Here is a 207,500-nt window from a genome sequence, read left to right on the forward strand (position 1 = left end):
TGTTGTGTTTTAGTTTGCGTTTGTGTATCAGAAAATTTTATTGTGTTTCAAAAAAGATTGTTGTGTATCAGGAAATTTCGTTGTGTTCTGAAAAAGATTGTGGTGTTCTTGAAAAGATTGTTGTGTTCTCTAAAAGATTGTTGTGTTCTCCAAAAGATTGTTGTGTTCTCCAAAAGATTGTTGCGTTTCAGAAGAGAAATTGAGTTGTGTTTTGCCCCTATGGGCCACCGTACCGGACACACCCAAAAATTCGAATTTTTTTATTGGCTGACAAAAAAATGAATGCGCAGCAGAAATGAAAATTACAAAGCTCTACGCATTCCATTTTACTTCCGGCACGGATGGCGGCACCTTCGCTCTGAGTTGACACGGGCGAGCTTTACAAACAAGAAGATCTGTTAGATCTTATAACCGCGCTTTGAAAAATTAACTGTTTGCTTACCACTACAGTCGCAACGCAGTGCACATTTCAAAGCAGTCCTTGATGATTCTTTTGTTACTGTAGGCATCACATCACTTGATGAACACAAACTGTATTATTGCACCATCAGTCGTAGCCGTTGTGAAATCTCCGATGACGTAATGGTCTTAATCTGGAACTTTCTTCGCGATATGTATGGGCATGCACGATATGAACGATATGAACGATTCGATAACAACACTATTAACAACAGCTTTCTTTCTTAAAAGTCATGATTAAATTTCTTTGGTGTTTTCCACGAGTAAAGTGCTACAAAAGTAGTCACACGCGTCACATAATTTAAGACTTCCGTTATCCACGGCTACCTTTAGTACGGTGGTTATTTCCCTACCAATGACGTAATCCTTGCATGTTCTGACAAGTTCTTTGCTTGGCTTGCAAATATTTAATTTTCCTTCTGATCACCGAACTCGCTGCGATGACACAGCCAAAGAATTTACTTCATTGGCCTAAAACCACAAGAAATACTCGAAAAATTGCAAATAAATTAATGACCGTCGCTTCTGCCGAAATAAACTTGCAAAGTAAACACGATTTTATTTGTCACGTAGCGAAAGTGAAAACTGCAACGTCAGCGCATTCCATGGCTGACGTAATACCTTTTTTTTAGCGTATTTATCATTTCCCTTCGAATCCAACGCTTCGATAAAACCAAAAGAAAATATATTTTAACCAAAGTAAAGAAAACAATATCCGTAACATTGTCCTTGTATTAATGTTTCAACAGCTTTTGGCGAGTAAACATCACAGGTTGCGTCATTCAAAATTTGGCCGAGTGGAAGCTTGGGTCTGGTCACCGACAAAACTAAAAAGAACAAGAAGATCTTTTAGATCTTATAACCGCGCTTTTAAAATTTAACTGTTTGCTTAGCACTACCGTCGGAATGTAGTGCACATTTCAAAGCAGTCATTGATGATTCTTTTCTTACTAAAGACATCACATCACTTGATCAACACAAACTGTATTATTGCACCATCAGTGGTAGCCGTTGACAAATCTCCGATGACGTAATGGTCCTAATCTAGAACTTTCTTCGGGATATGTATGGTCATGAACGATATGAACCACACGATAATAACACTATTAACAACAGCTTTCTTTCTTTTAAGACATGATTAAATTTGATTGGTGTTTTCCACGAGTAAAGGGCTAGCAAAGTAGTCACACAAGTCATGTAATTTAATAATGAAACTCTATCCCGACCGATGTATCGATTTTGGTCACTCCAGTGGCTACAGATTGAAAATGTGACAGAAAATTGGCGTTACTTTCGATTCTCACCAAATTTGGACAGTGGGAAGATCTCATCATTAGCCAATTACAGGCCATTTTTCAGCTCTTTTCCTCACATCCTCCCCCCTCGGGAGAATTTTGTCAAGTTAGCTAATTTAGTATGCAAGCCACCGTAATGGTGGTCGCTGTCGGCGAAATGTTTATTTGCTCAAAATTGGGGCAAAATCTTTCGGAGATGGAAGCGAGGACATTCGTAAGGATACAGAAAGTAATATGGGACCAGTTGGTGGCTTCTAAGGCTGAATTTATCCAGAAGTAAGCTGTATTTTCGTTTTCGTGCCGAAAGCCACGCGGTGAAATATTATCGGTTTGTTCTGCTGTCTTGTTCTGTTTTTTCTCTTGGTCATTTTTGTAGCCCGCCCAGGCCATTCTTTCGTCTAAATGAGTTGAAAAAAGTTCGAAAAAGATGTTCCCATTCAAGTTTAAGCTCTCAGGCGATAATTCTGGAGTTTTTTGGCCGAAACGTCGGCTTTGTTGTGTTCGTGTTTTTCGGTTGCTATGGGCGACCGTTGCTCCCTTTGTTAGGTCAAGTCTGGGGAGTGAGGTCACAAAAAAAATTCTAATTGATTCTGGTGTTGTTCGATTTCGCTGAAATTTTAGCACGATAAAGCTGGATTGTTAAGGAATAGATTTACCTTCTGCCGATGTGTGACCAGTAGCTATTAACGCTAAAGTGATATCGCTTCGATGTCAGGGTTTTGAAGAGATTTTTTTGCAACGTGTAGGTTCGGCGTGATTTTGTAATCTGAGATTTCTGTTGACCCTGAAGAAACAAGATTTGGCGAGTAAAAATTACAGATTGTGTAATTCAAAGTTGGCCGAGTGGAGATCTGCGTCTGGTCTCCGACAAAAAAAATATAAAAAAAAATAAACCAAGGGTAGAACATGAACCGCGCTCGGCCCATGGCCGCGCGGTTAACAGGAAGATCTGTTAGATCTTATAACCGCGCTTTTAAAATTTAACTGTTTTCTTAGTACTACAGTCGCAACGCAGTGCATATTCCAAAGCAATCTTTGATGATTCATTGATTACTGTAGACATCACAGCACTTGATCAACACAAACTCTTTTATCGCACCATCAGTCGTAGCCGTTGTGACATCTCCGATGACGTAATAGTCTTAATCTGGAACTTTCTTCGGGATATGTATGGGCACGAAGATACGAACACTATTACAAACCGCTTTCTTTCTTTAAAGTCACGATTAAATTTAATTGGTTTTTTCCCTTGAGTTAAGGTTTAGCAAAGAAGTCACACGAGTCACATAATTCAAGAATTGCGTTATCTACGGCTATCTTTAGTACGGTGGTTATTTCCCTACCAATGACGAAATCTTTGCACGTTCTGACACGTTCTTTGCTTGGCTTGCAAATATTTAATTTTCCTTCCGATCTATGAACTGGCTGCGATGAAACAGTCAAAGGATTTACTTCATTTGCGTAAAACCACAAGAAATACTCACAAAATTACAAATAAATTAATGACCGTCGCTTCTGCCGAAATAAACTTGCAAAGTAAACACGATCGCATTTGTCACGTAGCGAAAGTGAAAGCTGCAACGTCAGCGCATTCCATAGCTGAAGTAATACCTTTTTTCAGCGTATTTATTTTTCCCTTGAAATCCAACGCTTTGATAAAACGAAAAGAAAAGATATTTTACCCACAAAAAAGAAAACAATATCCGTAAAATTGTCCGTGTATTTATGTTTTAACAGCTTCTGGCGGAAAAACATCACACGTTGCATGACTCAAAGTTTGGCCGAGCGGAGGTCTGCGTCTGGTCACCGACAAAAAAAACAAGAAGATCTGTTAGATCTTATAACCGCGCTTTTAAAATTTAACTGTTTTCTTAGCACTACAGTCGCAACGCAGTGTACATTCCAAAGCAATCCTTGATGATTCATTGATTACTGTAGACACCACATTACTTGATCAACACAAACTGTATTACTGCACCATCAGTCGTAACCGGTGTGAAATCTCCGATGAAGTAATAGTCTTAATCTGGAACTTCCTTCGGGATACGTATGGGCATGAAGATACGAACACTATTAACAACAGCTTTCTTTCTTAAAAGTCACGATTAAATTAAATAGTTTTTCCCTTGAGTAAAGGGCTAGCAGAGAAGTCACACAAGTCACATAATTCAAGAATTGCGTTATCCACGTCTATCTTTAGTACGGTGGTTATTTCCCTACCAATGACGTAATCCTTGCATGTTCTGACAAGTTCTTTGCTTGGCTTGCAAATATTTAATTTTCCTTCCGCTCTATGAACTCGCTGCGATGAAACAGTCAAAGAATTTACTTCATTTGCCTAAACCCACAAGAAATACTCGCAAAACTACAAATAAATTAATGAACGTCGCTTCTGCCGAAATAAACTTGCAAAGTAAACACGATCTTATCTGTCACGTAGCGAAAGTGAAAGCTGCAACGTCAACGCATTCCATGGGTGACGTAATACCTTTTTTTTAGCGTATTTTTTATACCCTTTAAATCCAACGCTTTGATAAAACAAAAAGAAAATATATTTTATCCACAAAAAAGAAAACAATATCCGTAAAATTGTCCGTGTATTTATGTTTTAACAGCTTCTGGCGCAAAAACATCACACGTTGCGTGACTCAAACTTTGGCCGAGCGGAGGTCTGCGTCTGGTTACCGACAAAAAAAAACAAGAAGATCTTTAAGATCTTACAACCGCGCTTTTAAAAGTTAACTGTTTTGGTAGCATGAGTGACCCGAAGAAAAAAAAACGAAAAAAAAATATCGGTTTTGAACCTATTTCCAGCAAATTTGGCACACTGGAAGCTGAGAAAATTACTCTATTTCCGGTCATCATTTTTCAGCTCTTTTCGTCATATCCCCCCCTCGGGAGGGTTTTTTAAAGTTAGCGAATTAGTTGCAAGCCACCGTAATGGTGATTGCTGTCGGCGAAATGTTTATTTGCTAAAAAATTGCGGCCAAATCTTTCGGAGATGGAAGTCAGGACATTTGTAAGGATACAGAAAGTAATTTGGGACCAGTTGCTGACTTGTAAGGCTGAAATTATCCAGAAGTAAGGTTTTTTTAACGTGAACGTAACGAAGGCCACGCGGTGAATAAATTATCGGCTCTTCTCACTGTCTCGTTCTGTTTTTTGTTTCGTTCTCTTTTGGAGTCCGCCGAGGTCATTTTTTCGTCTAAATAACTTGAGAAAAGTTCGAAAAAGATGTTCCTCTTGAATTTTCAGCTTTCAGGCAATAATCCTGGATTTTTTTGACCGAAACGTAGGTTCACTGGTTATGTTAATGTGTTTCGGTGGCTATGGGCGACCGTCGCTTCCTTTGTCGACTCACGCAATGAAGCTAGGTTACAAAAAAAATCTAATAATATTTAGTTCTGGTTTTGTTCGATTTCGTTGAAATTTTAATATGATGAAGCTGGATTGTTAACGAATAGATTTTAATACTGCCGATATGAGGTGGCTATTAACGCTAAAGTGATATATCGCTTCGATGTCAGGGTTTTGAAGAGATTTTTTTGCAACGTGTAGGTTCGGCGTGATTTTGTAATCTGAGATTTCTGTTGACCCTGAAGAAACAAGGTTTGCCGAGTAAACATTACCGATTGCGTAATTCAAAGTTGGCCGAGTGGAGATCTGCGTCTGGTCTCCGACAAAAAAAAAATTAAAAAAAATAAACCAAGGGTAGAACATGAACCGCGCTCGGCCCATGGCCGCGCGGTTAATAAACCCCGGGTAAACCTAGAACCGCGCTCGGCCCATGGCCGCGCGGTTAAAAAAATAAACCAAGGGTAAACCTAGAACCGCGCTCGGCCCATGGCCGCGCGGTTAACAGGAAGATCTGTTAGATCTTATAACCGCGCTTTTAAAATTTAACTGTTTTCTTAGTACTACAGTCGCAACGCAGTGCATATTCCAAAGCAATCTTTGATGATTCATTGATTACTGTAGACATCACAGCACTTGATCAACACAAACTCTTTTATCGCACCATCAGTCGTAGCCGTTGTGACATCTCCGATGACGTAATAGTCTTAATCTGGAACTTTCTTCGGGATATGTATGGGCACGAAGATACGAACACTATTACAAACCGCTTTCTTTCTTTAAAGTCACGATTAAATTTAATTGTTTTTTTCCCTTGAGTTAAAGTTTAGCAAAGAAGTCACACGAGTCACATAATTCAAGAATTGCGTTATCTACGGCTATCTTTAGTACGGTGGTTATTTCTCTACCAATGACGTAATCTTTGCACGTTCTGACACGTTCTTTGCTTGGCTTGCAAATATTTAATTTTCCTTCCGATCTATGAACTGGCTGCGATGAAACAGTCAAAGGATTTACTTCATTTGCGTAAAACCACAAGAAATACTCACAAAATTACAAATAAATTAATGACCGTCGCTTCTGCCGAAATAAACTTGCAAAGTAAACACGATCGCATTTGTCACGTAGCGAAAGTGAAAGCTGCAACGTCAGCGCATTCCATGGCTGACGTAATACCTTTTTTCAGCGTATTTATTTTTCCCTTGAAATCCAACGCTTTGATAAAACGAAAAGAAAAGATATTTTACCCACAAAAAAGAAAACAATATCCGTAAAATTGTCCGTGTATTTATGTTTTAACAGCTTCTGGCGGAAAAACATCACACGTTGCGTGACTCAAAGTTTGGCCGAGCGGAGGTCTGCGTCTGGTCACCGACAAAAAAAAAAAATAACAAGAAGATCTGTTAGATCTTATAACCGCGCTTTTAAAATTTAACTGTTTTCTTAGCACTACAGTCGCAACGCAGTGTACATTCCAAAGCAATCCTTGATGATTCATTGATTACTGTAGACACCACATTACTTGATCAACACAAACTGTATTATTGCACCATAAGTCGTAACCGGTGTGAAATCTCCGATGAAGTAATAGTCTTAATCTGGAACTTTCTTCGGGATACGTATGGGCATGAAGATACGAACACTATTAACAACAGTTTTCTTTCTTAAAAGTCACGATTAAATTAAATTGTTTTTTCCCTTGAGTAAAGGGCTAGCAGAGAAGTCACACAAGTCACATAATTCAAGAATTGCGTTATCCACGGCTATCCTTAGTACGGTGGTTATTTCCCTACCAATGACGTAATCCTTGCACGTTCTGACAAGTTCGTTGCTTGGCTTGCAAATGTTTAATTTTCCTTCCGATCTATGAACTCGCTGCGATGAAACCGCCAAAGAATTTACTTCATTTGCCTAAAACCACAAGAAATACTCGCAAAATTACAATTAAATTAATGAACGTCGCTTCTGCCGAAATAAACTTGCAAAATAAAAACGATCTTATTTGTCACGTAGCGAAAGTGAAAGCTGCAACGTCAACGCATTCCATGGCTGACGTAATACCTTTTTTTAGCGTGTTTATTATTCCCTTTAAATCCAACGCTTTGATAAAACGAAAAGAAAATATATTTTTTCCACAAAAAAGAAAACAATATCCGTAAAATTGTCCGTCTATTTATGTTTTAACAGCTTCTGCCGCGAAAACATCACACGTTGCGTGACTCAAACTTTGGCCGAGCGGAGGTCTGCGTCTGGTCACCGACAAAAAAAATAAATAAATAAACCCCGGGTAAACCTAGAACCGCGCTCGGCCCATGGCCGCGCGGTTAATAATAAACCACGGGTAAACCTAGAACCGCGCTCGGCCCATGGCCGCGCGGTTAACAAGAAGATCTATTAGATCTTATAACCGCGCTTTTAAAATTTAACTGTTTGCTTACCACTACAGTCGCAACGCATGGCACATTCCAAAGAAGTCCTTGATGATTCTTTTGATACTGTAGACATCACATCACTTGATCAACACAAACTCTATTATTGCACCATCAGTCGTAGCCGTCGTAGAAGTCTCCGATGACGTATCGGTCTTAATCTGGAACTTTCTTCGGGATAGGTATGGGCATGCACGATATGAACAATACGATAATAACTATTAACAACAGCTTTCTTTCTTAAAAGTTATGATTAAATTTAATTGGTGTTTTCCACAAGTAAAGGGCTAGCAAAGTAGTCACACGAGTCACATAATTTAAGACTTCTGTTATCCACGGCTACCTTTAGTACGGTGGTTATTTCCCTACCAATGACGTAATCCTTGCATGTTGTGACATGTTCTTTGCTTGGCTTGCAAATATTTAGTTTTCCTTCTGATCATCGAACTCGCTGCGATTAAACAGCCAAAGAATTTACTTCATTGGCCTAAAACCACAAGAAATACTCGCAAAATTGCAAATAAATTGATGACCGTCGCTTCTGCCGAAATAAACTTGCAAAGTAAACACGATGTAAGATCAAAACGCCCCAAAATGGTGTTAATATGCGTTCGGTTAATTAGAGTGTATATTTTGTATTGTATCGTGCAACGTGTTGGAATGTGGCGCTTGTATCGTTGCGTAATTTATTCAAATAGCCTGTTAGCAGCGCCTTTTTTTTAGTTCTAGCAATGCGGATCGGAGGGCAGTAGTGAAATCGAAGCATCTAGTGCAGTTGTTGTCTTATCACAGCGGCATCTCAGCCAGTTATAGCCCAGCATCGCATTACAAATGTAAGTCTGTTACTTTCTTGGGTTTTAGTTTGCGCCATTTTCGCTTTGTTTGTTTGTTCTGTTCATGTCTATTTCAGTTTTAACCACAATGAGCCACAGTTGTTGATCGCCAGTAAATAAAGTGTGCGTTCTAAATTATATTGCTTGCTGGAGATAATGTCACGTCCTGTTGGTAGCTTCACACGACCTTATTCGTCACGTAGCGAAAGTGAAAGCTGCAAGGTCAGCGCATTCTATGGCTGACGTAACGCCTTTTTTTAGCGTATTTATTATTTCCCTTCGAATCCAACGCTTCGATAAAACCAAAAGAAAATATATTTTAACCAAAGTAAAGAAAACAATATCCGTAACATTGTCCTTGTATTAATGTTTCAACAGCCTTTGGCGAGTAAACATCACAGGTTGCATCATTCAAAATTTGGCCGTGTGGAAGTTTGGGTCTGGTCACCGACAAAACTAAAAAAACAAGAAGATCTGTTAGATCTTATAACCGCGCTTTTAAAATTTAACTGTTTTCTTAGCACTACAGTCGCAACGGAGTGTACGTTCTAAAGCAATCCTTGGTGATTCATTGGTTTCTCTAGACACCACATCACTTGATCAACACAACCTGTATTATTGCACCATCAGTCGTAGCCGTTGTGAAATCTCCGATGACGTAATAGTCTTAATCTGGAACTTTCTTCGGCATATGTATGGGAATGAAGATACGAACACTATTACAAACCGCTTTCTTTCTTTAAAGTCACGATTAAATTTAATTGTTTTTCCCCTAAGGAAAGGGTTAGCAAAGAAGTCTAACGAGTCACATAATTCAGGAATTGCGTTATCCACGGCTATCTTTAGTACGGTGGTTATTTCCCTACCAATGACGCAATCCTTGCATGTTGTGACATGTTCTTTGCTTGGCTTGCAAATATTTAATTTTCCTTCTGATTACCGAACTGGCTGCGATGAAACAGCCAAAGAATTTACTTCATTTGCCTAAAACCGCAAGAAATGCTTGCAAACTTGCAAATAAATTAATGACCGTCGCTTCTGCCGAAATAAACTTGCGAAGTAAACACAATCTTATTTGTCACGTAGCGAAAGTGAAAGCTGCAACGTCAACGCATTCCATGGCTAACGTAATAGCTTTTTTTAGCGTATTTATTATTCCCTTTGAATCCAACGCTTCGATAAAACGAAAAGAAAATATACAAAAAAGAAAACAATATCCCTAAAATTGTCCGTGTATTTATGTTTTTACAGCTTCTGGCGGAAAAACTTCACACGTTGCGTGACTCAAAATTTGGCCGAGAGGGAGCTTGGGTCTGGTCACCGACAAAAAAAAATAAATAAACCCCGGGTAAACCTAGAACCGCGCTCGGCCCATGGCCGCGCGGTTAACAAGAAGCTCTTAGAGCTTGGAACTGCGCTGGTCATATGAACACCGTAATTCTGGATGTTAAAAGGAAGGGTAGCAACGTGTTTTGATTGATGCTCTGGTAAAAGTTTTAGTGCGTGTTTAAATGTTCGGTCAGGCTAAAAAATGTCTGGCTTCAAGTGACGCATGGGAGGCATATATTTAAGAATTTAAATGTCCCTCATGAAAACTTAGTCAACGACTGTTTCCTCGTTTGCCTTGTGCCAGTAGCATTTTTGAGCGTATTCAATACACCATAATGTTTTTCCTCTTTCTTGGTATTATAGGAGGTTTGCAAAAAGGGATTGGCAATGAAAATGATAAGAAAATACCGAATGTTACATTTCGTGGTTGAGAAATTGCCACCAGAAAGCGAACAACGGTCTCGTAACGAAATCTCGTTTCAAAGTAATGTCCTATCGTGAATGTCCCGTCCGCGGAACTGCTCAGCATACTTTCCCGTTCACATCTCTTTAGCGTTCCACACCGGAGGCAGAATTTCTCATTGCTTCCAAATTACTTCGTTTCGACCTGTTGTTCTATTGGTTTGTGTATTGAAATTGAAAAAGAGAATGGTCTTGTAAAATTCCACGTACTTCCTACCCCCAAAACCAAAAAATACAATACTGTAAGTAAGAAGATTCAAAGACCCTTTTCATGATGATCAACAATTTCTGCTGCTATTCCACAACGATTTATTTTTTTTTGGAAGAAATTTAAAATTAACTAGAAAGAGCAGCTTTGGACAGGCGGGATGGACCCTAAGTAACTCTTCTGTGGAAAGTGCTGTGTTCATTAATTCATTCCAGTTGTAGGGCTATCTGCTTGGGATTAAACAGGTTGTCATCTGTTGGCTGTGAAAAGCTCCCCTCTAAAAGACAGCATCCTTTGAGCGTCTTGGCAATCATGAAAGGAAAATAGCTGTAGCTCTTTTCTTCTTTGACAATCTCAGTATGGAACTATTGGGTGCGTTTAGAGTATTTCCTGTAACCACATGCATAAGCATCTGCATTCACATGCTTCGCTCTTGAGAGATATACATGTATGTTATGATCGATGGCAGCTAATATTATCCCCATGATAAAGTAGGGATATCTGAAAAAAACATGTTAAAAAAGTTGAAAGTAATCATTACAAATGCAAGAACAGGCTACAGCAGAAATTGAATATAGATTATCAATGATGGGAAACTTCTTTAACACTAATCTTTATATCGTTACTGCGTGTGGTCTCTGACAGCAGGAGTCTGTCAAAAGACCTGCAAAGACAGAAAGGCATACAGTCATAAACAATACACAAGATTGATTTCCTTACTTGAATGCCATACGCTTTGGGGCATATTTGGTGAGCATGCTATTGTAACTCTCCAGGAGACTTGTATGCCTATAAAAATGATAAAACTAAAAGTTATCATGAATGGTAAAGTAGTACTTTAGTAACAATGATGATATATGCGAATGTAGCCATAACACTACATCTACTGTCATGATAGTACTTTAGTGTTGTAATTTCCTATCATGATCTGCCACCTTGAATATTAAAAGAAACCCTTGATATTCAAACAACCTTTTCTAATAATAAAGTGCTTGCTCTATGTATGGAATGTGCGAGATTCATTGGCAGCGGTGGGTTGCTTGAGGAAGGGGGAGGTGGAAACATTTTGCCCAAAGCAAGAAAATTAACAGTTTTCAAGTTTATTACACCACTGCCGACTACGGAAATTACTGACCTGAACTGAAGATAAAACTCCAAGTTGTTGAACTACTTCTCATCTAAAACAACATCCCTGAGAGTTGTTACAGCTTTCGAAGACTTTGCCAAATATGTCTTTCCTGAAGTTCCTGTTTCATCAGGGGAATGGTGGGAGGCTCCTTTAGTCTATTCGTGTTCTGCACAAACATGGTGAAGAACACCAAGTCAAGTTTTCTAAAAATTAAAAATGATTAACATGCACAGTACTAGAACTAAACAAAATATTACAGAAACACGAAGTGCAAGGGAACTTCATGAACATTAATAAGCCCATACACTTTGAGTGCAGCTGAAGATTCTGATTAATGTGAGATAAAGTGTCATGCACTCAAACCAAACTATAAGACAGCAGCAAGAAAATTGCACCTCATAGGAAAAAATTTGTACAGCAAAACTGCTTTGTGTAGATCATGCAACAAAGGCACTCCTGTTGAGCACAATATTCAATAAAAGGGAATATTGTTTCCAATCTTCAGTTCATCTACACTTCTGTCACAACTTTGACAGCAGAACCAGAAGTGGTTGACATTGTCATCAATCTAGTCTTTCAAAGGCTTTCATCTTCTGATGGGAGCAGCCTGTTACGAAAAAAAAGAAAACAAAAACAGAGGCAATTTAGCTCAAAGAAACAAAGTAGGGTGGCCAACTTACTCAGCACAAAGACAACTAGAAACATTGTTTTGTTTGGGAAACTAGATCATATGTGCAAGATGTAAATGGCATTGACAAAACCTGCACTTGCTCAGCTTCTTTGCCTTGTGCCAAATATCAACTGAAGAGAGTGAAAGAGTTCCAACAGATGTGGAAATTTTTCTAGCAAAACAAAAGCAGCTATTATTAGCTAATAAGCCCTTTGCACTATTCGGTCACATGGTACGGAATTCATTATGGTGGGATGCAAGTTACACACTCAGTGGGACTTTCAAAAGAAAGGAAACTCGGGCTGGACTGGTATGAGTTCCTTTGTTTTGGAAGTCCCACTGTGTAAGTTGTGTCTCAGCATAATTAATTCCGTAACATGTGACTGCATCGTGCAAAGGGCGTGTTGACTATGAAGTTCTCTCTGATTGCTGTTTTATCAGTAGTTATAATTCTCAAGGCACAACCTCAACAACTGTTGGTGAACAAATCCAGGTTTCTTTACTTCCTTGATGAACATAACTGTTTACTATATAATATACAAACTATTGATCAGCTGCCAGGTTCTCAAAGAACTTTTAATACATGTATTTAGACTCAACACCACTAAGGGAAGCCATTCCCAAACACTGAGAATAAAGGGATTTAAGACTTGGGTGATGAGATGCTCTAGATGAAAATATGCAAACAACATAAGCATACCTTTCGTATCATGGACAAGCTTCATAATTGATGAAGAAGTATCTGTTGCAAGTTCACTGAAGGGAAGAACACTAGCTATCTTCTGAAGAAGTCATCTCAAACCTTCTTTCTCTATGATAACAGAGTTACCCCGTCTCCCTTTTGTCAACAACTGCCATGTCCACAAGTACTTTGCTGGCATGCTCCATTAGCGTGTAGACACAATATCTTGTGCTATGTCCTGGAGAGTCATTCCTACCATCACCACACAAACACAAGTCACCATACTGTTAAAGAATAGCAGTTATCAAAGAATTCATTTCATCCCAATTCTCCTTATCCACAGGGGCTGCACAGTGCTTCTGGGATCTTGTAAATGTGCTGCTGCTGATAATACTAGAATGATGTATTGGTATTTTTGCAAACTGGTGTTTGCATACCAACTTTAATCATTGAAGGTTGACTGGATACTCACTTTTCACCAAGTTGAGCTGTGTAACTTCAGGATACTCGGGACTGCCATAGCTATCAAGACTCCATTCACTGTAATTACTGAATTCATCAGTAGATGTGTCACTCCTGTAAAGATGTTCCACAATGATATTCACACTGCACACAAAACTACATTGAAATCTTGTGAAATTTTTGACATTGTGAACCATAACTTAAATATTGGTTGAATGTATGGGATATACAGTTCATTTACGACAAGTCATAACATGGCTGGTTGGAATTTACTATCTCCCATAACTGCACTCTGTCTTGAATTGTAGGTACTGGTATTTTCATCAGGTGCTCTTTTTTGTATAAAGATGAAACATTCTAGGCCTCTGATCAAAGGCAATGTCTCTACCTAGCATTATACATGTCATACTTATAGATGAGCATCATTTGCGTTAGTGACACCCACAACAGGTTGTAGTTTCAACTGAGATCAACATTCATTATTTTTTCTGAGGCTTTCTTGGTGTAAAAATTAAGTTTTGTTTGCTTACAAAAAGGTAATTGATTCTCTCTCAAACAAGAGTATTTGTATACTGAAAATATCTCTTGTATGCACATAAGTAAGAAAAATACAAAGAAGACCTTGATCTTGTAGTTGTAGCCCTTAACATTATAACTATGCAAAACTGAAATGACTTAAATTCAGCATTTGTATTGCTTTATTACTGGTATACAGAGAAAAATAATCAATAATGGTTCGAAAATATACCAAAATGTGTACTTCCAGAAATTATTCATACCTCCCCCATGGAAGGGATTTTTTGTAAGAACTCTGAAGCCCTCTGGAAATTCCAATTAAACTTCATACTTTTCTTTAATTTTTGGGTCTTACTGGAAACCCCCAACCCCCCATCCCCAGGAAATTCTAATGCCTTCTGTGGGGGTAATATGGATATTTTCTGGAACTGCACAGTACATGGTGTAAAATACACCAATAATTGGTGTATTTTTATTGTAGAATTGATACAATACTACATCTGGGATCCAAGTGGTGTATTTTCCATATCCTCACTGGGTTGAGGATATGAACAATGAATCTTATCATTCGATGCATTTTTTTTCCATCCTTTGGATTGGCTGAGAGCCCACCAAGTGACTTGCAAATAACTGCCTACAGATAATGGCATGCTCATGCGTAAGTAATGTGTAAAAATAATATTCTGCTCATGGGTAATTGAAACCACACTCACAAGCGAAAAATGGCAGATGGCTTTCCTGATCAGTCAAGAAGGGATTAAAATATGAAACAAAATTAGTGATCGAATGATAAAACAATTATTGAACTTAGTTATCGAAAAATATCGTGATTTGTCAGTGTTGTGCAGATCAATCATTTGCTTCAGCCTTCGGTTTTGGTGAATAATAATTGAGCTGCTCACTACTGACAAATCACAATATTTTGCTCAACCTTACCCAATTATTTTTAAGTATTTTACTTGTAGCGTAGGGCCTGAGCCCTAATGACTCACCGCGCTTGCGCCGTGTGTGCGCGTGTGTGAACGGAGCGTGTGTGCTTCGGTGTTGTGTTGTGAAGGCAAACAGTTTTCCTTTTCGTTCACGTTACATTTGGTGGTAGCGGTGGGATCTTTTTTTGTGAAAGGAAAGACCATGGAAGAAACTGTCAAAGCGTTGGAGGCGAAACTAGCCCAAATGGAAGCGAAACTTGCCACGAAAAGCGAGAGTTCAGCATCTGCTTTGGCCAGCTCGTCCAGCTCAGCCAGCTCGCCCGATGTACACAGTGCACTTCGAATCAAGTCTGAAAGTTTCTTGGCTGGTCCGGGGGAAAATTGGCTGGCTTGGCTGAGGAAATTTGAAAGTATTGCGGCACTTAACAAATGGAATCAGGAACTGCAATGTCAGATATTGCCGGCGTATTTGAAGGGTCTTGCCGAACAAACATATTACAGTTTACCGACGGGTCAAACAAGCACGTGGGTGACAGTCGAGCGGGCCCTGACAGATCGTTTTCATCTCAAAGAATCTTGTCAAGTACATATTTCTACCTTACGGGCCAAGTCGAGACAAGCCAACAAGGATTTGCACAAGTTGAGATGTGATATTTCTCGTCTCGTGGAGCTAGCTTACCCGGATGACCCCCCGGAAATTTTAAATCGTACCGCCAGAGATTTTTTGTGGGTGCACTTACGCCAATAAGCTTGCGTGAAAAAGTTTTGGACCTGGGCCCCAATTCCTTGGATGAGGCCTTGGCTGCTGCACAACGCTATGAATCTAATCAGAAAGTCCTGGAAAAAGGCAGTGCCCGAGTGCTTACCACAAGCTCAGGAGAAGAAGAGGGTGCCTCTTCAGCCAGTTACAGCACCTTTCAGACAAGTTTTGGTCCTGGTTCTCAACAGGGGACTCAAGAGCCCCCACCATGGGCAAGAGAGCTCTTTCAACAGCAAGCTGAAATTCTACAGAAACTGAAAAATATTCCTCATGCAGGACAAGAATCAAGTGCAGGGACGCATGAAGGTGTGGAATCTAGACAAGGCCCCAGAGCATGTTTTAAGTGTGGCAGCTTGACTCGCTTCATCCGTGATTGCCCATTGCAGAGCATTCCATTTCAGGGAAACTTGAGAAGGGTGGGGCACAACCAGAAGTGACCCAGCCCGGACCCTCTCAAGGTGCATTTCTGGACTGCGAAGTAAATGGTGTCAGATGTTGAGCTTTATTGGACACTGGTGCTCAGGCAACAATTATCAGTGACATACTGTATTATCGTGTTAGGAGCTGTACGGAGAAACTCTTGTCTCAGCAAAAGCCCGTCCTTGGAGCTAACAATATGCCACTTGATATCCTGGGGTCAGTAAAGGTAACACTTAAGCTCGGTGGTATTGTAGCACAACACATGGTGTTTGTGTGTGGGGGCCTGGCACCAGAAGTATTAGTTGGCATAGATTTTCTTAAGACCCACAAACGTGTGCTTGACTTTGACACTGAGACTGTCAATACTAAGGAAGGACCCAGCAAGATCGTCTTTGGGCACCTTGACAAGGTTTGCAGAATCACAGTGGCCAAAACCATAACGTTGTTACCAAACATGGTTGCAGACATACCTTGTCAGGTGCAGGAAGCAAATGGCTTAGATGAGTTAGTGGGTATGCTGGAACCCTCAGACAAGTTCACAGAACGATATGCAGCAGGAGCATTTCGAACCGCAGTAACCATCAAGGGTGGCCGAGTCCCGGTTCAAGTTTTCAATCCATCCAACCAGCCAATAAGGGTCTACAGGTGCAGTAACATAGGAGGTCTCGACCCATTGGAGAGCAAGTGGGAGTCGTCCAAAGAGGGCCATACAAGTATGGGCTACAAAATTGTCTCTTCAGTTTCCTCTGAGAAAGATGTGAGTGTTCTACCTGGAGTTAAATGATGCAGTACAGTACACATCGAAGACTTTGAAAGCTGCTGCAAGTCAATGGAAGAACTATTCCCAATCAACTGTGAGTCAGTACCTGAGGAGGAAAAACACCAGCATTATGAAGTACTGGCCACCCATGCTAACTGTGTTTCGAGAGGACAGATGGATTTAGGTACTGCAAAGGGAGTGCAGCACACCATTGACACAGGTTCCGCACAACCAATCCAGGTGCCACCCCGTAGAGTCCCTTTCCACAAGAGAGAAGAAATGCGTCGACAAGTCAACGAGATGCTGGAGGCTGGGATAACAGAGCCTTCCGAATCTCCATGGTCCTCTCCAGTTGTGTTGGTAGCCAAGCCTGACGGCAGCCAGCGTTTTTGTGTGGATTACCGTGCTCTGAATTCTGTAACCAAACACCACCTGTATCCGCTTCCTCGGTGTGATGATATATTGGAGAGCTTGGCGGGAGCGCAGTGGTTCTCCCACCTTGATCTGCTAAGAGGGTACTGGCAAATAGGCGTTGACGTGGAAGACCGTGAGAAAACAGCCTTTGCAACTCCGGATGGCCTTTACCAGTTCTGTCGATTGAGTTTTGGTCTTACAAATGCACCGGCTTGTTTCATGCGGGCTATGCACATTGTCCTCAAGGGTTTGTGCTGGTCAGACTGTCTAGTTTATCTAGATGACATCATAGTCTTTGGTCGAACACTGGAGGAACACAGGGAGAGGTTTGCACTTGTTCTGTTCCACTTGGCAGAAGCTGGCTTGAAGATTAATCCTAAGAAATGCAAGCTGTTGTCTGATCAGGTGGTTGTGCTAGGTCACATCGTGACTCGGGATGGTATATCTACTGACCCAGAGAAAATACGTGTAGTAAAGGAGTGGCCTGTACCTTCAGATCCCCACCAGTTGAAAGCATTCTTGGGCACAGCTGGATACTACCGACAGTTTGTGCCTAACTATGCCCAGGTTATGTGCCCGCTGTACAGAGCAGAACAGAAGGGAGATAATTTCATGTGGTCAGCCGAATGCCAGGAAGCCTTTTTGTCCATTAAACGCCACTTGACAAATGCCCCAATACTTGCTTTCCCACAATTGGATGTACCATTTATCCTGGACACCGATGCCTGTGACAGTGGGTTGGGGGTGGTGTTATCACAGGTTCAAGGTGGAAAAGAGCGTGTGATAGCCTTTGCTACGCGTGCGCTAACAAAGGCAGGAAAGAATTACAGTACTACCCGGAAGGAACTTTTGGCCCTTGTGTGGGGCTCTGAACACTTTGAAACATATCTCTATGGGAGACGCTTTCTTGCCAGAACTGATCATAATGCCTTACAGTGGCTAAGGAACTTTAAGAATCCTAAGGGCCAGGTGGCTAGGTGGCTTGAATGGTTGAGTGACTTTGACTTTGAAGTGAAGCATCGCCCTGGTAGTTCGCATAACAATGCTGATGGTCTGTCCCGTCTCCCCTGGGCCGAGCAAGAAATGGTGCACCCTGAAGTGGGGAGCGATGTTGCGTGGGTCCAGTCTGTGAGCGTGGATCCCCTTTCTAATGAGAGCATTCAAGTGGCTCAGAGTCAAGATGAGGTCCTTTCTCAAGTCGTGAAGTGGCTTGAGGTCGGTGTCAGGCCTCCCTGGCATGATGTTGAGGGAGGTGGACGCAGGCTGCTGTCATACTGGTCACAGTGGAACTGGCTACTTGTCAGGGGTGGTCTGGTGTTCAGGTGCTGGGAGGATGAAGAAACGGGCCAAGAAACTCACCAGCAGCTTTGCTTGCCAGAAAGTCTTGTCCCGAAAGTGTTCTACGCCCTTCATGATGCTCCCTCTGCAGGACACCTTGGTGTGACGAAAACCATAGAGAGAGTACGGAAAAGATTCTTTTGGCATGGCTTGAGGGAGGATGTTGAAAATCATGTCAAGAGGTGTGGACCATGTGCTGAAGTCAACGACCCCCCTAAAGTGCCCAAAGCTCCCTTGATCAGTGTCAAGTCAGGCCATCCTCTGCAGAGAATAGCTATTGACATTGTTGGTCCTACACCAAGGTCTAGCTCGGGTCATGAGTGGTTGCTTGTGGTCTCAGACCACTTTACAAAATTCGCCCAAGAGTTCCCGGTGAGAAATACATCAGCAGTCACGCTTGCAAAGAAGGTGATGGATGAATACATTTGCCTGTTTGGATGTTTTGAGAACTTACACTCTGATCAGGGTGCTAATGTCGACGGAGCAGTCTTCCGAGAACTGTGTGACTTGATTGAGGCAGCTAAGACATGGACAACACCGTACCACCCCCAAGGAGATGGCCAGGTGGAGAGGCTGAACAAGTCCCTCGTAAAGATCTTGTCTAAGCTAATATCCGAAGATCGCCACGATTGGGCAGACTGTGTTCCAAAGGCCTTGTTGGCCTATAATACCAGCGTCCATGAGTCGACGGGATTCACCCCTTATCGCCTAATGTTTGGGAGAGAAGCCATCTTGCCTTTGGATGCTGCCCTTAAGTTAGAGACCTCGGCGTTCCCCAGGTCAGCGAAAACATATCCGGAGTATGTTGTTCAGCAGAAGCTTCAGGTGGAGGTAACAGAGGAGCTAGTGAGAGAAAACCTTAAGGAGCACAGAAATCTCAGAAAGCCTATTATGACACCAAGTGCTATGGTCAGCGGTTCGATGCTGGAGACCGGGTGTGGTACAGAAACCGAACCAGGGTCAGGAGGAACAAGTTCCTTAAGCCTTGGTGTGGCCCCTGGAAGGTCATAAAGGCCTTGTCTGATGTTACCTATCGTATTGAAGAGGAGAAAAGAAAGCCTGGAAGGCGTTGGCAAAGGAGAGTGGTCCACTTCAACTACTTGAAACCGAGTCATTCTCCCCCTCGGGAGGCTCTTTCTCCTTCATCGCAAGAGCTCAGTGGCCAGGTGCAGAGAATGCCAGTAAACTCTGGTGAGGTTGAGTTGGAATGGTTGGAAATTCCTGCTTCTCCAGTCACCGAATGCCAGCCGGATGCTCACGAGGATACTAGTGTGTTGAGTCCTGTTTCTACAGTCACCGAACGCCAGCTGGATGCTCGCAAGGATACTAGTGTGTTGATTCCTGCTTCTCAAAATGCTGATGTCCCAGATTCTCCAGTCGCCGAAATTCCACATCAGCTCGAGACTCCTGTGGAGAGTAGCTCACCAGTTGCTAATCCGAGTCAGAGACCGAGGCGTGAAAGGAGAGAGCCACCTTGGCTTAGAGACTATGTTAGAACAGTTGTGTGCTAGCCAGTCTAGCCCATGGACTTTGTTAGAACTTTTACACGTTAAGGCTACTGAGTTCAAAGGAACTAATCCTGCTCTTAAGTGGCGGGGGATAGTGTAGCATGGGTCCTGAGCCCTAATGACCCACCCCGCTTGCGCTGTGTGTGCAAACGAAGCGTGTGTGCTCCAGTGTTGTGTTGTGAAGGCAAACAGTTTTCCTTTTCGTTGACGTTACATACTTGCTGTGCTTGTATTGTTTTTACCACTTGAAAAAAAGACATATCTTTGCACCAGTGTTATATCCTCTATTTACATACCTTTGCTCCAAGTCAGGAAAATGATGATCATCAAAAATGGGCTCAACTGATAAATCAGAGTCTTCTTCAGACAGGCTGTCATCACTTTCAACCCCACCAGCAGAGAATGCGTTGCCAGTCAAACTGTTATCGGTCTGGTCAAACAGTGTACTTCTTGCATGCCTTGGATCTGGTTCTCTTTGTTCTCCCAAGTCAGATGTCCTTGTGACATCAACACAACTTGAGTGTGACACTCCAACATGATTTGCACAAATAAAGGTAGAAAACAAGGGAACTGCATCTAGAATAAACTAGCAAATATGTTTGTAAAGAACCTATTCATGAGAAAAAATAATAATTTCTTCAAAACTATATAAAATTAAAATACATGGGAAAACTATTACAGATTCATCAAATAAATATACACACATACAAAAAAATATAAGCTTATGTATATTTCTAAGCTTGAAAAAGCTTATAAGCTTATGTGTGAATTACAGTAATAAATAGAATTTGCTTACTTGTATCATTATCTTCTTGACAAGACAGAGATAAATTTACCGCTGCAGATTCACAACTGGTGTTTGATCAACTAAGGAAAGGAAGTCAACTACGAATGCTGCCCGGAGACGTGTATCGGCAACAGAGGAAAATAATGTTATGTAAGAAGCAGAACAAAGTGGTGCAGACCATGTAGCTGTGGAGCAACAAACCTCACCTTCGATGATGTAACAGGAATTCTGCAAACTCACTGTCTGTGCATTCTGAAAATCCCAGAGCTTGATTTCTATCCCTCCAGAGATCAAAAACAGATTCCCTCAACTGAATTGACTTCAAAGAGCCAGGTAACTTTGGTCTTCCAACACGATTGCGTGTAATGGCAGCTATTTCGTCAGACACACATAGTCTTCACATAACAAAATATAGGAATTTATTAAATTCTCAACCTCGGATAATGCAATTATAGCTTTCTGATTGGTTCACTAGATCTTGGTTACCAGCCATTATACCTGCATTTGACCTTATATGGAAATGAATGCGGCAAATGTCGTTCAGCATAAAATTTTTCCTGGGAAGCCAAGTTTCGTCGACAGAAAAAAAAAATGGATGAAAAAAGCAGATTTGGTGAGCTATCCACGGAAGAAATACAAGAAATCATGGACAAGGCTGTCCCAGAAACAACAAAAAAAGCCACAAAGTTTGGGATGAGATTATTTAACGGTACATACCCATTAATTTTCAATTAAAAGTTGCAAAATTTCAAATACGACCATTGAGATTTTACGTATTCATGAAGGTTACGTAACAACAACAACAATATTTACCTTAATGTTACAGAGTGGCTTGCTAGTCCTGGTGGCACCACATTTTCAAAACCAATACAAGAAATGTCAAAAGAAGAGCTGAACGTTTGTTTGAAGTGCTTTTACACGTCAGCGAGGAAGAAAGATGGCACATATTATAAGAGTTCATCCACGAAATCCATAAGAGCCGCCATTGATCGTTTTCTTTGCTCACCGCCACACAACAAACTGTTTTCCATAATCTCTGACCCCGCTTTCACTGAGGCAAATAAAGTTTTGGACGCTTTCATGAAAGACCTAAGGAAAACGGGTAAAATAGCTGGCATCGTTCACAAAAACGCAATCTCAAAAGAGCAGGTGAAGAAACTATTTGAGAGTGGCGAACTCGGCCCAGCCGACAGTTTGAATCCTGCCCAGTTACAGAGGACGGCTTGGTTCTACCTTGGCCTCTTTTTTGGAAGACGGGGACGTGAAAACCAGTGACAGTTCACACCCGCAATGCTTTCTCTATGAAAAACTCCACAAGGGGTTGAATACTACGAACTGAACAGAAGTCAGCCTGGTTCCTTGCCGGCTACAAAAAATCACCAGGGAGGCCTCGCAGATGCTGAGGATGAATCGGATGCGAAGATATTTTCTGTCCCGGCATCTGAAAGATGTCCAGTGGAAACGCTCAAGAACTACTTGGGTCATCTCAATCCAACGTCAGATGCTCTGTTTCAGAGACCAAGAGATGGTCAAAGCAAGAAGTTCAATCCCGCAGCCGACAAAATCTGGTTTTGCAGCGCACCTCTGGGTACAACTACGCTCGACAACATGATGAAAGAGATGTCAAAGCGAGCAGGTATAGAACCACATCTCACAAACCACTGCCTGAGAGCTACATCTGTCACAGTGCTTTCCGACCATAATTGTGAGATGAGGCACATCAAGTCCATAACGGGACACAAGTCTGACCAGGCAGTTGAGTCCTACAACGAGCGGCCTTCGATGGAACAACAACAGAAGATGTCACTCGCTCTCAGTGATTTCATTGGAAATGTGTCTTCTGGTAGTGCCACTTCAGTGCAGGGGAAGGAAAACAAAATACAGCAGCAGAGCAGACCAATCCCAGACGAATTTCCCCATCAAGAGTCTGGGAGAGCAGTTCTTGTCGAAAATAATTTTTCCACCAGTTCAACCTCCGTTTCACGGCATGGCGATCAGAGAAGCTTTCCCCAGTATTTTTACAACTGTAGTGTAAATGTCCACAGTTATTACTCTTCCCGATGAGTTTGAACTTTGAGCACTTGAGGACACTGCAGTAAGGTTTTTACCAGTACAAAACAGACCGTGAAGTTTGGATTACTGTAAATTCAGTTCAACGGTAATTTGCTTCGCTTTTGATTTTTCATTCAACTGTTCGCACGGCGGTGCACTCATCATGTGATCATGAGATCATGTAGTTTTGGCACCCGGAAGTCACCTCACTTTCCGGTCGTTTCTTAAACTTAAATGAAAATTTAGCAAAACTGAAGGTTGAGAATTTAATAAAACAATTATTCCATTTGTGCTTGTTGGATATGAGATTGGTTATAGCCAACTTGGCCCTACGGGCCTCGTTGGCTATTTACCATCTCATATCCAACGCACGCTCATGGAATAATTGTTAAATATACCGAACATTTACAAAATACTTTTAGAAATATGAAAAATGACAATAAGAGAAAGTATTTACAGCAAGAGAATAAAAAATATTGCAAGGATTGCTTTGGGAACAAGCGACGTAAGTTTGCTTTGGAAAATTCGGTAATTTCATGTAATATGAAATCCAGGATTAAAGTACCACAGCATGCAATGCATCAAGGGTGAAAATGGGTCTTTAAAGCTAAGCCAACATTCCACAATATGATATTTTTGCACAGATCTTAATTTTGTTTAGTTGCTCTAGAAACTATCAAATCTAGCAACTATAAATCTAGAAACTATAAAATTTGTTTTATCAAAATTCTGTAGTCGGCAAAATGAAACATTGCACGTGGAACATATTGTAGCTGTGACACGATTCATAAACCTTGAAGCTTTCCAGTTTAGCATTATAGTTCGGAGAACCCATTCCTCTATGAATTTTTAATGACCTTCCCTGGGGTCAAGGTGATAATGGATACTATCTGGAATTATGCAGTGTGTGGTTCCAGGAAATGTCCATATTCTGCCAGAGGAGGGATTGGGAATTCCTGGGGCAGGGAGGGGTCTCAAAGGGCAAAGATGTTAAGGAAATGTATGAAGCATAATTGGAATTATCAGAGGGGTGGGGTGGGGATGTTAGGAAGCATCCCTTTAGTGGGGGAGGTATTGATAATTTACAGAACTATTTACAATAGTACTTAGAAGCAATTTACAAAATGTAACACTGAAAAAAGTCTGTATGATTTGATTTTGGTAGATTTTATTAGAAACAATTGATGTACTTACGCTTAGTGCTGGCATCTGGCCGTCAGGATCTAACAAGTTCAGCACACTGTGCTGCTGTTACTTGTACTTTGTAGGTTGTGCAATGTTAAAATTTAAATTAAAGTTTAACAAAAAGGTCAAAGTTTTTCATTCAAATTAATAGATATATTAGTTGAAGTTTTTGTTGTTTTGTGATATTAGAAATGATACATACTGGTATTCGTAGGCCTTAATACGTTGGGGGTTGATGTTCTGTTGTGGTACTGAGTTGTAGAGAAGTGTGATGGTACATTTATGAGGGTGGTAAAGGGTATTTTTGTGACCAGTGATCAGCTCTTTTTATTTCCCATGAAATGTGAAATGGCTATTTTTTTCCTTGTGAATCATGATTTCCATATAGCTGTGAACTGTGATTTTCCAAAACGCTTTGTTATTTTCCATTAAGGGTGAAGTGTCAATATATTTTTTGGTGAATTGAGAAAGGGCCCATTTTTTTGTAAAATGTGATCCTTACCTTCCCTTTACCATCTTCATTTATTTCAATAAAGGATTAATGCCAATTAACTTATCTTTTATGTCAATAAGCATTTTAATGTCAAATAAATACTTACATTCCTTGTTGAAAGTTTCAGGATTGAGTGAGTCTGTAATAAACAAAATTGTTCGTTTTTTAATGAGTGATTGCTTTTTTTTTTATTTTTTGCAAGTCAGATTAAATGATGCTGGTTGTAAACCATGAATGGTCCCTAAAAATTATGCAGTTCTTGCAAAATTTGGCTTCTGTTGGTAATGCTTGGAAAATTTTTACAAGTTAATTTGGTTTTATCACCTGGGTTGATGTGAATTGGCCACCATAAAGAGATTCAAAAGCTAGTGTTTCGAGCATTAGTCCTTTATCCGAGTGATGAAGGGCTAATGTTCAAAACATCAGCTTTCAAATCTCTTTACGGTGGCCAATTCACATTATCAACCCAGTTGATAAAACCAAATTATCTTGTTATACTCCCCACCCACGCAGCACCACAGTTTCTTTAGAAACTTACCCCCTCTATTTTTACAAGTGCTTGACAGCTTCATTAAAGAAAGTGTTTGTTGGTTGTGAGGTCAACTTTCATCAGTGTTTGTGCTTACAAACATGTGTTGGCATGGTTGCAAAGACCATTTGATTCCTTGACATACCCCTATGAAGCTGGTGGATTCACAATTATAGAAATTGTGTGAATTGCCAATGGCACTACTATAGGTGTAAGATGGCCATAAAATTTTCTTAATGTAGATTTAACAGTGTCATAAAATATGTTCAAAAGGAATACTATACAAGTTCATAATGGTTGGCTGCAGTTGTTCTCCCTCAGCTGTAACATTGAAGGAATCATTTTGCCCTTTTTGTACTTCCATCAATGATTAATCAATGCAAATTTATCTCTATTTTCCTTTAAATGACAATGAAGGTCACTGTAAGCAAATTCAATTGAGTTTTTTTGAAGTTGGAGGGTTTGTTTGACTGTTTGTATCTTGGCATTTTAATGGCTCGTAATCCTGTGTGTCTCTGTCTGTACAATTTTAAGAAAAAAATGAGTCAATTTCGGCCAAGTTTACCTCTTTGATTGTGGCTGTATTTGAGAGAGTTTCTGTGCAATACACTCAATGAATTTTGTCACTTTCTGCTACTGAATAATTTTATGTTAATAGCTGACTTAGGGTTGATCTGTATAATTGACTTCAGCCATGGTTTTAAACTTGGAAAATATTTATTATTTTCCAAGTTGTAGTGGTGGAATGATTTCACTCCATCGTTCCTTCAGTTCCTGTTAGACATTTGGAAACCTGGGGGATGACTCCCATTTGAAAAGGCAATGGATGCTTGTCGGAAAATTTGAATTTAACTCCTAAAGGAGATTAATGTGGACATTGCTTGAGCTTCATTAGACCCCTAAAAGATACCACTTAAAACAGAATAGGTTCGATTACTAGCCACTGTTCAAGAAAGGATCCTGCGTGCACTTGCAGACCCAATTTGCGTACTTGAGAGATTAGGCCTGAAAACAGAAATTAAATGAGAGCATTTTTTTATTATTTCTTTGAGTGTGCCCAAAAGGACACCCTGACAGCTATTAAAATGGTGATGTTTCATTGACAACACCCTAAGTGAGACCAGAAATTCTTGATTTGTACCTGAAACGATGAACATCCCTGACCTTTTCATATAGGAGTCCCCCTGGGTTTCGAACATCAGCCATCTAAGGCTGTTTTACAGTCACTTGCAGCATGTCAAGTTAGTTATTTTCGAGAGGTAGGAGGTATAATGGTGTTTTCATTGTAAGGACAAAACTTATATGATTCTGCCTTAGTGATTCTATTCAGGTAAAGTCTTTGTGGTTTTTCTTTCACAAACCTACCTGATATTGTGAGTCTGAGAGCAATTGATATAAACAAATAATTAATTAATTATAAAGGCTGCAGACGATTATTTTAACGCAAGAAAGGGAAAGACAAACGCTACCAGTGGTAAATGGTTTCTTGACAGAAAAAGAAACTAGTGAGACAATCTCAGATAGTGCAGAGTGTAATTTTCAGCTCTGATGCAGTAGTCACAGAGTTCCTCACCCCTGCTGTTGTCACCCATGGTAGTCAACTAGGCCTTCACTCCTTTGCAGAATATGAGCGGACAAAAACTTGATAAGACATAATCTTAGCAGCGTGTGTGTTTTTCATGTTTGTGTTTTGCTCAAAAATAACTTACAGTTACCGTTTGTCAAGATGGTTTTAAGTTTATTGTATTTTATCTTGAGTTTCATTCATTTTGTAGCATTACTTTTCATGCCAATGTTTGTAATTTGATACTTTTGTTTTCCTTGCTAATGTATACAACAAGATACCTTTGTTTCCACGAAAATATAAGAAAGATGTGTATTTTTTAACTCACTGCTGGAGATAAATGGAATAGAAAAGTTCAATATCTGCTGAAAAGTTGAAGAGGAATGATTTTGTTTTATTCAAAATGTAAATTTTCATTTCACCGATAACAAGAACTAATCTAGTTATCAAATAGTCATGTCGAATCACAGAATAGTGTGTTCTAATTCTGTTGCCAGCTCAGTTAATGTAAATAATAAAACCACATCAAACTAATACACAATGTTATCAACTAATAGCATTGAGGAGTGTTTCAACTAGAAGTATTGAAGGTAGAGATCTTTCCTTGCCTGAAGTTATCCCACATTGGTGAGCAAGTCACCTCATTGACTGATGAAATTAATTGGAGGTTTCAGTAAGTGCCATGGAGTCTGCGGCAATAATAATGAAGTTTTTTTGTCACAAAATTTACTAGTTTTACATGTAACTATCGTGGGAAAGTTTTGGCTGAATATGAACTTTGGGCTCTCTTTCATAGAAGAGGAAACAAATAAGCTGCTAAGGAGAAGCAACATGTTCCCACTCCCTATTTTAACCCTGACAAATACACAATAGTTATAAAGAGCAGACGACATTTCTTGAATCGAGCTAGGGAAGATTCCAGAATATACGCAGCCACAGTAACGTTCTTTGTACTAAAAAAGGAGAACTGACGTTACTTGAAATATAACTGCTATCCCCAGCCAAAACAAGCATGTGAATCACTCATTACAAAAAATAAAAAGGCGTGCATCTGAACTCGAGAATGGAGTTTATCACACTAACAATGCTAGAACGCATGTGTCTTACATGTTATGTTCTACCACAAAGACTTGTGTAAAGTTTGTCATCAGTCATTGGTGAACCCACCAATGACTGATGACAAACTGTTCACCAATGACTGATGACAAACTTTACCCGAGTCTTTCAGCCAATACCATCATGGTTATACTGACCAATCACATTCAACGGACCAGACTTATAACATCATCGACTGACAAACACTATTCACTCGACTCTGAAGATGACTTCCGCTCAGGTTGTCAAAACGTCAGTCAATAACAACAGTTCTTTTCAGAACTACACTCACCCAGATGATCACACTATACGAACAAAAGGTAACACTATTAGAAGTCACCAGTAGGGTTTGCACTCGCAATGCCTTGCACGGTGAGCCAGTGCCTATCGCACCGTATTACTTGTGCATCAGTTACCGAAGGGTGAAAGTATTAATCATTTACTTACATACACCAGGCTCAAGTGTTTGTTTTTACCAAACAAAATGATCTTACCATTTTTGACTACAGCACAAGGAAGACATGTACAGATACAGGTAATGTAAAATGAGTAGGCAGGCCTGAGTAAGAAACTGTTTCTTAACATTGAATTGTTTCATTTTTCAAACATCAACGACACACTCCTGAAAGGAAAAAGGCTTTATGGGCTTGTTTGAATGCTAGACTGCCCTCACATCACAAGTAGTTCCTCAATGAGCCATGCCTCATAACACCCTTCCATAATTGTTTTTCCAAGTTCAGTGACTCATAGCCACTTTGATTTACTATAGGGATTTCCCAGCCGGCCAATAAGATATGTGTACCATTGTCTCTCATATTAAAAGAAGATTGTTTAAGAATACAGCTATAGAAAATAAAACAACATTACAAAAAAATACTGCCATACATGTACATGATCAAAGATTATCGATAAGATTTATGTTTCCTATGTTTACTTGCCTTGATCTTTTTTCCAATCAAAGGAAATGTGCCACAAATAGATATATTGTATTGCAGAGTTCCCTATCCAGATTGTGCGATGGCCTGGAGCTTTTGTTCAGATTTGGACGTCTTCTAGATCTGGCGACGTGTAGATTCTCTTTCGTCCAGTTCCAAAGACTGAAAAAACTTTTTAAAGTGCCAAAAACAGCTCAAAATTAATATAAAAATTACAAGGCAGTGAAGTTCAGATTCTCATCAAACGAGGTGCATATTTGAAAACCTGAGTACACTAGTGTGCATGTTCTGGTGAATTGATGACATATCTCTGCAAATATTAATGTCGATGCACATTGGCTAATTTTTAGTAAAAAGGTGGGGTATATAACAGAGCACCAGATTCCAGGTAACCTTAATATTTCTTTCCAATGGGAAACACTGAAAGATAAGACAATAGTTACATGACGAATGAAACAACCAATAAAATAACACGTCTTTTCCAAGTGTCATTCAAAACGTTTAAAAACCAATAAGAATGAGAAAAAGGGAACACGTGACACGCCATAAATTCATATAAAACCCATACATGCAAGTGACCCAGCCCTTGTCTTTTCTGGGGGCCGTGGTGTCAGCGAAGATGGGTGAGTTTTGTTTATACGTTTTGTCCTATTTTTTGCACTGTTATCATGGAAGCTGCATTTATTAGCTCAGAAATTGTGTAGTACAGAATCAAAAAGAGAGAAAACCAAAAAATCAGCATATTTTTGCATTTTTTTAGGTATAAATTCATTCAAAATTTATCGGAAACTTACAGGTAATCAGTAGTATGTGTTTAGCTGTTCGGCAACTACTACGCTCAGTGAAACTGTGAAAAGAAATTAATTTAGCTCTTGCAGAGATAAATTTACCAGCCTATAAACTTACAGGGAGAGCTTTTGAGGAATTTTTTTATATTAGACGGAAGAAAATGTTGTTATTTTGCTTTGTTGAATCGTTTTACCGTTAGTAATGAAGACTGCTAACATGATGTATTCCGAACAAAAACTTTGTTCTTCTGTCAACGGCATTGCCTCTCTGGCATTTTTCAGACACAACAATGAATTGATTGAACTACTTAGAAGTAAATGTTAGCATACTTTATTGAGCACTTTGTTGGTTTTTTGACGCTTAAATGTTGTGTAATTCTACCAGATCTGGTCAGCTACGGCATGTTGTAATGGTGAGACTACAAACAATAGTCACTTGAACGTTGCTCCGCACTTTTCTAGAATTGGAACCGATTATCAGCTGATGATTTGTTTGTTTTTTGAAAGTAACAATATTTAATGTTTTCATTTCTTTCGCTACTTTCTCTGTTCTTTTCGATTCAATGCAATTTCCTTCATTGTTCATTGTTTAAAGAGATGCACTTATCCCGTCAATCTATTAGTTTCGCTTCCGTTTTACTTATGAACATTTTGTACCCGCACACAAACTATTATGCGCTTTTTGTCCTATATTCAGTGTTAGTGTACATGAGGCATTATACTGTGATCAGCGGTCTTTGTTCGGATACTCCTCTACATTGGGTAAAATTCTGGATGTGTGTTTGGTTCTGTTTGGTGGGCTTTGGTTTCTGACAAAAAAAACTATGTACGTCAGGAATATGGGATACGACTTGTATGTAGTTTAACTTCTTAAAATCATCTTTGACGCAAGGAAAGAGAATTTCCTAGAGTTAATACAATGGAAGCAGATAAGGATGATTTATTTATATTTTCATTTACTCTTCGTAATCTCAAATCAATACATGGCTTTAATTGAACGTAGGTTGTATAATCTAAAAAAGAAGATGTAAGCTTATCAGTTAGAAATATGCTTGTTGGTAATTTAAAGTTTTGCAATTTGCGGTTGTTTAAATTCTCATTTTACGAATTAGATAGCCACTTGCCGGTTGTGTCCTGGTGTACCGGTACACAAAGGGAATAACCATTGCACTCCTTTCTTTACAAACCTTTGTTTAGCTTTTGAACATTGTTGGGTCTTTTGTATTGGTTCTTGTGAACGGGTACACGAGGACAGAACCCACATGCCAAAACTAATTTAAACTTTAGCAAAAAGTGTGAATAAGGTTATATCATTATCGATGTTTTCAGATTGTTTTTAGAAGTAAGATTAGCCACTCTTAATTTCTACATATGATAATCCACAGTTTTTACAACTTCTCTCAATCTTCTACACGGAGATGTTTTGTTATTCTTTCAGGAATTTTAGAAAACAACTCATATATTCTGATCATCAAAATGTAAATTCTGTTTGCCCAGATCATTATTTCTCAACAGTTCACGCTAGTTCTATGTTTCTATTGACTTACTGAATCACGCATTACTATTTTCTTTGGGCCATTTTCTAAATAAAGTTAAAGAGGTATCTTAGCACAAATCAGTTTCTGTTATTTGATCATCTTGAATGTCAAAAGTGAATTGATCAACATGATATGAGCTTGGGACAAAGAAAAATTGCGAATCTCTAACAGGAATCGAATCTATGATCTCATGAATGTTACTCGGTGGGTGCTCTATTCAATGAGCTTCAACAACTCATGGAGAACAAAATCATTTAAGGTTACTCCAAACCTTTGCAGGTGCCCTCCAGAAAAAAGTCATACATGCACCTTTGTCAAGGATATTCCCACAAACTGTATATCATAGTAAATGGCTTGAGCCCAGGAGTATCAGTAGTTTGTATAGTGTGATCATCCGGGTGAGGGTAGTTCTGAAAAGAACTGTTGTTGGTGAGTGACATTTCGACAACTAGAGTGGAAGTCATCTTCAGAGTCAAATGAATAGTGTTTGTCAGTCTATGATGTTATAAGTCCGGTCTGTTCAACGTGATAGGTCAATTTAGCCATGATGGTACTGGCTGAAAGACTCATGAAAAGTTGTCATCAGTTACTGGTTGGTTTCAATCCATCTATTGTCAGTCAAATTAGTTGGTTTTTGGTCCATATATTGTTAATCAAATTTAGTCGGTCTGTTAGAAGTCCGTTGGCCGGCTTCGTTTCCGTCCTGGATAAGTCATTAGTAAGGTGCCGGTAGTTGTTGACACCAGTTAAGAGGCGTTTGTTCTAGGTTACTGTACCAGCTTTCCAGAGTCAGTTGTTGAAAATAGTTTGTATTGTAGGTTAAGCACTGAGCAGAGTCCCAGTCAATGTTGTGGTTTGTCAGTTGATGATGTACAGTAGCATGATTGTTCGCATCACCATTTCCCATGGCTCATTTGTGTTCAGTTAGTCTCGTGTTAAGGTTTCTGCCAGTCTCACCAATGTAGGAAGCTTGGCAGTTGGAGCATTTGATCTATTAACCTGCTCCCTGTCTGTTATTGGGTTCATCCCTGCCTTTAATATTGGTCACTAAATGTCATAACGTAGTTGTAGGTTTGTGGGCTACACAGATGATGTAGGGCTGTAGGATCCATGAGATGGTCTCAGAAGTGTCCTTAATGTAAGGTATCATTGATTAACTGACTAGACGGATCAAAACTGACCAACGACTGATGACAAACTTTACATTAGTCTTTCAGCCAATACAATCATGGCTAAATTGACTTATCACATTGAATGGAGCAGACTTTTTTCAGATTTCCCTCACCCAGACGATCACACTACGGAAACTATATATCAAAAGTAAGATTATGACATGTAGAAGTTGATAAAATTATATTGTTTGTTAATTGCTGTCAAATTAATCAAGTATCAAATGTAATCGTTGATGCAAAATAGCTGTGCAGTGGTTTGGAGTAACCTTAACTGAATTCATATGTGACAAGTGTCAAGCAGTACTGTGGAAGTCATTGAGTAGTGATAAGTAAATAAAGACGGTGAATTTGAAAGTTGATAATGAAATGTTAAAAGGTGAATTAATCAACATGATACCAGGGGCATAGCTAAGGGGGTGCTGGGGTACCCGTGACCCCTCCTTAAGTGATCCTTTTTTAAGCAAAGCACCTACACCAGATGGCGAAAATGACATGACAATCTGGTGAGTACACTCATTTTAACACATTGTGACCCCCCTTTGAAAAATCCTAATCTATAGATTTAGCCAGGCCTAAAAGCGGAGCTCCTCAGAATTTTAATTGGATGTTGTTAATAGTTAAAATCATCATACATTGTAGTCACCATCTGTCTTCTCATTGGCTAAAAAAAAACTACAGTTAATTCTAGGAAACAGCACAACCTACAGATTATTCACTAATCTGCTAGCAGATCAGTGAATAATCTGTAGGTTGCGCGCCCCGTGCATGATTTTCAAGAGTAACGTCAAGTTCACGGACAGCGAAGTAAGAACATGGCTTGTCGAAAATCAACTGTGTTCGGTGCGGTAATGCGTTTGTCGTTATTTTCTTTAAATCAATGTATAAGAAAACAATTATTAGATTCGGTTTTTGTGATATCCGAAATAATCAAGGGCTTGGTTAGTGTTATCAGCTTCACTTACCTCCACCTTGATTATTCCGGATATCACAAAAACCTCAGCCAATAAATTGTTTATAATCCAACTTGCATGGCATCCATGTTGGATTACATTGTAATGCAAATAAAAAAAGCTAAGCATTAAACTTAAAGGGCTATTGGGCTGAATTGTATGCACCAAATAAATCAATGTGTGAGAAGAACAGAGAAAGGGTTCTTCTGTATTGAACACATTCCTCGTGTGTGCGGCCCCACGCATGCTATACCGAAAACCGTGGGAAAGAAAGCAAAACAAGTAAGCGTGCGAGCGTGGCTGTGAGCGTGACGTGTGAGCGATGAATGGCAATGCCGCGAGCCGCTAGCAGCCGTCTTCCGATGTCCGCGCTACTAGCGGCTCGCAGCATTGTTGCTCGCACGTCATGCTCACAGTCATGAGTCATGCTCGCGCGCTTACTTGTTTTGCGTTCTTTCCCATGGATTTTCGAGGAAGAGAGAGACTGCTCGCAGTCTAGGCGATGTGATAATGAAAACGAAAATTGAACCTTAATTCATGGGCAGATTTCAGGGGAACTTAAGAGGCCACCCCTTCCCCCTCCCCAACGACTTTTTTCTATCTAGATCTCTTGAAACGTTCGTTGCACAAATTGTCCCATGTTGGGTCGCCGTTCACGTAGCCCTGCGCCTGCACTCAGCGGATTTTCCCCTTTCGAGAGGGGCCGAGGAACACTGGGAACAAGACATTAATTCGCCACTCGTGGCAAGTATATAACCCTGCAAAACACGTCGGATTTAACCATTTTGATCAGAGTTTTTAGGTTTCAAGTGATTTTTCCTCTTTATTAGGTATCGGAAAAATTAACGCTCAGTTATAAACATGTCAGATCATAAGCAACGTGTTCACGAAAGGTCTAACAAGATCCGCAACAGAAAAATTCGAAGTTGAACGCCGTGAAATGTTGACACAAGAATAGGTACTTTCTTGAAAAGATTAAGAGGTAAGCCATCTGATATTTTTCATTGTTGATAGTGGTAGGCTTTAGGGTTGATTACAATGTTACAGTGTAAGTAGGCTTATTTTGCACTAGATTTTTGATTCGGTCAGTGTAAAACGCAGACTGCGGACTGCAAACTACAGACTAAAATGTAGACTGACCATTGAGTCCTAAGCAAAAACAGGCTAACTGGAGGCTAACCTAAGTGATGTCCAGGCCAACTGGAGTGATATTCAGTCTAACCGGAGCGCGAGTCAGCTGACCGGAGCACAGTCTTTCACTGCAATTAGCCTGAATAATCATGTTTAAGACCAGCGCCTGATACTATTATTATAAAATGATATGTACTTATGAAGTCTGTAGTCTGCAGTCTGCATTTTACTCTCAGTCTGCATTTTACCCCGGTTTGCAGTCCACAGTCTGTGTTTTACACTGACGATTTTCAATTTGATTGCCAGGAAAGTGGAAGTGAAATCGGAACATCTTTGTACATTACTAAATTACATAGGCCATCAAGGAATATTCAACCGTACAGGCCCTTTCATAAAATAACCACAGAATCATTTAAATGTATAGAACAGCTAAACTGTTGGAATTTTGTAAGCAGTATCATCAGTACAGAGTGAACAATGCAGTGCATAAATTAGTATCTTTAGAACATAAAGGAAAAAGAGTTTACTCCCATATACAATGTACTTAAATGTTGGGTGTTAAAGTTCAAAATATCATAGGTAATCAAATTTCTGTAGGTCCCAGGTTAGAATCTAGTTGTAGTTTATAACAAATTAGGTGGCTATTATGTTAGTTACAGTAATTTAATGGAATAATTTTGAATAATTAATTTGTTTATTTATTTATGTCCATTTATATTCTGTTTGCAGAATGCTAAAATGGATACAATTTATTGGTTCTATTTGACAAACAAATCATACAAGAGGCATGCAGGTTGTGGTTTCACTAGATAGTACAATGGTAACCAGAGTTGTGGGAATATCATTCCAGATTTGTACTATCCTTGTCTGCAAAAGCTTATACTAAGTATGTGTTGCTTGACTAAAACAATAATAAGGCTTAATCATTCTGTAATCATTGCAGGCTCTGTTAAATTTACTTTCTAGACTGTTCTTCGTTTTTGGACTATTTGTATTTTGGCCAATGTACTATAATGTGTTGTCCCTAAAAAGGCCAACCACTGTTATAAAATTGTACAATTGAAGTGCATGGTACCTTTGCAGTTATTGGAGAGCAAACTGAGTTGCTAGTTTAACCAAAGATGATACCAAAGTTAGTGAAACCACCAAAATTTTAAATTTTTATTCATCCCTATTTATAGCTGTGTCAAATTAACCATCGCTTTACTTGAGTAACTGTAAGCGTCGGGGGATTCTTGTTTTTCAAAATCCCACAAACTATTAAAATACTGGATGTGGTTCTTGATACAAAAGGATAGCAATTATGTGGACTTTCAGTAATATATAAAGACAGAGTGTTTATCCTGGGACAAAGTGAAAACCAAAACTATACATGAATTTATAGTTCCATGACCTATGCAATACATCCTTGTTCTGTGGTTTATGTGGTTTGAGATCTCACTTGTGATTGGTTATTACACGATAAACATTCCAGGCATATTTTAGGTGTTCATGGTTTTGTGAGTTTGACTGTAATAAGTATTTCTTTAAAAAATAGTGTTTCCTGCATTTTAAGAATACATTATTGGGAAACTTTGCTTGAACCCCTAACAAGTAAGCTGTTAGTGGTATTTCTGTCTTATGTAGTTTTGACTTGCAGGAGTCACAACCAGAAAGTACAACATAAAAGATTTTCAATTGTTTACTCACATCACTCCTCTCCTATTGGCAAGCAAGCTTAAAATGCATAGGGCTGTTTGTACTTCAAGCATCAATTTTCAGGATAGTTAATTTTTCAGACATTCTGAGGTGTCACCCATTATATTTAGGACATTCATATTAAGTGGGAGAAGTTGTGTATATCCACCTGTAGATTTGATCATTGACAAAAGAGCATGCATTTTCAATGTAATGGAAATTTTGATCATGTAACAAAACTGTCTCCTGTGCTTGGTGACATTCTTATTGCCTCCTTAAGCAGAAAGACAGCATTATAATTAATCATTATATCCTTTGTTTACTCAGTTCCTAAATCTCTACCATATCTCCCCCAAAAATATCAAAAGTTAATAGATAAGTGTACCCTTGTGTAAAGTTGGAGATTTTTGTATCTAACTTGAAGATACAATTAGTGCTCTTCACTTCTGCTGGAACGGTTTGCACCATCTCGCAAAGTATAACTAAGTATAAGCAGGGTGTGGAGAAATGAAAACCCATTTTTTGGCCTATCCTCTCAGTAAGCTGTAATTATGATGTACTTGTCTAAAAGTCATTCTCGCTAGCCCCAAAAAATTTAATCTCTCACAGTACTTCTGTAGTTTGAATTTCTTCAAAGAATTTCCCAGGGAACTGCTAGGCTTTGTGCTATCAGACGTGACTTTCTTTGCAAGCTAATAAGTTCAGAAGCTAAAAGCTATTTTCTTGAGTCAAACAACTCCCTCATGTACATGTAGAAGGAGTTGAACTTGCTGTTTTCCCTTAACTTATAAGCCTTACAGGTAATACAGGTACTTAAATAATTAAGCTATTTAGTGAACTTCTAGGTTCTAATTTGTTTGAAATAAAATCAATATTGAGATGTTCATGCTAAAAAAAACATTCAATCTAGGACTCAAATCTTACCCAATCTGACCTCAAGGATAATCTTCATTTGCATGTGACATGATCATTTTCTAAAATCCAAAACTAAAGAGTCACCAGTTAAAGTTTTTATCCTCATCAGGCATAAGAGGGGTGTAAATTTATATCTTTTAACAACTTTTCACCTTAATAACTTACTTTGTCTGGAAACAAGCACATTTTGAATTTCAGAGTTATGGTGGTGCGTAACATGAAGCTACAAAAGCATTTGTCAAAAAATATTTACTTATCTCGTGGCTTTTAGCCTTTTTAAGAGTTAAAGTATTAGGAAAAGTGCTTAATATTTAGATGTTTGCTTGTTCAGTTCAGTTAATCAGCCACCTAGATATCCAAAGTAACTTCCAGATGTTTACAACATTTGCCTGCTGCAATGTTGGTGTACAATGGAGGTACACCAACATGGCAGTTTCATACTGGGCTCTGTAAATTTGCGCAAAATATTTCAACAAATATCTGAAGCTTGGGAAGATGCACAGCCTGTAGAGCTAAAACTTGGAAAGGTGTCTTCTTTATTTATCTCCTATAATATCACAATGTCTTGAATTTATCCACTGAATGGTCAATTCAAATTAATTTTTGTGTGACAGTGCAAACCAAGAATACCAGCTCTAGAACTCTGTCTACTTTTTTCCTAATTTAATTAATTAAAAGTCATTTGCTTTTATGCTTATTTAAAGTTTTCATCAGCAATGTATATGCTTTCATGGAAGGTTAGCACGGGCATCATGTTTGTCAGTACCATAGTTGTATCTTGTGTCATTGATTGTTGAGTACTGTTTGAGAAGGATCAAGAACCATTCATTTGATGTATTTCATGTGATCTGAAGAGTTCATGCAAGTCTTCTGAGTTGTCTTGCAGGTAGGATTGTCAAAGTTTAATTAGCATGTCTCTCTTACTTGGTATCTCTCTTACTTACTTTGTATAATTGCAATCAACAAATGACACTGGAAGATCTTCCTGTCTTTGCTGGGGTGATGTCATCCACTATTGCAATAGACCTATTAGGAAATTATTTCAAATATGATCCTTGCAACCTTTTCATGAAATATATGATCTTGAACATGATGACACTTCAGTCTGGACTGAAAAGAAAAGAGTAACACTTTTGCAGTGTCTATGAATTGTTTGCATTCCATCTAGTGGCTTCAACGTTCTTCTCGGTTTATGTTTATTGTCCTGGTCCAAATAATTATAGACATCTTGATCTTCCATTTAGGTCTTAAAACTGTTTGCATTCCAGTTAGTGGCTTTTCTTTTGTTGTCCTCAGTCTGCATTGAATGTGCTGGTTAAAAAAAACAAAAACAAAATATAAACAAATTGGGATATCAAGTCATCTTGGCAAACATGCATATCTGGGGTTATGCAATCCCAAGCTTCCTCTTTTTGAAAAAGTCAGTAGATCTGATCTTGTCCTTGCCTTTAGATCATGAAGGTTATGCAGTCTTCAGTGACCATGATATAATTGTGTAGTCTAGATCTAGAATAAGGATATAGTTTAGAATCACTCTGTCGTAAATGCTGTGTCCTTAGGGTTACCATGTGCCTGCATCTAAGCGATGTAGCTAATTTGACATGTAAACAACAAAAACGTGTCAGGGGATATTTTATTTTGAATTTTTTTTTTCCAAGAGTGATTTTTGTACAATCACTTCATATATTTTTTTAATCCTATTTCAAAATTGTTCTGTAGCTTTTATGTTCACTGAAATTGAATATGGCAAAATGCAGACATATTGTAATGTTTCAGCACTTTGGGTCTAGAATCTGAGTAACATATTAAATTAGCAAAAAAATTGCATTGACCTGTAGCTTTCTAAAGGTGATTTGGACACTCCCCTTAGGGGGCCTGGATAACTGGATAATTCATTTTCTTTCAAAATTCTTGGTCTCATTTGATAACCAGCTCTATAAGCTTTAATTTGATATAGGGGTTTAGGTAGCTACAGTACAGTGTGAAAGGGGAGCATTACTTCTCTTGGATGCGAAACACCTCTCAAGGTATACAGTAACCTTAAACCATGAACTTATTGCTTCTTTCCATTTTATGTGAAACAGTATATGACACAGCCACCTTTATAGCAGAGCTCCCAGGGGCCGCCACCAAGCGGAGTCCCATAACTATAGAAACAGAACCACATGCACGCATACAAGTAGAAAACCATAGAACTATTTTTTCATGGTCAACATGTCTAGCAGTGTGGATCATGGCAGGTGCGCCCAACAAAGCTGACGCCACGGAACATGGCGGCCATAGTTTAATCATACATGTATGATATTGGACATCCATGTCATGGTCAATTGACAGCTGTCAAAACAAGGTATCTGCTGACCAGTATTATGTGACCATATCACGGGCTCAGGTTAAGAGCTCATCAAGGTCACCTGTTTTTTAAAAAGTTGACTGCTGACAAAGTACTGGTTTTCTATTGGATCGTGGGCTCAAGCTAGGTTAACTTCTTGATCAGGGCAGGTTGTCCAGAAGGTATACTAATGTTTTTCACTGCTTATGTTTTATGGAGTTTGAGATTACTGAAACTCAAAACAGAAGGCCAGACATTATAAACAGAAAAAACCCCTCAAAGTTGCAAAACTCACATCAAAATCCTGGGTTAGCTTACTCGGGCTTTGAGCAACCTGGCCCAGGAGCTCCACTTTTAGGCTTGGCTAAATCTAAATATTACAATGTTTACAATTGACTCAGTGGTGGCATGAATTTGTACATGTATTTTGTAACATACTCGTGCATTGCTATTTGCCTTCATGCTGTACATCCATCAATAGTTCATTTTTTTTTCATAAAATATGCTATTAATACTGTCTACCTTTTAAAAAATACTGGAATTCTACATAGCCTTAAGACACTTCCCAAGTCACTGTAAAAAGATACGGTTAAAGGTATGACAGCTGTACAGTATTAAGAACAGCATACAGGAATATAATGAGATCCACTGCAACATTGCAACATTCACAATGAAAAACTTCCCCTGGCATTAATGGTAAAAATAACACTTTGTGGATGAATACTTACATGTGGGCTACCATTAATAATTTTATAATTCAACTTCAATAATTGATGTGTTTTTTTTTCTCCACGAAGATTGTGGACTACAGGGACTGTTAACTACTGGGTGACCCCATCAAATATACAATTTTGTAATTAAATTATGTCAAAAATTAATCAGTAAGCTATAAGTAAGTTATACCATCTACACATATTTTGCCTTCACTACATGTAGACAATTGAACACACTCAGAGGTTTTGATGCATATGTGCATTTGGTCAACCAAATCCAAGATATGTTTAATTAAGACATCAGTAAAATTACAGCTAAATGGATAAAAAATATATCCTACATGCACCAAAGTTGAACACGAAAAGCCCCCAAAAAATTGAGAAATAGGGACTGTGTATCCCCAAATGCAGTGGCACCAATGGAATCGTCTCTGTGTAGAGCTTTCTCTGCATGCAGGGTCACTGATTGATGTAGAAAAAATAGTTCATGTTCATGTGCAAAAGGGGGATATGGAGGTGCTGTTAGCAATTTACCACGTTTCAGAAGAGTGTATAGATTTACTATTTCGGAAAATTATATTCCATACTTGCTGCACCAGCAAGCCTAGTGTAATACTAATCATCCACTCGACATTTCAACAACAACAACAAAACCGAGGAAAACTACATAAACACAATATGGGTATCACTACACCGGAATCAAATGAAGGATACCAGAAATGTTACAGAAAATTCGTTTAAGATTTATTATCATTCCAGTTAAAGCCAACAAATGCATTTAGAAGCCAGAAAACGTCCAAAATCTCAAAGACTTGCGGTGTTCAAGTTGAATAATTATTTGCGCCAAAGCGTAATTTGAATATTATTTTCGCCGACGGCTTTGCAGTCCTTTTTTCGGCCGTGGCTTAACCAGGCTTTTACCAATAACCTTACAAGAAATTCAGCCAAACATTTCACTAAACCCAATAAATTAACCAAACAAAACGAGGAAGTCTCCATAATTTGTAAACGCAGTATGGACGACAACATACGAGCGTCAAAAGCTGTCAAGGGTAGCAAATCGATGGTTTTCCTTCTTCCCAAGGTAAACAGAAGAAGAAATTATAGCAGTCTACAAAGCGGCTGTCCTTACTAAAACAAAGAAAACTTCAAAACTCGGCTGGCAGTATTTACAAATACAGTTCTATTACTTTTAGACGTGAGGTTATCGGTATACGACGAAAAACAACAGAAAACTAAGCTTGTTTGTTTACAGTATGCAACTTTATATTCAACGACTCTAGTCTTATTGTTTGAAATTTATCAAATTTCTCCCAGTATGGTTCCAAATCAGATAATCAGGGAGACTTTAAAACTCCTATTGAAATATAAGCTTAACTTCTAAGCTTATCTCGCCAAAGCAACTACATAATTTTTATGGAAAACGTGAAAGTTTCTATGTAAAACAGTCGCTTACCACAATTTGGCAGTTCACTTCAGTTTGAATCCTATAGGCAGAAACTTCCAGCAAAAGTTGCGAAGACTGAACTGAACTAATCTTTTCGATAGATCAACGAATCAACTACTCTTTTCCCGCTGTGTTTTTTCCTCTAAACACAAGAAACATTTCATTTCTCTTGTTGATCACCTGATGAAATCATGTGACTTCTTGCACGGCTGCACATCTCGACGTGCGAAGTTGTGTAGTCTTCTGAGTGAGTTTTTCAGGTATTCCAGCTCTTTTCTATAGCCGTCGTTCGCTCTGCCTCACGGCATTGTTCGGTATTATTTCATATCCTTTCTCTAGCCCTAACTCGATCTAATTCACAGCACTGTTCAGTACTACCTTGCCTCCTTTCTAGCCCTGGCCCGCTCTTTCGCGATCTTCTTCGCCACTTCTTTGGCTGTCAATCATTGCTCTCTGCCGTTCTCTTTCACGTTCTGCTTCAGTTAAACCCTATCTTGAAAACGTTAGATCAACCCCTCCGATCGTTTGTCAACATAACAAATAGATATAAGTTGTTTTTTTTCCCTGACTTTTCTGAAAAATCCCGCCCAGAACAGATGGCATTCCCTAGCTTCCCCGTGAGGGCTACCGCGAGACGCCCCTCCCCTTCCCCCAGAGTCTGTACGGATGGTGTTCGCTCGCTCGTACGCTGACGTCATAACCAAATTTTCTCGGCTTGATGGGTTACCAATTTTACTTACCCATGGTGCTTCGCTGGCGCGCTTTGCACGCTGAAGCCCCGCTACAAAGAAAAAAATCTGAATCTGCAACAGGAATTGAAGCCATGAACAAACAACAACAATCTTTATTTTCCTTCATTTTAGCTTTACATGTTATTTGGTCTGTGGATAGCAAGTGCTAATATAGGTGGGCTATTTATCACCTATCCATTTAACTAGACAAATTAAATAATAATAATAATTAATTTAAGATAAAAGATATAGTTAATATGACCTCTTGAACACAAGGTGGTTGCTCTATCCACTGAACTATGAGAAGTCAGAGTGTACAGTCATTTACCTGACTTCATATGTGACAGGCGTCCTGCATACTGCTAAGATCAGCGCTGTCAAAGTCATCGTGAATAGTGATGAATAATAAAATGTGAAAGATAAATTGATCGACATGACACAAGCGTGGGACAAATAAAAAATCTGAGAGATGTGTTGAACATGAGGTGGATCGTCTATCCACTGAGGTACAAGAACTCATGGAGAGCATGTTCATTTAACTGAGTTCATATATGAGATGTTGTGCGAGGCACAGTGGCCTCAGTGTTAGTATGCTCAAATCCAAAGTGAGCAGTCTGGGTTCAAGTACTGGCCAGGGACATTGTGTTACGTTCTTGGGCAAGACACTTTACTCTAACAATGCCCTTCTTCACCCAGGTATATAAATGGGTAATAGCAGTTTAATTTGGGGGGTAGCCCTGGAGTGGAGTAGCATCCCATCCAGGGGGGAGTAGAAATACTCTTGAACAGTCAGTTTTTGCCGAGTGGCATTGTGGAAATTTGTAGCGATTAGAACCTATAAGTGTTCTGCTACAGTTATTTCAGAACTATTTGTCATCGTAACATTGCGTTATTGTGAAAACGGATGTCAGTCGTTTTGCCTACGAGTTGATTTGCCTGCATCAAAGTTGTTTCGCCTGCACGACTGAAGACGTTTCACCAACACGATCTGAGTCGATTATTAAAGTCATTTCATCTACACTTTAGTCGAAAATATTGTGTGAAGATAGATGAACATCACTGCCCAGGGAGCAGAGGAGTTGTACCTGTATTTGACTGTATTTCTAGTTAAATTCACCGTAAAATTGTAGCGCGAATCAATTTGTTGTTGAGTTAGAAAGATTTCAACAGACGCGTAAGCGGATGCATGTAAAGTAGAATCCCGATTTTTAGTGCAGAGTGCACTATTGGGATGGTTATGGGAGCTGCCTGCTGCTAAGGAACTAAGGCGCTATGGCGCTATGGCGCTATGGCGCTATGGCCCTATGGCGCTATGGCCCTATGGCGATAAGGTGTAAACTTTAATGTTTGTTTAATTAATTAATTTCGATTAATTAATTAGTCTAGAGGCAAGGAAGTAGTGGAGGTAGGGTGGGAAAGGTACATGTGTACTCTACGTAAAACACATTCCATCGCCGTCACTTAGCTTTGAACATCACAAAGTTATATATTTGTTTCAGGTAACCCCTTGCTCTCCTTGTGGTACCATTCTCCTTAGAACAAAACTAATTTGCCCTAAATGCATGCATAGATTAGTTAGCGTTCGTGGCTTCTATATTAGGTGAAGGATACATTGCATATGGAATCACACAAATGTTGAATGGTTTTCCTTATGGTAGAGCTCAACATGTAAGACGCATGCGTTCTAGCATCGTTGGTGTTATACACTATCTTTCCATGCAGTATATTATATATCATGTCATATGACCAAGGACAGCAGTTATTTTTCAGGTAATGCCAATTGTCCCTTTTTATTGCAAAAGTGTAACATTACTGTGGCTGTGTAGCTTTTTGAATTACACACAGGTTGGTGCAACAAATATCATCTGCTGTTTTCAATCTACAATAGTGTGCTTGTCAGGGTTCAAATGAATTGCTTCTCCTTAGCGGCTTGTTTATTTCTTGCCTTAATTGTGTCTGTAAGAGAGACCAAAAAGTTCCCAAGTTAGTGGCTTTAATACTCCGCAAATTGTAAATTTGTAACAAAAGAAACCAGGAAAATGCTCAGATATTGCTGCAGATGCCGTGGCACCTAATGAAAGCACAAATTAATTTAATCAGTCTTTGAGGAGACTCATTCATATCTGCCAAGTAGCGCTGTTTATCTTCAATACTTTTCGTTGAAATGCTTCTCAGCCATCAATATCGTTGTGTTAATTTTGAATTGTTTTATTGTTAACAACAAAGGTGGCAACAGAAAAAAAAGTGGTATTTTAAGTAAAACAACATCGTTTCTGTTCCGTTTCTTCATCACTACATCAGATATTTAACATTCTTTCATTTATCTCCAAAAACAAGGATATCTTCTGTATGTTTTGGAGAAAACAAGGGTTTCATATTACATGGCTTTGCGAGGAAAACAAAAGTATCAAGTTACAAAGTTGGCGTGAAGAGCTAAATTGTCACGTTTGCTGCTTCAGCGTATTATTGAATTTAAAATGAATGAAAATCAACGTAAAAACCAGTAGTAATTAATTTGTGCATAATTTTTGGACCTTGAATGAAAATACAACTTTGAAACATACACACTGCAAAAGGGGGGAAAGCTGCAGCAGACTACCAAGATAGACACAAACCGGGAGTGAACCGAGCAGGGGTGAGTACTTATGGGACTACTGTACCAGAGCTATCAATTGTGCTCTGCACTATCTGAGATTGTCTTACTAGTTCGAATCAATTTTTGGAGATTTTGAGAAATCGGGGTTAAAATTACAGTGTTCGACTGAGGAGGGGAAACGAGTTTACATTCAAGTTATCGGGAGGTATGAGAAATGGGGATTTTACACAGTTCCATATATCAATCCTCTGTTCTGTGTCCAGTTTTGCCATTTACAGAAAGGAAGAATTCTATACAATTAGTTAAGTAGGCACACACATATATAATTTCAAGTTAAAAGTGAAGTTCTCAAACTTCGACATAAAACTTTAGTACATGACGAGTTAGTAGTAAGTTTATTAGCCTGTGTGTTGAGACACAGCATTCAGCATAGGCGTGCTGTCGCTGTGGAATACTCCTCTGAAAAACATTGCAGTGCTTTCATTACCGGTATTGTAAGCCTAATTGTCAATTTTTAGATAAGTATTTAGTATTTAAGCCAGGGTGGCTTTCACTAGTGACGGAGTCATAGTTGGAGTCGTAATCAGAAGCAGAGAGCGTCACAATCTAGTGAAAATCAAACCGACAGAGTACGAAGCAGAGCACCCATTCCGCTTATGACTGCGTGGCTTGCGACACAGTGAAAACTAGATCGTTGGAGTAGGAAGCAGAAGTGGAAGAATAAACCTATCACAATGTTCAGTTCTGGGCCTTGTGATTGGTTGGTTTTTCTGCTTCTGCTTCCAACTCTAACAATCTAGTTTTCACTGGATTATAAGCAATGCAGTCGTAAACAGATCAGAATAAACGGAAACATTCTGATTCTTCCCACTCTGATTCCATTGAGCTTGACTCCAATAATTTCTAATTTCACTTTTCACAAGATCGTAAGTTCTCTTACAACTCCAACCCTGACTCCATCACTAGTGAAACCAGCCTTTAGTAATAAGTATTCAGTGTAGGTGAATCAACTTCACTGTAGGCGAATTGACTCAGATCCTGTAGGTTAAATGAGCAGCTACCGTGAAAACTCTTGTTGTGCACACTTCTCGCTTCGCAAGTTGGTTATTGTGTGGTGATGAAAACAACAACCATCATTGTTATTGGTTAAAAAAATTTATTGTTCCTAGATGCTGAAAGTGAACAAATGTGGATTGTTTAAAGTGGTACTATGATCAAATTTTTCCCCTTGACCTTTTAGGTGTATCACATAGAATTCCATGAAAGAATAAAAATGCCGTTTACTGTTTGCAAATATCTGCATTAGTTGTGGAGATATTTAAGTTTGAAAATTGTGTAAAATATGCAAATGAGATGACTGATGATGTCATATACTCAACCCAATTTAGTATAAAAAGTATAAAAATAGAGCTATCTTGGTCAAATTGCAGCGCAGACCATTGAGACTTGGTAGGCTAATAGTTCTACAGGGAACACACCTATGGCTATAAAAATTCTGTTCCCATGGCAACTCACTCTTTTCCAGTCTCCACCCACCTGATTTCAATATGTTAGTGATTTTCAGCCTGTAAAACAATAAACGAGGCCACAAACTTGAGCAAACATATCTATATGCTTGCTGGATCAAGCATACGAGGCACCATTTGCAAATATCAAAATGGAACGTCAAAGGTGGCCAGAAATGCCTTTAATGTTGGGGAGGTCTGGAACCCAGTATGTTGCCATGGTAACCAAACTGTTAAGCTCATATTGTGGAGCACATTTAGTAGAATCGTACTGCAAAGAATCAAACATTTCTGATACAAATTGGCTGAGATATCTTTTTTCATCACATTTGATCAAAATTTGGTTGAGTATACGGCGTCATCACTGGGTAATTTGCATATTTTAAAAACTTGAATATCTCTGGAATGAAAAGAGATATTTGAATGTAGTAAACAGCATTTTTCTGCTGACACAGGCTACTTGTTTATGTCCTTAAATGGCTGTGATAGGAAAGATGCAATTTTCGACATAGTACCACTTTAAAGTGAAACTTTTAATTTAGGGGTAAAAATAGGCTTCTTATTGCTCTTGATTTGTTAAAAATAATTTTTTAGCTGGGCGTTGTGATGTGTCATGATGTCAGCAATGGTGGACAAATTCAAAATTGACCTGTGCTATAAAAGTTGAAGATTCCTTTCTTTGAAGAGTAATCTGTGATCTATGTCTTGGTGTTGTATTTTAAGGAAAGCTTTTTGCATGGTTTTGATGGAGGAAGAGTACAAAAAAGAGTTACAATACTGATAAATACTGTCAAAGGTGAAGGGAACATTGATAATACCTCACTGCACATTATGAAGTTGAGTCGGTTCTCCAGCTTTAGGATTTTTTTAAACAGAGCCTGATGCTCAGGTTGAAAACAAAATTTGTTAGGGGGAAAGTCTATTATTTAACATGCAACTTTGTGAAATTTCCCTTCAGTAGGGTAAATGAAAGACATTAAAATCTTAAGTTATTTATGCAGTGGTGTTAGTGTTCACTGTGGCAGCCATTTTCTCTGAAATTTCAGGGGGTGCTCTGAGCTCTAGGGTGTGGAGCTCAGTGGATTAAATAAGTTAAAATATATTTATCACATGCAATTGAAGGCAAAAATAAATGGAAGCAAAGAAATTTATTTGCCAGGTAAAAAGGGAAAAGTATCTAGTACAGCAATGTTGAATAATTTGCTCACTAATTCTGAAAATGCTTGAATGACAAATCAAAGACATTTTACCGAAACCAATAGTTGATTTCTCTCAAATAACCAAGCTGAATAGAGATTGAACAGCAATAGGAAAATACTGATTTGTTGTTATAACTGAGCTCTATTACTTACTTATAATAAGCAACTATTAACATTTAGAAGTTGGCACTAAGCAAACACTGGGGCTTCTGAACTCCCTTAATCATGCTAATAGTACAGGTATCAAATAGTATTTGCAAGCATACAAGTAGTGCATTTATCTTAGAAAGCACAAGCAGTGGTCAAATTTATCTTGCAAATGGTAAGCACTATGTAAACCTTTCACAAACCAGAATCTCTCTTTTATCAAGACAAAATGTTGTTTTGTGCCAAGTAATCTGGCTGACACCTTCAAATTAGAAAGGGTGCATTCCATTCTACAAGAAGTTCTGGAAATTTTGGTCAGAAGTCGAATGGAAATGTGTTTTGGTTTGGTCCAATCATAAGATTCAGGACCACCTCTGGAAGTGGTGCACTAATTGATTGGTTACATCAGTTGGACTGAAATTTACCACTCCATTTTGACAAACTAATTGATTTTCCTACTACTCTTCAATAGATTTCACTTTATGTTGGGGATTGGAGAAAGGGATAGAGAAGGATAAGAGTCAAGTGTCTTTCAGTTGGCCCACTTAGATTGGAAAATATCATTCTATTCTTTCTCAGCTTGTCCAACTGATCTGCGATTGGTCAGTCTGGAATAATAGAAAGCATCCAACATTAAGCACAAAGCTACTTTTATGTAACATGTTACAATCTTATTGCAGCTCAAACAGTCTCTGCAGAAACATTCATTACAAAGCATATGTTTCCCTGATGTTTGTCAGTAACATTTGTCAGTAATGGGATACGAGAAACATTGTTATCACCATCATTTTTTGTTTCCAAAAGGCAAATTACTCCACTCAGTTCAATTACTATAAGTTATCTTTCAAATACTTTTTGCAACACATGGGATCTTTTGAATATTGGAGAATATCAGTTGGATATGCTTCAGTTTTAACTGAGACACATTTAGTCATGTGACATGTTTACACCAACCATATGCAAGCAAAAATATTTGATGGATTACAAAATGTAATATCTTAGAAATATGCTGTTAATTATACTAATATATATTTCCTTTTTTAACTCCAAAATTCAAGATCCAAAATTTGTGAAAATTGAACAAGAGGTGAGTTTTGAATCATTTATACCATATTTCCTTGGACAAGTACAATAATTATGTAAGAAATGCAAATTATAGATCTAGATTTACTTGTAGACCTTTAAACTTTTATGTAAGTCCTGTTTATCTGAATAGTACTTTTGTTATTAATAACAATGTATTTCTCTTAATATCTTCAAGAAAAAAATGCAATTTAATCTTACAAAGATATCAAGGCCTATAACAATCAGAAAAAAGACTTTCAAGATGTTCAATGTCATTTTGAAAAAAGACGAGTATAATACTATGTTACATACCTTTATAAGAATATAATTAAGTTGTAAGTATTTGCATGACAAGTAAAATTGTCATGCTGCTTAATTTTTTTTATAACATCCTAAAAAGATAAAAAAGCTGTATTGAATTACTATCATAAATTATTTTCATGTCTTAAATGAATACAGAGATATGCAAATACATATTGCTACACTTATATCTTTATTCATATTCTGCAAAGGGAAAACCCCAAACTTATGGAGTTCTGTTAGTGCGATACATGCATGCATAGAGCATCATATTGGGGATATTTCCGGTGGAACTTTCATTAAAGAAGAGTCGTTGGAAAAGCTTGGCGTTAAGGGAACTGAGACTAAATTAACACTTTCTTACATATGGCACTACTTTTTTTCTCTGGTGTGACTTTCTTTCCTAGCGCAACTTTTTTTTGGCCACAACTTTTTTCTTTAGCGCTCATTTGTAGACTGCTGCTAGGTTTATTGCAGACTTAGAAAACGAACACGTGGTTGACCAAGATGGTTGACTCAGCTGCGTGGTGGGGTACTAAATAGGGATGTGCCGCTCCAAATGGTATGATTTTTCAGCCATTTTAGTCAAACAAAGCATATTGATTTTGGCCATCTTGTTCATAAATAGGGTATAGTTTTTGCACTCTAGTCTTAAATTAGGTATGTTTTTCTAGAAGCTACCCTTTCATCATTGTCAAGGAGACCATCAATCAAAGCTCTTCATAAACTGTGTTTAGGACAACTATGTATATACTGCAATGTTCATAAAATAATAGGGAATAAAATATTTGCTCAAGTCATATATAGGGTAGGAAAAATCACAGATCTTGGTCATACATAGGATAAGAGTTTTGGGTAGTGGGCCCCACACCCTCTCCCAATTTTTTTGGGAGTGTCCCCAGCTCAGCTGACAATGATCTAGAGAAGGTAAGTATGTTATCTTAAAAACGATTTTTTGTGGAATTTGACGATAATACAAGACTAGATATTTATAGAGTATTGCTATTCTTGAAATTTGTTTGTGTAAAATAGAGTAAGAATCAACCCTCTGCCTGTTGTGGTCTTTGATGGGTTGTGTTTCATTGCAAGGCTTTGTGTTTTCTAAGGATAATTTACACTGTCAATGCAGAAAAAAGGAAACAAATGGAACTAGCTACCTTCATTCTATTCATTCTCTCAATTCGCTTACGAATATGGCAGTATTCAGAACTAAATTAAATAGTAGTTACCTTGTCAGCTAAGTCAGTGACCTTGCTCAACCACATGAGTTTATACTACGAGCATGCAATAAATGTAACAGTGGTCTACAAATGAGTGCCAGAGAAAAAAGTCACACCAGCTAAAAAGTTGCAGCAGCAAAAAAAGTTGCACCAGAAAAAAAGTCGTGCCAGCAAGAAAGAGGTGTGCCAAAGGTAAAAAAGTGTTTGCAAATGGATACAACCCCAATGTGATGCTGTACGTGTGCGTCTATGGCACTAACAGGGCTCTGTACAAACTGACTATTAAGTCAATACAAACTGGTGGTAACCAGGAATGAAGACCTGTCTGACTGCAGGTAAAATACTTTGGACTCTATGTTACCTGAACATCAGGAAAATGTAATATTTAATGCAATCTTTTTACAGAAAGTTTTTTTAGCTATTTGAAACACAATTATAATTATCCCAGATACTATAAAATCCAACAACATTATTAATATCTGTTCTTCTTGCATTCAACAGAACAACTTCCACTCTGAAACAATCCCATGGCAAGGTAGATTTACTGAGAGTGATCCATTAGTCATCAATGTACACCACTTATGCCTATCTAGGAAACCTGCCAGGACTAATGAATAACTTTTGTCCTACTTTTGGTCAAGTTGTCTGATCAAATTTAAACAGTTCACTTAAATGATTGTTTCTTGCAAAATAAAAGCTCAGCAAGTTATATGTTGCGATTCTTGTAAATAACTTGGACGAAAAAATATCAATTTGTTTACTCTGAAAATCTTCTAGACTGCTTAGCACGCATTCCCATACAAAGAGCTCTTCCACATTGTGGCTACACGTAAATTGAGATGAGAACCAAAAATCAGCGAAGCAGGCAGTGATGCGATGAAGGAGGGAATGCTTGCCTAAGTGTCTCTAATCAGCAATTTATACAAGTCTACTGCATAGACCTATAAACTGTTGATTAAATATAGTTGCATACAAATCTTGTGTGGTATCCATGTCTAATCAAAAGCCAAATGGTGCTTACTGACAACGCCTTTCGTGTCATCTTTATTCCAGACAATTACTACCTCAATGAGAACAAAATGAACGTCCAAATTTGGCTCCATGGTGACCGCAGAAAAAGTATGTATTTTGACTTTTTAGTATCAGTATTTTGCTGTCATCTTGTTTCCATTTACTAGTTATTTCTACAACAGAGTGTCACCTAGATAAACTATTGATCAATGTTAAATGCCAATTAGATATCTACAAGGCTTTCTTGTATTTCCAAAACAACCATTTGCAAAACTACACTAGATTTGTACAGAAATAAATCAATGATAGAGTGTCAACATCCAGACACTATTTCCTTACACAACATTTTAAATCATTTTAACAGTTTTCATTTCAATTTAAATCTTATCTTGTCCCCACATGTAATGGGAATCACAGCCATCAACTGCAACTATAAGCATACACCTCAACTTATTGATGTATGGCAAATGATGCTTACTAAGAATATCTTTCATCTGATCATTATTCCAGATGAAGACCTGGATGAAAACACTGTGTCAAATTTATACATGCAATTGAATGGTGATGGAGGACAAAGTAAGTATTTGGCTTCTTGGCATCAGTATTGTGCTCTCATCTCGTATATAAGACCAACTTTCAACTAATCTTCCTTCTACATCACACTACAGTTGGCAACCACAGTCCAGTGCAGAGTCTTCAAGTACAAACTAAGTATTTAGCTTTCACAACATCCTTCTTGTATACAATTCTTACCTTTAATCTTTAGAACACATATGTCACTCACTGAGCTCATTGTAACCTCAATTGACATTCATAACATGTTCTGTCATACCCACTTAATAATTTTGCTCTTATCTTGTCTGCAGACTCTTCCTCTCACTCAATTAGAAAAGTGTACTGTAAGTTACTACTTTTTCTAAAACTCCTGTATGTGTGTCAAAAATCTATATGTACAGGATGTTCTATTTCCATCTTTGCAATTACAATTATTTGCTAGTTATTTCTACAGTAGAGTGTTACCTAGGTAAACTATTGATCAATGTTAAATGCCAATTAGATATCTACAAGGCTTCACTGTATTTCTAAAACAACTTAGTTAACAAAACCACACAAGATTTGTACAGAAATGAATCAAAGATGGAGTGTTGTTGACAGTTTTCATTTCAATTTAAATCTTATGTTGTCCGCACATGTAATGGGAATCACAGCCATCAACTGCAACTATAAGACTAGCATGCACCTCAACTTATTGATGTATGGCAAATGATGCATACTTAGGGAACACCTTTCATCTGATCATTATTCCAGATGAAGACCTGGATGACAATATTCCATTAAAACTGTACACGAAGCTCAATGGTGATGGAGGACAAGGTAAGTATTTTGGCTTTTTAGCATCAGTATTTCACTCTCATCTTCCTTCCAGGTTTGTCACCACACTTAAAAACAAACACAGCCATCACCTTCGACTGTAAGCATACACTGCAACTTAATTGTTGTATGGCTATCTGTCAATTTGCATCCATATCTAACCAAAAGACAAATGATGCTTACTAAGAACACCTTTCATCTGATCATTATTCCAGATGAAGACCTGGATGACAACATTGCATCAAAATGATACATGCCCTTCATTGATGATGGAGAACAGAGTAAGTATTTTGGCTTTTTAACATCAGTATTTCACTCCCATGTTGTTTATCTAGTAAATGAAGTTTACTCTAAGTTATAACTTATTCTTCAACCTCTATATGCATATCAAAGATTATATTTCTGTTCATATTCAAAAACACAAAAGGTAATTACTGAGACCATCTTTTATCTCATCCTAATTCCAGATGATGACCCAGGTGACGACGAAATTTCGTCTGAAATCTTAGATGCTCATCAAAGACAAAGTAAGTAGTTTGGCTTCTTAGCATCAGTATTTTGCTCTCATCTTGTTTGCAGGTACTTAACCACTTATCTAGCAAACAAAGTTCACTGTAAGTAATTACTTTTTCTTCAACCTCTATAGAAAGATTATAGTTGTGTTCATATTCCAAAAGACAAATAGTGATTTTTGAGAGTACCTTTTATCTCATCTTAATTCCACATCACACTACAATTGGTAGTGAGTGTCCAGTGCAGAGTTGTTAAGTACAAAGTAAGTATTTAGCCTGACAACATCCTTCTTGTACACAATTCTTGTCTACAATCAACAAAAAAACATGTCACTTAGCTCACTGTAACCTTCATTGACAACCATAACGTGCCCAAAAACCCGACAAAACTTACAGTACTGCTCAAAAGTAAGTTACTGACAAGAGTCTTATCTTGTGAGACAAGACTCTTGTCTCAAGAGACGAGACTTTCGTCTTGCAAGATGAGGGTCTCGTCGCACAAGAGCATTAAAAAACTGTAAGTTTGACTGGTTGAACTTCTCATGAGATTAGCCTATTGCAAATCAAACAATAGAACAACAACATAGCCAAACTCTGCAAAATCTGATGAAGCTACTCTTGTAAGTGTTGGCATGCAAATTTTGTTGGTAACTACAGTCATAAAAGTGGGAGGCGTGGTGGCCTCATGGTTAGTGCGCTCGTCTCCAGATCGAGTGGTCCAGGTTCGAGCCCTGGCCGGGGACATTGTGTTGTGTTCTTGGGCAAGACACTTTACTCTCACAGTGCCTCTCTCCACCCAGGTGTATAAATGGGTACTGGCGAACTTAATGCTGGGGGTAACCCTGCGATGGACTAGCATCCCAGCCAGGGGGGAGTAGAAATACTCCTAGTCACTTCATGCTACAGAAACTGGGATAAGCTCTGGCCTGATGGGCCACTTGGCTTGCATGCAGACTTTACCCTTACAGTCATAAAAAATGTAACTCTTGAAATTTCCAAATCTATGTAGCTGGAAAATGGCATCTGTGAATATGTTGCAAATTTTTCAGCTGTAAATCAAAAACATATCATTCATCACTTCCACAGTGTCTAGACCTATAAGCTGAAGTTGCTTCTTTAATCTACTGATTGGTCATAGCAGCTTCTTTCACCAAGCACACATTGTGATAAATCAATTCATTAACTTCAGTTAAGTGGGTCCTTTTAATTTAGACGGGAATATCACCTATTTGGATACCACAAATTGGCTGGCTACTCACCTCTGCTCAGTTGATCAGCATTGTTAATCCAAGCATTTTTCATACTAGGTGTAATTCTATTAAGTTATAAGTAAACATGGACTATGCAAAACTCCATGGGCCAGTTTGAAAAAGCGAAAACAGCAAAGAACGAATGAAAATATATCTTGGAGTGAAGAAGCGAAAATTGGCCTCGTGGATGAAGCTATGGCTTGATTGAATCAAGAGAAAAGAAAGGTTCTGTAAAAATTCAGGAATTTGAAAGCGATAACAGTGATTTTTACAGTAACTCTTCTTTTGAGTCCGATACTGATGAATCGTCGGACTCATTGAGATCCATTGGAATATTATCCGTGCACATTTCCTCCGCCGCGCTTTCTTTTGTTTGTTTTCTTCACCCAGCCACTCTAGCGTTTGTATCCTTTTTCGTCTTCCCTATTTTGCCAGACCAGCTTCAAGAAAAACCGAGCTACAGAAAAATTATCTCTCCACCTTATGCACATTGCGAAACACAAGGGTGTTTGGGAGATTCGCGTGTAAATTTCACCGCGAGAAAAAACTTTCCAAACACTGATTGGCTCAGTGATCTGAGAACCCAGTTGAAGGGGTTTGTGGGTGGAATTTGTTTGCGAAGCAAGAGATTTTTCTCAGGACTGTTTTCTTGAATAAATTTTTGCGCTTGAAGCAGACACTTTAAAGAGTTACAACTCAAAGGGAATTTCTTCGATTGCCCTCAAATGTGGACAGTAGCTAGATTAACATATAATAAACAAACACATCTCTGCGAATTGTTTATTTCGAAATATTTTTTCTCCGAGAGCGATTTTTGTACGATCACTTCACATTTTTTAAATCCTACTTCGAAAATGTTCTGTAACTTTTTACTGCAATTGAATACGGCAAAATGAAGACACGCTTTTTTAACCTAGTTTAGTATAGTTTGACAGCCAACTCTATAAGCTTTAATTTAATATAGGGGTTTAGGTGTCTACCGCTCAAACTGGATGTGCTACATTGCTTGGACGCGAGACACCCCTAAAGGTATATGGCAACCTTAAGCATGTTCTGTGACACAGCTCATCATGTAACATTTCCTATTAAACTTCTATAAGACCATGTTGTTTTCTCAAAGTCTTCTCTTGTTTTACAGATTCCTCCAAAAGCCTTCTATGTAGGCAGGTACAAATGTTGGACTGGATCAACTCAGACTGCCAGTCTGGGTTAGATCGACTCGGATTGACTTGGATCAACTCAGATGAAGTTGGAAAAAAAATAAAATTAGAGAAAACTAACACTTTTATCCACTTTTTTTCATCTAATTGTTTTTAGGATCTCAGTTGATCCAACCCAGACTGGTGGTCTGAGTGATCTGGTCCGACTTTTGTACTTACTTCTTCTGTTTCTTCTATCGATAGATCAACAGACTTTGTTTAATTTGGTTGCTAGGCAAGTTCAGCATCAACACAACTGAGTGCAATCTCTCCATTGATCACTTAACAGAGTTAACTTTCTTGGTAAACTCATTTAACAAGTGAATTATGATCAGCACAACTTTCAGTATTGAAACTGATGGGTTAGTGATGGACACATCTTCCACGTATATTGATTTATCAAAGAATGCATGTATCAAGTGATGTTTTCAATTTATTATGTAATCAACATTCACTTCCTTATTTGTTTTTAGATGAACTACGTGTAGATTTACTGAACTTTTCTTTCAAATGATTAATATTTCACTTTATGTGATTGTTTACTTTCAATTTTTTATGAAAATGAGTTTTAATTCAAAAGCAAGTTCATAAGACATGCCCACATAAGTAAATTCACTACGCTGTGGAAAAAAATAATCTGGAAACAATTGACACTTTAATTATAGATTACTGTGGGAGGAGGTCTGGTTTACTCATAGATTACTGTGGGAGCGGTCCGGGTTTGAGCCCTGGCCAGGGGCACTGTGTTGTGTTCTTGGGCAAGACACTACTCTCACAGTGCCTCTCTTGACCCAGGTGTATAAATGGGTACGGGCAAACTTAATGCTGGGGGTAACCCTGCAATGGACTGGCATCCCATCCAGGGGGGAGTAGAAATACTCCTAGTCACTTCATGCTACAGAAACCGGGGTAAGCTCCGGCCTGGTGGGCCACTTGGCTTGTATGGAGACTTTACCTTTACCTACCCTCATGGATTACTATACTCAAGCACTTTCACCTACATTTTGAATTGAGATCATCATACAACTTGTTTCCATTCAGTTTTGTCATTTACGATGATAGTATTGAGCCTTTTGAAGCAAGTTTCCATTCAAAAGCTACCGTTCATATTTATGCAAAGCCTGACGTGCCCAATCAATGTAATTCCATAATTGATAATTAAAAATCAATTTTTATTGATAGTAATTTTAATTAAAATCAATCAATATCGGAAATCGATGAAAATTGAAGATCCAAATAATTGTGAGTATTGATTTTCCTTGACTTTTTATTTTCGATTATATTGATTGCTAAATTATTGTAATCATTTAATAATGATTTCAGATAGGTTTGAACAACTGATAAGTAATTGAAAGTCTTGCGCACTATAATTTTTTCTTTTCCAAAACAGAGATCTGTTGTTCAATTGCTGCTTTTTCTCTAAATGAAAATATGAAAAACATGAATGAAAGTGTGTTTAAAACTCTTTTTGAAAAGTCTGATTTGTTGAAACCAATGATACATAGACAACAGTCTCTAAATAGCCCTCTACAATCTATGTGAACAGACCCAGATTCATTGAATGTTTCTTGAAAGTACCAATTCCTACCAATGACTAGAGATCCAGCCAATTTCCCCACTTTTTTACATACAGATTAAATTATAACAGAGTAAATTTCACCCATCCTTACTGTCATGGGGCACTCGTGGTAGCCCTTCACTACACCCTTTATCAATAAAAGGTTGATTTCACTCGTCATTTGATGACTCACAAAACTTCAGTCAGACTGACTTGTGTCCATGTGAATGGATGAGTATCCACTTACAGCTAAAAAATTATTATAAATGTTTCATTTGTTAAAGTCAATATGAATCAATACAATTAAGGGGACTTGCATTGTGCGCATTGATTTTTCATCAATTGGTCAAACCAATCAATATTAATCAATTAATTTTTATTGATTAGATTGATTATATTGATTGGTTTCCAATGATTGATTTTCATCAACTGGGCACGCCAGGATGCCTACTCAACATGCCACAATGAAAAAACTAAAACTACTGTCAAATGCAATTTTTCACAAACATCTTTGATGTTCATTTTTCATCACTGCAATTAAAGTTTGTCACTTGTAACTTTAAGTTTGTTTCTTTTGAATTGATGTGTAAAAAAACCTGAAAACCTGGATGCTTTCATGGGGCCAGTGAACTACACTGCGTCACAAGGAATTAATTGTTTTCTCACAAGCTACCTGCTTGTTATTTATCGCAAAATATATGCTTTACTGATTCTCATGAGAATCAAGAGATAAGTCTATCATCTCATCAGGCCAGACTCTTGTCTTAATGGAGGCGAGGCTCTCATCTTGCAAAACAAGACACTTGTCGAGATGAGATGTACTAACTTACTTTTGAGCAGTACTGTATAATTTGCAAGTTTAACAGCTAGTACTACTTGTCCAATAACCAAACTTTATCGCAAGTCATTACTTTCTGTTAGCCTCTAAATGCATGTTAAAGATTATATTTACATTCATATTCCAAAAGATAAAATAGTAATTATTAACACCACCCCTCATCTCACCTTCCTTCCAGTTAGCACAGACAGCCCAGTCTGCAATCATCAACTACAGAGTATTTGGCTTTCAGAACATTCTTCCTCTAAACAATTCTTATCTATAATCAACAAAAAGCATATGTCACTCTGCAGCTCACTATAATCTGCATTGACAAACATGTGTCTCATAATGCAACAAAACTTACTTACAAATCTTCTTCAATGTTGCTCTTAACTCGTGTGCAGTTAGTACCACTTATCCAATAAACAAACTTTATTCCAAGTGATTACTTTCTCTTAAACTTATGTATGCCTGTCAAAGATTATATCTGCGTTTGTATTCCAAAAGATAAATAGTGAGTATTGAGAGCACCTTTCATCTCATCTTCCTTCCACCATACACCACAGTTGACACTGATAGCCCAGTCTAGAATAATCAAGTACAAAGTATTAGCTTTCACAACATCTGTCATGTACACAATCCTCATCTGTAATCAACAAAAAACATGTCACTCTCTATGCCTGTAAGCTCACTGTTTCCTCCACTGACAACCATAACACGATTTGTCATGCCCACTCAACAATTATTTTGCTCTTATCTCATCAGAAGACTCTTCCCCTCACTCAACAATGAGGACAGTATACTATAAGTTATTACTTTTTCTTAAATTCTTGCACATGTCAAAAATCTAAATTAAAAGACATTCTGTTTGTATCTTTATCATTATATTTCTTACATGTAGTTATTTGTATTGCAGAGTGTCACCAAGGTAAACTATTGATCAATGTTAAATGCCAATTAAGATGTCTACAGGGCTTCATCATCTTTCTAAAACAACCCTTTACAAAATCACACAAGATTTGTACAAAAACAAATGTCACAACAACCAGAAACTGTGTCCTAAGCTAACATTTTAAATCATTTTAATAGTTTTCATATTAATTTAAATCTCACCTTGTCCCCACACTTGTCCCCATCACCTTTGACTATAAGCATACACTGCAACTTAACTGTTGTATGGCTATCTGTCAATTTGTATCCATATCTAACCAAAAGACAAAAGATGCTTACTAAGAACACCTTTCATTGGATCCTCATTCCAGATGAAGACAAGGATGACAATATCCCCACAGAAGAACACATGTACTTCAATGATGATGGAGCGCAAAGTAAGTATTTTGGCATTTTAGCATCAGTATTTCACTCTCAGCTTCCTTCCAGGTACTATCACTTATCTAGCAAATAAAGTTTATTGTAAGTCATTATTTTTTCTCAAACCTCTACATGCATACTTAACATTTACATTTCCATCCATATTCCAATAAGATAAATCAGGGCTCAAAATAATGGCCAGTCAACAGACAATGATCAGCCAGAATGGTGACTTCACTAGCCAAAAACTTCACTCATTGGTCATGTTGTCCAATCACATCATGTTGAGGTGGTCACGTTTTTTATTCTTGAATAAACAATCAAGTCCTTAACAGTAAATCTTAGATGTTTCATCTCTTTTATTATGAGTTCTCGGTAAAGGTAAAGAATCCGATCCCACCGATGCGTCGGCCGACACATCACCGACGCGTTGGTCGACACATCACCGACACACTACAGACGCTTTGGTTGGCACATTGTCGATGCGTCGGCCGACACACTACCGACGCGTCGGCCGACAATCTACCGATGCGTTGGTTGAAATATTTTCCCTTTTTAACTATTATTTTGTTATTTCTTTCAGTTGGAAGCAAGAACAACTTCATAAGAAAGGACGAAAATGTGATAGCTAAATAGCCACCATTTTTAATGAAACACTAGTACCGAGGTCTTCTCGATGTTTTGTCAAGGGTCGGTTAACAAAGGGAGTTTATTAGCAGGAAAAATTAATGCCCGAGAGGAGTGTGGGGTATTCAGCGGACACACTTTTATATAAAAATACGTTGTGTAAGTGATCCCGTAAAATTAAATGACATTTCACTTGCACATACGTAACAAGACATACTTTTCCCGTATAAAATGTAAATATGGTGGACAAAGTGGACGAGGAATATCTCCGTCTGCATTTGCATGATTATAGAAAGGAAAGTGGCTGTCTTTGGTTTTTTTGAGGGTGATCTTAAAGAATTTCTCGAAGAATATGTCTCCGAATTGAAGCTGCTTTGTTCTGTCAGATCGCCATAGTAAGGAATCTTACTTGCAGGAGGAATGCCAATTTATGCAAGATTTGCCGAGATGATGACGGAGAAGACTGGGTGGGCTGTGACGGGTGCACCCAATATTTCCATGCGAACTGCCTCGGTGTCAGTTATTCCAAAGTCCTCTCACAGCCATTCTTCTTTTGCCCTCATTGACAACCATTTTTATAGTTGATTGCATTATAAACTAGCCCCAGATTATTTGTCTTAGACAAGATTTTTGTTTTTGAACCAGTCTTAATTCCATTTGTAAATTCTTGAGCCTCTTACCATGCAGTTGTTTTGAACACGGCATAACATTATATCGATTCCGTGTCAGTAAACCTAAAAGTGAAACTAAGAAAAATTAATACTCTTCTGTTTTTTCTTTGCCGTTAAATTAATTAAACCTTAGTCAGCTGCCACAGTGAGGGAACAACGTACTTCAGTATGTCTCGGAAAAAGACCACGTTTGTCTGCTTTATATCAATGCAGAACCCAGAATGCTACCATTCAATTGTAATGAATTTTTGCCGGACAATATGCACACAATGGCGTAATTTTAACTTATGTACAGAAGAGGGGAAAAAGAATTGAGTATTATAAATTCGCAAACAGAGGTAAAAATGATACCAGGTGTGCAACATTGAGCGAATGCACACTTTTGAAAGTTTTAAGCATTATTTGATGACAATTGATGACACCTAAATAAAGTAATTTAAGATCATTCCCCAGTATTGCATTGCGCATCCCTACTGCGCATAATTTCAGGCGTGATTGGCACATGCATTAAAAAATGGCGGTTTTTTGTTTACAGCTGGGCCTCACCATAGAGGTAAATTGTCATTTTCTCGCAAAGGAGTATGGTGACCTATCATTTTTTCTGTTGTTTTGAATTAAGTAATAAATTTCTCGTGTAAAATAAATATGGACCAATTCTAAGTGTACAACAAAAAGCAATTGTTGGAAACGTGAGTTTAGGAAGCAATCTTCACTACAATCATGATGCTATTATAAGGATTTATACGGGTATAAACAAGGTGCTGTTGCTCCTAAACGAACATGGGGACCCCTCATTTTTATTTCAAAATTTAAGTTCCCATAATATAAACAATCAATAGGCAAAGTTTCACAAAAATCTCAGTGCAGGTTTTATTTCAGTGGAATGACCTTAAAACTTTAAAGATATGTGTGAACAGTACTTAAATATTCCATGACGCTTACACAACATATTTTTTATCTAAAAGCATGCCCGCTGAATACCCCCCACTCCGCCCGGACATTAATTTTTCCCTTTATTAGCAAGTCAGCCGACATATTGATCTCACTGACATGTTTATTTTTCGTTCATTCGGAAGTTTATACTCTTTTTTGATCATTGACTTTTTAATATGTGGTGGCTCCTAGAGGAGCTGTTTTTAATTGCAATTTTACTGCAGTGGAAACTGTTCAGCGATGTCTTCCAGCAACTGCTCAAATGCTCGGTCTTTCCCAAAGTTCCGGAACCAGGTGAACTCATCCAAGTAGCTGGGTATGTATTCATACAGGATACCACACATCCCCTTTAACTTCTTCTTGACCAAAGCCCACATGCCTTCGATGGTATTGGTGTGTGCACCACTGTCGGGGTCAACAAAGTTTTTGGAGTGATTCACTGATAGATGGATGTATCCTAGCTGGTTGAGTGGTATGTACGGAGTGAATTGATCTGAGTAGATGACAGTTCCCGGTCAGATATGTGTAGTGATGAGACGATGAACAAGTGTCTCTCTAGTTTGGTCAGGAACACGGAAGAGCAGCACTTTCTGTGATCCTCGCTCCACTACTCCAAACACCCATGGACCTTCCGAGACTCTCCCTCTCTTATACTTTCTCTTGGCACCAAACTTCGACTCGTCTATTTCCACGGTCTTCCCTAAGCCTCCAAGCTTAATTCCAGCATTCAGGACTTTGTTGCAACAGATTGTTCTCAGCTCACTCAGCGCACGGATCACAGTAGGCTTTGAAAGTGAAAGTTTTCCATCGAAGGCATTTCAGTTCAGTTTGGAAAAGGTACGTTTAGCCTTGCAATAATTCAATAAGGCCCAAATGAGTCACTGACATGCCACTGATGCACCACCGACGCACCACCGATGCAGCTTGTAGGTTACAAGGTTAAAGAGTGGCCAACGCGTCGGTCGAACGTCGGCCAACACGTAGGCCGACGCATCGGTAGGATCGGATTCTTTACATTTACCGAGTTCTTACATGAAAACATACCCCAACGGGTATCTGTTTGAATGGCTAAAAATCGTTTGCTTGCTGTTTGCCATGCATTCAACATCAATAGGAATGCCATTCAAACAGTAGGGTTTATCTGTTTAGAAAAATATTCAGCCATTCAAACAACTGCTGCTATCTATTTGGAAAATCATTCATCTGTTGGGATGGTAGAGGTTTCATATTCACAATTCATATCTATTCAGTCTTTCCAACAGGAGGGATTTTCCATACGGCAAAGGGAATCTGTATCTGTATCTGTAAAGTTATTTTGTTTGCCTATGAAATTTGCGACACTCTCAACTCGTTGCTTAGCACGTGATCAAAACAGAGGAAAAATCTGCCAAAGGATGATGATTAGTTCTTTGTGAACGAGAACTCTTTCTAATATGACTACAACAGAGTTTAGATTTTTATGGCTAACACTTTGGAACTTAATGTTAGTCACATTAGTAAGAAACTTCCCAACAGTTGTTGTGTAACTGTAGCCGTATTCGTAGTAATGCGATGATCTGCTGTGCGTTTACATGAGTGAGAATCAAGGAAACAGAAACTTCTTCTTTGGCTATATTTGTTTACCCAGTTATTTCTGATACCCAAACTTAGGATCTGCTGATGCATGTCTCATTTCATTTACGTTTTGATGGACAAAATTAATAACAGAACATCAAAAAACAGCTCACAGAATTAAATATACAATCGTGAAATTCAAAGTTTTGTCCAATATGCCTCCTTCAGCAGGTGGCAAGAATTCCACTGACAGTGTGCCACTTCATTGAGCTGCTGAGCCCTGCCAAGGCAATCTTTGGTTAAGTTTTAAGCTTTTCCTTGTATTAAGCCAATTTTTTAAATGGTCTAGCAATGACTGGAACAAACAAACTATATTTATGGGTTTAATTAGGCCAACATTACTTCATTTTTTAAAAAATATCTTAACCGGTCAGAAACAACACATGACCGGCCACAGTCCGACAATTATTTTGAGCCCTGTAAATAGTGATTATGAAAACCACCCTTAATCTCACCTTCCTTCAAAATCACACCACAGTTGGCATGGACAACCTAGTCCACAGTCATCAACTACAGAGCAAGTATTTAGCTCTCAGAACATCCTTCTTCTACATAGCTGTTACCTATAGTCACCAAAAAAACGTAACGTCATTAAGCTCATTGTAAGTCCCTAATGTTGCCTTTGAAATGGAAGGAAAAAAAGAAAAAAGAAAAAAAGTTCATTAGCCCCTAGCTTCTACACTGTACCTGGCTGGCTGTTGACTGACATTGGACTGGAATATAACAAGTTTACTATATTCCTTTTATCCTTTCAATTATTTCTTTACCTACAAAGTCGTATAACTAAGTTATACCTTTTAATTCAATTTTTTATCACATATATTAATGAACTCATCTCCGTTACATTTAATACTACTATGTATTTTTTTCCAGCAACTACCACCAACAGTGAAACCCAAAAAGGTAAACATAAAATTCTTTTACAGCCATGAAAAAAAGTTGACATCATGGAGGTATCCAGCCTTTAGAAACTGAGTGACAACAAAGATATTTCACAACATGAAAAATACATTCTCTTCTTAGCAATAAATTATATAGTCAAACTTCTAGTTGTCACCACCTCCTGTAGGCAAACACTTCTCCTCAATGACCAGTTTTCTAAAGTACCAAAATTTTCCAAGTCAAATCACTATATTTTGAACCTCTTGTAAGCAACCACCTCTCTTAAGCACCATGATCACTTTTAGAGCCAACAATTTGAAATTTTCTTTTGCTTTTAACCTCTCATAAGCCACCAATGGACAGATAATTGAAAATAGGGTGTTGTAATATTGCATTCCTGGATAGTAGAGGATACAGAAATTTCTCAATGGGAAGTAGTGGATTTTTCTCAAAATAGACTTTTCATATTAATGACACATTTAAAAGATAAATAAGTGTCTGCATTTACTTTAGGCTAATGAGACAAACTCTTGACCCAATATGGTCTAAGCTCTCGAAAGTGACCACCTGCCATAAGCAACCTGCAACTAGGCTTGAGATTTTGCGTAGTTGCTTATAGGAGACTTAACAGTATGTCTTTTAGTTCTAATCAGTGTTTTAAATATAACTAACTCACCTGCATTATTTAATGCTAAAAGATATAATATTTTTTAACCTTTTAGCCACTACTATGAGCACTGCAACCCAAACAGGTTTACTGGCATAAGAAATAGTTTACATCATATTTCAAAGACTATTTCAAACATTTTTTTCACTCAATTGACGATAGCTGTTAATCATTTTTTGCAATTTCTAGACAAGTGATATTTTTACTCAAAATAATAATTTTTAGGCCATTTGAATAAAAATAATCAACAAAAATTCATAGTTGTTTTTACAGGTAATATGAAGAATAAAGTTTCAGTGAAAATACACACATTTACATTATCTAACAGATTAAATTAATTGCACTTGTCATAAAGTTTGAACTCATAGCATTCATCAACATTTTCACATGTTTTGTTAGAACTAAAGAAATGACTTCAGCTACCAATTTGCTTCTCCAAGATACGTTTCTCCTGTTGTCACAATAAACTCACCCTCATAGTACCCTTTCACTACTCGGCCCTCTTTCAATATCGCATCCCTTACTATATAGCCAGCCTGACATGCACTGTGTCAAAATTGAAAGTATCCTATTTCAAGGTTTGCTGATTAAGATTCATGACAATGAATGCCAATCTATATATTTGATAGCAGTTACAAGAATTCAAATTCTGAGTATTGACTTTCGTTGATTAATACATCATGATCGATTGATTACTCTCAATTGTAATGATTATATTGATTGCCTTTGAGTGATTGATTCAACTGGACATGCCTGAATTGAACGAAATTGAATGAATTGAATGAAAAGCACCAACAAAAACATACTCAAGTCCTCTGTTAAACAGACAAAACCGGTTATTACCATTTTTATTTGTTTAGATGCTTCGTGAAAACTGTTCCAAGTGTAAGCCAAAACATTAGGATTAAACCATTCAAATGGTTTTCACAACCATTCATATGCATTAACTTAACTTTTTTGCATTTGTTAAAATGACAAGAAATATCCGTTAAGGAAATCTAAACATCCATTAAAACAGCAAAAACAGTCCATTGAAGAAATCCAAGCATCCCTTAAATCGACAAAAACAATCTGTTAAACAAATCTTACAGTGTGCAGAGTGTGCATTCCAACATGTGAATCATTCGAAAAGCTTTTTACAAATGTGCAAAAGGGGCCTATTGTTTGTGTGGCGTAGGTAAAAATAAACTAGCAATATTGACCTTGTTTGATGCAAAAAATTAACTGCTGAATGATTACATTTGAATGAAATTAGGAAGCATGCATTCTCCAGTATTTTTTATGTCGGTTAGATTGTCAAGAGTTATGAAAAGAATCTAGAAAAGAGTCTGGAAAAGAATCATGAAATTTGCTTGCTTCTAACAACCTAACATAATGCCAAGTCAAGCCAAGAATTTTCTCTTAACCTGTGATCAGGTGTTCTTTTTCTCACAGCATGGGGAAGGAGAAAAGATCACAGTCAAATCGTAGATCTTGGCAAAGATCAGATCATCCAAATCAAAGAGAAATTGTCTGACAAACCCCACTTCTAAGTGTTTAATATCCCAAGATTGCATCCAAGATCAATAAAAGTTGATAAAAGTATAGTTTAATTCATATGGAGGAACAACTGGCAATTGAGCATTCTCAGAAAGGCAAAAGTAACACAGCCTTATCAAATTATGATGTTCAACAAGATCAAAAGTCAACTCAAATTTACATAAGTTAACATGACATAAAAGCATCGCAAAAATCCCTGGGGTAAACCTGAAATAAACATATCATTAACAAAAAATTTTCATCAATAAAGGATTCAATTGGTACAATTTATGAAAGGATATTACGTAATAGTACAATAGGTTTGCCCTTTATTTCTCCTGCTCAGCTGAAATGGCACTATTTTTGGCTCTAAATCGCATCTTTTTCTCAGCCAGTGAGAATGGAATAGTAAAACAAAACAACCAATCAGATTCCAATCTTAGTTTAAAGTAACCAATAAAATTTCAGCAAAATGAAAGGCAAAAAGCCATTATGTGGCGAATTTTGCAACTACTATTGCCAAAAAATTGAAGAGGTGAGTGCAAAACCATCCTAAGTGACGATTTGGGGTAAAAAAAAATTTTTGCGAAAGGGCTTGAATTTTTGCATGTGGTCTTCAATGTAATAGAAAAACACGGCCCTGTATTTTTGTCGCTGGTTTTTTTCTTTGTTTTCGAGTTATAACGTATACAAAAATACTTGGCTTTTCCTAGCCATGTCTTTAGGAGTTTATTTGTTGAACAGCAAACAGGCAGACTGTTTACAGTGTATGAAGTCAAAATCAAATCTCACAGCATATATAGAGTAGAGATCTGGAAACAGATTGTTTACATCCGTTGTGATGTGAACACAACACGTAAATCAATCGAGCATCAAACGAAATACATCGCACAAAAACGAGATGTGCCGCATTGTTTTAAAGTACCTTGTATGCCTCCCTGGTGGTTGAGAGGCATCACAAAGTCTCGATAAACCCGTAAGTTGTCAGCACGTTTTAGAGAATCAAAATGTGTTCTGAAACTTCGAAGGCAGCTGATATACCATAATTGTGTTATCGGCATTCGAAGTCAGATCGAGCCAGGCAGCAAAGTCCGAGAGCAGTTCTTGCCCAAGAAAAATACCCTCTGGTGAGTTGTGGCCCAATTGCCAAGCGTTGCTAGCATCAAAGTTTGGAAAGCAAGAACTGGTTGTAGAGTGATAAAATTTGTCTTGTATCGACCGCCATGTTTTCCCGCACACGAGGTGTAAAGACCCTTCCCGGCATGCATTGCGATCACGTTCTGCTCGTGTTTCTCAAAATGGTAGCTAGATTGTTTCGGCTTTTTTCATTTAAAGATAATGGCCAACAAGTAGCAATCGATTGTAACATAGATCTGTGATCCAGGTTGCGTTGATTTTATTTCATATCGGCATGATTTGTAGTGTTTTGAACTTCTGGGATCAGCGGACATGCAGATGTATGGAGACCCGTACGTTGCGCAGAAGGGTTAATTTGTTAATCTGTTAGGCGGTGCGTGACATAAAGCTACGATCGTGTTTGTCGAAAAATATGTATTTATCTCCTGATTTTTAGCCATTTAAGATGTTGCTGTATTTGAAAAGTGCTTATTTGATGTTTATTTGTTCAGTACAGATAATCATTGTCCCAGATAACCAAAGTAAGTTTCAGATGCTAACACTATTTTCCGGCCGCCATATTTTACCTATTTAGACCTGCAATCAACATTTTTGAGCTTATGCATTGCGTGAAATCAACATTTTGCTGTTTTCTAAATGAAATCAACATCCTTGCCGTCACGCGTTAACGTGAAATCGGCATTTTTTTACCTATGTAGACCTGAAATCAACATCATTGAGCATGAAATTGACATTTTGCTGCTTTCTAAGTGAAATCAACATCCTTGCTGTCGTGTTAATGTGAAATCAACGTTTTAACCTATTTAGACCTGAAATCAACATCACTGAGCTTATGCGCTGCGTGAAATTGACATTTTGCTGGTTTCTAAGTGAAACCAACATCCTTGCCATCACACGTTAACGTGAAATCAACATTTAAATCTTTTTTGACCTAAAATCAACATTTTTGAGCTTATATGTTGTGTGAAATTGACATTTTGCTGATTTCTAAGTGAAATCAAACTCCTTGCGGTCGCGGCAGGCTGATCCTTTGTTATGATAAACCGAGGAGAGACTTCAACTTATAACAAAGGCTTAGCTTCGTTATTATAACAGAGAATCGACTCTGTTTATCATAACAAAGGCCCGGCTTCGTTTATTTGAAGGCCTTGTGGGAAAAGGGCGTTAGGTATTTCAATCAACAATGAACTTTGTCGAAAACGCTCCAAATTTCGCATGCAGTTTTGTTTAGGTACGTTTAGCAATGTCCCGTAGTTTTTACGCTAAGCTTCGCTTTGTTTTCGAGATATTGCGTATGCAAAAACACCACTCGGCTTTCCTAGCGGCATCTTTATAAACGAAGCAAAAACCAGCAGGAAAAATACAGGACCACGTTTTTCTATTACATTGAAGACCACATACAAAAATTCAAGCCCTACTTTAATGGAAGTTTCCAACTTTCAGTGTCCATTTTGACGAGGATTTTTGTGATTTTTCTTCAACATCTACTCTAGATCTGTATGATACTGAGTCCAGCAAAACATAAACAAACGAAAACCACACAACAACAAATTCAGAGCCATCTCAAGAATGCAGATGTTTCCAGGTTTGTTAGAATACGTGCTCTGTTATCACGATTATCTTTTGTTAATCTCTTTGTATAACCACAGTGTAATCCGCTTTAGTTATCGCTTTACTGTTATACCCCAAGAATGTCATTTTGGTTTGCTACGTAGATCCGCTAAAGATATGCCTTGTTAATTATGCGTATAAATATGATTGACCAAGAGAAATAAAATCAGTGTTGTTACTTCTACTTGAGTGATACGTTGTCTTGTGTGAATACTATGGCAGCATTGCTCAGCCTAACAGGTTATGGGCCCAGGAGAGCACTCATGTTTGACAGAGATGAAAACAAGTACAAACTCTGGGAGGTGAAGTTCTTGGGCTACATGCGCCTTCAGAAGTTGCATGAAGTAGTGATGCCAGCAGAGGACGAGACAGATGTTCCCGATGCGGGAAAGAACGCGAATGCCTTTGGCAAGCTTGTCCAATGTTTGGACGATAGAAGTTTGGCCCTTGTGATCAGAGAGGCAAAAGATGATGGAAGAAAAGCCCTACAAGTCTTGCGAGAGCATTACCAAGGAAAGGGCAAGCCGCGCATCATTGCGCTTTACACTGAACTCACCTCACTAGAGATGAAAGGAGTTTACGACAGACTACATCCTGCGAGCTGAAAAAGCTGCAACAGCACTGAAAGCAGCGGACGAAGTGATCAGCGATGGGTTGCTCGTAGCCACGGCCCTAAAAGGACCAACTAGTGCCTACAAAATGTTTGCCACCGTGGTAAACCAGAGAGAAACACAAATGACATTCTGCGAATTCAAGACAGCTCTCAGAAACCACAAGGAGATGGAGAAGAGCTGCAATAGAACCCCAGACAACGGCGAGAGTGACAATGTGATGACCACAAAGCAAGAATTCGAGGGAAACTGCTTTAAATGCAGCAAGAAAGGCCATAAAAGCAAGGACTGCTACTCCAAAGAGTCAGAGTAGTGTCACAAATTCAAAAACTCCACCCACAGCACAAGGGACTGTAGAAAACTGAAGCCTGCCAAAGATGCAGCAAAGGAGTCAGCAGGAAACTAGGAGAACATTAATAGCTCACAGTTTTGCATTTACTTTTAATGAACAGGAATTAAGTACTAGAGGTAAGATAACTCCAAATCTACCATTAGATACTGGGGCACCTAGCCACATAATTATTCTAGATCGCGAGAAATTCGTAGATTTTGATGGCAAATTTAATGCCAGTAGTTACTTTATTGAATTAGCTGATGGGAGTAAGGCAAACGTGTGTATGGGCAGGGGAATGCCAAAGTTAAGCTGTATGACGTTAATGGAAAATTAAGGGATGTGGTTCTAGACAATGCTTTGTACATACCATCGTACAAACAAAATATCTTTTCAGTTTCTGCTGCAATTGTGAAAGGCGCAAGTGTTAGTCTTGATAGAGAAGGGAAATATTTTAAGACACCCGACGGTTCAATGTTTGGGATAGAACAAAAAAGGCGTTTGTACTATCTAAATAGCATTTCATCTTCGAAGAATAACGCAAGTTCTTTAATGGAATGACACAAAATTATGGGGCACTGTAATTTCCAGGATTTAAGAAAATTACAAAATGTGGTTGACGGTGTGAAAATTGCTGATGAGCAACAATGTGAGTGCGCTATTTGCACGCAAGGCAAAATGTGCCAAACCTGAAGCCGGAAACCAGATGAAAGAGCGAAAAGTCCTTTGGAATTTGTTCATTGTGACTTAGCCGGTCTGATCAATCCAGTAGTGAGAGATGGTTTCAAATATGCATTGTGTTTTGTGGACGATTATACTGGTATTAACATGGTTTATTTTCTGAAACAGAAAAGAGATACTCTCGAAGTCACACAGAAGTTCCTTGCGGACATTGCCCCGTTCGGTAAAATAAAGCGCATCAGGTCAGACAACGGAACGGAATTTAAGAGCAACCAGTTTGAGTCTTTACTTCGAAAGAACCTTATAAAACATGAATCAAGCGTACCGTATTCCCCTCACCAGAACGGAATGGTTGAGAGAATGTGGCCAAGTCTGATTGAAATGGCCCGATGTCTTTTGTTGGAGTCGGAATTGCCTAAACGACTGTGGGCGTATGCCATCATGACTGCTGCCTACATCAAAAACCGGTGTTTTAATACGAGACTAGGCAAAACTCCATACAAGACTCTAATTGGAAAGAGGCCAGACTTGAGTAATAAGCACATTTTGGGCTCAACTTGCTACGCATATGTTCAGAACGCAAACAAGTTAGAAGTGCGAAGTAAGGAGGGGCTTTTTGTAGGCTACGACAAAGAAAGTCTGGCATATCTTGTTTATTACCCCGAAGCAAACAAAGTAGAGAGGGTGAAATGTGTAAAATTTCTAGAACAAAATGTTTGCGTGCCCAAAATAGAAGATGACGAGATTGTGTTACCAAACCCATTGACAACTGTCGACAGTGATGTAAGTCATGAACAAACAACTGAACACAGAGACTTGAATGAGAATGAAGACAGTGGGGAAGACAGTCATTACCCCAAACAAATTCGCAACAAACCTAAGCACCTTGACGAATATGCTTTGGACAGTGACTTGGAGGATGATGTAAACTACACTGTGGATTACTGTTACCGAGTTGCGAATATACCAACGACTTAAAATGACCCCGTACAATCAAACAAGGCCACAAAATGGCAGAAAGCCATGCACGATGAGATGACAGCTCTACACGACAATGACACGTTTGAACTGGTCACACCACCGGATGGCAGACAAATAGTGGGGGGAATGAGTTTTCACAGTTAAAACCGGTCCTGAGGGACAAGAAACCCACAAAGCGCAATACGTAGCTAAAGGTTATTTGCAAATTGCCGAAATAGATTACCAGGAAACCTTTGCACCTGCAGCCCGCATGAGTTCTGTTCGAATGTTAATGCAGCAAGCAGTTCAGAATGACATGATCACGCACCAAATGGATGTCAAAACCACTTATCTAAATGCACCAATAGATTGTGACATTTACATTGAACAACCGGAAGGCTTTGAAAAAGTCGGCAAAAATGGTGAAACGTTGGTATGTAAGTTGAAGAAATCATTATACAGACTCAAACAAAGTGGGCGAAATTGGAATAACATGCTGCACAGCTATTTGTGCGAGGAGAATTTTACCCAGTCACTGGCAGATCTGTGTGTGTACACTAGAAATTCCGAGACCGATGGGTTAATCATTTTGATCATTTGGGCGGATGATATCATAATTTCTGCGACTAGTTTAGATTTGTTGAGGAGTGTAAAAGAAACCCTATGCAGAAAATTCAAAATGAAAGACCTAGGGAAACTTTCATGGTTCTTGGGAACAAATTTCAACTGCAATGAAGATTCTATTGAAATGAGACAAACACAATACATAGATAAGATTCTTTCTAAATTCAAAATGACAGATTGTAAACCAAAGTCAACTCCAAGCACCCTTGGAGTAGAAAAAGGGAGTGACGAAGAGTCACACGAATTGAATGACCCTAAGTTATATAGGGCAATTGTTGGAAGCTTAATCTATGTAATGGCAGGCACTAGGCCTGACCTATGCTATATTGTGACCAGGCTTTCACAGAACATGGCTAAATCAACTGAGTCAGACCTTAGCATGGCAAAGCTTGTGCTGAGATATCTAAAAGACACTCGGGAACAATGCCTTAAGTTTGGAAAATCGGAGTCGCCTCTAAAACTGACGGGATTTTGTGACTCAGATTAAGGAGCATCTGTGAAAGATAGATGCAGTATAAATGGGTACAACTTTCAGTTGACCAAAAACAGTCCATTGATTTTATGGAAAAGTCGCAAGCAACAAACTGTTGCCTTATCTACTTGTGAGGCAGAGTACATCTCGCTAGCTAATGCTGCACCAGAATCAAAATTTTTGAAGTAATTGTGTAATGACATGAAGATAATGATTGAAGATGTACTTATTAATGTAGACAATCAAGGGGCTATCAACTTAGCTAAGAATCCGGTGAATCATCAAAGGTCGAAGCATATTGACATTAAGTACCATTTCATAAGATCAGAAGTACAAAGTGGAAATGTAAAGTTACAATATATCCCGACCGATAACAATGTGGCAGATATCTTTACAAAGCCCGCCACAAAAGTTAAGCTAGAAAGGTTCAAAAACTTTCTCATGGGAAGTTGAATGGCTTGTAGCATCACAGCAAGTGAGGGTGTTAGAATACATGCTCTGTTATTACGATTATCTTTTGTTAATCTCTTTGTCTAACCACAGTGTAATCTGCTTTAGTTATCGCTTTACTGTTATACCCCAAGAATGTCATTTTGGTTTGCTACATAGATCCGCTAAAGATATGCCTTGTTAATTATGCATATAAATATGATTGACCAAGAGAAATAAAATCAGTGTTGTTACTTCTACTTGAGTGATACGTTATCTTGTGTGAATACTATGGCAGCATCGCTCAGCCTTACAAGGTTTCCGGCAGTTTCAAACAAAGCAACCCAAGAACTCAACTCTGTCGTTGTGAGAAGGTTAAATTAAGGACAGTCGCACCCAAAATCTTTGGATGAACCAATTTTGATTGCAATTAGACAATAACTGATGGGCTTTGCTGTAAGATAGATAGATAGATAGATAGATAGATAGAAACTTTATTAAGAATGTCATCAACCACCTAGCTGGGGAAAAACTCCCCTACTAATACAGGGACATAACAAAAACGAGTTAAATTAGAAAAAAAAAACCCATAGCTATTTACAATAGTAAAATTTAAATCCAAGTTAAAAGATGTCATGGTACTATGTACAGTGGATTTTATAATACAATAATACATACTTAAAAAAAAGTTCTTTAGGAGGAGCAGAGGGGACAGCCTCTGCAGCCATCATCTAGTAATGCATCAAGATTGTTGAGATTTCTGATGTTCGTCTTAAAAGTGCTGAGAGATGTGGCCTCTCTCATGCTCTTTGGTAATTTTGACCACAATTTGGGTCCTAGATATCTGATCGAGTGCTTACCATATTTCACCGAGTTAAACCTTGGCATTGTAAAGTCAGATTGTCTTAAGTTATACGTACTAGGGTTATTGCTGAAAAAATCACAGAGATAATAGGGGCATAACTTATGTTTAACTTTATACATCAAAGTAGAGAGGTCTTGAAGTCGTCTATTAAGTAATGTGGGCAGACCGGCCCTCGCAAGCAGTTGATTATAGCTTGAGCTGTTGTCCTTAAAAACTGCTCTGAGGCCTCTTTCTAGTATTCTCTCCAGTTTTCTAGTATCGCTAGCTTTACAAAAGTGCCATACTAGGTGACAGTAGGTAACGTAGGGTAAAATGGCGCATTTGAACAATGTTAGTTTTGACTGCATAGGAATTAGGTTTCTTAATCTCATTAAAACGCCTATTCTTTGACTAGCTTTTTTACAGCTAAGATTTATGTGGTCGGAGAAACTAAGATCGGAGTCTAGTGTCACGCCTAAAAGCTGAAGATTATCCGTGGTCTTGATTTCCTCTCCGTTTAAAGATTCCTCATCTAAACTATCGTACTTCGGTAGGGGAGTAAATCAGAGCCAGTGTACGTGGACAGCGGCTCAGATAATGATAATCTTGATAACTCTGAAGATCTCAGTAGTCTCAGTGAATTCGATGACTCAGACACAGCGACTGGTATTAGAATACATCGAAGAGTAAACAAAGTTAAAGTTGATAGAGTGAAAGTAGAAGTCTGTGAAGAAGAAAACATTAACACCGATACAGTGGGGAGATCGTCTTGTCACAAGGAAGACAAAGAGAATGATGATCCTGATGGTTCTCAACCGATTTTGGAAGTGGCCATCAAGGGCTTTACTGCGGAGCACCTGTTTAACATCATTAAGGGAGAAGATGTGCCTAAGAAAAATATTTGTAAGCAGGTGCCACGGGGCATTCGGAATCATGCCACATTTGTTGTGGACACTACATCTCTAGAAGCAGATATTGTGGACTATGGAGATGATAATGGTAGCTGGACTGGACGCACCAAACCAAGATGAAAGTACTGTGTTGAAATTGATGACGACACTGGTATGTCAATAGAAGAGTTTCAGAAGAATGAAACCCGGGAGTTAGAAGACAACACCTTCACCTTATGTCATAATTATTTGCGACACGCACACACACCCCAGGTCAGAAAAGTTATTGCCACAGTGCAGGATTGCTGAGGAAATGTATTGCCATTAGCAGTTGTTCAGTATTATTTTGAGGAAGGCATAGATGTGCATGTGAAAGTGGGAAAGCATGGGAATGCAAAAGAGAAAAATTCCTCCCCTTACATGCGCACATCACGTCCTGTTCTTCACAAGCTGAAGAAAAAATGCTCCACAACAACTTACCGAAAGGCTGTAGAGGAATGCTTTCAAGAGGGTGGAGGGACCTGTGGTATTAAAGCAGTGGCAGATGTGCCCAGAAATCGTAAGCAAGCATACAACCTCCATTATCAGATGGGAAAAGAAAGTCAAATTCATGGTGGCAAGCAATCCTAGCGTCATGACTTTTATGACGTGTTAGAACTTTTGAATCAGGGAACATTTGTGCGAGACTTCCCATTTCAACGATCGGCATCAAAGAGTCACACCCATCCTTGATCGTTTCAGGCAACAGATTTCCAGATCACCCAACTCTCCCACATGTGTTCATCCCTAAAGTACTGTTCAGTACTTGGAGTTGATGCCACCTTTAACTGTGGCAACTTGTAAACAAACAATCCATAAACAAATTTGTAAACAAACAATCCGGGAAACATCCAGTCTTTATTGGTCCATCCATAATCCACATGACCAAGGAGTTTGAGGACTATCATTATTTGGCAGGTCTTCTCAAGACCCATTGCAAAAACTTTGAAACCTAACGCAGGAAGAAGAGTTGGGAAGAAGAGGAATGAGCCTGATCCTTATCAACTCGTGGGAAATGAGTTACCAAGATCTGCAGGAAATAAACCATCTACAAAAAGGAAAGGCAAAGCCAACGAGAAAAGAGGGCCACTTATGGAGATTCGGCTCTCCCCTACAGCTACCGCAACAAACAGCCTTCCGGTTGACAATTCCAGCTCCATAGCAGCCTCTGCACTACTAGCCTTGTCGGGATCCAGGTCCTCTTCAAAGTCTCTGGAGGGTACCCAAGTCAGAATGTGTTACAGCTGTGGCCAGGCTATATGAGTACTGCCAGAAGTACTCCCATCTCCAAACGACCTGTGTGTCGTTAACAAGGAGCTCAGATCTTACAGGAAGGCAGATGGATCACTTAAGGTGTCCATTGAACGTCAAAATTGCTACTACCGCCCAAAGCAAAAGTGCATTCAACGAAGACACCCAGACTTCATTCCATTGGTTATAAGAATTCCACCCCATATTAAGTCAAATCTGACAGCAGTGCACTGGAAATGGCTGGAAACCGAATTTCAAATGATGGTGTAAGCTAAGGTTCATTTGCCTCTGCAAATGTATTGGAATGCTGACATTTAGCTGAGTTGTTTGAACTAAACCTTGTTTATTGAATATAGTTGAACCCTTATCCTTGGCAACATTTGGCCATGCACATACCTTCATTTACATTGCACTCGTTTGTTTTATAAAGCCTTAAAAGGATTGAAAGGTCTGTGCATGTAATTCAAAACTTTAACTTGCTTTTGGATGAACATGTAATGTTAATTTAAGGACGCCTGTTCAATTTTCAAAACGTCTGTATGTGGCTGTATGTAATTGGGGGAACTTGTGGTTTTTTTCACCCTCTTAGGCCCGTTCCAAACGCCGCTCTATTCATGCGCCAAACCTAACTGATGAGTTAAGTATGGCAGAAGAGTGGCATTTGAATCAGTTTGGTTTGGCAGGTTAGGTTTGGTGTGGCAAACAATATTAAATTTGGCAGGGTCTGTCGCACTATGTGAACGAGCAGCAGCTGATTCATACGGCGTTCTCCTAATGGGTCGAACTTAATGCATAAATTACTATAATGTATTTTTCATATAACAGGACTCGTGATTGGCTCAAAATTGAGTGGCGTGACCAGTCATGCGTGAAGCTGGAAGTTGTTGCTAAAAATACAGACAAAATACCAGTGTGCCTTCGATTTATGAGAAACAGGACTGTACAAGCGAGTTTCTTTCGTGCAAATTCATTTTTTGCTTTTTCTTCGTGATAATAGCCCAGGTTATGCGATTTCCCTTTCACAAGTTGAATTAACAGGGAGAAAACCTGTCTAAATACAAACACTGAACCTTGAGTTTGAATTTGCTTCCCTAAATATTGCCATAACAGCAAAATGTTAGTAACAGCTTTCCTACGTGGACAGAGCTCTTGAATTCAGAACACATATTTTCTCGTTGAAAATTGTTACCAACGGCTTCCCGAATTAAGTTCGATGCAAGTACACAGGGAGCCCTCACATCCGTTTAGAACATGAATAAAAGATGAACCTACCTTTATCGCGCGTGTTTTGTGTTTTGTGGCGGCCATTTTGAATTTTTAATACGCGCGCGGTGTGCTAGTGCGAGGTCTGGAGCCGAAATTACGGAAGTCTGGGACAGGCGGGAAAATTTGCAAATTCTTGGAGGTAGCCGATCGCTCACCGAGGATAATAAAGTGACAAGGGATGAAACTTCTGACTAGCTTTCGTCGTATGTCTCTGCCAGTTGGGGGGAACAGAAATAGGATGTGAAAGAGAGACCGGAAGTCAAAATGCGGGTTTCGTGACGTGCGTGCAAAGTGTTGCAACATGGCGGACCAATGGCCTCCTCTTAATGTTGCAAATGTTTTGAAAAATAATTCAGCCAGTGCTGTGGAATGTGAAGGAATCGACATTGAGTCGAGAAACAAACTTAAAATAACGGAATGGTGAGTACAAAAGTTCAAGAGGCTTAGTTGCTACTCAAATTTTAATGAAGATCGATGGTGTACGCGTCAGTCAGGTAGTGAAAAAATTTTTTCTCAACTTAAACTAGGCTGGTTGAAAACTACAGTGAGGCAAATGAAAGAAATTATGTGCCCTGTGCGGAGTTGTACGAAAGATATTTGGCGAATGGTTGGCAGGCGAAAGAAAACTGCCCGGATTTGAAGCCAGTAGATGCGAGTGCATTTGGTCGTGTAATTAGAAAGGTCTTCCCAAATGTCACGAAAACCAAACGAAGAACTGAACGAGGGAAGCCAGCTACTCGTGTCTATCTTGGGCTAAAGAAGAATAATTATCCTCTTGTCTGCGACTCTTGTCCACCTGACATTCCATCGTGGTCTTCATTTGCCCTCAACTACAGTCACCCTGAGTGGTTAAAATCAAATGTCAGTGCGAATGCAGTAGAGTTCATTAGAGTTGTTCCTTTACTATGTAATGACCGAAAAGTTCTGCAAGAAGTTGCTATTTTTAAAGATTGGTCCTTCGAACTGAAAGTTGTGGGAAAGATAGTTTCCAAAGAGAATATCGACAACATTGTATCAGAGCTTTCAAAGAAGAGTTCTCTCGATATTCTTTTTTCTGTGCTTTCTAAAGTAGATATTTGTAAAGGATTTCCTTGTTCGAATGGGGAAATTCTTAAGAGAAGTTCTGTAGAACTAGTAACTGAGAAGTGGATCTTGGACAACAGGGAGATTGTGGAGTTTAGGGTGAGGTCTCCAGAATGCAACCTTGTCTATGCTCCAACAGCCAAATGTGCAATGTGTGAAAAATGCTATGGTTTAAAAAGATCAACTAGGGCAGCTGCTAAGGAGCAAAGTTATGGTCAAGTAGAGAAGGAAAAGAGCAGGAAACCTGAGACCCTTATGTCAAGGGAAGAACTAATTGAAAAACTCCACGATGAGAAGAAAAAATGTGTCAACTTGGAAAGGAGAGAGAAGTATCGTAGAATTGAATTAGAAATGAAAGAATTTGAAGAGTCTGACCACGAGGACTTTGTTTCCTTGTTTAACAATGTAGTAAAAGAAGAGTTACCTGAGGGAATGCGCATATTTTGGGAAGCCAAGCTGATGCTCTGCACAACAAAGGCCCAACAGGTCACCGATGGCATCCAAAGTAAGTCTGAAATCTTTAAGTCTGAGATATCGTCAATAAATAAATAAATAAATAAGTAAATAAATAGAGCAGTTTTCAATTGAGTGTCGTAAAATGAAAACCAAAATAATTACTTACTGATTAGAATAAACAATGAATATCAAACTGTAGTAAAACCAAAACCACAAACAGAATAATTACTTGATTACTTTTGACACTCAATTGAAAACTGCCTGAAATAATCAATTAAATAATTTACTACATAAACAGATTTATTATACGAGTGAGAAAATTACTTCATATATTTGTGATTGGCTGAGAACAGACCAATTTATTGTTAATTTTCAATTTGTACTGCAGTGCAAATTAATGCTCTGATACAATCAAAATTTTGTTAGTTATGAAAGCTAAAGCAATTAATAAGTAATTTTATTACACTACTTGTGATATTTGGAATTTTTCCAAATTGCAGCCGTAGTGTGATTACCAAAATTAATTAAAACATCTTAATTGAACACTTATCCCCAATGGGGCTTTTCAGGAGATGTTTCAATTTTGCAAATTTAAATTAAACTGGCAGCTAAGAATTCTGAAACCCTGAACATGCACATTATAAAAGTACCAAATAATGTGTTAGAAATATTGCATTCTGCATTGAGTATGTACATAGAGGATTAAGTCACAACTCATGTGACAGAGCTAAAGAAAGCTGCTTCTGGTTGCCTGATCCATTCCCTTGACTTCTAGAAAGCAGTGAAACATCCATTTTCTCATAATTATTTCCTTGGAAATTTTATAAGAATAATTTTTCTATTCCTCTAAGTTTATTTAATCAATCTATTATTTTGACCCATCCATCTTAACAAAACTGTAACAAGCAAGGTTTGACTGTAAACTCACCCTAGATGTAGCTCAATGTAATTTGGCAAATAGCAAGCCGTTAATCTTTCTTGCAGAGTCATCAGTTTGTGTCTCTCAATATGGCGCAGAAGTCCCAAAGCCTATCAAGAACTCCAAAGAAGTGGAATGTTGAAGCTTCCTTCTGGAAGGCTGTTGCAGTACCACAAAAATATAACCAGTCAAGAACCTGGTTGTAATGAAGATGTTCTCCAGTGGATGGTTCATGAGGCAGAGAAGAAAAGTATTGGCGCAGCAGGGAAAACTGGAGGTGTTATACTAGATGAAATGGCAATACAGGTGCTATTTCCTGGCAATTTTTGCAATTATCGTGATCACAGTTATATTGTTTCTGATGTTACTGAAATGTTCTTTACTAACCATGATTTATTGGCAATAAATAAGTAATAAAAGTGGTTTTCAGTTGAGTGTCGTAAAACCAAAACCAAACCACCAAGTATGTATTAATTTGCCTGATTATACTTTCAAAACTCAATTAAGAATATTGTTCTTAAGTGCTAATTGAAGTTATGAATAAGTAAACAAAGGTATTGTTATTAAGTTTTAAGCATTTCATATTCTGTTGTCATTAGGAGGACCTTCAGATGAAGTCTTTTAATGGCAAGTGGCAGTTGGTTGGGCTTGTTGAGCTTGGATCTGAATATGATGACATGAACTTGATTCAAACAGGTAAGAAATTTAATAGCCCTTTTCACAGAACTTTATTGTTGCTCATTTGCAGTAAGTCAATAAAATTTAGCATGTATGTGAAGCAATTTCGCTCTATTCACTGAACATAATTTCAGAGCTATGCATGTTCCTACATGTATCCCAATATAATTTAATTCAAGTACAGCAGACAGCTATTAAAGTGAAAATTGATTCAGAATTATACATCACAAAATTTCTACATTTCTTATACTTCTAATTTATCAACGAATGGGAAACATTGTAATGATGCATTAATTATTGTGTGTTAATTGGTAGTCCTATGCCTATTGCAGGTGAGACTAAAGTGCAAACAGCAACACATGTTCTCCAATTTGTTTACCTGGGAAACACTGGTTTTTGTTTCCCTATTGTTCATTATCCAACTCGTGAAGTTGACCCATCAACTCTTTACATCAAATTCTGGGAGACTGTTGGGTGGTTGGAAATGGCAGGATTTAGTGTCATCTATGGCTGCTGTAATGGAGGTCAGGCAAACCGTTCATTCATACAAATGCACTTCAAAGGAAAGGATGCTGTAAAGGAGAAATACACCACAACAAATATCCACACTGGACAACCTCTTGTATTAAAACTATTTCTTACTGTTGGGTTGTTGAGGGGATGACTAACAATACATGACTGAGCAAAAGGTTGCATTAATATTTGAGAATTTGCAGTGATTTAACTGTGGGCCACATTAACAATACTCTTGGTGAAATTCTCCAAAGGTAATGATATCAAAGCTTTGCAATCTCCCACAAGCATCCAATTACTACACACTAGTACGTCAGGCTTTAATAGATAACCACAGAAGATAATTCTAATTAAAGTTAATTTTTTTTGGATCGAAATACTCCTATTGAACTAGATAACTGTTTCTGATTTTGCAAATTTGTGATCATGAAAACTAATAGAGTAGAAGAATGCACTCCCATATTAATTTTCATGGATGAAATGTAGTTCCATAGAATGGTGAGAGTACTTAAGCTTGATGTCCTCTCTAATAGGCACATCAGAATGATCTCAAGAGGCACAAAAAAGAGTCAACACACCTGGACTCGACTGTGGAACTCCTGCAAATGACCAGCATTTTAGTAAAAAATTTCACAAGTCCACTGCCATATGCAAGCACCGAAGATGAAAGATTCATCGAAAACAGGAGAGTTTTGAAGTGGATTGAAGATTGGGAGGTAGAAGTCAGTGGAAGGGTTGACCTAAATGCATCAGAAAGGAACAAATTAATTTTTTCTGATAAGCTTTTATTTGATTTGAAGTCCATGATTATTGGCTTTGAACAAATTTGCCTCATTTCATTTCAGCTGAACCCTGGTTGCACTATTAAGTCCATGTTTGTAAACAGTGACCTGGTAGAAAACATTTTTTGCCAGATTAGGGGAGGCAGTGGGCAAAATAGCAACCCTACCTACTGTCAGTATGGACCAACCATGAACAGCATTCTTCTGGGACAAACTGCTCCACTTCCAAGTCCAACACTGGTAAAACTTCCAGCTTTTCATTTTCTAAGCCAAAAAGGATCAAGTACTGAAACTGAATTATACTTGCTAGACACTAATTTTGGAACCATTTATTTGCGAAAATTCTTAGGCTACAATAATTTTATCCGGTTCCAGGTTCACGTCAGTGGGAACTATCGAAAAAGCGAGCATGCGACGAGCTGGGTCTGGGAGTGAATCAAAGTGGCTATGAGTCAGTCAACTTGGAAAATGGAGCGTCTGTTAACAGTGACAATTTTGATGCCACTGACCTGAGGTTTCAATCCGTAGGTTAAGTAAAATTTAAGGCCCACTGGCAAAAAGCAATTTCACGCTAACTGCAGAAATTCTCGTGCGCTCATTGGCTAAATTTTATTGTCAGTAATGGACAGACATGAATTTATAGTTTATGTGATGCATCAACGAGCGAGAGCGGAGAACTGGACAATTTGTTAAATTGCGTCTGTCCTGTTATTGACAATGATTTCGTCATAACATCGTCAAAGTAGTTTGCGGATATTGCCTCGTGGATCCACAGCTACTTTGACAATCTTATGATGAAATTCATGATCAATAACAGGACAGACGCATGAAAAACTGACGTCCATTTGTTAAAGGTAAGAGAACACACCAGGAGATGTAACACCGTTGAAAACATTCATGAAGTTATTGGCGACTACAGTAAACACCCGCATATAAGAACACATGGATTAAGAACATCAGGCTGAAATTTGGCAAATAAAGCACCACTTTTATAAGAACAATATCAGCCTGGAAAAAAAAATAATGTTCTTATAAAATGGGAAGGGTGTCAAAATTACACAAATTACCATAAACACACCTGCTGACCAATGGTATTAGCTAAGTTTTGGGCACCTTTGTTCTCTTCAGAATATCTAATATCATGAATTACATTTTTTGCCTTTACAATACTATAAACTACTGTATTGATAGAGAAAAACATAAGATTTTATAGCTGTATCAAGGTCAATCACAGTTGTAGTTGATCAAAGCTTGCAAATACTTGTCCAGTCTTTTGTTGCCCATTATGTCATTCAAATTTATTGAAAATAACTGAAGTTCAAACTCAACACTTCTGTATCTTGCTCAGCTTCCATTGGTAATTGAACTCAATGTTCTTTTTCTGTAATTTCTTGAGAAGTTTCTTGAGATATCGAGCATTCCCAACTAGTCTAAAGTCTACTGGTAGCTCTAGTCCTTTTCCTCGCCCTTTGTTTATTCTACTTCCAATGCATTCTGCTTCAATTTTGCCATACTCTGATAGAAATTTGAAGAAGAGTTTAGAAAGCTCAATAGGGACATGACCAACAATCCTGTCGTCCTCATTTTTTACCACAACTGCATACTTGCTGTGGCGATTATTGGGCTCCATTTCGCATATAAGAATCTCTCCAATGTAGACTGTGGCGTCCTTGAAATAAGCATGATAACCCCTTGTGCTTGCCTCTAAATATAGTTCATATTCATTCGTCATTATTCTAATGTGTGGGTTTATCCTTAAAAATCTGTCAAGGTTTTTCACAAATTCCAAGATGGTTCCTCACTCGCACAACCTGGCAGTGCTCAAAGTGGTTCCTGGGTAATATAACAAAGGAAACCGCTGGCCAATGCAGAGGCGCACAAAGTGTTCTTCCTCGTGTGTTGAACTTCACTGTTTGGAATTTTTATGAGCTGAATATATTAAGCTAAAACAAAGATGAATCGGACTTTATTCGATTGTGGCGTTCGAAAAAAAGTAGAATTGAAGAATGGTTGTATGCTTGACATCACGCCAACGATGGAAAAGACAGCTGACATATCTAAAAGCGCTGAAGTAAAATGCAACATCTGTGGTAAATCATTCAGAGGTCAACAATACCTTGACAGCCACATGAAATTCAAACACCTGATGACCGAGAACTCACAGGAGGGTTCAAAGCAAGGGAATATGTTTGCCAATCGAAAGGAAGCAGATGCCCATTGCTCATTGCCTGAGGCTAGCCAGTCAGGAAGTAATGATCCCATTGTTCTAGACAGTAACAAAGTCGAAAGTCTTGGAAACAAGAGAAGGGGAAGTAAGAAGCGAAAATCGTACACAGTTGAATTCAAAAAGAAAACCCTGGATCTTTTTGATTCTTTGAAATCATCAAAACATAGATACAACATCGTCTCAAAAGAGAAAGGAGTTCATCGATCTTTGATTCAAAAGTGGAACAAAAACAGAAACCAAATTCGGAAGGAACTAGAACTAAATAAAAAGGGAAAAAATTCTGGGAATATAAGAGATGCAAGGCAGAGAAGAAAAATTGTGGCTGGGCGATCGAAGCAGAGTGAGAGGTATCCACTTGCAGCTAATCTATTGATTGCTGAATTCAAAGTTCGTAGAGCAGCTGGATGCAAGATTACAAAACTGTGGTTCAGGAAAAAGATGAAGGCAAAAATTGAGATGACTTATGGGAAAAAGGAGGGTGAAAGTTTCAAAGGAAGCTCTAACTGGTTCCAAAGGTTTAAAAAAAGGCACGACATAGTACCGAGAAGAAGAACAAACAAGAAGAAAAACTCTGCTGATCATGGTAGGTTAACCATCCAGAAGTTCCATCAAAATTTGAGGAAATCCCTGAAAACACAGAGGAGGTGGAACAGATCAACTATGACTGACCCCAAATATGGCAGGTGGACTCCTGAAAACAGGTACAATGTGGACCAGGTTCCTCTTCCATTCGTGGTGGACCAAGGGACTACCTATGACTCACGTGGCAATAAACAAGTCTGGGTTGCACAACCATCATCAGGTCTGGATAAAAGGCAAGCCACTTTGCAACTTTGCATAAGAGGTAAAGGAGAACAGAATGTAAAGCCTTCCCTTGTGTTTAGAGGGAAAGGGAATGTTAGTTCTCAAGAGAAAGAACAATATGATAAAAGAGTTGATGTGTATTTCCAGCAAAATGCCTGGATGGATGAGGTGACAAATATGCAATGGTGCAAGAAAACACTCATTCCTGGGGTTGGAAAAACTGACCAGGAAAAGGTGTTATTTGCAGACAACGTGTCCTTCCAACAAACCAAAGAGTTCCACGAGACATGTAGGAATGAAATCAGTACTTCTGTGTACATACTACCAGAAAACCATACTGATAAAATTCAGCCAATTGATGCAGGATGTGGAAGGATGATGAAAGTGAAAATTGCTGCTGCAATGGACAGGTGGTTGGAGATAGATGACAATCTTGAAAAATGGCATGATAGACTTTCTGCAAAGGACAGGCGAATACTTATGACTCAATGGACTGGGGAAGCCTGGAGTGAACTAAAAGAAAGCAAAGACTTTCTAAGACGGCTTTTTGAAAAGACCGGCTGCCTAATGACAACTGATGGCTCAGGAGACGAGAAAATCTCTCCCCAGGGCTTGGACGAATACAGTTTTTAAGATGCACAGCTGGCTTTTGGGTTACAGATCTACAAACAATAACAAGAGTACAAACCCTTAATGTTATTGTTTTGCTGATGTACATGTCAACACAGTAGTAAATCAGACTTTCAGATTTGCAGATGTACAGTGGACCTCTACTTTAGGCATTTCAAGGGTGGGGCAGCATATGGATCTGCCACAGAACTATACATACACCCTTCCTGTTACTGTTTTGTTACATTACTGATTACAGTAGACCTATTTGAACATTAGGTTTTTAATTATTGTTCCATCAATTTATGTAATTGTCCAAAAACATGATTAAAATTTCTAGCAACATTTTTTATGCTGTACAGCACTGAATTTAAAAAAATTTAAGAACATTTAAGAACATCCTGAGGCTGATTTTTCACTAAGCATCCGATAAATAAGAACACAATCAGTCTGACCTCTGAAATTGTGTGTTCTTATATGCGGGTGTTTACTGTATATTAGTGTCTATATTAGTACGGCTTCTTGTCCAATCGGAAAAGCAAATACAATTGGATTCCCATTTTTCATTCCTATTTTTTTTCGTTCTTTATTTTCTCAGGCGATATCAGATTTCTTTGTCTTTCTTTGTTACCTTTTAAGAGACCTTAGAAATTAAAATATATATATGTCCGACGTAGAGTCATAATACCACAAGGAGAGCATCGCATCTCGACCGCTCAACAAAGGTAACTCCCTGTTCGGCGGGTCCTGCTTGGATGGGTTAGGAAATACGAATACCCCGTGTTGTAACAACTTCTCTTTTTTTCCTTTTTCCTTTTTTTCTTCCCTTTCCAAGGCAATTTTAGTGGCTGCTGAACTCCCAGTCTTGTGTAATGTCTTTTTTTTTCTATTTATCACATATTTTGTTTAGATCATTTGGCCATGTCCGTGTTCATCTTTGAAGTGTTATAACTAATAGTTCTAATTCTCCTCAGTTGTCCTGTCTGTTGATCATCCAAAACTTTTAATCCAGGCTTGAATCATAATTTGAAAATTCATTCAGCTCGTCAATTTCGTGCCGTGAGCCTGGAACAGCCTACAATAATTGCATTCACTAAGTGTAACGCAGTCCTAACCCAGTCTGTATCGAGAATCTATCGGACAAATTTGTTCGCCGATTCCCCCCCCCCCACCCCCCGCCCCCTCCTCCACACAAGGGACAAGTTACGGTGGCCGATCTCTTGTGTGAGATGTTAATAATTTGTACATAGTTTTTCCCCAGCTGACTGGCGCGTTTTCAGACGGATCACCTCTTCGGAGGTGGGAGGGGGTCAGCTGGGGTATACTCCCCTCACCAAGCACACGTCAACGCACACGCAATGTTGTACAAAGCCTACTTGTCTCCCTCGTATCCCCTCCACGTAAAACGCACACACTAACAACGTTAAAAGTTTGGGCGTCCTCCACTAGGGAGTGACACAAGTCCCGCCTGTAAATTTTAAGAAGAAATAATTTTTATTAGTTCCTATCCTAGTCTTACCTAGTTATTCCGTGTTCTCATGTTCCAGTACACGAGAAAGTCAGCCCAGTGCTGGTATGTTCAGAATAAAATCATGTTTCATTATTTCAGCAATGAGAATCTCGTTGAGTCTTGCTTTCGTAAAACTGCTGCGGAAAATACCATACGCCGCGAAGAAGGGTGCAAGTTCATTTTTACTGTACAGTCGACTCTCAAATACTTTAGGGTGTTTTGTGCAAAGTGCCTGCAGCTGCTTGTGCGTTACAACCTTGCCTTCCGACTTGTCTTCTTTAACTTCTTGGATTGTGATTTTGGACTTCTTAGCATCATCTTTCTTTGCTTTTTCTGCCACTCGTTTTCTATGTGCCTCCGTACGTTGTATTTGATTGTCGCGTCTAAAATCGCGCAGAAATTGGCCTGCACCCATCTTAAAATATCTTTCCACTACGTCATCAAAGATATCCTTTCTGAGGTCTGCAGTCAACGCCTGTGTTGTGTCTTCGTCGCACGATACACTAAGGCAACCGTTCCATGTTTCGAGCAGTCTGCTGTCGGCTTGTGCGATATTCATCGCAGATGATACCAAGTTTGACTTACAAAGTTTGAGTTGCTCGCTGTTCATGAGTTGAATTCTTTTTTCTTCCAAAGCCAAGAAAAACTTGTGGGCAGAATCAGTGATATGTGTAAGTCCTCCTTTACTGTATTGCCTCCGGTCGGTAATTGTTAAAGTTTCTGGAAACGCAGAAGAACTGTGTATCGATGATGATGGTGATGACAGACTATCAACTGCTTTCTTTTTCACATAGCACTCCTTCACTCTTCCTTGCAAGGATTCTTTACTGGAAAACAAATTTTCTTTGATGTACCTTCGGAAATTATCACGCGTTTTCGCCAGCGCCCAACCTCCACAGTATCTAATTTTCCCTTGCATTTTGACGGGCAAACTATTTACATCAACAAAAACTGGCACCTGGGTAGGAATGTGATCTGATGTTGCCTTGGAGGCTTTGTGAATGATCGCAGCATTGATGGCGAAGGCGATGTCCGTCAAACATGACCAATGTTCCTTCTTTTTTTGGCTTTGAGGAATTCCAAAAATAGTAAGAAATTCTTTCTCCAGTTCAGAACTCAAAATTAAAAGATGCACGTCGGAAAAGTGCGCTCTGAAGTACTTTCTTTTTAGTCTTGTTTCTGTGTGGCTCTAAAGCTTTCCTAATGCAGTTATGCAGTCGATTCCAGAGAATTTTGACAAAGCACTCTCCAGCATCAATGCAGTCGGGCGTTAGCATTGCATCAAATAGAGTGTTTTTGCGATATGCAAGCGAATGCGGTTGGTTTGCAAGGAAGCTAGTGTTTTTAAGAGCAGATATAAACGAAAGGAAGTAGAAAGTTTCTGGTGGCTTACTTAGCTCCACTTCGAAACTTAAATTTTCAAGTACCTCACGAAGGTCTACTTCTTCCTCAGTGCCACGTTGCTCTATCTCTTGATCAAAAAATCCATTCACAATTTGATCCAACTCCCGGATATCCTCCTCTGAAAATACATCATCACAAAGGTCATCAACGTCATCCAACAGGGTTTCCTCATTGTTGGAATACATCAAATTTATTGTTTCCTCCTGGCAACAGGCGAGATTGTTTACCTCAAGGTGTGTGCCATTGTCTAAAGCTAAAAAGCGGGTCGAAAAGTCTTTAACGCACTGCAGAAGTGCAATTATCTTGCTCTTACGGAAGCCCACAACTTGAATCGCTTCTCGGCACCTTACCCTGGATAGGGCCACATAAAGATGTCCCGGTGCAAAAATACCCGAGACATTTACTTTGACAGCATCAAGGGTCATGCCCTGAGCTTTGTGCACTGTGAAGGCCCACGCCAACTTCAGCGGCACTTGGTACCTTTCGGCCTTCACCTTCGTAAAGTCATCCTTGTCATATAGCTTCCACACAACTTTCTTGACCTTTTGCGTTAGACCTACTTCCGGAAAATTGACAATAGGAAGGCCGCCCTCAGCCGCAAACTTAATTATCTCTCCAATTTCGCCATTTGTTAACGATTCGTTTATGTTACAAATTAACATTACACGGGCACCCACTTTAAGTGGCAGGGTGTGTGTAGCCTGAACTTGCTTATCTAGCAGACATTTACTTCCAGTATCTTGCGAAACGAACACACGAACTTGATTCTCAATCTTGTTGAGGTACTGGGTGTTGACGAAGTCAACGTCCTCATTATGAGAATAAACTTCAGGAATATGCCCAGCTACACCTAACTTCTCTTTGTCAATGGGTCGGCTTAATTCTTTGATAAACGCTTCAGTTGCAGCGCAACATTCTCCTTCTGCTATTTCATTCAGCATATCGAGATACTTAATGTCTGTTTGCCTCATGACTCTGTCAAGATAGAGAAGATGGGGAAAGCATTTCTCCCAGATGAGACTTTCGAAACAGTATCGACCAGGATCGATACTACTGGAGACAGGTGGTAACTGCTTGAAGTCCCCACTCGCAACTATTTGTACACCCCCGAAAGCCTGCTTTGATTTTCTAACTCCTTGAGCAATGAAATGAATTATTTCAAAGGTTCGCAAGCTTAGCATTGAAACTTCATCTATTATGAGAATTTCCGTATCGCGCCACCTCTCGACTATTCTCTCACTTCTTAGGACTTTTTCCAAGATCACCTGAGTAATGATAAAAGTTAAAATAACCATTAAAACGTTTACGAACCCTCTGTGCAAACGAATCACCATCCAAATGGGTTATTTGAGACGTTGACAACACTCCGACAATTAAATAAAGTGTGGATAAAGTGATATGGCCTGGCACATGCTACTGGTGATCACAAACATAGTGCATTGAGCTAAATTTGGCTGCAAACTGCTCTAGAAATCGGATAAAATCTGGTCATAAGTTTAGAATATCCTGTGGAAGGATTTTTATTACTTTGTAGCCGGTGTAATTGAGAGCAAGTGCTGAGACCTGTCGAAACAAGGGCTGAAGTGTATTCTGACTTTTTCTCAGGCTAGGACTGCATGACTGGAAGGCAATCGTAGATGTTTCGAAGTTGAGCGATGTACTCTATTTTCAAGCAGAGCGCGGAACTTATAATTACACGTTTTTGCCTTTTGTGGACCGAAATAACCACAGCGTTCGCGATAAAAATATTTTTTTCGTATAATCAGTTCAACTACTTGTGTTTTAGTTCTTTTTGAATGATCTTTTTACGACTCTAAACACTTTCGGAATTCTTTGTTTTTTCATTAACTGATCAATCTCGATTCACATTCGCATTTGCGATGTCACGTCTTCTACTATTCATGGTGTCACTCTAGGAAAACAAAAGAGACTGCTTACAGTCTATTTTCGGAAGCGAGAGCCGATGACAATACTGTAACGCAGGAGTTGTCACGTAAACGAATTTCCGTGGAACCGGCATCTAGGAGCTCTCTCTACTTCTGAACATGGTGAACTAAAAGTATTTTGAAAAAAGCAGTGCCTTTTCCGGTGAAGATCTACTAAGACACTGTGGTTTGCCTCGAACATTAAATGTGACCAAGGTATGATGTCACGAACTCGTGGCTTTTCCTCCAGTGCGCTTTGTATTCCATGCCCAGTGTTAACAAAGAGAGATGTGAGATCCACAGGTAGCTTAGCACTTCTCAATCGGCATATCGTGGTTTTTAATTGCAAAGTTGTTTTGATTTACAAAAATCAAAATTAAAACAATTTGGACTCCCGGTCATAAATATTAGTTGACCTTGTATGTTCTACGGCCGTGGTGACCTTGACCTCAGGTCACGGGTTAGTATTCAGCGTAAAAAGAGGGTTGTGTTTCAGATCTACATGTACATGTTTATAGCACTCGTGAATCACCTAACAGATTGAAATCGACATATCGTAATTTGGACTGGCTATGTTTTATGGCTTCACAAGCATTTAAATAGAAATCGGACTAAGAGAAGAGTGGAATAAAGAGCCATTCACCCGCATGTCAGATGATTTGGCGCGCGGTACAGTGAAAAAAAAATGATTCGGATTTACTCCAGTATAAGAAAATTGCACAGAAAAGTCGGCCCAATCTAGTTAATCCAGGGAAAAATGGAATAAAACGGGTTTTGTGTGAAAGAGCGAACGATTTATTGCTTGTAATGAATGTATTTGTCAATGTTTAATCTTTTTTCAAGGCCCCGTGGAACCACTGGCCACTTTTAAACGATCAACATTTTCATCCGTCATCCTTGGCAGTTGAAGTCACTAAAGCAAGAAGCTGAATGAAAATGTTTGAGTTAAAAATTCTACACTAAATGTGTATTGCAAAAAAGAAGCTTTGATGGTTTAGCGGGTTTCATCCATCATGACGTGCACATTGTATGAAAATGTTTGATCATTGGGAAAGCCGACAGACCGGCTTAAGATTCCTCCTTAACTTCAACTGTTTCAATGATCTGTTTTCAGAGTCCATATTCAGCCGGATAATTTGTGACCAATGTAACTTTAGATATTGTGCTTCAATGACATAACGAAATTAAGGAATAATTTTGCAGCAAATGCAAAAGTGACCCCAACTATAACAGCCGCACACAAACAATTAAAAGCAACGCGCTGTTTTTCAGCATAAACACACAGTAGGATTTCAGCCTAGCCTTTTGATCAGGACAGTTTACCAGGCTCTTTTCACTGATTATACTTCATAAAAAAATTGTTGAAATTCTACAATAATACGAATTTCGTGCATTGCATTGTTACGTTCGTGTACCAGCAGCGTGCACCCATATATTCAAACATATCAGTTATTTCTCTGAAACCAAAAACAAACAAACAAACAAAAAAGCAGCCAGATAAACATGAAACACACAACATACCTCTTTAGGTTTGTGGCAGTTACCAATTCCCGCAAATGAATGGATTGTTTTGGCTTTGTTTTTTAAAACCTTCGCTGCACGTCCAGTCGTGCTTGTTACGCAAACCGTTTTCTCTGTACGCTCACAAATTTGCTTCATGAGGAAGGACTTCCTACTACTGGCGGCACCAGCAATAAAAGTATTGTGGCCAGCCAAAACGACATCCAGCACTTTCTTTTGACAGTCAGTCAAACCGCTAGAGGCAAACGAACAGCAACATAATTTTTAAGCTGATCTGAATCGCAGTACCGAAAAGGTCGCCAATTAACGTGAATCTCGCCGTCTCAAATCACAAAATTACCTTAGAGTTGATTGACATTGGCAAAATCTTCTTCTACTATTAATACTTACCTCATGTTGTCAGTTGAAAGAAATTTCCTAACATAACAGTCATGAAATTCCTGAATTCTTCCAAATAAATGAGAACTCTTTCGAACTCTTCCCGCCAGTGTGGCGTCATAAATCGGGAATATCTGGCCTTGGCCTTGTGGCAGCATTCTATTTCCAGAATAAAATCATCCAACTTCCGGAATTAGAACTGACCAATCAGAACAAGCGACACTATCAGTTCCGCTTCGATTCTGTCAATCAACGTTTCGCATTTCTCACTTCCGTGGCCCCCAACTGGCAGAAACATAGTGCGAAAGCGAGTTGTTTAAAACAACGCCAAAATATCGCAGACCTTTTAGATGTTTGGGCTAAATGAGCGTAGATATATTTAGTTTAATGCTTCTTCTTCCCAGAGTAATTTTCGTTAAATTACGAAGTAAATTTCTCCTCGAACTAATGCAAATTTAGAACGCTATCATTTCAGTTTCATCCCTTGTCATTTTCTTAGAGTTCCGAGCAGGCTCTGAGCGATTTTCCGTAATTTCGGTTCCAGACCTCGCACTAGCACACCACGCGCGTATTAAAAATTCAAAATGGCCACCACAAAACACAAAACACGCACGATAAAGGTAGGTTTATCTTTTATTCATGTTCTAAATGGATGTGAGGGCTCCGTGTGCAAGTACGCCGTCTGAACCAGCCATCGGTCCAAAATCGCTCCAAAGTCGCACTTGATCAAGTTTGGTTTGGCACATGAGTGGAGCGGCATTTGGACCGGGCCTAAGAAAAACTGATTTACATCCCCAGCCTTCAGTTGTACAACACATGTTGCATTGTTTTTATCTAGTTGATTTTGTTTTAAAAAAAACAAAGAAACAAAATATGTAACACTGATCGCCTGATGGTGAAACACAAATAGCAAACCTCACCATTACGCCTCACTGATCTTTGAGAGGGGCAATTCGATCTAACCTGCACACTTAACCGATCTTCAATATTGCATCAAAAACACAAAACATTGGCAGGGTGTGCACAGGTTGAGTAAATAGGGTAAGCAATAGACCCCTTCACGCTATAAGGGGCATTATGGGTAATCAGGGCAAGACTGCAAAGAAACAAAGCGGCAAAAAAGCTGTTTTTCTTCATATTCTGTTCTGAGTTTAATTTTTGAGAAGAAACTAACTGTAAATAGAGAAACCCCTTTTCTAAGTTAACTTGCATTTTGAGTCGATTGAGCTAGGCATTAGCCTACTTGTCAGAGCATCGGAGATTTCATTTTTGTGAGTTGAGCAGCTAAGAGTTGATCATATTCAGTTTTAACTGTAAAAAAAATTCCTACACCCATAACAATCACTCAATCGGCTCAAAAACACTAGCAAACCTAGAAAAGGGGTTTCTCCATCTACTGTGTATGCTTCATCTCCATATGTGAAATTAGAATGGAAATATAAAGAAAAACGTACATTTTACAACTTTGCTTCTTTGTAAATTTGCCCTGATTACCCATAATGTCCATTAGAGCGTGAAGGGGTATATTCTTAATGTTCAAATATTGAAATGTTTTAGTTTGCTGTTGTTTTCTCTTCAGCATTTGTCACTGATATACCGATAACAAGATAACTGTTAATTATGAGTTGTTCCCAAGAAAATTCATTAAAAGATCATTGAGTTTGATTGTCAATTGAAGCTTTTTTCATTCCTCACTCCCATGAACTAACCTCTGCTGAGTGAACCCTAAAAGGCTGATCCCCACTCCTCCCTTACCATACAGTTTAAATGTAGTCTAAGGGAGAAAAGCAGCGATACTGACTGAAATGTTATCAAGGAATCCTTCTTTTCCTAACTTTCCTATCATTTTCCTTTTTTCTTTTCCCCTCTGCTTTAGCTGACATTCCACCCTTAAAATACATACAAAAATACAACATTTTCTTTGAGTCTTTACAAGACAGCCTTACTGCTCAAAGTCCTAAATGTAAGATAATTGTCTTTCACCAACCTGTGGTTTTGTTTTGGTCGTTTTGCTTGTTTCAGTGGTTTCATTTTGGTAGTTTCGGTGGTTTTGTTTCGGTTGTTTCAGTGGTTTTGTTTCAGTGGTTTCATTTCAGTCGTTTCGTTTTGTTGTTTCAAGTTTTAGTACATGCCCTGACCAAGTGGCACCGAAAGAACTTGAATGTCTTGATTAAGTTCTACGGCGAGGTCACAAAAAGAAACAGATGATAACGAGCTGGAATCCCTTACAACCATACTGAGGCCCCGTCCACACTACGCTGGAAAAATTTGAAAACTCAAAATTTGAAAATAATTTGAAATTTGAAAACACAGCTCTTCTAACGAAAATGCTCTTCAAACCAGAAAATTTGAAAACGCCGCTCGAGTACTTTAAGGCCTTGGTCAAAGACTTTAATGGTAAAAATAATTTATCAGTTATATTTGTCAAGACATAAATGACAATGGAACCAAACTTAGCACACAGCTAGGTCTTAACGTCCTTAACATTTTAAAGCAGAATTGGTGCTTCTCACAGGTCTCTTGACATGTCACGTGGCGTTTAGCAGAAAATAGCCATTATTTGAGGAATGGTGGCAGTTTTTTGTTATATCATTCAACAACAATGCGTTTTAGATGTGTGTCAATTATGGTTGGACAGCTATATCTCTTGTTATATTTGTTTCACCAAGTTGAAATTTTCCCTGATTATAAAACTCAGCACCCTGCCTTGCCTTAACATTTATTTTGATCCCGTGACCTGTCACGTGATTGTTGTCTTAAAATTTGGTAAATCGGCTAATTGCTGGCCAAAATAATTGTATCGATTGACAAATGAGTGTTTTCAATGCAAATTAAATTATCGACTTTGCTACATTTGGAATGATCTTCCTTGATTTTCATGATCAAAAGTCAAATTTTGTTGAGAAAAACGATCTTTGACCGTATAAAAATTTTTCTGCGAAAGGAAGGACGGTCATTCCAAATGTGAGAAGATGGAAATAATTCTACTTTACATTCCTGACCAAGGCCGTAAAACTGCTTGAGCGGCTTTGGGTTTTAATGTGGACGAAAAACGTTTTAAAAACGGAGCGTTACGAAAATGATGACATTGCGATAATCATGAGATTTCCCTGCCAGGATTTTCCTGAAACAAAAATCCAAAATGACGGGTGATTGTTGCATTTTCAAATTTCTCCAGCATAGTGTGGACGGTGCCAGAGTGTTTGTAGTTGCATCATGTGAGTATAAACAGATTGTGTCTGTGGGTAGCCATTCAAAGTTAATGCTCACATTGACCAAAACATCCCGTATGAATGCCTCCAGATAGACTTGCCACAAGTCAACTTGTTCCGCTTGCTTGCATTCGAATTAAATTTCCATAATTTTTGGCGTGAAAATATGGGTGTGACATTATGACATAATGATTCACAGCCCACCCTTAATTCCCTGGGTTTTTTTTGAAATATTTCAGAATGAGCGAAAGAAGAAAAATAAACCATATGTGCAGTAACCACAGACACAAGATCGGGTGTCAAGACATCGTTTATTTAAAGTTGAATACATGAAGGTCCAAAATACTAAAAAAAAGAACTCAACTTGATGTGTATTAAGACTGGTAAGAAGACGAGAAAGTATATTTTTTTTTGCCACGCGACAAAAGCCGAGAAAATTGAAAATGCAAAAATGAGTTAATTATTGACTTCAGAGGACAAAACGAAACTGAATACAACAGTTTTTCTGTTCTTTTACACTAACAAATAACATCTGAGAAAACACTGAAAAATAAAGCAAAAAGACACAATTTAAAAAAACAAGAAATGATATAATTTCTTTGCAAGCGACAAATAATACAGCACAGCGAAAGATGAAAGTTGTAAATAAAAAAGATGACAAAAACAAGCCCATAATTTTGAGATAAATCGTATATAAAACAATTTACTAACGGAGAATCAACAATAACGTGATATTAAGTATAAATTCTGGTAGAAACGTATACTCAGAAAAAATCCGAGCCCCAGATGGGATTTGAACCCATGACCCTCCATGATCTAGTCGGATGCTCTAACCACTGAGCTACTAGAGACTCTATGGTGAGCAAGGGTCACATAGCTCTTATCAAAGTTGAGCAGGCAAAATCAGTGGACTCTCAATGTGCTTACACCAAAACGAGGCTATCGGGTCTAGGAAATTAGAAGGTAGTTTGACATTTAGGTAATATTTTATCAACTTTTGAGTGTCGTTATCCATGGTGAAACATTGCATAACTTTTGGGTGTCAAAATCAAAGTTCCAAAGTGGAATGCAAAGACTTATCATGGCATTTGCTCCCACTGTCAAACAAGAATTTGCTGGCACAATGGTTCGTGAAACTGCGTCGAGAGAACACTCCGGTAAACAAAAACTCTTATGTTTGTAGTCAGCATTTTGAAGCCAATTGCTTCATAAAACCACTGGGAGGACAAAGAATTTGTTTGAAGCCAGATTACATATTGAAAAAGTTTATTTTTACTGTCGAAAAACCAAACAGGAAAAAGCCTGTCGATCGAGCGTTGTTGAACACAAAGAAAACAAAAAAAAGAAATTACGGCAGCATTCTGTCTCCGAACCTATTAACACTGAGAACACTGGGTTGAAATCTGGTTCAGATGGTATAGAAACTGAACATCTAGAAAGTAAAGGGGATTAAAACTGGGAACATCAACTTAAGTTGAAAGATGATGAAATGTCGTTTACTTGAGAAATGGCAAGCTAAGGAGTGCTTACTGAACAAAAAAATACAAGAGCTGGAAAATCAACTTGAAGAAGAATGAAGTGCCAGGAAGGAGCTGGAATTATTAATCGAGAAGAAAGCCTTCAGCATCCAAACTGTAAAGGATAATGATAAATTATTAAGATTTTACACTGGATTTGAGAACCATGAGGTGTTTCCAATGGTTCTTGACTTTCTGGGGAGGGAGACCGTGGCTCACGTGGCACGCCGGGAATTTTTTGGCCCGAATCCGGCCAAAGCGACAGGCTCAAGTAATGCGTCAGTGGTCGACTCCAACTAGGCTCTTTTACTAAACAAAGATGGCGGCCATAAGTGGAGTATTTTGGAATACTGTTCGAGGAGCACTTGCGATCGCAGAAGCAGAACTTGCATGTAAAGTTGTTCAAATGGAGAAAATTAAAGATGCACTTGAGAATATGAGAAGTTTGTTGGGGCCTATATGCATTCGTCATTTCAATACACGCGTTGGATTTAAGCACATTGTCAGAAATTTGTTCCCAATGCTAGAGAGGCAAACAATGGATTGGCTCAAACAATTTCGGCGACGAATGTCTCCCCGATGCTCTGTGAAACACCTTTGGCAGGTAAGTGTGGAAGAAAAGCTACCCAGTGAGCTTTTTGATGTTTTTGAAATGATCGTTTTCCGAACAAATTTCGGGGTAATAACAATTAAAACACCCAAGAACTGCGTTTTTGCCTTCACTGCGCACAACCGAGTGAGAAAGGTTTATTCTGATTGTACTGATCAGAATCTTACTCAAGCCACCTTCTTGAAGAGAAAAATTAAAGGAAACAAGCGTGTAGAAGCGATTATCAATGAAGAAAAACAATTTGGGATGAAATATTCCTACAAGCAGGAACTCATGATCATAGATTTCAATTATGGTTATTGGAATGAACATAACTGGCCTCAACATGTATAAATATAATAACGACAATCAGAAAAATAGTTTCAACGCTTTTGATTTGCTGCCTTATAATATTTTGCTATAACTTTCAGGCCTGATCTCATTACAGTCATGAAATCCCTGGCAAGAAAGGTTATTCTGTAGTAATAAAATCCTTGATGTTCATGCCAAATAATTATTGTTACATATCACTTGCTTTTTCTTGAATCAATACAATATATAAATCATATATAATATAGAAATAGAGAAATATATTAATAATATGTAATATATATAATATTGAAATATATTTTCATATTAACGAAAACTAATACAGATAATTTACTTTCCCTTGAATCACTCGCTAAGAAATATATATGTAAATATAGAATATATATTTTTATGTAATGATAAAGTAATCATAAAGATTATATGCTTTCCATTGAATCAGTCCAAAATATATAAGGAAATATTTTATGGTAATATTGATCATTCATATAAATAATTAGATTTCTTTTGCTACACTCAAACTGTGTAATAGATAAATTATCTTGTATCTCAGAAGCATTATTACAAAACTTCTGTTCAGCCTACGCTGTATTTTATAGCTGCTTTTGCTTCATTTGTGATTTTCTCATGAATCACTCATAAAGGTATATACTATAGAATATATTTTTTACATACTAAGGATAATTTAATAATTTAAGATGGTTGCCACAGCCACAGGATCTTGAAATTCCCTGACTTTTCCCTGACAAATGTAAAATTTCCCTGACCAACTAAATTAAAAAAATCACAAGTTAGTCCTGGTAATGGCTTCCAACCTCACCTCACAGCCAACCTCTCCACCCATTTAACATCATTGAATAGGCAAGAAATAAATTAGTACTCTTCAAATTTCACTTTTGCCTGACTGCTCTCAAAGACTTTAACTTTTCCTGACTCAAAATCAAATTCCCTGACCTTGAAGAATTATTTTTTCCCTGACCATTTCCTGACCTGTGGCAACCATGTTTAATCATACAAACAATATGTTGTGCTCTGAATCACTAAAAAATATATATATTGATAATTCATACAAAATATATATTTGTAATAGATATTGTCTCTTATGTTAATTTGTATCTAAGATAAATGTTTACAAATGTTCTGTTCAGCCTATTTTATAGCTGCTTTTGCTTCGTTTGTTATTTTTCCTTGAATCACAGAGTCAGACACTAACTTGTGCAAATGGTCAGAACAAAAATTGCATTTCTCAACATCAGTATTTTTGGGTAAACCACAATTTGGAAGCAGCTCAAACTGAAAGGAACACAATCTTCTCCTTACCATCAACTTGTATAGAATACAAATTTCCTTCTATTCTTGTCATTTGATCTCTTAGCATTGTCACATATCTGCGAACAGGTTCACAGTCTTCAGAGCAGTTTGCCCCGAACAACAGGAAATTTTCTGCAGAGCTACACACACATTGCCCACAATTTAAAAAACTGACCAGCCAAGCCAAGGCCTGGTCATCCTTTCCAAAGGGTGCCCCATCCCCACCTATTGCCACTTTAAAAGACCCCTCTTGCTTTCCAAACCAGTTAAGCTTATCCCTTCTTTTATTGTTGGCACTGAGGTAAAACTACCATTTTAAACAATACCTGGAGAAGGTCCCGATACTTTCCATTGAATTTACATTCCTCATCAATCCCATTATAAAGTGTTTCCCTCACATCACTTAATTCACCAATGTCAATTTGATTAATTCTATGCCATAACTCCTTATATGTAAGAAGTCTGGGTACTGGAATGTTTTTCATGAACTGAATGTGAACTTTACTAACCCAGTTTCATCTAACCACATTGTCAATGATGACCTTATAGAGTTATACTTCTGCTTACTTGCAATTCCACCCCGGTACAAAATATTTACACTCCTAACAAAATTGGTATGACTTTTCTCAAACTCCAGTATCTTCTGCTTTACAATTTTTGGAATCACCTTTTCTGTAAACTTAGCACATTTCATTAATGCATCAGTTAACATTCCTATGGGAGCAGTCTCATTTAAAACTGCAATGAGTCCTGCATAAGCAGGTGCCATGTTTTCTTCAGTTGCACCATGCAGCATTTTAGCAGCACTGACTGTCTGGGTTTTTCTTCGCCTGGCACTTCGGCTAGGACCAGATATCTTTCCATCAGCCCCCAAACTAGTTGGAGAGCTTTTCCTTCTATTTATCAGGTGGTCACCAACAGAAAGCTTAGAAAAAAAAATAAAATGCCCATCTTCAGCCCGAGTTCAATAGCTACTTTTAATGTATTATATATTAATTATTTTATTAGATACATATTTTTACATTACCGAATTTCAAAGTTCTAAAGCGATGACATGTAAATTCAATCACCAAAACATGCCAGGAATATATATTTAAAAAAAAGCACAACAATTCGAAAAACTGACCTTTTCCTGAACATCTTGATTTTCTTTATTAATGAACAATTTTGCCTAAAAAATACAATGTAACCTGAGTTTCACACCAAATCATCACAACAACAGTGTATTTCGTGATAATCTGCGAAAACTTTAGCCCAAATAGACGTATTTAGAGCTAAAACACATTTTCATGGGTTTGATTAAGAACTAGATTCTCCCAGTAACATTGAAAGACACGTAAGTGAGCAGTTAGGCGAATTTGATATTTGATCTCACATGTTATTTACCTTCGACTCCAGTCGCTTTAACTTCCTTGCTTTTTTCGCAAACTCTTGATCATGGGCAATGGCACCGACAAGAAGGACATCTTGCTGTTGTTTGATTTGTAAATAATCATTCAGAGGGAAGCGTTTTTTAAATCCTTTTCTTGGAGCCATCTGGCCGACGTCCGAGGCCAAGCGTCTTCATTCACATTCTGCGAGGAAAGTAAGAGTCACTTCGCTTTGTAAAGTCGAAATTCCGAGAATTCCAGCGAAATTTGGCTCAGAAAATGTACAATTACAGGGAAACGAGAAGAAAATCGAAAATTCTGAATCGGACAAGTTCTTACCACTTGATGCATGGATCCGTAGTTTGGTTTCTTGCCTCTCCTTGTCTTGTCGTTCTAGAGTTAAAATCTTTCAAAGATCGCCTACAAAATACACTTTGCTTCTCAAGACAATGACATACGTTGATTCTCGACTGACGGAAACACACAATATTATCTTCACAATGCAAAGTTTGGTACCAAAATGAAGCGCTTGAGTGGCTCTATTTGCTTCGTCCAAATTTACCCCGCTGGTGATTAACCATAAGTCATAGGGGGCCTGCATACTTTGCTCCTTCCAGACTCTGTCTCAGACCCCCACTCGGCCAATATGGCGATCGAAAAAAATGCAGACAAATATTTGGCCGAAATATGACCTAGAAATTCCCGGCGTGTGGACTACCAAAACACAGAAAATTTAGGAGAGATCAAGCACAAATGTAAACCTGGGCCTAGTAGGGTTTTGACTGTCAAGAATGAATTTTCCTGGTGCTTTGTCATTTAAAAGTTGGCTTACTAGAAGAAGACTTTATCAGCTAGATTTGGAGTGTTCCAAAGTGTAGTATCCCAAATTGTTAATACCTGGATCAAGTTTATTTTCTTTAGATTCAAAGAACTTGATGTATTTCCTTCCAGAGATTGTTCAATTACACCTGCCTGAATGTTTTCGCAAAAAGTATTCAACAACTACTCTAATAATTGATGCTACAGAGATATACATCGAAAAGCCAAACAACCCAGAGGCTCAACAAGTAACATTTTCTTCATACAAACATAGCAACACTCTGAAAGCCTTGGTTGGTATTGTACCTAAAGGGGGATTTCATTTGTTTCAGCTCTGTATGGTGGCAGCATTTCTGACATGGAAATAACCCAAAAGTCAGGCCTTACAGAGAAATTACAGTATGGTGATGCTATAACGGCTGATAGAGGTTTTACTATTCAAGAGATGCTTGCATGTAAAGGAGTGAAAGTAAATGTTCCTCCATTCATGAATGAATCTGGCCAATTTAATGAAAGTGAATTACTGGAAACAAGGAGGATTGCATCTCTAAGAATCCATGTTGAAAGAGCCATGGAAAGAATAAAAACTACCACATTTTAGACTTTGTCCTGAAAACTTTGTGCAGGAATGGTATAATTGATATGATATTTTTTGTCTGTGCAATGCTATCAAACTTTCTTCCACCACTAGTAGATGGTTAGCAATAACAATGATCTCTCTTACAAATATTGCCTTCATGTTATCTATTGGACGGTGAAAACAGACTGTATAATCATGTAATGTTCAAGTGAATATTCCATCAATTTGTCACCAAAATATTACAAAACTCAATGTACATGTGTTGTAGCTCAAAATGTTCCTGTTTCTAAGCAGTGAGTTAATAGCACATGTTCCTGTCTCTAATCAGTGAGTAATTAGGACATGCTCACAACTGAAACGTTGCATTTGTGTATATTTCCTCTCGCATCACAAGTCACTTTTTGTCCATTAAGAGACTAGTTGGTTGCAGCTAGGGTGGTCAGCTGATCATGTGACAGGAACCTGATGGAGGTTTCTTGTTGTGAAAATAAACCTGCCTCGTTTTTTTGTCCCTGAGATGATAATGTAACACAAGCAAATCAAAGATAAAGACCTCTGGAAGCTCGTTTAAAGTTATGTAAACATTTTGAACGAATAACTTTCTTTCATTTTTTAAGTGTTCATTGCAAGATGCTTTTTGCTTAATACTTAGATTCACCAAAAATTATCGTGTCTCTTCACGATCAGTGTGATTTTTTACTCAAAGAATTTGCCATCCAGTATACAACACTGTGGCTCCCTTTCAATTGTAATGATCATTATCAGTCATAAAGTCATGACATGTTGCAACAGGCTGAATTACCCACAGACAAGAAAATTTTAGATTGTAACTTAAAGATCTTCCTCCATTTTATTATTCAATCAACAAATCGAAAAGTGCTGGGAAACTTTTAACTTTCTATGCCAGAAACAAAGAATTTCAAATAAATAAGAGGTTGTTGCTGGGTTGACAATAAATGGTGTTGTCTATCATTTTTTTTCACTTTCATCATTACAGTTGCCAATGTGTTTTTTGCACGATTTCTCAACTTCCTAAATCTAGATTGTGTAAGCGCAACGGTGACGTTAATGTCCCATTGTTTCTCAAAAGTATAAGTATTGCTTACTCTTTCCGTTTTTCTCGGTGTGTGCTTAAACTCGATAAACAAGAGTTTAGGAACCATTTTTGAAGTTATTGCACTTAGGATCTTTTTTTACCAATACATCTAGAATGTCTGAAACTGTACTCTACTCAGATATCGTTAAAGGCTTTGTGCCTAAACTGAGACCTGCTGGTATGGAACTAGACAAAAAAGTGTTGAAATACAACTGGTAAGTTCAGACTATTCACACCCTCATTTTGATTTAATGTTTCTTTGATTATATCTTGTTTGGGACCTTTGCATCATGTAAGATTATCATAGTCGATTTGACATTTTACTTTTTCTTTATGTTACTTTTCATCAGGAATTCCTTGAGAGATTACCTAAATCCTGTCAAAAAGGAATGGAAAGCGAGAGAGTTGTGGTAGGTCTCAACTGTTTTACCTTTTGTGGTTTCCTAATATTCGTTAAGGTATTTTTTGAAGCTACAACTAAGTAATCTTTCTTTTTTGTATAGAAATCGTGGATGTATATTTTCCAATTTGAAGAGGAAGATGCCATGCAGAAAGCCATTGCTTTGTTGTTAGCCATCGACAAGACGAAAGTAGACTTTGTCCCTGCTGTAGAGGTAACACTGAAAAATGTATTGTTATAATAAGCGCATGTACCAACAGTTTCAACTTTTTTAACACTGGTGTTTTGAACGAAATAAGCGTAACCTGATTATTGTATTTGCCACAATGCTGTTGTTCCGTAATGCTCTTGATCTGGGCCGCGTCGCACTATCTTTAGTGACTTCAAACATTGTTTATTTTTTGTGGAGTAAAAACAGGCAAAAAATATCTCAAGTTCCAGATTTTAGTGGTGGTCGCATCAAATCAACATGGTTCAACCAAACTTTACTGATTGACATAGATGTTAATCACACACCCATTTAAAAAGACAAAAAAAAACATCTACAATTATGGTACGATGGTACGACTTTAACGCATGCGACAAGATTACGACAGGCCTACGACGTGACTTAGGACCATTTACACGCGCACGACATTTTCATATACAAAATTAAATGTGCAAAATTTTGCACCGGGATTTATGGAGTGAAAGTTCAAATGGTAAACAAATGTCTGCTGCAGATAAAGCAGATGTTTCTAAACGTTTTAGGTACCCTGATATTGATCACTCTACAACGTTGTTATTTAGTTTCTGTTAAAAGTGGCAAATCATTAACTCTACCAGTCAATTGAATACTGACCCATTTGACAACTTTCAACCTAACAAGCTCAGAGCCAGCACATTGTTATTGTAGGTACTGATTACCTCTTTTAATTGTTGGAAAACTCTTTTCCAATCTAGAGGGATTTTTTTTTCATTTTTTTCAGGTTCAAAGATAGTTGGTGAAGGTTATTCTACAGGAGGGACGGTGGGACGGTGGTGCTGCAGTGTATTTAAGGTAGGGAGGAAGGTAGCAAAATCGAATCAACATTTTGTTTGATTGCAACACTCGAAAATCATGACTTTCTTTTTCAGAGAAAAAGAATTCAGGTTCTTGATAGCAATGGAGGCTTACGAAGTAGGAGTACACAATGATCATGTCAAGAATGTGTGCAGTATTGGCACCTCCAGAAATTTGAGTTCTTTTACAGGAGTTTGGCAGAGCAGGATGCTTAGAAGATGTGGCAAATGGTATGCAAGATTTGTATGCAATGTCCTTTTAATTTGGTTTGTTTGTTCAACGGTGTGGTTATGTAATTTTTACATAGATTTTGGTTGACATAATGGAATATCACTTTTTTCCTGATATAAATTCCTTTGTTACATGACTGTGTAACTAAGCACAATGGATTCATTGTTCCATTCATAAGCTCATGTTTAGGGGTGGACTATCTGAATTTTCATGGTGGGATTTGGTATAGGCATGTGATGATTATTTTCTAACCCTTTCATGCATTAGTTAAGGCTGTTTATGTCGATGTTAGAATGTTTTTTGGCATGTTCATGTGTATGCACAATATTTTTTCTTCTTGTAACATGCCCCTTTTTCGGCTCTTACTGAACAAGTTTTAACCATGTTTAGATTTCAGTAAAAATTAAATAATACACCTTCAAGAAATAACTCAACGTTGTAATGTTCTCTTTATCATTAGATTGTTTCATGGCTGTGGGGAACCAGGAAAAGTTGGGTAAAAGAACCATTCTACAAGTTTATTATGGAGGAAAATGCACAGACCACATACAAAAAGGGCATTTCTCATGAAAGGAATTACTGGCAGCAGGTGTTGAAACAGACTGTCGCTCTGAAGCTTGTTGACATGGATTTCAATCTTTCCACATTTAACAAAGCTCCGAGAGCGTGTCATCGATATCAACTAAGCCATGAGGGAAGTTGTTTCTCAGAAAATCGCAGTGATGTGAATGTTGCGGTGCAAACTGAAGATGTTAACTGTGGTAGTAACGCTGATCGAAACAACGATCAAACAACCAAATCAAGAAAGAGAAATGGTCGTGGAAAACATTATCTCCCCTTCATAAAGACACTCCTACTCACTCGTGAAGCAAGGGAAAAGATTGAAAATGAGGTGTATGTGTTACCTGGGTTTACTAATTTACCTAAAGTTTTGTATTGCAGTGATTGGGAGCATCTACCATTGGCATCTACCAATGATTCCTTTATAGTAAAGGACTGTCAGCTATCTTTAGGACCCACTCACACAACTGTACGGGAGCTTGACATTGACGGAAAATTGACAAAGGTCTCAATCAGATGTGGCCAGTGTGAAGGCTTAAAAGTATGTTCTGGAGAAGGTTGCAATAGACAGTATATTGTTTCAAAATCCCAGAAGTTGAACAGGTGCCCAGAACACAGTAAAAAGAAAATTGGACTTCAAGAAAGTGGCTCGTGCCCAGTCAACATTGTGTATGTTACTCCTAAAAATATTGCCAATAAGCAAGGCTGGATTGTTACTTTGTCCTTGGATGGCAGTGGGCACAACCATGGCAAGCCAAGTCCTCACACAATTCCAATATCAGTACAAGAGGACATTAAGGCAGCTGTTATAGTTGACGCAAGCAAAACAGCTGCAGATCTCTAAAAAGGTAATTTCATAACATTGAGAATGAATGAGCATGTGCAGGGCTAGCGTGAGGATGCACACTTTGTGAGGGAGCAATATCGTCCCCAAAAATCGAGTAATTCTCTGGTTACTTCTATAAAAACTACTATATGCCAGATAAAGGCAAGACCAAAGGAAAGCACAAGAGAGGAGAACGTGGCTCTGTCAAAGAAGACCAACAAGGATCCAAACGTGCGAACATGGCGGACGTCAAGCTTCAAATAACATCTAAGGTTAATAATGACGAAGTGTTGTCTGGCACCAACGAGGAAGAAACCGCATCAAAGGCTAGTGCCAAGGAGACTAATCTTTTAGATCTAAAGGAAATGCTGGTTGACATTCAGATTACGGTCTCCAATATTCTTTGTGAAAACACAAAACTCGCCAACGAGGTCGCTGAGCTACGGAACGCCTTCTTACAACAGAAAGGTGAGCTTACCAACGTTAAAACCACCTTGGCCAAGTCTCAGAAACAAGACGATTTGGAAATTCAGCTAGCCGCAGCGAGAAAAAAATCAATGACCAAGAAGCGGAAATCGCAGAATTATACGATCTCCAAGATGCACTGGAACAATATACTAGAAAAAACTCACTCAAAATCCATGGAGTCCCGGAATCCGCATACACCTCAACCAAGGAGATTATCCTTAAGCTCGCCGAGGCTTTAGACGCGGATATAAATCCAAACGACATCAAAATATCACACAAGCTCCATAAGAAAGGTGTAAAACCAATTATTGTAAAGTTCCAAAGCCATAAAGCGAAAACAAGAATGTACAAGGGGAGAGCCAAGTTGAAACATGTCCGCGTCTCTGACCTATATCCCGACTCAACAGCGGCAACTAGAGCAGAATGAGGACGAATCTACCTAAACGAGAACCTAACATCCTACAGGCGGGATATCCTTAAACGAGCAAACCAAAAGCGAAAGGATGGTTTGTTGACATCCGTATGGTCAATGGACGGGAAAATGTTCGTCAAAACTTCCCCGGAGGGAAGTCCGATCAGAATCTATGAAAAGACTGACCAGGAGAATCTCTAAGGTAACCACAGTAGTATGATGTACTCTTGGACTTGTAGGTGGGGACAGGAACCAGGGGCCCGAGAGGCCAGAAGGAAAACTCTTAAATAAGTTTTTGTTTACTTTTTTTTCTTTTCGTGTTCAGTTTATTTCTTTATTAATTTACCATAATTTTCAGTTTTCTGCATGTCTATCAAACTAACTTATGACATTACATTGTTAAATGTAAGAGGATTAAGAGAGCAAAGTAAAAGGAGGAGTATTTTTTCATACCTTAAAGATCAAAAATCGAAACTCTATTTTCTACAAGAAACATACTCTGAGGTGAACGATGAAACTATTTGGAGAAATGAATGGGGAGGTAAAATATTCTTTTCCCATGGCACCAAACACAGCAAAGGTGTTTGCATTCTGATCCATCCCTCGGTGCAAGACAAAATCGAGTATTCTTTTAGCGACAAGTTCGGAAGAATTGTGTTAATTACTATTGTTATCAACTCTTTAATGCTATCACTCTGCAATATTTACACCCCAAACAATCAAATTGAACAACTAGAATTTTTGCAAGAACTAAATAATTGTCTTATAGACAAATCAGAACTGACTACACTGATCATAGGTGGCGACTGGAATTGCACTTTATCAAAGAATGATAAAATTGGTGGCAAGCCCTGGAAAGCAACCAATTATAGAAATTTAGTCCTGACTACTATGGATATACTGGATCTCGTGGACATTCAAAGAGAACGACATCCAAAATTGCGCAAGTATTCTTATGAATCTAAGGTTTTAAAAGTAAAATCCAGGATAGACTTTTTTCTGGTGGCCAAAACCTTGACACCATTCGTCAAAAAGAGTGAAATCTATCCAGCTGTAGCGCCTGATCATAAAGCAATTTACATATCATTGTCTTTGTCTAATGAAACACCTAGAGGACGTGGACTCTGGAAATTTAATAATTCTCTGTTGAATAATGAAGATTATGTCAACAAAATACGTAAAACATATTTTCAAACTCGCTCTTATTACTCCAAGTTAACCGACAAGTGGCTTTTTTGGGAGATGCTCAAAATGGAAATTAGAGCAGCAACCATCTCTTTTAGCAAAAATTTAGCAAAATCAACAAATTGTAGGGAAATGGAAATAACACGTTGACTTCAGGTGTTAGATGAGTTCATTTGTAATAATTTTCATTCCCCTGACACTGATCAGGTCTTAAACAAATTTGAGGATCTCAAAACAGAACTTCAAACGATATACACCAAGAAAGGAAATGCAGCAATCTTTAGATCAAAGTGTAGATGGGTGGAAAAAGGTGAGTGCCCCACCAAATACTTTTTTAACTTAGAGAGAAGAAACTACAATAAAAAGACTATATCTCAACTATGGATGGAAGATGAAACGATTATTAAAAGCGAGACCCAGGTTTTAGACGCTATTGAAAACTACTTTAATGATTTATACACATCAGCATCTAGCACAACACAGGAGGAATACGATAGCTTTACTCAGGAATTGCGCCTGCCTAAGCTTTCTGATGAAGAGCGAGATGAACTCGAAGGCCTTTTAATGTACAACAAATGTAAACAGGTGTTAGAAACTTTCCAAAATGACAAGTCTCCAGGTGAGGATGGTTTCACGGTTGAATTTTATAAGTTTTTTTTCCAACTGCTAGGACATAACCTTGTCGAAAGCTTCAATGAAGTTTATGAAACAAATGAGCTTTCCATCTCCCAAAGAAGAGGCATCATTACTCTTATACCAAAGGAGGACGTCTCCCTGTTAGATTTATCGAACTGGCGACCAATAACTTTACTTAATGTTGATTGCAAGATAGCAACTAAGGCCATAGCTAGGAGAATAAAAGCTTCGCTGCCAAAGCTAGTAAACTTGGACCAAACCGGGTTTATTAAAGGGCACTATATTGGGGAAAATATCCGCCTCATAATCGACATTATGGAATATACTAAGAGGCATAACATCCCAGGCATTCTAGTGTCTCTAGACTTCAGTAAAGCCTTTGACTCACTTGAATGGCCCTTTATAATGAGAACACTGGATGTCTTCAATTTCGGTATGAGTATTCAAAAATGGGTTAGCACCTTTTACACCAACATAGAGAGTGCAGCATTAAACAATGGTTTTTTGACAAACTGGTTTCGGCCATCTAGAGGAGTCCGTCAGGGGTGCCCACTATCCCTGTATTTGTTTATTCTTTCAGCAGAAATAATGGCCAATAAAATCCGACAAGACCTAAACGTCAAAGGAATTGAAATATTAGCAAAAGAACTGAAATTGAGCCTGTATGCAGATGATACAAATCTTTTGTGTGCTGACCTGGCCTCTGTCGAAAAGGCCTTAGAAATAATCGATAACTTTGGTACGCTAGCGGGCCTTAAATTAAACTGGAAGAAAACAAAAGCGCTCTGGTTGGGAAAATTGAAAAATAATAAGGGCAATCCATTACAACTGAAATGGCTACATAACCCAGTTAAAGTCTTAGGAATCCATGTTTTGTACGACGAAAAGGGAAATAACCAACATAATTTCAACCACAAGTAACAAAAAAGGGCTCTATCAAGATCGAGATAAAGGGGGTATACGTATGATCGATGTGGAAATTATGATAAAGGCACTGAGGTTAGCTTGGATTCCGAGACTTTTCGCACCGGGAAGAAAAAACTGGAAAACTGTTCCAGACCATTATCTAGGAAAATACGGCGGTCTGAGCTTTCTTTTAAGATGTAACTACGACACAAAATATATCGACGGGTTTGCCATCATTTTATAAAGACATTTCAAAGTTTTTTAATGAATTGAAAACCTTGTATAACCATGACAGAGGACAGGATATGTTCGTATTCAATAACAAAGAAATCCTCATTGGAGGGAAGCCCATTTTCATCAGTGAATGGCTTAACAACAACATTCTTTTTACACAAGACCTGTTGAACAGCAATGGCCAGTTTATGTCTTATCAAGAATTTAAAAACAAATTCACTTGCAAAACAAACTTTCTTTGCAAAACAAACTTTCTCCAATTTTATCAAGTTGTAACTGCGATACCAAAGCATCTAGCCACAAAAGCGAAAAACACATTACCACCAGAAAGTGAACCATACATCGAGAACAACCCCCTTTACCAACTAGACGACTTGACAGAAATTAACTTAGTCAAAGCCAAACCTAGGGACTTCTATTGTTTAATTAACAAAAAAATTCACAAGAGGTGTCAAACTGGCCCAATGAAATGGAATCAAACCATGCAGTTGGATGGGGAGACAAGGGAAAAAATATTTTCCTTGCTGAAAAACATTTGTAAGGAAACAAAATTAGAAGAATTTCAATTCAAACTTATTCATAGAATCGTTGTAACAAAAAAGGAACTTTTTAGATACCGAATCAAAACGGATGATGAATGCCACTATTGTGCTGAACATGATTCAATTGATCACACATTTAATGATTGTGAATTTGTTAAGAGCTTTGTTAAAAACGTCATCGACTGGTTTAATACTGTCAATAATTCGAATTTTAGTCCAACAATAGAAGAAAAACTATTTGGCATCATGCCCAGCCCATACGATAAGACATTATTAAAGAAATGTAATTATACGATCTTGTTTATGAGATTCTACATCTACACTTGTAAGATGCAAAACAAAGCTATTCACCTCTACACTTTCGTTGATAAAGTGTTAACCAAATACAGAATAGAACGTCTTTCTTAATAATTAAATAGGAAAAAGCACCCCTCCTCCAAAGCATTATAAGTGACATGCACTTGTATACACACCTATTTCACTTAAATACTTTAATTGGCACTAGTAACAATGTAAATACTGTACTTGTAAACACACTTATATTATATTATATTACTTATATATTATAATTAGCACTTGTAACAATGTAAATACTGTACTTGTAAACACACCTACATCACTTATATATTATAATTAGCACTTGTAACAATGTCAATACTGTACTTGTAATCACACTTATATTACCTATACACAATAATTAGCACTTGTAACAATGTAAATACTGTACCTGTAAGCACATGCAGATAACAAATAAAATTAAAAAAAAAATAACATTGAGAATATTGATTAAAATTATAATGATGATTTTGATGATGATACGATGACAATGACAATGATGATGGTACAAAAACGAATTTTTGTCAGTGGTGGCGATGAACATTTCAAAAGTGAGAGAGGTCAGAGGTAGCGCGATGGAAGCATCTGGTGGATTACTTGGCCTACCCAAAAGCCTTTCGCCAATCCTCAATTTTGAAAAGGAAATAAGGCAGTGAGTTTACAATGACACAAAAGGAGGTATGTGGCCCCTCTAACCAGACCAATTTTTGACAAAAATGACACAAATCGTGTACAATAAATGAGATCTTGGTGAAGTGTTGTAGTGATTACTAACATTGCAAAAAGGTTGCTGGAATCGATTGTCCTTAGTTTTGTGGTGCACATTAAACAATTCTTCTTTAGCCAAAGTAAAATGGTGTAAACATTTTGTGCTAAAACCTCTTTTACATATTTTTTTACAGGAAACTCGCAGGAACTCGCAAGTTTGTCAAATCCCTAACCGATGTCTGACTTACCTTATCTATTGATGGGTGACAAAAAATATGCCTTCTTTCAGAATCCTTACCCAGGTAGAAATTATGGGTCAATCAGAGTTCTTGAACATCAACATAACATTTACTCAAAATGATCTCTTCCCGTACCTGCTGAACATAGTTGCGTTGGACTATCTCATATTAGAATGTGAGTATAGGCTGTGAAGCATACCAGTTTGTCCGTGACTTACATTAGTTGTTCCATTTTTTGCTTTATAAAAAATGTTTAGTGTATCATATCAAAGCTACTGTTCTTTCATGTGTTTATTTTATGAATGGTGAGGGTAATTCTATGTTTGGTTTGGTTTAAGCATAAAATTGAAAGTTTAATTGTCTTGTTGAGATTATTGGGGAGTTAATATTTTAATATGTAAAAACGTTTGTTATGTTTAATTAATAGGGGTCGCTGTAGCACATGTTCTTTCGATCAGGCAGACCTCTCAAGCACATGCGGCAACATTCACACACATCTTTCAAGGAACGACAAGGCAATGCCCAGCATTTGACAATGGCAAAGAGCTCTTAGGCATCACTGCTGATTTTCCAGATGCCAAAGCAGAAGGCCTTCAGGATGTTCTTGGTCGAGATTTTGCAGACAAGATACTTAGAGGTTGCAAGGTACATATTTCAAATTAGTCTTAGAATTATTTAACTCCATGTTTAGTCCTAGGGGAAAGTAATGGTGCAAATGAAGATGAAAACTACCATACTATGGTGGAGTGTCTGTTCAAGAACATCCTCAGAAACAATTGCTAACCAAAAATGACATAAAATACTAAATTATCGGAGGCCCTTCCACTGTTATAGTTGAAGTACTTCAGCTATTTAGCCTCTTCTCCAACGCATTAAACACCAAAACGGACGAAAAATGCAATTTTGAAGTGATACATTGAAAATTGTTTTGGCAGCCACATGGGAAGAGGTCAGTAATGAAAGTTAGTACCGGAGTGTGCGACACAGCTTCATCTATAAGAGGTTTCTGTCTGCTGGCATATAAAGTTGCCATGTCCAATGCAAAGAATGACGTTTACAAAATCTTGAATGTACTTGCCGAAGATCTGAACATCACAACTGTAAAACACCTTCTTCCAGATGACATGAGAGACCTAGAGAATGATAACTGGAAAAAGCTGCACAATTGGAAAAGGTGATGGACAAGGGAGGAGCACTTGAGTAAGTTCATTTTATTTTCTTCAAATTCCCCGTGATGCCACAAACGCCTTTGAGTTAATGCTATAAGTTATAATTGAAAGTTATTTGCTGTTGATAGTAATAACAGTTATGCGTGCATCTTCATCTTCGTATTTATTTTTCTTCCACGATCCTTCCCCAGGTTAGGTAGGGTTATAGTCCAGTATTAACTGTTACTCTATGCTTCTCTATAGAAATGTTCACAACTGCATTTACAAACATGGAGGCCTGTAACTGGTCAGTGTGTCCTGACACAACAAATCCTGTTGAACATATCAACAAAGATTCAATTCCAGCAAAAGAATATAAGAAAAGTATTTGGAGTGTTCTGGACAACATCTCTCGATGTGACAAGCTTGCTGCAGCCAAAAGGTTGGCTGTTTTAAGCAATGTCACGATCAGCTACGCAAGCAATCAAGAGACTTCTGTTTTGTGGATAATATTATGCCTGCAAAAACTTCAATATGCTGCTGAGAGCACATTAATTAAGTATAAACAGTAGTTAAAGTTGAAATTGAGTGCAGAAGTTTAAATTTAATTGCATGAATTTTATTAACGAGAGATCAAACGATTTTTCTGCTGCATTTTGGAATAAATAAAATTTCCAGACTACAAATTGCACTCGCCCTACATTTGTAGTCCTTGAAAAATTTCCTTGTGCTTATTTATTTATTCATTCTAAATTGCCCTGAAAATGATTTGATAACCTCTACAAACAGCAAAGCACACGGTACGAAAAATTGGATTTACTCTAAATTTGATCCTGATCAAAGTCAAGGTCAAATATGATCATAGCTTTGATCCAAACTTTGACGTGCATCAACTGTGTGTCAAAACTGTCATGGCTTTGCCGATACATTTGTGATGTGATGTTAACTTTGACCCCACCTTTGACCCATGTCAAAGGAGGAATCAAATATCTTACGGATTTGCTATACATTTGATCCCTGTTAAAGGTGAGGTCAAACACGTCAAGAACTTTGACTTAAGTTTTGACGCGCATTAAAGGCGTTCAAAGACACCAAGGCTTTGCATACCTTTGATCTCTTATGTCAAAGGCATTCAAAGACACCATGGCTCTGCATACCTTTGATCCCTTATGTCAAAGGCGTTCAAAGGCGCCATGGCTTTGTACAACTTTGATCCTACATCATGTCATGTCAAAGGCGAGGTCAAATATGGCCATATCCTGCAACTCCTCTTTTAATGCCCTAATAGCCTGCGTTTTCGTATTTTTTTCTGTTTTAACGATTAAATGAAAGCTTGCTTTCTTGCCAATGTGTATTTTTTCAATAAAAAAGTTTTCACTTAACCTGGAGGTGGCACAAGAAAACAGCTTGAAAACAGCGGGAAAAACGTGGCTGCCAGCGGCTTCCCGCATTTTTCTGGCCAATCAGAGAGAGAATAAAGGTCAACAAAGTCGGCTGTGAGGAAAGCAGACATTTTTCATTTGGCTTCATTATGGTGGCTCTGGTGAAATTTTCATTGTGTTTTGGACCAGGAAAGGTAAGTCATTGAATTTCGTTCATTTGTTTTCAATGTTCAGAGAATAATGGAGTTGAAAAAGTAAATTAAATGCAGCAATGGCTACATAAAGGAATAAAGAGCTATGAATTGTGTATATTCATAGCAGGACAGATCCTCAGCGAAAACATTTTGGTCGAAGATTAATTGCACTTGACTGAATCTCAGTTCATCAGCAAAGCTCTTCGTTAAGAAAAGACAAGACTTTATTTTAAATTCACATATACTTATTTACAAAAATTGACAAAGATAATATTTTTCCTTGCTCAGTCAAGTCTTGTGCATTAAATTGATGTGTCTGTCATAGCCCCGGGGGGGGGGCACTGCCATATATGGGCTATATAGGTATGTGCCGCCGTGAAGGGTATGGTTTTCAAGCACTTTACTCTAGGATAGGGTATATAAATCAGAGCGTTTGGGTCTAGAATAGGGTATCATTTTTCACAAAACTGACTGGTTGGTTGAAGATTTTATCTAGAGTAAGGAAACCAGGAATTGCCACTCAAAAATATAAAAAAATCAAATCAGCAAGTTTATATTTATGCAAATCAGCCTCAATAGTGTTGATAGATGGGGGGATTTAGAGAGTTTACTCTAGTACAGGTTAGCAAAATTCAGCTGAACTAGCTCTGGTATAGGCTAAGGGTTCCAGGGTCCCAGCGGCACATCCCCACCCAAAAATTCCCAAAGTACCTCCCCTGGGGTCATAGCATAGATTTTAGCATGATCAGTGCTTGAAATAAACATAACTTAATAATTAAGCTTAAACTTAACCCTATCTTTGTATAAATTGTTGTGCACAATGCCTCTGGTAATTTCTGAGCTTAAACAATTCCCTTGAAAGAAAGCTCGTGTAAATGTAAGAGAAATTTGCCTTGAAGGAAAAACTCAGTCAGCCATGCATGACAAACCATCTCGACCTGACTTAATTATTATATTAATTATATCATTGAAAGAGTTGTTGTCTCTGAAAATTTAATCTATGGATAAGTTTTTGCTTTTGTCTCTAGTTACCATTCTATATAAAAAAGGCTGTTTGTTGCCACAGTTGAAATTATGATGTTTGTTCATTGATGTTGATAAATGACTTCACTGGTGTGAATTTAACAAATTAAATGCGGTTTAGCATGGTCTGCACTCTTATTGACAATGATACGCATCATCACAGTGGTCAAAATGTTGTGGACTTGTGAAACACAGCCAAGTGAGTCCACAACAAATTTTGACCACTGTGATGACAATCAGATTGCAAGATCAGTAGCAATTGTAGTAAAAATATGTTTTGATATTTGTTGTATCAGGCTTATGGATCAATCATTTGGAACTCCACTATCTCCTGGCCACCCCCCACCCCCCGAACCTGCCAGGCATTTGACATTTTCAACTGTCTCCTGGGCTAAGAATGGTGTCATACCAGGTGATCAAATGCACTTACCCTGTGACATTTGCAAAACTGAGTAATAGAAATGTAGATTGAGTGTCGATGGAGTGTCGATTGAGTATCGATCAGGTGTTGATCGAGTGTCAATTGAGAGTATCGATCAAGGGTATTGATCGACACTTGACCATGGATGTCTTTAGTACACATAATCCAGCTTATCTTTAGTGGGTGAAATTGTTACAATGTTTGATAAAAATCAAACTTGCCATTAGTTGCAAATTAAAAAGCTGACCTCATAATTATATTATTATGTGACCTCTTTGGATAGTACCAACAGTTTTAGGGTTTCATGTCTTGGTCTTTTGAGCAGTAGACAATTAAATGCCAATTAAAAACTGACTAGTGGAAATTTGCTTATGAACGTTTTTATCCTTCAGCTAGCAGCACGGCAGAAAAACCGCTGATTGGCTGAAAAATCTGTTGTCTTGGAGCATGCTCAAGCACTCACCGCTGACAATTTGCGGCTGCAAACGAGTTTTGAAAATGTCTGAATATTTTGCAAGCGGGAGCATCGAACAACAAGAAATATTGTGGATTTTTACCCAGTTAGAACTTCTACTTGTCGCAGAGAATGCAGATTAAGCAAAAGTAAGTATGTTGCAAATGTTAGCCTGGTTTTGTTTCTTTCTTTGAGTGTTATTCTTTGTGTTGTGATTTATTTTGTCCGTTGGTGTCGTGTTCATTTTGTGCCAAGCGGAAGCACCTGCTTAGCTTATTTACAATACTCTTCTGCTGCAGATACTGGAGTACAGATGACTTAACACAATGAACACAGCATAATGGAAAGCTATGTTAAAAGGTAAGCCAAGTTTTCCTTCCTTTCCTTCCGTAAATGGTTGATTTTTGCAATTGGCAACATATTCTAGTTCGTGTGACTTCGGAAACTTTTTGGCTCGATGAGTCTACATTTGAAAAGTTGAAGATTTTGTTCGCTATCATTTGAATTACCCGTCATATCTTGACTTGCCTCTGGGAAGAGACCCATTAGGTTTTTTTGTCTGCCATGTTCATATAAATAAGTGACGAAAACCGTTGACACTGTACTACAAATGAGCTTAATTTTGTAGATTTCAGGATATAAATCTTACATACAATGAATGTTTTAAAAGCGTAGCCAACTTATGTCCAGTCCGGATATCAGCATACTATTCAAGGTGACACATTTCTTTCTACGTTTGGATATATCCTCTGGCTTGTGTTGTCTACAATTGAAAAGTTCTTGCAGCGGTGCAAGAATCTGATATGACAGATGTACACTAAGGTTTGTTGTTATTGAATGGACTAATTGCGTTGTTTTGAAAGAGTTTTTAAAAGTTATCTTGTAAAATTATTTTTTGACCTGAAGGCAGACTTTTTTGGGTTTAATTAGTCTGATGATGAGGTTAATGAAATGTTTTTATTTACTTATTTTTTACTGAGTGAAACCTCAAGAAGGAACAATCCTTTTGTTGTACTTCATGATTATGTTGTACTACATGATTTAAATTTCCCAGTTACAAAGCTAGCAAAATGACTGAGGTATTCACAATATAGGTTGAAAGAAGTTGCGTAGTCTTCAATGCTCTACGCAGTATTGTATAATGTATGAAGAGTGCAGATACTAAGTTAATGACATTTCTTCTTGCAATGTAATAAGTATTCAAAGGATGAAGCCAAAGTATAGCTTAATTTAATTTTACATTTTTTTCCTCTTTTTTTACACAGTTAGACCTCAGATTTTCACAGCTCTCCTCCTCTCTTTCAATGACTTGATTCTCTGGCTGGGGACAGTGTGACATGGCCATGTACATCAACATCAAGGAGTTTTTTTCCTGGATGAAATGAATGCCATCTTCCTTGCAGAGGATACTAAATGATATGTCCCTTTCATAAAAAGATTAAGGAATAATAAAAGGGATAATTACGGAACCAAATGCATGGAACAAGTATTTCAGGATTCCCTAGTAATTAATAAAGAAAAATGTTTGAAGACAGAAAAATTATAGCTTGGTAAACAACTTGGTTGGGATTTGACTTCTTAAAAATTTGTAGATCATAATATTTTGGTGTGGAAGTTTATGCGATATTTAACAGTAATTTATTCTTTGCAATCAAGGTGAATAGTGGCTGTCATTTAAAGGTTTATTCATTTATTTATTTTAGCATATCTTAAAACACAATTTATTCTCGTTTACATATAGATATAAATTCTTAGATATCTTTTAACCTTTTTACAATTGTAAATTTAGTTAGCATCGGGCAGGCGAAGAGCCACCCTGTGGATATACTGCCCGAAATGCCATTATTATTATTACTATTATTATTATTATGAAAGGTTAAATAACACCCAATACCACTTCCATTTACATCAGAAAGGTGGCGCTTCAGTCTGCAAATAATTGAGTACAACTAACGGCAAGGATAACGTTCCCCAGAAGAATTGTTTACTTCTTGAACGAACTTCGACAGCCAGTAGTTGAGTCTGCATGCAGGCATATCTGTAATGGCCGTTTCCAAAGTTCACACTCTTTCTTCAAAGTCTTTCATGGTAAAAAGACCGCCAGGTTCCAAAGTACAGGACTTCACTAATCGATGTGGTTTCCATTCCTCGAAAACCTTACACGACCATTTGGCTTTATAAGCTGTTGACTTCAGTGCTGCGTTATCAACACTTTTCTTCTCATCCTCCACACTTTTCGGCTACCGAAATCTCTCAAACAACTTTCTTGCGATATACATCCTGACTGAACAACAACTTGTAAATGCTGGCAACCCCAGCAACTTTCACATCTCAGAATAAATTAAATCGCACCATAAATGCAAATTAATTACGCCGGTAAAAAATATCATTGATATTGAAATTATCGAGGAAGGAATGTTAGACAGCAAACAATTCTAATTGGAAGTCTTTGTTTATTATTTCTTTAAGAGTGATCATGAGAAGTTGTTTGCAAAACTCGTGCTTCGTGTTTCATCGGGGTATCCAAACACCTCGAAACAATAAAAGCATTCGGCCTACGGCCTCGTGCTTTCATTTGTTTCTCAGTGTTTGGATACCCCGATGAAACACTCGCTCTCGTTTCGGAAATAGTACTTCTCATATCCAACAGGCATGAGTGGAATAATTGTTTTATTAAAAAGGCCCCCAAAATATAGAAAACTAGACTTAAATAACAATAAAAATGCTCAAAAAATCATGCATACCCTTTCCATATTTGCAGAGCATGGTATAATGACTCATAACCCCTGATAGCTAAAACAATGAAAACTCTCAAATTGCATTATCCAATGATCCAGTTTTTTAATGATGCTCATTGCTTGTGTGTTTGTGTTGGATTTTATTTTTATTTCAGTTTAGTTTTCTATATTTGGGGGGCATTTTTAATGAAACAATTCTAGTCACGCTTGGTTGGTCTTTTTGTTTGGGAATGGGAGAGGTTAACTTAACAGTAGTTTTACATGTAGTTATTTTGGAATTGCAAATCTCTAAGTTGCATTTTAATCAGATAAACATTTTGCTGACATCATTGCCTGATCTGAATAAATTACCAAAAAGTGTGGTGCCAGAAGATAACCATATCCACCTCAAGGGAGGTCAATGGAAATTCTGAGGGGTGGGGGGGGGGAGGAAATTCAAAACCTAAAATTTTGAAAAGGAAAGTATGAAGGTGAACTGGCATTTTCAGTGGGGTGTTCAGAGGATGGTTTGCTCCAAATGCATTTGTTATGATATGAGCCTTCGTTGCTTCACTGATGTTAATAGGGATTTGAATATCTTCTGTTATCTACTAGTCTTACTTTCTACAGTAGTGGGTTATCAGTCCTCAGCCCAACACCCAACGTGGAAAGCCAGGTGATCACAATTTGTCTGGTCCCTATCCTTCAACCTACCAGAAGTACAAGACTCCAGCTGACATAGCTCATAGGGTCATGGATACAAAAACCATCCCTCCACAATAAGGTGGTGACCCCTTAGGATGGTTGGAAGTTGGGGGAGGGAGGAAACAAAATTTGGTGGCAGGGTCTGCAAGGGTATGGAATTTATCTGGAACACAATATGAAACAGTAGAATTTTGTTGCAGTGTAGGCTACTGAACCTTCTCCTTAAAAGTATCTAGGAGAGATGGCATACGGTATTTGCTTGGAACAAGACTTAAACTTACTATTGGGGGAGGAGGGATGGTGCAGTTTTCATGTGTTTTCTCACAATGGTGCTTTTTGCAAAAAGGCATGCTTTCCAATGTGATCAGTGTAAGATGCAGACTTTTGACTGCAGGCCAGGTGTTAAAATGCAGACTGTAGACTTTTTAAGTGTTACTGTGTGTTAACAGTAAACAGACCAACCTTATTCAGGCTAAAAGAAGTGACAGTTTAGCCTGAATAGTTCTAGGGTTAGACTGAATGTCACTCGGGTTAGCTGGGAAGAATCTAGGCGGCTTTGGCAGGTTCGGTTGAACCCCCTAGATTAAAAAAAAGAAGTAAAACAACATGCTAACTTGGCTTCACAATAACAGAAATCCCATTTCCAATTCAAGGACCACCGGTCCCCCTAGAGGGGACCGCATTTTGGCAGTTTGTATCTCGAAACCCCTTCTCTGTATCCGCCCTAGGGTAAGCCGGAATATTTTCTCCAGTTAGCCTGTTTAAGGTTAGCATTCGATAAAACACGATTCAGTTATAATAATGTCTGCAGTATGTATTTCCCCCTTACTCTGCAGTCTGCAGTGCACAGTCTGCGTTTTACACTGACTGAATTTCGATGTAACTACAAGCCTTCACCTAAATGAACGTTCCCCCAGTATAAAGTGGAACAAGAACCCCTTTTGGCGGATTGTTTTTTTCGTTAACACAATGGAGAAATGTTTGCAATAACGAAGCCCGCAACTGCGGGGAAAGCTGCGTAGCCAAGGAACAAGAATTGTAGTAAGTGCGAAGTAGCATAAGCCATAATATCAAACACGGGCTAACATAAACAAAGAGCAATTTATTTTATCCTTCAAGCTGTATTACATATACAATAAAACTTTCTACAATGCCATATTAAACCTCTATAAGCTCACTACAAGTTTTCAGCTCATGACAAACATGGCATCCACTGAAGCGGCAAAACAAAGCATGAATGAATGGCACACAAGCGAAAAACATAACAAAACTAGGCATTAGTGTGCACCACTTACGAATTCGTCCTCCACTTTTCTGTCTTCAGGCAACAATACAAAAGTCCATGAACAAATAGCATTTAAAAATTTTCATCAGCACGAAAAAAAAGTCATATTTTATATGTTCCATAAAATTAAACAAGCTACAAGAAATTGCGGTTCAAAACCTTAATGAACTTGACACGACCTTAAGAAAAGGAAAAACGGTACCTCGGGTGAATTTGAAAAAGCTGAAAGTTTCCTTTCGGAAGAGCTGTCTTTATCACCTGAGAAAACTGCCAACACCGTTTCGATCCTCTCGATCACAGTCAAAACATCAGCACGGATCATTGCCCAAAGTAGCCGAGTTGTTTGTAACTGCCTTGAGCGAGCAAGATGTTGCCAAAAGTCAGGACAATGAGGTGTTCGTTTTTGATTCGTCGTCCGCCATTTTGAAAATGGAAAGGCGGGAAGACAAACCGAAATCTACTGCGCATGAGCAACAGTTTTTCCGCCATGCCTCAGCTAGCCATTCTAGGAGAACTGAAGATATTAACAGAATAAATTGGGAGAGGATACAATATGCAACTCTGTAGTTCATAGTCAACTCAGATGCAGTTTAATCATGCAGTGCTCCAAAGTGTGCAAACATCACAACATTTTGGTAAGTAAAAGGCTGGAATATTCATTTGTTATTTCTATATTTTGTAGCATAGACCATCTCATAACTTCTTCAGCCACAACTTTCTATATCTTTTTCCAGCAAAGAAAGCATACAAATAGATTTAAAAAACCTGGCTATAATTTATTAATACTATTTTAATTGATCATTTTTATTATAGGCTAATCACTCTGTGAAAAAAGTTGTTTCTGTTTGGTTCATTTAAGGACATTGAGTGAGGAAAAGCTGTCTTTCTTACGGGACAAAGACATCAACTGACTCACCTGGACGAAAATTAAGAAATTAAAATGTTATTGAAAACATGCAAGGGATGGAAATTTTTTGGTAAATGAATCAAAGTTTGCAACCCAGTCTCAGGAAATGTTGGTTTTTTGATTGGTAAAAGCTGAGTTTTGAATCTAAATTTTGAGTGGTTGTCTGCAATATCAACTGTTTTGGTTTGGCCATCAGGTTTCCAAACCAAATTTTTTCAAGCAAAATTAATAATGTGATTAATTCACAACTATTGATGGGATCAGTAGAGAATTTAAGGCATAGAGGATTTGATAATAACTTAGTAAAAGTAAATTGACAAAGACCTTTATTTGCTTTACTAAATTTACAATTTTGTTGGCAAATTTGTCTGGATAATGGCCATTTCCCTCTATGAGATGCGGCTGCTGGGAATCATAGTGGTTGTATTCATCATCTTGCACTGGATTTTTGTTTCAATGAATGCAACAGCTATGCGATTCCATGCAGGCATGTCAGTAGTAAAGGACGTCTATAGGGGCGGTAACCAATCAGAAGGCAGTGCATATCATTAAAATTGGCTCTCGACCAATCAGATGGCAGTATTTTCGATTTGCATAAACAAGATGGCCGCCATTTTTCGCACATACCCAAATAAGGGCAACATGTCCAAATAAGGAGAATATGAGATCGAGGTTGTGACGTACATGTCCAAATAAGGCGATAGACAGGAAGTGAGTTTTAACAATTGATTTTTTATTGATTTTACAGGAAGTTACATTGGTGAGTAACCGTATGGAAACGATTTGAAAGTGTTCGTGTCTACGACGCGTTTGTCGAAGACGAGTCCGTAGCGTTTGATTCGTGTGATGACCTTGAGATGTTTGGTGGCTGGGTTTCTCCAGAAGAAGTTGGGGTTGACGACGGGGATATTGCGTCGTTCACCGTCCTCGAGAGGTTGTTCGAGTTTGTCGAGGAGATTTTGTTCCATGACGTCGTAATTGAGTTGTTGAGATCCTCGTACATTGAGTGAGAAGCCTCGGACTTTGCAGCAGACTGCCTTGGTGGGTTTTGTATCCGTAATTTTTGGGTCCAGCGGAGGTGAAAGTGGTAATGAAGTCGTCGTCGTCGAGCTCGTTGGTCATCTCTCCGAGGTAATCGCCTAGCGGGACATCGGCTTGACCTGGTTTGTGCGAGTAGATGACGGAATCGGTGTCAAAGTAGAGAACTTGGTACTTTAACAGTTCCAGGTAGCTGTATAATTTGAGTCGAGCCCAGCAGGTGGTGAAAGCGGCGACGAAGATGCTGATTCGTCCGTTATCGGGTTGGTTGTCTTCGAGTTCGGTGTAGACGACCTCTAGGGCTTCGTCGTTGGCGATTCTGACTTGTTTTATGTCGTTGAAGTGATTGGAAACGAGATCAAAGAGTTGTGCTGCGGTGTAGACGACTTGGGTGGTGGGTTTGTGTAGGTTTTCGCCGAACTTGCCCCAGAAGGAGTTGAGCATGAGTTTGGCGGTGGCTTTGCGTCCGGGATTTTTCAGGATCATGGCCGGATCGAGAGCGATGCCTTCCTTCTGTTGGTATTGTTGCACGTACCGTGTCTTGTCTTGGGGGGTGTGACACCAGCTCGGGTAGCCAGCGGATTCCTGTTTGATTTTTAGCCAGGTGTTCACGTAATCGGCAAAGAGTCCTGTACGGCGTTGTCTGGGTGGGAAATGGTAGACTTCGTGGATCTTGATGAGCGTGTATCCCATGGCAACGGCTTTCTGGATTTCGGGTGTGCACCAGGTCCCTCGTAGCGTGCGTTGCTCGGCCGTGTGAGGGCAGCAATGCGATTTCTCTAAGAGGGGTTTGCTCATTTCGTCTTCCACGCACGATCGGCAGAGTGGGAAGGTGAGTTTTTTCTCGTGCTTAAAAGGTAGAACGGGATGGTATAGTTCGTGAGGCGGCAGTATGTCCACTTTGGCCATGCCGAAGTAGTGATGGATGTCTTGGTCGTCGGGGTTGACGATGACTTGAGGGTGTCCTACGGGGTATTCGCATTCCTTGTTGACCCAGGGGTAGAGCGACGTCACGTCGATGTACTTGATTTTCTCTCCTCGAGCCACGTCGGCCACGTGATGTAGTTTGATGGCGTTCGTGCGCCCTCCGAAGAAAGCTTCTCTGGGCTCGAGCGGTTCGACGATTTTGAACGTGTCTAGAAACTGGTTGAGATCAGGGTTAGTTTTGACTTCTAGGTTCCAGGCGCATTCCCACTTGACGCAGAGCTGGTAACCTTGACGACTGAGAAGGTCGTGTTTGAGGAGTGTGGACTCGTAGACTTTGTCTAGAGTGCGATCGGCGTGACAGATGGGATGTCTGTTTCGATTGGTTGGGAAACAGCGAGGACATCCGTGCCATAGACATCCGTGGAATTCGTAGACGGTTCGAGTGGTCGGATCGTATCCGTCCACGAGATGACTGTCCAGTCGGACTTCACCTCCGTTTCGCACGGTGCGTGTGCGATCGCCATGATCCGTGCGTTGCAATGAGTGTTCTTGCCAGGCTAGCCATTTCAGGGCTTTGACGGACTGATTGGATCGGGCACCGTGCCATCCTCGTGGGGGTCTGGAGGCGATGGTGTTGAGCGGGACGAGTTTCTTGCGCCAGAACCGGTTGCATGCTGAGGCGATGGTGACGCATTTCTCCATGGGGTCAAAGTCGGCTTTTTGTTTGAATTCTTGCCGGAACTTTCGGCAGCCTGCTTTGAGGAGTTTGACGTCCGACTCGCAGTAGGCTTCCATTTCTTCCCGTAAGACGAAATGGTAGTCGTTGTCGACTTTCTCTTGGTACCACTGTTCGAACTCGGCTTTCTTTTTGGCGGACATGCCGTCGGGATCGTACATGTCTCGCGGTGGCATGGGACCTTCGTACGCTTGGTTTTCTAGGGTGTTGAATTTGTGCGGGAAGAATCCTTTGCGCAGTTCTTGGATTCCGAAGGTGACTGGAAAGTTGGCCAGCGGGAACGGGAGGAAGCACAGGGAATCTTTGAAAGTCAGTCTGTCGGATCTTAGGGACAGTATCTTGGTGCCGACGGTGATTTGGTCGGTGACTTCTCGATGGGTGGCGTAACAGTGTTGCAGGATGAACATCCCGTCGTAGCCTTTGAGATTGTGAAAGATTACGATGACGTCCCGTTTGTCATTGTCCTGGTCGACGGCGAGGTCTTCGAGTTGGTCGAACATGTCGGCGGTGCAGTCGGGGCCGTAGAAGGAGTAGCATGTCTCATTTTCGTCGTCTTCCAGGCAGAGTAGAATGGGTGTCTGATTCCCTTCGGCGTCGATGGCTTCGTAGTCGCAGTACACTTGAAGGGGCGGGTCTCTGTCCACCCAGAGGCACGTGTCTGGATCGTCTGGATCGGGTTCTTCGAAGGGTCGATCGTTGACTTTGTCGCGGGGGACGCGTTTCTTTTTGGGCTCGTCTTCGTCTTCGGGGATGCGTTGGATGTAACATCGGTGCGTCGGCAGATGGACTTGTTTTTCGCAGATGCGACATTCGCCCCATCTGCACTTGTGATCGATGGAAGGACGGCCACCTCCTCGTCCTGTCCTGCGTTTACATTCGTAGACGTGGCAACACTTCTCACACTTTTTGTAAGTGTTGCAGATGGAGGGGATGCTGAGACTCTGCCATTGCAAGTGGTCGTTGTAGCATCGGTCTCCGAAGAATTGTCTGTGACACAAATGGCATGGTGAGGTGGGTTCGGGAAACTTGCCTGGAGCTAGGGGTCGTTTTTTCTCGATGAAATCGGGGCAGTCTTTTCGTTTGCAGGCGGGACACCATTTACCGAGGCAGGAATGATGTTTGAAGTCCTCGTGATCGTAGCCTCGATTGCATTCGTCGCAGAAGTAGGAATTGTTGAGGAATCCCTTGAACGAATTGCATCCGTCGTAGTGATCGCCTTCTTTGATGAGACGAATGATCTTGGTCGAGGGTTCGGGTCCCGCGTAGATGACCATGTGGGGTGGGTCGATGGACATGACTTTGAGCTGGTAGCCAGGTAACGCGGCCTGAAACTTTTGCAGTTCGGGAATGCCGCAAGGTCCTTCGGGAACGTTGGCTCGACGGTGGAGGTCTTTGGCCAGTCGCTCTTGGACAGGATAACCCTGTTTGAGATTGTGGTAATCTTGGTCACGCGAATTCTCGTTCGCGTCAACCCGGGCTTTCATGGTGACGATGGCGCGAGCGCAGCAGAGATTATCTTTGTTTTTGATGGTCATGCGCGACCGTTTGACGATGTTCCGCACGGCGGCGCAACTCGGTTTGTATCGTTTTTTTCCACTGCCACGACCTGGGGTACGTATGAAAGTGGTTTCCATGGTAAACGTGTTGTCGGGGGTGAATTCTTCGTTGGAGTTGAGTTTGGCCGCGAGAGACTGGAGATAAGTGTCTAGTCTTTCACTCCCTGCTTCGAATTCTCGCACGGTGAAGGTGGTGGATTGAAAGGCGTGCGTGAAGGCACGGGACTGCATGGTGAAATGAACCGTGGAGTCGGGTGTCAGGGTAGGATCCTGAGCGATTTGTTGCTCGATGGATCATTGAAGGGCCCGAGTCAATTCTTGACCTAGATTCTCCTCGCGAGTCACGTCTCTGTGTTGTCTGAGCGTGGCTTCGAATCGTTGTTTGTTGAGGATGTTTCTCCAGTTACGTCGAGCACCTATGGGTCTTAATTCGAATTCTAGAGGTGGTCTTGCACCACCTCCGGTTTGGAGCATCGCTCGGTCGTCGTCATCGTCGTCGGAGGGGAAGGCTTCGTCGTAGGTCCGTCTGTTCTGTAAAAGACAACAAACACGTTTTTTAATTAGTCAGTTTTTATTGTCAGGTCTCCAAAAAGTAGCCGACAACATCGCTTTTTATTTTCTAAGTCATATAACGCGTTCCTGAAACTATTTCCTATATAGAAACTCCTTTTCTCGCCACGCTTGTTGATACAATGTCCATATATTTCATAATCCGCGTTACAATTACAGAAGTTTGGGCGGCATTTAGGCGGTCGTATTTCTATGTGTCCGTAAAACCATTGTCTTTTCAGTTGGTCATATTTCGAGATTTCTCTGTGAAGGTTTCTCATTTGATCATTGTTCCTTCTATCGCGTATGCTTTGCCAAGTTGCTAAGTCAAGTACGTAACGCTTTAGTTCTTCCGGTAGCCAATCCCAGTAACTCTATGAAAAAGATTAGGGTTAGAGTTCTAAAGATTACTTTCTTACATAGGGTACACGTCATACTCACTGCTTCATATTGATCCATAAGTTGGTTCATCTCTTCATCGGTCACTGATTCATATTGATCCATCTGTTGGTTCATCTCCTCGTCGGTCAGCTCTTGTACCATGATTTTTTTCCAGCGCTCGATACAAGTCAAAAACTCAGAGTGACTTGAACGGTTCGAACCGATCTTTTTTATACCTACGGTATAGGGGGGTATAGGGAGGTGTAGGGGGTAACCCCCACTCGACCGGCCCCAAGTCTCCGACTGAGAGAGGTATAGGGGGTAACCCCCACTCGACCCGCCCCCAGTCTCCGACCGAGTGGGGGTATACCCCCCTATCCCCTGGGTCTGGTTAACACGTGACTTGGTCTCGATCTGTGATTGGTTGGACAGATCTTCATAAGGCGAATCCGCGCCGTCCCCGATCTTCACATGACTAGTTTCACGTGGAATGCTTCAATGTGGCTTACATGACGACATTGCGAAATCACCCAATTTTAAGTCAAAATGGCGGCGTTTTGTTGAGCGAGCGAGCGATGTGCATCATTTCAACGTCCTGAAGATGTTTTCGGAAGCGGACAACATTCCTAAAGGTATTTGAAGTAAATACGAATGTAATTTTATGGTTAGCTAGAAATTAGAAGCGAAAATTGTAGGTAAGTGAGCTTGCATGACCTTCGCCATGTGCTACTCAAATTCAAATTCAAATTCAAATTCCCTTCGGACCGCCATTTTTCCGTTTGCAATCTCAAATAATTCTTGAATTATGTGTCTTGAATCGTTTTTGGGATCGTAGAGCTCAGGAACTTTGGAAAAAAGCTTCGTTTTGTTGAGTAAACACACTTTTCGAAAAGACGCGTAACTCGATTTGAGTTAATATTCAACTGGCTGTTGCCATGGTGACGGAAATGCGAGATTTTTTTTTTTGTGAAGTTTAATTTATATAAATTGTTTAAAAATTACTACTAGCTTCCATGAAGGAAAACTTTTTTCTAGAGAGTATTTTTTATGCTCTTTTAAATGAGATATAGTAGATATAGAGATATAGAGATATATAGATATATAGATATATAGAGATATAGAGATATAGTAGATAGATAGAGCACGATTATTCTCCACGCCCATTTTAGAACTTGTATGAGCGTCCATTACGGAAGACCATGCCTGCCCGCTCCACTGAAGCATTGAAACGACAGAGAGTGAGAAGAAGAGAGTTCGTGCGAGAGTGGAAGAAAAGAAATCCGGAGAAAGTTTGCGAGCAGAAGAGACGGTATCGTGCATGAAAACGGGGCGAGATACACGACAAGGTGCACGACGCGTTGAATCGTTATAGGGAACGCAAACGTCGCTCCCGTTTACCTGCAACACGACAGTGGGAAGAGCATGATTACGATCCGGATGAAATTCTTCGGGGTTTGTTTGGAGGTCGGGTTGAGCTGAGGGATTTCAGGGGAACACTAACGCCATCCAACACCACGACCATCGCCGCTAAGAGCACGATCACCATTACCACTGCAACACTACCACCAACCAAAACCACTACAACCGCCATTACCACTCAACACTACCGCCACTATCGACATTACCACAAAGGAACACCACTATCACCGCCGCTAAGAGCACTACCACCATTACCACTGCAACACTACCACCAACCAACACTAGTACCACCATTACCACTGCAGCACCACAGGCATTACCCCCACCTCAACGCCGTGGGAGGGTGGTGTCTTATTTCCCCACCGCCGCTAAGAGCATGACCACCGCCGCTAAGAGCACGAACACCGCCGCTAAGAGCACGACCACCGCCGCTAAGAGCACGACCACCGCCGCTAAGAGCACGACCACCGCCGCTAAGAGCACGACCACCGCCGCTAAGAGCACTACCACCAATACCACTGCAGCACCACAGGCATTACCCCCACCGCAACGCCGTGGGAGGCAGTTGTCTTATTCCTCCTCCTCTGACTCTGACTCTGAGCCTGATGAAGGGTTGGTAACAGAGTTAGAACGCATGTTAGCGGAACCCGAGGATCCTGTAAACGGAGACTTTCGGAAATCAGGAAAAACAGGAGAGTCGCAGAAGAAAACCGAGTGAAACGAGTACGAAAAGAACAAGAAATGGAAAAGATGATCGTGGAAATAGCTAGTGAGCTTGACGAGATGTCATCCATGCTTCATGACATGGGACGCTGGTTCGCGCAGTTTGAACGCGAGGATACAGTAGAACAGAACCGTTGCCATTTCTCAGTCACCGTCGAACTTATGGATCAATTGGAACATTATTTATTTTCGTCTTAAAGAAAAAAAGAGACTCTTTTTTTGAAAAACAACAAAGCGTGTGTAACTTTAATTACAACAACAACAATAAAAGGTTTTACAATTTCCAACGTTTCTTGGTCTGCATGATTTTCTTAACAATGCGTTCTGTCATGGTTTTACGTCCGGGTAATTTGTCGATGGCCTGGATCATCTTGGTGTCGGCATCCCATTTGTCCTGTAAGTTCTTGGCCCTGGAATAGTCAATGTCGTGTTGTTTGGCTAGTCGGTCCAGACGGTTGATCCCGGGGTCTCCACGCACCAGACGTTTCTTCAGTTTGGTACCAGGTCCCATGTACTGATAACCGGGCCAATGAAACTCGATCCCAGTCTTGGCCAACCATTTTTGGATGTCGATCCCATACCCTCGTTGACGTCGACGTCGGGTACTTCTCCTCGGGGGTGGAGGTGCCTTTTTCCTCTTCTTAATCCGAGTCATAGTCCAGTCCCCTTCTCCAGGGGTCTTCGAAATCTTCCCACCCTGCTTGTAACTTTTCTGCGGCTGACGGTTTGGCCTTCTTGTACTTCTTTGACTTGCCTTTGGGACTGTAACCACCATCGTCGTAGTCGATACCGAGTGATTTCAGTACACGTCTGGCTCTATCGGAGATGGGTGCTTTTTTCTTGGACGATAGGGGAGTTTTACCTAGCGTGACCTGTTCGAATGGACTGAAGGGTTTGGGGGTTTTCTTCTCCTTTTTAAAACCTGACGTGGAGGGTATGGGGGTTTTCAGCTCCTTTTTCAGTCCTGTCGTAGAAAGGGGTTGTGGCGGGATGATCACGGGGGCTGCGGCTGGTTGGTTGACTCCCTTGAGGATCTGTTTCAACAGAGTTTCGACGGGTGCGTCGACGATGCCTTCGGGTTCTGTCGTTCCCTGGTACGAGATGGGACCGCTTTTACCCGTCCGTATACGTTTCACCAGTTTCCCTTCCTCAGAGGCGATGGGTTTGGTCATCTTGACGGCCATGCTGTCGGGGATGCGTTTGTCGTTCAGGATGAGATGTTCTTCGGCGGCCAGACGTCCGGCTTTGTTCAACAAGGCATTCTGGCTGATTTTACCCTTGTAATAATCTTGCAGACGATTGAATTCTTGAACGGGTACCATCATGACTTCATTCATACCTTCTGACTCAAGGTCGTGTCAGGAAACTCAGACAATTCTCTCAAGGCTGTCTCGTAACAGTCTTGCCAGTACCGTATGGATTCGTCTTTCTTTTCCAACTCGAGTTCGAGACTTCGAACGGTTCGCTTGCCTTTACCGCACTCCCTGCACAACTCGATGCACCCACCGGGCGGCGTGGTATCTCGTTTCGTTTGACAGGTTTGGCAGAAGTCACTGAACTTTAAAGCCATGTATTCTTGATCCAGGTCGTGGTACCTCTTGTTCAAGTACTCGTACGAGTCTTTCCATCGGGCTTCGCGACGATTGGCGTCTTGCAACAACTGCACGAGTTTAGGAATGGTATTGTGGGACTCGTCTTCTCTCGGTGGGAAATTGGGTATGACGTTGATCCCCTCCAGCGGGTAACCGTCCTCACTGCGTCCTTTCACCGTACACAACATGCTTTGAAACAACCGTGCAAACCGCTCCAGAACCCCGCTCCGTTTTGGGTGAGGAGATGTTCTCTTCGACGCTTGAGAGAGTTTTTGCGTCTACCCACTTCGCGCAGAACCCTTTTATGTCTTTTCAGTTTCCCATAAGTCGTTGCGTTGATGGGGATCCTCTTTTTCAGCAAATTGAGAACCATCTCGCTGATGGCGTTGATCTGATCTTTGTCGGCGAATTGCAACATCCGTTGACGTTTGTTCCGATTGGCTTCTTTCAGGACGCGCGTCAGGAAAGGACGTTGTCGTCGTAACCGCTTCATCGTGGACTTATGCGTACGATCGGATTGGTGTACTCTTTTTATTACATGATGCAGCAACCTGAGTTTCGTTTCCCATAACCTTTGTGAACAACCCAACTGTTGAAACCTCGGGTACCTCCACGTCTCTTATACTCTTGGTACTCGCGTTTGATACTGGCCACCCCACGTTTGGCCTTTTGATGATCGACGGGTTTCCTGATGGCGTTTATCATATCCTTGGTGACCCTGAATCCCTGCTTGAAGTCCACGAGGATGGGAGCCACACCTCCCTTTTGAGTCTTTCTCCTCTTTTTGGTACGCAACGACGAGGCTTTTCTCTTAGCCATCCTTCCAACGTGCAGTCTCTTTTTTGTCTGAGTCCGAATGGATGAGTCACATCTTTATACTTTTACCTAGCATTTTGAAAATCTGAGGTAAATTGAGCTTCGGAGAAATTTTGTTTGAGGCTCGTGCGACTCTCTTGGATTTTGATAGACCTCTCAGACCTTTGTTTACACCTTTGTGAAGCACGAATGAAAACATTCCACCTTTCTGTCTCCTTCTTCGTCTCCTCCTCCTTCGGGCTGTCATGGTGACAAGTGAGGTGTACGGCGGCTAGTCTCGTCCATTTATTTTCACATGATGGAGCATCGGAACTCTTCGCCCTTGTGTGGAATTTTTTCACCTCGTCTCATTCGTTCCTGCATCCTTTTGGTATGCGCCCGTTCTTGTTTGGCTCTCAGGCTTTCTATGCCTTTGGTGATACCCCAAGCCGCCTTGGGTAAACCCGCCACCACAGTGCCGATCCCTTCTCCCCTTTGGTACCGTCTTCTTTTAGTGGTTTTAGCGGTTTTACGCCTTCTCGAAGACGCTTTCTTTCTCCTTGACCTCTTGGGCATGTTGGTTCTGAATGAAGAGGTTGGCCGCGATGTCATTTTTATAGCGGCACGTGACGAAATCGTAGGGCGTAGTCTCGAACGTATCGGTCGTACGTGGGAGATGTGAAATCCGTCACCACGTCGTCCAACGTTTGCATCTTGGTCAAAAACCCATCCAATTCCTCCACGCCACCCAGAGCGTAGTTCCTGAGTTCTGTCAGCGTCTTCTCGTACGTCGTGTAAGCGAATTGGGCCATGTCCATCTTGAACGAATACTTCTTGAAATCGTTCCATCCTTTCAGTAAGGTGGCGAAAGCCGTCAATCCTACCACCGTGTACCCATCTTTCCACACGGATCCCAAGACGATACTCACGGCCACCGTCAGTAAGGCCAGTCCGTTGAGAATGGCGTTACACAACTTGTAGTAACCGAACATCTGCCTTCGACACCACCAATACTTGTGGTAGAAAGCGTACAAGACGTCCAAACGTTTCAGGGAATCCAAATCCACCACGGTGTTGAAAGGTTCATCCAATAAACAGACCGAAGTACTCATGACTCTTCTCTAACCAGTGCCAAACGTAGTCTGACTTTCTGTCGGGACGTTCGATCCTTTTAGCTTGTTGCTTGTATTCCCAGATTTCGTCCTTGAAGGCAGTTTCCACGGATTGGTTCAGGATGTCCTGGACTTGTCGGTAACTATCACACTCGTCCGCGATCCGTTTCATGTCTTCGTGATCCATGCTGGTCGCATCCCAGTAAGAGCGAGAGCATCGGCATAGATGCAAAAAGTAGGGGAACCACTCGACTTCACTCCTCAACATCTTGATTCGAATGGTTTTTCATCGACGAGGGGGTCGTCTTTTCTTAAGTCTCACAAGTCTTCGGATCCCGCGACCCACGCCCACTCCCACACCACCAATGGCAGCGGTCGTTCCAGCTCGGATGCCTGTTTTCACGGCGCGACCACCCAACGCTTTGGCCAATCCCAAGGCAGCCCCTTTACCAATGGGTAACATCGCAGACAGGGCATTCGCAAGAGCACCGCCCCATTGCTTTCTCCTTTTCGGTCGACGACGGCGTCTTCTCATGGTTGTTCTCAGTTACGTACACTGGTTGAATTGCGTGTGACGGTAGGACGTTCTCCGTTTTTATAGGTAGTCGTGATCGTGTTGGTGGTCGTGATGCCCGCAATGCGACGACCCGCGGCCGTCTGTTGTTGTTGGCGTAAAATCTCTTCCAATTGTTGTTGCATCTGGGCTTGGTCGAGAACACGGTCTCCTCGCCTTCTTCTTCTTCCTCCTCGACCCGATCGAATCGACGAAGGCGGTGTGGAGTCACTACCACTTCCGCCTCCACCTCCTCCGCCTCCGCCTCTGCCTCTGCCTCTTCCACCGCCGCTACCACTAGCGCTACTTTGTCTGCGGCTTCCGGAATCACTGGAGGACGTCGGTGTATTTTGACGTGGGACGCGTCTCGGTCGTTTCCCTCCTCGAACGGCTCGTGCCAAAGGTGTGGACATTGTTATCCTGGGTGCCCCGACACCTGCCGTGACATTGGCGCGCGACACCGATCCAGCACTGCCGACACCAGCCGTGACGTTGGTCTGCGGTGCACCCGAGCCAGCGGTGCCCACTCCGACGGGCGAGACATTGGGCAGGGGCGGTGTCGCCAGTGACGATCGCGGTGAAGGAGGAGTGTTCAGACTTGCACCCACACCCGCGGCAGGCGGAATCGGAGTACTCGTCCGAGCCGGTGTCCCCCAAGGCGAGTAATCTTCCAGAGCCGAGAAGTTGAAATCGTCACTACCATAAGAGCTCATTTTTATCCATGTACCTTTCTCTTTCTATCTTCTTCTCGGCGAGTTCTCGTTGTTTATGAACCAAATAATCGAAACCTTCACCGTTATATGCGTTTATGATGGACCGTACTTGACGGTAACTCTCGCATTCCGTGACCTGTCTCATCGGTTCGTAGTCCAGCTCGTGGGGATTCATGATGTATTTGAGCCTGTTTTTACACAGGTGAATGAATAGCGGAAACCACTCGACCTCGCTCCTCAACATGATGGGGTTGCAAACTGATGGCATCGGACGAATCCTTCGTCTTTTAACACATGGCTGAGGACATGTTGATCGTCCTGACTGGCTGGATGAAGATCCAATAGCATGTAACCGTAAGGTCGATCGGTGACCTTGCGAAACGTGTCCAACACCTCTTGCCATTGCGTGGGAAACGATTGCAGAAGTAAATTCCGTATCCCCAACTGATCCCGAGGGTTCTTGAAGGCCGCGATGTAATGCGCGTTTCTGGAAATGGTCTTGGCGAATTTTCCGTTGGGGAATAGATCCTGACACAGGTAGATCACCGTGATGTTCCGATGATGCGAATGTTTGGTGAAGAGATCCAACACGCGCTTGTCGCTACCCCCCTCATCCATCAGATCGTCCAGGACCAACACGCCCCCTCCGGGAAACCATCGGGGTAACTGTTCGCTGTCGGGGATGCCTTCGTAAAACTTGACTCCACCCTTCTTGAGCTTTTGGAAACCGTCTTGCCACGATCCGTAGCAGTAATGAATACTCTTCGGTGTCTGTTGGAACAAGTCGCCGTTCTCCAAGAGCAGTTTGGTGGTGAACACCGTCTTGCCGCACCCCGACGGACCCGCTATCAACAAACTCGACGGCGTGTGAAATTGAAACGCTTTGCGTCGTTCCATGATCATGAAATGGTCCATGGTCTCGAGACGTTCCGTTTTTATCCGAACAACTTGGCCAATGGGGTCTTGACGGCCGGGATGCGTTTCAACAGACCCAATAGGGTGACCTTACGATTGAAACAGATGGGTTTTTTCTTGGCCCGACTCCTGATCTTGGCCATGGCCCTCTTGGCAGCGGCTCTCTTGGGACGTCCTTTTTTCTTGGCAGGCGCCGATCTCTTTTTTCGAGGTTTTTTCTTGGCGAATTTACTCAAGTCTCCGAACTTGTTCTCGTACCAATGCCTCTTTTTCATTCTTCTTTTCCTATCTTCCTTCTCGGAAAGCTTCGGCATGGCAGGGGCGGCTCTCTTGCGTTTCCTACGCGTGGTCACCGTCGCCGGTAATGCACCGGTGTCCAGGACGGACGGCGGTTGAAAAGACACTTGTCTTTTGGTGGGTTGAAGTATTTTCAGATTGAGCTGTCGTTTTGGCGGTTGGTTTTTCTTGAAATGAGCCTCACTGGGTTGAGGCGTCTTTCCACCCGCTTTTCCATAGCGTTTTTCTAACCTGGCTATCACGTCGTCCAAATGTCTATGCCCTTGAAACTGAAGAGCCATGACTACCACACTACCTCTTTTTCAAAAATGAACCTCTTTTATTTCGAACAGCTTACTTTATAACAAATGACGCACTCCTTGGGAGGAACTGCTCGTGTCCTGGTGACACGGGGTTTTACAAATCTTGTGCCAGACCAACTCGTCCACGATCAGACGTTCTACCATGTGTCCTACTTTACGATCGTTCTCCACAAACTCGTTTTTCTTAAAACGATTCAAGAACTCGTTCATGTCCCGACCTTCGGCTCGGTCTATCAGGAACATCAGGGCGTAACCGCCGCAACTCTGGCTGAACAGGGACTGCAGACTCATGCCGTTGTGAATCTGGTACTTGAAATGACGATCCAACCATTCTTGGATCGGTTCGGCGGTTCCGTACGCGTCCAACGGTAGACCGTAACTGTCCAGGATCTCGCACTTGTTCTTGTCGGCCCACAAAGCGATCCAATGCACGCCCGGTTTGTCGTGAGGGTCCGTGTTCACGATGTAAGCGGTCGGTCCTTCTTGAGGGACTGTCCTGGGAAGCCGATCGCAAGGGACCGTGCCGTAAAAGACACAGCGTAGGGACGGATTCGTTCGTGCCAAATGATCCAATTGTATATTATTCAAGGCTACTTTCTCCATTTTTTTCTTCTCATTGGTACACGTCGTAGATGACGACTCGGTTCTCGTTGATCTCCAGCAAATTCTCGAATTCACCATACAACAAGATAGTCAGGTTTTCTCCAGGATTGGCTCCAAAATCGATCACCAGACGCAGTTCACCTTCTTGCTTGGGGTTCAACACTGGACTGTCCAAACATCCATTGGCCGTGTTGTCAAATACAAACATGTTGCATCTCTTGCCGTCCCCCCAATCCACTTTTCGGACCATGTTTCCTTTTCCCCTGCACAACGCTCCTGAGGCTTGGAGGAATCTGTAGTAACCTCTCTGATCTTTACTGTCCCCATCGTGATCGAGCTGCAAGGTCTCGTAGGGGTACTCTTCACCTCTCACCAATTGTTTGATGGAAGCCAGATTGAATTTTCCGAAATTGAACGGACTCTCGGTGATGGTTCCGTTGAAGGCCGCTTGTTTCAACAACAACACCACTAACCGATTAGGTAGTTTACTGTGGAAAGGATTGCTGCACTCGAAATGACGATTGTCGTTGGGATGCGAGTAAGTGCGAATTTCACCTCTCACCGTGGGGTAAGTGGTCACTCTTCCTCCTTTCAGGCTGGTCATGATCTCTCGGTACACCGAGGGAGTCACTCTCACTTGAGACAGGAACAATCTCACTTTCACGTCGGCTTCAGTCAGTCTGAGAGTACTAGCACCGTCCCATCGGATGGTCCACAGGGCTGGGGCATTGAAGTACATGTCGATCTGGATCTGCACGCCAGGTAACAGTAATTTGCTGAGATGAAACACTTCCAGGAAAGGTTTGAACCTCAAAGTCACGGCTTCTCCATCCAGAAACTGGGATCGTCCCAGGACCACGTTCTTGAGATCTTGAGGTAAAGCAGTATAGTCAGCGTGAGGAGCGGCAAAATTCAACATATTGGCAGTCAATTCATCGGCATCTCCGTCGTCAGGTACACCGAGACAGTTGTACCAACCACTGGGTGTCAGGATCGATTCACCGTCGTCTCGGTCGTGGTTCAACAGTGTCTCGATGTAGGCTTTGAGGTGGTAAGTATCCGTCTGGGGGCTGATGAGAGTCCCATTCAATCTCACATTGATCTGTTTGAAGAGAGTGTGGGCCAGATTATTGGCGAGTCCCATGACATCCGCCGTCACCAGATTCATGTTGTTACTTTTCTTGACGGTCAATTCCACTTCGAAGAAACTCTCGTTCAAGTCGATAAAGTCTTCTTGAGGATCGACTTGGAAGGTTACGGGGTTGATCCCCGTATTGAACGGGTTGATTCTCACCAACCGTCGAGACGACATGCTGACATCCGTGGGAGGGGTACTGAACATGTTCAGACGAGGGTTACAAACCCCCGCCGAACGGGCATGAGCCACGAGGTCCGTCATCGTCTACGTCGTCGTCGTCTTCGTCTCCTTCTCAGGGCCGACTGCACCCAACGATAGTTCGGGCGTTTTGATCGGGACGGGAAGATTGATCCGCCTTTATACGTTCGTCGTATCGGAATAAGTCTCACGCGCCTCGAGTAAATGGGATTCATACTCCAAAGAGGTCTTTTCTCACTTTTTTCGCCAACGCCCGTTTGATCTCTTGCGTCGCTTTACGTTTCACGGCCCGTGTCGCTCCTCTCTTGACCCCGGCGAGTCCACCTCTCCAATTGGGCTTTCCTCCCTTGCTGCCCGAATTTAAACCTTTCAGACCTTCCGTGGCCGTCTCGGTGATAAAGTCTCGGAGAATGCCGGGACCTTGTTTCTTGACACCTCTCCAAGCCATGCCGAATCCGTCTCCGGATTGCCTCATTTTATCGGGATGAAATCGTACCAACGTTCCCCCGATCATTCTTTCTTAAAGTGTAACGTCACGATCGTATTGCCAGGTCCAAATCTCACCAGTTCTCCAGTTGTCTCAGCCACTTGCACCTCTATTATGTCAATGACGTCTGCGCACGGGAATATATTGAATGTGGTAAGGCTCGAAATACTGGACACCCGCACCTGTTCTAATCAAGTTGACCTCTCTCAGTACATCCGTGACTTGATTTCCCACCACGCCACTTCTACACACGTCAGAGTAGACGAACAAGGAACGCGAACTGCTTCCCACCACCACCTCGAACGCTTTGTTCGGGTTTAGAAAACGCCAATTGCAATAGATGCTGAGTTTTAAAAAATCTCCATTTCCTCCCTTATCTGTGATGACACCCCAAAAGACAGGTGATCCTTCCTTGTCGTGGACGTCCCCGACGACGCTAATGTCCGGAACGACATCGTCAAAAAGTTCGAACTGCAAGTTAGGTCCCAGATCGTAACCACTGCTGTTCTTTTTGAGCCATCCCATTTTTAAAGCCAGTTCAACATTGACGTGGAACGCGGGGAAATGCGTGACAGGACGATAGGTGTTTTTGTTGTCCGTGACCAGTTCATCACCTTCCCACTTGAATTTGACGTAGCTTCTCTTCCCATCATCCGTGACATATTTGGCTCCCAATTTGGGTCCGGAGTTCTTGAAGATGCGTTGTCGCGTGAAAAAGGAGATCATGGATTTCATGAATCCGACACCGTCCACGTTGTAAAATACCTCTTTGAGGTCATCCGTGTCGAAGTAAGCTTCTCCAAACGAGTAAAAACTACTCGATTCTATGCGTCTCCATGAGAAGGAGGACAAGATGGTTTTATCCTCAGAAGCGGTGAAAGGCAACGTCACGTGCGCATCCGGCATGGCGATGCTACTCATTCCCACTTTCCAGCCTCCTTCTCCATTCAGGCGTAGGGGACGTGGTAACCTGATCTTGAAATGGTTCGCCTTGTTGTCCGGGAACTCGCTCTTACCGCTGTGACTGGGTAAGCTGACGTAAAAATTACTCATCCTTTCTTGAAATGCAACGTGATCGTGGTCACGCCCGATGCAAAGTCCACCAGTCGTCCGTCGTTCTCAGATACCTGCGTCTCGACAATGTCCAAAAAGGTCGTGCGCACCGGTAGATATAGGATGTGTCTCGGTTGAAGGTCGATCACGTCCGGATCGTAACGAACCTGTTTCAACATGTCCGTGACTTCATTCCCCGTCACCATACTCTGTCCCACATTCGAATACACGAACAAGGAACGACGCTCGTGACCGAACGCCTCTTCGTAACTGCGATCCAAATCCGTGAAAACCCAATTGATGAAACAACTCAAATGTAAGGTGTCCGGGTCGATCTTGTAAAATGTCTCGTCCCCGTCATTCTGACCTATGATCTAGTCCGTGGCCGTGGGTACGACTTCTGTGGGAAATTCTTTCCTCAAGTGAGGTCCCAAGACGTAACTGGGTTGACCGTTTTGCAATGTTCCCATCTTCACCCATTTCATCTTGGCCAATTCGATGCCGATGGACATTTGTGGGTAGATGCGTTTACCGTTGATCAGGAGGCTGAGGCACGTTCTCGAGTTGTCGAGGACGCATTCTCCATGCTCGGCCCGATGCATGACCGTGTACAGCAATTCGGTTGGATCATCGGGTTTGCTCTTTTTCTTGTACATCGTCACGTCAGCATCCGTTCGATCTCTCAACCTATGCAGGTATTGATCTCGTATCGCGTTCATCAACTCGGTACCGGTCCTCGGCGTGAATTCCAAATCGCCCTCTCGCGTCGCTGAAGAGACCCGACTGTATAGGTTTATGGAGGCGTTCACCATGTCGATCCACCAGATTTCAAACAGAACAGAATCTTTCAAGTCCATCTTACGCGTCGCGGACGGAAACGAGAGGTCGCTGATACCCACTTTCCATCCCGACTCTCTCAACTGCAACGGGTTCGGCAGACGATTCTTGAAACTGTGGGCCTTCTTGTCCGGGAACTCGCTCGTGCTGGCATTGCTCATCAGTTGCACGTAAAAGTCGTCGACAGACTCATTCATACTTGAAGTGCAATGTCACCGACGTCACGCCTGAGGTAAAGTCCACCAGTCTTCCGTCGTTCTCGGCCAATTGCACCTCCACTATATCCAAAACGTTGCTGTGCACGGGTTTATATTGAATCTGAGTCGGTTCGTACGTCGTCTTGAGCGAGTCGTGGGGGACTTCTCTCAAGATATCCGTGACTCGATTCCCCGTAATGGTGCTACGACCCACATTCGAATACAGGTACATGGGACTGCGAGGCGGAGGGAGGTCCGGATGAACGACGACTCCCGGATAGGTCTTGGCATATTCCTCGTCCAAGTAACTGAGGCGCCAGTTGCAATAGGGACTGAGCTGTAACGACCCAGTGCTGAGCATACTCCAAAATTCGCGAGATCGATTGTCGCGATGGTCGGTCCAGTCTTTCTTGAAATCAGACGGGACTTTGTCGTTGGGAAAGATCTTGATCATATTCACGTCCAAGTGAACGGAGTAATACGATTCCTCGCGAATCAAACCCAACTTCTTGACCAGTTTAGAACCAAAATACACTCTGGGACGATGTCTGTCTCCGGACTCGTCGAGGAACGTGTCGGTGTTGTCGATAATCAAATCGTTCCCCTCCCATTGGAACACGGGGTAGTATTTTTTCCCGTCTGGTGCTCGTAGACTTTCACCCGCATGATCCATGTAATGATACAGGCGTTCGTGAAAACGATTGATGAGGTATTGCATGAGAGATCTGCCGCTCGTCACTTTGTGTCGGACACGGTTCAGTTCCTTCCCGTAGACGTCAAATGTCACGGGGTATCGCGAAGGACGCCACGTAATCCCGTCGTCTAGCAACCTGAACGTTTCAATGGTCCACTCCATACCGAACACGTAGTCGTCGTTGTCAAAGTCGTGCGCTTGAGGGACTGGTACTTGATGCGGTCGTGACGGAGGAATCGGGTAAGACACGCTCGCCAATCCCACTTTCCATTCCTTGTCGGATTCAAACAGGAGCGGATACGGCAGACGGTTCTTGAAACTGTTGGCCTTGTTGTCCGTGAACTCGCTCGTACTGGCATTGCTCATCAACTGCACGTAAAAGTCTTTCATTTTTTTCGTCTTGGGCTTTTGGGTCACGTACAAGCCTTTTTTATCCACCCAACTGTCGTACTTGACTGGCCAACCTTTCCAACGCACCAAGACTTTATCCCCTTTTCGTTTGACGATCTTGTCGATGCGGAACAGATCGTCGTCTTTCACGTCCACCTTTTGCAAATCTTGCGCGTAAAACGTGCCTTCGACCGCCGTGCCGTCCCATTCTTCCACCTTGTACGTGGTGACCTTCCCAGGACGCACTCGGTGTATCACAAACACCTCTTCGGTCCAACCGGGTAAATACCCTTTCTTGAACTGTCGGAACTTCTTGTTCAGTCTCACACGATCCCCGACTTTCAGCGGAGGTCGTCTCGATTTTTTTCCCTTTTTCTTCCCGTAAAGAGTCTCCCACATGTCCTCGCTATTGGCTAAGGTCACTTGATCGGGAGCCATCTTGATACTGCGATGATACGATCGATTGTACCCTCGGACCAGATCTTGTAACACGGGCACAAACGTCATCGTATTCTTCACGGTGAAGTATCGGTACAAACGTTCTTTCAGGGTCCGATTGAACCGTTCCACCACACTGGATTTCGTATCCCCACGCGTCGAAAAATGATGAATGCCTTTCTGCTTCATCAAATCCTGAAACGTCTTGTTGTAGAATTCCTTCCCGTCGTCCGTCTGAAGATTGAGGGGTTTTCTACCTCCTTTCAAGATCTTTGTCATGGCTTCCGTCACTGCTTTACCCGTCTTGCTCTTCAAGGGTTGGACCCAGGCATGCTTGGAAAACACGTCCACCACCGTCAAGAGATAACGATACCCTCGATTGTACCTCGAAATATTGATCACCTCGATCAGGTCGGCCGTCCACTGCTCGTCGATGCCGAACACCACCACTGGGACCGTGGGAAAACGACGACGTCTGGGTTTGTGCAACGTGTACCCCAAATCCTGTTGCAGGACCTCGCGAGCACGTCGTACCGAGATCTTATTGGCCCGGGCGAATCGCGTCAGACCGCCCAGACTACCGGGTCTGGAAGGATCCCGATACCGTCCCAGTAACGTCCCGGTCGAAAGCGGCTTTTGCTTCTTCTTTTGACCTTTCTTCATAGTCGATAAAGTTTGTACACGCACTGTCTCCACAACTCGAAACGTTGCTCCCGTACCTCGAGATACTTCTTAAATGAATCGGGTTGCCGTTTCAACCACAAGATATAAACGACAAAACGCATCACGTTGGGTTCGACGTCGGTATAGTCAAACACCTCCAAGGGCGAATCGCTGAAATGGTCGGGGATGGGTTCACCCTTACCGTATCGCTCGTAGACACTAGTGCACTTGGAACACAAGGTCGTCCAACACCATCGATCGGCTATGGGCGTACACATTCTCGAGATCAACCAACTCAAAGCATGAGACATAATGATTTGAACCCAATTCTTTATTCACACTTTCTTATATGTACAAAAACGTCGTGCCTGATTGGTTCTTACGAAAAATCGACTCTGATTGGATAACACGAAAAAGAAGGCGAAAAAGACTTAGTCCGAATCTGAAAAGTAATGAGCATAGTCCGTGTTCTTACAATCTTGACCGTACTCATTATCACAGTCTTCCTCATAGGTATCCATGGCATAATATTTACAATTTCTCCAATCACATTTACCGGGTCTCCACTTCAGGGCTTCCTCCTCGTCCCCCTTCACATAGAATGCTTGACGCATACTCTCTCTACACTCACCACACAGGTCATCCTCCTCCGCTTCAAGGGCACGGAAGAAAAACTGATCCTTCCACAGATCACGCTGACGCATGATATCGTAGATCAACTCTTCCAACTTCAGACACGTTTCCTTGTGAGCGCACCTGTTGAAAATCAGTATCTCCTCCACCCTGGGACTCTTGTCGTTCTCCAACACCCGTCGTGACAGGTCGCGAGCGAACCGCAAGGGTTCAAACAGATCACGGATGACATCGCTCATCATGTACGTGAGGTTATTCGTGGCGATCAAACAGGCACGCTCGGCGTCCAGGGAGGGATCCCGACAATGAACGAATTTGAATTGACTGCTACCACTTCTGTACATCACGCGACACCACTCACCACAGAACAAAAACACGTGTTCGTTCTTCTTCATCATCTCCAAAATCGTACCACCCCAGTCAGGACGACGTCTCATCAAGAGCTCAAAAGACCACAGACTATCGGGTATTTGACCTAACGGTTCGAAGAGATTGTCAAAAATGTACAGGTCCACCTTGGCATCCGGAATGGCATCGAGATCTCTTAAAGTGTGTACCTTCTGATCCACGATCTGCTCCACGAGGTCCCGAATCTGGTTCGAGTTGCTATAGTAAGTCATCTTGAAACCCACCCTCAGACAAACTCGTTAAACTTCTTTCCTTTTCGATCCGCTCGCTTCGTGATCTGCAAGTCCGACAAAGGAGGATAGCAACTACGGTCGCACCAGTCAATCAAGTGCCTCTGGAGCCTATAGTACAAAGGAGAGACAAGACGTAACTCCAATTCAATTATCCTCCCGTGTAACGGTCTTTTGCCTTCTTTTTCGATTGTATCCAAAACGTCAGAAGCTCGATTCAACTGCTGTCTCAGATCTTCAAGGATCTCTTCAAAGTCCTTGTCAGTCAAAATCCTACAGGTCATCACCGCGTCAAGAGCAAGTCGAGAATGATTCACTGCGTCCAACGGGCTCCTTTTATACCCGCGCCGTGGATCCACTTTCACTCCGTACTTTCCCGGATCACGTGCCCACTTCAGATCCCGCCAATCGGAACGAAGACCGTCACATGATGCCATCGCGCCCCACGTCACTGATTGGTCGTCAAAAACGTCCATAAAGTCGAACCACGCATTCCATCACGAGTCACTTTTTAGCAGAAGTCGTCATGGATTCACACGTCGAACCCGTCAGGAAAAAGAAAAAATCGTCCAAAAAGAAACTGGAATTGCTCTTGCCCCAGAGAGTGGAAGGAGAAGTAGGAGGTAAACAACTACAATCCACTTTAGATAGATGGTTATTCAAAAAACCTCGTGCCAGACTCCGTTTCAACGAACGCGTCCTCTTCAAAGAAATCACCCCGGACTCGGTCAGTTGGACCACCGTCCCTCTCAAAGGCTTCTCGCGACCCTGGAGCGCCTTTTCGATCCAATGTCAAGAATGTAGAAGCCAAATGAAAAGTAACCATCGCAAGCGAAGGCAAAGACCGACCCCCAAGAACGTGCGAAAAACCACCCACATCCTAGAAACCATGCGACGTGAAAACACCTTGTTGGGATACTAACTCGTTCTCTATCTTCACAGACTCAAAGCTACCTGCCATTCAAGGCAGATGCATGACCGTGATCAGAGACTCACCTCCTCGAACCGTGCAAGTCCTGGAAGCCATGGGACTCGACAAATTCAAGAAAGACGACCTCGTAGAAGTATCACCTGAAGTGGATGACCGAGGAGAATTCACCGAAGTCCAAGTGTTGGAGGAATTCGACCCCGATCAGTTCCTGAACCAACTGAAACCCCAAGATCCCACTTGCCCGCGTTGTATGGTACCCATGGAATATGGAAGAGTGAAAACCCCAGACGGTGGTACCTGGTGGGAGTATTACCGATGCCCCTCTTCCAGATTCTACACCAAGTGTTATGTGACCTGTGGCGTCAAAGAGGTGGGCACTTACCTGAGACGCGTCGAAGAACAGACCCACCCCTGCTACAGGAACATCGACCCGGCTCGTTTCCGATGTCTATGCAGCAAATCCCTGGTCTTAGCCACCTCCCACTCCCAGTCCAACCCAGACAGGCTCTATCTCAAGTGTCCCAAGCGTACCTGCAAGTTCTTTCAATGGATCGACGAATACCCACGAGGAGTTGCCGAAGCCATACTGATCAATGGACAGGCCCCAAACTAAGAAAAAGACAGACACAGTTTTTTGTAAAAACACACTCTGATTTTTATTTCACACTATTTACACGTTGGGTAATTTGTCCTCCGCGTCGATCATGGCTCGCATCGTTACTTGATCACAATGGTTGAAAGTACTATAATAATCGTTTATTGATTGATATCCTGAAGAAAAAGAGGGCGCCGGTCAATAGGACAGTGCACACGTCCCACCCTGTAATAAGTGGAATGACCAATAAAAAGTTGTTTTTGTTCTATTTTCAGACTCCATGTCTCGATTTCCTAACCCTCAATGTCTATGGTGCAAGGAAGGATACACTTTCAAACACAGTATCAGAGACTACTTCCTGACACCCTGTTGCGACCAATTCTTTCACGGAACCTGTAAAGCCCTCCACACTGAGCGGTTGAAACCCTCCGAAAGACTCTGCCCTCATTGCAAAGCCGTGAATTTCGGACTGCCTCCCGATGACAATCCCAAAACCAAGTCCTAAAGAGGTAAGCGCTTCGATGGTCTAATGGTTAAGACGTTGAGTTGTGGCCTCAAAGACCCAGGTTCGATTCCTGGTCGGGGCATTAAATTTTCTCTTTTTTCTTTTTAGAGACCCCTGGCCTGTAAAATCCGTTTGGACGAACCCCACCCCGACGAAAAAATCACGCAACAAACCATGTACATTCTCTCGTTAAAGGATCTTTATTAGTGTTACAGGCATGAATAAAAATGTTTTTTCACTCCTCTGATTCTGGTGGTGGTGGTGATTTTTTTACAATTTGTTTGATAAATGCTCGGTACGCCAACTCGTCTCGGTCCTCCCAACTGCTCTTCCACGCTTCCCATCCGTCCTCAAATCCATCCGACAACTTCTCCAAACACACAGGGTCTTTAAACGAGATGGACTGGTCATCAAACATCTTCTCAGACAGCATTCTTCTGAACCTCATCACCTCATCCGCCAGCTTCACCACCTCTTTCCTCAGAACGACATCCATAGCGTGAGAAACGGCGCATTTCATTATCTTTCCAAGAATACCGTCATGAACAGCATCCATCACCCTCGCGGCAAGTTCTTCTATCTTCTCCTCTTCAGAAACCTCATCCGCCTTCGTCTTGCTCTCCTCTGAAGACATGTCTTATTATCGTCGATCTCAAAACAACAATACTCACTCCACACTCACGCAAACCCTTTTATTTCTTCCATCCGAACCTCGATATCGTGGATTGGCTATCGCCTTATTTGGACATGCGCGTCACAACCTCGATCTCATATTCTCCTTATTTGGGTATGTGCGAAAAATGGCGGCCATCTTGTTTATGCAAATCGAAAATACTGCCATCTGATTGGTCGAGAGCCAATTTTAATGATATGCACTGCCTTCTGATTGGTTACCGCCCCTATAGACGTCCTTTACTACTCATGTCTCATGTTAAATTATTTAATTTCAGGAATTTTTTTCAGTGGAAAAAAAGTGTACAAGTAGTTGCTAACAGTTCACTAATCAAATGTGCAATTATATTGATATGTTTATATGCTCCTTCTCATATATGATCTACAAGGAAAATAAGGAAAAAGATAGCACTGCTGATCATGAAGAGATCTGTGGAAATTACACAGGAACAGCATTATTCCCAAAGGTGTGTGTATTCCTCATTTCTTGTCATGGTTTATGTCATATTTCTTGGTTTTTTAGATTGCTATTTTGCAATCATAAAAGATCTTTGTTGTAAGATGTCTGTAAGAGACAGGCAGACAGATGGACTGGTAAACTGGCTTTAGGCTTTTTGCTTATTTGTGCCAAGCTGTGCACTTTCAAAATGACCCTAAGTCTTTGTTCTCTTATGAAATTCTAGCTGGGGATAAGCCCTTGTTCAGCCAGTGAAGTTAGCTTGTTAAACTGGCTCTTAATGACATATCTGTGTGACCAAATCTCTAAGTAGAATGGAGAGAAATACAAAAAAAAGGTTACCAATTAAGTCCCCTCTTCTATCCTTGACTCATGTGTTTCTCTGAAAAGTGTTATGCACTCTGATGAAAATATTTGTCCACAGACAGTGCCAGTTCCCAGATTAGCAAACGGTTTTCTTAGAGCAAAGCTCAAGGAAAACCGTGAGCTTTGAGGAGCACATAATGCCAAAGACATATATCCTTACATATTTTTAAAGTCAAAATATGGAGCTATTGTCTTAATCATCCTCAGTGAAGTATATTATGCAACACACTGGATCTTTTGAAAATGAGGAATATTACTCATATTTTGCCCGTTTTACCTCGGGCATATTTGGTCACGTGATGCGTTTAGACCAACCACGTGAGAAAAAATATGTTTATGGACTACAGACAAGACTATTTGCACCGTTCTTTTGTTAGTGGACTGAGTTTAAGATTAAAATTCCAAATCTGCGGTAAAATTAAATACATCTTTGCTATTGACAGAAGCACAAACTATTCAGAGGAGGAGTAATGATCTGATTGGTCACCTTTTATTAATGTGATATTAACAAAACACCATGGGTTAATTTTAAGGAATAGAATGCCAAGATTCACCCTTAATATTCATTTCCAACGTTTTTGTCTGTTTCCTTCTGTTTAGACAAATGCGGATAACCAATGGTTGACAGGATGGACTTATCCAGTGAAGATGCATTGATTAATTTTGTCAATGCCTTAGACTTTGTCAAAATGTGTCTTCCCTAGAAAGGATGGGGATTCAGTTGGCATTGACCCCAAAAAGGCAGTTTAACCACTTTGATGAGAAAGAAGTGGAAAACACTGTATTCCATTCCACTTATAATCCAAGAATTAGCAAGTGCAAGCAGCAGAAAAGGAGAATTGCCAAAACATTAGGAGTTCCATACAACGGACTGTACATGCCATCTGGAAAGGACACTTTTACACTAGTTGACTTTTGTGCAAAGTTTGCTGTATCTTTCCCGAAATTTTGCAGTTATCCTCTCTATTGTCTAGTCTGGTGTAGTAAATTTAAGTAACTGAGAATTTAGCCATGGTACTTCAATGTTAGATAAATGCGCTTTATACCATGCATGGAAGATTTGTTGACTGTTGTTTTCACAATAGATAGAACAATGTTTTCCTCATGATCAATCGCATTACGTGTAGTTTGAAACCAAGCCTGTAACGTGGCTTTTTGAAATCTGAAGCCCAAAGCATTTATGTAAGGTACTTGAAGGTATTTACTCTTGATAAAAACGGGAAAAAAAATTAAAACTGAGATGAATTAAGTCGAGTATAATTATTTTCCTAAAATCAGGTGCAATGATCTTTCCGGGCTGCTTTTCCATTAACACTTGTCAAGAGTTTTGGTACAAAATAACCTTATTAAAGATGACATAATCTTCAAAACTTGTCAGACATAAAACAAGAGTACGGATATGATTGCATCCTTTGTATGCAGTGCTACAAAGCTAGTGTAGCAAGCAGAAAAATGCATATAAGATGTAGATCGCGCGAAACATGATCAACGGTCGCGAATCGTGAAAGAGGAGCGCAAGCGAGAAGTTTGGGCGAGACGCGTGAGCGCAGAGCACCTTTGACAAACCTTTGACCTGCGTCACAGCCATCTTTGACCACATCTTTAGCAAGCCTTTGACTTGAATCGCAGACAAATTTGATTACACTTTTAACCCACCTTTGACAATGCGTAAAGGCATATCAAAGGATCACCTTTAACCCTAAAAACAAAGGCATTCACAGGTGAGTAAAAACGGCCTTCACGCCTTTCATTTCAAGATGATCTTTGATTTGAGTCAGATCGTCAAAAGCGTGCAAAGGAGGCCTTTACAAAACCTTTAACAACACATTTGACGCATGGTAAAGGCGATTTTTCGTGCTGTGCGCAGTAAACACTCTCGAATCAACTCCATCAAATCAATGGTTCTTGTCATTTCATGGTTTAAAGGTGAAAATTCAAGTTGAAGTGTTAATCAATGTTTTCTTTTACTTTTTTGTTGTCCGGTAGGAGACAAAGATAAGGAGCAGCCAGACTTGCTAAATCATACGTACATACATACATACATACATACATACATACATAATTTGTATAGCTCCTCCATACAAGTTGAGCGCTCTCAGGAATGAATTTCCAAGTGAAAGACTTTGAGTATTCGACCAAGAACATCCCGCTGGCAGGAAAAAATACGTTCCTCCAAAAGTTAATTGAGAAAACCGAATCACTGATTCAACGTATGCGTTGGAAGGCATTTTTCTTCCTTAACAACCAAGACACCGACGAAACGACTAGGCAAACATACGGATTCAAGTCAAAGTGCTCACCGCCACACGTCAACGAACTGAATGAGTTTGAAGACTGTATGCAGAACTTGATACAGCGAATTGAATTTAGAACTGATCACCAACCTTCTAACCTCCAAAGAAAACTGGCCAACGACCTAAAAGAGATCCGAGAAGACAAACACATTTACGTAAAGGCAGATAAAACAACCAACCACTACAAGACCGAACCGAAAGACTACGTGACCCTTGTACACAAGAACGTAACGAAAGCCTACAAAAAGACGAACCAAAATGTGCCGAATGTGATAACTTCTGTTGACAAGAAAGTGGCAGAAAAACTTGGGCTAGACGACCGCATTGAAGTTTCGGCTAACAGAGATTCATTCATTACCATGAAAGACCACAAGCCAGATTTCCTGAACAACCCGACCTGTCGACTTATAAACCCAAGCAAATCAGAAATTGGAATTATAAGCAAGCAAATTCTGGATAATATAAACAAAAAAGTAATCAATGCAACAAAAGTGAACCAATGGAAAAGCACATCAAACACCATAGAATGGTTTAAAGCCATACCAGAAAAAGCCCAACATGCGTTCATCACCTTTGACGTCTGCGACTTCTATCCCTCAATCTCAGAACAGCTCCTCATGAAAGCGCTAGACTATGCATCCCAATTCACCACTATCACCCAACAAGACCGCCACATTATCACCCACGCCAAAAAGTCACTTCTATACCACCAGCAGTCACCATGGACAAAAAAGAACACTGACAACATGTTCGACGTAACTATGGGTTCTTACGACGGTGCAGAAACCTGCGAACTCATAGGAACATACATGCTGTCACTAATCACCGCCAAATTTAAAGATCAAGTGGGACTTTATCGTGACGATGGTTTAGCTGTTTGCAAAGCCATGCCAAGAGAAATAGAAAAAATAAAGCAGCAAGTAACCAATGTATTCAAATCGAATGGCCTCAAAATCACGATTGAAGCAAACAAAAAAACAGTTAACTTTTTAGACGTAACCTTCGACCTCACAAGCGGAACCTACAAACCATTTACAAAACCCAACAACAAACTACTATAATCCATCGACAGAGCAACCACCCCCCGCAACTACTAAAGAACATCCCAGAAAACATAAACAAAAGGCTAACAAGCATCTCATCAAGCCAAAAGGTTTTCGACGAAGCCATACCCCCGTACCAAAAAGCTCTAAATGAAAGCGGATACACCTACAAATTGACATACAACCATCAGCCCATACAAACACCGAGGAGAAACCGCAAGAGAAACATCACCTGGTACAATCCCCCATGGAACTCCAACGTCAAAACCAACCTAGGAAAGTTCCTCCCCATTGTCGACAAATGCTTCCCAAAGAACCACCCACTTAACAAGATCTTCAACAGACACACGCTCAAGCTTAGCTACTCCTGCATGCCCAACATGAGATCCATTATCTCGTCACACAACAAAACACTCCTCTCCGATTACAACACAGCCCCAACACAACAACCCAACAAACAGTGCAACTGCCGAACAAAAGACGAATGCCCCCTTCAAGGTAAATGCCTTGAAACGAATGTGGTATACCAAGCAACCGTAACAACCGACACAGAAACAGAATCATACATAGGACTCGCAACAAACTTCAAAGAACGTTTCAGAAATCATACAACATCCTTCCGATACGTCAACAAAAGAAACAGCACCGAACTGTCAAAACATGTATGGAAACTGAAAGACGCCAAGAAACCATTCAATATAGCATGGAAAGTCCTCAGAAAATCCAAGCCTTACAACAACGTAACTAAAAAATGCAGTTTGTCTTTACGAAAAATTTCTAATAATCTGCAGGAAAGACCTATGTAGCCTCAACAAACGTAATGAATTAGCAACTCCGTGCCCTCACAGAAACAGATATGTACTCAAAAACCTTAAGATAACGTAACGCAATAATCAGCACCATAGCAACTATTTGAATTTGTATTTAACCGCCAGCATTTAAATTAACCAGTCATTCGTTGATGTTGCCTGATGAGTGTGGTCACTTGTTGACCATACGAAACAGGTCTGTAGCAATAAAACGATGAATCACTCCTGAAGTCCTGAACTACATTTAATGAATATACATACATACATACATACATACTTTATTGGAACTCCTTTTAACAGGGCTTTTCAGTCACAATAAACTAACTATTAAAAAATACTAGAAATTAAAAAACTTATTTACAATAACAATTTAAATTAAAAATTCAATCATTTCTTATACATGTAAAACATATTTTTAAAAAGAGTCTTTTTAAAACTGTTAATTTCTTTCATATTCTTAATATTCTCAGCTAGCCCATTCCATTCCCTTGGACCCTGATAGTAAAATGCCCTTTGTCCTGTTGACAGTCTACATCAGGGAACCACAAAACTATTACATCCCCTTGTGTTCCTATTGTGGACTGCTGAATGTTTAACAAAATATTTAACTAAATAATCTGGAGCTAGACCATTTACACATTTGAATGCTAAAACTAGATCATTAAATAAAACTTTCTCTGTAACATCTAACCATCTAAGAGATCTCCAACCCTGAGAGATATGGTCAAACTTCCTTAACCCTAATACAACTCTGGCTGCAAAGTTCTGCACCAACTGTAGTTTGTGTAGATTACGTTTAGATGTGTTCCCCCACACTAAGGAACAATAAAACAATTTACTGAAAACGAAGCTATTTATAAGTAATAAAAGTGTTTTCTTGTCTAAGAGATGTTTAATTCTTCTGATATGTACCAACTGGTTCATGCAACTAGAGGCTGTCTTAGTGATATGTACATCAGAAGTAAGACACTGGTCAATATATATCCCTAGATCCTTGGCAAACGGAACTGGTGAGATAGTTTTGCCTAACAAAGATAATGAAATAGGAGGTAGCCTCTTTATAAGTTGTGCTGAGCCAACAACCACTAATTTTGTCTTGTCAGGGTTTATGAGTAGAGCATTTGTTGCGCACCATTTACTGATATTCCTAAGATCTTGGTTTACAGCTGCCATAGCAATCGATGAATCTGATACAGAAAATTTATACAATTGACTATCATCGACATACGCGGCAGCTTGACTGTAGGTAATAGCACTAATTAAATCATTGATATAAATTGTAAAAAGCACTGGACCCAAGATTGATTCCTGAGGTACTCCATTTGTTAAGGGTAACATTTCTGAAACTGAATCTTTGTATCGTACCCTTTGATATCTACTAGATAGATAGCTGCTAAACCAGAAAACTGCCGAAGCTTTAAGGCCAAGTTTTCGTAGTTTTTCAAGCAATAGATTATGATTAAGACTGTCAAAAGCTTTTGACACATCCAGCAGTACAAGTAATGAGGCTGATTTTTTGTCAATTGTTATCAAAAGATTGTCTGAAACATTTATGAGGGTAGTTTCTGTCGAATGCATTTTCCTATTACCACTTTGGTAGAGCAACAGTTTATCATTCGTTGTTAAAAATTCCCCAAACTGCTTGTGTGCCAGTCTCTCACTTACTTTCGATAGAATGGGTAACAATGATATCGGTCTGTTGTTGGCCGGTTCTTCTGAATTGCTTCTTTGGGTACAGGTATCACCTCAGCAATTTTCCATGCTTTGGGAAAGTCAGCCATTTGAAACGAACTATTTACCAGTCTAGAGATCACAGGTGCGATGCTCTCACAACTGTCTTTCAGGACATGAGCAGAGATTTTATCATATCCTGACGCTTTGTTGGAAGCTAAACTCTTAATGACAGACTTGACATCAGTTTCTTTTACATTTTGAAACTCAAATCCTTCTTGCTCAGCATGTAGGCTGGTTTCCATACTTTCTTCCCTAGGACCACATTCTTTATCGAAACCTTGTTCCCTTGTTATTAAGTTTGCTTTATAGGCAGCAAGTTCGCCTACTGATGTGAAATACTTGTTGAATATATTTGCCAATGTCTTCTGGTCCTCCAAAGTGCTTGGACGTTTAGCAATACCTCGAGACATGCATCGATTTAAGATCTTCCAAATGGCATTTGTATTTCCTCTGCTGTTAGCTATTTCGTTCCTTACAATTGACAAGTTAATGTGGAAATTGAGGAAGATGACAAAGGAACCACAGAGTGGTACATCAGAGTAATAAAAGAAGTTAAAGAAGGAACTTGTACGATGTCTTTTGATGGCTTTGACAGTTCGCACAACATACAAGTTGCAGTAGAAGAAATACCTTTGGAAGACATATTTCTCTAAGCTTCTGAAAGTGGCTGTCTTTTGAATTGTCAATATACTGATTTGCACAAAAGAAACATTAACAGTGATTTCTGTATCATTCATGCGGCAATGCAAAACATGTTAACTGGCTGCCTGGCTCCACCAGCCCCTATGGGTATTCCAGGCAGTTAGTACTCTAATTTTTACTCTTAATATTTTCATTGAAATTGTAATTTTTTCTTTAGTAAGAGTGAGTACAAATAAAGATTGATTAAAGTGAGGGTTTGCACACCTAATATAATAAGAACTTTATGTAGTATTAGTATATACCAAACAGGTGAATAGTGCTTTCCATGCATTCTGATTGGCAAGCTCAGAAGTGAGAAGTAAGTACTATTCACCTATGAGCAAATGTAGAAAAAGAAAATGGCTTGCCGTTCCACTAGGATTACTGAGGAGCCAGTTTTATCGGCTCATCATGCAACTTGTGTGATCTATATGCTAAAACAATTATTTACCAGTGTCAGTGAAAGTCGTGGATTATTCACTTCCACTTCGGTGAATAATTGTTAACTATTGCAGGAAAACCATTTTTGATCCAAATTGTTCATGCCCAGATATTGGCGAAGGTAATGTGGCATTGTTCACCTGGATTAGCTTAATTTGGCTTTCAAAACATTTTGACAGTTGTCTACACAATATAAGCTGAGTCAAAATATCAGCTAGTCACCCTGAAAAATTGTTTTCTCCGGTAATACCTAACTTCTTCCTAGAGTAATCTTCTGAAAACATTTACGCGCAACCTGAAAACTAAAGCCTTGTGGTATGGTAGTCTTGTATCACAACTTGGGGGTTCTTGTCACAGCTTTTTGTCAAAATACGATTCCAGTTAGATTAAAAAAATTGAACAGTGCATGCTTTAGCAAACAGAGAGAGGACAAGGTGTCAAAAACTAGTGACAATAGAATGATGTTGCTATTTAAATCAACACAGTACCGAGGGTTTTTATTGTATAATCATTAGCAATTTTACGTTGGTGGAATTAATATAAAGCACTGTTATAACGAGAAATATTTGGCGATAAAACACTATCAAACATTGTTGGGTGTCCAACATTTTGCCGTTTGGATATCTTATGCTTTCACGTTTGATACAATTTAAAGGTCGACAATCATTTGATCAAACGTTTCAAAACTATTGCTCATTGGAAGGTGATCAAACATGATTGATACCATGTCACCACTCTGCACAACATCAACATGGTTGGTAATCAAATGATGCTTCATTGTGTGTTGTAGCCAAACATTTCCCGTTTGGACACAGCTTAAGGTTTTTGTTTTGCATTTTTTGGAAAGAACAAAGTTTTCTTCATCAGACTCATTCTATAATGTAAACTGCTTTCTTTTGGTTTTCTGCTCTGTTAGATACAGATTGTTTCGCTGATCAAATAGGCGCTGCCTCTTAATTGACAGATTTATTTGTTGACAAGAATCATGATTGACATAAATTATATACATTGATTTAAAGGTGTTAGGTTATTGTGTTTCAAACCAGTTTTTCAGTAGAATCGAAGTGGGAAAGAAGTTATTTTAGTCTGTCTGTTAAACCCGCTTACCTGGAGAATCTGTTTGTTAAACCCGCTTACCTGGAGAATCTGTTTGTTAAACCCACTCACCTGAAGTATCTGTTAAAGACTCAGTGCTAGCCCGTAAAGTGCGACTGTTGTAACTACCCGCCACAGAAGTTGAAATTCAAGTTTTCTGAATTTAGCTTCAACATTTAAAGGGCATGTAAACCCAAAAATACAAGTTTTTCTTATTCGACGCAAACAGCAACGTAGAAAACGAATTTGGCATTTATTTTGCTCGTTTGGGTTTCGTTAAGGAGAAAAACAGCTTTTACGAGAAAAAATCCACTTCCGGTGAAAACAATAGCCATCTGTCGTGATGTAAGCGGTGGAACACAAACATTGCGCAATAGGGATTCCATATGAGAATTCTATGGCGGATCGGGAAAGTGGGGAGTAGCTCGGAGGATCTTTTATCGGATGACAGCGATTCGAATTTGATGAATTTGTATAATAGTGATGTAGAAAATTCAGTTGTAGCTGTGGAACAATCTGGGCCTCATCCGTATCAATCTGAGCCACGAAGGGTCCGACAAAACGATCAACAAGAAGCCAGCCCAGAACCAGATGACAACAACTCAGACCGTCTTGGAAACACAGATTGGTGTTTAATCATTTTGCAATTAAATTACATTTTTAGCAGATGAACATCAATTGAAGCCGGCGCATAGTCAGATTAGCACGCAAATAGAAGCTCACCAAATTTTGTTGTTGTCTTTTTTCCCGACCTTTCTTGGGTGCATTAAAAGGTGCGAGTGTCAAGTATGTCAGCCAATGCCGACTGCTCACGAAAGTGTTTGCTGCGCTGAAATCGGACAAGTCTGGCAAAAAGTAGAAAATCAGAGGCCAGAAATACAAATGAAATGTATTACCTAGCATCCAGGATTTCAGTCGACCTGTCTTGATGTTTGGGTGCTTGAAACTGTTTATTACGCATTCAGGCAGCAGCACGACACAGGAAAGGAGTAAGTTTACTTTTATTTTAACTATCGCGGTTCAATTGTCAGATTTACCTCTGCCGTAACTGGTTTTATTTTATTACAACACTAGTGTAGATAGTTATTTCTCTGTATTTTTCGTGTAGGAGATTTCGATACATTGCCTATCGGCAGCTTGTTCGTTGGTGCTGGGGTTATCTTGGTAAACATGTCCGAGTTGCGCTGCCATCTTGTGCTGTAAACAAGATCTGAAGCACCTTTCCAGCCGATTTTGGCACCACGTATACTGGGTTGAAGCCACCAACCCAGTGAGGGATAAGAAGGTGATTGCTAATTTACATCATAATTATTGAAAATATCTTACAGCACTGGCAGCAATGGGCTTAACATATACAAAGGCACAAACGTGGTCTGCCGTAATTACCTTTCTAGTTACTCAATGATGTGTAAGCGTGACACATATTGTTCTACTGCTGTTTCTTTGCGGGGTTTCTCAAAGGAAGCAGAAATTATCTGTGTTGCGAAGAATAGCAGATAAAGTGGTTTACTCTATTAACCTCAAGCTTTTGAAGAGCTCTACTTCTTCTAGGCCTTTTATCGGCACTGTCAGCCATTTCCGGTTGTTTGCTGCCTTCATTTTGGATAGGCCGCTTTCGTTTGTCGCAAGAATTTGTTGCTGCTGTATCGTCGGTACAGCACCAGAAAGTAAAGGACTTTGCTTTCTCAGCCCCATTTCTACCATGAAACTTTTTTCGTAACAATCCGGAGAAAAATGAATGTTGCAAATAACCGAATGCTCCATCGGCTCTACGAAATCGGCCCTTTTCGCTAGGCTCGATTTGCGCCTTGAACAAATTTTACCCACTGCCGCCTCAAATTAGCGTCTTTTGGAAACTTATGCATAGTATGGCCTGTTTTGTTTGAATTACTGCAAAACTGAACGACACAGCGTTTTACCATAATGAAGATGTAGTGTTTTTCCAAAAGAAACTATGTAAACATGTGCTTATTTCACAACGTGTTCAAGAAAGACCTTTGACTTCCCGTAACTAAAGGTCCACCAGTGACGTCATTTGCTAGATTGCGCAATTCAAGATGGCGGATGTTTAGAACTTTGAAGCGATTTTTCAACGTAAAAACGGGCTAAAGTGAACAAAAGATCTACAGATTTGGCAGATGTCATGTATGTACTAAACGACTATGTGGTCCCCAAAATAGCATTTTTTGGGTTTACATGCCCTTTAAGATTTATTTGTGTTTGTTCTAATTGCAAATCATAAATGTATTTCTTTTAGATCAAATAACTATTAAACCTTGGCTTGATACTATACAGTTTGTGGTGGTCTTTTGAGCTAGCCATTTCCATGTGCAACATTTCATTTGATTTCTGGGTTGTAACGAAGAATTATGCAAGAGCACATGGCATAGGAAGCCTTAAAAGCTGCGAAAACTGATCAGAGAACTGCCAAAGGAACACTCACACGATGTGGAAAATCCTTAGCGAAGTTAATAGAAGCGAAAAGACCAGAGCAGGAGGTAAGAGATGGTCTAAGTAAACTACAGTTAGCCTTTGACACTCTTGTGGAGAAGCACGAAAATTATTCACGATTACCCGACGATGAGTTTGAAGCACAAAGGGATGGATGGGGGAATGCCAAGAAGACTTTATGTCAATGGAAATGGGTGCAAAAATATATTTGGATTCTTTCTTGAGCAAGGGAAAGACCCCGTTGAAAACTTAAGATACATCTGCGCCTCAAAGGCGAAAAATAATAATGTTGATGGGCAGGGAAGTAGTGGAATTCCAAGCATGCAAAATAGATGACGACGCCCCTAGTGTAAGTTCTGGCAATAATAATCATCCAACTAACGCACAATAAAGCACAAGTTCCAGTAGTGATAATGACCTGCCAAACAATGAAAGCAGAACCTTTGTTGCTATCCACGAGGTAAATAATAACATCCAAACTAACTCCAACGCTTCAACTGGCGCTTGTGGTTTCAAGATGGAAAAACCTAAAATGCCCAAATTTGCAGGAGATGCAAGAGATTATGCCATTTTTTGCGCCGATTTTAAGCATGCGATAGAATCGAAATACAGCAAGAGGGATGCGATAACTTTTCTTCGTACTTGTCTCAAAGATAAACCATTGGAGTTAATTAAAGGGATAGGTCAAGATTACGATGCAGCGTGGGATTATTTGGACTCTATTTACGGAGATCCAAGGTTCATTTCCAACACGAACACCCAAGACATTGTTAAGTTTAGAGCTCTACAGCCGGGCGAAGATGCACTATTTTGCGACTTAGTTCATTTAGTTAAACGAAGCATCAACACGCTCAAGGAAGTCGGAAGTCAAAATGATATGGACAATAGCCACATGTTGTCTATCATCGAGCAAAAATTGTGCCCAGATGATCGAAAGGTTTGGTCACGAGATTTGGTGTCAGGGGGAAAAGCAACTTTAGAACGACTGATGAACTGGATGAATGTAGAGATGAAATCTCATATGCGTGCCACTGCCCCGCTGAGATCTAGCAAGTCAGTCTATGCGTTTCAAGTCGACACGCCCAACCAGAAGTGGCACAAATGCTGGTACTGCAAAAACCCGTCTCATTCACCAGATACCTGCCCTAAATTCACTGCACTCAGTATTGACCAGCATATCCGAGTCGCCAAAGAAAACCATGTCTGCTTTAGTTGCCTGAAAGCAGCAGGAAGAGAGCATCGAGTTGATAACTGCAGGAGATGTCAAAAGTGTACGAAATCTAACAATGGAAGGGAATGCATGCAATTTCATCATCTGTTGCTTCACAAGAGCTCTGCATTCAACATTGGCGTGCACATGGCATCCCTCTCTGAGCCACATGAAACTCTTTTGCTGGTGATAACATGCAAGATCTACAGACAAAATGGGCTCCAAAAGCAAAGCAACACTCTTCTTGACTCTGGAGTGCAGGTCAGCCTAATCCGGGAGGAGACAGCAGCTGCACTGGGGCTCAAAGGAAACGACACCGCCATAACAATTACGAAAGTGGGAGGAGAAGAGGAGACGATCAGGACTAAAGTTTACTGTGTTCCTGTGTCCTCACCAAACAACAGCGAAATGTTCTCAATCAAGGCGATTGGAATCCCGTCCATTAGTGAAAGAAGTGTCAGAAGTCCAGCTTAAACCAATCGCCAAGCTTCTCGGACTGGAAAATGAAAGGATACGCAGAGGCAAAGGTCCTGTTGATTTACTGATAGGAGTTGACCATGCCCAGATGCATACTGGACAGTTAGTTGCAAGAAAAACCCCTCTGGGATGGGTGGTTTTTGGTGGACCGTCAGGAGAAACACAAGTAAATGGCCATGTCTGCCATGCAAGACTTGCTACACCAGTAGATGTGTCGGATTTTTGGAAGACTGAAGCAGTGGAAGTGGAAGTTAAACCATGTATTTGTGAGGCTGACAAGCTAACACAAGCTGAAAGAGAGGAAGCAGAAATCATTTCCAAGTCATGTGAAAAGTTGGACAAGCAGTGGATGGTACCGTACCCCTGGAGGAAAGACCCTATGCTGTTACCGGATAATAGGCCATTACAGTGAAACTGCTAGAAAGTATGGAAAGACACCTTAAGAAAGACCCAGAACAAGGATTGGCTTATGACAAACAGATGAAAGAAATGAAGGAGATGCAGTTCTCAAGAAAGCTGTCTTAAGAAGAAATGGATAACTAAAAGGACCAGTGCATTACGTTCCACACCATGCGGTGATTCGACCCAAGAAGAGCACACCTGTGCGAATCGTCTTCAATTTGTCCTCAGTCTATCAAGGTCACACGCTGAATGATTATTGGCTGAAGGAGCCTGACTTGTTAAACAGTCTGTTTGGACTCGTCTTGAGGTTTAGAGAGAGAGAAGTAGCAGTGATGGGCGACATATCCAAAATGTATAACCATGTGCTCATCCCGGAAGGAGATCAGCATGTTCATCGGTTCCTCTGGAGAAATTTGGAAATGGAAAGAGAACCCGATGTGTATGTTGCAGTTAAAAATGTTCAGTAGGTAATTTTTTTTAACTAGGTAAATTTATTATTTAACTAGGTATTTTTTTTTTTAACCAGGTAATTTTTCTCTTGCTCTGTTTCAGTCAACTAACTAAAAAGGGTTTTAATTTATGGGGTGTGGTTAAAAATAGGGGCCTGGTATTTTTAGGGGGCTCTAAAAAGAAAAGAAAAATAAAAAAAGGAGGAGAAAAATCTCATTTCCTACTCTTCTCTTCATCTCTCCCTGCTCCCACCTACTTCTTCTTCTCTTTCACTATCTCCCTATTCTACGCCTACCTCTTCTTATTTTCCTATCTAATTATTAATTTCAAAGGAAGAAGGAAATTACAAGTACCTACCGTGTGTTGAACCCAAGACCTTCAGATTACATGTCCATCTTGATCTCCACTAGACTACACAGCTCAAGTTGAAAAAATTTCTTTTTTTTCTCCTAATTATTGCTTTTTTGGGTCCCAGACTCACCTCGGTCCAAACTTAATTTATGCAAAACGTGCACATGCGCACTTGGATGAAAACGGGACTTCGTTCATGAAAGCAATGGAAACTGCCACGTTTTGTGTCAGCAAAGACACGTTTTATGAGAAGTTAGATGCGCAAAAAAGCTCTAAGAAGAAGGAAAGCAAATTAACTGTGTTTATCGACAATCAATTTTACGACAAGGCAAAAAACTGGCTAAAGAATGACAGCAAAAATGAAGCAGAATTTGGACTAACCAAGACCGATGCAGCGGCCATTAAACGAAAGCAGTGGATGATTCAAAATAACAACATCTTGTCCAAAGACCGAAAAATTGTAGTACCGAGTAGCCAACTTCACAGCATCTTATGCCAGGCTCACTCTTCAACAGCACACCGAGGAAGAGATAAAACTGAAGAATTTGTAAAGAGGACTTACGCCGAAATATCTCAACATGTAATAACACTTTTTGTTAGCCTGTGCCATCTACACCAACAGCAGAAAAGTGTAACAGACCATTTGAAACGGCCCATAACAAAACCACTCCAGGCCAGTAATTTTCTGTGGCATGTTGAGTTGGATTTGATCGACTTCCGAAATTTGACTTGTTTGTGTGGAAAAAATCACAACTGGCTTCTACATGTAACTGATCATTTTAGCAAGTATTCGTAGCTTTTTCCTCTGTCACATAAAACAGCCGACAAAGTATTAGAAGCAGTAACACAACTGTTTTGGCAGATTGGATTTCCTAAAACCCTTCATACAGATAATGCGAAAGAATTTAAAAATAAACACATGATTGACTTTTGCAATGAACACCAAATAGAGCTTGTGCACGGAGCTCCAAGAACCCCACAAACACAAGGACTCATTGAAAGGAATAACAGAACTCTTAAGGAAAACTTGGCAAACATCTTAAAAGAAAAACAAGTGAGCTTAAACACTTGGTGCAATCATGTGGGAGAAGCTGCCTACAAAAGAAATATAACCAAACACCGCACTGTATCAAGAACCCCATATGAGCTAGTCTTTGGCATTCTTCCCCATGAAGGACGAATAGGAACAACAACATCAGGAAAAGAATGTGCAGCTATGGAAGGAGATGGAGAACAAGAAGAGGAACCCGAAACTGAATGTCCTTCTATGGAAGCAGATGAAGAACAGGAAGATGAACATGAAATTGAATGTGTTGAGAATGCAGTTGAAAGAGAAGAGGAAGAGCCTACCAGAGTCTTAGAGGAAAACAATCCTGCTCCCAAAAGAAAGGCTCAAGATAATTTTTCCAAAGTCCGAAAACAAATGAAGAGCCAAACGAATGAAAAACAAAACAAATATAATGAAAAAATGAAAGCTGCAAGACCAAGTGTAAAAAAATTTGAAATCAATGATTATGTCTGTGTAAAAATTGACAAGGTTGATAAATGTAATCCACTTCACCCAAATGTTTTGTTTGGGAAAATAACAGAAATTGAGAACACATATGTTCGACTAGCAACCAAATTTGGGTTAATAACAACTCTCATTTCCCCCAGCAGGTTAACCAAATGCTGGAAACCCAATATCACTTTTGATTATACTAAACAACTTACTTTCACAGCAGCATGTAAGATGGCAATGGAACAATAGTATTAGAGAATGAAAACTGATTTCCTCAAACTATAAAGTTTATTTTCCTTTATTTGTTTTGTTTGAATAGTAACAGTAAACCACAATTATATTAGTTATCTAACTGTTTAGTGTCTCCCCATTAAAGGTTGGTTGACTGACTAAATGACTGAGGGTGACCCCATTCGAGGTGGAATGACGGAACAATACTATTAAATATTGCCTAAACTACCTAAAAAAAGCTAACTGCAAGCAAACTGAAGTGAAAGCAAACCGCAAGCAAACTAGTGATATTCTGTCTTTGCGCCAAATAGTGTCACCCCTAACCGACACGGGCTAACAGGTAAAATCTGGCTAACCGGCACTCCAGCTTTGTCAATATCCGTTGATCTACTATGTGAAAATGAAGAACATCATAACAGATTAAAAATATCCAGGTAAAAAAAATTGTTTTAAAATTACCTAGTTAAAAAAATATTACCTACGTAAAAATCAAATTTACCTGAAGAAAAAAATTACCTACAACATGTACATCAAAGTGGTCCTGACGTTTGGTGATACGCCAGCGCCTGCAATGGTTCAAATTGCATTAAGAAAAACAGCTGAAGAAAACAAGAGGGACTACCCAGAAGCAGCCGAGGTCCTCACAAAGAATTCCTATATGGACGATATTTGTGGTTCCGTAGACACTGTAGTGCAGGCTCGGAAGTTGACAGAAGATTTAGACAAAGGGCTCGAGAGTGGAGGGTTTGGCGTGAAGGGCTGAAAGTCAAACAAAATTCTAACCAAGAGAGAAAATCAGGAAAAGGGGTTCAAGATGTTCCAGGAAGACGTTGAGGAAAAGGTGCTTGGGGTGATTTGGAATTACGTCACAGATGATTTCAGCTTCAAAGTTAAAGTGGATTTACTGTGCCTGACAGATTATTCAGTAGACCATGGAGTAAAGATGACCAAGAGAACGCTTCTCAGCCAAGTTGCCCGCCTCCACGACCCCATTGGATTTGCTGCTGCATTCATCGTCAGAGCCAAGATAGGTTTGCAAGAGCTGTGGCAGATTGGTCTTCACTGGGACGATAAGCTTCCATATGATGTACAGGAAAAGTGGATCAAGTTCTTCAAGGAAATGAAGGAGCTTGACAAGACTGGTTTCAAGAGATGCCTGGTTCCACCTGAAACTCCAGAAGTACCGGTACTGAGTGTCTTTTCAGACACCTAACAAGAAGCATTTGGCGCCTGTGAGTACGTCTGTCCAAAAAATGAAACAAAGCACCTATGAAGTAAACTTCATTGCAGCTAAGTCTAGAGTGGCACCCCTAAAGCAACTCACAGTTCCACATCTGGAATTACAAGCAGCCGCTCTCACCTCCCGCCTCGAGAAAACAATCGTGAAGGAGTGTAAGATTCAATTTGCCGATGTCAAATTCTTCACTGACAGCAGTATCACACTTACCTGGATCCAAAGTCCTTCCCACAGTTTCAAGCCATTTGTCTCAGCAAGGGTTGGAGAGATCCAGACCAATTTGGACCCAAATCAATGGAAGCACATTCCCGGTGAAGAAAATGTAGTGGATGATGTGTCGCGAGGATTGCATGTACAGCAGCTGATGGGAACATGGATGAACGGCCCTGAATTTTTGAAACTGCCAGAAGGGAATTGGCCAGTTCAAACAACTACACCGCACCAAGAAGAAGACATGGAGCATCACCAAGTTAATGCTGTCAGTTCAGTCCCGTATCCAGATGTAGGAAAGGTAATCAATGGGAAGAATTTCTCCAGTTGGCGAAGACTGATACGAGTTACCGTGTGGATAAAGCGATTAGCTGAGAAGATACGCCTCAGGAGAAACGCACTCAGTGGACGAGAAGTGTTACTTTTGAAACACTGATTGTTTATCGATTTCCTCTGCAACTTCCTACTGATTTATTATCAGTTATTATTCAAGCCCAGTATGTGATTTCAAAATCAAAGTTTTCATAAAATCGTGATTTTCACACGTATGTAATAGTTCTAGAAATTTTGCCACTAGGAAGTTGTCTTTATTGCGGGCACCACGTTTCTCACAACGCCCTAGTTTTTTCACGTAGCATAGGCAATATAAGACGACGCGCAACTTCTTTTAGTCAGAGATTGTTCATGAGGTTACACCGCTACCGTGCTACGATCAGAGGATCCAAGTTACCGCTATTTTAGGTGTATTTCACTGTCTCTCTGCTACCTTTTGGTGCGAGTTGTCAACCAAAGTACGTAAGTTCTTATTGTTGTAGTCGTTTGCTAAGTCACGAATTGTTAGTCCTTTCTTTGTCACCAAAAGATTTCATTTAGTTTATCTAGGTTTTGTTGAAGTCGTTTTCACAGCACTACTATTGCTAAGGCTTATTGTCAAGTTGCCTTATTAGTCCAATTGTCATATGATTACCAAATTGTGATTCTTTCACCCTATATTTAGCTATTTTGCGTGACAGCTGTTGATATCTTCGTTTGTTACAACAAGAGTTGTTATCGTCTCAGTTTTATTAGTTTCAAGTATCAATTGTCACATTCATTTGTTTCACGCTGTGGTCTTGTTAGTTTTATCATGATTTTTCTATCCTGTTAGATTTGTATTTTATGCCTTATCTAAGTAGGACGTATTCTTAACTATCGCTTTTCAGTTCGAACCTACTACTACTACTACACCTACTTGTACAACTACTACTCCTATTCGCATCTGCTACTACCACTTGCGATCAACTGGTTTTCGCTGCTTCTTCAGTCACTACCTATTGTGAACTAGATCTACGGACTTGATCTGTCATTAAATCAGTTTGAATCTACCAAGTGGAGTTCAAATATCTCGCACCGTGCTACCCCTGCAGTTGTTTAAGATTCGAGTAAAGGCAACCTCTAGAATCTTTACAATTACATTAGTTTGAATTTGGCGGCGATCCTTTTTCGAATTGAGCAAACCTGCAACGAATTCTGAAGGAATTCGAAAAATTAGGCTACGTCTTGGAGACCACACAATGGCAATCCGATATCTGAATTAGAGTAATCACCCATGTGCGAGCTGCTTATCTGTGGTCAAACAAACCTGTCACCGCTGTAAAGGGTCAATCAAGACACCAGAAATGGAAACAAAGAAGGCACGCAGCAGGGCAAAGGGCATAGTGACTAAGAAGATTAATGAAATTTCCGGTCTAATGACTGAGGAAAGCAATGCAGATGAAGTAATAAAAAAGTCAGCCAAACTAGAGCATGCGTTTAAGAAATTTCAAGAGGCACGCGACACGTTTCATAGTCAATTAGAAGATCCAGAGCCGATCGGAGAATCTGGAAATTATTACGAATCAGTTCTCAGTGAAGTAGAACAGCTACAAGAAAACGTAGACGTTTGGCTAGCTGGGGTGGAAGCTTCACGCTTCCTAAGATCTTATGAGATAAACCCTGAAGACAGCATTTCAAACGCTTTTTTAAGGACCGTCATATCACGCTCATCGCGTTCGTCATGCACATCGCATAATTCTTCTGCTAGCGCCAGAGCAAGAGCCGCAGCAAAAAGGGCTATTTTAAAAGCTACACGAGATTGAAGAAGAAATGAAATTACGTTAACGCAAAACTCAATTAAAATTAGAAACTGAAATAGCAAAGGCCAAGGCCGAAAAACTGGTTTATGAGCATGCCAAGAGTGAGACCACCGCAAAGTTACTTTCAGAAAATGAGTAAAATAAGAAAAGCATTTCATTCCTGCAACCCTTGGCAACACCGCATGAAGACCGGTTTATCTAAGACCAGACAACTGCTGTAGAGGCCAAACCAGACGTGCATGTACCCAATGAAACCAGCCATGAAAATTCAGATCAATTGGCAATAGATCGTGAATCCAGCGAACCTAGAAGGTTCCCTTTTCCCATGGAAGATCCCCCCTAACGAGACAAGGCCTTCCTTAAAACCCACAAGCTCCTGAATGGCAGAATAAGACTCCCAAATATTCGCCTCTCAGTGCAGTCACTAAGAGCATGCCACAGACTATCCATGTCCCCCCTGTTAGTTGTGATACACAGCTTCTCCTGAGACAACAACAAGAGACTATTATGGCATTGACACTACCTCAACCTGACATTCCTGTCTTCACTGGCGATCCAGTGGAGTACTGTGACTTTATCCAACCATTCGAGAACCTCATTGAGAGAAAAACTAGCAGTCCAAGCACAAGGCTCTATTTACCTCCTACAGTGCATGAGTGGACAGGTACAAGACCTGGTACAAAGCTGCCTAGCCATGCAGAAGGATAGAGGCTATAAGGAAGCAAGAAAGCTATTGGCAGAGAGGTATGGTCAGTCATACAAAATTGCTACAGCGTACGTTGACCGCATTATCAATGGCCAGTCAATCTGCTCTGAAGATGGTTCCGCACTGCAGAAGTTCTCGATATTGCTCACCAGCTGGAGAAACATGTTAAAGGAGATCGGCTACCTTAACCGCCTAGAAAATCCAGAAGGTTTGAGGAAAATCGTAGACCGGCTACCTTATCCACTTAGGCTAAAATGGCGTGAGCTGGTTGACACTATTACGCACAAAGCAAGAGACCCCAACTTGAAGGACATTACAGACTTTGTTGAGGCCAGATCGAGGGTGAACAACCATCCTATTTTCGGCAAGATTCAAGGTGAACCGAGCCAATCTAGCAATCTCAAGCACAATGACAGGTCAAAAAGGGATGCAAGGTCATTCGCGGTGGACGTTCAGCCAAAGCCACCCTATTCACCATCAAGCACTTCAGAGACAAAAGTATCGAAGTGTCTCTCATGTGACAAAAATCATTGGCTTTCACAATGCAGCGACTTTAGAAAATTATGTTTAAGCGATCAACTCAAGTTTGTGCGTGCTAAAAACTGTGCTTAAATTGTTTAGTATCGGGAGACTTTGTACAAGACTGTCCAAGACAAAGCTTCTGATGCATTGAAGGCTGTACGAAAAAGCATTCTACCTTTCTACATGAGAAGGAACAAACCCAGGAAGTAATGCCACCACAACCAAATCAGAGTAACAGGGCTACAAGCACCGAAAGAAACGCAACCGCAATGCAAGTGAGTAATGGCTACGTCCAAAGTGGGACATTTCAAGCATCCAGCAACTCCTCCATCGTAGGATTATCGATTTTGCCTGTGAAGGTTAAAGTGAAGGGCCAAGACAACAAAGTGCTAACATACACGTTCCTGGATTCTGGATCAAACACTTCATTCTGCACTGACACGCTACTCAGAAAACTTGATGTCAAGGGAGTGAAAACCACCCTTTCACTTACTACGATGCAAACGACCAATGAAGCAATTGAATGTTCTCTTGTTAACCTAGAAGTTTCCGATCTCAGCGACCACAACTTAACCGAGCTACCCATGGTCTACTCTAGACCGTCTTTCTGTATCAACCAACGCTATTGGTACACAAGAAGACGTGAACTGCTGGCCACACCTTAAGGGTATCACAGTACCCAACATCGAAGCAGAAATTGGCCTTTTGATTGGCAGCGACGTACCACAAGTACTGCAACCAGTGGAAGTGAGGGAAAGCAAAAATGGCGGTCCCTTTGGGACACGCACCGTTCTCGGATGGGTGCTTAATGGACCCCTTGGATGGACAGGGTCTAAGGAGCCAACCGCTAACCTCGTTGATGCCAATGCTAACCTCAGCAAGCAATTTGAAGATTATTGTAATCTAGAATTTAACGACTTGAGCTACGAGCCCAAGATGTCGATGTCCCAGAATGATCGACGTGCATTAGAAATCATGGAAAGTACTGTGAAGCTTTCGAACGGTGATTATGAAATCGGTCTGCCATGGAAAAATAATCCACTAGTTTTGGAGAACAACAAGTCCCAAGCCAAATCCAGACTGCAGGTGCTAAAGAGACGCCTTCAATGAGATGAAACCCTTCGAGAGGAATACAAGGATTTCATGGATGACCTGCTACACAAGAATTATGCCGAAAAGATAACCGGCACGGACTTGTCTTTGAAAGACACATGGTACTTACCGCACCATCCAGTATTTCATCTGCAGAAGCCAGACAAAGTCCATGTCGTATTTGACTGTTCAGCGAGGTATCATGGCACTTCTCTCAACGATCAGCTGTTACAGGGGCCGGATCTAACCAACACGCTGGTTGGTGTGCGAACATGATTCCGACAGGAACCAGTTGCCTTCATGTTGGACATAGAAGCAATGTTCTATCAAGTTCAAGTTCAGCCAAGCGACTGTAACTATTTGCGATTCCTTTGGTGGCCAGGCAGCGACCTAGAAAAGGAGCCAGAAGAATACCGAATGTTGGTCCATTTGTTTGGCGGTGTTTCGTCCCCAAGCTGTGCGAACTACGCCTTGAAGAAAACCACTGACCATAACAGAGAAGACTTCGACGCAGCCGCAGTGGAGACTGTAAAGCGAAATTTCTATGTAGATGACTGCCTTCGTTCAGTTGCAACAAACACACAAGCTGTTTGTTTGGCAGGACAACTCCGTGAACTACTATCCGAACCAAGTGGATATCCAATTCAAGAGAAGTAATCAACTCTGTTCCTGAGTCAGAAAGAGCACCCTCAGTTAAGGATCTTGACCTCAACAAGAATTTAGCACTAACTGAAAAAGCCTTAGGCGTCCAGTGGAATGTTCAAGCAGACACCTTTAGTTTCAAAATCACTAGCCAGGAAAAACCAGCTACCAGAACAGGAATTCTGTCCATTGTCTCTTCAATCTACGATCCACTGGGTTTTGTATCCCCATGTATTCTACCTGCCAAATCTAGCCTACAAGACCTGTGTCTTAAGGGCCTCGGATGGGACGACGAGATCCCAGAACTTAGCAAACACAAATGGCAAGCCTGGCTTAGAGAACTGCCTAAACTGGAACAATACAAAATTCCCCGATGCTTCAAACCACCAGACTTCTCAGACGTCCACCAACGCGAGCTTCATCACTTCTCAGACATGTCTAGTAAAGGCTATGGAGCAGTTTCGTATCTCCAACAAATCGACGTCAACAGTAAAGTCCACTGTTCCTTAATCATGGCAAAGTCAAGATTAGCTCCCCTAAAGGCAATGACGATTCTGAGAATGGAATTATCTGCAGCAGTTTTAGCAACAAGATTAGATCACATGATCAGACAAGAACTTGATCTGCCCGTTGAAAGCTCTACCTTCTGGACCGACAGCACTTGCGTTCTTCGATACATAGGGAACAAGGACAAGAGATTCCAGATCTTTGTCACCAATTGTGTTTCCGCAATATTGGGCCAGTCCACAGCAACCTAATGGGGATATGTTGAGACATCGCTAAATCCAGCTGACGAAGCATCCAGAGGGATGACAGTTGACACGCTGTTAATGAACGATCACTGATCACAAGGACCCCCCTTTCGAAAGCAACCTAAGGAGACCTGGCCGCAAAGACCCGCTGATATTGGCGAGATCTCCGACAGCGACCCAGAAGTCAAGAAGACCGTTGAAGTATTTGCAAACAAAGCAAACGATCAAAGCAACATTAATGAGGCAATCGAGAAGTTTTCCTCATGGACCCGCCTGAAGAAAGCTATGGCCTGAATGTTACGTCACAAGCAAAACCTAAAGAAGCAAAGTCAGCGCCGCAAGGCAAAGGAAGATGTCGGCTACCAATCAGATGTCAGTAAAATCACACCATTGAGTGTGTCTGAAGTCAACGAAGTAGAAAAGGAAATCGTCAATTTCGTGCAGAAACAAACCTTCAAGGAAGAATTATCAGCTTTAAGTCAAGTCAGTTGAGCCTGCAAGGAGACGGAGAAAACAGCAACTAAGAATCCTACAAAGAGTAGCAGTATTTACAAGCTTGATCCTGTTTTGGAAAACGGCCTCATCCTTGTAGGAGGAAGTCTGCACCAAGCACCAATCGAGAATGATGCTAAACACCCAGTGATTCTTCCAAGAAAGCATCACATGATCAGGTTAATCATCAACCACTACCACCGAGCCTCTGCTCACTCTGGAGTTGAGTACACACTGTCTTTGATCAGACAGAAATATTGGATTGCCAGGGTGCGATCAAGTGTATGCAACATGGTCAGTGCATGATTCAATTGCCGGCGATGTTAAGCACCAGTAATGCAACAGAAAATGGCAAGCCTACTGGAGGAGCGAATAACACCTTCAAAGCCACCATTCACAAATGTAGGGGTTGATTGTTTTGGTCCCTTCACTGTTCATCACGGACGGACAACTGCTAAGAGATATGGTGTATTGTTTTCATGCCTGGCTATCCGTGCAGTCCATATCGAAGTGGTCTATTCTTTAGACACCAAGTCTTTCATCAACGCTCTTTGACATTTCATTGCGAGGAGAGGACGCCCAGAACAAATAAGGTCAGACAACGGAGGCAACTTGGTGAAAGGCAAAAAGGAGCTACGTGAAGCCCTTCAAGCATGGAATCAAGCTCAGATTTACGACTACCTGCTACACCATGATGTCAAGTGGATATTCAACCCACCTGCTGCATCACACCACGGAGGAGTGTGGGAAAGATGCATAAGTACTGAGAAAAGTCATGAAAGCGCTACTCAAGCAACAAGTTCTTCACAATGAAGGTCTGAACACATTGATGTGTGAGGTGGAATCCATTGTTAATGGAAGACCAATCCCCAAGGTATCTGATGATCCAAGGGATCTCAATGCACTCACACCTAATCATCTCCTGCTGCTTTGAGCGGAAACAGCAATCCCACCTGGTGTATTTTCCAAGGAAGATAACTACACCTGTCACAGATGGCGCCAAGTGTAATATCTTAGCAACATCTTCTGGTCATGCTGGACCAGAGAGTGCCTGCCGTCACTGCAGCAACGTCAAAAGTGGAACAAGCCACAGTGTAATCTCGCTGAGGATGACATTGTGCTTCTTCTTGATGAGAATATGCCCCACAGTCTTTGGTCACTAGCACGAGTACTAGAAGTATACAGCAATCGCAAGGATGGGCTAGCATGCTCAGCTAAAGTCACGACAAGGACGTCCATATTAGTGTGACCCATCAATAAGATTGTTCTACTCGAGGCTGCAGAGATGACAAGCAAGGATTAGATAAGTTTAGCTAGTATTAAGGACACTATAACCATGAACTTTACTATTATAACTAATCATAGTTTTAGCGTTTCAAACATTTTATAGTTAATGTGTAAAGGCTATTTGTAACACCTTTTAGAGGCTGGAATGTTAGTTTTGAAACGCCAATCATTTATCAATTTCCTCTGCAACTTCCTACTGATTTATTATCAGTTATTATTCAAGCCCAGTATGTGATTTCAAAATCAAAGTTTTCATAAAATCGTGATTTTCACACGCATGTAATAGTTCTAGAAATTTTGCCACTAGGAAGTTGTCTTTATTGTGGGGAACCACGTTTCTCACAACGCCCTAGTTTTTCACGTAGCATGGGCAATATAAGATGACGCACAACTTCTTTTAGTCAGAGATTGTTCATGAGGTTACACCATTACCGTGCTACGATCAGAGGATCCAAGTTACCGCTATTTCAAGTGTATTTCGCTGTCTCTCTGCTACCTTTTTGTGCGAGTCATCAACCAAAGTACGTAAGTTCTTATTGTTGTAGTTGTTTGCTAAGTCATGAATTGTTAGTCCTTTCTTTGTCACCAAAAGATTTAGTTTATCTAGGTTTTGTTGAAGTCGTTTTCACAGCACTACTATTGCTAAGGCTTATTGTCAAGTTGCTTTATTAGTCTAATTGTCATATGATTACCAAATTGTGATTCTTTCACCCTATATTTAGCTATTTTGCGCGATAGCCGTTGATGTCTTCGTTTGTTATGACAAGAGTTGTTATCGTCTCAGTTTTATTAGTTTCGAGTATCAATTGTCACGTCCATTTGTTTCACACTGTGATCTTGTTAGTTTTATCATGATTTTTCTATCCTGTTAGATTTGTATTTTATGCCTTATCTTAGTAGGAGTATTCTTAACTATCGCTTTTCAGTTCGAACCTACTACTACTACATCTATTTGCACAACTACTACTCCTATTCGTATCTGTTACTACCACTTGTGATCAACTGGTTTTCGCTACTTCTTCAGTCGCTACCTATTGTGAACTAGATCTACGGACTTGATCTGTCATTAAATCAGTTTGAATCTACCAAGTGGAGTTCAAATATCTCGCACCGTGCTACCCCTGTAATTGTTTAAGATTTGAGTAAACGTAACCTCTAGAATCTTTACAATTATGAGAAGGACGTCTCATGCCCGAAGAGTTGAAGAAAGCTGAGATGTCATGGATCCGATGTGCCCAAAAGGATTTGAAGAGTTGAATGAAGAATGGAGAATTCCAGACACTGAGCCTGTTTGTAGACGGCAAAGAAATAATCAGGGTTGGAGGAAGGATCAACAAAGCAATCATGTCTTACGAAGAAAAACACTCAGTGCTACTTCCCAGCAAGCACAGAATATCACTACTTATTACAAGCCACATGCATAATCATGGACACCCTGGAATAGCAACCACGACTGCAAAAACAAGATGAAAATACTGGATCCTAAAGGCCAGCAAGCTCAGTAAGGCTGTGAAGTTCAAGTGTGTTACTTGTTGAGAAATGGCTCACAAGGCAGAGACGCAGTTAATGGCCTATCTTCCACTGCTTCGAATGGCACCGCAGACCCCCACCTTTCCACTATACTGCTTGCTACTATCTTGGACCTTTCAGTGTCAAAATAGGACGAAACACGAGAGCACAGCATTACGGCATCATCTTCACCTGCATTAACACCAGAGGAGTTCACCTAGAAATGGCAGTGGACTTGACCACAATGAAATTTATCCAGCTTAGGAGATTTTTCGGTATCCATGGATACCCAGCAGTGCTGTTGAGTGACAATGGGTCGCAGATGGTTGGTGCAGCTCGAGAACCGTGGAAAATGGTCCAAGGTCTAGATTCTGACCAGCTCCGTGATTACTGTGCTGAAAGATGCATTCATTGGATATTTACCACTCCAGTGGCCACCCACCAGAACAGATATGCTGAGCCACTTGTTAAGAGCTGCAAGCGAGCTTTAAAGAAAGCAATTGGCGAACAGGTTCTGACTCCATTTGAACTGTACACTTGCCTCCTAGAAGTTGGAAATCTGGTAAACCAACACCCCATTGGCCGTGTTCCAAATGACCCTGAGGATGGAAAATATCTGTGCCCTAATGACATGCTCCTGGGATGCGTGACATCGGAAGTTCCCCAAGGCCCATTCAATGACACGAAAAACCCTCGACACTGAGTAGAATTTGTGCAGAAAATTGTGGATTCCATCTGGCAACATTGAAGCCAAAACGTACTCCCAGCACTAGTAACTAGGAACGCGTGGCATACTGCAAAGCGAAACATAGAAGTCGATGGTCTCCTAGTCATGGCTGACAACAATGCCAGGAAAACGCAGCTGCCAGCGGCTTTCCACATTTTTCTTGCCAATCACAAGGTCAACAAAGTCCGCTGTCAGGAAAACAGACATTTTTTTCATTTGGCTTCATTATGTCTGCTTTGGTGAAATTTTCATTGTGTTTTGGACCAGGAAAGCTAAGTCTTTGAATTTCATTCATTTATTTTCAATGTTCAGAGAATAATAGAGTTTAAAAAGTAAATTGATCTCAGCAATGGCTACATAAAGAGCTATGAATTGCATATATTCATGGCAGGACAGATCCTTGGCAGTGAAAGTGACCACTGTATCGTGCTCAGTACCACAACCACCGAAACTTTATGGACTACTGAAACTGCACAAACCTCGTATACCGATGCGACCTATAGTGTCATTCTGTGGGTCCCCTACGTATCAACTGTCTAAGTACTTGACGACCATACTGCAACCCCTCACTGACAAATCAAGATGCAAACTACAATCTACGGAGAACTTCATTGACACTATTAAGACAGTACAGATACCTGATGACTACAAACTCGTGTCTTTTGATGTGAAATCACTGTTCACCAGTATTCCACTTCAATTGGCATTAGTGTACCAAGACTGCCATTCAACAATCTACTGTTAAACTACTGTCACCGACAGAAGACATCATGGACTTACTGAACTTTTGCCTTACATTGACTTACTTTCAGTACAATGGTAAACACTACAAACAGTTGCATGGAACAGCCATTGGATTGCCTGTTTCTGTTGTTGTCACAGAAATTGTGATGCAACATGTGGAGGAACGTGCCCTTGCAACTTGCTGACAAACGATACCACTTTGGTTACGCTACGTTGACGACACCTTTACCGCCGTTCACAAAGACAAAATTGACGATTTTCACAACCACCTAAACGAACAGAACGTCGGCATCAAGTTTACTAAAGAGATCAAAGAAAATGGGAAACTTCCTTTTCTAGACTGTTTGGTAAGCCACGACAACGAACTGTGAACAACAGTGTACAGAAAACTGACACATACCGACAGATTACTTGACAAATCATCCTACAACCCGACTTCACACAAAGCCACGACTATAAAGACTTTGATGAGACGCGTGCAACTAGTTTGTGACACACCGGACAGCTTACGTGACAAAAACAGATACCTTGAACATGTTTTTCACAAAAACAACTGCAACACTGACTTTATTAGACGAAACCTTTACCGACCTACTGAAGCTCACACTACAAACAGGAACCCAACACCTGTTACTACAGTGACCATACCTTACATTAAGGGCACTTCTGAGACCATCTCACAGATCCTACAGCCCTAATATATAGATTTAGCCAGGCATAAAAGTGGAGCTCCTGGGTTATTTATTCTTACTGACCTTGCTTTAACAAAGAATTTACGGAATATAACAATTTTGACTTTTGTTTGTTTTACCTTGCCAAAAGTAATCAAATATAATATAATTTAAGTGAAACAATTGATAGAGGGTGTCAATGGGGTTCACTGTTAAGCGTGTAATGATGGTTTTCTTGGTATAGTAACCACATAAACGTCAAAATATTAACTGACTAACATATAAAAAAGATTGACTTTTTAGCATATACAGTACATAACGCCTAAAGGGTGCAGACTTTCTAGGATGAATAACGACATTCTTGAGATAAAAACTAAATTTCAGGTAACTTTGACCTCATTTAACACTTCTGGAAACCCTCTGTTACCATCATTTTTAGTCTTTTGTGTGTCCTGTTGGAGATTGCACTATTTGTTTATTTCATGACATGATCGCAGCCTGCACTTTGCCTGCGGTTTACTTTTGCAGACCTTACAGTTAAAACATGGCAGCCATTGGTGCTGTCATTACTTTTTACAGGAGTTCACAAGTAATTGAACATTTTCGGTCAAGAATTTCGTTTTGGGATGAGTTCTGAAGTTTGACTAACTTCAAATGCCATGTGGAAAATTTTCTCGGCCTGTAGGAGAAAGCAAGGGAGCTCGGAGTGAATAGCTTTGAGTTGAAGTTGTATCGTTTGGTGAGGTTGACAGGAGCAAATGATTGCCAAAATTATACCATTTATACTCAGGAACAGTGGGATCTGGAGAGGCTGCTACTCCTCAGAAGTTCTGAACAGATATTGAAGCAAATGTTGACGCTACTTAAATGGGCCTTTCTGTTCAGAATCCTTGTTTGGCTATAAATGCCTGGTCATAAATCAAGGTCTTGAAAATTGCTTATGGGAGTTTTACGGCAGATCAGGGGAATAGCAATTGTGCAATACAGTGAACAAAATAGTATCAAAATCCAAAACCAAACTTTATTTCAATCATGTCTTACTTTGCAAAACAAGATTATCTACAGCTGATAAAAGTCCTAAAATCATAAAAATTAACTGACTTATCTAATTTTTTGCTGTCTACTGACTAAGTGTCTTCCAGAAGCACACTTTGGCGAATGTTTGGAGTTATTTTCTCAATTATTTGCAAACATAAAAAACACGCAAGGATAAGATTACATATAAGCTTAAGCATTAAACCTTGAAATCCCTAGCCATTTCAAGCATTTGAAGTGTGAGTGCTAAAGCTTTAAATTCTGTGAAAGTCTCAGAGTAAGCTTTGTTTTTTCCTCATATTTAATTGAATTGTTCCTTTCTCCTAGGAAATGTAATGTCTACAGCCAGGGGATGGCTAGTGTGCTGTAAGTTACCTCTTAATTTCAAGGTTTTCTCAAAATATTTTTTTTAACATTCACTATCCATTATTGTTCGCAAAGCACATTGTACAATAATTCATGATACAAACTATTATTGTCAAGTGCTAATTAGTTCTAGAACTAATCGAGATGGGGGAAAGAGTTAAAATTAAAAAGGAAAGAATGGACAAAAGTAATGGACAGCTAAGTAATAATAATTTACAGCAAAATTACAAAAGGTACAAGGGTACAATTAAATTATAGCCATTTCTTCACATTGGAACACATAAAGGAGTAGCTCCTTTATATTATTTTGGAATTTAGATTTGCTTAGTAATTCCACTAAATATGGGATGGAATTCCAGACTGAGACACCAATTCTTGTGAAGGATTTTGTCATCTTCTCTATTCTGAGAAATTGTACAGAGAAGCACTCATTTGTGGATGATCTGGTATTATAGCTATGTACTGTACTGGTTTTTAGAAATTGATTCATGAGGCTTATTGGGGCTTTATGTGTATGAATATAATACATCGAGAAGGACAAATGTTAGAAAAATAAGAGTGGCATTGAAAGGCAAATGGATTTAAGGGAATTGAATGTTTTCTTTTTTTGAAAGAGAATTAAGCCCAATACACATTTTTGTAAGAATAGCAATCATCTTAAGTGTGTTTGTGAACAGTGACCCCATGCACATAATACCAGAGTTAAAATAGGGAGTTATTAAAGTAAAAAGCAATGTGGGACATACATGTATAAATGTCAACGTTTAGCAATAATTCCAATTGGTTTACCAATTCTATGACAGGTGAAGTTGATGTGATTCTTCATTGAGACTAAACTCAATCATTTGTAAGATATTTGACAAATTCTTTCATTTCAAGATTTTTTTTTAATTGGACACTTGTCATGGGGTCAAAGAATTTAATTTGAAGAGTGAAAGGCAGTCTTGAAGAGGTAAAAAAGAAGCATTATATGCAGCACATATAATGTTATTTTATATCGAGACATTTTCTTGGGTACTAATACGTCTATCAGTTATTTGGGTGGAGCAAGGAAAGGCACATCACCTAGGAGACTCCAATCAGATACTAGTAGGCGGGATCGCGGTTACTATTTAGTTTGCTTGGCATGTCAGTTTCGGCCTCCTTACCATTCAGCAGCAACGCTATCTCCAGAGCTAATTTTCAAGTTTTAAGGCAAGTACCCTTCATCCTCTTTTGTTGTTTGTCAGGTTTTCCGGTTTCTTTTTTAATTTACTAACGCAATGGGAAAACCTTGCGTCTTAATTCTGGGCCACTCTTTTATTCGTCGCCTGCACGAGCATATTAATCGTCCGAATGAAAGCGCCTATACTGCCAAGTTTGGTATTTCAACACCAGAATTTCTGTGCAAATGGCACGGCGTGGGCGGTCGAACGATCGATAAAGTTTTAAAGTATGATTTAAGTATTGTGGAGGATTTTGGCCCTGATATAGTGCTCTTACAGCTAGGAACAAATGACCTGCCCAACTCCCCCGCCATTACAGTGGGTTCCTCACTGGAACATCTAGTGACTGTGCTACACGAAGAGTACAAGGTCGACCTGATATGCGTATGTCAAACGCTTCGCCGTTCCTCTTCTGATGTTGCATTTAACTCGAAAGTTGGGCTATTGACAAAATATATGAAAACGGTACTTGAGCCCATCCCATACGCATTCTTCTGGTCTCACAGGGGGTTTTGGAAAACAAAGGGTACCTATTTGTTAGGAGATGGGATTCACTTGAATGGTAGGGGGCAACATAAATTGTATCACAGTTTACGAGGGGCAGTGCTCAAATGCTTGCGTTTACTTGATGTGGTTTAGCTACTTATTCATATCTGCGTGTCGCCGGTTCCAATTTTGTTTTCATGTTTCCTTGCTGTGTTGCGTCCGCAGCTATTTGACATTGTACTTTTATCTGCTGACAAATTTGAGCAATGCTCTTAATTCTACTGTCGGCTGTATGCTATGTCACTGTTATCTTAATGGGGTGCATGTTACTTATCTCGATTTTGATGGCAGTTGTATTTCCTGCCATTCATTAATTTTGCCCCCTTATCTGACGCAGAATCATGAGAGCAAAACGTTGCCATTTAAGTGTACAACCCTTTCCGGCCGCATTCCGCGTGCCCAATTGCACTTGATTACTGTCCTCGCCATTTTCTTTCTTGTATATTCGGAACCTGGCTTTGACTTGCTTATCAACTAGCTACAGTTTTAATTATGGGCCTATCACGTCTGCCCTTCGCGTCACGCATCGGCATTTTAGTTCAGCCCTTCTCGTTTAACAAAGGTAGCTGCATGAACTCCTCTTTGTTCAATCACGAAGTCTAATTTTATTTAATTACACTCTCTGTAAAGCTATGTCTTCTCGTAAACGCCCATCTGCCAGCACCTCTTGCGGTCGACCCAAACGTGTTCATGCCACTCCTTCGGTCTCGACAGCAATGGTGGTCCCACCTGCGACCGCTTCCACTGTAGATATGGCGGCCCTAACGGCAACCCTTACGGCCGCTGTGACCAGCGCCGTTCAAGCTGCAATGAAGACTCCAAATTTGCGGACTGACGAGCCTCCTGCAAGTGAGGGTGCGAGCACCGCCATGACGGTCGAAGAGGCGGTCTCCGAGCAGTTGGCCCTTCTCACATCGCCAGACAAAGGTACTCATGAGCCCAGCTCCTCTGGCTCTTCTTCTCTAGACTATTCAGAGAAGCTAGGATTTTCCAGTATTGCCCTCAAGCTGGGAGGCAACGTTACTGATAAGGTCAAGGCTCGAGTCTGGGCTAACGAGTTTGTAGATTTCAGTCTTTTACTTTCAATATCCCCTAGTCCTGATCGTTATTCCTTGTCAGTCAATACCTCCTCTCTCAGCTCGGGGGCTCATCTTACTCTCGAGCCTTGTAAGACTACGAAAAAGGTCACTACCATTAATCAATGGATATCAGCATTTCATACTTTCGTAGCGATTTACGTTGTTAGGTTTCCTAATGAGGCACCCAAACTGATGAAATACTGCGAAATCGTAAGAGACATTGCCGCTAAGTCTGGCGATTGGCTCTTTTACGACGAGCAATTTCGCCTCCTCCAGCAAACTGCTCCCAACAAGTATCCTTGGGACGCAGTGCATTGGGAACTATGGCTAAAGGTGACATTTCGTGGCCGACAAACCCCATCTAACGGCAACCGGCCCAACAATAGTCGACCCCGATCCGGTCAGTCGCCATTTCCGAAAGGTACCTGTTGGGCGTTTCAAGCTGGTCGCTTTTGCGGGGGTGGATGCAAATTCGACCATAAGTGCTTCAAATGCGGGGCAAAGCATCCTGCCACTCGCTGTAACGTCGAGGGTCAAAAATGCGCTAGTCCACGGTCAACCTTCCATCCTCCCCCGCAGAACTCCACAGCCGATGACTCCCGTAAAGGCAGATCGGCTTGAGGGCCTTTTAAATGGCTATCCCTTCCCTTTAAAAGATTACTTACTTCGAGGCTTTAATTTTGGTTTTCGCGTACATTTCGAGGGCGAGAGGCGAGTTTTTGCACCTCCTAATTTAAAGAGCGCCCTTGCCCAACCGGACATTGTTCGCGATAAACTAAACAAAGAAATTACCGCCGGCCGTATAGCGGGTCCTTTTCACAACCCTCCTTTCCCAGACATGTTTTGCTCACCTTTAGGTATAGTTCCCAAGAAAAATCCCTCAGAATTTAGACTTATTCATCATTTGTCGTTTCCCCGAGGTTTCTCTGTAAATGACTTTATCCCTAGCGAATTTTCTTTGGTGTCGTACGCAACAATCAACAACGCTATTTCCGCTCTGAAACGTACAGGCATGGCTAAAACTGACATAAAGTCGGCTTTTAGGATTATCCCAGTCCATCCTGACGATCACCCCTTGCTGGGTATGAAATGGGAGAACCTTTATTACTATGATCGCTGTCTCCCAATGGGTTGTTCTTCTTCATGTGCCATTTTTGAAGCTTTTAGCACCGCTCTCGAATGGATAGCCATTCATCGTCTGGGGGCCTCAAGCGTACTGCATATACTCGACGACTTTTTATTTATCGCGGAATCTGCCGAAAAATGTCAGTCAGATCTTAATAACTTCCTAGGAATGTGTAAATTCCTTGGCGTCCCTATCGCCGAGGAAAAAACCGTTGGGCCAAATATGGTGCTGCAGTTCGCGGGTATTACGCTAGACTCTGTTTTACAAGAGGCTAGGCTCCCAGAGGATAAGCTTCAGAAATGCCACACTTTGTTATCCATGTTTTATTCACACCGGAAGGTTACACTTAAGGAGCTCCAATCACTCATCGGCCTCCTGAATTTTACGTGCTCAGTTATCTTACCAGGCCGAGCTTTTTTACGTCGTCTTATTGACCTCACGATAGGTCTACAGCGCCCATACCACCGTATCCATTTAAACAAAGACGTTAAAGCTGACTTACAGGTTTGGATGCAATTTCTAGCGGGTTTCAATGGGCGTGCTTTCTTTTTAGATGACCTACGGGTTACCTCCACCTCGCTCGAGCTTTTCACTGACGCAGCCGGTTCAAAAGGCTATGGCACAGTTTTCGGTCGAAAATGGTTTTATGGCTCGTGGCCTGAGTCATGGAGTTCCTTAAATATTACCTTCCTCAAATTTTTTCCCATCATCATTGCCTTGCATATTTGGGGGCCGACCATGGATAATAAATACATTTGTTTCGTGACTGATAATTCAGCGCTAGTTGAAGTTATCAACCGGCAAACTTCAAAGAATAAGCTCATTATGTTACTTGTCAGGGACTTAGTCCTTACTTCGCTGGAGTACAACATTCTATTTCGGGCGCGACATATAGCGGGTATACACAATTCTCATGCTGATTTTTTATCCCGCTTGCAGGTGAAACAGTTCAAACAAATTTTTCCAGAGGCAGACGAAATGCCGACTCAAGTGCCAGAGAGTCTTCTGCCGAAGAGCTGGTCGCTTCCCTGAACGATCTGCTTTCCTCGGCCCTGTCCATGGGATCACAAAAGTTGTATTCCCGAGCTTGGAAAGTTTTTTGTGACTTTTACCACCAATTCGTGTGCCCTTATTCATTCCAACTTCCGATTCCTCCAACCGCAATTGCGCTTTTTATATCATATCTCTGCGCACGCAAATTGGCCGCGTCTACAATTACCTCTTATCTATCAGCCATCAGCTATGTTCACAAAATGAAGGAATTACCTGACCCAACTAAGACATTTTTGATTCAAAAACTTTTGACTGCGGTCAGTAAACAAAGGTCACCTGATACCAGACTTCCTATCACGAAACCTGTTCTTTCCCAGCTTGTGCGCTCACTACAGCACACCAACTCTTCGGCAGTTCAGCGTACACTTTTCAAGGCTATGTTCCTGACAGCTTTTTACGGTTTTTTCCGCATAGGGGAACTAACGAGCAAGAGCCCTGAGTGCGGCAATGCAGTTGTGCAATTTGAGTCGCTGTCATTTTTATCAAAGGACGGTTGCATACAATCCTTAAAGATAACAATCTGTCACTTTAAACATAACACGAACAATCGGCCTGTGGACATTATTATAACACGCGATTCTGCTTCGCCCTTTTGCCCAGTACAGGTGATGCTCGAGTATTGCAAAGTAAGACTTTTCTCACCAGGTCCACTTTTTTGCTTACACAATCGTCCTGTTACTGTCACCCAGTTCAACGCTCAACTGCGCTCTTGTTTATCTTTTTGTTCTCTCGATTCAAGCCGATACAAAAGTCACAGCTTTCGCATCGGTGCTGCTTGTCATGCTGCTGACCTAGGTTTCTCTGATTCCCAAATCAGGGCTCTTGGTCGCTGGAAGTCTGATGCGTTTAAACTTTATATCCGTAACGAAACACTTTCCACTAATTAACATCGGTAGCATGGTTTTTCCCATAGCAAAGGTCTTCCTCCGGCCTGTCCGTCATCGGCTGTAACGCATTTAATTATCTACATTTCGTAGGATGGGAAATTGACTCAATGGCATTGACAGACCAGTCAGTCATGAGCTGTGGCACTGTTAATGCTTCGTGTCATTCCGTCATTATCATGTAATATACTTCACACGCTCTCAAGGCGCTGTTTTAGCTTTTAGTAATGTAATGCCATTAACTCACCAGTCAGTCAGGAGCTGTGGTTTCGTTAATGGTTTCATCCTTTCTTAATTCTTGTATTGAGTACTAAACACGCTAGTTAGTCATGATAGGTTAACCCTTTGGTGGTGTTATTGCACCGTCATCTACACGCTAGTAAATCAGGACCTGTGGCTTTGTTATTGCCTATAGTCCTCATATCTTGTAGAGTTATTGTCACGTCATTTACATGCCAGTCAGTCATGAGCTGTGGCACTGTTTATGACTTTAGTGGTTCCTTTACTTTCACTTCTGGATCTAAGTCAGTACGACACGCTCGGGCTACTCCGACACTCGTTACAGTTTTTTTTCAATACCTAAGGAGATCAGACTAATATCTCCTTTTTGGGATTATCGGGTTCCTTGAATTTATTGTGGGCTGGGCTCTGCTCTCGTCTTGGTGGGGCGGCCACAATGTGTGGCTTTTGGCGGTTTTTCGTGCCCCACCTTTGCTGAAGATAACATCAAATACTTGTAATTTTTGATAACTTTATCTGAGACAAATAAACGTCACACTAGTGGCCATATTTACGCCAGATTGGTGGCTTTGTTTGTAGAGTTTACTTATCATGCTTCAGCAAACGAGCACGGCAAGAGCAGCCCCCATCCCTAAGGCGAAAGGAAAATGGAACGAGATAAAATATAATTTTATTTAATGTCAGTTTATAAGCTTCAAGTAAAGTAAGCTTATATAAACTAGCTAATTAATGGAATAAGTAAGGTTTATGAGTTACTTATATGCATTAATTTTTCCATTCTTACAATATTCTGTACTACATTCTAAAGATTAGAAGTTGCTAAGTTACCTTCCACTGCTTGAAAGGATTTAATTAATTTGGTAACAGAAAAAAAAAATTAAAAATAAGTGAAAAGCAATAAATAACATTGATCTTTGTTCAATTGTGGAGTTATCGTGGAAATCTTTGAATAAATTCAGCTGTTTTTCTTCTTTTTTCCACAGTTACTGGAAGAAGGGAAGCTGATGAGTTGCTAACAAAAAGGTCAATGTAAATTACCAGTTGTCATTTTGCCTTTCCAGTATATTTTTTTCCAGTTATTTTTTCTTGGTTCACATCATACAGCAACTCCTTACTAATCAGTTTTCATTATTTCTAACCTTTTAAGCAGCCAGTGGTGAAATATCAGATGGTGAGTTAAACATACATGTTACACTATCATCATAGATGAAAATTGGTTGGTGGTGAAAAGATAAATTTAGTCTAAAATTTGTTAAGCAAAACATTATACAGTTAACAATCAAATTTACTATCACATGTGTCCAGTCACAGAGATGGGAGTGATAATAACCTGCAATGCTTAATTGCCCTCCAGATCCCTGCTATCTTTCAAGGGCAAGCTAAGGAAGGCATATGATACATTTACTTACCATATTGCCTGTATTTAAAGTGGCTAGGTCATGCAATTTTAGGCAATTTCAGCACTGATCAAAGGGTCATACAACTGACTAAAATATCACAAAAACGGCTCAAAACTATAGAAGAACTAAAACAAAACACAGGAAAGTCAAGAAGGGACATGGATGGACAAAACTGAAGAGGATTACACTGGATTGCATTTGGGTAAATTTGAAAAATGTCGGCCCACCTTTTTTTCAAATTTATATCAGTTTATATCAAAATGTCATTTACACAGCTGGAAAATCATTCTCAGTTGTTATGTACCCGTGATTTTGCAAATGAAAGACTCTTGTTCTGCCAATTTGACGCTTAGAGCTCATAATTAACAAAATAACCTAAAATAGTGTGACCTAGCTTGCCCCTTTAAGAGAGGATCGTACAGGGAAAAGGGGGGGTGTCTCAGGCACAGTTCACGAACAGAGAAAAAATTGAGAATCACAGATATCAAAATTTCATTACTCTGCAGATTATGTGCCTGTCATTCAGAGTGGAAATTCTTGCAAACTGTATATAGTACTTCAGCAATTAATTATAGTCTGTATAGCTTATTTCAATTACCTGGCTGCATGCAGGCAACTGAGGTACTGTCAATGTACCAGGTATTGTTAAGTTTCCATCTTCCTATCTAAAAAGAAACACACCTGCAAGGTACATTGATGACGCAGTCTTCTTAAACAGTAGTTATGATCCGGAATAGACGGTGGCATTAGTGGGAACTGCATGGTTGCCTTGAGTAATTTAGTTCTTGTACATATTGGAATATTAAGCTAAAAGTTTTACAACTGAACATGGTGGCATGATGCAAAAAGACTGCTAAGAATTTTATTACTCTTTTTTTAGCAAGGAGTGCAACTGAACATATAATAGCCTATGCAATTGTTTTGGTCTACATGATGAGCAGTTGTCACCAGTAAATTGTGAACATCATTTAATATCAAACCCTTCCTTGCATGGAAGTATTGTAACTATTGTGATAGGAATGTTAACCCAATTACAGTCAGCTTAATTTAATGGCCATTCGTTAAATATTCTTGCTTGTCCTACCTACCAAGAGTTATAAGTCAGGGTATTTACCATATTTTTAAAATTATTTTCAAACAGGTGATGAAGAAATGCCCATAACCCCAGCCATGCCTTAATCTATAAAGGGCCCTTGTAGAGCCACCTGCAGGAACCCCTCCAGTGGCACCCAGTGCGCCACCTGCTGCTGCGCTGCTAGACCTGCTGCTGTGTTGCTAGACCTGCTGCTATGCTACCAGCTGTGCCACCTACTGTTGCTTGTTCTACCTACCAGGTGTTATTATTTAGTGAGTGAGATATTATTCAAATTATTTTGAAATAGGTGATGAAGAAATGGTTCTAGGAAGAGGAGAAGGGGCCCCAGAAGAAGCCCCTGCAGGGGCAGCAGCTGTACTACCACTGGAAGGAGCCCCACCAGGGGCAGGTGTAGCACCCCTAGGCCTGCTGCTACACCTGAGCACCCAAGGATGAGACCGCAATGGATCAAGTGATAACTAAAACAATAGTGTGTGCATTGTCATCCAATAAAAAATAAAATAAAAAACCATGCAGTGGATAAAGTCAAGAAATTGTGATATTGTAGATTACGGTGGCCCACAACTGTCATGGCAAAACAAAAAGTCACGGCACTGCAAACTTAACTCACGGCAAGACAATGTTATCTGACGGCAAACAAAATTAACTCATGGCAGTACACCATTAATTCACGGCAAAATGAAATTAACTCACGGCAGAACACCCCTAATTCACGGCAAATCAAAGTTAACTCGCGGCAAAACAAAGTTTACTCAAGGCAAAACAAAATTTACTCACGGCAAAACAAAGTTTACTCACGGCAAAACAAATTACTCATGGCAAAACAAAGAAAACGAGTTGGTCAGGGGTTGGTCAGTGGTTGTTATTTGCTTTACAAATGGTATGTCATGTAACAGTAACACACTGCTCGCTCGGAAACCGCCATTTGTAGTGCAGTGTTCCTTATCTCTAAGTATTCGTATTTGCATCTCTTTTAGTTCCGAATAACGATTGGCATGTGCGAAGCTCGGTCAGTAATTCAAGAAATATATTAGATTTTGACCTTCTAACACAGCAATGGGTTCACAGAGTGCTATGACATAATCTTATATACTGAGCTCGTAATATATGTTATACTGTAAAACCGTTCATTTGTAAATACTTTGCATACATACATTTCTTCATTCAGTTATAGCATATATTTTAAAGTTTGTACAGTTAGATCTTTTCTCTTTTTTTCTCTTTTCTTTTTGTGGCTTACTTGAAAACTAGTTGGTGCATTGCAGATTTTGCGGGTCATATCTGCAGGACGCACCAAAAATAGCTAAGTGTATGAGTACATTAAATATTGCATTACATTGCATTGCATTGGATATGTTAAGCTGTGGAAAAAAGTGTCTTGTTGTCATCCCTATATTTTTGTACGTTGACATTTTAGACCTAAGGTTAGAAGATTCAAGTGAGGAAGAAGACTTAAGCAATGAAGTTGAGGTGGAGATTGATGAAGAGACCATTATCAAATATTATTTTCAATGTGGTTTTAGTTACAAATAAATCATTCATTTCCTTGCTAAGCGTCATGACCATGAAATAGGTTACAGCACACGTTTAAGACGATTAAAGACATATGGACTCAAGAGAAGGGATTTTTTTAACGCAGAAAATTCTGGTGAGGTTTTAGAGGCAGTTAGACAACATATCATTAAGATTATCCAGGGACCTGGATCATGTGGAGGATACAGGACAGTATGGCACACCTTAAAAATGGAAGGTTTGAATGTTCCTCATATAACAGTACAAGATATACTAAAAGAAGTGGATCCAGAAGGTTGCCAGTTGAGGAAAGCTCACTGGTTGAAGAGAAGGACTTATTACTGTCTTGGCCCAAATGATACCTGGCACATAGATGGTTATGATAAACTGAAGCCCTTTGGGTTTCCCATACATGGGGCAATAGATGGCTTCAGCCAGAAAATATTATGGCTTGAGGTTACCAGGTGCAACCACTCACCAGACAACATTGCCACTTACTTCTTAAGCACTGTAAAGGAATTGAAGGGATGCTCTAGACAGCTAATTACAGATCTTGGCACTGAAAACGGATTGGCAGCGTCAATGCAGTGTTATTTTCATGGTGATGCTGATGCCCACCGTTATGTCCCATCACCTAGAAACCAAAGAATTGAAGGGTGGTGGTCGTTTTATTCACGGAACAGGTCAACATGATGGCGTAATTTTTTCCAAGATTTGGAGTTTGAGGGTGTCTTGGACTCTTCTTCTGAATTAAGTAAGGAATGTTTGTGGTACTGTTTTGCACCAGTTATCCAGAAAGACCTTGACATTGTTAAAGAACATTGGAACAGACACAGAATTAGGAAAAGTAGGCACAACACTGTCCCTGATAGTCCTGATTCACTATTCTATTTGCCAGAGTTTCATGGGGCTGTTGGAAACCTTCTGCTTAATGTTCCTCAGTCAGAAATTGATTATGTATCTCAGCACATAATTCAGAGAGGAAGTGTTAATGAATATCAAGATTACTTTGATCATGCTAGAAATGCCCTGGGAATCAGTGTTCCAAATGACTGGCAAGAGGCATAGAGACTTTATCGCAAACTTTTAACTGCAGCCATAAATGGTGCTTAATTGCCAAAATCACTTGAGATATTGTTTGACATTTCTCATTTTAAGCAAATCATGCCTTGTTTTTTGCCCAAAATCACACCAACTGTCACTAGGTGTTAACATTACTGTACAGTATATCTGTTACTAAAATTATTATTCAAGAATAGTGACTCAAGAAGACTTCATGATCAAAGTATAACTGTTACATTAACTTCATTATTTTATTGTTCAAATTGATTTCCAAAACTGTATGGTAACTGTATTTGTGTTTTCAATAACCATAACATGAGGCTACACTTGTTAATGCAAGAAATGCGCCAGAGAACATTGTCATAACAGACATAAGGTTATATGAACATGTATGATTAGGAATCTCAAGATACATTTAAGCAATTTTCAAAGTTGATATGCCAGCTGCATTAATAATATCGTATGCCTCAAAAATAACCTTAACATTAACTTGTGGTTGAATCACAGAGCTGTTCTGGCAACAACAGAACTGAGGTCATATAACATTTCAAAAATTTTTTCAGTAATAAGGAACTCAACTCTAGATTATGGCCTCCTTTGAGGATTGTTGAAAACGTACACAAAAAACATGAAGAGTAAAAAGAGCTGAAAATACTCAGGGAGTTCTTGAACATTTTATCAATAAAAAGTACCAACCCTTTGCTCCTCCTAAATAACAAATCTGTTCTTAACCCAAACAACTAAACTTCAACGTTTTTAGAGCTCTATCACGATGTCATAACCGTTGTGAAAACAATGTCTGTTTGCCCTGTAAATCTCCTCACAGTGGTCCCTGATAATGATAATAGCATGAATAGCATTAAGCCATACCAAACGATTGTCCCTTGGACAGTGCTAACACGAGGACTTCATTGAAAGCTTCGTGTGTTTTCATGTGTGCTACGGGGAAAGTGATTTCTTTTGCACAAGCTCTAACTACTGGGAAACGAATTTGGTGCTTTGGATTCCTAATAAGACAATCATGATCAAATTTGACAGTTATTGATGTTTGTTCTCCACTGACAGGCTTGTGCTTCTGGCCAGTTAACCAACCCAAAACACCTGCTGGTGTTAGGTCAGGAAGGAGCAACTCTTCTTTAGATCCTGCAGGCGCTTCCTTGCCTGTGTCCTTACAACTTGCCATTGCCTCTGCATACCCAGAACAATTAACATTTGGATCATGTTCAAGGCGAAAGAGGAAATCTTGAAGATCCATTGTAGACTCTTCAACTTTCCTTTGTGAGCTTCCTTCCTCAGCATGTTCTGGGTCCAGTGATGAAAACAAGTAATTTGCATCAACTGCATCATTGTTACCTGCATATCTCACAAAGAGTGGCTTGCAAGCTTCTGGATAGGTTTGGATGATGTCATTCAAACCACAGGAATCTAGCCCATTCAGGAATTCCTTGAGGTAAACAAGCCTCTTGCTCACCAAACTGATGGCTACAGAACTTAGGATCTCTTCAATGTGAGAAGCATCGACAGTTCCTGTGTACCCATGCTCAATAATAGTGTCGGTGTGTGCCGCTATGTCCTCTTTAATTGCATTCAGTAATTCCCTGTCAGATGTCGTCAGATGCTTTTCACTTTCCAGTTGCTGGAGAGGAACATTTGAATCTTCCATTAAGCCATAGACACTTTCTTCCAGGAAACATGGTGCTGGCCCACCTTGGGCTATACTTGCAGCCACAATCTCTCCACAGGCTGCCCATTTGGGAAGATGACAGAGCCAATGTTAGGAAGAGTGATGGTAAAGAACTCCTTTGCCATTGCCCCAGAATCAATTCCTTGTTCCCCGCTGAAGTGGACTCTCACAACTTTCTTTGTGTTACCAGTGTTCTTTTTCACCTCTCTGCTCCACATTGATAGTGTCCAGTCTAGTGGGGCACCTCTTCTTGTGACAATGAATAAAATACTTGACTCATCTACCTGCCTACCTAAATAGGTCACCACTGAAGATGAATCACTGATTGTTGTGTGTTCATCCTCAAGAATGATGTTATCCTCTGCATCATAGCACCTTTGAAGATCAAAAGCTAAGTTTTCATCTTCCTCAAGCTGCTGAAGCCGCTGAATATATTCCATATCCAGATCATGTTTAGCAGATCGATCACATTCATGCTTCTGATCTTGGTCCTCACATTCAAGCTTGTGAGTCATTTCCATCTGCTGATCTTGATGAAACTGATCACATTGAGTGCTTGTTTTGTGATCAATGCTACAGGTCAGGTCAATTTCACATTTCTGGCGCTTATTACATGAAGCTGTAGGAGCATCACTCTCATCATCACCAAAGTCAGTCAAATTGTTGTGCTCATCAAAGTTACCTTGAGATATTTGAAAGTCATGATCGGGCACAAGAAAAGAGTGATTCTTTTATCATCTTTCCCTAGTTCCTCTTGGTATCTACTCAGTGTAAAGGGCTCTTTCTTTGACCCAGGTAAAAAGAGGGCTTTTTTCCCATCCTCCAATAGTAAATGGTATGCCTGACTTTCATCATAAAGATTGCTGTGGAATGTTTTCCATTTTCTCCTGCTTGTTGTCGTAGAGTAGCATAACTTGCATTAGGTGACAGTCGTAATGGCAATCTTTTACCTCTCTTTGATTTGAGAATTTGATCCTTCTCATTCCACTCCATAAGACCAAAGTGAACTACAACATCTTCATTTTTTTTCTTTTCTTCTTTACTGGACTTTGTCACTTGGGATTTCCACTCTTTCCCTTTACTTTTCCTGAAGCTTGCAAATGACTTCACTTTGGTACTAGTAAAATTGCTATCTTCAGAGCTTGTTCCTTGTTTTTCTGTGCTTGAGTGAATCGCTGAGTAAAATAGAGGTTCATATTTAAAAATGATTGTTCATCACTACATGTTATATCACTGCACCTAGACTAAGAGGAATTGGTCATTTCATTTGCAATACACAATGAAAAGGGCCACTATAAAAGAACCTAAAGGTATTGGCAAAGGGGGAAGAAATGAAGAAAATAGTGGAAAACTTTTCCATCACAAAACATCACAATTTAATCATATTCAGTCTATCCCATCTGCTCGTCTACCCCTTTGGCCTCCTCAAGATGCATTTAACAGTAACATAAACAACAATGAAGCAAAACAATGTAGCATGCACTCCTCATATTCAGAGAAAACTTTACTTTAAACAGTCTTACAGCCTTGAGTCTGCTTAACATCAATAAAACTCAAGATAAATGATTTTGGAAATAATCAGGAATGCTTTGGCCTTTAACCTCATGCTCTCTGATTGTTCACAGACATACAGTGTTTTCCACCGGTCGAAAAATCCTTATCTCATCAGGGCCCATACATTATGAATATGTCCTTTTTACACACTTGGCTACATGTACAATCTTATTCAAGACACGCGCTGATCAGCTTATTTGTAGCAGTGTCTTCTCACGTGCCTATCGTTATTCAGAACTAAAAGAGATGCAAATACAAATACTTTAGATTAAGAAACGTACCTTTACCACAGTCTTTGCAAACGTTGGCATTTTGATCGACTATCGAACCACAAGTGCTGCAAAACATCATGAGCTCAAGATAAGGAACACTGCACTACAAATGGCAGTTTCCGAGCGATCAGTGTGTTACTGTTACACGACATACCATTTGTTAAGCAAATAACAACCGCTGATCAACTCGTTTTCTTTGTTTTGCCATGAGTAACTTTTGTTTTGCGTGAGTAAATTTTATTTTGCCGTGAGTAAACTTTGCTTTGCCGTGAGTAAACTTTGTTTTGCCGTGAGTACCTTTTGTTTTGCCGTGAGTAAATTTTGTTTTGCCGTGAGTAAACTTTATTTTGCCGTGAATTAACTTTGTTTTGCCATGAATTAGGGGTGTTCTGCCGTGACTTTTTGTTTTGCAGTGACAGTTGTGGGCCACCATAGTAGATGATAAATAGAAAAAACAGTTCTCTAAGTTTAAGATTCTAAATTTGGTTCATCTTATGCCTCAAGAGAATAAAATCTTTAGTGGCTCTTTAATTTTGGATTTGAGAATTTGATGACATCACCTGCATGTACTCTACTGACCAAATCAATATTTACAAATGGACATACAAGAGTTTTTTGAATGAGAGTTTCAATCAGAAGTATCAGTAGAGGAGTAGAAACTAAAAGACTCCTTGATATTACTGCAAACCTGGAAATACTATGGCCCGGTTTTGAAATTTAAGCAAAGGTAGACTATTTCTACCATACTTAAGCTAAAAAAATTGCTCTCGAAAAAGCTTTTTAACAGTTAATGAATTTGCTTTGCAGGTACATATTTTATGCCATTCTGTATCTAGGAAAAATCATAAAAAAACAATTGCCACGTTTTTTTCTCTTCAATAATTCACATATGAGAACGATATGAGTACATTACCACTGAACTTTTTTTGTTGACACCACTTTTATAATTTTTTTAATGAAGTTTACCTTTGTTTCCACATTAATATTATGATCGACCTCCAACGATAATAAACTGACAACAATTAATGCCGATATTAAGATGATTTCTGCAGAACATTCGAGCAATAATGGCAAAAATTAAGTTACCAAACAAAACCTCATGGCATGGTAATATTTTGAATACAGTTAAGAACTTATCAAGACTTTAGCTCTCAAGCTGACCCCACGAGAGAAAATTGGACTTGAAGTTATCCATATTTCAATAAAAACCGACGTTTCGTGTTAATTAAAAACACAATAACACATGCTTTAAGCATTCTTGTGATGTTTGACACTAACTCTCTTGAGAATGCTTGAGGAATTTAATAGTGGGGTCACTTGGAAAAATGAACTAAAGTGGGTTGTTTTAAATAGTATTCTCAAAGTTACTGTGTTATGAGTAGATTTTTAGTAAATAGGTTTTGCACTCATTGCTTGAACTTTGAGCAGAATCCGTCTTAAAACCTCTTAGCTTTAATTTGTCTTTGTCCTGTTGTCTTCACCGAATTTGTCAGAATTTGAAACAAAGGAAACATCAGCCCAACGGTTTTCACAAATTCAAACCATTAGCATGTGCAACCTCGTTCCCAGGGTCTCTCATCTTACCGTCCCTCTCTTTGCTCGCTCCAGGGGGTGGTAAGATGAGAGACCCTGAGAATGAGGTTGTAGCATGTGCAGAAAATAATAAATTTTGCTTTAATACATGTCATTTTCTTTTTCTCAGTAAAATGTTTTACATGCAGTGGATGGAGGCACTCCTACAGGGAAGGCCCCTCAGAGATGGCCCATTTCTGGCGTGGTGGTTGGGGCGGCCGCCACTGCCATCATGGCCATGGTGGGCACCGTGGGGGAGTGGCCATGGTAAAACAACAACTGTTTCATTCAAAATTGTTTAGCTTTTATTTTTTTTTCTTTGTTACTTGTACATACATTTAGTTCATTTAGTTAATTAAAACCCTCAATACTCCCAAAGATTGCCATTTGGCACACAACGTCATAACTTTGTGAATATTTGAGAGATTTCTATGAATTTTTACCAAAAAAAATTGCCTTGTAAAGATCTGCTCATTGAAGGCATAGAATTGTGACCCCCTCCTATCTAAGGCATGGTTGACAACTCCCATAATATTCCAGTTTCCTTTTTGAGATACACATGGTATGCAAGACTTGTTTCACATCAAGCTATGTATTAAGATGTGTTAAATAAGCTATAGTTTAGGAGCATACCTATGATATTGAAGAACTGATACAGTTTGAAAGCTTTTCAGTTTTACATTTTAAAACAAATTCTCTCAAAATGACTACCTCTTTCATAACTGCTGATGTCAGTTCTTAAATACACTGAAAGCTGATCAGTGGCTTTCAAATGGTTTATTGTACACAGGCAGAGAGTCTTTATTTGCTGATTTAGGAAAAACTGCTATTTGCCTTAGGGGGTAAAGGATTAAACCTTGTTTTAACTTCAACCCCTATGGCAAATGGGCCTTTTCAGTTGCTACTCCAGATTTGTGGAATCCTCTGCCACAGGATATTCAATCAAACTACTGTAGACATTTTTAAATGCAAACTTAAAACACCCCCTTTTAATCAAGCTTCTAACTTGTAATGTAAAGACTGGGGCGAGTACAAGATGGCGGAATAGACGTGTTTTTTGAAGCTCCGTCAGCAGTGGCCGTAAAACCTTTATTGCAGCCTATGTCCGCTAACTTATTTAAGAGAAAGGTTCGGTCACCATCTGCAGACGTTTATGCCAACATACCTGAAGAAAAAAGGACGCGAGACTACACTGAGTCAGAATATAGTGAAAGGCAAGACGAAGCGTTGGGCCGACCACGTGCAATGACGGCAGAGATTGCCACAAAGATGGACTTAGTACTGTCCAAATTGGATAATATAGAAAGCAGGCTGAACAGTGTATGCTCGTCAGTAGCCAACATCGAAGAAGCGTTAACCAACCTTGAAAAAGATGTTGCGGACCTGAAAGTTAAAACTGAAGGCAACGAAACAGACGTAAATCAGCTCAAAGAAAGGGTGGATTTTAACGAGGGAGATATTGCGGAGGCGAAGCGTGATGCGGCGGCTGTAAAACTAGAAGCAGAGAAACTTAAAATGAACCTGCTGTACTTTGAAACTTACAATAGGAGAGAAAATTTAAAGTTCTTCGGAATAGAGGAAAATACAAGTAACGTCACCGAAGACACCGGAGACGCGAATATGGATGGTTCGCCGCATATGACCGAAGACACGAAGCAAGTCATGTACAACTTTCTGGAGCAAGAGTTGAAGATCAGCAACGCTAGAGACAGGATAGAGCTCCAAAGGATCCACCGTCTGGGTAAGCCAAATGATAAAGGTCCTACACCAATTATTGCTAGATTTCTGCGCTATACTGATAGAGAAGAAGTTATGTCACAAGCCCACAAGCATCTGAAGGGAAAAGATTTCTCCGTCTTTGATGATATTCCAAAGGAACTTTATGACTTAAGGAAAAAACAGCGAGATAAACTTAAAGATGCAAGGAAGAAGGGTCACACAGCGTTTTTCAGTAAGAAATATCTGGACAGATTATATATTGATGGAAAATTTATTTCTCAAGACGAGCCTTTCGCTTAATTTTCAAATTTACATATGTAGATTTTGGACAGGTTATTATTTTTTTTTGCATGCCTTTTCTCACCTAATACTTCCCACTTAAATTTCTACTAAACACAAGCTCGATAAGCTGCAAAAACAAGACGAATTAATTACATCCTTAGCTGCCACAAAAGGAGCGGAACATCAAACACGCTATTTACCGATGGTGTGAAACTGCCCAAACAAACACTTCGATGCACTGGGTAGGTAAGCAGTCAATATTCGTTCTTAGCTTTTGTTTTGTAATTATGTGTTAGGTTGTCCAAGCTTTATACTTGTTATAGTTGCTCTGTATGAGCATGTCTTGTGGTTAGCTTTTAGATCAGTATTTGCTTCCAATGTTTGGAAGCTCCCATTTATATACAGAATTAGCTTGTTCAAGGATCATTATAGAAAACCGTTAATTTCAAGCACCCGCATTATCTTCAACATGGTTGTGACACTTCAGCTGCTCCCAGGAATAATTTTTATCTCTAGACACTTTGAGGATGCATGGATCTTAAAATATGTTCTCTTAATGTAAGAGGCTTGGGAGACATGCTAAAGAGAAGGGAAATGTTCTCTTGGCTCAGGGCAAAAAACAGCTCTATTTATTTTTTACAAGAAGTCCATTGCTGCGAGAGCACGTCCACTATGTGGTCGGCAGAATGGGGGTACAAATCCTTTTTTAGTTGCTGTACGGGCGCTAAGGCAGGAGTTGCAATTCTATTCAATAATACATTCGATTTTGAAATGAAACGAGTGTACTGTGATCCTAATGGACGATTCATTATTTGTGACATCCAAACCAACCAAAAGTATATAACGCTGGCCACCATTTACACTCCCAATGACGATGACGCGGCTTTCTTTGAAGGCTTCTTCGAGCATTTATCAGATTTTCAATGTGAAGAAGTAATTATTGGTGGCGATTTCAACTTAGTGCTTCATTTAGATAAAGACAAGAAAGGTGGCGTCGCAAGAACACACAATAATTCAGTTAGGATCGTTCAGGAATTTATGGAAAACTAAGATTTAATTGATGCTTGGAGAGTGCTACATCCTGATTCCCTAAGATATACTTGGCGCCGACGGAAACCCAAAATTCAATGCCAACTAGACTTCTTTCTTGTTAGCCAAAGCTTAATGTGTAATGTCATGCGTGCCGATATTTTGACAGGATACAAAACAGACCACTCAATGATCGATATCAGTATAGCTGTTCATTCGAATCCAAGAGGACCAGGCTTTTGGAAACTTAATACTTCTTTCTTGAACGAAATTGAATACGTTAACCAAATAAAATCAACAATCCAAGCTGTTAAAGAAGAATATCAAAATGATGACACTGTGAACCACGCATTATTGTGGGAGATGATAAAAATGAAAATCTGAGAACAATCATTAAAATATGCAGCTGCCAAAAAAGCTAACATTTTAAAACGGGAAGAAGAGCTAGAAAAAGCAATTAACAACTTGCAAATATATATGGAAACAACAAGCGACGAGGAAAATGCAAAACAAGTTGGGGCTCAGTTTAATTACGTCCCAACTTGTATACATTTTGTCTCCCCTCACGACTAATCACCGTGTCTTAAGGGAAATCAATAGGCTCTTCTATGATTTCTTATGGAACGGCAAAGCTGACAAAATTAAGAGGGAAGTAATGATTAATGACTATGAAAAAGGCGGCTTAAAAATGATTGATATTGAATCCTTCAATAAAGGATTGAAAACTACCTGGGTCAAAAAATATACTGATGTAAACAACCACGGAAAATGGAAACTTTTTTTTGACTTAGAACTCCGGAACTACGGTGGCAGAGCCTTGTTCAGCGGCAACCTTAGCAAAAAAGACCTGTCAAAGTATGTCAATTTATCCTATCCATTTATTGTGGAAATCTTAAATATCTGGACTGAAATCACTTACGAGAATAATACAGACCATTTTCGCTCTCAGAGCCTTTGGCACAACTCCCTTATAAGAATCGATAACAGATCAATCTTCTACAAAAAATGGCAGCAAAAAGGGATTAACAGGGTTTCGCATTTGATGAAAGATTCAGACACCTTCCTATCCTTTTCTGAATTCAAAGATCAGTTTGGTATCACTGAAACAAATTATCTTGCTTTTTATGGGCTGTTATCCACTTTAAAAAAAATCAAAATACCTTTACACAATAATATAAATATACAATACGAAAGCTTTTATACGAAATTTATGAAAGCAAGTAAACCAAGCAGACAGGCCTATAAAAAAATAATTGGTCTTAAACAAAGGTGTCCAACCAAGAGTCAAGAAAAATGGGCTACGGATTGTGCCTTTGAAGCCCATGAACCAATAGACTGGAGTGCGGCATACCAGCTATCTTTTCAGTGTACAAAATCTATAAAACTAATTGTATTTCAATTCAAATTGCTGCATAGACGACTGGCGACTAATGATTTTCTTAAAAAAGTAGGAATAAAAGATAACGATCTCTGCAGTTTCTGCAAAACTGAGAAGGAAAGCCTAATTCATCTTTTCTGGTCCTGTAGAGTGGTCTCTACCTTCTGGCAAAACTTTAAGGAGCTTCTTGTAAGCCAAAATCTTGCATTGAGAACATACAACCTTTCTTTAAATATAGTCTTAGGCCTAGGGCCAGACAAATCAAAGAATAAACAGAAACTTAATTTTAATTTTCTTGTGGCGAGATATTATATATGGTCATGTAGGACACGCAACTTGCCCCCTGAAATGAAACATTTCTCTGTCTTTCTGGCATGTTACAACAGCGTCAAAACTGGAGCAGCATCAAATGATAATCTTTAGAAATCTAAGTGGGTGATAATAATAATTAAACGTATTTACCAACAAGCAACTGTATAAAAAAAAAAATGAAGAAAACCCTAAGGCTAACACTGTGCACGGATATTATTGTACTGTAGGTCAACCTTAACAAGTGTTGCACTTGTCAGTATTGTAAGGTGTATTGTATGTAAGTAGTAAGTAGTCTTTTTAATTAATTAATTAATTAATTAATTGATTAATACAATGTAACTTATTGTAGTGTAAGTAATGTAAGTAATTGTATTGTTAGTAATTATCCAGTAAGTGATGTAGGTAGTTGAACTGTAAGTTGTTTTTTTTCCGTGTTTTGCAATAAAAGGTTTCTTGTGCTGAAAAAAAACAAAAAAAAAAACTTGTAATGTTAGTTAAATTTTTGTTTCAGTTATAAGCAGCACCACCTTTGAATCTTGAAGAAAAGGTGCTATATAAATGTATTATTATTATTATTTCAGATTATTTTTTGAGCAGCTTAATATTTTAAGAAACGTTTGTCCTTTAATATGTACATTTTGATTAAAGTGAATGATTTGATTTTAGACGTCAGATGTCTTCTTTCTTTATAGCCTGCATAACTTGGGGCTTAGTGAGAGTAGATTATTTCCCCTGCAAAATAAATTCCCAGTAGTCTGGGAATTCCTAGGAATTCTAAGTTATTCCAAGACATGCAAATTATGCTTAATCCAAGACCTTGGAATTTCTGTAAATATTTGGGAATAGTGGAAGTATGACTGGGAATTATCGGGAATTCCTAGGAATTCCAAGTTATTCCAAGCCATGCATGCCATATCGAATTTAACCGCAAGTCACGTTTCATTGCGCATAGTTTTACAATTCGGTCCCCAAGGGATATCCAGGGGACCTCTGTGTTACCGCTTCCGGTAAAGTTGAGAAATATTTTCCCATTCGATTGACGTTACCGTGATTGATGCATTTAATGCTTAACAAACAGCCCAAATTCAGTTCAAGCTAAGACCCCTTCTGGTCAAGATTGTAAAACAAGTTAGAACGAAATTCTCAGGAAAATCAAGACCCACAGATATTGGTAAGCTATGATGATATTTACATTGTTATGTAAATTTGTGCTTCTAGTGAGAGCTATACTTAGATTTCAACCGCTCTCAAGGCTCTCTATTAGCATGAGTACATGGCATGATCATTGTGATTGCTTTCTAAGTTAGAAACGCAACGATATTTAGTGATTTCTTGATGTAATTATTTCAGTTGACCGCTTTGCTTCGATTCGTATGAAAACGCCCTGAGGCCACAAGATTAGGATTAAAGACAATAAAGTAAAGATTGTTCTCCTACACTGGGTTGGTGTTCTAAGGAGTTTTGACTGTACGTGCAAACAACCCGGGAGAACAAGATTTCAATTTTGACTTAAGAAACTGTTACACTCTGATTGGTTGAAGCGCAGTGACCCGTTTTTGGGTTCCTAAAATTGGTGGCAATCAAGCAGGAAAAGTCCTTCATCCGGCGTGGACTGAATAAACAAGACAAAGGACTTTTCAGAAAGTCTCATACCCTCCCCATGTAGGACCATTGGAAATGATTCCCTAGGGTTGAGTGGTGGTACAGACAAGGGGGTCGTATGAGCCCAAACTGGAATTTCTAGAGGAGAAGAGGGGCTGAAACCAAAAAACCCTTTGTGGGGGTGTTTGGATATCTTCTAGAATAAGTTATTTGAGCAAAGCCAGAAACTTCAATATTATTCATTAAAGCAAAAAAGTGGCTAAAAGGTGCAAGCATTTAAATACCTCAGCAATGAGCACCAGGTGAAATGTGTTGCTTTGACCCAGCCAGGAGAAGGGTAGGGTGGGGTTGGGTTTGCATTGAGTGGTGCATTATTGTTACTAGTATGTTAATTATAAGCATAGAGTAGTCTGAGAGTGACTATGGTGTTAACATCTCAGTTACATCAGTAGTAATATCTCAAACTGTGCTTTCTACACGGCAGCTTTCCCACAGTACAGGTCAGCCTCTCATGGCCCACAACCCAAAAAAGGAAAAAAAGGCAAACATCTGTCCCCATTGTGATAATAGACTACGAGTAGTCCCTCTCTCGCTTAGTCCATCGTGCGTGAAGCGAAAGAAATTCGCAAGAAAAAAATGGCCGCGTGAAATCCTGGGGGCTAGGAGCGCCCGAAAGGAGGTACTACCGCCTAAGCCCAAGGGTTTGCCCTTTCACGGCTGAGTGATTTTTTGGTGTAGGATTTCTCATCTTGATGTCCTCTTATTATCGCCTGTTATCAATAGCCCCGGGAGATCTGAATAAAATTGCTCTACTCTACTCTTCAAGTAGCCAGCCAAAAACATATGCCGTGAGAAGTATATCTTCGTTCAGTGTTCGTTCAGCAAAACCGACTGTCAAAAAAAGTTTTAAAAAGAAGACGGAGAATGAGGCCTCTTGTAACGATTTTCACTGCGTCTAAAAGTTATTGCGAAAATTTCAACAGAGTTTTAACCGAGAATTTACATTATACATTACACATCATACATTATACATAGGAGATCATCCAACTGCGGTGAAATGTTTGCTGATAGCAGCGGAAAATTTCAGGTGTCAAGTGAGAGTCCGGTTCAATCTTTCAAATGGATGGCAGAAAGGCCAAGCTCACTGAATTTATATTCGCTGACTTAGACGATGCTGTTGAGTGGCGAAATCACTAACACGCTCACAGTCGGGGTGGAGCCAGAAAGCTTTGCCAAACAAAACACTGGATAAATTTAAATCTTTCCAAAGCGCCTGTTGGCAGATTCACAAGAACATCACGGCTTGCGAAACACGATTCCAATGCTTCGATTTGCTCTGGTACCGCTTTGATTTGCTCCGGTTCCAAAACATTCCTGCAAGACATCACAGGTATCTCGAATGTTCACAACACGTTGTCAACGTTCCTAACATAAGCCAATCATATTTTTGCGTTGTGAGAGCAACGCATAATTCAAACTCTTGGGCTTAGGTGGTAGTCCCTCCTTTCGCGTGCTCCTCGCCTCCAGGATTTCACGCGGCCATTTTTTTCTTGCGGTTTTCTTTCGCGTCTCGCACAACAGACTCGACTAAGCGAAAGAGGGACTACTTGTAGTCTATTGTGATAAAGGACGCCTGAACCCACAACTCTATTCTCCTGCACTCCCCATATAAGGACAAAACACCATCACTGGCTGAATCTTATGCTTTGGCTCTTGCTGGTGTGGGTAAGAAGAAAATTGTATTTCCTGACAAGTGAGGGGACTTTAAGAAATTAAAAGCTACATTGGAAAAAGAGTATCCTAAACTGACATCCCACCAAGGAGCATTTGAGCTCCTACATGCAGGTAGAGGTGGACCATCACGGCCCCTTGTGCCAATGAAACAAAACGGTGGATACAGCATTCCATACGTAAAAGATGTGTCCTCAAGCACAGCAGCAATTTACATCACGCCTATGTAAAGTAAACTTGATCTGGAGAGATTCGTTCAACTATCTCTGTGTGATGGCCCAGCGAGGTTAAGAAGAACACTGGAACTATTTCCAGCTCTTGGTTCATGAGTGACATTGAATGAATGTCCACATCTGCAGAAGTTACCATGCCATGGCATGTGGATAAAGGAATCACTCATGAATTAAGGAAAAATGGCGTCATACCAACAGAACTCGAGGTTTACAAGACGTTTCAGACGGTTCTCGAACACTGCTTGACAACTGCTTGCGAGGTTTTCTCAATCGCCTTAGCCTCTACACAAAAACAGCATCATTCAAGAAATACTTTGAACAGGAATGGGCACCCCGAAAAGAACAGTGGGCCTACTGCTTCAAAGCTGACCTTGGGATCAACACAAACATGTTTGTGGAACCCTTCCATAAGGTTTTCAAGTATCAATACTTGAAAGGGAAAACTAACAATTGCTTAGACAATTGAAAGGCCGAGTGCAAGAACGTCCCCTAGATTTTTTGGCCATTTTGAAAGTGTTCAAAAATAGCTGAATTTTGGCATGTAGGCTTCGTTGTACCTCAGAAACATTGCTCTGGATTTTTTTTGGCTGGGGTGCTCTTCGTTCTCGAGAAATAACATATGCAAAAAGCTCAGTTTTCCAAGCGGCATCTCTTGGAGATCTTTTGTTGAACAAAAAACAAAAGAAACATTATTTTGTTGAACAGCAAACAGGCAGACTGTTTATAGTGTATTCCAGTGAATCTTAGCTGTCTTAAAGTCAAAGGAAAATAGTATATAGAGCGGAAATCTGGGAACAGATTGTTTACATCGGTTATTGTGACGTAAACACAACACGTGAATCGATCGAGCGGCAAACGAAATACCATCGAACGAAAAAGAGATGTGCCGCATTAGAACTCTGTCAACTAGTATCTTAAGCATAGTGTTAAAGTACCTTGTGTGCCTGCCTGGTGGTTGAGAGGCATCATAAAGCCTCGATAAACCCGTAAGTCATCAGCACGTTTTAAAGAATCAAAATGTGTTCTGAAACTTCGAAGGTAGCTGATATACCGTAATCATGTTATTGGCGTTTGAAGTCAGATCGAGCCAGGCAGCAAAGTCCAAGAGCAGTTCTTGCCCAAGAAAAATACCCTCTCGTGAGTTGTGGCCCATTTGCCAAGCGTTGCTAGTGTCAAAGTTTGGAAAGCGAGAACTGGTTTTTGACTTATAAAATTTCTCTTGTATCAACCGCCATGTTTTCCCGTGCACGAGGTGTAAAGAGCCTTCCCGGCATACATTGCGATCACGTTCTGCTCGCGTTTCTCGAACTGGTAACTAGATTGTTTCAGCTTTTTTCATTTAAAGGTAATAATGGCCAACAAGTAGCGATCGATTGTAACATAGATCTGTGATCCAGGTTGCATTGATTTTATTTCATATCGGCATGATTTGTAGTGTTTTGAACTTCTGGGATCAGCGGACATGCAGATGTATGGAGACCCGTACGTTGCGCAGACGGGTTAATTTGTTAATCTGTTAGGCGGTGCGTGACATAAAGCTACGATCGCGTTTGTCTAAAAATATGTATTTATCTCGTGATTTTTAGCCATTTAAGATGTTGCTGTATTTAGAAAAGTGCTTATTTCATGTTTATTTGTTCAGTGCAGATAATCATTGTCCCAGATAACCAAAGTAAGTTCCAGATGTTAACACTATTTTCCAGCCGCCATATTTTACCTATTTAAACCTGAAATCAACATTTTTGAGCTTATACGTTGCGTGAAATTAACATTTTGCTGTTTTCTAAGTGAAATCAACATCCCTTCCGTCACGCGTTACAAGATATCAACATTTTTACCTGTTTAGACCTGAAATTAACAATTTTTAGCTTATAAGTTGCGTGAAATTAATATTTTGCTGTTTTCTAAGTGAAATCAACATCCTTGCCGTCACGCGTTAACGTGAAATCAGCATTTTTACCTATTTAGACCTGAAATCAACATTTTTGAGCTTATACGCAGCGTGAAATCAACATTTTGCTGTTTCCTAAGTGAAATCAACATCCTTGCCATCACACGTTAACGTGAAATCAGCATTTTTACCTATTTAGACCTGAAATCAACATTTTTGAGCTTATATGCAGCGTGAAATCAACATTTTGCTGTTTCCTAAGTGAAATCAACATCCTTGCCGTCACGCGTTAATGTGAAATCAGCATTTTTGCCTATTTAGACCTGAAATCAACATTTTTGGGCTTATACGCTGTGTGAAATTAACATTTTACTGTTTTCTAAGTGAAATCAACATCCTTGCCGTCACGCGTTAACGTGAAATCAGCATTTTGACCTATTTAGACCTGAAATCAACATTTTTGAGCTTCTACGCTGCGTGAAATTAACATTTTGCTGTTTTCTAAGTGAAATCAACATCCTTGCCGTCATGCGTTAACGTGAAATCAGCATTTTTACCTATTTAGACCTGAAATCAACATTTTTGAGCTGATACGCTGCGTGAAATTAACATTTTGCTGTTTTCTAAGTGAAATCAACATCCTTGCCGTCACGCGTTGACGTGAAATCAGCATTTTTACCTATTTAGACCTGAAATCAACATTTTTGAGCTTATATGCAGCGTGAAATCAACATTTTGCTGTTTCCTAAGTGAAATCAACATCCTTGCCGTCACACGTTAACGTGAAATCAGCATTTTTACCTATTTAGACCTGAAATCAACATTTTTGAACTTATACGCAGCGTGAAATCAACATTTTGCTGTTTCCTAAGTGAAATCAACATCCTTGCCGTCACGCGTTAACGTGAAATCAGCATTTTTACCTATTTAGACCTGAAATCAACATTTTTGAGCTTATACGCTGCGTGAAATTAACATTTTACTGCTTTCTAAGTGAAATCAACATCCTTGCCATCACGCGTTAATGTGAAATCAGCATTTTTACCTATTTAGACCTGAAATCAACATTTTTGAGCTTACACGTTGCGTGAAATTAACATTTTGCTGTTTTCTAAGTGAAATCAACATCCTTCCCGTTAGGCGTTAACGTGAAATCAGCATTTTTAGCTATTTAGACCTGAAATCAACATTTTTGAGTTTATACGCTGTGTAAAATTAACATTTTGCTGTTTTCTAAGTGAAATCAACATGTCTACCGTCACGGGTTAACATGAAATCAACATTTAAACCTTTTTTGACCTAAAATCAACATTTTTGAGCTTTTACGTTGCGTAAAATTGACATTTTGCTGCTTTCTAAGAGAAATCAACATCCTTGCCGTCGCGCGTTGACATGAGTCAACATTTTAAGCACTTTTGACCTGAAATCAACAAATTTGAGCTTATATAAGCTGCGTGAAATTGACATTTTGCTCTTTTCTAAGTAAAATCAAAGTCCTTCTGGTCTCGGCGGGCCGATCCTTTGTTATAATAAACCGAGGCGAGACTTTGACTTATAACAAAGGCTTGGCTTGGCTATTGCAACAAAGGATCGGCTCTGTTTATCATAACAAAGGCCCGGCTTCGTTTATTTGAAGGACTCGGCGGGAAAAGGGCGTCAGGTATTTTAATCAAAGGTGAACTTTGTCGAAAACGCTCCAAATTTCGCATGCAGTTTTGTTCAGGTATGTTAAGCAATGTCCGGTAGTTTTTGCGCTAAAGTTCGCTTCGTTCTCGAGATATTGCGTATGCAATAAACCACTTGGTTTTTCCAACCTGTGTGCCTTTTTTGCATACGTTATTTCTCGAGAACGAAAAGCAACCCAACGAAAAAAACTTCAGAGCAATGTTTCTCAGGTGAAACGAAGCCCACATGCCAAAATTCAGCTAGTTTTAAGCACTTTCAAAAATGGCCGAAAAATCTAGGGGACGTTCTTGCACGCGGCCTTTCAATAGTCTCCTTAATGTTTTACAATATGTTAGAGATAAAACCTGTGATCGTCTGATTAAACTGACCAAGGGAAACGTTACAACACGCATAAACATAATACAGGAAAGGCATCTGCGCAGTTTGACCCTCTCAACTGGCTCTGTTAAACCCAAGGATGGGTTAATACCTGGACGGTACTTGGAGAGGACGCAAGAAGCTCTTATAAAATGTCAAAGCTTTTGGACGCCTGTAACAAGCAACAGTCACTCTCATTTAATTACCAGCGATTCTGATCTAGCGAAGTTGAAAGCAGCACATCGTCCTGCATGACAAGATGACCAAAGCTGAACATATGGATGCAGCTAAGTGCTCTAATTATTTTCCTGCACTGTTACTAGTTCTCCTTTACCTCTTATTACATTAAATGATAGTGCCCAAGTGTAGGAACTGTGTGAGGCCTGTGAAAGAAAATTGTAGAGGCATCCTGTGTGACTCTTGCCTCTGGTGGTTTCACCTAAAATGTACTGCTTTATCTGTTAAGGAGTACAACTATTTCGCTGCGACCTGTGACTTGTGGCTCTGCCTGGACTGCCGTAACAAAATTTTTCCTTTTAATTCTGTGGAAGACCATGAACTGGTTGAGCTACTGGTCTATAATTCCAACAGATTGTCTTTGCTGTGATAATAATCGTAATTTATCCAGCATTGATATTGACCTGAATTTACCTTCCGTGACTAATTTTGGATATTCTCAATTCATGAGTTCCACTCTAATGAAGATATTCGATCAACCATTTCCGATAAGGCATTTTCTGCCCTACACTTTAATATTAGAAGTCTTGCAGCAAACTTTGATGATTTCTTCCAAATGTTAAGTGACTTGAATTATTCTTTCTCTGTTATTGGCCTTTCTGAAAATAAAATCAAAGTTGATATGGATTCTTATTTGAATACCAATCTCCCTGGTTATTGTTTCCTGTCTCAACCATCCATGTCTAATGCTGGGGGTGTTGGTTTCTACATCAAAGACAATCTTTCATACATTAAACGTGATGACTTTTGCACTACCAATCCAGAATTTGAGTCCATTTGGATTGAAATTGAGGTCCCACTTCAGCACAATATTGTCTGTGGATTAATATATAGGCATCCTGATCAAAATATTGGCAAAACTGCAGACTTTTTGTATAAGGTGACCGAGAAAATAAACAGAGAAGGTAAATTTTGTTTTCTGATGGGTGATTTTGATATCAATCTTTTAAATTATGACTCTCATTCTGAGACAGAAGATTTTGTCAATACTCTAGGATCCTATGCATTCCATCCACAGATTTTGAAACCTACTCGAATAACCTATCATTCCCCAACTCTAATTGATAACATTTTCTTTAATTCACTAGAGCACCATGCTATAAGTGGTAATATACTGTGTGGCATAACAGATCATTTGCCTAACTTTTTGATTATCACAAAGTTATCTAATCCTCCAAAAAATTTTAAGATGTATAAAAGGGATTACTCCAGGCTTGATAATGAAGCACTTATTTCAGAGGTTAGCAAGGTGAACTGGTCAGAGGTCTTAATTAATGAATCTGAAGTGTCTGATGTTAACACAGTTTTTCAGAATTTCTATCTCTGTATTTCTGAATTAATCTATAAGCATGCTCCTCTCCGTAAACTTACTCGGAAAGAAATTAAGTCATTATCCAAGCCTTGGGTGACACCTGGCATCAAAGTATCTATTAGGCTGAAGGAGAAGTTTTATAAACGTTTCTTAGAAACTAGGAATATATACTTCTTAACTAAATAGAAGTTTTATCGGAATAAGATTACCCAACTGCTTAAAGTCAGCAAACAGAATTACTACCATAATTACTGTATTGCAAATAGTAAAAATATCAAAAAAACCTGGGCAGGCATCAAAGAGTTAATTACCCTGAAAACAAACAGATTCAACTCTTTCTCTAAAATTGTTGTTGGCAATAATGTAATTATTGATTCCAAGGCTATTGCTTCAGCTTTTAATAAATATTTTTCAGAAATTGGCAGAAAGTTAGCAGAAGAGATTCCTCAAGTTGATATCGATCCCCTAGACTTTCTTGGGTCCTCGCAGGCAAACAGCTTTATGCTTTTCCCTGTTTCTGCAGTAGAGATACAGAATGAAATTACTAGCCTAAACTCATCCAAGGCTTCTGGTCCTTTTAGCATTCCTGTATGCCTGCTAAAGCTATTAAAAACCTGCATATCATTTCCCTTGGAATTTATCTTTAATCTTTCCTTTAGTAGTGGGTGTGCCTGACCAATTTAAGATAGCTGTTATTCCAGTACATAAAAAGGACTCAGTCACTTGCATGAATAACTATCGACCCATCTCACTGCTCTCCATTTTCAATAAAATCCTGGAGAAGCTTGTATACAAGAGACTTATCACTTTTATTGACAAATATAATATTCTATATGACAAACAATTTGGCTTTAGGAGAGATCATTCCACTCTACATGCAACTCTTTTTATTACAGACAAAATTCAAAGAGCAATTGAAGATGGCCTATTTTTGTGGTATTTTTCTTGATTTTTCTAAAGCCTTTGATACTGTTGACCATAGCATATTACTAAAGAAATTAACCCATTATGGAATCCGCAGTATTGCTAATGACTGGTTTGCTTCATATTTAAACAATAGGAGGCAGTATGTTACAATTGGTAGTACTAAATCTGATGACACCCTCATTACTCATGGTGTCCCACAGGGTTCTGTGTTAGGCCCTCTTCTATTTCTCCTGTACATTAATGATTTCTGCAAGTGCAGTAGTGTGTTTGACTTCCACATTTTTGCAGATGATACTAATCTGTTTTACTCTAATTCTAATTTAGCTGAACTTGAGTCCACTGTTAATTATAATATGAAAATGGTATCTGACTGGCTTATGGCAAATAAGGTTTTCTTAAATATTGATAAGACAAATTTAATTATTTTTCACCCCCCTC

At 39.9% G+C, this 207,500-nt stretch overlaps 14 protein-coding genes, 9 long non-coding RNA genes, 1 other non-coding gene and 14 pseudogenes across 27 annotated transcripts; 25 read left to right on the plus strand and 13 right to left on the minus strand.

The window, feature by feature from the left end:
- The first annotated feature begins 8,187 nt into the window (after window positions 1-8,187).
- LOC149099842 (uncharacterized) lies at window positions 8,188-9,584 on the plus strand. The gene is made up of 2 exons (XR_016203764.1): window positions 8,188-8,370; window positions 8,448-9,584. It is a non-coding gene; the product is annotated as an uncharacterized LOC149099842 (long non-coding RNA).
- Window positions 9,585-10,056: 472 nt separating this feature from the next.
- On the minus strand, window positions 10,057-12,203 carry LOC110058715 (uncharacterized; annotated as a pseudogene). The gene is made up of 4 exons (XR_016203451.1): window positions 12,179-12,203; window positions 11,505-11,664; window positions 11,090-11,158; window positions 10,057-10,870 (listed from the first exon to the last, which is right to left on the minus strand). The product of XR_016203451.1 is annotated as an uncharacterized LOC110058715 (transcript).
- A 450-nt stretch (window positions 12,204-12,653) lies between these two features.
- LOC149099843 (uncharacterized) lies at window positions 12,654-13,509 on the minus strand (annotated as a pseudogene).
- Window positions 13,510-21,528: 8,019 nt separating this feature from the next.
- Window positions 21,529-22,982, plus strand: LOC149099844 (uncharacterized; annotated as a pseudogene).
- Window positions 22,983-31,255: 8,273 nt separating this feature from the next.
- On the minus strand, window positions 31,256-32,952 carry LOC149099845 (uncharacterized; annotated as a pseudogene).
- An 837-nt stretch (window positions 32,953-33,789) lies between these two features.
- LOC149099846 (uncharacterized) lies at window positions 33,790-36,220 on the plus strand. Its single transcript, XR_016203745.1, has 2 exons — window positions 33,790-34,027; window positions 34,906-36,220. It is a non-coding gene; the product is annotated as an uncharacterized LOC149099846 (long non-coding RNA).
- Window positions 36,221-37,275: 1,055 nt separating this feature from the next.
- On the minus strand, window positions 37,276-41,420 carry LOC149099847 (uncharacterized). Its single transcript, XR_016203746.1, has 2 exons — window positions 41,267-41,420; window positions 37,276-38,079 (listed from the first exon to the last, which is right to left on the minus strand). It is a non-coding gene; the product is annotated as an uncharacterized LOC149099847 (long non-coding RNA).
- A 2,310-nt stretch (window positions 41,421-43,730) lies between these two features.
- Window positions 43,731-51,507, plus strand: LOC149099848 (uncharacterized). Its single transcript, XR_016203452.1, has 4 exons — window positions 43,731-43,758; window positions 44,565-44,623; window positions 50,522-50,555; window positions 51,074-51,507. It is a non-coding gene; the product is annotated as an uncharacterized LOC149099848 (long non-coding RNA).
- Window positions 51,508-51,540: 33 nt separating this feature from the next.
- LOC110040050 (uncharacterized) lies at window positions 51,541-73,080 on the plus strand. The gene is made up of 8 exons (XM_089277418.1): window positions 51,541-51,607; window positions 52,340-52,405; window positions 52,618-52,683; window positions 52,870-52,929; window positions 59,004-59,069; window positions 63,771-63,800; window positions 68,595-68,686; window positions 68,945-73,080. Exons 4-8 carry the CDS (start codon window positions 52,912-52,914, stop codon window positions 69,315-69,317), a joined length of 579 nt encoding a protein of 192 aa, XP_089133544.1. The 5' UTR covers window positions 51,541-51,607; window positions 52,340-52,405; window positions 52,618-52,683; window positions 52,870-52,911; the 3' UTR covers window positions 69,318-73,080.
- Window positions 53,045-58,997, minus strand: LOC149099849 (uncharacterized). The gene is made up of 3 exons (XR_016203624.1): window positions 58,273-58,997; window positions 57,927-58,018; window positions 53,045-53,222 (listed from the first exon to the last, which is right to left on the minus strand). It is a non-coding gene; the product is annotated as an uncharacterized LOC149099849 (long non-coding RNA).
- A 3,668-nt stretch (window positions 73,081-76,748) lies between the features above and the next one.
- LOC149099850 (uncharacterized) lies at window positions 76,749-80,881 on the plus strand (annotated as a pseudogene). Its single transcript, XR_016203623.1, has 5 exons — window positions 76,749-77,530; window positions 77,638-78,698; window positions 79,634-79,874; window positions 80,168-80,264; window positions 80,579-80,881. The product of XR_016203623.1 is annotated as an uncharacterized LOC149099850 (transcript).
- A 135-nt stretch (window positions 80,882-81,016) lies between these two features.
- Window positions 81,017-82,080, plus strand: LOC149099851 (uncharacterized; annotated as a pseudogene).
- Window positions 82,081-82,640: 560 nt separating this feature from the next.
- LOC149099852 (uncharacterized) lies at window positions 82,641-83,526 on the minus strand. Its single transcript, XM_089277419.1, has one exon. It carries the CDS (start codon window positions 83,271-83,273, stop codon window positions 82,866-82,868), a length of 408 nt encoding a protein of 135 aa, XP_089133545.1. The 5' UTR covers window positions 83,274-83,526; the 3' UTR covers window positions 82,641-82,865.
- On the plus strand, window positions 83,496-85,400 carry LOC149099853 (uncharacterized). Its single transcript, XM_089277417.1, has one exon. The coding sequence runs from the start codon at window positions 83,496-83,498 to the stop codon at window positions 85,203-85,205; it is 1,710 nt and encodes a 569-aa protein (XP_089133543.1). The 3' UTR covers window positions 85,206-85,400.
- A 966-nt stretch (window positions 85,401-86,366) lies between these two features.
- On the minus strand, window positions 86,367-88,595 carry LOC149099854 (uncharacterized; annotated as a pseudogene).
- A 50-nt stretch (window positions 88,596-88,645) lies between these two features.
- LOC149099855 (uncharacterized) lies at window positions 88,646-91,936 on the minus strand. The gene is made up of 4 exons (XM_089276918.1): window positions 91,932-91,936; window positions 91,542-91,776; window positions 88,773-89,360; window positions 88,646-88,651 (listed from the first exon to the last, which is right to left on the minus strand). Exons 1-4 carry the CDS (start codon window positions 91,934-91,936, stop codon window positions 88,646-88,648), a joined length of 834 nt encoding a protein of 277 aa, XP_089133044.1.
- Window positions 91,937-96,144: 4,208 nt separating this feature from the next.
- On the plus strand, window positions 96,145-102,238 carry LOC149099856 (uncharacterized; annotated as a pseudogene).
- Window positions 96,915-97,591, plus strand: LOC149099857 (uncharacterized). Its single transcript, XM_089277735.1, has one exon. It carries the CDS (start codon window positions 96,968-96,970, stop codon window positions 97,589-97,591), a length of 624 nt encoding a protein of 207 aa, XP_089133861.1. The 5' UTR covers window positions 96,915-96,967.
- LOC149099858 (uncharacterized) lies at window positions 97,616-100,882 on the minus strand (annotated as a pseudogene). The gene is made up of 4 exons (XR_016203694.1): window positions 100,585-100,882; window positions 100,262-100,449; window positions 100,002-100,046; window positions 97,616-99,800 (listed from the first exon to the last, which is right to left on the minus strand). The product of XR_016203694.1 is annotated as an uncharacterized LOC149099858 (transcript).
- Window positions 102,239-105,633: 3,395 nt separating the features above from the next.
- Window positions 105,634-106,673, plus strand: LOC149099859 (uncharacterized). Its single transcript, XM_089277736.1, has one exon. It carries the CDS (start codon window positions 105,950-105,952, stop codon window positions 106,505-106,507), a length of 558 nt encoding a protein of 185 aa, XP_089133862.1. The 5' UTR covers window positions 105,634-105,949; the 3' UTR covers window positions 106,508-106,673.
- A 5,245-nt stretch (window positions 106,674-111,918) lies between these two features.
- Window positions 111,919-112,998, plus strand: LOC149099860 (uncharacterized). Its single transcript, XR_016203821.1, has 2 exons — window positions 111,919-112,666; window positions 112,879-112,998. It is a non-coding gene; the product is annotated as an uncharacterized LOC149099860 (long non-coding RNA).
- An 801-nt stretch (window positions 112,999-113,799) lies between these two features.
- On the plus strand, window positions 113,800-121,423 carry LOC149099861 (uncharacterized). The gene is made up of 2 exons (XR_016203795.1): window positions 113,800-114,190; window positions 121,292-121,423. It is a non-coding gene; the product is annotated as an uncharacterized LOC149099861 (long non-coding RNA).
- LOC149099862 (uncharacterized) lies at window positions 116,093-118,825 on the plus strand. The gene is made up of 3 exons (XR_016203794.1): window positions 116,093-116,237; window positions 116,388-116,448; window positions 117,354-118,825. It is a non-coding gene; the product is annotated as an uncharacterized LOC149099862 (long non-coding RNA).
- Window positions 121,424-131,404: 9,981 nt separating the features above from the next.
- Window positions 131,405-132,646, minus strand: LOC149099863 (uncharacterized). Its single transcript, XM_089278422.1, has one exon. The coding sequence runs from the start codon at window positions 132,528-132,530 to the stop codon at window positions 132,033-132,035; it is 498 nt and encodes a 165-aa protein (XP_089134548.1). The 5' UTR covers window positions 132,531-132,646; the 3' UTR covers window positions 131,405-132,032.
- Window positions 132,647-135,005: 2,359 nt separating this feature from the next.
- LOC149099864 (uncharacterized protein F54H12.2-like) lies at window positions 135,006-137,394 on the minus strand. The gene has a single exon (XM_089278189.1). It carries the CDS (start codon window positions 137,310-137,312, stop codon window positions 135,924-135,926), a length of 1,389 nt encoding a protein of 462 aa, XP_089134315.1. The 5' UTR covers window positions 137,313-137,394; the 3' UTR covers window positions 135,006-135,923.
- Window positions 137,395-141,979: 4,585 nt separating this feature from the next.
- On the minus strand, window positions 141,980-143,261 carry LOC149099865 (uncharacterized). The gene has a single exon (XM_089277971.1). The coding sequence runs from the start codon at window positions 143,259-143,261 to the stop codon at window positions 142,440-142,442; it is 822 nt and encodes a 273-aa protein (XP_089134097.1). The 3' UTR covers window positions 141,980-142,439.
- A 2,059-nt stretch (window positions 143,262-145,320) lies between these two features.
- Trnah-gug (transfer RNA histidin (anticodon GUG)) lies at window positions 145,321-145,392 on the plus strand. The gene has a single exon. It is a non-coding gene; the product is annotated as a tRNA-His (tRNA).
- Window positions 145,393-146,226: 834 nt separating this feature from the next.
- On the plus strand, window positions 146,227-148,175 carry LOC149099867 (uncharacterized). The gene is made up of 2 exons (XR_016203762.1): window positions 146,227-146,449; window positions 147,406-148,175. It is a non-coding gene; the product is annotated as an uncharacterized LOC149099867 (long non-coding RNA).
- Window positions 148,176-157,283: 9,108 nt separating this feature from the next.
- Window positions 157,284-160,103, plus strand: LOC149099868 (uncharacterized; annotated as a pseudogene).
- An 885-nt stretch (window positions 160,104-160,988) lies between these two features.
- Window positions 160,989-162,419, plus strand: LOC149099869 (uncharacterized). The gene has a single exon (XM_089278375.1). The coding sequence runs from the start codon at window positions 161,163-161,165 to the stop codon at window positions 161,991-161,993; it is 831 nt and encodes a 276-aa protein (XP_089134501.1). The 5' UTR covers window positions 160,989-161,162; the 3' UTR covers window positions 161,994-162,419.
- An 809-nt stretch (window positions 162,420-163,228) lies between these two features.
- On the plus strand, window positions 163,229-163,858 carry LOC149099870 (uncharacterized). Its single transcript, XM_089276919.1, has one exon. The coding sequence runs from the start codon at window positions 163,229-163,231 to the stop codon at window positions 163,856-163,858; it is 630 nt and encodes a 209-aa protein (XP_089133045.1).
- Window positions 163,859-172,328: 8,470 nt separating this feature from the next.
- Window positions 172,329-173,541, plus strand: LOC149099871 (uncharacterized; annotated as a pseudogene).
- LOC149099872 (uncharacterized) lies at window positions 173,487-174,321 on the plus strand (annotated as a pseudogene).
- Window positions 174,322-178,421: 4,100 nt separating this feature from the next.
- On the plus strand, window positions 178,422-179,615 carry LOC149099873 (uncharacterized). Its single transcript, XM_089278371.1, has one exon. The coding sequence runs from the start codon at window positions 178,465-178,467 to the stop codon at window positions 179,530-179,532; it is 1,068 nt and encodes a 355-aa protein (XP_089134497.1). The 5' UTR covers window positions 178,422-178,464; the 3' UTR covers window positions 179,533-179,615.
- Window positions 179,616-179,923: 308 nt separating this feature from the next.
- Window positions 179,924-181,991, plus strand: LOC149099874 (uncharacterized). Its single transcript, XM_089276921.1, has 2 exons — window positions 179,924-180,278; window positions 180,977-181,991. Exons 1-2 carry the CDS (start codon window positions 179,924-179,926, stop codon window positions 181,975-181,977), a joined length of 1,356 nt encoding a protein of 451 aa, XP_089133047.1. The 3' UTR covers window positions 181,978-181,991.
- Window positions 181,992-185,007: 3,016 nt separating this feature from the next.
- Window positions 185,008-187,290, plus strand: LOC110061935 (uncharacterized; annotated as a pseudogene).
- Window positions 187,291-187,481: 191 nt separating this feature from the next.
- LOC110061936 (uncharacterized) lies at window positions 187,482-190,180 on the minus strand (annotated as a pseudogene).
- A 5,856-nt stretch (window positions 190,181-196,036) lies between these two features.
- LOC149099875 (uncharacterized) lies at window positions 196,037-197,197 on the plus strand. Its single transcript, XM_089276922.1, has one exon. The coding sequence runs from the start codon at window positions 196,052-196,054 to the stop codon at window positions 197,195-197,197; it is 1,146 nt and encodes a 381-aa protein (XP_089133048.1). The 5' UTR covers window positions 196,037-196,051.
- Window positions 197,198-207,500: the final 10,303 nt, after the last annotated feature.

The sequence above is a fragment of the Orbicella faveolata genome, unplaced genomic scaffold (assembly GCF_042242905.1).
Source record: "Orbicella faveolata isolate gen_17 unplaced genomic scaffold, um_ofav_v1 contig_46, whole genome shotgun sequence".
In the NCBI taxonomy this organism is placed as follows: domain Eukaryota; kingdom Metazoa; phylum Cnidaria; class Anthozoa; order Scleractinia; family Merulinidae; genus Orbicella; species Orbicella faveolata.

Coding starts and splice junctions, on each gene's coding strand:
- LOC149099875 (XM_089276922.1), top strand. CDS start 196,052: ATGATTAATGACTATGAAAAAGGCGGCTTAAAAATGATTGATATTGAA.
- LOC149099874 (XM_089276921.1), top strand. CDS start 179,924: ATGGCTAAAACTGACATAAAGTCGGCTTTTAGGATTATCCCAGTCCAT. Junction 180,279..180,976: donor TATGGTGCTGCAGTTCGCGG/GTATTACGCTAG, acceptor TCCCGCTTGCAG/GTGAAACAGTTCAAACAAAT.
- LOC149099852 (XM_089277419.1), bottom strand. CDS start 83,273: ATGACGAATGAATATGAACTATATTTAGAGGCAAGCACAAGGGGTTAT.
- LOC149099865 (XM_089277971.1), bottom strand. CDS start 143,261: ATGACTTACTATAGCAACTCGAACCAGATTCGGGACCTCGTGGAGCAG.
- LOC149099863 (XM_089278422.1), bottom strand. CDS start 132,530: ATGAGTACTTCGGTCTGTTTATTGGATGAACCTTTCAACACCGTGGTG.
- LOC149099857 (XM_089277735.1), top strand. CDS start 96,968: ATGGCGGCCATAAGTGGAGTATTTTGGAATACTGTTCGAGGAGCACTT.
- LOC149099859 (XM_089277736.1), top strand. CDS start 105,950: ATGCCAGATAAAGGCAAGACCAAAGGAAAGCACAAGAGAGGAGAACGT.
- LOC149099864 (XM_089278189.1), bottom strand. CDS start 137,312: ATGACGGACCTCGTGGCTCATGCCCGTTCGGCGGGGGTTTGTAACCCT.
- LOC149099869 (XM_089278375.1), top strand. CDS start 161,163: ATGATTGACTTTTGCAATGAACACCAAATAGAGCTTGTGCACGGAGCT.
- LOC149099873 (XM_089278371.1), top strand. CDS start 178,465: ATGTCTTCTCGTAAACGCCCATCTGCCAGCACCTCTTGCGGTCGACCC.
- LOC149099855 (XM_089276918.1), bottom strand. Junction 89,361..91,541: donor ACTGCCACAAACCTAAAGAG/GTATGTTGTGTG, acceptor ATCATTACTCAG/GTGATCTTGGAAAAAGTCCT.
- LOC110040050 (XM_089277418.1), top strand. Junction 63,801..68,594: donor CAACAGTGAAACCCAAAAAG/GTAAACATAAAA, acceptor CATCTACTCTAG/ATCTGTATGATACTGAGTCC. Junction 68,687..68,944: donor AAGAATGCAGATGTTTCCAG/GTTTGTTAGAAT, acceptor AGCATTGCTCAG/CCTAACAGGTTATGGGCCCA.
- LOC149099853 (XM_089277417.1), top strand. CDS start 83,496: ATGAATCGGACTTTATTCGATTGTGGCGTTCGAAAAAAAGTAGAATTG.
- LOC149099870 (XM_089276919.1), top strand. CDS start 163,229: ATGAAACAAAGCACCTATGAAGTAAACTTCATTGCAGCTAAGTCTAGA.